This window comes from Salmo salar, chromosome 14, assembly GCF_965601325.2.
Source record: "Salmo salar chromosome 14, fSalSal1, whole genome shotgun sequence".
Classification (NCBI taxonomy): Eukaryota; Metazoa; Chordata; class Actinopteri; order Salmoniformes; family Salmonidae; genus Salmo; species Salmo salar.
In genome coordinates, this window is record NC_138304.1 from 14602914 (window position 1) to 14859864 (window position 256951).

At 42.0% G+C, this 256951-nt stretch overlaps 6 protein-coding genes and 1 long non-coding RNA gene across 18 annotated transcripts; 5 read left to right on the top strand and 2 right to left on the bottom strand.

The window, feature by feature from the left end:
- Window positions 1-9236: 9236 nt before the first annotated feature.
- On the bottom strand, window positions 9237-13212 carry LOC106569003 (inhibin beta C chain). The gene is made up of 2 exons (XM_014139936.2): window positions 12834-13212; window positions 9237-10706 (listed from the first exon to the last, which is right to left on the bottom strand). Exons 1-2 carry the CDS (start codon window positions 13177-13179, stop codon window positions 9913-9915), a joined length of 1140 nt encoding a protein of 379 aa, XP_013995411.1. The 5' UTR covers window positions 13180-13212; the 3' UTR covers window positions 9237-9912.
- An 18547-nt stretch (window positions 13213-31759) lies between these two features.
- On the bottom strand, window positions 31760-37741 carry LOC145860329 (uncharacterized). Its single transcript, XR_014380311.1, has 2 exons — window positions 37621-37741; window positions 31760-32249 (listed from the first exon to the last, which is right to left on the bottom strand). It is a non-coding gene; the product is annotated as an uncharacterized LOC145860329 (long non-coding RNA).
- Window positions 37742-97849, top strand: LOC106568951 (microtubule-associated serine/threonine-protein kinase 3). 3 transcript variants are annotated; one of them, XM_082960752.1, is made up of 28 exons: window positions 37742-37985; window positions 39132-39163; window positions 48444-48529; window positions 49344-49416; window positions 52536-52556; window positions 52713-52791; window positions 55376-55533; window positions 63156-63231; window positions 63474-63683; window positions 73357-73458; window positions 73776-73908; window positions 74237-74307; window positions 74602-74687; window positions 76021-76229; window positions 78654-78792; window positions 79007-79139; window positions 79328-79493; window positions 79907-80008; window positions 80381-80503; window positions 80670-80788; window positions 81108-81289; window positions 81584-81726; window positions 81904-82092; window positions 82478-82692; window positions 87893-88015; window positions 92272-92408; window positions 93918-94105; window positions 94412-97849. In XM_082960752.1, the coding sequence occupies exons 1-28, from the start codon at window positions 37947-37949 to the stop codon at window positions 95215-95217; spliced, it is 4140 nt and encodes a 1379-aa protein (XP_082816878.1). In that variant the 5' UTR covers window positions 37742-37946; the 3' UTR covers window positions 95218-97849. The 3 variants fall into 3 exon arrangements, with proteins under 3 accessions (XP_082816878.1, XP_082816877.1, XP_082816876.1); XM_082960751.1 differs by lacking the exons at window positions 37742-37985; window positions 39132-39163 and adding an exon at window positions 44423-44874 and having other exon boundaries at window positions 93921-94105; XM_082960750.1 differs by lacking the exons at window positions 37742-37985; window positions 39132-39163 and adding an exon at window positions 44424-44874.
- Window positions 97850-100706: 2857 nt separating this feature from the next.
- Window positions 100707-166184, top strand: LOC106568949 (phosphatidylinositol 3-kinase regulatory subunit gamma). 3 transcript variants are annotated; one of them, XM_082960753.1, is made up of 17 exons: window positions 100707-101014; window positions 109013-109770; window positions 148407-148499; window positions 150687-150764; window positions 151272-151403; window positions 151769-151976; window positions 152764-152849; window positions 153173-153272; window positions 155821-155919; window positions 156232-156412; window positions 156768-156893; window positions 157806-157948; window positions 158138-158314; window positions 158618-158689; window positions 159774-159947; window positions 160327-160557; window positions 161728-166184. In XM_082960753.1, exons 2-16 carry the CDS (start codon window positions 109464-109466, stop codon window positions 160526-160528), a joined length of 2178 nt encoding a protein of 725 aa, XP_082816879.1. In that variant the 5' UTR covers window positions 100707-101014; window positions 109013-109463; the 3' UTR covers window positions 160529-160557; window positions 161728-166184. The 3 variants fall into 3 exon arrangements, with proteins under 3 accessions (XP_082816879.1, XP_013995297.3, XP_082816880.1); XM_014139822.3 differs by having other exon boundaries at window positions 100709-101014; window positions 160327-166184; XM_082960754.1 differs by lacking the exons at window positions 100707-101014; window positions 109013-109770 and adding an exon at window positions 118354-118719 and having other exon boundaries at window positions 160327-166184.
- Window positions 166185-171623: 5439 nt separating this feature from the next.
- On the top strand, window positions 171624-176060 carry LOC106568950 (gamma-interferon-inducible lysosomal thiol reductase). Its single transcript, XM_014139824.3, has 7 exons — window positions 171624-171930; window positions 172340-172528; window positions 172686-172760; window positions 173134-173223; window positions 173545-173697; window positions 173833-173901; window positions 175723-176060. Exons 1-7 carry the CDS (start codon window positions 171814-171816, stop codon window positions 175789-175791), a joined length of 762 nt encoding a protein of 253 aa, XP_013995299.1. The 5' UTR covers window positions 171624-171813; the 3' UTR covers window positions 175792-176060.
- Window positions 176061-177836: 1776 nt separating this feature from the next.
- mpv17l2 (MPV17 mitochondrial inner membrane protein like 2) lies at window positions 177837-181048 on the top strand. Its single transcript, XM_014139820.3, has 5 exons — window positions 177837-178273; window positions 178594-178755; window positions 178918-178994; window positions 179103-179229; window positions 179333-181048. The coding sequence occupies exons 1-5, from the start codon at window positions 178084-178086 to the stop codon at window positions 179431-179433; spliced, it is 657 nt and encodes a 218-aa protein (XP_013995295.2). The 5' UTR covers window positions 177837-178083; the 3' UTR covers window positions 179434-181048.
- A 14426-nt stretch (window positions 181049-195474) lies between these two features.
- Window positions 195475-254950, top strand: LOC106568947 (3',5'-cyclic-AMP phosphodiesterase 4C). Of its 8 annotated transcripts, none has more exons than XM_014139814.3 (15): window positions 195475-196224; window positions 234226-234417; window positions 235093-235134; window positions 235846-235882; window positions 237989-238062; window positions 239821-239867; window positions 240163-240275; window positions 248396-248489; window positions 248784-248968; window positions 249139-249237; window positions 249427-249591; window positions 249737-249836; window positions 250047-250324; window positions 251014-251196; window positions 251365-254950. In XM_014139814.3, exons 1-15 carry the CDS (start codon window positions 195983-195985, stop codon window positions 251890-251892), a joined length of 2379 nt encoding a protein of 792 aa, XP_013995289.1. In that variant the 5' UTR covers window positions 195475-195982; the 3' UTR covers window positions 251893-254950. The 8 variants fall into 8 exon arrangements, with proteins under 8 accessions (XP_013995289.1, XP_082816881.1, XP_013995291.1 ...); XM_082960755.1 differs by having other exon boundaries at window positions 239821-239866; window positions 240153-240275; XM_082960758.1 differs by lacking the exon at window positions 195475-196224 and adding an exon at window positions 202165-203169 and having other exon boundaries at window positions 239821-239866; window positions 240153-240275.
- The last annotated feature ends 2001 nt before the right edge of the window (window positions 254951-256951 follow it).

The following is a 256951-nucleotide window of genomic DNA, read 5'->3' on the forward strand; positions in this document are numbered from 1 at the left end:
TGGACGTGGCTAGGGATGGCGTCTGGGCCGGCAGCCTTGCGAGGGTTAACACGTTTAAATGTTTTACTCACGTTGGCTGTGGTGAAGGAGAGCCCGCAGGTTTTGGTAGCGGGACGTGTTAGTGGCACTGTATTGTCCTCAAAGCGAGCAAAGAAGTTGTTTAGTTTGTCTGGGAGCAAGACGTCGGTGTCCGCGACGGGGTTGGTTTTCTTTTTGTAATCCGTGATTGACTGTAGACTCTGCCACATATGTCTCGTGTCAGAGCTGTTGAATTGCGACTCTACTTTGTCTCTATACTGACGCTTAGCTTGTTTGATTGCCTTGCGGAGGGAACACCTACACTGTTTCGATCATGTTTCCGGTCGCCTTGCAATGATTAAAAGTAGTGGTTCGAGCTTTCAGTTTTGCGCGAATGCTAGCATCAATCCACGGTTTTTTGTTGGGGAAGGTTTTAATAGTCACCGTGGGTACAACATCACCGATTCACTTGCTAATAAACTCTCTCACCGAATCGGCGTATAGATCAATGTTGTCTGAGGCTATCTGGAACATATCCCAGTCCACGTGATTGACGCAATCTTGAAGCGTGGAATCAGATTGGTCGGACCAACGTTGAACAGACCTGAGCATGGGCGTTTCCTGTTTTAGTTTCTGTCTATCGGCTGGGAGTCGTGGTCAGATTTGCCCGAAAGGAGGGCGAGGGAGGGCTTTGTATGCGTCGCGGAAGTTAGAGTAGCAATGATCCTGAATGCTGCCAACCCGGGTCGCGCATTCGATATGCTGATAAAATTTTGGAAGCCTTGTTTTCAGATTAGCTTTGTTAAAATCCACAGCTACAATAAATGCAGCCTCAGGATATGTGGTTTCCAGTTTACATAGAGTCCAATTAAGTTCTTTCAGGGCCGTCGAGGTGTCTGCTTGGGGGGGATATACACGGCTGTGATTATAATCGGAGAGAATTCTCTTGGTAGATAATGTGGTCGGCATTTGATTGTAAGGAATTCTAGGTCAGTTGAACAAAAGGACTTGAGTTCCTGTATGTTGTTATGATCACACCGCGACTCGTTAATCATAAGGCATTCGCCCCCACCCTTCTTCTTACCAGAGAGATGTTTGTTTCTGTCGGTGCGATGCGTGAAGAAACCGGGTGGCTGTACTGACTCAAACGTATCCCAAGTGAGCCATGTTTCCGTGAAACAGAGAATGTTACAATCTCTGATGTCTCTCTGGAAGGCAACCCTTGCTCGAATTTCGTACCTTGTTGTCAAGAGACTAGACATTGGTGAGTAGTATACTCGGGACCGGTGAGCGATTTGCCCGTCTACAGAGCCTGACCAGAAGACCGCTCCATCTGCCCCTTCTGCGGCGTCGTTGTTTTGGGTCGCCTACTGGGATCCGATCCATTGTCCTGGGTGGTGGTCCAAACAGAGTATCCGCTTCGGGAAAGTCGTATTCCTGGTCATAATGTTGGTAAGTTGACGTTGCTCTTATATCCAATAGTTCTTCCTGGCTGTATGTAATAAGACTTAAGATGTCCTGGGGTAACAGTGTAAGAAACAATACATAAAAAAACGAAATACTGCATAGTTTCCTAAGAACGCAAAGCGAGGCGACCATCTCTGTCAGCGCCATGTTGCTCTGTCCTCCTGACAGAGCTGGTGTAACTGAGTCAGGTTTGTAGGCCTCCTTGCTCGCACACACTTTTTCAGTTCTGCCCACACAAATATTCTATAGGTTTGAGGTCAGGGCTTTGTGATTGCCACTCCAATACCTTGACTTTGTTGTCCTTAAGCCATTTTGCCACAACTTTGGAAGTATGCTTGGGGCCAGTGTCAATTTGGAAGACCCATTTGCGACCAAGCTTTAATTTCCTGACTGATGTCTTGAGATGTTGCTTCAATATATCCACATAATTTTCTTTCCTCATGATGCCATCTATTTTGTGAAGTGCACCAGTCCATCCTGCACCCCCAGAACATGATGCTGCCACCCCCGTGCTTCACGGTTGGGATGGTGTTCTTTGGCTTGCAAGCCTCCCCCTTTTTCCTACAAACATAACGATGGTCATTATGGCCAAACAGTTATATTTTTGTTTCATCAGACCAGAGGACATTTCTCCAAAAAGTACGATCTTTGTCCCCATGTGCAGTTGCAAACCATAGTCTGGCTTTTTTATGGCGGTTTTGTAGCAGTGGCTTCTTCTTTGCTGAGCGACCTTTCAGGTTATGTCGATATAGGACTATTTTTACTGTGGATATGATACTTTTGTACCTGTTTCCTCAGGCATCTTCACAAGGTCCTTTGCTGTTGTTCTGGGATTGATTTGCACTTCTTGCACCAAAGTACATGCATCTCTAGGAGACAGAATGCGTCTCCTTCCTGAGCGGTATGACGGCTGCATGGTCCCATGGTGTTTATACTTGCGTACTATTGTTTGTACAGATGAACGTGGTACCTTCAAGCATTTGGAAATTGCTCCCAAGGATGAACCAGACTTGTGGAGATCTACAATTTGTTTTCTGAGGTCTTTGCTGATTTCATTTGATTTTCCCATGATGTCAAGCAAAGAGGCACTGAGTTTCAAGGTAGGCCTTAAAATACATCCACAGGTACACCTCCAATTAACTCAAATTATGTCACTTAGTCTATCAGAAGCTTCTAAAGCCATGACATCATTTTCTGGAATTTTCCAAGCTGTTTAAAGGCACAGTCAACTTAGTGCATGTAAACTTCTGACCCACTGGAATTGTGATACAGTGAATTATAAGTGAAATAATCTGTCTGTAAACAATTGTTGGAAAAATTACTTGTGTCATGCACAAAGTAGATGTCCTAACTGACTTGCCTAAACTATAGATTGTTAAATTTGTGGAGTGGTTGAAAAACAAGTTTTAATGACTCCAACCTAAGTGTATGTAAACTTCCGACTTAAGCTGTATATATCTACTGTGTGTATATATATATTTTTTTTTACTTTGACCTTTTTTCACTCTTTGGTTATAGAGTTGCTGATGGCTTTTGATTTTAGCTTCTCCTTTCTCATAAAAAATGTAAAGTAACTGTCAGTACAAAAAGAAAGGGGATTGTCACGTCCTGACCAGCAGAGGGAGTAATTGTATTAGTTTTGGTCAGGACATGGCAGAGGTTTTGTGTTGTGTGTAGGTTGGGTGCTGGACTCTCAATTGGAGGCAGGTGTTTCTAGTTGCCTCTGATTGGGAGTCCTATAAACAGGTGTGTGTTTTTCTTTGTGGTTGTGGGTCGTTGTTTGTGAGCACTGCTTTGTTTAGCCTGCCACACTGTTCGTGGCGTGTTTATTGTTTTTGTCCTGTGGATGCTTTACTCATGTTTTATTAAAAAACGATGAGTATCCACATTCCCGCTGCGTATTGGTCCTCCCTTCAACACAACGACATTATTTGTGACAGGGATGCCCTTTTTGAATTCGACCATAGGTTATCAAATAGTGTGAAGTCATACATTGAGCGGATTCTGTTATGTAAGTTCAATATCCCTAATCAATCAAACTGGTGATTGTGTGTATGGGGTTGATATAGAAATAACATTCCTCCTGCACTGAGAGAATGCATATTTGCCTGCTTGATTAATGAAATGACGTTTGGTCATTAGGGACAAAGAGAAGCTAGTCAGTGTGATTGTTCAAACATGCTCTTGCATGTTATTTGTTTTACCCCTGGACCCAGTAACTAGTTCTGTACGTGATACGGCCCAGCTAAGTCTAATGCTCAGCTGACTGCTGGGAAAATAAAAACAAAGTTCAGGAAAGTTGAAGAGGGACTAAGCTGATAAGGGCTGAATTATTAAAATGACCTGCTTATGATCTCAGGATAGAGAAGACAGGAACAGCCAAAAAAAGAAATAGCAATAAAAGTAAATATTTGCTCTCTGTCCCTTGTTGTTTTTCTTTTGCATGCACATAAATCACAGTATCATCAGCATACTGTGTCAAGAAAAAGTATGTAACCCTTTGGAATTACCTGTATTTTTGCATAAATTAGTCAGAACATTTGATCTGATCTTCATCTTAGTCACAACAATAGACAAATACGGTGTGCTTAAACTAATAACACACAAATTATTGTATTTTTCTTGTCTATATTGAATACATCATTTAAACATTCACAGTGTAGGTTGGAAAAAGTATCTGAACCCCTAGGCTAATGACTTTTCCAAAAGTTAATATGAGTCAGGAGTCAGCTAACCTGGAGTCCAATCAATGAGACGAGATTGGAGATATTGGTTAGAGTTGCCTTGCCCTATAAAAAAAACAATCACAAAATTTGAGTTTGCTATTCATAAGAAGCATTGCCTGATGTGAACCATGCCTCGAACAAAAGCGATCTCAGAAGTCGTAAGATTAAGAATTGTTGACTTGTATAAAGCTGGAAAGGGTTACAAAAGTATCTCTAAAAGCCTTGATGTTCATCAGTCCACGGTAAGACAAATTGTCTATAAATAGAGAAAGTTCAGCACTGTTGCTACTCTCCCTAGGAGTGGCCATCCTGCAAAGATGACTGCAAGAGCACAGTGCAGAATGCTCAATGAGGTTAAGAAGACTCCTAGAGTGTCAGCTAAACACTTACAGAAATCTCTGGAACATGTGTTGACGAGTCTACGATACGTAAAACACTAAACAAGAATGGTGCTCATAGGAGGACACCACGGAAGAAGCCATTACTGTAAAAAAAAAAACATTTCTGCAAGTCTGAAGTTCGCAAAAGAGCACCTGGATGTTCCTCAGCGCTTCTGGCAAAATATTCTGTGGACAGATTAAACTAAAGTTGAGTTGTTTGGAAGGAACACACAACACTATGTGTGGAGAAAAAAGGCACAGCACACCAACATAAAAAAACTCATCCCAACTGTAAAGTATGGTGGAGGGAGCATCATGGTTTGGGGCTGCTTTGCTGCCTCAGGGCCTGGACAGCTCGCTATCATCGATGGAAAAATGAATTACCAAGTTTATCAAGACATTTTGCAGGAGAATGTAAAGCTATTTGTCCGCCAATTGAAGCTCAACACAAGTTGGGTGACGCAACAGGACAACGACCCAAAACACAGAAGTAAATCAACAACGGAATGGCTTCAACAGACAAAAATATGCCTTCTGGGGTGGCCCAGTCAGAGTCCTGACCTCAACCCGATTGAGATGCTGTGACATGACCTCGAGAGCGGTTCACACCAGACATCCTAAGAATATTTCTGAACTGAAACAGTTTTGTAAAGATGAATGGTCCAAAATTCCACCAGACCGTTGTGCAGGTCTGATCCACAACTACAGAAAACGTTTGGTTGAGATTATTGCTGCCAAAGGAGGGTCAAACAGTTATTAAATCCAAGGGTTCAAATACTTTTCCCACCCTGCACTGTGAATGTTTACACGGTGTGTTCAATAAAGACATGAAAACGTATAATTGTTTGTTTGTTATTAGTTTAAGCAGACTGTGATTGTCTATTGTAGTGACTTCGATGAAGATCAGATCAAATTTTATGACCAATTTATGCAGAAATCCAGGTAATTCCAAAGCGTTAACAGACTTTTTCTTGCACTGTACATCTGTTTTTCAACACCAGTGCACGCAACAGGCTCGTCATTAATGTAGAGACTAAACAAGAGCGGGCCTAGGATACTCCTAGGGGACACCAAAAGCATGTTTTGGATTCCCAAACATTGTCTTAATTTGTAATACAACAACGTTTCAACCATGATATAATTTAATGTGGACCGAAAAACTTAAGGTAGATAAATGCAGTTCATGTCCAGCGTGGTCAAATGCTGAAAAATAGTAAAAACAATGAAAAGATATAAAGAGGAAGCGATGCTCAAAGTCAAATGGCCAAAGAAACATTAATTATGGTTGAACCAATGAGTCTCCCTGTGCGATGGAAAGGTTCCAACACTGAACTTTGTGGGAGTAGTAGTAGTAGTGTTTCATTAGGGTTTTAAGGAGACACATAGAGAGGAAGCAAATATCCCTGTGACCTAGTTGCACACTCTTGTGGTGGGATACCTTTCAGATTTATCACGCCACAGTGAGTACATCTGAAAGAGAGAGACTCTTAAAAACAGCTTAATACCGAAGCCCGTTATAATACTGCCTCCTGAATAACCACACTCAACATCACACGCCACCCACCCAAGTTTGCACAATGATGAAGACTGATTCAGATTTTTGACTCCCTGCAAATTGTATACATTGGGTGGTAACAAGACCTTTCAAAACGTAAGATTGAGGATGTTAATATCAGGTCTTGGCTGTGGAGAATTAGAGGATGGACTTCTTGTAAGTATGAACAAAGAACTTGGCGAGTTACCTAGTGTACATTCTCTGTACTTTTACTATATGAAGACGGCTATATTTGTAAATATTTGTGTATGTCTGGAGATTGATTACTTACTTATATTCAACTTTCCGGACACTTGATACGTCACACCCCTCATCAATCTACTCAAGCAATGGACAAGTAACCTGTGTACATAGCACTGTAGGCTTCCCTAAATGTATTAATGCTTTAGAATACACAATTTGAAATTATATCAGTATATAAAATATTTAAATGAACATACACAAATATACACTGAGTGTACAAAACATTAGGAACACCTGCTCTTTCCATGATATTGACTGACCAGGTGAATCCAGGTGAAAGCTATGATCCCATATTGATGTCACCTGTTAAAACCACTTCAAATCAGTGTAGTTCAGGGGTTCCCAAACTTTTTTGGCCCACAACCCAATTTTGATATCTGAAAATTCTCGCGCCCACTCTCTTGTGAAAACAATTATGTAATTAACAGCCAATGTTTACTTTTTTTTATTTGGGGCTATGGCAGTCAATTGAAAAACATTCTAACAGTATTTCTGATTGTCTTCTCAACTCACAATCACATTCTTTCAATGTGGGGCAGTCAACTGGAACTTACATAATGTCTCTTATCTCACCACCACTAATAGATGGGGGTGCTTGAGGCATGTTGCGTCGGAGATTTTCAAAATCAGAGGGCGTGGTCGACAGTATGTGCCTCATCTCTGCTGTCATATCCAAGCTGGATCGATATCTGGTTTTAATGCAGACGAGAGCACTGTTCTGCCGAAGGGTAGTCTCTGCAATAGTGTGTGGTTTCATAGCGTAGCGGGCCTAGAATGATTCAAATGGAACGGTAAAGTGCGGCCTTTTCCCATGATCTAGAATTATATCTTTCAGATTTGAATAATTTTCATGAATATTTTTAAGGTTAACCGCATAACAATGATTTTGAGATACAAAGACGATATTACAATATATATACGTATATATATTTTTGGTGGAATTTTGTATATTTTTGGGGGGGATTTGGGGAATTCTCCTGTGACCCCATTTTCATATCAGGAACCGCTGGTATAGGTGAAGGGGAGGAGACATGTTAAAGAAGGATTTTTAAGCCTTGAGACAATTGAGACATGGATTGTGTATGTGTACCATTCAGAGGGTGAATGGGCAAGACAAAAGATTTAAGTGCCTTTAAACAGGGTAAAAATGGGGTGCAACTCAATATTAGGAAGGTGTTACTAATGTTATGTACACTCGGTGTAAATATATACTGTATTTGGAAATGTTTACATATATATATATATATATATATATATATTAGTATGTGTATACAGTACATAAACTGACAAATGTATTTTATATTGAAATGGGCTATCCTCTCTGACTTTCATATCAAAATCTCTCTCACAATTTACAAAATAAGTCTTCTACTGTACACACCAAAAAGTAGTGTTGGGTTATGTCTCAAAACTGTTGTGTTATATGTTGGGTTGTTGTGTGAATAATTGTTCGTTTTGAAGTTGTTTGATAGAAAACCAATGGGTTTGGTTGCCTGCTACCTGTTTATTTTTTGTTATCTTTGTCATAGATAAAAAGTAAGATATGATGCTAATAGTTCTCACACAGTATCTTTAGCATTATTTGTTTTTTATTTATTTATCCAAACTTATCGCAAGGTATTGAATTGTGGTTATCAAAATACAGTATTGCCTTTCATATTCCTTTATCATTACGTTACACTAAAATACATGTTATTTATTGTTTAAAGATATGATATCTGTTCATGGGGCTGAGTTTATAATGCATTGCATCATGTGTGCAGTGTGCTATTCTTACTGTCATGCAAAATGAAACACTACTCATTTGTCCCGTAGGTCATTCACTCCTTGGTCAAGGCTACACTCTTAGAATAAAGGGTTCCAAAATGGTTCTTCGGCTGTCCCCATAGAACCATCTGTGGAAAAGGTCCTACATGGAACCAAAAAGGGTTCTACCTGGAACCAAAAATGGATATTCAAAGGGTTCTCCTATACTCCCAGTCGGTATTAGATAGAATGTCGGAGCCTCGCCCCACCTGTGGGGAAAACAACCTGTGGTTACCTAGGTTACCCTATTGGCTCACAGAAAAATCAGGACCTTTTCAAACACCATTTTCTTGTCTGCTTGTTTTAGTCAGTTACAAACTGACATTTAAGAAAAGTACGACATGTTTAAAGATTACTTTTCAACATTGCCTGCTCCCGAGCGTTCTCACTACTTAGAAAAATGGACTGTTGTAGGGCTTCCCTCATGCCCTTTTCATGATGGTGCTAGCAGCCACGTGAGTGAGTGCTACTGTAGCTAGCTACCGACCGGAACATTAAGCTAGCCAAGACCAACAACACAAACAAACAGACTATACAGCTACAAGTAGCGAGTGGCGTTACGAACTAACTATATTAAACAAGATGCCTTACCTCTGATTAAACTTTTTCCACACAGATAACTAGCTACGTGCAGCTTCTTGGACACCAGCTCCCCACAATTTCCTACTCTTCCACATCGAATAGCCTGAAGCCACAGGGCTCTTCTCGCAGGCTCTATTTCCCAACTTGGAAGCATTGTGAACCGTAGGTTGGGATTTTTGACCTGGTTACATGTTGATTGAACAACACAGCAGCTTTTCAGCATGTTTTCTTCATTCTTTTAGGTTCTAAATACCATCTTTTTTTCTAAGAGTGCACAGTATGAATGGTTTCAAGGCTACAGCTGCAAGATATTGGCTATCATATATGTATTTCACGGCACACCCTAACCTTGAAATATTATCTGACTAGATGGCTTTCCGAAGCACAATAACACATATCTTGTCAGAATTTCAAGTTCTGTTACTGTCGCTAAGGAATGAAACACATAGGGTAAAAACATAATTTGTATCTAAAAATATTTATTGTAAAGTTTGTGTACAGATGCATTCAGGCACAACAACCCAACACAAACAGTAGCAATATCCATACTACCATTATTGAAATGTTAAAGAATAGTATATTTTCTCTGGACAAACTTCCAAAATGTTTGGAATAATACTGTACATAGCATTAAATTCAATTGAATATATATTTAAAGTACAGCGATGTAAGGATCATACTAAATATTGTAACATTGAAAACTACAAACAATACAAATACGTTTTAGACCCTGTTAAATAAATTACAATAAATAATGTAATTTTGTACATAGTCTTGGAAGAATATGACATTACGGGCCACATGAGACTAACATAAGTTTAATCTTCCAAATAAAATAGTAAATATCGGAATCATCACTCCACAGTAACTTGAATTGTTTACAATGAACCTATTTTTGCTCTCAGAATCCATGGATAATGGATGACGTTGGGTATTTTGTTTGTTTAACCATTGAAAAGGACGCTAGGAACGTCACTAATTGAGCATGACAAATGTTATTTTCTTACTTCCTTAGAAAACATTGTCCCTTCTATTTCAGAATGTACCACTAGCACGTTGTATCTAATGGCACGCCAAAAGGAAAAAGTTTGTTCCAACTCTTTTTTTGTCCTTGCCTGGTCTTGTCCCGAAGGACTCAAGCACAGTGGCATTTGCTGACAATCAAGTCATTGAAGGGTGTGAGCTTCAACTTTCCCCGACTGTCGTAGTGCATGAGGACCATAGGTTCATAGGCTGCCGGCACACAACAGGGCCGAGGTGTTGCTCCCTTGTTGATGTGATGAAGACGAGACTTCACCTGCGCGTGCATGCTAGCTGGCTTGTAGTTGTGGGGGCAGGAGCCGTCACAGAAGTGCATGTTGTAACCATCGGGGGCAACGACCCAGTCTGACCAGCCAATCTCCTTGAAGGACACGTTGACAGACTTTCGGCAGCAGCGACCGTCTTCATCGCAGTTGTCTTCTTTGTTGGAGCGAGTCCGTCTCCTTCTGCCTGCTGATCTAGGCTCTACAAGGTCTACCTCCAGGACCATCTGAGGGGTCCTCTTGGGATCAGTTCCCTCTTCGACGACCAGTCCTACTTCCACAACCAGAGAGTAGCCATCCGACCCCCCTCTCCACTTATCAACAACAGTTCTGATGTCCAAAGTCAAATCTCCAGTTCTTGTAGTGACCGTCTGAACAAGGGTCTCTGTGTGAATCAATAGAGAAGAGTTCAGCGGTTTCATCTCATAGATCTTAACATGAACCTCTTCACTAATCGTGGGCTCGGCAGCTTTAGAGCCATCCAACAGTTGTCTGTAGAGCTTCAGCTCAGCCCGGGCCAAAGTGAGATCCTTCCTGATGTTTGGGTTCTTGTGGAAGACAGCTCTGTACCAAAGCACATCTGATGTGTGTTCCTCATCACTCCGAAGCACTTTGAAAGGCTCCACTGAAAGAGATGAAAAGAAGGTTGTTAGACAAATACACCTTAGCTAAATACATTTAAACGCAGTTTTTCACAATTCCTGACATTTAATCCTAGTAAAAATTCCCTGTTTTAGGTCAGTTAGGATCACCACCTTGTTTAAAGAATGTGAAATGTCAGAATAATAGTAGAGAGAATGATTTATTTCATATTTTATTTCTTTCATCACATTCCTAGTGGGTCAGAAGTTTACATACACTCAATTAGTATTTGGTAGCATTGCCATTAAATTGTTTAGCTTGGGTCAAACGTTTCGGGTAGCCTTCCACAAGCTTCCCACAATAAATGGGTGGATTTTTGCCCATTCCTCCTGACAGAGCTGGAGTAACTGAGTCAGGTTTGTAGGCCTCCTTGCTCGCACACACTTTTTCAGTTCTGCCCACAAATGTTCTATAGGATTGAGGTCAGGGCTTTGTGATGGCCACTCCAATAGCTTGACTTTGTTGTCCTTAAGCCATTTTGCCACAACTTTAGAAGTATGCTTGGGGTCACTGTACATTTGGAAGACCCAGTTGTGACCAAGCTTTAACTTCCTGACTGATGTCTTGAGATGTTGCTTCAATATATCCACATAATTTTCTTTCCTTATGATGCCATCTATTTTGGGAAGTGCACCAGTTCCTCCTGCAGCAAAGCACCCCCACAACATGATGCTGCCACCCCCGTGCTTCACGGGTGGGATTGTGTTCTTCGGCTTGCAAGCCTCCCCCTTTTTCCTCCAAACACAACGATGGTAATTATGGCCAAACAGTTCTATTTTTCTTTCATCAGACCAGAGGATGTTCCTCCAAAAAGTGCGATCTTTGTCCCCATGTGCAGTTGGAAACCGTAGTCTGGCTTTTTTGGGCAGTTTTGGAGCAGTAGCTTCTTCCTTGCTGAGCGGCCTTTCAGGTGATGTCGATATACGGCTCGTTTTACTGTGGATATAGATACATTTGAACCTGTTTCCTCAGGCATCTTCACAAGGTCCTTTGCTGTTGTTCTGGGATTGATTTGCACTTTTCGCACCAAAGTATGTTCATCTCTAGGAGACAGAACGCGTCTCCTTCCTGAGCGGTATGACGGCTGTGTGGTCCCATGTTGTTTATACTTGCGTACTATTGTTTGTACTGATGAACGTGGTACCTTCAGGCGTTTGGAAATTGCTCCCAAGGATGAACCAGTCTTGTGGAGGTCTACAATTTATTTCCTGAGGTCTTGGCTGATTTCTTTTGATTTTCCCATGATGCCAAGGAAAGAGGCACTGAGTTTGAGGGTAGGCTTTGAAATACATCCACAGGTACACCTCTTATAGACATAATTTGAGTCAATTGGTCTATCAGAACCTTCTAAAGCCATGACATAATTTTCTGGAATTTTCCAAGCTGTTTAAAGGCACAGTCAACTTAGTGTATGTAAACTTCTGACCCACTGGAATTGTGATACAGTGAATTATAAGTGTAATAATCTGTCTGTAAACAATTGTTGGAAAAATAACTTGTGTCATGCACAAAGTAGATGTCCTAACCGACTTGCCAGAACTATAGTTTGTTAACAAGAAATTTGTGGAATGGTTGAAAAATGAGTTTTAATGACTCAACCTAAGTGCATGTAAACTTCCTACTTCAACTCTAATTAATATCTGCTCTTGGAATTACTATCAAGCCTTTGCTAAGTCCAAATGCTAATGTTAATGGTAGGCTTTTGTTAGAGTGCACACAAAAACGAAGCACTAAGACTAAATTATATGACTCACTCATTCTCACGAGATATGGTTTGAGAAAACACTGACAGGTAGGTACATTAACATTATACCAAAAAATGTGTTTGAAGGCTTTTTGTTTGTTTTGTCATAAAAGCGCATTTCAATTATTCTTGTTGAAGACACAACCGTGGGAGAATGTTTATTGGGACACAGGCACACACCTTTTACAAAGCCCAAACCATTGGCTTTGGCCTCTAACTCAGATCTTTTCAATAGGTTATAAATACACCATGCGTAAAGGCAAAATTCCATGCAGTCAGATCCCCATCTAAAGCTAGAATGTCAACAGTCAGGTCCTTGTGGTTAAAACCAGTACAGTAGCTATGTGTCTTTAAATAAGGTCTCACCTGTGGCTGGGAGAAGCAGGGTAGATGTCCTCCTAGGGGAATGCCGGGATTCCCCCTCCAGACTGGCGTTCCCTGTCAGCTGCCTCAGTGTTTCCCTGTAGAGCCCATGCATCCTCCTCAGCTCCTCCTCTGAAGCCAATTCCCTGGGCCTAGGCTCCTTCTCCATCCCCACGGAGCTCAAGATGCCTGTCTTCACTGCCTCCAGGAGCAGGGCCCTCTGGCTCTCCTCCTGCCCCAGACGGGGTGTACTGTCTTGGGCCAGGCGGGGCCGGCCCTCCCCCTGATGGAGGCTGGAGAGGAGGGCCACCCAAGAGAAGAGAAAACGCAGTGCGACTGAGCTAGGCATGGTTGGTTTGTTCTCAGAGGTGCACCCTGTATGGGGTTGTCAATGTTATGAATGAAATTCCAGACATGCTTTCATTTATACAGCTCCTGCATGGCCACACCTCTCCTTGATGTCAGGTGAGCACTCCTCATTATGTAGAGGATTGTGTAGCATGCATTATCTATCATGTTCCACAAGGTGGGAAAGCATGCTTTGTATAGTACTCCTTAGAAGAAATGAATATAATTCATGTCTGAAAACAGTTGAACCTTTTCATGTATTGATTGAGTTCAATGGATTGTTTCCATACAAAATACTGCATATAACCATATATAATAGCGCTCATACTGTTGGTATCAATATGTGTTGTAAATACAATAAGCTATGATTGTATGAGCTATGACTAACCCTAAGCTATGGCTTTCACCAAAGCAGAGCCACCGTAAAATGTGTGGTGAGACAGCGTTTGCCTCAGTACTTTTCAAACTGCCATAACACTTCCAAAGCAGCAGCACAGACCAGGCCAGCTATTTCTCAGCACATTTTTGCCTTCCAGGGACAAAAGTTTGCTGCTCTGAAGCAGTCTACCATGAAAGACAATACGCAGAAAAGTAGTGCTATTTGTATTTGAGCAATATGATTGGCCTTTCGTTCATTCAAGCACCACTACGCTCCAGCGAGTCACAACTTCTCGAGCACTCGAGCAGTACAGAAGTTGATCGCTATGTTCACATGCGAGCTGTCCTGTGCAAAATGAAGCGCCCATCAATCTAGTCGCTGAGCTTATTTATTTTAGGGAAAGTGATTTACAAAAGTAAAACTAGCAATAGACTGGTTACTGTTCATAGTCTGCAAAAAGAAACCTACAAAAATACACTGTAGCATTTGTCTTGGTAGGCCTACTGTAGTCAGGTTGATTAAGCAATAAGGCCCGAGGGGGTGTGGTATATCTCCATTTTACCACGGCTAAGGGCTGTTCTTATGCACGACGCAGCGCAGATGGATACAGCCATTAGCCGTGGCATATTGGCCATATACCACAAACCCCGAGGTGACTTATTGCGATTATAAACTGGTTACCAACATAATTAGGAGAGTAAAAATAAATGTTTTGTCATACCAATCAGCATGAAGGCCTCGAACCACCCTATCATATCTCTTTTGGAACGCAATTGTCTTAAAAGGGCAGTGTCCTAATCTTCTCAAAATTATAAACATTTATGCAATTAATACAGTGCAATTCTAAAGAATGGAGTAATGACTTACATTGCTAAATTATATTAAACAGCTTTTCAATACATATCATTATAACCAAATATAGCATGACCCCAATGCATTTAAAAACTATACCATCTGGGCCAGTAGAAATTCTGTTCTGGTCAGTAGATTTTTTGGCCAACTGGCCCGCTTGAGCCGGTGACAAAAGTTCAAGTTGGAACCTGTTATAGCCCACGAATGGGACCCAGAGTTTTCATTGATCAGTTCAAATTTGTATTATTTATTTAACTAGGCAAGCCAGTTAAGGTCAAATTCTTATTTACAATGACTACCTACACCAGCCAAACCCGGACGACACTGGGCCAATTGTGCGCCGCCTTATAGGACTCCCAATCAAAGCCAGTTGTGATACAGCCTGGATTTGAACCAGGCTGCGCCACTCGGGAGATCAGGAAAAACTCCAGGCCCCAGAAAAGACGCATACGAATTTTGCAACCTCTGCACCAAAGGCATTGTAATGATATAGAATTAACCTACTCACGCATCATTTGATCAAGTAAACGACATACACGACTACTGTATATCATGTCAGTATTAATTATTGTGGATCCCTATCATGTAATATTCTAATTGACTCTTTCCCCATGTCATCATGACCACTCTGTTAGCCTTATCAGAAAAATGGAGTGTCACAGCAATAGACCACATATTACGGGTACTGTAGTGTTTGTTGTGGAAGACACTTGTACTGTAAATAGACAGTAGATTCTTTTCATTTATGGTGGGTGGATCTCTTTTCTCCAGACTATGTGGAAGTCAGTCAGACTTCTTTAACCAGTATCAGCGCAGGATCAGTACATTGTGTGTTTATGGTGGCGTCCCCACCCTATGACGTGTCTCCAAGTGTGACTGACATTCTCTCCACTGTGGCAGCTTCTCTCTTTTTCGGGTTCATAAAGCAGTCACAGTGGCCTTCAAATAGAGACACAATGTATGCTTGAAGCATATGAACCTTTCATACCTTATAATGGAAGCAGGGCCAGCCCTATACGTAAGTGACATAAGCGGTTGCGTAGGGCCCCCAGCCCCTAGGTGGCCCCTGACCAAAAAAACAAAACCAAAAAAACAAGTATTTTAGATGTTTTATTTTCTGGGGAACCGAGTGGAATTAGAATACACAAGGTGCAATTTCAAAATGTGGGTGTGCATTTTTTCTGTTGTTATATGTCAGTCACTCAATAAGCCCATGTCTGCTAACATTTTTTAGATTGCTAAGTTAGTCTAGCCAGCTATCTAACTTGTAGTAATCAAGGCCAAATTACTGATGGGGCCCTGACCTCCAGGGAGCCCACATTGATTTTGTTAGTCACTCTTACAGAACTCAGATATGTTTCTCTCCAGCATCAAGAGGGAGGCCACTAAAATGTTTTGCCCGCGAGGTGGGGGGCCCCGACCAAACCTCACTTAGGGCCCACAAAAGGATAGGGCTGGCCTTGAATGGAGGGTGCTATGTGTACTGTAAGTTAAGCCTCCTACAATCAATTATTTTATTTCTGTCCATAAAACCGGTTTTAAATCAGGAAAGGTGGTTAGAACGGTTTTGAAGAGGATAACCTGGAGAATGGATATGGTTGTGGAATAATGATTACCATAATACAATGTTTTTTCTTGTATAAGCAGAGAATGGCCTATATGAAAAAGCCATAAATTCAATGTCATCAAATCGTATGTGACTAGGCCTAGTTTATTGAAGTGAGCGTCAATAACGTTTAACCACATTTCTGATCATATTGCTTAATTGGACTGTGTAAATTTCCAATCTATGAGTCACTGACATGATTAAACAATCACGTGCAATGTGAATTAGACCTTGGGGCTAAAAGTGTGTGAAAGGTGACCAAGTATGAATCATCGACAGACCGACAGTGACATTCACTTTCTCATGTCAGGGTAAGCAAACAGAACAGGATATTGAGTAATCAGCCTTAGGTCCACTGTCAGCATTACAAAGGGAAGGTGTTATTTTTGAGACCGGAAGGTATAGAGCACTGCCACTCCCAATTACGATCACATTCTGGATTCCACTAGGACAATGGCTCGTTTGAACTGACAGTGCTGTATAGCCTATATGGGTGACAACTCATTCTTTACTTCATTTTTGATGACATCTAACTAATGGAATTGGTGGACATTGGGCTTGCTTGGCAAATGTATTTAGAAGGTGTATTCTGGAGTAGCTTGAATTGTTTGATGTATCAATGTTTTATTACAATAATTGTATAATAATTGTTTGTATAACAATATTTTAATACAACGTAGCAATGTCAGTGGAGACAAGCAAGGATGTCACATTGGGTCAGTTCTGTTCCTTGAGATTAAATGAATGCCATAGCTTTCAATTACATTTCAATTAAGTTTTCAATGAATTAATAATTTCATTTTGTGAATAACCACAAACTGAATAGGAGAATTTGCACTATGAGCACTTGTCATCTCTCAAATAGATCGTTACAGTTTTTTGTTTAGCTAGCTAGCACATTTTTTGCCATTTTAGAATTGACATGAAATCAGTCAAAACACCTCAAAACAAGACATGGTATCAAGAACAAGATTAAACTAGCTGAAACGAGCATCACAATTCCCCATATGGAATTTTCTTGTCATTCTTTCAAGCAATCTGGCCATCCAGAATCACAACAACACATGGACTTCTGCCACATAGAAGCATGCGGATTGGTTACCTGACAACGTCACGAAAACAATCTACAAAGACCTTGAGTGTTCCTGACTGTGACCCATACTTAGGTAGCCTTTTCCCACAGGGTTTTTGTGGGTAGTTTATTTCTGTTTAGTGTTTTGCACCTGACGGAACTGTCTTCAGTATTCTCTCTGTCATTTGTGTTTTAGTGTTCAGTCATTTCAATAAACATGAACACTTACCACGCTGCGTTTTGGTCCGATGATTCCTCCTCTTCAGATGACGAAGACCGTGACACACAGAATAAATTCTAAGGATAATTCAATAGCTAATGGCAGCCTGCCGTATCCAGGTCGGCCTTCAATTTGAAATACTCAATGAGAGGGGGCAGCAAATCAAATCACAGTTTATTTGTCACGTGCGCCGAATACAATAGGTGTAGATCTTACAGTGAAATGCTTACTTACAGGCTCTAACCATTAGTGCGAAAAAAAGGTGTGTGTGTGTGTGTGTGTGTGTGTAGGTAAGTAAGTAAAGAAATAAAACAACAGTAAAAAGACATTTGAAAATAAGAGTAGCGAGGCTACATACAGACACCGGTTAGTCAGGCTTATTGAGGTAGTATGTACATGTAAGTATGGTTAAAGTGACTATGCATATATGATGAACAGAGGGGTTGGCAGGTGGTGGGACACAATGCAGATAGCCCGGTTAGCCAATGTGTGAGAGCACTGGTTGGTCGGGCCAATTGAGGTAGTATGTACAGTGGGGAAAAAAAGTATTTGATGAAAGAAATGATCAGTCTATAATTTTAATGGTAGGTTTATTTGAACAGTGAGAGACAGAATAACAACAAAAAAATCCAGAGAAACGCATGTCAAAAATGTTAGAAAATGATTTGCATTTTAATGAGGGAAATAAGTATTTGACCCCTCTGCAAAACATGACTTAGTACTTGGTGGCAAAACAGAGGTCAGACGTTTCTTGTAGTTGGCCACCAGGTTTGCACACATCTCAGGAGGGATTTTCTCCCACTCCTCTTTGCAGATCTTCTCCAAGTCATTAAGGTTTCGAGGCTGACGTTTGGCAACTCGAACCTTCAGCTCCCTCCACACATTTTCTATGGGATTAAGGTCTGGAGACTGGCTAGGCCACTCCAGGACCTTAATGTGCTTCTTCTTGAGCCACTCCTTTGTTGCCTTGGCCGTGTGTTTTGGGTCATTGTCATGCTGGAATACCCATCCACGACCGATTTTCAATGCCCTGGCTGAGGGAAGGATGTTCTCACCCAAGATTTGACGGTACATGGCCCCGTCCATCGTCCCTTTGATGCAGTGAAGTTGTCCTGTCCCCTTAGCAGAAAAACACCCCCAAAGCATAATGTTTCCACCTCCATGTTTGACAGTGGAGATGGTGTTCTTGGGGTCATAGGCAGCATTCCTCCTCCTCCAAACATGGCGAGTTGAGTTGATGCCAAAGAGCTCCATTTTGGTCTCATCTGACCACAACACTTTCACCAGTTGTCCTCTGAATCATTCAGATGTTCATTGGCAAACTTCAGACGGGCATGTATATGTATTCTTGAGCAGGGGGACCTTGCGGGCACTGCAGAATTTCAGTCCTTCATGGCGTAGTGTGTTACCAATTGTTTTCTTGGTGACTATGGTCCCAGCTGCCTTGAGATCATTGACAAGATCCTCCCGTGTAGTTCTGGGCTGATTCCTCATTGTTCTCATGATCATTGCAACCCCACGAGGTGAGATCTTGCATGGAGCCCCAGGCCGAGGGATATTGACAGTTCTTTTGTGTTTCTTCCATTTGCGAATAATCACACCAACTGTTGTCACTTTCTCACCAAGCTGCTTGGCGATGGTCTTGTAGCCCATTCCAGCCTTGTGTGGGTCTACAATCTTGTCCCTGACATCCTTGAAGAGCTCTTTGATCTTGGCCATGGTGGAGAGTTTGGAATCTGATTGATTGATTGCTTCTGTGGACAGGTGTCTTTTTTACATGTAACGAGCTGCGGTTAAGAGCACTCCCTTTAAGAGTGTGCTCCTAATCTCAGCTCGTTACCTGTATTAAGACACCTGGGAGCTAGAAATCTTTCTGATTGAGAGGGGGTCAAATTCTTATTTCCCTCATTAAAATGCAAATCAATTTATAACATTTTTGACATGCGTTTTTCTGGATATTTTTGTTGTTATTCTGTCTCTCACTGTTCAAATAAATCTACCATTAAAATTATAGACAGTTCATTTCTTTGTAAGTGGGCAACCGTACAAAATCAGCAGGGGATAAAATACTTTTTTCCCCCACTGTACATGGATGTATGGTTAAAGTGACTGTGCATATAAGATAAACAGAGAGTAGCAGCAGTGTAAAATAGGGGTTGGGGGGGGGGGGGGGGGGGGGGGGGCACACAACTTTGACATTATGTAGGCCAGTGACCAAAAACTTGAATCTGTTTTAAATTGACTAACACAAATGTGGAAAAAGTCAAGGGGTATGAATACTTTCTGAAGGCACTTGTAGCTTGCGCATGAGTTTTACATTTGGAGAAGCTAAGTATGTATTCTACCATTTTGGTTCCAGGAAGATGACGGTGAGTACAGGATTTGATCTTGCTCCGAGTAACCTTAACTTTTATCCCTCTCAAACTGACTTAAATGAAACAAAACTCAGTTTATAGTATACACAATAGAAAACAACGCTCAGTAGGCTGCTAACTTGATCTGAAACTTGGCAAAATGGTAGAGAAAACAATGTGCGAAAGAGCAAAGAAGGCAGTTGCTAGCTCACCACTCATACACCGGAGAGAAACCGCCACCTGCCTCCTCAGGAGAAGATATGGAGGAATCTGGACATTCAGTTCATTCAGAAACTCTAGTCAATTGTCCTGCACCCCAAAAGACACAGAAAGAATTGCCTTTGCGCGAGCTCCAGGTCAACATAATCAATGCTGTCACTGCAAAGATAAACGAAAAAGCCGATGTTCTGGAGAAAATTATACGCAAAAACACATAAAAAATCATTGACCTTGAGACCTCCCTGAATCATGCATACGAGACTATCGAAGAGCTTAAATGCACTGCACAGGAGAAGACCATTGGCGACATGCAGGAGCTTACGGTGTCCCCGAGGACCAGGTTGAGAATGTGAAGTGTATAGTAAGTGACATCTGTAACCATGTGGACCCGGATTTCTCCGAAGGATATAGGGACATGTCTGTGGATGTCGCTCATCGTATTGGGAAGAAGCAAGATGCCATCGGCATCCGCTCGATCATCATCCAGTTCGCTTTCCGCACAGCGAGAGATGCAGTTTGGAAGAAAGGAAAGGAAAGTAACCTTTCTGAAAGAGATCATTTTGATGAGGACCTGACTGCAGCAGACAAGGCAGCAAAGGCAAAGTTGTGGCCTCTTGTCCAACAGGCCCGAAATCAAGGAAAGGGCGGACACCACAGGGGAATCAGAGCCTTTTTCGTGACGGAAAATACATTCGACCGGGGTGATTTGCTCCACCTGTAGGCTTACAAGGTAGGCCCTTCCCCACAGCAAACTGAGCGTTCTAGTTTTGAATTGTGGTGTTATGGTTTATAAGACTTCTGTTAATACAATTATGAAGCGCCTTTTTATAGAGAGGGTTGAGTTGAGATTGCATACGATTTTCCTTTCTATTTTGTATATATGGACTTGAAGTTTGTCAATCAATGCCAGGGGGATACGAAACCTGTTCAAGAGGATTTTTCTTTTTTTTTTTAAGGACTTGCAATGCAGATTCATGCAAAGAGGACTATCATTTTTGGTAAAAATCAGTGGGGCAGTGACATTTTCTTGGCCCACGGAACTAATCATTCAGCTGGGGTTGCAATTTTAGCACACAATTTCAAAGGGACATTTTTGTTTACTCACATGGACACCAATGGACATTGGCGAGTAGCGGTCATCAACCACATGGACAGATTATTTGTGTTGTGTAATGTATATGGATACTGTTCTAGTCCTCCAAATGGCTTACTTCTAGAGGAAATTCTTAAGTCTTATGAGAAACTATCCATCCAGTCAGATTATAGTTGGTGGGGATTTGAATATGGTTTAGTATAGTGGGACTGATAGATTACCCCATAGGCCTAACATTGGTGTGAACAAATTGGTGAATTTCTGCCAAAGCCTAGACCTAATTGACCAAAGGAGAGTTAAAAACCCTGGAGAAAAACCGTACACATGGAGTAATACATATCGTTCACTACAATCAAGAATTGACTTGTGGATGATAACCTCTAGTGTTGAGCCCAACACTGTAGAGGTAAAAATACTGGCTGCAGTCCTGATGGATCATAAAGTCATATGGTTCACTGTAAGAATGTTCAGTATTGATGATAAGAAATACTCTGGTGGTTATTGGAAATTGAATAACTCATTGTTATTGCATGATGATTTAAAAAATGTGAGGTAGCTGAGTTCTATAAGAAAATTATATATCACATCTTGATCTTAATGAGAAAGCTAAATTGAATGATTTTATACATTTTATGAGGAAAAGGCTAGAAGAGCTTTCATAAGATCCAGAAAACAATGGCTTGAAAAAGGCGAAAGAACAGTAGATACTTTTTTAATTGGGAAAAGAGGAGAGGGGAACTCAGCACATTAATTTAAGATTGGTGGGGTAACCTCTGAGGATAGAGAGTTGTTATCAAACTTTACCACTAAGTTTTATGAGAATCTTTACTCCTTAGTTAACAGTTTGAGTGACTCTAAGGATCTCCTTGATTCTATAGAGAATGTTATTAACTCTGTTAGTGAAGAATTCAAATCGGTCTTGATGTCATGATTGATCCATTATGGACATCCAATATGGGGTTGCTCAATTAAAAAATTACACATCTCCAGGTTGTGATGGATTAACCTCTGAATTTTACAGAACCTCTGAAGAAAATGCATTTTTACTTGAACCCTTTAAGGAGGCTATAAAGAAGGGAGAACTAACTGCCTCTCTGAAGCAAGGGGTTATTACTCTTATACCTAAAACACACAAAGATCTCTTGATTACTGATAATTGCAAAAAATATATAGCCTCAATCTTTATGAAAAGGTTTATGTCGTGCTTGAATGATCTAATTGATGAATGTCAATCAGGGTTTATGAAATGGCGCCATATATCTAATAATCTGAGGCTGGTGCAGATTTGGTTCAGTATTGTGATCTATTGGATAATTTCCCTGTTATCTTGTTTTTGTAACATATTTGAAAAAGATACTGTAACCAACCTCGGTGTATAGATCACCAAAAATCTTAAGGCTGTGAACGATCTTAATTTGAATCCTGTAACTGAATATATAAAAAATAAATAATTATTCAAAGGAGGGTGCTTTTATCCAAAGTTGAGGGGCTATCTCATGCATCCTATCTTTTTTCATCTATTGACATTACCAAATCCACTTGCTGTACCTTAGATAGGCTATTGTACCACTTCATATGGAAAAACAAGCCACAAAAGAATGAAAGACATGTTATCACCAACACGATTTGTGATGGTGGTCTAAATGTCTTAGATTTCACTCTCTAATCAAAAGTCAACTGGATTAAAAGGTACTTAAAAATCCTCATAGGTTTTGGAATATTGTACCTCGTTTTGTTTTTCAGAAGCTCGGAGGGCTTAATTTTTACTATAATGTCCCTATATTGAGGGTAAACTTCCTGTGAAATTGGCGGCTTTTCACTAACAGGCTTTTTAATGTGCTGGGCTTTGCTGTATAAACACAACATTTCACCTCATAAATGTTTTATATGGAATAATGGGTCGATATTGCATAGAAACAAGATCTTACTTTACCGGAATTGGTTCTCAAAAAACATTGTCCTAATAGCACAATTGGTAAGTATTAGTGGGAATCAATTCAATGGCGCCGGAGGAGATGGCTGCCATTTTACGGGCTCCTAACCAATTGTGCTATTGTGTGTGTTTTTTTTCGTGTTATTTGTTACTTATTTTGTACATAATGTTTCTGCCACCGTCTCTTATGACTGAAAAGAGCTTCTGGATATCAGAACAGTGATTACTCACCTCGTACTGGACAAATCTTTTTTTCTTTAAGGAGTCAGAAGCCAACGATTTACTTCAGACGCCAGACAAGGCCCAAATCCCCATCATTCGCATGAAGAAGAGACGGAGACATAGGGGATGTAGGTCAGGTTGCCTTGTAAGAATTTGACGGCAAGTGGGTAACACCCTTCCACCATCCGTCCTATTAGCCAACGTGCAATCATTGGATAATAAATGGATGAGCTCCGATCAAGACTATCCTACCAACGGGACATTAAAACTGTAATATCTTATGTTTCACCGAGTCGTGGCTGAATGACATGATACAGCTGGCTGGGTTTTCTGTGCATCGGCAAGATGGAACAGCTGCCTCCAGTAAGACAATGGGTGGCAGTCTTTGGTCTATTTGTCAACACACCCTCTATAAAAATTGTGGATGAGGTGGCATGGGAGGGAATGGCGACTGTGCTTAAATCTGAAAGTGCGCCAAGTGAAGTGTGTGACAATGAATGGAAAATAGTGAAATCAAGAATGGAACAAAACGAGCAAAAGTTGTAATAGAAAACAAGTGTTTTTGGCAAGGAGATTTATTTGAGAAATCAATTTGTTATGACGAGAAAGCAGTGAGAAAGGTGGATTCAATCAAGGTGACTAGAAGTGGTCTTGTTTTGGTTAATTGCGTTGATGAAGAACAGAAGAAGCATGCACTAGATTTGGCAGAATTGTTCACGTCAGTAGTAACATGTATTGATCTTCGGAGCAGGGCACCTGCCAAAGGAGTTACAGCTGGAGTCTCGTTGGATATAGATGACGAGTACCTTAGTCAGAAAATCCAGGAGTGGTCAGTGCATGTCGCCTGACCAGTATGGTAAATGGAAGTAAGGAGAAAAGCCTATCGATATTATTGTTGTTTGAGGAGACTTGGATATGTGAGGTATGCGGTGAGAGTATTTGTGTCCAAACCATTACAATGTGGGAATTCTAAAAGATATGGTCACGTGTCAAATGTTTGCAGACGGGAGAAGTATGGTATTGAAGTGTTGCAACTGTGGTGGGGATCATACTCCAGACTTCATTGAGTGCCGTGTTAGGTTGAAGGTGTCAAGGATTAGGGCTGTGCAGCAGATCTCCTATGTGGAGGCTGTGAAGAGAGTCGAAGGGGCAAGAGGCAACAGTGTTGAAGATATGGCGGTGGATGCATGGCAACCACTTGCTTGTGTTTTAGGTCAATCAAGTGATCTGGATACACTCGTTGTAGCAAGTATAGCCACAGTGATTCATTGTACAGCACAACTGTCTAAGAAGTCCAAGAAGCTGGATATCATATCTGCCGCCGAGAAGTTTTTGGGGCTCCAAGCCTATACGACAGAAGCACTGCAAGGACTATTGTCACTAGGAAATGTCCTGCCCTCACAGGAGGCTTCTGCGCCTGTGTTGGGACCTGATTAGAATTCGTTTTTAACAGAAAGGCAGGTGGATTTAGTTAAGTTAATACATTTTTTGATAGTTTGTATGATATTCTATTTATTTTTACCGACGTTTTTTTTCTTCTTTTTGGGATCCTTATTATCCACCCACACAGTAGGTGGGGGAATGCACATTAAATTGTTTGCGAACGCCTTTATACCATAGAAGAAGATGAGGCGGCGTCGATCAGAGTAAGGAGAAGAGGGCTTATTTTGTTTTTATGAAACAGAAGGAGCGTGATTTGCGCCTCAAGAAGATATCAGATTGGAATGTGTCGTGTGTGAATCTTCGAAGCAGGGTGTCTATCAAGGGTATTATCTCTGGGGTGGAGCTAGAAATAAAAGCAAAGGATATATGTGAGGAATTGGATCAAGTAGTTGCTGCACACATTTTACATTTACATTTGACATTTTAGTCATTTAGCAGACGCTCTTATCCAGAGCGACTTACAGTAGTGAATGCATACATTTCATGCATTCTTTTATTTTTTTTATATAAATTTTTTTTTGTACTGGCCCCCCGTGGGGCACACCGACTCATCCGCATGGTGGATGGAGTGAGGAAGCCCACTCCATCCATTCTATTGTTTTTTGAGTCTCTCCCTTCTCACATGTATTTGGGTTTTATGAGATACCCTGTGATAGCTTTCGGGCCCAAACCCATGTAGTGTGATACTTGCTAAATATTTGGTCATGTGTCAAGTGTGTGCAGCTGAGCCTAAATGCTACAATCGTGGCGGTGAACATGCACCCGAATTTCTGAAGGGCTGTCCAGCATGTCTCCTATGCAGAGGCGGTGAGAAGAGTGGAAGACAGGAGTGGAGTTGAAGAAGTAATGGTAGTAGGAGTAGTGACACCATATAATGTCCCTTGTCAGCAGAGGGATCCTGGCATGTTGCATGTTAAGAAGGTGGACTTTATAGCATTTATTGCATTGGTTATCAAGTGCACAGCGCCAACAGAGAAACAATCTGAGAAAATAGGCATCATTGTGCCGCTCAGCCTATCGAGTGCTGCTGAGCGTTTTTGGGGACTACAAGGAATCCTGTCGATGAATGCTCCGTCCTCACAGGCACCTGAGCCTGTGTAGGGATGAGATTTGAACTGTGACTGAAGGAGCGGGATGTTTTATTAATTTATTTTTTGTATTTTATATGATGTTGCCCCCCCTCCCGCAATGGAATATTTGTTTGGGTTCAATAGGCCTACCCCATACAGTAGGTGGCAGCAATACACCTATAGGTGTAGTCTGCCATAAAACGAAGAAGAAGAAGAAGTGGTTGTGGTAGTGGTAGTGGTAGTGGTGGGCTGGCTGGCCAGGAGGGAGGATGGCAGATATGGAGTTTGAACCACATGGTGATGGATATAAGGATGAATGGGTTTCGGTCCAGAAGAATGGAAAAATAAGTAAAATTGTTGTGGGTATGATAATGACCCATCGTATCTGGTAGGAATATGTTTTTTGAAAGAGAGGGTTATGACTGAATTGTGGAATCCGTACGAAACATCCCAAATTATGGAAAAGTCAAATCAGGGAAGGTCACGGGAAGTGGGTTATTTCTTGTGTTTCTGAGGAACAGAAACAAATGTGTGTTGGATATCAAACCAGTTGATGGATGTGATGTATCATGCTTTGAGCTACGAAGCAGGGCAACTGTCAGAGGAGTCATTTCTGGAGTCTCGGAGGATGTTGACATTGCTTTATTGAAGTAAATTCCAGGAGTGGTTGATGCACGTAGAATGAATTGTATGGTTAATGGCAGGAAGGAGAAGAATTTGTCTGTTCAAGTGTTTTTTTGATGTGGAGTCTCTCCGTACTCGAGTGCAGCTGGGGTATGTGTCCTATCCTGCTAGAGCTTTTGTAAATAGGCCTTTATGTTCTTTCTGAAAAATGTTTGGACATGTAAGAAGCGTCTGCAGACGAGAGAAGCCGAGGTGTGGGATGTGTGGGAAAGACCACAATTTAGGAGATTTTAAATGTTTAGTAGAAGAGAATGGACAAGGAGCAAAATGTTGCAACTGTGTTGGGGAGCATGAAGCGCAATCATTGGAGTGCCCGTGTAGGGTGAAAGAGACTGATGTTGCTAAAATCAGGGCAGTTGAGTCTTCTATGCAGGGGCTGTCAAAAGGGTAGAAAGAGTGAGTATATTTGAAGGTCCGGCGGTAGTGAAGACCGGTATGCCTACATTGGAGCCTGCACCACAGCCGGAGAATCCACAGCAGGACCCAGAAATCCTTCATGTGAAGAAAGTGGACTTTGTGTCATTTATGGGAATGGTGAAAAACGGAACTGGACAAGTTGAAAGGAAGTCGATATTATTGTTTCTGCAGCTGAACTATTTCTGTGAATTATAAGATTTTACATCTGAAGAGCTACATGGAGTACTGTCTAGTGCGGTCCCACCTTCTCAGACCCCAAAGCCTGAGTTGGGTTTATTTGTTTATTTATAAATTGACGTTAAAGTTTCTCAGTTCTCACCCCTCCCAGTAGGTGGCAGCAATACACAATGTTTGGATTTAGTCCACCAATAAAACCTTGTAGAAGAGGAAGGGGATGTCTGTATAACTGGATCATGGACTTCCTGTTCGATCAGGTCATACGGGTGAGGGTGGGGTCAGAATTGTCAGTGGTTTGAAGTGGTCAATGGTACTCCTCAGGGAAGTGCGGTTAGTCCAATGTTGTTCACCCTGATGATAGATTACATATTTAAGGTGGGACAGGGAGTGGGTGTGGCCTTGTATGCTGGTGATGGGGCTGTATGGAAGAGAGGTGAGAATGTGAAATATGTGATGAGGAAGATTGGTCTCTAACATGGGGGTTTAGGATGTCTGTGGCCAAGTCCTGCTTTATGGTGTTTTCTAGGAGGAAGGTTAAAGATGTTAGGCTGCAAATATACGGTCAGGATATAGGTAGGGTGTCTGAGTTTAAGTATTTAGGTACGTGGTTTAATGAGAGGCTTATGTGGAAGGGACATGTTTAGTATATGGAAATTAAGTGTAGGAAGGTGCTGAACCTCATGGGGGCAGTGGAAGGATATGATTGGCGGTCGGATAGACAAACACTGTTGTATATGTATCAGGCATTGATCAGATCATCTTTGGATCATGGGTGCTTTGTATATGGATCAGCAGCCAAAACGGTACGATAGTGCCTGGATAGGATACAGTCAAGGGCCCTGAGATTGTGTGTGGGTGCCTTCAGGATGACACCTTTTGAGGCATTGCAGGTGGATAGTGGGAAACTGCCACTGAGGATAAGGCCAGACAAACTTGCATTAGCGTACTGGGCGAGGTTGAAAGAGAGTTCAGAAGGACATCCTGCGGTCACGGCAACTGGGGAATGTTGGGAGCAAGGAGTGGGCAAGCAGAGGGCATACGGGTGGACAATTGGATAGAATATGGACTGGGAGAGAGGGATAGGGCCTGCAATTGCATTGGGGAACGTTCCTCAGTGGCTGTTTCTGAAACAAAGTATAGATGTGGATATGACTGAGGGTAGGAGAGAATGGGATGAGGACGTGAGATGTGTTGTGGAGAGATATATAGACAATTGTTTTTATTTGTTTTTAAGGATTCAGATGGTTCAAAGGATCCAGTCAGTGGTAGGGTGGGGGCAGGGGTGCATATCCCAGATTTCAATGTTCTAGTATGTAAGCGGTTAACTGATTGTGTCAGTGTATGCAGCCGAGTTGATGGCCATGATGATAGGTTTGAAATGGGTGGAGGAGGTGAAACCACTCAGAGAGGTGATCTGCTCTGATTCGACTGCAGTGTTGAGTAGTGTGAGGATGGGCTGGATAGGGGAGACTTGTTTGTGTAGATGATGGTGCTGTTAATGGGATTGGAGAGGATGGGTGTGGTGATAAACTTTTGCTGGGTTCCCGCCAATGTGGGTGTGGAGGGTAATGAGAAGGCTGATGTGATGACTAAGAGTGCAGTGAGGAGAGAGGGGGTAGATATTCAGTTCCCGTTGGGCCGTAGGGAAGTCAAGTCCTTGATCCGGGCAAAAGGGCTCGATCTTTGGCAAAGGGAGTGGGATGCTAGTAGTAAGGGGAGGCAATTTTATTGCATGCACCGGTCAGTTAAGGAAGAGGTGGGCAGTATGGGATGTAGGAGAGAAGAAGTTGTGTGGCGTAGACTACAGTTTGGACATACAGGTTTGAATGCCACATTGTGGATGATAAGGAGACATGAAACAGGTCCGTGTGATGAGTGTTTAGTGGAGGAAACTGTGGAGCATGAGTTGGTATTTTGTGAACTGTATGACGTAGATAGAGAGAGATTGTGTGAAAGGGTTAGAAAGGCTGGACGGGGTTTGGGGTTTGGGTGGTGTTGTGAGGGGAGGGAAGTGGTGTCTAGGACTCTATTTCACTTTCTTAGAGGAACAGGACTAAAGAAGAGAATTTCATGTATGTAGACCGTGACTGGCCTCACACTCCAGTAAGGTAGATGGCGGTGTATGCACCGTAAATGTTGGATGCGATCCGCCAACCCATTCTCGAAAAAGAAGATGATTATTTATTTTTTTGTCTACCAGACAGTGCAGCTGCTGCTGAGTCAAATTACTGAGTTTTTTTGGGGGGGAAGCGACTTCTGCTCAGGAAAAGATGGCGGAAACTGAGGTTTTGTTTGAAACTGCTAGTGAGTCGGTGAAGCTAATAGTACAGAAAATGGGAAACCAGAGAAGTAAAGCTGTGGTGGAAAATATGAAACCACTAGACTCATTTTTAGTCAGAGTAAGGGTTTTGGATCAATGCTACTAGGGAAATCCGTTTAACGTCTTGAGAAAAGTCTGGAACGTGTTGGAGGAAAGTGTGGAGTCGGTGAGAGTCACAAGAAGTGGTCTTATTAAGATTTTATGTGTGTCTGCAGAGCAGAAGAAGCGTGTTTTACGGTTTAAAAAGATATCGGAGTGGAATGTTTCCTGTATGGATTTTCGTAGCAGTGCGCCTATCAAGGGGGTTATTTCTGGGCTGGCGCAATAAATAAAGGCAGAGGATGTTACTGAAGACGTCGATGGAGTGGTTGGTGCCCGTCGACTAACCTGTATTGTGGATGGAGAAAAGAAATTCACTTCATCCAAGCAACTGTTCTTTGATGAAGTGTCTCTCCCTTCTCGTATAAAGTTAGGATTCATGAGATACCTTGTAAGAGCTTTTGTGGACAACCCCCTTCAATCTCATAGATGTAAAAGATTTGGTCATGTGTTAAGTGAGTGCTGAGGGAGGAATATCGTATGCCTGATAAAGTGAAATGTTGCAATTGTGAAGGTGAACATGCGCCTGAATTCCTGGAGTACACTGTTAGGGTGAAGTAAAATGAGGTGGCAAGGGTAAGGAGTGTCCAGCATGTCTCCTATCTGGAGGCGGTAAGAAAATTGGAAGGAATGAGAGGCGGGGAAGAAACAATGGTTGTAGAGCCTTCACGACCGGTGAAGGTTTCTCATCAACCGAGGGATAGTGAAATGCTACATGTTAAAAAGGTGGACTTAGTATTACTTAATGCAATGGTCATAAACTGTAGAGCACAAGCGGAGAAGTCGTCTAAGAAAATTGGAATCATTGTGAATGCAGCTGAAGGTTTTTGGGGTCTTCGTGATTTCCCATCCGAGGCCGTGCAAGAAATCCTGTTGGTGAATGTTCTGCCATCACAGGCCCCTGAGCTTGTGTAGGGATGTAGTTTGGAGTGGACTGTGGTTGAAGGAGTAGATGGGTTTTGTTAGTTGAAGTGTTTAATTTTGTATGATTTTCCCCCTTTCCCACAATGTATCTTTTGTTTCTTATTCAATACCCCGTCCGGTGGCGGTAATGCACCATTAACATTGTATGGCAACAGCTGTTAAACCCCATCAAAGAAGATTGGAAATACTTTGCGACTGACACATGGGCAAACTGTGAGTAAAAGGTTAGCTAGCAAACATTACTTATTATCCATTCAGATTAAATAGACCTAGCTATATTAATTACATATTATCTCAGTCGTTGACAATTTTAGATAATGCGCCAGATAGCAATCAACTCCATTCATGCTAGCTTGAGCGTTAGCTAGCTAGCTAGTTACTTAGCTAGTGAGTGCCTGTAGGACTGGTGCACGTTGTCTCACTCTCCTCCCTACTGCAGCAAAAAGGCACCCCAGCAAAGCAAGTTTTTATTGCGCTGTCCATGCTGAAACGGCAATATTTCAGCCATTTAGTTTTTTACTTGTTTCTGACTGAAAAGTTCTGTTACCGAAATAATTATTTTGGGGGGGAAACATTGCCTATTCCTTCAACCCTTGCTCTCTTTATGTGAAACATGTAAGCATTGCATGCATGTGACCAATAGGGCCTGACCAATAGCCTATCATAATCACATCAATAAATTGGTTACCACAAACTCCGAACAGAATAACATGTGACACCAAAATGGACGGACATGAAAAAGAAACTTGAAATTGGCAAATGTTTACTGGTTGCTCAGGAGGGAAAGGGGAAGTCAGATCTTTGGAAGACGTTTGACTTAGTCGTGGAAACAACTGGAGATCAAGAAAAAGGATGGTATAGGAGCAAGCGTTGCGTGTGGATTATGTGTGACATACAGTGTCTGTTAGATTACAATATTATTACTTTTTCTGACCATTTGGAACAGTGTAAACAACACTAAATAAGTACAGTATATAGAGTGTATTTGGAAAGTATTCAGACCCTTTGACTTTTTCCACATTTTGTTACGTTACAGCCTTATTCTAAAATGGATGAAATAGTTTTTTCCCCTCAAATCTACACACATTACCCCATAATGACAAAGCAAAAACAGATTTTTAGACATTTTTGCCAATGTGGTGTGTGTGTGTGTGTGTGTGTGTGTGTGTGTGTGTGTGTGTGTGTGTATATATATATATATATATATATATGACATTTACATAACTTTTCAGACCCTTTACTCATTACTTTGTTGAAGCACCTTTGGCAGAAATAACAGCCTCAAGTCTTCTTGGGTAAGACTCTACAAGCTTGGCACACCTGTATTTGTGGAGTTTCTCCCATTCTTCTCTGCAGATCCTCTCAAGTTCTGTCAGGTTGGATGGGGAGTGTCGCTGCACAGATATTTTCATGTTTCTCCAGAGATGTTTGATTGGGTTCAAGTCTAGGCTCTGACTGGGCCACTCAATGACATTCAGAGACTTGTCCCGAAACCACTCAAATCAAATCAAAATCAAATTTATTTTTATATAGCCCTTCGTACATCAGCTGATATTCTCAAAGTGCTGTACAGAAACCCAGCCTAAAACCCCAAACAGCAAGCAAAGCATGTGAAAGAAGCACGGTGGCTAGGAAAAACTCCCTAGGAAAAACTCCCTAGAAAGGCCAAAAACCTAGGAAGAAACCTAGAGAGGAACCAGGCTATGAGGGGTGGCCAGTCCTCTTCTGGCTGTGCAGGGTGGATATTATAACAGAACATGGTCAAAATGTTAAAATGTTAAAATGTTCATAAATGACCAGCATGGTCAAATAATAATAATCATAGTAGTTGTCGAGGGTGCAACAAGCACGTCCGGTGAACAGGTCAGGGTTCCATAGCCGCAGGCAGAACAGTTGAAACTGGAGCAGCAGCACGGCCAGGTGGACTGGGGACAGCAAGGAGTCATCATACCAGGTAGTCCTGAGGCATGGTCCTAGGGCTCAGGTCCTCCGAGAGAAAGACAGAAAGAGAGAAAGAGAGAATTAGAGAGAGCATATTTAAATACACACAGGACACCGGATAAGACAAGAGAAATACTCCAGATGTAACAGACTGACCCTAGCCCCCCGACACATAAACTACTGCAGCATAAATACTGGAGGCTGAGACAGGAGGGATCAGAAGACACTGTGGCCCCATCCGATGATACCCCCGGACAGGGCCAAACAGGCAGGATATAACCCCACCCACTTTGCCAAAGCACAGCCCCCACACCACTAGAGGGATGTCTCCAACCACCAACTTACCGTCCTAAGACAAGGCCGAGTATAGCCCACAACGATCTCCGCCATGGCACAACCCAAGGGGGGGGGGCGCGCCAACCCAGACAGGAAGACCACGTCAGTGACTCAACCCACTCAAGTGACGCACCCCTCCCATGGACGGCATGGAAGAACACCAGTAGGCCAGTGACTCAGCCTCTGTAAAAGGGTTAGAGGCAGAGAATCCCAGTGGAAAGAGGGGAACCGGCAAGGCAGAGACAGCAAGGGCGGTTCGTTGCTCCAGCCTTTCCGTTCACCTTCACACTCCTGGGCCAGACTATACTTAATCATAGGACCTACTGAAGAGATAAGTCTTCAGTAAAGACTTAAAGGTTGAGACTGAGTCTGCGTCTCTCACATTGGTAGGCAGACCATTCCATAAAAATGGAGCTCTATAGGAGAAAGCCCTACCTCCAGCCGTTTGCTTAGAAATTCTAGGGACAATTAGGAGGCCTGCGTCTTGTGACCGTAGCGTACGTGTAGGTATGTACGGCAGGACCAAATCGGAAAGATAGGTAGGAGCAAGCCCATGTAATGCTTTGTAGGTTAGCAGTAAAACCTTGAAATCAGCCCTTGCCTTAACAGGAAGCCAGTGTAGGGAGGCTAACACTGGAGTAATATGATCCAATTTTTTGGTTCTAGTCAGGATTCTAGCAGCCGTATTTAGCACTAACTGAAGTTTATTTAGTGCTTTATCCGGGTAGCCGGAAAGTAGAGCATTGCAGTAGTCCAGCCTAGAAGTAACAAAAGCATGGATTAATTTTTCTGCGTCATTTTTGGACAGAAAATTTCTGATTTTTGCAATGTTACGTAGATGGAAAAAAGCTGTCCTTGAAACAGTCTTGATATGTTCTTCAAAAGAGAGATCAGGGTCCAGAGTAACGCCGAGGTCCTTCACAGTTTTATTTGAGACGACTGTACAACCATCCAGATTAATTGTCAGATTCAACAGAAGATCTCTTTGTTTCTTGGGACCTAGAACAAGCATCTCTGTTTTGTCCTGCATTGTCTTGGTTGTGTGCTTAGGGTTGTTGACCTGTTGGAAGTTGAACCTTTGCCCCAGTTTGAGGTCCTGAGTGCTCTGGAGCAGGTTTTCATCAAGGATCTCTCAGTACCTTGCTTCATTCATCTTTCCCTCGATCCTAACTAGTCTCCCAGTCCCTGCCACTGAGAAACATCCCCACAGCATGACGCTGCCACCACCATGCTTCACCGTAGGGATGGTGACAGGTTTCCTCCAGACGTGACGCTAGGCATTCAGGCCAAAGAGTTCAATCTTGGTTCCATCAGACCAGAGAATTTAGATTTTCATGGTCTGAGTCTTTTAAGTGCCTTTTGGCAAACGCCAAGCGGGCTGTCATGTGCCTTTTATTGATGAAAGGCTTACCATAAAGGCCTTACTGGTGGAGTGGTGCAGAGATGGTTGTCCTTCTGTAAGGTTCTCCCATCTCCACAGAGGAACTCTGGAGCTCTGTCAGAGTGACCATCGGGTTCTTGGTCACCTCCCTGACCAAGGCCCTTCTACCCCGATTGCTCTGTTTGGCCTGGCGGACAGCTCTAGGAAGAGTCTTGGTGGTTTCAAGCTTCTTCCATTTAAGAATGATGGCGACCACTGTGTTCTTGGGGAGCTTCAATACTGCAGAAATGTTTTGGTACCCTTCCTCAGATCTGTGCCGACACAATCCTGTCTCGGCGCTCTACGGACAATTCCTTCGACCTCATGGCTTTGTGTTTTCTCTGACATGCACTGTCAACTGTGGGACCTTATATAGACAGGTGTGTGCTTTTCCAACTCACGTCCAATCAATTGAATGTACCACAGGTGGACTCCATTGAAGTTGTAAAAACAGCTCAGGTATAATCTATGGAAATAGAATGCACCTGAGCTCAATTTCGAGTCTCATAGCAAAGGGTCTGAATACTTTTGTAAATAAGGTATTTATGTTTTTTGTCATTATGGGGTATTGTGTGTAGATTGATGCGAAATGTTTTATTTAATACGTTTTAAAATATGGCTGTAATGTAACAAAATGTGGAAAAGGTGACGTGTCGGAAGACTTTCGAATGCACTGTATATGCTAGCTAGGCCTATTCACTGTCTCTGAGTTCATTTAACATAGTTGTAGCTAGTTGGCAAGCATATTACTCATCCTTTTATGGTGGTTCAGTTACTGTATGTTTTTTCCCCCCCAAATTGTTTCTGAGTTAGCTAGGTAGTTAGTTGGCTTAGTCTAGAGGCAGACAGTTGCTTTAGGTAGCTATAGCTAGCTAGCTACATATTGAAATGAAAGGAGTGTCACAATTGTTCAAACCTAGTTTAGGCTATGTATTTTGACTCTCCACTTAAACTGTGCTAATGTCTTCGTCCCCCACTGCCCAGACACTAGAGACTGCATGACCCTGAGAGTGCTTCTCCCACCACCAGCGTATCAAATGCATGTAGCTGATGTTACATATTGAAATTAAAATAGTTTCTCAAATGTTTATCCATTTTCACTGTCCCCTAAAACCTTGTTATGTCTTTGTCCCCCAGATTCTAATGACGACATGGCCCTGAAAGCTCAGGAGACTGCTGAGGGGAGGACAGCTCATAATAATGGCTGCAATGAAGTGAGCGGAATGGTATCAAACACTTTTTCAATACCATTCCATTTATTCCGTTCCAGCCATTACTATGAGACCGTCCTCCCCAAATAAGTATACATGTGGAATACTGAATACGATTTAATATGCAATACTGTAAACCAGATGTGGGAAGTAATGAATTACAAATACTATTGTTACTCTAATTGAGTAGCTTTTCAAAGTACTATTTTTCAGTAATTTTACTTCTACTTGAGGAAACCACGCACAAAGTGGCTGGACTCAAATCAATGCAGATTAACACCCTTCACATGGCAATGGACAGTATAGGAGTATTGCACATTCTGAGCAAAAGGAAAGGCCACAATTTGTGTGTGTGTGTGTGTGTGTGTGTGGGCTTGTGCAAGAGTGTGATGAGTGCCTTGATTATTGTTCAACTTTTTATAATCCTATTTTATAATCCCCAGGTTGCAACCAATATGGCTGAATATCTACGCCAGGCGACCGAAAGAACAAGAGAAACCGAACCCTTCGCTCTGACTCTCAGGGACAATCACCTCTACTCCCTGGCCATTCACCATCGTGACTGGGAAGACTCTGGAGCAGAAGACATTATGTTTTGCTGTTTTACAAGAATTCATATGGAAAATTGATACCTGGTAGGGGTTGGGGGAGTAAAGGGTAAAGTGTTTACTTTTCTTCACCCCCTTTCCTCAGCTTTAATTGCAAGGGCTACTGTGATTTTGAAATGATGGATTGTGCTAAAGTTTTTATTTGTGTGTTCCTTATTTGTTTATTTTTTGCATGACTTCCTTTTGGAGCTGAAATTAATAACTCAAAAAACATATTTTGTATTTTATTTACAATTTGTCATGATTGGCCATATGTCATTTTAAGAATTTCATAGACTGTGTCGAAAATTTGTAACATTGATTGTTATTGTTAGATATATTTTGTACATTTAGAAAATTAACAGATTATGTAATAGAGAGAAGGTAGAAAAATAACCCAGCAATAAAGTAAGAAATAACCCACTGCTGGGTCAAAAATACATGAATAAAAATAACCCAGCAAAAGAGTAAAAAGCAACCTACTGCTGGGTCAAAGTAATCACATTTTGTGGTAAATCAATAAACCCAACGTGTTGGGTCATTCATGTAACCCAACAGTGCTGTATTCAAATATTTTTTTGTGTGTAAGGAAAGGGGATGACTATGACATTGAACCTCTGTAGATAAGATATACTGTAGGCGTATGTTATTTCCAACCTTAAAAGTTTGGGGAATATTAATGTTTACATAAGGAAGATGACCTTGGATTAAAACCTCTACAGGATTGGTGGGTCCCCCGCGGGACGGTTGAGCTAACGTAGGCTAATGCGACTAGCATGAGTTTGTAAGTAACAAGAACATTTCCCAGGACATAGACATATCTGATATTGGCAGAAAGCTTAAATTCTTGTTAATGTAACTGCACTGTCCAATTTACAGTAGCTATTACAGTGAAAGAATACCATGCAATTGTTTGAGAAGAGTGCACAGTTATGAACTTGAAAAGTTATTATTAAACCAATTAGGCACATTTGGGCAGTCTTGATACAATATTTTGAGCAGAAATACAATGGTTCATTGGATCAGTCTAAAACTTTACACAAACACTGCTTCCATCTAGTGGCCAAAATCTAAATTGCGCCTGGGCTGTAATAATACATTATGGCCTTTCTCTTGCATTTCGAAGATGATTGTACAAAACAAACATGTATTTTTCCTTTGTATTATCTTCTAAATGATCTAATGTGTTATATTCTCCTACATTCATTTCACATTTCTACAAACTTCAAAGTGTTTCCTTTCAAATGGTTTCAAGAATATGCACATCCTTGTTTCAGGTCCTGAGCTCCAGGCAGTTAAATTTGGGTATGGTATTTTATGCGAAAATTGAAAAAAAAAAGGGATGGATCCTTAAGGTTTTTTAAGCAAAGCATTAAAGTCAAAACCCACAATTTGCAAAAACAGAACAATGTATTATTCATGCTACCAGCTAACATCAATGGACATGACACCACATGACAAGACACAGCCATTGTTGTATGAAAACATCGTGGTGCCACTTGGAGACTGACATCATGATCAAGTCATTTCACCATTTGACTGTCAGAGTTGCACCATTGTTTATGGTCATCTGAAGTTTTTTTATTTTTATTTCATGCATGGGCCAATGATGATGTAGCGTTACACAACATATGTATCACAATTGTGCACTCATATGAAGAGTATAACGAACTTCCTTCTAGTCGATATTGTATTGATTAGTAAATTAGTAAGGGGTATATGAAAGACAACATCTGAATGGGATTTTAAGCAAAAGATTGCTTCTTCTCTTCACACAAACACAGAACATGGGTATATATATGCAGATAAATAGAATGTAAATATATTGTAGAACAGCAAATAGGATATTAGTGCATATCCTACCTGGGAAAAAAACGAGTGAGACAGGGGTTGGAAAAAGGTTGCATAGGATCAATGAGATATAGGGTCCCCGCACTGCCACTTTACGCGATTTTTCGGAAGTCCCTCCCTGCACATTCATTCCCAATTCTCACGGCTGGCCAGGTCACCCGGCGGCTGGCAATTAAACGAAATTCTCCGTTTTGTGATGAAACCTTAGTCGCGTCCGCGATAGACATGTGTTCAGTTCTCATCCAGTCGCAGTGAAGCGTATAATACAGGAGGACGCAGTATGGGTTGAATTAAATTGGAAAAAGGGAGTCAGCGGTATAATCATAATTTATACTACAATGGACGAGCCAAACATTCTCAGACGTCGTGGGCTGCAGGTAAGAAACCCAATAATAAAAAAACATCAGCATAGTTATTGAAGATAGAAATGATAATGCTTTGCAGTTGTGTTTTGGCATTACAACATTAATGATAGGCCAACACAAACAATTGTTAAGCCACGTTAGGGCAAACATGCGTTTCTATTTTTCTCTAGGGTTATATTGTGATTGTCAATTGCTGTTTTACTAAACGAAATAATAAACGGTTTATATTGGGCACAGTTTTATGGCCAGTTCATGTGATCACAAATTATGGAAATCTCAAAGCAAATTCGCATCCCATGTATTGTGCCACCTTGTTTTGAAATGGTCATGGATCGGTTACCGTATCGATCCATTCTACACACATGAATGGTGCGTGCGTTGGCACTCAAGGGCAAGTTTGTGGATGCGGAAGTGTAGTTAATAAATCGTTTGTTTCTACAGACAGACAATTTTCTACAGATTGTCTCATTATTGCCAACACTAGGTTGCTGTGGTGATATGGGCGTTGAGGTCAATTAAATTCAGGGGTGGATGATTGGTAAAGATATCCCTTTTTATGTTAACGTATGTGTCTTATATCCAGTATAGATTACTCAATTCTAGTCCTTCTGACGGCCCAACGTGTTCAGTTGTTTTTAATTCCAACCAATTACTCAGATGGCGGCTTTTCTGTTAAAATCCCTTCAGCATTGTTTGCTCTAAACCTATTATTATAAAAGACATGTTGATGGGAATGTGCTTGCCCCATATCCAAAATAAGTGTCTTCATTTTATTATATTGATTGACACCTTCATCTTACATGAGCTTGCAATGAGAATGTGCTTTTGGTTGTGAAACGACCTGCTTGTATCTTTGAAAATACAGCACACTGAGGCACATCATTTTCGGCATGCTTATGCTCTGTACATTATCATGCATATTCTACATACAAGGGTTTCAGAATCAGAGCAAACGGAACAACCTACAAAATGACTATTAATGAGAAGACCTACAGAACTAGGCCAGAGCTATAATATCTTTACATATAGGAGGGGAATGAACAGCAGGGGACATGGCTGTCATAGACTAAGTTCATAATCAAACAGCCTTTACCTTTTGCAAGACTATCTTTACTGCCATTGTCACCATTTTAATGAGTTGCTCTATCTCAATTCCAGAAAGAGCTGAGCCTTCCACGAAGGGGGAACATGTAAGTATCACTAAAGATCATCACTGGTTAACTGTGCTCTTGTTAGTGTTTGATACAAAACCAAAGGGTGTCACAAGGTGTTATTTGTCACAATAGCTGACATGTACTTGGCACTTCCATGAGGCAACACCTCTTAAAAAGCTGCTTGTGAATTGTCTGTAGGCAAATGTGGTTTCACACCCCAAACCAGTTTTGCTAGTGCCTTGAGGTGGCAGATAGGCCTTACGTTAGAAAATATAGTTGGACATGTTAACAAACAGCAGTAGATTGAATGAGAATATCAACTGAGTGCACAGAACATTAGGAACACCTGCTCTTTCCATGACATAGACTGACCAGGTGAAAGCGATGATCTTTAATTGATGTCACTTGTTAAATCCACTTCAATCAGTGTTGATGAAGGGGAGGAGACGGGTTAAAGAAGGATTTTTAAGCCTTGAGACAATTGAGACATGGATTGTGTGTGTGTGTCATTCAGAGGGTGAATGGGCAAGACAAAAGATTTAGGTGCCGGGGCCTCCCGAGTGGCGCAGCGGTCTAAAGCACTGCATTGCATTTCTTGAGGTGTCACTACAGATGGGTTCGAGGCGGGTAACAAGGTGTCGCACAATTGGCCCGGCATCTTCCGAATTAGGGGAGGGTTTGGCCGGCCGGGATGTCCTTGTCCCATCGCGCTCTAGCGACTCCTGTGGCGGGCTGGGTGCATGCACGTTAACACGGTCGCCAGTTGTACGGCGTTTCCTCCGACACATTGGTGCGGCTGGCTTCCGGGTTGGAAGCGAGCAGTGTGTCAAGAAGCAGTGCGGCTTGGCAGGGTCGTGTTTCGGAGGACGCATGGCTCTCGACCTTCGCCTCTCCTGAGTCCGTACAGGAGTTGCAGCGATGGGACAAGACTGTAACTACCAATTTGGATATTGAGATCATTATATTTAAGTGCTTTTGAACGGGGTATGGTAGTAGGTTCCAGGTTCATCGGTTTGTGTGTCAACTGTAACGCTACTGGGTTTTTCCCACGCTCAACGGTTTCCCATGTGTATCAAGAATGGTCCACCACCCGAAGGACATCCAGCCTACTTGACACAACATGGGCAGCATCCCTGTGGAACACTTTCGACACCTTGTGGAGTTCATGCCCTGTCGAGTTGAGGCTGTTCTGGGGGCAAAAGGGAGTGCAACTTAATATTAGGAAGGTGTTCCTAATGTTTTGTACACTCGGTGTATAGATGCATCTAATCAAACGTACACCCACACATTTTATGAAAGGACTATACGTATGTTTATAGTATGTGTGCATGCATATCCAATGCTTTGAGATCTTGTCAATTAGTATGGAAATAAAATCTGTGTGATTCAAAATAAATAATTTCACATGTCATGCATTGAATTCTACACATGTTTCCTAATGACAGTCGTCAGTCAGAATTTGTGTATTTGCCTAGTGACCCTGTCATAGCCTATTGCAGAGCTCCAAGATGAAGCTCTGGCATATTCCATTGGTGTGCAATAAGACAGATATTGTTCTGTTGTGGGCTTCTTATTGGCATAGTCAGACAGTAATGTGTGTCATCAGGGCCTTCTGAGGGCCCTGAGTGAGATTTTGTCATGGGGTGGAGAGAGTTTTAAACTTGGGTATGTGTTCTTGGGCCCGTGTCTGGTCTGTATTCGGCCATGATAGCTGGCTAGACTAATTTACCAATCTAAAAATTGTTAGCTGAAATGGCTAATTGAGTGACTGACTGACATGAGAAGGGAGAACTGCTGATGCACAACCAAATGTCGAACTTGCACCTGGTGTATTCTACTATTCGAACTCTGAACAGTAAGTGTTGCAGTTTTAAAGTGAATTTTTTTACATATTTTGCCGTGGAGCGTAGAGAGAATTTTGCAGTTTTAAAGTTCATTTCTTGCAACTCTATTGACATAAGATAAAAATTCCTGACGCAAAACCAAATTTTGAACATGCAGCTTGTGTATTCTACTATTCTAATTCTCAACCGTAAGTTGAGAACCTGATTAAGTTCCTAAAAAAATGTAATAATTATTATTATTTTGGGATCCCTCTAGCGGCCTGGGGCCCTAAGTGACAGCTCATGCCTGGAGGCAGGCCCTGGGTGTCATAAAGAATGGAGCATATAATGGGAAAGTCTTGTAAAATAGACATGTCAATAAACAATTCAAATCTTTCTCAACATATAGGCTAAATATATTATTTGTTTTTCATTTCTGTCGCGCGTTTTTGTAGAAGATTAATGATTTATTACGGAATGATAAAAAAAATAGGCCACTTTAATGGTTGCACTAGGTAATATTTGATCAATTTACTTGAGTCTTTTTGAAATGGTCATAACCACATAGGCCTACAGTGACCACGTTTACATGCCCACACTGTATTCCGATAGTAGCTCATGTCACGCTTAAGGTCTTATTCGGCATAAGCTGTTTACAAGCACCTTTTTGATATCTCGCTCACAAGTATCCATGAATTAACAGAATATTATAAAAGGTTTAAGTTCATATGGGTTATATGGAATAGTAACTAAAATATGGATACTGACTGGAGGCCTATAACTTCTCACATATCGCGTAATATATTAACTCCTGCAGAATTATGCGTTTCTTACAGTAAAAGGATACAACAAGTGTTAATTTTGTCTCGAACAGGTCGTGGAGAAATATTTTTTGGAGAAAATGGGAATGGGCATGTAACGTTATCTTTGACACTTATGCAAGCAGACAGTATTTCAACCACATAAAGTAGGCACCCAAGACGAACAGACGTATTATCAGAAATGTGTTTAATCGTTTTCTCAGCTTTTTATTTCCTTAAAACAAGTCAAACTGTTGATATTTTGCACAGGACCAATCGTTCCACTGTTTTGGAGTTATTGCGTCTTCTCCCCGGTCCCTAAATGAAACTGACAACTTTACCTACACTGAACAAAAATATAAACGCAACATGCAACAATTTAAAAGATTTTACTAAATGAGTTAATAAGGAAATCAGCCAATTGAAATAAATTGAGTAGGCCCTAATCCATGGATTTCACATAACTGGGAATGCAGATACCTTTAAAAAAAAATGAGGGGCATGGACCAAAAAAAGTCAGTATCTGGTGACCACCACTTCCCTCATGCAGCGTGAGTTGATCAGGCTGTTGATTGTGGCCTGTGAAAAGTTGTCCCACTCCTCTTCAATGGCTGTTCGAAGTTGCTGGATATTGGTGGGAACTGGAACACGCGGTCGTACATGTCGATCCAGATCATCCCAAACTTGCTCACATGTCGATCCAGATCATCCCAAACTTGCTCAATGTGTGACATGTCTGGTGAGTATGCTGGCCATGGCAGAAATGGGACATGTTTCAGCTTCCAGGAATTGTGTACAAGTCCTTGCGACATGGGGCCATTCATTAACATGCTGAAATTTGAGGTAATGGCAGCGGATGAATTACATGACAATGGGCTTCAGGATCTCGTCACGGGAAGTCTGTGCATTGAAAATGCTATCAATTAAATGCAATTGTGTTCATTGTCCGTAGCTTATGCCTGCCCATACCATAACCCCACCATAGGGCACTCTGTTCACAACGTTGCCATCGGCAAACTGCTCTCCCACATGATGCCATACATGCTGTCTGCCATCTGCCTGGTACAGTAGCGGGATTAATTCATGAAGAGTATACTTCTCCAGCGTGCCAGTGGCCATCGAAGGTGAGCATTTACCCACTGAAGTCGGTGATTACGCCGAACCGCAGCCAGTGCAAGACGGTTTCAGACAGTTTGTGCAGAAATCCTTTGGTTGTGCAAACCCACAGTTTCATCAGCTGTCCGGGTGGCTGGTCTTAGACGATTCCAGAGGTGAAGAAGCCAGATGTGCAGGTCCTGGGCTGGCGTGGTTACACGTGGTTGAGGCCGTTTGAACGTACTGCCAAATTCTCTAAAACGACGTGGTAGAACATTCAGTTCTCTGGCAACAGCTCTGGTGGACATTCCTGCAGTCAGTATACCAATTGTACACTCCCTCAAACTTGAGACATCTGTGGTGTTGTTGTGTGACAAAAATCCACATTTTAGAGTGGCCTTTTATTGTCCACAGCACAAGGTGCACCTGTGTAATGCTCATGCTGTTTAATTAGTTTATTGATATGCCACACCTGTCAGGTGGATGGATTATCTTGGCAAAGGAGAAATGCTCACATTAACAGGGATGTAAACACATTTGTTAGTCATATTTTGTGCACAATCTTTTTGTGCATATCGAACATTATTTCAGTTCATGAAACATGGGACAACACTTTACATGTTGCGTTTACTGATCAAATCACATTTTCAAATTGTATTTGTCACATTCGCCGAATACAACAGTGAAATAGTTACTTACAAGCCCTTAACCAACAATGCAGTTTTAAGAAAAATAACAAGTAAAAAATAAGTATAAAAATAACACTAGCGAGGCTATATACAGGGGGGTACCAGTACAATGTGTGGGGGCACAGGTTAGTTGAGGTAATATGTACATGTAGGTAGATTTATTACAGTGACTATGCATAGATAATGAACAGAGTAGCAGCAGTGGTAAAAGAGGGGAGGGGGGGACAATGCAAATAGTCTGGGTAGCCATTTGATTAGCTGTTCAGGAGTCTTATTGCTTGAGAGTAGGAGCTGTTAAGAAGCCTTTTGGACCGATGTGAGACATTATTCTGGTGAACACTACTTTATTTAGTCTTCTGGCGCAACAAGTTATGACAAGAGAAGCTGCATGTATCTAACTATAGCCTAGTTGACAAACAAATGGACTCCCTAATGTTGGAAATGATAAGTGGAAACGTATAAGGGGTGAAAGTAGCCTAAGCCAGTAGGCTCGGTGTATCAGAAAAATACATTATTATGGCGGATCAAACTGCGGCATGTGTAGCCTACTTTTTAAAAGTGATTTGTTTGACAATCCGACGACTCATCACACCACACCCATGATATGCGAAACTGAGCCTGCGCAGACCGTGAAAAACAACAGTAAACGGGATAAGGTGTCGACATGTCACAGTATCCCGTCTAAAATCAGCTTATCCCGGGCATCTTATCCGGGTTTCTCATGAACGGGAATCAAGATTTTTAGGGTTATTGTAAACGGGATAAGATGTTTATATGCGTCAACTCAAAAACAGAATACTTTAGTATCCCGAGAATAACTTGATATTGGTATAGATGTAAACGTAAAACCCATGATCAAACTTTCCTGTGAGCGCAACAATCCCCAAATGACAACTTCCTCCCATCGGCGGCAATCCCTCCTCCAACCGATGGGCTGACACATTTATCTGTACAATTATTAGCTGTATCTGGGAAGTTTTTTTAATCCGTTTTGGTGATTTGGAAATATTGATGTGCGCGAAAGACTTGTAATGTAGTGCGCGAAAATTCACAGGGAAGAAATAAAGCGATGACGGCATCATTTACGGTTGCTTTATCGCCTGAACTGCCACGGGTATGCAGTTAGATAGTGCTAACCATTGTCGGAGTTTTTGGTTTCGGACTCCGAGTGCTTTCCGAGGAAATAACAATTATGTTACTCAAGAGATAGTGAACATTTACGAAATTTGATTCAAAGTATCGCTTTAATTCATCATGTCTGATCAGAATTACTACTGGACAGTCTTGCCCAGCTACAAAACAAGTTTTGTGACTGGGGCCATGATGAAAAGATCGAAAAGGTAATCTGATTTTCTTCTATCATCTGATTTGTCAAACTACTTCAATCAGTGATAGTGTAAGACTTATGGATGGGACCCGCGCATTTTAGCCTATTGCTTTGACTAAGACAATTGAAACGCAAAATGCAATCACCAGACGACAGACTAAAATGACGTCGCTTATTTCATGTTTTTTGTTTTAGATTTTCTCTTAACAGTAACTTTCCCATTTACAGCCATAGTACAAATTTGCCTTTGCTTTCATGTTGTTCACTATGGTTTCGCGTTATGGTCTCAACTACTGTATTTTGTCGGTTTACATCCGCCCTAGTTTTGTTTTTCCGATAGAGAAACGTGGCCATTGTAGACTATGCGGTTATTGTTGCCTATGTATTGTCTTATAGAAGCAGCAGCTGTCCATAGGGACACGGTATTGTTCATGCAGAAGGCTCACAACTTGTTCATTACAGTATAGGCCCCACAAACTCAACTCTTGACATCGAAGCCAGTTCCATTTTTTTTTTTTAATTGTTCCCCTCTACAGATTTAGACCTGGGACACCAGGTGGGTGCAATTATCAGGTAGAACAGAAAACCAGCAGGCAGCTGACCAAGCATAGGGTAGGAGTTGAATGCAATTGGTATAAGTTATACAATAGTCGAGCTAAAAATGCAACCTGGACTCAGGGGTAGATGTAACATAGTAAATGGAAATCCAGGATACTCAAATTAGTATATGTAGTGCTGAGCGATTAACCAACATTTGTTATTTTTTTGGTTAATTGACCAACTTCAGATCAATTATTTGAATGCCATTTCTGTAGAGAGAAATCAGATCAAGCCTGAGTTGTGCGATGTTGTAGGGAGTTGTTGTTTCCAACAGGCAAATATTCTGTGTCGTTTAGCACAGAACATGGTAATTAACTACAATGACCATAATCCATTGCGTGCCCCCTTAAACTTGTCCGTTCTGTGCGGTGCAGACACAGAGAATGAGAGAACGCAAGATCTAGAGGGATAGAAAGCAGTTGTGTCGTGACCCTGAAAATGCATGATCAAAGTGATTTGATAGTTGGTATTCAGTAGTCATAAAAGTATACCTTATTTACTTTGAACTACTAAAATGATTTTGTCCGACTGCATAGGCAACAGCTCTATAGAGATGATGACTTGGAATGAAATCATATCACCAAATAAAACAAAGATTTTATTAAAGTAATGTGAGAAAATGATGGATAATAAGCAGTAATGTGCAGTCACTACCATCATGGGGCTTTTATTACATGTTTTATTCCGTGTTACAGCATTCATCCCACATAATCCATAGTGCATTTAATGTCTAAAAAAATGTGAAAGGGAAAACTTTCTTTTTATTTTTTTTAACCGAAACTGAAAGGGGGATACCTAGTCAGTTGTACAACTGAATGCATTCAACTGAAATGTGTCTTCCACATTTAACCAAACCCCTCTATATGTTAAAGTTTGGTATGATATGTATTAATTTGTCGACATCCTCATCTATTTTGTATGTATTGTTAATAATTACTTTGGATGTCCATCAATTTCATATATGTTATGAATTTTTGATATGTACTGTATGATATGTTACGAATCCCAATTTGTTGTGGCTAAAGTTGGCTAGGTGGCTAATGTTAACTAGGTTAGTGGTTAGAGTGACCTTAGGGGTTAGCTAACATGCTATGTAGTTGCTAAAAGGGTAAAGTTATCCATGATGAGATTCAAACACAACCTTTGCGTTGCTAGACGTTCGTGTTCTACACCCACCCAACTTTTTGTTTCTGCCTTAAGTAACCTTCTGTCTTATGTAACCATATCTTACTAATTTCCTAGATTCTCATTTATTATGTTACGTCTAGTGTATGAGACTAGGCTGAAATATAAAGCAATACTGTATAATTTACCTTTTAATAGCTGGGCAAAGGCGCACATTTCAGCAAATAAACGCCTGTTTCAAAAAACGCCGATGTAAATAAATTGTTTACGAGGTTACCATGAATTGAGGTTTAAATTAGCAAAAGCTGTGTGCATTAAAGCTGCAATATGTAACTTTTGGGGCGACCTGACCAATTTCACAAAAATATTGTGAGTTACAGATATGTCATTCTCATTAAAAGCAAGTCTAAGAAGCGGTAGATCTGGGGCGACCTGACTGATTTTATTGCTTTTTGAGGTCAGTTCACAGATCTATTCTATGTGTGCTATTTCTACGTTTCCCGTGCTTAAGATTTTATTTTTTTGTGTCTAACTTTCTGTTTTTTACACCAGCTGAAAATACAATATTATTGGTTATGGAAAATATATTTCAGTGGTTTAGATGGCACAATGATTCTCTTCGCTATACTTGCTTGTTTTGTCACATAATCTGAAATTAGGCGAACTATTCGAATTTTAGCAACACGGAGATGGCAGAGCGATTTCTGCATAGTGAGTCCATCTTTAAGAAAATAAACACCCTGGCTATTAATTGAAGTTGTATGGTATTCACATGGGTTCTCTATTTAGTGATATGAACTTAATAGAAAAAGCAGGGTTGGCACTGAATATTTATTGGCACTCAATGTCCTTTAACATTTTAGTATAATTTTTGTAACATTTTGTAGAAAAGGTATTTCACTACAGTAGCTTACATTGGCGATTCATTAAATGTCTGTAGCCTACATGTTTGACCACAGCCTACTACATTTTTTTTAGAATCCCGCACCTCAAGGTGCGCCTGACCGCTAACACCAGCAGTGTCAACAGCCAAGCATTCACCACAGTCTCTGTTCATGACAAACCTGCCTATTTTTTTATTTATTTATTTACACTTCGCTTCCTTATGCATGGTACTGGGTAAAGTCCCTACTAGCAATACAGGTTGTTGATAGACTGAGACAGAAATCATTTCCATTGCCTCTGTGTTTTGATTGTGATTTGATTTCCACAAAGTTTGACGAAATAATAGTCATGAAAATAATTTTATTACAAGGGGCATCTTTTGTAATCCGATCTCTATGCCAACCCAGAAATGTCAGACTCAGTTGTCGTCTGAGCTCCTCAATTATTTTAGGTCACTGCCAGCGAGATGGTTTTGATATTACAGTGGCAGCCCAACATCAACAATGGGGGCTGGGGATCCGTCATCTCCGAAAACAAACAAACTGAAAATGAGTTCCTTCCATTCTGTAAATCTACCCCTGGCCATGGAGCCTGGTGGGTACACACCCTGCAGCACTGTAGCCCTCTAATAACAGAGACAGTTTTGAACCAATGGACTGCTGAGCTCACTCATTTGGGTTTATCAAAATTGTGCAATTCAACCAAATTAGATGGTCATTACGGCCCTGCCTAGATTGTGATGGGGAACTATAAGCCAAAAACAGAAGGTCCAAATTATTTTCCAACACAATTTGAATGATAAATCTGCTGTACCATGACTTCTCAAAACTTGTGGTGAAAGTATGTACTGTATCATACAGGCAAAATATTCATAACACCTGCATGTTACATTCAAGCCCCATATCACAACTCTGTTTACATTCCACTATAATGTGTCACAAAGCAATTCTCTCCCTTTTTTTTCCCACACAGTTGCCGTAACAACAAAAGGAGTCTGGCGGTCGGGACCCCCTCGCCCTCACTCTCCCGACCACTCTCACCTCTCCCCCTTGCCACAGGTAGGTGTTGTTGTGAGCTGTCTCCGCACTGCACTCTGCATGCGATAGAGATACCAGACCTGCATGCGATAAACACATAGCAAACCAATCAGCATGTGACATTAGAGACAGCAGACCAATCAGGCCTTTCCAGTGCATTGTGCCAGCAGAGCACAATGCACACACACACAGCTAACCACATGATATGTGTTCAGAGTTTTCTCAGACAGGCGAACGCAGCAGCTGAGCTGACAAAGCTCAAATTACTGTTTGGCTTCTGTTTTGAAGCTGAAGTTACCGAAGACGTTCATGTACAGATCACGATCTCCCTACTGCGAAACCGGAGGGGTTTGTATCGCTTTAGGGGAATAACATGAAATATACTTCACATGAAAGAGAGAAAGGCTTCATTCATGGTTATTGGTTGTGAGCCAGTGGAGGACTTAGTAAATCTGAGACTTGTTATCCTCTTCCATTGTAACAAGCAGACAGTCGAGCTTATTTTCATCATAACAAATCCGGATGGCCAGACAGTTAATAAAAGTTCAATGCTACGGATGGAGTTGAGACTTATCAAGGGAGCGTGAGTTAGGCCCATCACAAAAACCCTGTCCTCTCCAGATCATATGGTCGTAAATATGCGTTGAGTTTATTGAATTCAGTTCCACCTGAGACCGATTGCTTTGCATTTAGGGTCGCTTGTCCTTTACTTGTGCGTCATCAGCTCCCAAGAATGACAGCGGGCTACAGTTATAGCAACATGGCCTATTTCTTCATAGTTAAAAAAACATGTCCCAGTGATAAAACTCTGACAGTCTGATTTGTTGTGTTTCAGCTGGAAGTAGTCCCCAAGAAAGCACCAGAAATGTATCCGCCAGTGCCTCTGCCAACTTCCAGTTTGCGCGCAGGTAAGAAAAAGTCCTATCTTTTCAATAAATTCAGTTTAATAGAAGCAATTTAGTTTTTAATTTGGCTGTGTTATTGAAGTTCCAAAAGTATTGGGTCAGTGACAAAGGTTTTGGCTCTGTACTCCAGCACTTTGGATTTGAAATGATACAATGACTGAGGTTAGTGCAGACTGTCAGATTTAATTTGAGGGTATTATATCGGGTGAACCGTTTAGGAAGTACAGCACGTTTTGTACATAGTCCTCCCATTTTAGGGGACCAAAAGTATCGGGACAAATTCACTTATGTGTATTAAAGTAGTACAAAGTTAAGTATTTGGTCCCATATTCCCAGCACCCAATGACTACATCAAGCTTGTGACTCTAAACATTTCTTGGATTCTTTTGCTGTTTGTTTTGGTTGTATTTCAGATTATTTGGTGGCCAATAGAAATAAATGGCAAATCATATAGTGTCAAAAAGTATAGATCCTTCCAGAATTGCAGAGGAACGAGATGGTTTGGTACAGTAGGTAACCTCCATCACTCCCATGACCACAGCATGAAAAACCTATTAATGAGGAGGACAGTGCTTTAGAACGAAGCCAGCTGAATGGCTAGGGGCACTCGCGGGACATGGGACTTGTTATTTATCAGTGCAATTTTAAAGGGAGCGTCACTATGCATTGCCCATGCTCATTATTCGTGGCTGCCATTATGATGTGTTCCGAGCAGAGCCTCATGTCAAGTCTATCATGCTTCACATTGTATCCAGTGGTGGGCTTGCTCACAGTCATTCATCCACTTTGGTGGTTAACAGCGCAACCCAGTCAGGCTTGAGGACGGTGAGGTAAAGCCTTTTATGGTACAGTATCACTGTACCATACCATAAGCCTTAAAGATAAGCGGGGGAAATCACACGGGACATTTTAGCCGTGCGCAAGTTTGCGTTAACTTGCATGACACTGCTAAATTTACGGAGGTTTCCGAGATGCTGCTGTGGACAGATGCTGTGGCTGCACTATGTAAGGTGTTGAGCTGGGATAGTTGTTGACCTACTCATAGATTGCAGTCTGTTGTGCATGCAATTATTTGGCCACGTAAACAACACCATGCGAGTAATACTGTCACATAATAAAATGGGTGCCATGGGTATCTTTCAATCAAAGCTGTTACCGGAACTTTGTTATGGTGGAAAGCTCCCAGGTTATGTCCACATTTTCCAGATGCTACAACCAAGTGTGTTTTTGATTTAATGTACTAAAGCAAATGTTTAACCGTGTGAAACAAGAAGGGACTCAACTGTACACTAGGCTGTCATTGTAAAGGAGAATTTGTACTTAACTGACTTTCCTAGTTAAATTTAAAAAAAAAATCGAATCACATAATTCGCCAATTGTTTTGGCTTGCCCGGAAACCTCTGTACACAGGTATTGATAAAAAAAAAACACACATCAAAACAGCCTCCCTTTTCATTCCTCTCCAGCGGTATGGTACCTTAATATTAAATATCACTATTATTAACCCCTTACACTCGTGGAAATTGGCCTATATCGATAGAGTCCAATTGAAATGTTTCTAACACAATTTTAAAAAGCATACGCATGACTATGGTAGCAATTGAAAGGGAACACTGGGAGATTATGGGGAGAGAATAAGATCAGAAAAAAACGGTTACTGGCGTTTGAGTAATAGATCTAACTGGGCGGCTACACACCTCATCAAACTGTGCAAAGTTCCTGAGTGATTTCAATGCACCTTTTATGACTCAAGGAAAGAGCCTTAAAGCTCTCCTAGCTTTGCCTTTTGAGGAAGTGTTTGGAACACAGCCCTGCATTCCCACCTTCGCACAATTATAGAGTGCATCTAATTTACTGTTGTAATCCAAAAACCTTCCATTATAAATCGCAATCTGGTTCAGGTGGGCATCATTTTGAAAGCGTATTATATTTCCAACATGGCTACCTCAGCTATAAAACACAATCTTACGGTGTTAGGCTTTTTAAAGGCACTTCAGACCAACCGATTTGTAATTTTGGTGCGCAAAGAATGGAGTCATGAGTGCATTCAAGTGCGTGTTTCCGTGGCAAATGTTCTTCACAGTACGACAAACAGGCTCATTGTTGTCAGGACAAGCCAGGGTATAACGCATGTCATCTTTAGAACTGTGGATCAAACACAGCGATCATAAACGTTGGTACTGTAAATTACAGGAGTTTTCCAATATGTAAATGTTGTTTGGACTTAAGGGTGTGTGGTTTTGCGTGTATGACATCAAAGTGGTGTTTATTATAATCTTCAATGTCTCATCTTTCAGAACACATCGACTCCTTTCGATTCGCAGCGTTTCCCTCACTTGGACAACAACAAATGTGCAAAAGTAGCCCAATTAGCGGGGGTGGGGGGGGTTGTTGCGGGCAGTGCTTAAGTTTAATGTCTGTCAGTCAAAACCCATACAGCGATCTGAAGCGGAGAACCTGAGATCTGACGTCATGTATATAACATGTTACTGTACAGCCACTGCGTTCCAATTTAGGTGCTTATCAATGACAAAATCTGCCGTTTTCAACCCATCTACGGGATTGACGAGTCCTATGAGTGGAAAGGTTTAATAATACATCTGAGATATGAAGAGAAAGGGACATATTTCAGCCGACTAATCCTTGCCCTGATACCCACAGAAACCCCAATCTCATTAAGTCAGACCTGATTTGTCGACATGTCAGTCAAGCTGGTTGTACAGGACGCTAACCTGATGCATGAGGAATATTGTGGCACACATGCCATTATGGATCAACTCCATCCTAGAACCTGTCAGGGGAAATGGGCCCCGAAGTAACATGTTTGTCAACATGGCGTGTCACATTTTGTAAATGAAGATGTTTTAGTGAGTTGTGGTGAGGTGGGAGATTTGGCTAGGATGTAGACTGAAGTGATTGAGCTGAAGGGGTAGTGCAATGTGTGTGTGAAATGACTCATTAGGCAGGTGCCAATGTGTTCATAGCATTGTTGCCTGATATCAGCTGTTCAGATGTTGCCTGATGTTCTGAACCTTGACTCCAGTCTGTGAGCTTCTGACCGCTCCACCGTCTCACTGACTGTTTTTGTCTGTCTCTCTGTCTGTCATAATGTGATGAACCAGTCACCTGGCCCGCACTGAAAGGTAGGAAAACATTTGTCTCCTTTCCCCCCCCCCTCATGTCAATTTTAAATGCTACTCCATTTAAACACATTAAACAGCTTTTGGTAGTGCTTCGTGATTAACTCTCAAGAGGATGTGTAAGAGATTGAAACGCTCACAAGCGCCATGTCTTTCCAGAGCGGATGGCCGGAGATGGTCTGTGGCCTCCGTCCCCTCGTCTGGCTATGGCACCAACCCCCCCAGCTCCTCAGTGTCTGTAAGTGGTCCCTCTCTTCCTCATTTAAATATTTAAGCCCTTCTTCCTCCAAGACCAGCAAGGGAGTTTTTTTTTTATTTATTTTTTATTTTTTTTTCTCCTTGTCGTCAATACTCAATATAGCTGTCAATCAAATGTCTATGTAGCAACACCACCTTAGAACATGTGGCTGTTAAGTTCAGTATTTTAAGGTTAGTAATAGAAAGTAAGACATTTTATACAGTAGAAGACCTCTAAACAGGAACCAGGGAAGACGAGGCACATGTAAAAAAAAAAATATATATATAAAAAAAAATTGGGGGGGGGGGACGACTCGTCTGGGATATTCTGTCCTTTTTGGGGCTTGGGTTGCATATTCTGTTTTAGGCGCTTGTCCGGGATATTCTGTGTGTGTGCCTTGTCGTTGTTCCGGGATTTAAGTCTCCTGGCCTTGACGTGGCTGTAATGGTTCACCACAGAATGGGTTTAATGTTCATCTCTATATTGTCTGTTGGCAATATCCCCTATAAACAGCCGAGTGTCCTTTTCAGCACATCTGTGAATGATGTAAACCAGCTGTGGAACAGTTGTAAGAGCAGGACTCCAGAGTCACCTGATGGGAGAACAGTAATACTGATGAAACGCCTCGCAAGCCCTCCTCATCCATCTTAAGCTTTTTGTCAGTGTTTTGGCTTGAGGGAGTTATGGTAGAGTGGAACTTAGGAAAATGACTACTTTGTAGTTTTTGTACAATGATTTATTCATTAACCCCCATGATTAAAAGCCCAAAATAACCTAATTTGATGTGAGATCCTCACTTAACTTTTCAGTTGCTCAGGGCATTGGTTGTTTGCTTTGCACTGCTTAACGTTATTTCTGTAAGGTTGATATACTTTGGTATTTTTATATTTGTTTTTATTCCCATTTAGTTTTTTAAATTAGTCATTCATTTTATTTTTAGTTAGTTTTCAGACCTGACTTGCTAGTTTTAGTTATATAAAAAAAAGTGTGTCTTAGTCAATGTATTACAATTATAAAGTCAATTTCAATGTGTCTTAGATTCAATAGGAAGAGTGCCGAGACAAGTAAAAAAAAAATGGTGGAAGGAAACTCTCATCCATGTTTATATCAATCTAATCCTTTAGAATTTTAATGGTACATGTAAGAAGAATCAAGTTAGCTACCTGTTGATAGTCATGCACAAGCTAGGCGTGAAAAGCTTGAGGCCATCTCCTGGCCGCACTTAACAACCATATTCAGTAAATCCTCCAAAAAGCTTGAAAACCTCATTAATTTTCTTTTTATTCCTCCCAAAATTTTAAAAAAAATCTAAAATTGAATATAATTCCTGATGGTATTTAATTAGTTTTGGAGTCAAAGATAATAGTTTCAGTATAGTTTTAGTTTTTCGAACAGGTTTGTTATTTTATTTCAGTTTACTAAGTCGTTTTTTTCTTGACTAGTTTTGGATTAGTCTCCCAGCACCATTTTAGTGTGTCGGACCCCTTTTTCCTAGCTATATATCCCCCCCCCAGCCTAAGATAACCTGGGTTCACCCAATAGGTGACAAATTAACAATAAAACCTAGACCTGTGGAAAAAACAGTACATTACCAGCCAGACAAGTACTGGATGACATTGCAAATTTTTCTCGTACTGCACTGTATACAGGAAGTCAAACCAAGGGCAACTAAATCTGTCAGCTGTGTCTGGGTCTTGTGGCATTGTTTTCTTTTTTTGGAGTTGTCGAAAGATACCCCAGCCGGCGGACAAACGAGGCCCATTCTATTCAGGCTGCTATGTCTGGGCTGTGATTTTTTTTTTTTTTCTTCTTTTTCCTATGGCTAAATGCATGGCTTAGGCAGTGAGGTCAGTCCCTCCCCTCCCACACAATGCCCCATTCACTGCCTGGTGTCAGTTAACTCATTATGTAGTGCTCCGGTTCCCTCCTCAGAGAAAAGGTCAGATGATCCTCCTTCAGGGAAACACAAGCTTTTGGACGCTAATAAATTCCACTGTCTGCGTGTTGCGCATTTTGGTTTTAAATGAAAATACATTGTCATCTATGCCTCGGGCTACTGTGGAAACAAATACTGGTTCTGGTGACACACTGAAAGCTCACGGAATCCTTTTTTTAAGACCAAATTGGATGCAGGACGTTGTTCGCAGTCCCACAAAATCCAATTTAGCTTAGACATTTAGTTGGCTCTATAGAAACATCAAAGACAATTCAGCTACTAAGCATTATGCGTTGACTTATAATACGTGGCAAGGTGATGTTATAGCTTACTTATGGAAAGGGAAATCTTTTCAGCCAAATCTCATTCATCTTCAGAGCTGAGTTAACCTGAACACTTTTTGTCAGCACTTTTAAAATCAACTTAGGTAATGAGTTCACAAAGGGCGTTGCGTTGATTGCATGTACGCATATTTACAGAACTCTAGCTTGTTGTTGGTGTATCAAGGCCTCAGGGCCCCATCTTATGGAAGAAAAAAACCAACTTTGTCAGAACACATACTGATGATCTGTCTCGTTCTCATCTCTTTCTCTCTTTCTTTCCTTTCTTTTACTCTTTCTCTCCTTCTTTCTCACTCTCCTCCCCCAGTCCTCCTCCTCCTCCCAGGAGCACTTGCACCAGCTGCCCTTCCAGCCCACGGCAGATGAGCTTAATTTCCTGTTTAAACACTTCCGGAGCACAGAGAGTTTGGCGGACGAGGAAGGGCAGCCTTCATCCCTTGTGAGGCTCCGCTCCCGCAGTCTTAGGTAGGCACGCCACCAATCAGACCACCAACACACTTAAAGGGACCGTTCGCCCCCAGATAAAGGTTTTTCAGATGTTCCTAATGCATTTATGAATCTACACAACAGTTGAAGTGTTAAAAGAAAGATTCAAAATAAAATTGTATTTGTCCCATGCGCCAAATACAACAGGTGTATACTTTACCGTGAAATGCTTACTTAGATTCCCCCATTTTGAATTATTGTTTTTGCGCCTTTCTCATTTCATGTTTTCATTTGTATCTCAGCCATTGCCGTTCAAGGAGGCAGAAATCCACCTGGTATGATGTAGAATTGTGATAAACTACACTGGAAATTCAATAGGAATACTACTTTTAGATCGAAAACGTCAATCATGCATTTCAAATTTCAATACTGTTCGATGTCATAACGCAGAAGGTTGTCTTCTCTCGAATGAGCCATTGATCATATAACTAGCTACTTCACATGCTGATATTAACTTTCAAATTGTTGTGTGTAGCTACGTTTGTTTGCTTGCTAGCTAGCTAGCCAGCCAGCCAGCCTAAAGAGAGCATTGCGTTGTTGGTTTTGTAGTGGAGTTGAGCTGCAACAGATTTCCACAACGATTTTCACGTTGCTACCAACCTTATTATAACTACAAAATTAAACATTTGTTCACCAAAAGTATTGTTCTCACATATTAGTGTTATTTAATACTGTAAATGATAGGAATTTGTTTTTTTTGCTAGGTACCGTGAGCTTGCGCTAGTCGGCTGTACCTGCGCCAAAACTACAGCATTGTTCATCCTATAGCTTGCTCGACAATATCTTTTTAAATAGTTAGCCACATTTTTTCAGCACTTTTTATTTAATTTTCGTGACTCATTTTCTCATGCTTTCCCTTGTCTCTCTGCAAATCAAATGTTATTTGTCCCATCCCGCCACCTTACTGTGAAATGCTTACTTACAAGCCCTTAACCAACAATGAAGTTTTAACCTCTATGGGCTATGTGGGACGCAAGCGTCCCACCCCTGGTACACCCAATCAACAACAGGTGAAATATCAAGAGCGCCAAATTTGAAAACAATTAAATGTCATAATTCAAATTTCTCAAACATACAACTATCTTACACCCTTTGAAAGATAAATATCTCCTTAATCTAACCACGTTGTCCGATTTCAAAAAGGCTTTACGGCAAAAGCATAAAGTTAGATTATGTTAGGAGAGTACATTGACAATAGTTGTGTGTAATGTTTTGTCAATTCAAAGACAGGCGTCACCAAAAGCAGAAAACCAGCTAAAATGATGCACTGACCTTTGACAATCTCCATCAGATGACACTCCTAGGACATTATGTTAGACAATGCATGCATTTTTTGTTCTATCAAGTTCATATTTATATCCAAAAACAGCGTTTTACTATGGCATTGATGTTGAGGAAATCGTTTCCCTCCAATAACCTCCAGTCAAGCAGCACAACAAATTAAATAATTACTGTTCGAAAACATTGGTAAAATATTATATTGTCATTCAAAGAATTATAGATTTACATCTCTTGAACGCAACCGGATTGCCAGATTTAAAAATAACCTTACTGGGAAATCACACTTTGCAATAATCTGAGCACTGCGCCCAGAAAAATACGCTTTGTGATACAGACTGACCGCCATGTTGGAGAGATCGAAAATACTATGTAAATAATCCATTACCTTTGATTCTCTTCATCAGATGTCACTTCCAGGAATCCCAGGTCCATAACAAATGTAGTTTTGTTCGAAAAAGCTCATTTATGTCCAAAAAGCTCCGTGTTGTTAGCACATGATCTATGCCAGCCGGACTTCTCGTCATGAACGAGGGGGAATAAAATATTTACGTTCGTTCAAACATGTCAAACGTCATTAGTGCCTTTTTTAACCAGAACATGAATAATATTCAAGGCGGACGTTTGCATTCTCTTTTAAAACATTTTGGGACGACAGTCACCCAACATGCCAACCTCCAGCCCAGTCTCAAAACACTTTCTAAAGACTGGTGACATCTAGTGGAAGCCATAGGAAGTGCTCAACAATTAATAAGCCCCTGTGTGTTTCAATGGCATAGGCTTAAAGGTAATTCAACACATCAGGTATCCACTTCCTGTCAGAATTTGTCTCAGGGTTTTGACTGCCATATGAGTTCTGTTATACTTAAAGACACCATTCAAACAGTTTTAGAAAATTCAGAGTGTTTTCTATCCAAACCTGAACAATAATATGCATATTCTAGCTTCTGAGTTGGTGTAGGAGGCAGTTAAAAATGGGCACATATTTTTTTCAAAATTCTCAATACTGCCCCCTAGCCCCAACAGGAAAGTGTTAACATATTTACTAAATAAAATAAGAGCAACAATAAAATAATGAGGCTATATACAGGGGGTACTGAGTCAATGTGTGGGGGTACAGGTTAGTCGAGGTAATATGTACATGTAGGTAGCTGAGAGAACAGTCTATGACTAGGGTGGCTGGAATCTTTGACAATTTAAGGCCTTCCTCTTACACCCCCTGGTATAGAGGTCCTGGATGGCAGGAAGCTTGACCCCAGTGATGTACTAGGCCGTACGCACTACCCTCTGTAGAGTCTCTGACCACCTCCCTATAGGCTGTCTCAATGTTGTCGGTGATCAGGCCAACCACCGTTGTGTCAACGGCAAACTTAATGATGGTGTTGGAGTCGTGCCTGGCAGTGCAGTAATGAGTGAAAAGGGAGTACAGGCGGGGACTAAGCACGCACCCCAGAGGGGCCCCTGTGTTGAGGATCAGTGTGGCAAATGTTGTTACCTACCCTTACCACCTGGGGGCGGCCCGTTAGGAAGTCCAGGATCCAGTTGCAGAGGGGGGTGTTTAGTCACAGGGTCCTTAGCTTAGTGATGAGCTTTGAGGGCACTATGGTGTTGACTACAGCTTGGCATTCAATGAACAGCATTCTCACGTAGGTGTTCCTTTTGTCCAGGTGGGAAAGGGCAGTGTGGAGTGCTATAGAGATTGCATCATCTGTTGTGGTGGTATGCAAATTTAAGTGGCAGCAGACATGTAGTGAGCAATATGTTCCCAGATAGCACACACATCTGCCCAACGTAGGCACGATGTCTACAGGATTCATTGGGAAGATGCAGTTTAGACAGCGTTTGTTCGTCGGCAAGATGTCTTGCAGATCTATGTAGCATTCTAAGTTCTACATTGTTTATACTGTACGTTGGCCAGACATCACGACTCTATTCTGTCTCGCTGACGTCTTCCCAAGGTGCCAACCCTCTCCAAACGACATACTCCCCACGCAATTTGATACGTAGGCCAAAGTTGTGCGTGTGATCTAGAATCATGAGAAATCGCAATACTGTACATAAGTATTGCGACTATATCGTATTGTGAGGTCCCTGGCAATTCCCAGCCCTTGCAAATAGCCACTTTTTCGATAAGCCTTCGTTTTTTTACTGAATGAAAACATACTAGAAAATAGATGGTATTCATGTTATGATTAATCTCTCGTGGACTGACGAAACGGCGAGATCCTGTCCATGTTCACATAGAATTATGTGACTACGAGCAGCAGTAGTTCCTGGTTTTGGGTTTTCGTTGTTGCTTATTTGGACGACTCAAGATTGAGCGAAGGCGGTGTTTAAACTGGTGCAGTGATTTTCAAGCCCATGTGCGGATGGTAAATGGTTTCCATTAGATTCCACAGCCACAAAGTCAGAATTGGCTGTATCGTAAAAAAAAATGTATGAAAACAAAAATGTTCTTTTGGCCATGATAAACACTGAAATTTAGTGAAGGGAGGGGATTGGCTGATCGTTTCTGTTTGCAAGGGAGGAGACTTAGCTTCTTTGCAAAAAGGTAATCGCAATAGTGAATGGCATTCTCCCAAGACGTAAAACAAGAAATGAGACTTTTGCAACAATTTTACTTCTGGGTAACTGAGATTGTCATGATTTGCTTCTCACTCACAATTCTTTCACATTGGTTTCGGTTCGTATCTATGCACAGAGGTGAAGGCTTTTGCATCTGCTATGCATAAAGCTATTGACGACTGAGATTGGTGACTACATCCAGCCATCCAGTCTCTACTTGCATCAATAAAAAAAATGGACCCTTTTCTACACTTCTGCTACTCGCTGTTTTATTATCTATACATAGTCACTTCACCCCCACCTACATGTACAAATTACCTCAACTAACTTGTACCCCCGCACACTGACTCGGTACAGGTACCCCCTATATATAGCCTCGTTATTGTTACTTTTTATTTTCGTCTACTTGGTAAATATTTTCTTAACTCTTTTTGAACTGCACTGTTGGTTAAGGGCTTGTAAGTAAGCGTTTCACGGTAAAGTCTACAATTGTTGTATTCGGCGCATGTGACAAGTAAAGTTTGATTTGAAAAAGCAAAGGTGTCAGTCAGCCGCAATTATGAAATGGTGTTCTGGACAAATGTTTATTTTTACCGGTTATGGGGATCCCCACAACCTTACTATTTTTAACTGATGCGACTGTCCTGGTTTATTAATAAAGGGAAAACTCTACTTCATATTCATCTCCAGCACTACATCTACAGTGCCTTTGGAAAGTATTGACCCCTTGACTTTTTCCACATTGTTACATTATAGCCTTATTCTAAAATGAATGTAAAAAATCTACTCAATACCCCATAATGACAAAGCAAAAAAAGGTTTTAGCAAATTTATTAAAAATAGAAAAACAAAATATTACATTTACATAAGTATTCAGACCCTTTACTCAGTACTTTATTGAAGCACCTTTGCCAGTGATTACAGCCTCGAGTCTTCTTGGTTATGACTCTACGAGCTTGGCACACCTTATATTTTGGGAGTTTCTCCCATTCTTCTCTGCAGATCCTCTCAAGCTCTGTCAGGTTTGATGGGAAGCGACGCTGCACAGCTATTTTTAGGTCTCTCCAGAGATGTTCCATCGGGTTCAGGTCCGGGCTCTGGCTGGGACACTCAAGGACATTCAGAGACTTGTCCCAAAGCCACTCCTGCGTTGTCTTGGCTGTGTGCTTTGGGTTGTTGTCCTGTTAGGTGTACCTTCGCCCCAGCCTGAGGTCCTGAGTACTCTGGAACAGGTTTTCATCAAGGATCTCTAGTCTCCCAGTCCCTGCCGCAGCAAAACATCCCACAGCATGATGCTGCCACCACCATGCTTCACCGTAGGGATGGTATCAGGTTTCTTCCAGACGTGTTGCTTGGCATTCAGGCCAAAGAGTTCAATCTTGGTTTCGTCAGACCAGAGAATTTTGTTTCTCATGGTCTGAGAGACTTTAGGTGCCTTTTGGAAATCTCCAAGCAAGCTGTCATGTGCCTTTTTACTGAAGAGTGGCTTCCATCTAGCCTCTGCCATAGAGGCCTGTTTGGAGGAGTGCTGCAGAGATGGTTGTCCTTCTGAAAGGTTCTCCCATCTCCACAGAGGAACGCTAGAGCTCGGTCAGAATGCCCATTGGGTTCTTCGTCACCTCCTTGACCAAGGCTCTTCTCCCCTGATTGCTCAGTTTAGCCAGGCGGCCAGCTCTAGGTAGAGTCTTTTTGGTTGCAAATTTCTTCCATTTAAGAATGATGGCGGCCACAGTATTCTTGGGGACCTTCAATGCTGCAGACATTTTTTTTGATACCCTTCCGCAGATCTGTGCCTCGACACAATCCTGTCTCGGAGCTATATGGACAATTCCTTCGACCTCATTGCTTGGTTTTTGCTCTGACATGCACTGTCAACTGTGGTACCTTTTTATATAGACAGGTGTGTGCCTTTCCAAATCAAGTCCAATCAATTGAATTTACCACAGGTGGACTCCAATCAAGTTGTAGAAACATCTTAAGGATGATTAATGGAAACAGGATGCACATGAGCTCAATTTTGAGTCTCATATCATATTGTCTAAATACTTACGTAAATAAGTTATTTGTTTTTATTTTTTTCATCCAAAATGTCTAAACCTGTTTTCGCTTGGTCATTATGGGTTACTGTGTGTAGATTTGAGGATTTTTATTTATTTAGTCCGTTTTAGAATAAGGATGTAATATAACAAAATGTAGAAAAGGGAAGTGGTCTTAAATATTTTATGAAGGCACTGTATGTGAAAATGGTGCGTTTCTATGTGTTGTAGTAAAATAGAATAAAAAATGAGCTAGGCAAGTCAGTTAAAACCTCTTCGGGCTAGGGGGTGGTATTTTCACGTCCGGATGAAATGCGTGCCCAAAGTAAACTGCCTGCTACTCAGGCCCAGAAGCTAGGATATGCATGTAATTGGTAGATTTGGATATAAAACACTCTAAAGTTTCTAAAACTGTTAAAATTATGTCTGTGTATAACATCCAGGAATTTTTGTTGAGGTGACGGTTTTCAATTGGTTTTCTATGTGAATCTAGATTTCTGAGGCATCTGGTTGCAGTTCCTAGGGCTTCCACTAGATGTCAACAGTCTTTAGAAATTGGTTGATGGTTTTCCTTTGAGAAATGAAGAAGTAGCCCTTTCCTTTCTGGGTGTATAGCCAAGTGGACTGTTTTGTTTGGGACGTGGGACCTGAAGCTTGTTCCACTTTAATTTTATCTGCTATTGAACACAGTTTATCCCGTCTTAAATTTAACGATTATTTACGTTTTAAAATACCTCAAGTTGGATTAGGAGAGTTGTTTGGACAAAGTTTACAGGTAACTTATTAGATTTTTTTTGTAGTCATATTGGGCGAGTTGGAACCGGTGTTTTTCTGAATCAAACGCGCTAAATAAATGGACATTTTGGAGATATAACGACGGAATTTATCGAGCAAAAGGACCATTTGTGATGTTTGGAACATTTTGGAGTGCCAACAGAAGATCTTCAAAGGTAAGGCATGAATTATATCGTTATTTCTGAGTTTTGTGTCGTGCCTGGCGGATTGAAATATGATTGTCATGTGTTTGAATGATGGGGTGCTGTCCTCAGATGCGTGGTTTGCTTTTGCCATACAGCCTTTTTGAAATCTGACATGGTGGGTGGATTAACAAGAAGTTAAGCTTTAATTTGGTGTATTGCACTTGTGATTGTATGAAAGTCAAATATTTCAATTTTTTTATTTTATTTCACGCTCTGCAATTTCACTGGATGTTGAAATTGCTAGCGGAACCCCTAGCCATAACATTAAGAACAAATTCTTGTTTACAATGAAGGCCTACACCGGCCAAACCCAGACGATGCTGGGCCAATGGGAGTCCCATAGGGCGGCGCACAAATCATGGCTGGTTGTGATACAGCCTGGATGGAGGAAGATGTGTTTCCAATGACATCAGTGTGCATCCTGTGATTTTTGACCAAATGTGAGTAGGCATTGTCTACTAATTGGTTGATGTCATTGGAAACACTTATATATCGTTATCTTTTTTTACTACAAAACATAGAAATGTGCCATTTTAAACACAGTATGTTGATGTTAAGTTGGTGCTGTGAGCCCCACACTTCGGACACCCATGTAAGACAGCAAGGTTGTGGCAAGTGGCATTTGATACATGTTTTCTCTGCTTACAGTTGAACTACTAGTCTTTTTAAAATTGCTTATAATCGTGCTATAATCCCAAGTCCCACAATGTGAGTGATTTTATGAATTGTTTTCTTCCTCCAGCCCTGGTCGGACATGCGGCAGCTTTGATAATGAGATTGTAATGATGAATCACGTTTACAAAGAGCGTTTTCCCAAGGTAGGTATTATTATTTTCTGACTAACCCCACTTATTTTCCCTAGCACATCAATAGATTCATCGTCTTCACAAAATACTTTTGTGTCCACTTTTATATGTAGCTTTTATCTGCTTTTCATTTGCCAGTCTTATCTTGGAGATGATTCAATCTTTTTAATTATCTATGATGTGCTTTGTGACGTGCGTTGTTTGTGGTGCACACTTTCTCTAAAGTTTATCGTAACAGTTGATGTGATCTCCAGGCCACAGCTCAGATGGAGGGGCGTCTGTTGGACATCCTCGCTGACTGCTCCCCAGACTGCACCCTGCCTCTGGCTGACGGCGTGTTGGGCTTCATCCAGCACCAGCTAGTGGAGCTGGCCAGAGACTGCCTGGACAAGTCCCAGATGGGCCAGGTCACCTCGTGCTACTTCATGGAGCTGCAGGAGAAACTGGAGAAACTACTGCATGAGGTGAGGTTCTCTCCAGAACAACTCAGCAAAAGTCTAATGCAATATGTGTGCATGAGGTAGGCTCTCTCATAGAAATAGCTTTACATGAGCGTATTCAGGGACGGAGCTTTTTAGCACTGTCAAATTGCCGTGGTCTGAGGAGCTGCTCTCATTTCTATTGGCTCTCTCCTGAACGACTCCGTTAAGTCTGATGCAGTATGTGGACTGTTCCCTGAAACGGGTGCCTTTTTGGACATGCGCGTTTTTAAGAAATTAACTTAAATGCCTGTTCTTTCAACATTCAGTTGCATGGAGGATATGTTTAGCCTATGGGGGGGGGGGGGGGGGGGAATACATTTTCCCATCTCAGGCATTAAAAGCCTATGAAGGTAGAGCTTTTTATATGAACTTGTACCACGCTGTCTGTTAAACCCTATTATGGAAGCCGCCTAACTCTTTGAGATAAATCAAACGTTTTGTCATGGTTCAAGTATTCCTTGTACAAATAAACTTGCATATAATATAATACTGATAACGTTACCGTTGGGCCTCTGACAGGGTTGATGATGACAGGGTTGATGATGACAGGGTTGATGATGACAGGGTTGATGATGACAGGGTTGATGATGACAGGGTTGATGATGACAGGGTTGATGTTTTAGGTGAAGATCGGCCATTACTCCTCATGTGGTGAAAACCATGGAACCACATAGTGTTCATGGAATTGGGAATTATACTTATGTTCCACACCTAATGAAAGTCAAATCAAAGTTTTCCAAAAATGTATTGAGCAAATGGGTTTGCTGTGTTGAGCTCGACCACTTCAGTCAAAGCTAAAACAATTATAAATAGGCCAAAAAGGAAGACGACTTACTTCCTTTTCTACCATGCTGTTCAGAGAACTCAAACGATGTCCCCTGTGAATCATTTAACTTGGTGGCATGGGGTCCATTATTTTAAAGGGGTAAATTGTTTCCATAACAGGGTGGCCTTAAAATGAGGGACAGATGTAAATGCATCACTAATCACATGAATATAAACCATCTTCAGAAATGACTTTTGTCAAAGCAGCAAAATAACGAGGCCTTTACAATGTTGGTGAAACCTTTGAGGCATTTTGGGATTAAGTGTGTTGACATCGTCCTTGAAGTGACACAGGGTTGATGGAGGGACATCATACCCCCCAAAAAATGCTAACCTCCCCTGTTATTGGTAATGGTGAGAGGTTAGCATGTTTTGGGTGTATATTTATTCCAGTGGGTCAGAAGTTTACATATACTAAGTTGACTGTGCCTGTGGATATATTTAAAGGCCTACCTTCAAACTCAGTGCCTCTTTGCTTGACATCATGGGAAAATCAAAAGAAATAAGCCAAGACCTCAGGAAAAAAATTGTAGGCCTTCACAAGTCTGGGTCATCCTTGGGAGCAATTTCCAAATGCCTGAAGGTACCACGTTCATCTGTACAAACAATAGTACGCAAGTATAAACGCCGTGGGACCACGCAGCCATCATACCGCTCAGGAAGGAGACGCGTTCTGTCTCCTAGAGATGAACGTACTTTGGTGCGAAAAGTGCAAATCAATCCCAGAACAACAGAAAAGGACCTTGTGAAGATGCTGGAGGAAATGGGTACAAAAGTATCTATATCCACAGTAAAACAAGTCCAATATCGACATAACCTGAAAGGCCGCTCAGCAAGGAAGAAGCCACTGCTCCAAAACCGCAATAAACAAGCCAGACTACGGTTTGCAATTGCACATGGGGACAAAGATCGTACTTTTTGGAGAAATGTCCTCTGGTCTGATGTAACAAAAATGGAACTGTTTGGCCATAATGACCATCGTTATGTTTGGAGGAAAAAGGGGGATGCTCGCAAGACGGAGAACACCATCCCAGCCATGAAGCACGGGGGTGGCAGCATCATGTTGTGGGGGTGCTTTGTTGCAGGAGGGACTGGTGCACTTCACAAAATAGATGGCATCATGAGGATGGAAAATTATGTGGATATATTGAAACAACATCTCAAGGCATCAGTCAGGAAGTTAAGGCTTGGTCGCAAATGGGTCTTCCAAATGGACAATGACCCCAAGCATACTTCCAAAGTTGTGGCAAAATGGCTTAAGGACAACAAAGTCAAGGTATTGGAGTGGCCATCACAAAGCCCTGACCTCAATCCTATAGAAAATTTGTGGGCAGACCTGAAGAAGTGTGTGCGATCAAGGAGGCCTACAAACCTGACTCAGTTACACCAGCTCTGTCAGGAGGAATGGGCTAAAAATTCACCCAATTTATTGTGGGAAGCTTGTGGAAGGCTACCCTAAACATTTGAACCAAGTTAAACAATTCAAAGGCAATGCTACCAAATACTAATTGAGTGTATGTAAACTTCTGACCCACTGGGAATGTGATGAAAGAAATAAAAGCTGAAATTAATCACTCTACTATTATTCTGACATTTCACATTCTTAAAATAAAGTGGTGATCCTAACTGACCTAGGACAGGGAATGTTTACTAGGATTAAATGTCAGGTATTGTGAAACTGAGTATAAATGTATTTGGCCAAGGTGTATGTTAACTGACTTCAACTAGTTTCCCATAGTCTGATGTAATATTTACACCCAAGTAACGCATGCTTGTATCAGTCCACTTAAATGTGTAGTTGTCTTTGACACTTGAGGGTGCGTCACAGCAATAGTTTTACAAATGTTTATTTTATAGCCTGATGTAGCACTCTTCACCTATTAATTTGAATATATTTGGAATCGTTGTCTCAGCCTCTTATGTACAGGATTCTTCAAGACCCAGTAGCGGGGCATCCGTTTATCATTTCTCTAGAGTAGCCTTTATGCCATCGATAGAGATTTGTGTTTTGCCGAGTGAGGTGGCTGTTAATCGTCGAAATAACATCAATTCTGCCATGAGAGGTGAACCTCCGCCATCACTGTTTCAGCTGTGATGGTGGCCTCCACCACCTCGTGGAGTTGGGCTCGTTGAGCGACTTGAACACGGTGAACATAGCGGATTATCTTCTTTGGTGCCGTCTTTCACTTGAATACTTACCCTTACTCATTGCCAGTCCAATTTTAGAAGGTCAAATATGTACTTTTAACTTGTGGAGTGTAACTTAGGCCAAAATTGTCAGAGCTTGATCAGCACACAGCCTTTCCCCAGAATTCCATGCAGGAAGTCCCTTTGTAATTTATTTTCTACATAATGTTGATGGTACCGTCTCTTATGACCGAAAAGAGCTTCTGGACATCAGAAAAGCAATTACTCACCTCGAATTGGATGAATAATTTTTCTTTCATTAGTTGCACGGGAAGGATATACTCAACACCCGAACAGGCCCTCATCCCCATCATTCGCTGGAGAAAGAAAGAGATTGTGGTGCCTTGTGAGGATAAGGCGACGAGTGACTAATCTGCCTTTACCATCAGTACTGTTAGCGAACATTCAATCGCTGTAAAATAAATGGGACGAACTGAAAGCACGTATATCCTACCAACGGGACATTAAACACTGTAATATCTTATGTTTCACCGAGTCGTGGCTGAACGACAACATTAATAACATACAGCTGGCGGGTTTTACACTGTACTGGCAGGATAGAACGTCAGCCTCTTCTTTTTTTGAGGGCCCATGTCAAATCAGACATGTGGAGGTCTACAACAACAGAAATATTTGAGTTCTTGGCTGATTTTTCTTTTGATTTCCCCATGTTTCCCAAAGAGGCACTGAGTTTGAAGGTGGGCCTTTTAATGCATCCACCGGTACACCTCCAATTGACTCAAATGATGTCAATTAGCCTATCAGAAGCTTCTAAAACCATGATTTTCTGGAATTTTCCAAGCTGTTTAAAGGCACAGTCAACTTACTGTATGTAAACGTCTGACCCACTGTATTTGTGATACAGTGAAATAATCTGTTAACAATTGTTGGAAAAATGACTTGTGTCATGCGCAAAGTTGATGTCCTAACCGACTTGCCAAAACTATAGTTTGTTAACGAGAAATTTGTGGAGTGGTTGAAAAACGAGTTTTAATGACTCCAACCTAAGTGTATGTAAACTTCCGACTTCAACTGTGTGTTTTGAACTACCTCCCTGTGATTAGTAAAATCACTGAAGATCTAGACTGTTGGATGCCCCTCCCTATATCTCTAGCAGGTCGGGTTGCTTCAGTGAAAGAGTAGTCTTGGTAAGACATTCATTATCTGTGTTCAATGCTTCCTGTGAAAAATCCCTGCTATAACTTTTACTCGCCTAAATGCCGCTAAAAGCACTTTTTTTTTTTTTTGTGCAAAAATAAAAAGGCTCGTGTTAGTTATAAAAACTACAGCTGTTCAAAGAATTAGGTGGGCTTGGCCTCCCTAACCTTAAATCATATTACTGGGCAGTGCAACTTAATCACATAGCATTGTGGATTCAACAACCAAAGGATTTGTCATGGGTTGAAATTGAGTCAATATTGTGATATGCCTTTACATTGTCTTCTCTTTATAGCAGACCCTATTTCTATGGTTCGGCTTAAACAAAACCCAATTATTACTCTTACATTGAAGACATGGAGGGAGGTTCAACGCCAATATAAACTGAGTAATTACATTTCTAGACACATGCCTATATTTCACAACCCAGCTTTTCTCCCTGCTAATATGTCCCAAGGATTTAGGGAATGGGAAAAGAGAGGGCTTTGTAGAGTGTCATAACTATTCAAAGGCTCAATTAAAAAAATTATATCATTTCAAGAAATCCAGGAGGAATTCATATATCCCAAACAAATTTTTATAGGTACCTTCAAGTAAGTCAATTAATTGTTAAAAAAAGGATTGTTACAAAAAATGACTGAGCCAATTACACCTATTGACAAGATGATTGGAGCACTTTATCAAGGGGAAAACATTGGAACCATTTCAAATTTTTATCACTATCCTTAACATTCCAATATTATCTTTAGATAATCTTAGGAACACATAGCAGGTTGAATTACAGGTGCAGATATCAGAGGAGAGTTGGGGAAATGTATGGAAAACACGATATAAAGCCACTCCATGTAACCGAACAAGGAAGTTTCAATTCAAAGTATTACATCGTTTTTTACATGTATTTTTTTTAGCCCTGATATTCCTTTTTTAATTTTATAAAGTTTCAGCTACGTGTTGGACGCAGTGTGGACAAATGGGTACTTTATCACATATTTTGGCAATGTCCAAAAATAGTATTTTTGGTCTGAAATTCTCCATGTTATTTAGGACATCACAGGTATTAGTTTTCAACCGGACCCATGTCATTTCCTCCTAGGTATTGTTCCTGTGGATACACTCCAATCCTCTCCACTTAAATTGATAGTCTTATCAGCAGCAATGAAATGTGTAACAAAATGCTGTAAAAATGAACATGCACCCTCAAAAGATATGTGGTTAGGTCTATGCGGGGAACTTGCTGACATGGAGAGAATTACATCAGTCTTGCAACATAGACAGCATAGGTATGAAGGTGTCTGGTCAGAGTTCCTGACATATCGTACGTGTCTTATTCTGTCATTTTTGTGTGGCTTTTTGTTTGTTTGTTTGTGGCTTAATCCAAGTGGTATACTTATTCATAATCTTGAAATATTTGCTCTATACAGCCAAAATGTACCCTTAACGTGTGAATGTAACTATGCTCCTTAGTAAAGAGAGCAAAGATAAGTTGTGTATGTATGGTGCATGCTCTTTAATAAAAAGTTACAATGTGAAAAAACAAACAAAATAGCACGGTTGGTTACGAGCCAATAAAACGGCAGCCATCCCCTCAGGCGCCATCATGTTGTTGTTATTAATAATATGGACAAAAGAGCGAGACCTATTTTAATTTGTCAAACTGCAGCAGAGCATCAATCGTGTCACCAGAATAAGACCCTCAATATTTATTGGAAAAGAGCGTCAAGCGCAACGCCATGCACTTTCACTACCCTGTGAAGAGCATCATAATTTACGTAGTCTGTAGCCTAAAACTGCATGTTTTCCCGTGTTGTAATGGCAGGACCACACATGTAATTGCGTGACTCCAAGTTTACTTCAATGGTTGGATGGTTATTTTATTAATATTTGCGCAGAAATATTTTTACTGCCCATTCTCACACAATTCATTATACAGACACACACATATCCCACCTTTCCTATGTTATTGGCACGTTCACTGTCCTCAAACTCCCTGCCATAAATCAGCCAAGGCGCAGCGTGCAGGTAATTCCACATTCTTTACTGCAGAAAACCAAACAAAACAATAAACAGAAAGAAACGTGACGCAACTGTGGAGCACACAAAACACTCACAGAAATAATAATTACCCACAAACACAGGTGGGGAAAAGGCTGCCTAAGTATGATTCCCAATCAGAGACAATGATAGACAGCTGCCTCTGTTGGGAACCATACCCAGCCAAAACAAAGAAATACGAAAACTAGATTGCCCACAACACACCCTGACCTAACCAAAACAAAACGGCTCTCTAAGGTCAGGGCGTGACACCCATTTTGTTTTGTCGCCATTAGGAACGTTTACCGACACTTGTTGTTTTATCCGATACAGTGCATTCGGAAAGCATTAAGTCCCCTTTTTCCACATTTTGATACGTTACAGCCTTATTCTAAAATTGATTAAATTGTTTTTTTCCCCCCTCAATCTACACACACTACCCCATAATGGCGAAGCAAAAAGTTTTAGACATTTCTGCAAATGTATTAAAAATGAGGAACCGCTATCACATTTACGTAAGTATTCAGACCCTTTATTCAGTACTTTGTTGAAGCACCTTTGGCAGCGATTACTGCCTTGAGTCTTCTTGGGTATGACGCTATAAGCTTGGCATACCTGTATTTGGGGAGTTTCTTCTCTGCAGATCCTCTCAAGCTCTGTCAGGTTGGATGGGGAGCGTCCCTGTACAGCTATTTTCGGGTCTCGAGATGTTCGATCAGGTTCAAGTCCAGGCTCTTGCTGGGCCACTCAAGGACATTCAGAGACTTAACCCAGAGGTACTCCTGCGTTGTCTTGGCTGTGTGCTTAGGTCCGTTGTCCAGCTGGAAGGTGAACCATCTGAGCTCGAGTGCACTGGAGCAGGTTTTCATCAATGATCTGTCTGTACTATGCTCCGTTCATCTTTCCCTAAGTCCTGACTGGTCTCCCAGTCCCTGCCGCTGAGAAACATCCCCACAGCATGATGCTGCCACCACCAAGCTTCACCATAGGGATGGTGCCAGGTTTACTCCAGACGTGACGCTTGGCATTCAGGCCAAAGACTTCAATTTTGGTTTTTTTTCACACCAGAGAATCTTGTTTCTCATTATCTGAGAGTCCTTTAGGTGCCTTTTGGCAAACTCCAAGTGGCCTGTCATGTGCCTTTTTACTTAGGCGTGGCTTCCGTCTGGCCACTCTACCATAAAGGCCTGATTGATGGAGTGCTGCAGAGATGGTTGTCCTTCCGGAAGGTTCTCCCATCTCCAAAGAGGAACTCTGGAGCTCTGTCAGTGACCATCGGATTCTTGGTCACCTCCTTGACCAAGACCCTTCTCCACCGATTGCTCAGTTTGGCCGGGCAGCGAGCTCTAGGGAGAGTCTTGATGGTTCCAAACGTATTCCATTGAAGAATAATGGAGGCCACAGTTCTTGGGGACCTTCAATGCTGCAGACTTTTTTTTTTGGTACCCTTCCCCAGATCTGTGCCTCGACACAATTCTGTCTCGGAGCTCTACGGACAATTCCTTTGTTTTTGCTCTGACATGCACTGTCAACTGTGGGACCTTATATAGACAGGTGTGTGCCTTTCCAAATCATGTCCAATCAATTTAATTTATGACAGGTGGACTCCAATACTTATGTAAATCCGTTATTTCTGTTTTTTATTTTGAATACATTTGCAAACAACATTTCTGAACCTGTTCACTTTGTCATTATGGGCTATTGTGTGTAGATTGATGAATTGTTTTTTAATCCATTTTCGAATAAGACTAACTTAACAAAATGTGCAAAAAGTTAAGGGTTCTGAATACTTTCCCAAATGTATGTACTTTAAGCGCATAAAAAAAGTTGGCTCGAATCCTGGTTATTGATTTAGACTTTTTAAAGGCTCCAGAGTCCTGTGTATTGAGAACAATAGATTGGAATTGGTCATTTGATACTGTAGGTTCTCGCCATGCTTTGATTCTAGACCATTAGTTGGCGCCTGCCAAATGGATCTCTCCAGTCTTAGATGTAATTGCTTAAGTAGGGCTCATTGCCTAATTTTCCATAGGACCAATGGCTTGTTTTTATTTTCTGCTTTGGTAGTTTTTTGGCAGTTTTCCCTTGTATGTCATACATTTTTTTTTTAAATATAGGACTCATCCGAGTTCATTCAGTCCACTTATAATGGTTTGTTTTTGTCCCAAGACCAAGGATGTACCATCTCTTCAAAAAAAAACGTCACATCCTAGACGGAATTACAGTATTATGCAACCCTGTCAGTGTTCATACACTTTGTTGTACTTTCTTGTTAGACGGTGTTGCAGGCTCCTCAGTATCTCCTATCACAATCACCATTTGTTAAAGCATCGACTACAACTTTGCAACTTAGATTTTTCAGAAAGATGATTGCCGGTCTCATGCCTTAAACATGATTCTGAGCTATTTCTGCCACATTTGTAATAACTTGAAACGGTGAATACTAAGCCAACTACCAACCGATTACTAATAGGAGCAGTTCAAAAACCTCTCTTTGACCCTAATCCTTAAAGGGGCAATCTGCAGTTCAAACAATAACGAAGATCAGGGATGGGGCTGGAGAAATGTAACCACTTTAAAATTCATAGACGGAGCTACCTCACAATTATAGTTTTCAATATGTTTTGATGCTATACAGTGTTTGTTTACAATTACATTTAAAAAAAATATAAAAAAATTACAAACTTAGATTTTGGGTTCTGATGGGGTGCAACAGTTGAACTAAGCTCATGAGGCATTCATAAGTTAGTCTTCAAGAATCAAAGGATAGATATCATTAATTTATAAGTCAAGAAATGTCTGTAGCAATCGCAGATTGTTCTCACTTAAAGGGTCAGTCTGGTTATTTGATTATGAAAGAATTAGTCATACTGTAAGTGTTCTATTTGATTATCGTTACTATACAGACTAAGCCACTGACATTTATAACAGATTATTTTGTAATGTTTCTATGGAGTTCCATACCAATGTATCGCAGTGGTGTCATGATTATAATTATTATTATGTTTTGGTGGATGCTTATGTACATGTATAATACAATGTGTCAATTGTATTATATTGTTTTGCATATCCCAACACCCTCAGAGTGGGGACGCTGCCAGGGTCAGACATTATCAACAGTGACCCTGGAGCATTTAGGGTTAAGTACCTTGCTCAGTGGGACAGGTTTTCACCTTGTCTTCTCGGGGATTCGAACTAGCGACCTTTCGGCTCAACGCTCTAACCGATAGGCTACTTTTTATAATTTATTTTACTTTTTATTTGGTAAATAATTTTCTTAACCCTTTCTTGAACTGCACTGTTGGTTAAGGGCTTGTAAGTAAGCATTTCACGGTAAGCTCTACACCTGTTTTATTCGGCGCGTGGGACAAATATAATTTGAATTGATTTACCTGCTGCCTATTGCATATACCAGGCATATAAGGTTCTGTATTGTTCTTGTCATGGTCATCAGGCGTATGAGCGGTCAGACAGTGAGGAAGTGACCGTCATCATCAAGCTAGTGAAGAAGATTCTCATCATTATCTCCAGGCCAGCCAGGTTACTGGAGTGTCTGGTAAGATTCCAACAATCATGAAAATATATATGTATTTTTTTTTCTTCTCCATTTCAGGAAGTGGTGCTCCTAAAGCAATCGCTAACCAACACAACTAATATGATACGTAACATCCACGATGCATTTTGCCCAGCCTCTGATGTTGTTAATCATTTTTCGTAGGTTAAGTACATTGAGCGCTAGACTTAAGTACTCCACCACCGAGTGTACTCACTAGCTTGTTACAGGGTCATAACACTAATAACCCTGGTATACATCGACCTATGTAATGCGAATCGTGATAACCAATATTCCTATGGTCTTTACACCACCAATAGGAGTTTAACCCAGAGGAGTTCTTGCACCGTCTGGAGGCAGCAGAGGACCACGCCAAGGTGGGCCAGGTCATCAAGACGGACATTCCCCGCTACATCATCAGCCAGCTGGGCCTCACCAGAGACCCTCTGGAAGGTACAGTACCGTGGGGCTTTTTCTTCCACCATCTCTTTTAATATGAAGCACGTTAGTGTTATTTTAAAACCTGGCTAAGCGGCTACCTGTTGATTCTCCCTTATTGTCTCAGAGTATAATGTGCAATAGATCAACTTGTGATCGCACTGAGTTGCGGAAGGGTGACAGTGTGAGGATGGCAAGGGTCATGTTCATCTGGGCATGCAAGATAAAGCACTTGCTACAGTGAAGGGGTGTTTCGTATTGTCCAGGTAGTCTCTACAGGTTTCAGTCTGTTTCCTTTCGTTTGGAGCCTGACAATTGTCTCTCTCCCACTGTTGTACTGTAGACATGGTCCACCTGGAGCAGACCTGCCCTGGTCACGGAGCGGCCTGCAGAGACGGTGACGACACTGGGGAGGTAAGGCAACCAGAAACAGTTTCACTGCAGGATAAGGTCAGCCCCATGATGGTTTAGAAAAAAGGGATGTAAAGCAATATATTAGCATAGTGTAGCGTGTACTGTGAAGGCCTATAGCATGAACGAGCACGTTCTAGAATTCGCTTGGCTTTAGATGAGATGCATAGAAGACCGTTAAGGAAGTTCTATAACTATATAACACATACTATGGCAATTACACGGCATGTTTAATCGTTTGGACCTGGCAAATGTGTTCAGGAGAAATTTGCTTTGTTCCTCAATTTTATCTCTTAGAACCGGGCAGCCTGCACTCCTTCTCGCAGGAAACCAGTTGAGAGCGACTTTGACACCCTCAAGCTCATCAGTAACGGGGCCTATGGGTGAGTACGAGCTCTTCGTTTGGAAGCGGTCTGTCTTTTTGAGGTAATCTGAGTGTGCAGAACACAGAAGTGAAACAGAAAGAGGATATCTTGAATGCGTGTGCTGCCATGCAGTTGGCCAAAATGCCAGAATGACATTTCTTCAACAAATACCACGCCAATATTTATGACCAACTGGCCAAATGCCTGTTCAAATATGTTGTTAGTGGACCAACTGTACCATATTAAGTACCATATTGTACACTATATGATTTTGGCCCTGATTTAGCTGTCCCAGACACGTTTTTAAGATCAGAGACAAAATACCCATGTCGTTGCTTACTCGAGGCACACGGCCGTCACAGGCGCTCGTTTATTGTGAGCGGGTCAGAGACCCAATCTGAGGGCTACCAATCCCGTCTTTGAGCAGTCCCGGACGTCCCGATTTTATTTTCAAACTCTGTTTGATTTATCAGCACAAAGTCCGCACTGTTCTTCTGGGTGAGATGTGCATTCTGGGTGAGATGTGCAACGACAAGTTTTGAGAACGGTGATCAGCAATAGCCAATGAGAGCTCGCCAGAGAAGACGCCAGTGAGATGACGATATTGTTTTGCGTCACCCAGAATGCGTAGACACTCGAACAGGAGCGACGACTATAACTAGTATGTGTCCGTACTTGCCTTTTAGCCAAAGTGTCAAGTCGTTACAGCTCTGATGTTCACAAGCAAATGTTATTCAGTAAAAAATATTAGCTAGAAATGTTTACTCTGTATGGCAAGCGTGAATGTCTGACTGAAAACGTTTTGAGGCTGCTTCAAGCCACCACTCGTTCTAGTTGCGTTAACAATGATGTGATTCGGTTGTTTTTCGCAAGACCGCGCGGTATCGACAATCCTCACGATCAAGTAAAGAATCTTGTAGTGTCTGACACCCAGTCTGTGCCACATTGTTTAGTGTGCGCACCGCTACGTTGGCGAGACAAAAAAAAAAACGACCGGAGAGACAATCGCGAGGCTCAGCGACGTTAGGGTTTAGAAAGTCGTGTAGTGTACACCCTGCATTGCTTACACTTGTCCAATCCTCTCAGATCTCCAAAAGTGACTAGGGGCTGTTTCTGAAAAGGGCCTGTGTCTTAATAGTTTTACAGAAGACTACTTCCTCTTTCATCTCCACTACACAATATGGCAAAAGCAATATGATGGATGCTTACTGGTCGTACTCTCTCACATCAGTGTAGAAGAAGTAATTTAAGACTGTTATAAGAAGCACCGAAGTAACTGACTTTTCTTCTCTCCATTTTCTTTCTCTCTCGCTCTCGGTCTCCCCTTCTCTCTCCTTTTCCGTGGTCGCAGTGCTGTGTTCCTGGTGAGGCACAGGGAGACCCGGCAGCGTTTTGCCATGAAGAAGATCAATCGGCAGAACCTGATGCTGAGGAATCAGATCCAGCAGGTATTTGTGGAGAGGGACATCCTGACTTTCGCTGAGAACCCCTTCGTCGTCTCCATGTTCTGCTCCTTCGAGACTCGCAGACACCTATGTATGGTCATGGAGTATGTAGAAGGTAGGTTCTTAATGAAGATATACACCCCTGCAGACTCACATAGACTTATGTATACAGTGAGGGGAAAAAGTATTTGATCCTCCGCTGATTTTGTACTTTTGCCCACTGACAAAGAAATGATCAGTCTATAATTTTAATGGTAGGTTTATTTGAACAGTGAGAGACAGAATAACAACAAAATCCAGAAAAAACGCATGTCAAAAATGTTATAAATTGATTTGCATTTTAATGAGGGAAATAAGTATTTGACCCCTCTCAATCAGAAAGATTTCTGGCTCCCAGGTGTCTTTTATACAGGTAACGAGCTGAGATTAGCAGCACACTCTTAAAGGGAGTGCTCCTAATCTCACCTTGTTACCTGTATAAAAGACACCTGTCCACAGAAGCAATCAATCAATCAGATTCCAAACTCTCCACCATGGCCAAGACCAAAGAGCTCTCCAAGGATGTCGGGGACAAGATTGTAGACCTACACAAGGCTGGAATGGGCTACAAGACCATCACCAAGCAGCTTGGTGAGAAGGTGACAACAGTTGGTGCGATTATTCGCAAATGGAAGAAACACAAAATAACTGTCAATCTCCCTCGGCCTGGGGCTCCATGCAAGATCTCACCTCGTGGAGTTGCAATGATCATGAGAACGGTGAGGAATCAGCCCAGAACTACACGGGAGGATCTTGTCAATGACCTCAAGGCAGCTGGGACCATATGTAACCGATGTGAAATGGCCAAGGGTCCCTGGTTCGAGCCCGGGTTGGGGCGAAGAGAGGGACGGAACCTACACTGTTACATTGGTGCCGTGACCCGGATCATTGGTTGCTGCGGAAAAGGAGGAGGTCAAAAGGGGGGTGAGTGTAACCGATGTGAAATGGCTAGTTAGTTAGCGGTGGTGCGCGCTAATAGCGTTTCAATCGGTGACGTCACTCGCTCTGAGACTTGAAGTAGGGTTTCCCCTTGTGTTGCAAGGGCCGCGGCTTTTGTGGCGCAATGGGTAACGATGCTTCGGTGGGTGTCAGTTGTTGATGTGTGCAAGGGTCCCTGGTTCGAGCCCAGGTTTGGGCGAAGAGAGGGACGGAACCTACACTGTTACACATAGTCACCAAGAAAACAATTGGTAACACACTACGCCGTGAAGGACTGAAATCCTGCAGCGCCCGCAAGGTACCCCTGCTCAAGAAAGCACATATACATGCCCATCTGAAGTTTGCCAATGAACATCTGAATGATTCAGAGGACAACTGGGTGATAGTGTTGTGGTCAGATGAGACCAAAATGGAGCTCTTTGGCATCAACTCAACTCGCCGTGTTTGGAGGAGGAGGAATGCTGCCTATGACCCCAAGAACACCATCCCCACCGTCGAACATGAAGGTGGAAACATTATGCTTTGGGGGTGTTTTTCTGCTAAGGGGACAGGACAACTTCACCGCATCAAAGGGACGATGGACGGGGTCATGTACCGCCAAATCTTGGGTGAGAACCTCCTTCCCTCAGCCAGGGCATTGAAAATGGGTCATGGATAGGTATTCCAGCATGACAATGACCCAAAACACACGGCCAAGGCAACAAAGGAGTGGCTCAAGAAGAAGCACATTAAGGTCCTGGAGTGGCCTAGCCAGTCTCCAGACCTTAATCCCATAAAAAATCTGTGGAGGGAGCTGAAGGTTCGAGTTGCCAAACGTCAGCCTCGAAACCTTAATGACTTGGAGAAGATCTGCAAAGAGGAGTGGGACAAAATCCCTCCTGAGATGTGTGCAAACCTGGTGGCCGACTACAAGAAACGTCTGACCTCTGATTGCCAACAAGGGTTTTGCCACCAAGTACTAAGTCATGTTTTGCAGAGGGGTCAAATACTTATTTCCCTCATTAAAATGCAAATCATTTTCTAACATTAGACATGTGTTTTTCTGGATTGTTTTGTTATTTTGTCTCTCACTGTTCTATTAAATCTACCATTAAAATTATAGACTGATCATTTCTTTGTCAGTGGGAAACGTACAAAATCAGCAGGGTATCAAATACTTTTTTCCCTCACTGTATGGAAGGGTAGGGTCCACTGGAATGACATACAAGATGCACACAGTCACACACACATTGATTTTTACACTCAGATGCTACATATTGATTTACAGATGGTACTGCTGCATGGTTCTGGAGCATGACCGTACGTCAGAATACCACCTTACCCTCCCTCAACCCACATATTCTAAACGTAATGACTCCAAATTCACTCTTTGTGTGTCGAGGAAGCCCAAGGCGGAGATTAGTTGAAATGATTGTCAGACAAACATCTGTTATAGCAGCTTTAACTCTGCTGCCTTGCAGTTCAAATTCAAGTCCCAGCAGCACACAAATCAAATAAGGTTCTCATGGTGGTTGCTGCCAGCCTTTTACACAGTCTGTTGGCGTGTCATCTTCCTCCTCAGGTGGGGACTGTGCCAACCTGTTGAAAAACATTGGCCCGCTGCCGGTGGACATGACCAGGATGTACTTTGCGGAGACTGTCTTGGCACTGGAGTACCTCCACAACTACGGCATCGTACACAGAGACCTGAAACCTGACAAGTGAGTCTGGAACCTGACTAGCCAGGTGTCCTGCTCATATTATAAGTTAATGGCAGTGTGTCTTCTACTTTGTGTTCATGTGTATAACAAACATTCTGGATTTGTTTTTTGTTTTTTTTAACACCAAGGCTTCATTCTGCATTGTTCACTATCCAGCATCAACTTCTGTTTGTTTGTAAACTATTGTTTTCTAATGTATTTTCTTCCTGTGTAGTTTGCTGATCACGTCCATGGGCCACATCAAGCTGACTGACTTTGGCCTGTCCAAGATCGGCCTGATGAACATGACCACCAACCTGTATGAGGAACACATCGAGAAGGACACAAGGGAGTTTATAGACAAGCAGGTGAGGTCTCCATTTCTCTCTGTCCTCTTTCTCTAAATGTTTGTCTTAATTGGTTTCTAATGTCCTCTACAACTGTCTTGTCTGTCTGTCAGTGTCATACCTTCTCATTTGGTTTAGCTACCTGACTTATACTCTCTCTTGTCCAATCTCCATTCTTAAATCCTCCCTTCTGGTTCTCTCTGTCCCAGGTGTGTGGTACTCCGGAGTACATTGCTCCAGAGGTGATCCTGAGGCAGGGCTATGGGAAGCCGGTGGACTGGTGGGCTATGGGCATCATCCTCTATGAGTTCCTGGTGGGCTGCGTGCCTTTCTTCGGGGAGACACCCGAACAGCTCTTCGGACAGGTGGTCAATGGTGAGAGTCATCTCCTGAATGGGGGAAAACGTTAGCCTGGTTAAATTAGACCGAATGCTATGTTTTACTGTTTTTAATCGTTCGCTCTGGTTTATCCAGGCTAGGGTAACATGGCTCTGACTGGTCAAATGAATTCAATGAGTAGGCTCTACAAGCACCTTCTGTCTTTTGCCATGGATTGCCTCTGTTGCGTGGTGCAAAAAGACTGTGATCCAAACACACCCTCTAGCTTTTCTTACTCTGGGATAGGCAGATGTCTTTGAAACATCTAGTCACCAATGTCAAGATGAACTTCTCGTCATCAATATCACAGTTCCCACCTACCAGTCTGTTTTGAATTATTGTCAAATGTTTCATGTTGTGTTGTGTGTAATTCAGATGATTATAGTATTCAGGAAATGTGTGTGTCACAGATGACATCATCTGGCCTGAGGGGGAGGACGCCCTGCCTGCTGATGCCCAGGACCTGATCACCAGGCTGCTGAGGCAAAGCCCTCTGGACCGCCTCGGGACTGGTGGGTGTCTTTTTCTTTTTTATATTTTTTTACCGCTTTCTTCATTTCTCATTTTGGAGTCTACGTTTATTGTAATTAAGATTTAGGAATATGTTTCGGGAGCATTTCTCCGTCACTGTGGACGCGCTACCGTGATGTTTCCGGATAATCGTGAATAATGATGAATGAGAAACTTCTAGAGGCTCCACGCACAACTCATTGTATTTTTTTTTCTTCACTGAAACGTATTTCAATGTCATGATTGTTTTTATTACTGAGATGGTTTGATGAGATTCATCAAAAAAGCATCACCTAAAGTGTTGTGGGTTTGACTATCTTGGCCATATTGATTACATGGTTTGATGAAAACACTTATCCCTATGTTACTCCCAGGGGGGACACCAGAGGTTAAGATGCACATGTTCTTTGTGGGTCTGGACTGGAACGGACTGTTACGACAGAAAGCTGAGTTTATCCCCCAACTGGAGACTGAGGACGACACCAGCTACTTTGACAGTAGGTGGTGACCTTTACCACTCTCATTTGGGAGTATTTAAATGTTGTTGTGTAAGACAGTGAAGGTAGAAGTTGCCTGTAAACAAGGGCGGTGAACATAACCTGCTCTATGCTGGATGAGTGTGTGGGCTACTGACTTGCAATGTGCGTTTGTGTTGCTCTCCAGCCCGATCTGAGCGGTACAGTCACCTGGGCTCAGATGATGACGACGATGATGAGACCTGTGATGAAGACACGTCCCTGGAGCTCAAGCAGTTCTCCTCTGTGGCACATCGCTTTAGCAAGGTGGGAAATGACCCAATGTTTGTTCATATCGTTTAGATTTAGAGTATGCCAAACATATATTTTACTGAAGAATACTCCTTGCAACACTGCCCCTTGTAAAATCATCATGTTTTGGTTTGTCGAAATACAACAAATATTTGTTAACTGGAAAATAACTTCCCTTCATGCGAAAGTCTCACTGTAATGACTTCCCCTTCAAACGGCTTTACTGAAATAACCTGTGGTTTTGTTAGTAAGCATTAAAACATTTTTTAGGAGGTCATGCTTGTTTTTTCTGACCTTTTTCTGACCTCTGAGTGCCCCCCCCCCCCCCCCCCAGGTGTACAGCAGCACGGAGCACCTGTCCACCTCCACGCCATCCATTCATAGCCTGTCTTCGTCAGAGCGCAGCCACAGTGAGGAGAAGGTGGGGAGGTGGGAGGGGAGGAGTTTCCTCTCCCCAGGAGAGGGACACAAACAGGGGGCCAGCAGGGACCAGAGGAACGAGGGACACAGAGGAAGGTAAGCAATGAAGTTCCTTGGTACAATAACACAGCACTCAGACTACACTGTTTTGTGTGAAGTTGTGAGAGGAGTCTAGCTTTAGCCGGAACAGCGGCAAAATTCACTAAACAGCGTTATATTTGCGTCTTTCTATGCTTATAAGGGAGACATCACATTCCACTCCAAATAACTATTGAAAACATGCACACATTTTAAAGTTAAATATAAATTAGTGGGCAGCAGGTTTCATTCTTCCATCAATTTTAGCATAACCAGATCGCAACTGCCCTCTAAGTGTATCCTTCCATTCAGTCCTCCCCTCAAGTCCTCTAGCCTGCGTCCCAGGGCCTCCTCCGGTTCGTCCCAGTCAGAGAGGAGTGCCAGTCCGCTGGTGATGAACAGCACCCAGAGCCTGGACACCATGCCACGCTTTGCCATCTCAGCCGAGGATGAGGGTGAGTTGAGACTACACACAAATGTGTTTAGGGCTACACACGCATAGTTGGAGACATAGACACACTGTCATAAAGTAAACATACACACAGGATTTTCTTACTGGGCTTACATTTCTAAAAGATAAAATTGCACACACTCCAGCCAGCACATTCACTTAACCCCCCCTCCTCTCTCAGATGGCGTAGTGTCCAACTTGCGGCGTATCCGTCTCCGTAGTAACAGCACCGGTACGCGGCCCTCCTACAGGCGTGGGGGGTCCCGCCGCTTCGGGCACCAGCCGGACACCCCTGAGAAGCCCAGATCCCCCGCGGGCTGCATGGTCCCCAAGTCTGCCTCCGTCTCTGGCCTGTCCCTCATCACCCCAGGTTGGTAAACCTCCTGGAGCTAGCTATCGTGTACTAGCCTACACTGACACATTAAGAGTGTCTGGTCTCAAGTGGTACCTTATTCCTGGTGCATGTGTCGCTTCATAGAATTCTATTTCTGTCGATTTTGCTTTTGTCCAGAGCTTTGACTAAAAGTATACTTTTTATATGGGCCATTCATTTGAGATGTAGCCACTGTCTCTAGGTTAGCATAATGCTAGCAACAACAACACACCTAGTATTGTACTGTATATGTAGCCTACAGTGCCCTGCAAGCCTGTGTGATTTGATATGCTTGTTCCGGCTTCATAAACAGACTATACTTTGCTAAATTTCCCAAGAAATTCCTCAGTCCTAGCATATGGCCTCTCTCCATACCCCCCAGACACTGCGGATGGTGCCCCCGCCAGCCCCAAGTCATCCCTGTCCTCCAACCCCTCGTCCCGGGACTCGTCCCCCAGCCGAGGGGACCCGTCCCTCAGTAGCCTGCGCCCCCCCGTGGTCATCCACAGCTCTGGGAAGAGGTTCGGCTTCGCCGTGCGAGCCATCCGTGTCTACATGGGTGACTCAGACATCTACACCGTGCACCACATGGTTTGGGTAAGTGTACCTACCACAGAATGAAATGAAATGGAACACTAGAATGGTCTTTGGCAACCCGGCAACGCAACTACAGGACGGCCATCTTGGTCAGGGAAATCTGGCTATTCAATCTTAGTCTTACAGTTTCTACTTTAGCCAACATGTTATTTTGTCTTGTTGTACATTTTAGTTACGTATTTCAAGGCTGCGTTGGAACAATAACTTTTCAATGATCCAAGACCACTCAGTTAATCCCTACCATTGTGACAATGAGTTGTCATAATGCTGCATCAAATGTACATGATCCTAGGGGCATTGGCAAACACAATGTACAGTGGCTTGCGAAAGTATTCACCCTTTGGCATTTTCCTATTTTGTTGCCTTACAACTTGGAATTAAAATGGAATATTTGGTGGTTTGTATCATTTGATATACACATGCCTACCACTTTGAAGATACAAAATATTTTTTCTTGTGAAACGAACAAGAAAGTACACAAAAAACAGAACTTGAGCGTGCATTACTATTCACCTCCCCCAAAGTCAATACTTTGTAGAGCCACCTTTTGCAGCAACGACAGCTGCAAGTCTCTTGGGATATGTCTCTATAAGCTTGGCACATCTAGCCACTGGGATTTTTGCCCGTTCTTCAAGGCAAAACTGCTCCAGCTCCTTCAAGTTGAATGGGTTCCGCTGGTGTACAGCAATCTTTAAGTCATACCACAGATTCTCAATTGGATTGAGGTCTTTGCTTTGACGAGGCCATTCCAAGACATTTAAATGTTTCCGCTTAAACCACTCGAGTGTTGCAGTATGCTTAGGGTCATTGTCCTGCTGGAAGGTGAACCTCCGTCCCAGTCTCAAATCTCTTGAAGACTGAAACAGGTTTCCCTCAATAATTTCCCTGTACTTAGCACCATCATACCTTCAATTCTGACCAGTTTCCCAGTCCCTGCCGACAAACATCCCCACAGCATGATGCTGCCACCACCATGCTTCACTGTGGGGATGGTGTTCTCGGGGTGATGAGAGGTTTTGGGTTTGTGCCAGACATAGCGTTTTCCTTGATGGTCAAAAAGCTAAATTTTAGTCTCATCTGACCAGAGTACCTTCCATATGTTTGGGGAGTCTCCCACATGTCTTTTGGAGAACACCAAATGTGTTTGCTTATTTCTTTTCTTTAAGACAATGGCTTTTTTTCTGGCCACTCTTCCGTAAAGCCCAGCTCTGTGGAATGTACGGCTTAAAGTGGTCCTATGGACAGATACTCCAATCTCTGATGTGGACCTTTGCAGCTCCTTCAGTATTATCTTTGGTCTCTTTGTTGCCTCTGATTAATGCCCTCCTTGCCGGATCCATGAGTTTTGGTGGGCGGCCCTCTCTTAGCAGGTTTGTTGTGGTGCCATATTCTTCCCATTTTTAATAATGTATTTAGTGGTGCTCTGTGGGCTGTTCAGTTTTGGATATTTTTTTTTTAACCCAACCCTGAACTGGACTTCTCCACAACTTTGTCCCTGACCTGTTTGGAGAGCTCCTTGGTCTTCATGGTGCCGCTTGCTTGGTGGTGTCCCTTGCTTAGTGGTGTTGCAGACTCTGGGACCTTTCAGAACAGGTGTGTGTGTGTGTGTGCGCACAGGTGGACTTTATTTAACTAATTATGTGACTTCTGAAGGTAATTTGGCGCACCATATCTTATTTAGGGGCGTCATAGTAAAGGGGGTGAATACATATGCACGCACCACTGTTCCTTTTTTTTAAACTTATTTATTTTAATTTTTTTAAACAAGTAATTTTTTCACTTCACCAGTTTGGACTATTTTGTGTATGTCCATTACATGAAATCCAAATAAAAATCTATTTAAATTACAGGTTGTAATGCAACAAAATAGGAAAAACGACAAGGGGGATGAATACTTTTGCCAGGCATTGTAATTAATTTATGTGCATCTAATTGCACGGTATACCTCTGTTTATCCTACAGATATTGTATGCAGTAATCATGAGCCTATGAACTGGAGTTACACTGTTAGTACTTGAGGCGGTGTGCCCTAGTGGGAAGACCACTTGGTGCAGCTCACCCTGCACTATTGGCTCCAATATAAATAACATGAGCAAGTCTACTTCTGATAAGCTTCCCAGTAAAGCATTAAAAACAATCAAGCAACCCAGAGAAGTGCTAAAAAATTGCTCGTATTAACATATGCAGCCCGAGAAACAAGATCCATGAAGTCAATAACTTGCTTGTAACAGATGACATTCATATTCTGACTATCTCTGAAACGCACTTAGATAATACCTTTGATACAGTGGTAGCAATGCATGGTTATAACATCTACCAAGAAGACAGAAATGCCAGCTTAGACGATCTAATGTTAAATACTGTTGAAGTAAAATGGCTACAGGATGATCTGCCTCACCTAAAGCCCATTATTGTGGGAAGCTGCTATAGACCAAGTGCTAACAGTCAGTATCTGGATACCATGTGTGAAATGCTTGATAATGTATGTGATAAGAGAAGTATATTTTCTGGGTGATTTTTAAATATTGACTGGCTCTCATCAAGCTGCCCACTCAAAACTTTAAACTGGAACTAGTGCCTGCAACCTGGTTCAAGGTGTCAGTCAACCTACCAGGGTAGTTACAAACGGCACAGGAATTAAATCAAGATGTATTGATCACATCTTTACTAATGCTGCAAAATTTTGCATTTAAAGCAGTATCCAAATCCATAGGATGTAGTGATCACAATGTAATAGCCATATCTATGAAAACCAAAGTTCCAAAGGCTGGGCATAATATAGTGTGTTAGAGGTCATACAATAAGTTTTGTAGTGATTCATATGTTGATGATGTAAAGAAATATTTGCTGGTCTGTGGTGTGTAATGAGGAGCAACCAGTCGCTGCATTTGACACATTTATGAAATTGCTTATTCCAGTTACTAATAAGCACGCACCCATTAATAAAATTCCTGTAAAAACTGTTAAATCCCTGTGGATTGATGAGTAATTGATACATTGTATGGTTGAGAAGGGACGAGGCAAAAGGTATGGCAAATAAGTCTGGCAGCCCAACTGATTGGCAAACGTACTGCAAAATAAGAAATCATGTGACTAAATAAAAAGAAACTATACTATGAAACAAAGATGACATGGTAAAAAGCTTTGGGGCACTTTCAATGACATTTTGGGGGGAAAAAAAGCCAACTCGGCTCCATTCATTGAGTCAGATGGCTCATTCATCGCAAAGCCCACTGATATCGCCAACTACTTTAAATTACTTTTGAATTTTTTATTATTTAACCTTTATTAACTAGGCAAGTCAGTTATGAACAAATTCTTATTTTCAATGACGGCCTAGGAACAGATCTGCCTTGAACGACAGATTTCAACCTTGTCAGCTCAGGGATTCGATCTTGCAATCTTCCGGTTACTAGTCCAACGCTCTAACCACTAGGCTATCTGCTGCATTGGCAAGATAAGCAAACTTAGGGATGACATGACGGCAACAAACGCTGACGCTGCACATCCAAGTATATCGGACCAAATTACGAAAGATTACTTGTACTTTTGAATTCCGTAAAATCATTGTGGAAGAGGTGAAATTGTCTATTAATAATGACAAGCCACCGGGGTCTGACAATCTGGATGGAAAATTACTGAGGATATTGCCACTCCTATTTGCCACATCTTTGATTTAAGCCTACTAGAAAGTGTGTGCCCTTAGGCCTGGAAGGAAGCTAAAATCATTCCGTGAGCAAAGAATAGTAAGGCCCCCTTTACTGGCTTAAATTGCCGACCAATCAGCCTGTTACAAACCCTTAGTAAACTTCTGGAAAAAATTGTTGGACCGGATACAGTGCTATTTCACGGTAAACAAATTGACAACAGACTTTCAGCAAACTTATAGGGAAGGACACTCAACAAGCACGGCACTTACACAAATGACTGATGATTGGCTGAGAGAAATTGATGACAAAAGCTTTTGACATTATCGATCATAGTCTGCTGCTGGAAAAACGTACGTGTTATGGCTTTACACCCCCTGCTATAATGTGGATAAAGAGTTACTTGTCTAACAGAACACAGAGGGTGTTCTTTAATGGAAGCCTCTCCAACATAATCCAGGTCGAATCAGGAATTCCCCAGGAATTCCTGATTTGGCCCCTTGATTTTTTTTTTCAATCTTGACTAACGACATGCCACTGACTTTCAGTAAAGCCAGAGTGTCTATGTATGCGGATGACTCGACACTATACACGTCAGCCACTACAGCGACTGAAACACAAAGAGCTGCATTTAGTTTCAGAATGGGTGGCAAGGAATAAGTTGGCCCTAAAATATTTCTAAAAGTAAAAGCATTGTATTTGGGGCAAATCATTCAGTAAACCTCAACTAAATATTGTAATAAATAATATGGACATTGAGATGACTAAACTGCTTGGAGTAACCGTGGATTGTAAACTGTCATGGTCAAAACATATTGATACAACAGTAGCTAAGATGGGGAGAAGTATGTCCATAAAAAGCACTGCTATGCCTTAACAACACTAAACAAGGCAGTCGTGTGGTCAGGTGCCACAAAAAAGGACTTAAAAAAATTGCAATTGGCTCAGAACAGGGCAGCACGGCTTGCCCTTGGATGTACATAGAGAGCTAATATTAATAATATGCATGTCAATCTCTCCTGGCTCAAAGTGGAGGAGAGATTGACTTTTTGAGAGGTATTGACATGTTGAATGCACCGATCTGTCTAAACTACTGGCACACAGCTCGGAAACCCATGTATAGCCCACAAGACATGCCACGAGGTCTCTTCAGTCCCCAAGTCCAGAACAGTGTGGGAGGCGCACAGCACTACATGTAGTCATGGCTCTATGTAACTCTATTCCACATCAAGTAACTGATGCAAGCAGTAAAATATGTAAAATAAAAAAGCACATTGTGATGCAACACAAACATACACATGCATGCACATACACACACGATAACATACGCACTATACACATGCATTTAGTACTGTAGATTAGTGGTGGAGTAGGGGCCTGAGGGCACACAGTGTGTTGTGAAATCTGTGAATGTAATGTTAAAATGGAATAAACTGCCTTAATTTTGCTGGACCCCAGAAAGAGGCAGCAGCTAATGGGGATCCATAATAAATACAAATGCCAAAGCGGTCAGGGTAACGTTCTGATTGGCTCTTCTTCATGTGTTCCTGTAGTGTGTGGAGGAGGACACCCCGGCTCATGAGGCAGGGCTGAGAGCCGGTGACCTCATCACCCACGTGAACGGAGAGTCGGTCCAGGGGCTTGTGCACACTGAGGTGGTGGAGCTGCTGCTCAAGGTGAGACCCCCACTGGAAGATGACTGTCTTAATACTCCTCATTCCCTTCCATTGGTCTTTCCTTCTCTATCTCTACTATTTCCGCTACCTGTAATATTCCTGAGCCTAATGATATCGGCCTAGGTGTAAAACAGCCGAGGTGATAGACCAACGACCCTGGAATTAAAAAAAAAGCTGTGTGTGAAGAGGGTTGGATTATCAGTACAGCGTGTATTCTTGGCTATCGTTCCATGTCTGGGTCATTCGATTTGTTAGTTAAACTTGAAAGGAATACCCATGGGGTAGTGTGACGCCTAAGACCAATTTTAATTTGCAGTCATCTTCCTGTTGTTGAATAAAACAGGATATAATGACATTAAATATGTCTTGCATCTAATGGACATAGATAAATGGCAAGACCAGTTCTTTATCTGTCGTTTTCTCTCTTTATTTTAATTTTTTTTGAACAATGTAATCCAATGAACTGAGCAGGCTGGGCTGACATGCTTATAGCCTTGCTGGGACTTTCTAAATATGAGTATGGTTTTATAAGATTGTGCTGTTATTTCCATAAATATGATCTATTATTGCTACCATTTTTTTTTCGGTCTGTTATTTGGTTAGTTCTCTTAAAATGCCCATATTTCCCTCTGGCCTACGCCAATTGGCGGCCAAGGGTTTGTCTTAGGATGCAAAGGTGTGTCATGAGTCAGGGAGATGGTCTGATGGTCTTAGTGACAACAGACCTAGATATGGGGGGAGGTTTTAGTGGGTGGAATATTAGGACAATTGGAGGCTATGAGGACACTTAATCATCATGGCGCTTTTTAATGGTAAGTTTACGAACATTGTTTGTGATAAGTATAATTGAAACTTGGCTGTCATTATGGTAAGTATAGCCGCTTATAATTGTAATGGCTTAGCAGATCATTAAAAAAAGAGATTTATATTCTAAAAATGTATATTGTTTACAGGAAACTCATTCTACAAATATAGATGAGGTTGGGTGGAAAAAGGACTGGGAGGGAGAAATATACTTTTGTCATGGGCAAAGAAACTCAAAGGGGACCAAATATGGGCCAAATAATGATGATCCACGAAGAAAGAAATGTATATAATCTATTGAGCTCACAAGCAACCAAATAATCTATTATTATGGTGGGAGATTATAATACGGTTTTAAGTACCTCAATGGATCGTAAAGGAAATCACACTACAAACGATCACACTCGAGCACTTAAGGAGATCGCAAAGATCATGGATACATTAGAAATAGTGGATATATGGAGGCTGAAAAAACCCTGACCTAGTGAGATATACATGGGTGAGGCTTCATCAAGCTAGCCGTCTTGATTACTTCCTGGTCTCGTTCTTGCTGGCATCAAAAGTAAAAAAAAAATTTTTTAAGTGTCAATAGGAGACCGAATGCGTTCGGACCACCATCTAATTGGCCTCCATATAACTCTTACAGAATTTCCACGTGAATGGGGATATTGGAAATTGAATCAAAGCCTATTGGATGACAATTTGTTCTTAACTAAGACAAAATAATTCATAATTGACTTTTTTTGCACAACATAGGTACAGCAGATCCCCTTATTGTATGGGGTACTTTTAGAGGCCATTAAAACAAAATAAGTTTAGGTCAAACGAGATTAGATTAAGTAAGGAAAGTGACAGTGCAGGTAGATGGTAATGGAAACTACTATAGAGGCACAAAATAGATTAGAGGAAAAACGAAAAAATGGAGGTACTTATTCAAGTACAATCAAGTGTAATGTATCACAAAAATAAAGCGAATTGGACTGAAAATTATGTGAAATGCACAACATTTTTCTTGAACATAAGTACTCTCAAAAAGAATTTACAGAAATCGTTACAAATTATGGAGTCATACATGATTCACCAAATGTTTTCTTTTCAGTCTCCTCCATTTCCACTGAATGACGTTAACTGTAAGGGATTTTTCCCCAAAAGAATAACACATTTACAAAAAGACTTGTGTGAAACCCAACTTGCAGAAGAACTTTCTGAGGCAATAAATCTTTTCAGTCTGTAAAAACACCAGGGCTTGATGGTATTACCAGTAGAGGTATATCAGACCTTTTTTGATGTACTCAAAGATCCATTATTAGCATGGTTTAATTACTCCTATAAAAATGGTAGACTTTCAGGTACTCAAGGTCTGATTTCAATACTACTAAACCAGGACTCAGGCGGTAAGTATAAATATCCAGTCAATTTAAAAATACTGGAGGCCTCTTACACAAAGGTTTTACCAGATATTGTTCATCCTGATCAGACAGGTTTTTTACATGGACGATATATTGGAGATGATATATAACAATTACTTGAAACAATTGAACATTATGAAACATCCAAGATACCAGGCCTGGTTTTCGGAGCAGATTTTGAAAAGACGTTTGATTTAAAGTACAAAAGTGTCTGTATGCCGATGACTAGTTTTTTCTTAAGTCCGCAATCTGGATCCCTGCACAGTCTCATTGAAAATCTTGATCACTTTTCTAGCCTCTCTGGACTGAAATGTAATTATGACAAGTGTACCATATTATGTATTGGATTATTTAAAAAAACAGTGTTTACACTACCTTGTAGTTTACCAATAAAATGGGTGGATGGGGAAGTAAACATACTTGGTATTCACATCTCAATTCTTTATTGAACTTAACAATTTCAATAGAAAGTTAGCAAAAATAGATAAGATTCTGCAACCATGGAGAAGTAATTACTTCTCTATGGAAAAATCACATTGATTAATTCTTTGGTCCTATCACAGTTTAATTACTTACTCCAGATTACTTTTTTTTTTTAAATCATATGAGCAAAAAATATTTAATCTTATTTTGAATACAAAGCCAGACAAAATTAAGTGTGCCTATTTTATATAATGAGTTTGGGGGGCTCAAATTAAATATTAAAGCTTTAGACCTCTCACTAAAAGCTTCACTCATACATCAATTATAGTTAAACCCAAAATGGTTCTCCAGTAGAGTATCAAGAAAAGCTCATCCTTTGTTCAAAAATTGCTTTTTTGCCTTTATACAGATTACAACTTCTCATTTCCGACTAATTGAAAACGAAATCTTCTTAAACAAACCATACAAAGCTGGTTAGAATTTCAGATTTATCCTGCAGAAAAGATATAACAAATGTTATGGTTAAACGCAAATATACTGATTTAATAAATAAAAAAATACATTCACTATGGAAAAAATGTTTAAAATTGTATTATATTTATTAATGATATTATGAATAGAAACGGAGGAGTTATGTCACATTTGCAGCTATCGAAAATATATGGGAATATCTGCTCAATCCAAATTTACAACCAACTGATTGCAGCATTACCACAAAAATGGAGGAGAAAAGGGAGAAGGTAGGGAACTTGTTTTCCCGCCATATATTAAAGATACAAATTGGCTGAAAGGAATTGGCATAAATAGAAAAATATACCAGTTTCATTTGAGGACAGAAATGTTGACAGCTGCGCTATACATGTTGCAAAATAATGGGGAGAAATTATCCATGTACCGATTCCATGGCACATGGTTTATGATCTGGTTCAAAAAACTACACTTGATTCAACACTTAATTTTTCAATTTAGATTATTATATAAAATTCTTGCCACCAACAGAATGATATATATATATATGGGGCATACAACACTTTTAGCTCTGTAGAGTTTGCTATGAAGAGAGAGAATCAATAGATCATGTATTCTGGTATTGCCCCTATGTAGCTTGTTTCTGGTCACAGGGTCAGGAATGGTTAAAAAATCACAACATGCACTTAAAATTAACCTTACAAATAGCAGTGTTGGGCGATTTGGAAAGCCATAGTCAATAAAATTGAATAATACTCGTAGGAAAAGTTTTCATCTTTAGCTCACAATCTGTGGATACTATACGATTTAGAAAGGTAAAACATTGAAAAATATATGGCACATGGAAACCAAACGAGGGTGGTCTTTGGTGATAGGAGGGATGGGCTGAGGGGTGGGATTAAAGAGCTTATGTTTGGTAAAGTATTATTGTTATGTGACTGTTTTATATAAAAGTACCATGTATGTTTATGTAGCAGAAAAGCTGTAAAACATATTTGTCTTCCGAAGAGGACATGGCGGATGGGTTAATAATAAATATAAATTCCTTCCCTTGGTTGTTCCTTTGCTCCCTCTCTCTCTGGCCTTTTTTTTGCCTTCCTTTATCACTCCAGTATTTGGAGACCAGTAAACCAATATCCCTTCTATTCACAGAGTGGCAACAAGGTGATGCTGCAGACCACAGCCCTGGAGAACACCTCCATCAAGGTGGGCCCAGCCAGGAAGACCAGCTACAAAGGCAAGATGGCCCGACGCAGCAAGAAGAGCAAGAGGAAGGACGGCCAGGATAGGTAAGTGCAGAACATTTACAAGGCTCTCCTTTAAATGAGGAGCAGTTACTCCAGTCACCACGACCAATGTGTAGGACCTACAGTGAGCTCAAAAAAATATATATTTGGACAGTGACCCATACAATGACTTTTAGATTCAAGTGCAGACTGTCAGCTTTCATTTGAGTGTATTTTCATCCATATTGGTAGTGGTGAACCGTTTAGAAATGACAGCAATTTTTGTACATAGTCCTCCTCGATTTTAGGGAACCGAAGGGATTTTGACGTTCACTTATGTGTATTTAAAGTATACTGAACAAAAATATAAACGTAACATGTAAAGTGTAGGTTTCATGAGCTGAAATAAAAGATCCTAGAAATGTTCCATATCTACAAAGTATATTTCTATAAAATTTTGTTTGAGCATTTCTCCTTTGCCAAGATAATCTATCCACCTGAGTGTGGCATATCAAGAAGCTGATAAACAGCATGATCATTACACAGGTGTACCTTGTGCTCGGGAGAAAATGCCACTAAAATGTGGAGTTTGGTCACAACACAATGCCACAGATGTCTCAAGTTTCGAGGGAGCATGAAATTGGCATGCTGACAGGAAGGAATGTCCACCAGAGCTGTTGCCAGAGCATTGAATGTTAATTTCTCTACCATAACCCACCTCCAACATCGTTTTAAAGAATTTTGCAGTATGTCCAACCGGCCTCACAACTGCCGACCACGTGTAACCACGCAAACCCAGGGATTCCACATCCGGCTTCTTCACATGCAATATCGTCTAAGTCCAGCCACCCTGATTTTATCAATGGCATTATAATAAACAGAGTTACCGTGACGAGATCCTGAGGCCCATTGTCGTGCCATTCATCCGCCGCCATCACTTAATGTTTCAGCATGATAATGCACAGCCCCATGTCGCAAGGATCTGTATAGAATTCCTGGAAGCTGAAAATGTCCCAGTTCTTCCATGGTCTGCATACTCACCAAACGTGTCACCTGTTGAGCATGTTTGGGATGCTCTGGATCGACAGTATGTTCCAGTTCCTGACAATATCCAGCAGCTTCGCACAGCCATTGATGGGACAACGTTCCACAGGCCACAATCAACAGCCTGATCAACTCTATGCGAAGGACATGTGTCGTACTGCATGAGGCAAATCGTGGTAACACAAGATACTGACTGGTTTTCTGATCCACGCCCCTAATTCCTAGCACACAATCACTACATCAAGCATGTGACTCTACAAAGTTGTTGGATGCATTTGCAGTTTATTTTGGTTGTATTCCAGATGTGCCCAATAGAAAGGAATTGTAAATAATGTATTGGGACATTTTGGAGCATATTTTATTGTAAATAAGAATATAATAACAACAAAAAATATAGAATTCTGTGCCGCCTAATGCTAATATTGCTATCTTTTATATCCACAGAATTGGTGTATTATAACGTCACATGAAAAGGACTGCTGGAAATATTCATATCCACTTAAATTGATTCCCATTTCTCTCTGGTAGTAGACGACGTAGTGTCTTGAAGAAGATGACCAAGCACACCCCCTCTCCCATGCAGAGCAGTCGCAGTTTCTCCACCGGCTTCCAGCATTCAGTATCCTCCAGTGACAGCTTGTCTGGCTCCCCCACCCAGAGCCTCTCGCCTGGGCCCAGCACACCCTGCCACTCCCCCGCCCCCGACCAGTCTGGAGGTAAGTAGCTAGCCTCTATTGGATGGAAACTGTGGTTCGATAGTCGGCAATTTTGTGATGTGCATATTTTAATGTAATAAGGTGGGTGTATGACCATGTTTCGACCGTTACCAAGTCAATTGGTATCTGAATAGAAGATACCTGGGTTATGTAAAAGCTCTTGGTTTTCATGGTACATGTCATACAGAAATGCAGGCAAAAGTTGATTCTCATTCTCAAACCGTTTAACAGCACTACAGCGAGAATGCTTTCTTTGTCACTGAAGAAATCAAAGGCTTATCTACAGCATGTTCTATCTCTTCTCAGACTCCAACTCCCCCCAGAGCTCCTCTCCCTGCTCCAGCTCTCCCAACTCCCCCGTCCCCCAGGCCCGTCCCAGCTCCCTCCAGGTCCTAGGCCGCTACACCAAGGCAGGCCGCTGCAAGTCCACCAGCAGCATCCCCCCCTCCCCGCTGGCCTGTATCCCCCCTCCGCAGCCCCTTTCCTCCCAGTGCTCTCCATCCTCCCTCCCTGGCCTGTCCAAGGGCCTCCACAGCAAGACCCTGTCCCCTCCCACCGTTGCCCGCCACTCTGTCCGCCCGCGCAGTGCCGAGCCGCCCCGCTCTCCCCTCCTCAAGAGGGTGCAGTCGGCTGAGAAGCTCTCCGGGGCGTACCACGGTGACAAGAAGGCGTACGCCACCCGCCGACACACCATGGAGGTACCCCTGTCGGAGGGGGAGGGGCTTGAGGACCTGGATACGGCCAGAGGGTTTGTCTGTGTGGGGGAACAACATGGCCGCCAGGGCCTGTATCTGGGCGGTCAGAGAATCCACAGGGAGTCGACAAGCAGCGACCACCGCAGTGACCACTGCTCCAAGGAGTTGGTGATGAGGAAACTGGCCCTGTCCGAGAGGAGGGACTCCTTTAAGAAGCAGAAGGCGGTGCAGGAGGTGAGCTTTGACGACCCGGATGAGAAGAAGGAGCCAAGACCCACCCTCCCTGTCAGACAGCCGCGGTTTAAGGCATCGTGGATTAACTTGGCTCAGTCCGACTGGAGCCTGGAGGCTGCGGGGCGAGGAGCACAGGGTACAGCAGCACAGAAATCCAAACCAAAAGAGAGGGAGGGGTTTTAGCCTAGCGTTGCTCCAAAAAGGTGAAAGGTAGAGTCTTTCTCAAGACAGCAAGACTCTAGACTAAGGTTTACATACTCTCTTACCGACAACTGTACAGTATATGAAGGGCTTGCATGTTTATCCGCAAGTATATAGTCAAGTTGTGCCAATCGAGGCAACCGGAGGGAGAGAAGAACAAAAATAAAATTGTTACATGGTGGAGTTAACATTACAGTACGCATCCTACCACACTAAACAAAAACTTTTGAGTGCCAAAATTGGTTTACATCCTATTTTTGGTTTCCCCCCCCTTCCCCCTTTGGTTTTAGGTTCACTGTAGCACCTGTAACATGTTTGTACTTTGTAAATATGTTATTTTTTTTTTTTTTTTTTTTACTGAAATAACCTATTCATGACTTTTTAATGTTCATTTGATTTTATTTCAGGCCTGAATATGACATGTATTATTGGCCCTATTTGTGTTAATCGCACAAATTAGGTGCAGCCATTCTGTTATGTGAATTGATAGGGACTTGAGGAAACTAAATTAAGAACAAATGTTTTAGATGTGGTTTCTAGATGGAGACAGAGGATGAAGCAATTTTTTTGTCCATTATCTCTTACATTTTTAATTGGTTAACATTTTATAAGTATTCCAAAAGTGTTTAATCTCTTGGAAAATGGCTGCTGATTTTTGTCTGATCAAATATGGCCTTTCAAACGTATGTTGAGTGTTTATGTACTTAGTGTGTCCAAGCCCTTTTAATTCAGTGCTGTCTTTTAACACACTAGAACAATAATGTGTTGGTAATGATTTGTAGTCACTATCTGGACTGGATCCAAGAGAATCAGGGAAAGTGTGTCACGTTTTAAAAGGCCTTGGCACAAGTTTGAAAGGTATCTACGTTTGGTATGCTTTGAAATGGTGCCCCCATGCCAAAGCGTGGATTTCTCATAGGAACCCTTCTAAAAAAAAGAGGTAGTGTACATAGGAGGCTTCAGGAATGGGGCCCTGCTGCCATGCTCTGTCAATCATCCAGTGAAATCATCAAATGGATTCCACCAATTCTCTCATTGGTTTAAATCACAAAATGATTGACAGGACACAAAATAAATTAAGCTAAGTTCTGCCATTACTACCTTTTTGATACTAGATTGTTGGCGATCCTGCAATGCCATACTTACCTGCTTGTTGACGCAAGCTACCCTACAATCTAATTTAGCAGGAGAGCGTTTGTACAGGTTAGGCATTTCCTCTTAACGCAGTTCTCGTTGTTTTTCAGAACCCTGGTTTAAGAATCGTAGAGTGTATGTAGGAACTGGCTCTTTTTGCTGTTTTTAACCATGTTATATGAATGTTTACATTTTTTGGGGTCAAGTGTACTGTATTTGAAGTTTTTCCATCTGCTGTTAAATTATTACAACGAATGACGGGAAACGGCAGGATTCCAACAGAAGCCCTGAAGGATAAATAAATTGGAATATTTTTGGGTTGTATATTTTGACATGGAAGCAGTCTTGTTGTATTGCTGATTCGCCTATGCTATTCACACACACCGTAACTAATCTAAACGGCAGTTGGCAACGATTTAAAAAGTGACTTTTTGGGGGGTAGAACAGCAGACTTGATAGAATGACAGTGGTTTGGTGAGAGATTTGAAGATGGTTTTGCTCTGAACTTTGTGTACTCTCATTGGCACATTGTTTTCTTCTGCAACTATGGAATTAACAACCAAAATGCTTCCACTCTTGGTTATTTCAAATACGCTGTAATATCAGGATGAACTGTCATACTCTGTCAGGTAATGTTAGAAACGCGTGTTTCACTGTTTGCTTTGGCGAGGGGAATATTGACAGAGTTAAAATACTAATTTAGCACCAACTAATACTTGAACAACTGGAATGAGATGGGATAGCGCAAGGTCAAATATAAAACGCATCTACTTTTATTACCCAACATTTGTTTACTTAATTAGTACTTGAAACGTGTGTTTCTTGAGGATATAATCAAATAAGTAATTCAATTCACAATAGATTTCCCAGATCTTGATATTGTCAAAAATGTGGTCCCTTTATTGGAAATACTGCATCATCATACTAGACATTTTTACTGAATAACTACATGTTATATTTGTCAGATGTTTTTATGGTCTAGCTTGCTAGAGAATTTGTCTGATTCTTACAGTATGGCAAAGCTGACCAAGATTGTGAACATAACCATTCTGCATTTCTACTGTTCAATGTTACACAAAAAAACACTGGTTCTGAATGCACCCAAATTCGTGTACATTTTTTACGTCACTGAATTGTATTCATTTAGTTTTTTTTTTAAATTCAACTTCATTAACACTTAATAATAATGGGGGTGAAGTATGAGGTGCACCCGGTATACAACCAGCTGATGATACTTTCTCACATTTTTCCTGATACTGTATATGGAAAAAGGGGACATCTGTAATGTTGATTTCGCACATGGGTGGTCAATTGTAATTCATATAGATAATTCACATTGTTTTGTTCGGTCTTTACCTTGGTGGCCCTCGAATGACTTCATTTCATATTTCCCAAACTGGTTTCTGGTGAAAGTTGGTGTGAAATCTATTGCTTTATACGGTCTAACAGCATTTGAAATAAATGAATGGCAGAAGACTAATATGAAGTGGACAATTTATTTTTGGATTTGTTTTTATGAACTACAATTTTGATAAACACATTCACAACACTAACTACTCAAGGCTCATTGTGATCCAATGCATATTTTTCCATTCAAAACAATTATATACGCTGAACAAAAATATAAACGCAACATGCAACATTTTCAAAGATTTTACTGAGTTACAGTTCAAATAAAGAAATCAGTCAATTAGACCCTAATCTATGCATTTCACATGACTGGCAATACAGATAAGGATCAGAAAACTGGAACAGTCGATCCAGAGCATTTCAAACATGCTCAATGGGTGACATGTCTGGTGAGTATGCAGGCCGTGGAAGAACTGGGACATTTACAGCTTCCAGGAATTGTGTACAGATCATTGCGACATGGGGCCGTGCATTATCATGCTGAAACATGAGGTGATGGTGGCGGATGAATGGCATGACAATGGGCCTCAGGATCTCGTCACAGTATCTCTGCATTCAAATTGCCATTGATAAAATGCAATAATGTTTGTTGTCCATAGCTTATGCCTGCCCATACCATAACCCCATCTCCACCAGTGGGCACTCTGTTCACAACATTGACATCAGCAAACCGCTTGCCCACGCTATGTCTGCCCGCTACAGTTAACTGGGATTCATCCGTGAAGAGCATACTCCTCCAGAGTGCCACTAGCCATCGAAGGTGAGCGTTTGCCCACTGAAGTTATGACGCCGAACTGCAGTCCGGTCAAGACCCTGGTGAGGATGACAAGCATGCAGATGAGCTTCCCTGAGCATGTTTCTGACAGTTTGTGCAGAAATTCTTCGGTTGTACAAACCCAGAGTTTCATCAGCTGTTGACTAAGCCTGATGTAGAGGTTCTGGGCTGGCGTGGTTACACGTGGTCTGCAGTTATGAGGCTGGTTGGATGTACTGTACTGCTAAATTCTCTAAAATGACGGAGGTGGCTTATGGTAGAGAAATTAACAAATTCTCTGGAAACAGTTCTGGTGGGCATTCCTGCAGTCAACATGCCATTGTGTTGTGACAAAACTGCACATTTCAGAGTAGCCTATGTAATAGTTTTGCTTCTGCCCCTCTCCTCGCCCCTACGTGGGCTCGAACCAGGGACCCTCTGCACACATCAACAACTGACACCCACCAGGCATCGTTACCCATCGCTCCACAAAAGTCGCGGCCCTTGCAGAGCAAGGGGAACAACTACTTCAAGGTCTCAGAGCGAGTGATGTCACCGATTTGAAACGCTATTAGCGCGCACCACCGCTAACTAGCTAGCCATTTCACATCGGTTACACCTAGTTATTGGCCCTTTCTAAAACGGTATACAGTGAACAAAACATTAGGAACACCTTCCTAATATTGAGTTAGCTGCTGGAAGATGTCTGGGGTGGGGTGCTGCGAATTTCATCACTGGGGGGGGGGGGGGTGTAGTGGTTTAAAAAAAAAAAAAGGACTAATTTAATACAGACTGATTGAGGACTAGCACACTACTTTAGTAAAGGGGGAAAAAAAACTAATATTTTCTTTAATTCAGATTTTTCAGGCGGTGCCTCAGCACCCGACTTCCCGTGGCTATGGTCGAAAGCATTCCACAGGGATGCTGGCCCATGGTGACGCCAATGCTTTCCACAGTTGTGTCAAGTTGACTGGATGTCCATTAACGGGTGGACCATTCAAAATCACATTTTAATGGTCACATATACATGTTTAGCAGATGTTATTGCGGGTGTAGTGAAATGCTTGATACAGACGGGAAACTGTTGAGCATGAAAAAGCCAGCAGTGTTGCAGTTCTTGACACAAGCCGGTGCGCCTGGCAGCTACTACCATATCCTATTCAAAGCCACTTAAATATTTTGTCTTGCCCATTCACCCTCAATGGCACACATACAGTACACAATCAATTTCTTCTTGTGTGGGGTTAAATGGCAGTTGGCATCGAATATGTTGCATTACCATCCCCAACTGGACTATAGTATAAATCCATTATACTGTGATACAATTTTTTAAATAACCCCCTTCCAACCAACCCTACACTCATTAAAAACCCACTAACCTGTTACACTACTTTGACCCCATCTGCTCATGCAGCATGTCAATGCCCTGGGATTACGGGACACCATTGTTATGAACGCTAAGAAGCCAACCTTACTGAAGCATACTTTATACAAGTATCACTCGTTGACCTATCCCTCAGTGTTCTCAGGATCCCTCACCCATCCTCCTCTACTTTCTTCACTGCCTCAGCTTCTACATTACTACTCCTCCTCAGCTTCTGCACTACTCTGGCCACCTCAACCTGCCTCTCTCGCACCGGACACTTCCGATCCCCAACAACATGGGACAATCCATGTACCAAGGCTTAAAAATAACCTGTCTCTTCCCCATCTACACTGATTGAAGTGGATTTAACAGGTGACATCAATAAGGGATCATAGCTTTCACCTGGTCAGTCTGTCATAGAAAGACAAGGTGGTCCTAATGTTTTGTACACTCAGTGTATTTCACAATAATTATAAAACACAGTTGTGAACAGGCATGATCAGGCTGTACTGTCAAGATGCATTTTTAGGATAACTGAAATACTTCAATTCAGGAGAGGTGAACTATTTGGGACTCCCTAAAAACCGCCACTTAGATACAAGTGACTTTGTAACAGGTAAGGAGAGCATTTTTGCTAATCCTAACCGTTTTCCTAACATTAACCTAATTCGCCTAACCTGCTACGTTAATTCTCCCAATCTGCTGCGCAAATTCTCCTAACGCGCTACGAAATAATCGTAGTCTGTATCGAAGGGGCGTGATTTTAGGGAATCTCGAAATATGTAAAATAAGCATATGTGTCCTGTCCTGCAGGGATTCGTGCTTTTCCGACTGTGTTCGTTTATTTTCGCGCTGTTCATATTAGTTCCCACGCATTCTCCTTTTATGCGCGGTGCTGTGCTGGAAATGGCTGTGTAGGGAGCTGAGAGTTATGTGCTGCAAAAGAAAGAAAGGGAGAAAGAAAGAAAGCGGATCAGGAGTGAACAAAGCAGGTGGAAGACTTTAAAGCATCGAGGGAAAGAAACGGTGAAAGATAAGGAAATTAGCTGTCTACATTTCGACGTGTTGAACAGTTAAAGTGCCGCCACAGCGAGATTTGGAAGAAATATATGCGGGTGAGTTTTTCCAAGTTCTTGCACATTTCCAGTGCTGGCCACTGAACAGGAAAATGGTGGAAGAGCTTGAAGTGCCCTACGCACACAACGCAGTACGAACTTGCACATGTCTATAAACTTGTCAAAGAACACTGCAACAAGTCGTATTCTGTACTTTTATAGCACGCTAAATGTTAAAATAATAGCCTTTATTGACATCTAGTGTGCCTCTATTGACAACTCTATTGGCATCTAGTGTGCCTCTATTGACATCTCAATCTAGCAAATCGAGCTACTGTAACCATATTTTCCGGAGTTCCCATATGGTGCGTGAATGTTGCATTGTTTTGTTGGCTAAATTTTTTTATGCAGTATAGAAACATGGCTACAGCTGCGAATTTCTCGAACACGACAGCTATCTCTGGAAGCTGAAATGTTTCATGTGCTCGTTTTACTTGCAACGTTGCTGCGAGAAAAATATATACTGTAACTGACAGCACGCTATATTTTGGACCGTTATAATATTTCTTAATCCACATAGTTGGTGTGTTTTTGTTATTTTAAAGTGTAGTTTGTTTTGCACATTTGTGTTATTTTTAGGTCTCTATGCCAAATCATCTCAACAGATTTCTCTTGGATTGATTCCAAAACTTGAAGGATCACCCATGTCTGTGGCAACAATGCCTATTCAGTTTTGGAAAAATGTCTGTCAAACTTTACATTAAAGTGACCGTATTACTGTATAATTGATAGTTGCTAAAATACAGTGTAATGTTACGTTTTGTATTAATTTATTGCTACACTGTACTTGGGGCAAGGTAAAGGTTACTTATGTACAGTGTAACAATGGGTAACTTACAAATAAGAAAGAAATAACTAGCCTACATATAACGACATATTTTGAATAGTTCCAGTTAGGACATCCTCTAACGTCTGTATCTCGTTTTTAAAGAAAATATAGGAACCCCTTGAGGTGTTATGGCATGCTCGTGTTTATTCAGTTTAATGTAGCTACTTAAAATCATTAGTGAGAAGTCGTTGAAGCCCCAAGTCGCTTTTTCATTTTGACAGAAAAAAACTGGTCAAAACAATCGTCAAGTTCCTCCATTACAGCAAGTTGATGGCATACCAGTTATGCAAATATTTTCCCCCTTTTTTGTTTTACATTATATATGTGCCCTGATAGGGGCAAGCCCTTTCTCAACCAGGGTATAAAAAAGCACCCAAAATTCTGCTGCTCATGCCAATTTTGAATTTGACCTACAAACAGTTACAGATCTGGGTTAGGTAAGCTGATCCCTGATGTGCACCTAAGGGCAACTGTCTCTTACCAAGCGCCACCGCTCTATGTAGGCCTACCTTAAAATGTGCAGATCTTTTGTTGCTGCATTTAGCTATAGAGGCCTGTTTTCTGCAATGGTCTTATGCAACATATAGGCCTAGTGCTGTTCCTTATGTTGCTACAATGTAACAAGGATTAGATTTCAAATATGCTTATGAGATATTACTAGGCTATATCATGTTGTAGACTGTTGACATTCACAACTAGCATATGGTGTCTACCAGCGGACGGATGGCCACAAGGTGAATGATTGTCATTTCTAGTTTAGGCCTACATACTAGCTGTGTTCTGGGGCTCAGGTGTGCATTTAAATATTAGTTCAAGCATTGTCTGACATTTTAAAATACTTACACTGAAATGGCCGTCTCCAGAAATGATCATTTTCACTCGAGAATTGGGTTAATGCCCGTTATGAAAAGCAATGATGAACACACAGAACGTGTCGCCTGCACTGATAGTTGGTTCAGGCTTTGATGTGGAATTGTTAGGGAAGTATTACCGCAGTTTGCCTGTCTGTCGTTGTTGTCACCCCCCCAATGCAAAGATTAATGTGTATGACTATTGCACTATTAGTGCATTTACATCTACATTGAGTGTACAGAACATTCGGACCACCAGCTCTTTCCATGATATAGACTGACCAGGTGGAAGCTTTGATCCCCTATTGATGTCACCTGGTAAATTCACTTCAATCAGTGTAGATAAAGGGGAGGAGACGGGTTAAAGAAGGATTTTTAAGCCTCGAGACAATTGAGACATGGATTGTGTATGTGTGTCATTCAGAGGGTGAATGGGCAAGACAAAAAAATGTAAGTGCCTTTGAACGGGGTATGGTAGTAGGTACCAAGGAGGTTTGAGTGTGTCAAGAACTGCAATGCTGCTGCGTTTTTCACTCAACTGTTTCCCGTGTGTATCAGACATCCAGCCAAGCATTGGCGTCAACATGGGCCAGCGTCCCTGTGGAACGCTTTCGACACCTTGTAGAGTCCATGCCCCAACAAATTTGAGGCTGTTCTCAGGGCAAAAAGGGGTGCAAACTCAATTTTAGGAAGCGTTCCTAATGTTTTGTACACTGTGTGTATGAAATGAATGGTCACACTCCAGATAACAAATTAAAACATCACTGAGGTGTGTATTTCTCTTTTATGAAATATAAAGTATGTTAATGTTAAGTAGGCCTATTTGTAATTTCCCCTTGGCTGTATTGTTTTACAGTAAAGACACACTGAGGGAATAAACAAAGCTACAAAGAGATTTTGCTTTATGAAATGTAATTATAAAATATTATGCAAGATGTTGCACCCATTTGTTACCGATGCTTATATGTCAATAGCATCTTTAATACATCATAGCTTAATATTATGTCATGGCCCTGTGAGCGACAAGGGTATTGTCAGTATTTTCACCCCCAGTAACGGTCCTGTACAGCAGCCTGAGTGGGGACTGGGAGGTAGCTTTGAGGTTAGGCTGAGTACTAACGGGAGCTGTAAACAGCCAGCTGGAGCCAAAGCAACCCGTATTTGATCAGTTCAGGACCACTTTACATATGGGATGGGCACGATTTATTAGAATATGCGAACGGATGTTAGTAATCAATTACTTGTAAGTGTTAATTTTTGAGAGAGAAATTATAGGCCTATTTTTAACAGTGAAAAAAGGCCTTTTTCTAAATTGAAATAAAATATCCATGTGACATTGTTACATATAAGGATATACCATGACACTTTAAATTCATAATTAATAAAACATTTTTTACTTTTGAATATATTTTTTCCTGATGTGCGCCTCATAAAGACTGGTAGCCTTTACACGTGTAGCTTGTTGTTTTTGTTGGCCAACCAAAGCGGCACTACAGTCAAACCGGTTCCATGTGTAGCAGTAAAGTGAGAGTTCACTAATGCAAAATGGAATTAAAAGTTAGATAAATGAAAAGGAGTAGGCTATTACGCGCAACCAACAAAACTAACGTAGCAGGCATTAAAGAAACTCCTGAGCGGGATGCCCCACATTCTGGTCATGACAGAGAGGAAATAATTGTCAGGAGGTTCTCTTCTGCACTGTTCAACCAATCAAGTAAATTTGGAGGAGGAGTTAAGATGGAGTGTCGCCTTGTTTCTATTCCAGGTGGAAACCATTTCAGAGCAAGCTAGCACTTGCTGTAGCTAGCTGCTAGCCAGATATTAGCTAGCGACAAAAGTTGTCACCAACAAAATTGGTATGTGGTGTCTGTTGACTTTGTCAAGAACTTCATCTGGAAGAAAGACTGGCACTAGCTATAGGCATCTGCTATATGTTTCACCGGGGACTGTAAACAGTTAGGCGCATGACCAAAAGCGGTGTTCGCGTCACAGGCTCTCTTCCACTGAAGGTAGGCTGTTGTTTAATCTGAATGGTGCTGGGAGACATCCCTACCCCATTTTAAGTTGACATTTAAAATTGTTAAGCTAAGGGTTAAAGCTACATATGTAACTTTTTGGACAAGCTGACCAAATTCACATAGAAATGTGAGTTATAGATTTGTCATTCAAAGTCTAAGCGGAAGATCTGTTCTATGTGCGCTATTTCTATGCTTCCCGTTCTTAAATTTAGTTTTTGTGTCTTACTTTTGGTTTTGTACACCAGTTGAAAATACAATATTTTTGGTTATGGAAAATATATTATACAGCGGTTTAGATGGTTCAGTGATTCTCTACGCAATGACTGCTTGCATTGTCACAAACTGAAATTAGGCGAACTTCGAAATTTTGCAATCAGGAAATGGCAGAGCGATTTCAGCATATTGCATCTTTAAGGTTAGGTAAGGGTTATGATTAAGCTTAGGTTTAGGGTAGGGATGTCCCAAGGATCCCAGATAGCGCTGACCATCCTCAATTAGCCTAGATAGATATAGCTGGCTAGCTTAGATAGCTAGCTTCTCTAGGCCTCCAGTCAAGACAGGCACTGTTATATGGGATGATCAATGACATTGTGGCTGCTACAAGTTAACTAGTCTTTGCTGTAGCAAAGTTGACTTGGCTACTGCGTATCTTTCCTTCCTGTCCATTCCCCTCACATATCCCATTTCCGCTCACCCGATGCAGCAATAGTGGCAGCCGCTGCAGTGCACAGGTAAAAAATGTAAGTTAAAAAAATATATATATATATATTACAAATATACATTTACAAGCAAATAAATCAACAACAAAAAACTGATATTCGAATAGTGAAATTATTTCAAACGCCCATCCCTACTTTACGGTGGTATTATGTTTTACTATTTTCTTATTTAGGGGAAAAAAGCTGTTTGAAAATTGCTCAGAAGTTGCAATGATTATGTACCAAAATATATTGGCTTGCCTCTGATGCTCCAGAGCTTTTGTTTCATTTAAGCCAGTAGTTTTGAAAGTAGTGCCCAAGCCAAAATGGGTCCCCGAAAATGATGCACAATTGTATAGTACGTCATCCATTTCGTATGATATGTTACATCCTGCAAACATTTTGCAATTCTTATTAGTGTTGCACGGTATACCGACACTTCTGTACTTTTTCGATACTAGAACATGGAAAAACGTTTCATTACAAGAATAAAATAATTGTCATGTGAATCATGCCATCGACTGATTTGAGACAGGATCAAGTCTCTGTCAGCGTAGCCGATGTCCCCCTATAGCGTGAGAGCACAGTGCCAGCTCCACTTACCCATTGCTAGCTTTAGCCTGCCGTAAGGAACCATTGAACTCACTGGGAGTGTGGGCTGCATCACCACTTATGATGCACAGAAGTTAACACACTTGAATAATGCAACACGGCATGTAGCAATGTTGAAACTGCTAATTACTGCTCCCAGAACAATGTCCAGTGCAGACTAAAGCACTACAATGCAAGACCGGTAGCTTTCAGCTTTGTAGGCTAACTTTCTTTGCTAGCTTACAGCTGAAGCCAGCATCAATTCACGACCCTAGTACCTTGTTTGTGATAATATGCTAACATAATGCAAAATATTGCTGATTTATAAAGCTGATTGCATTCAAAAATGTCCAATGTAATGATATTGAACTCAAAATATCTGTCCGGCTCAAGTGCCATTCTGTGACTTTGGCTAATACGCCTTTTTTTTGCAGTCAAATCGTTTTGGTATCAATTCTAATTCAACACTAATTGTTATGAAACGTTGCGAATTCCAATTTGTACAATATGTTACAAATTTGTAAGTGCGAAGGGATACTTCTGGATTTTGGGAATGAAGCCCTTTATCTACTTCCCCAGAATAACCTGTTCTTTTAATTTTGATTGTCCTTTCCTGGTAATGGTAAAATATAGCTTACATTATATTGCAGCACCAGACAATAATTGTCTGTATAATAATTTTTTCTCATGAATATATATATATTTGATCATACTGCATATATTTTAATCAAATAACAGAGTCAGTCTTTGAGGATGCAAAAAAAGTGCAGTGTAAAAAAGGTGGAGTGGTTTGGGTCAGGAGCTTGATCACTGCCTAGATACATTTTCTAATATTAGAACATTTCCTTGATTTGCCTGAGCTTCTCTGGTGACTCTGGAGCACATGGCCAAACAGCAGCCAATGAGAGGCCAGACTTAGTTTCCCTCTCTCTAGCAACAGTGAGTTTATTGCCTTTTTATTCATTAATTATTTTCTGTGGTCTCCCTCAGCCATTTGGGCTCTCCTGATAGCAAAGTGTGTCATCTCTAGACTGAATAAAAGTGAGGGGGGAAAAAAGGGATGGATCCAGTGACGACCAGCCTGCCAGCTGCTGCCTTGAAATGTGGGCTGCACTCCATGTGTAGGATTGTAACAGAGATGATTCTCCATTCAACTGGTATTAGTTGCAGCACATTTTTTTATTTTTTTTTATATATTTTTTTGTTGCTGTGGAATAAAATGCTGAAGTGGACCACCACGGAGTGCGGGATGATTGCAGTTGTCTTCTGCAAGATTGTGAATATAAACAAACAAAATGGCAGAGGAATGGAATTTTTTGGCAGGGGGGAGACGCAAGGGGAGGGGGGAGACGCAAGGGGAGGGGGGAGACGCAAGGGGAGGGGGATTGCCGGCTGTGGTTGGGTATGCCAGTGCCACTTGTCTACCCTGGCAACTCTTCTTTTTTTTTTGACACCGAGGATGTCAGACAGAGAGCCTTGGTGAGTCTCTCCAGTTTCTCTCTGCCCAAAAGTGGGGTGAGTAGTGTTGCCCAACGGTACGTCCTGTAATCATAACTATTTAACGTTTTATAGCGGTGCTATTAGGACAGACTATTACGAGAATGTTTGCTCGCTTTTCAAGTGGGGAGTTTGTCTGAGGGTTGAAGTGCGCATACCCCCGGATATGAAGAGAGAGGTGTACAGTTTGAATTTTTCCTGTTATTTAGACTTTAGCAGCAACCTATCATATCCACTCAACATACTTTACTGCTCTAAACCGGGCATCACAGCGAGTAGTTTAGTTTATTTTGACGTTTTCGAGCGATGCCCCAAAAACTCTGGTGGCTGCTGAGCTCTTATTTCCTGAGTCGCAAGCCCAACCCCTCCATTACAACCCCTCTGTCTTTTGATTTTCTTTTTGTCATCAATTCATCCAGGGGGGAAAAAGGAGATTTAATCTCGCCTTACATTGTGGGACCAAACACTAGACTGAAAGCCTAATGTCTCTCTGAGGCACAGTTGCCGTTTTTGACTTGGTCGCTTTTCAAAATATTTTTGCTTCACTCTTGCTGAAGCTACAGTACGCAAAAACAAAGGTAATTGACAATTTGTCTTTTGACCGTGGATACAGCCGTCTAGGTCTTCATGTTTTAAGATAGGATTTTCCTACTGTGGCTCTGACTTAACTGACAAAATGTAAGATTTTGACACTTAACTAGTCTTGAATAATTTATTAGGCCTAGGTGAGATCTGAAAAACCGTGATGTAATGCTGGGTCTACATAGCCGTTGAGGACCTTATTTACCATATTGACTGAAATGAAGCAAGTATGAATGAATGCATGCAAAAGATGTTTTTCTGCAATGAATTATATCAGATTATAAGAGCAAGGCGCATCTTGCATCGAAAGGTCTTTCTTTCAATCTTGTTGCATTGAAGGGTTTTGGCACGATTAGGCAACTTTTTTGAGAAGGCTGACAAAATATTTCTTAAGCAGCAGAACAGTCTTAAGTGGGTCATAATAACCCCTTTTCCCATAATCAAAAACGGTCACAAGTGAAACTGCATCCTTTGATTTTGATGCTTTAAAACTGTAAGGCTCGTCTTATTTCCTGATTCTAACGTTTGCTATTGCACACGTATTTATCCATGTGATCCTTTTCAGAGCATCACCGATTTTTATTGAGAGAACTGCGGTATAGTGATGTGACTTATTTCAAAATAGTTGTTTCAAATTGAGATTCGAAAATGTGATGCAATCTGATTTGGGGAGTCTGTGGAAAGTTATGACGCAGTAGCATCAGCCGATCCTTCCATCCCAAACAGGATTGCACAAACGCGTTGCACTGCGTTTTCATGCTTTGCGGCGGTGACACAGGGATGCTTTGCTTATTGTAGGCTACTGCGTATCTGTAGAATACATACTGTAGGATAATGTCTTAAATTTAACGTACGTATTATTTTTGACATTATCTATGTATTTTCCACTAGAAGCCCACTTTTTGTATTTTTTTTTTCTCTGTGCACTGCAGGTTGTCACTGTCCAGAACGTGAGGAGCCTAAGAAAATCAACGACTGTTGGACTGTCCTACTATGCCTCCACCCCCACAGACGACAGAGGTTGACTGAAGAGACCAACACTGGGCCTCAGTTAGGTTTCGAGCTGTCTAGCTCGTTTTTGCTGCTTGAAGGAGCATGTTGCCAACGCTGTCCCTCTGCTCCATCATTTGGTTAAACCGTGGTATCAAGCTGAGGAAAGTGCTCCACTGCGCCAACACCGGCCAGCTCTAAGGCAGGAGCACCTTACCTACCTTGCTGTATAGACTCGACCATTTCAGCAATGCTTCTAAGCTTCAGTTGATAGTTCTTTGGCCCTAAACGACCACTACTCCAAGCAAAATCATCATCGTTTCCTGGTTGCCGTAGCATTGGGCCGACTTTCGCATCCTCTGCGTCTTCGGCAGCTTTTATCGGTTTCTTATAATGGCGGTCGATGGTTTCCAATATCGTGCCCTCTACATCTACACCAAGGACTTGGAGGAGGACATTGACCTGCAGCCCGGGGACATTCTGACCGTCAGCAAGGCCTCCCTGGACTTCAAGGAGTGGGATGAGGAGCGTCCCGAGCTCCTGGGCTGGCTGCTGGGCTTCAACGAACGCACTAAGCAGAGGGGGGACTTCCCAGGGACATATGTCCAGTTCGTGGGCCCCGTGAGGATGGCACCGCCACCCAGTCAGCCTCGCTCCCAAAGACCCCTCCCAGCAGCCCCGGGGCCTGATCCACAACAAGGTAAAGCCTGAAGCCAATATATTTCACTATGGATTTCTCATATTCTGTTTTATTGATTGATTGTTTCTTCAGAGATATGTCACCAGCATTTTAGTTTGTATGAATATTTTCTGTCCTAAAAATATTTTTGAGATGTTGATTGATACTCCAATGAAGTTGCCCTTCAACATCAAGGAGAGTTGTGCATTCCTCTCGAAATTGTTACAATCTCCAGCAGTGTTTTTTGAAAGGGAACAGAAATAATTTGCAAAGCCCATATTTGTTAGAAAATGTTAATATTGGCTACTAATGATATTTGTCTGGAAGGAAGTGTTGGTTTGCCCTGCTCTTAGCTTATTTACATTTACATTTTAGTCATTTAGCAGACGCTCTTATCCAGAGCGACTTACAGTAGTGAATGCATACATTTCATACAATTTCATACATTTTTTTTTTTTTTTTCTGTGCTGGCCCCCCGTGGGAATCGAACCCACAACCCTGGTGTTGCAAACACCATGCTCTACCAACTGAGCTACAGGGAAGCTTATTGTTTTTGGAGTTGTCGAAAGCTTTGACGTTTTACTGTGACCGCACACTGACCCTTCTAATCTACCCTAAAGAGCTGTCATAGGCCTTTCCCTCATTCCAAACACAACTAACAAATGCTCATTTGAACCTAATCCAGTTACTGACCTGACTCTCTTGGTCAAGTTTTCTTCAGACTATCTTGTATATTTTGCCTTGACCCTCCATTCAACTCTCCTGCGAAGGATAGGATTGAGTTGCAATCAACCGTGTTGTGACCCAGAGCCCATTACTGACTTTATTTGGATCGTATGATGTAGATGTTCAATAACGGTCGACATTTTTCAACTAACTATATCCACCAACCCTAGCTTTATGGTACGACGCAAACTTTTTATATACCCATTACACTGATTTGACTAAACTCCCTATACACATATGAGAGGTTATTAAGTCATTTAGGAACTGAGTTTGCATTTCTAATGGGCTGCTCCTGAGTACAGGAATGTTCCAGTTTAATTTATTATGAATAAGCCAAATTGTCAGGGAACATAATATCACATTGTTTCACCAAGCGATAAACTCTCCGGCCATTTAATCTCGCAACTACTATATTACTGCATAAATATATGGATGATTTAATATAAATTCATGAAGTATTTTTACTGAGGTGCCTGGCCAACTCAAATATACCCTTGGCTTTGGCCCTTCCTCAGCAAGGCCAACTTATGCATTTACTAGTTCTTCTCCACTCCTAGTTTTCTCTCTCACTCCCTCGCATTCGTTCTTTATTAGGAATGCCAGTGGTTCATCGGGCCAAAATGAATACAAAAAAAAAAAAGAAATCTGGCCACTTATGTGATTTGTGTCTGGATGAAAATACACATTCCTTCTCTGTCAAAAGTAATGTTCCCCCAAAGCTCCCTTCTGCCCTTTAGTGAAAGATGCGCTTAGCACCATCTCCCAACACATCATGAACTTTGAATTGCCTGTCGTTTTCGCGATTTAGGTTTTCGTCACTTAGGCTGTACAGTGACTCATTTGTAATTCGTGTTCACTCATTTGGTAAGCATGCCAGTGCAGGCCTATTTAGCCCGAGTACAGGCCTGCTGCGAACTCATCTGTCATGCGTGACATTTTAACTGGAATCCTGAAAGCATTTTATTATGCTACCTGGAAATGAACATGATGAATGTTTTAGTTGAAAATAAGCAATGGTAGAGCTTAAGGGTAAGCTGGAGTGAATTTTGGGGGGGGTATAATTTTGGATGATATTATATCGATACTTTGACTCCCAAGTATCGATTTGTTATAGATGCAGTACCAGTCAAAAGTTTGGACACCTACTCATTCAATTTTTTTTATCTTGACTATGTTCTACATTGTAGAAAACTAGTGAAGGCATCACAACTATGTTATAACTACACATATATATGGAATTATTTAGTAACCAAAAAAATGTTAAACAAATCAAAATATATTTGAGATTGTTCAAAGTAGCCACCCTTTGCCTTGATGACAGCTTTGCACACTTGGCATTCTCTCAACCAGCTTCACCTGGAATGCTTTTCCAACCGTCTTGAAGGATTTCCCACATATGCTGAGCACTTATTGGCTGCTTTTCCTTCACTTTGCGGTCCAACTCATCCCAAACCATCTCAATTGGGTTGAGGTCGGGTGACTGTGGAGGCCAGGTCATCTGATGCAGCACTCCATCACTCCTTCTTGGTCAAATAGCCCTTACACAGCCTGGAGGTGTGTTGGGTCATTGTCCTGTTGAAAAACAAATGATAGTCCCACTAAGCTCAAACCAGATGGGATGGCGTACCACAGCATTCTGCAGCGATAGCCATGCTGGTTAGGTGTGCCTTGAATTGTAAATAAATCACAGACAGTGTCACCAGCAAAGCACCATCACACCTCCTCCATGCTTCACGGTGGGAACCACACATGCTGAGATCATCCGTTCACATACTCTATGTCACAAAGACATGGAGTTGTAGACAAAAATCTCAAATTTGGACTCATTAGACCAAAGGACAGATTTCCACCGTGTTTCTTGTCCCAAGCAAGTCTCTTTTTCTTATTGTTGTCCTTAGGCAGTGGTTTCTTTGCAGCAATTTGACCACAAAGGCCTGATTTTACAGTCTCCTCTGAAAAGGTGATGTTGATGTGTCTGTTACTTGAACTCTGTGAAGGATTTATTTGGGCTGCAATTTCTGAGGCTGGTAACTCTAATTTATCCTCTGCAGCAGAGGTAACTCTGGGTCTTCCTTTCCTGTGGCGGTCCTCATGAGAGCCAGTTTCATCAGTGTTTCATGGTTTTTGCAACTGCACTTGAAGAAACCTTCAAAGATCTTGAAATTTGCATATGGCTGTGCCCCTGCCCAGTCATGTGAAATCCATAGATTAGGGCCTAATTTCTTCATTTAAATTGACTGATTTCCTTATATGAACTGTAACTCAATAGAATTGTTGCGTTTTTTTATATTTTTGTTACATGCATACATACATACATACATACATACATACATACATACATACATACATACATACATACATACATACATACATACATACATACATACATACATAGTAATAAAAGTAATACTTTTTTTCCTCAAAGTTAGGGGTCAAAATTGACACTTTTCCTCAAACGTTTTGCGATTGGAGAACACATTTTTAAGAGGGATCAATTCAAACCACAGGTTTTCAGTGGGTTTCAAGTCCGGAGACTTTTGTGACTTAAATTGATTTTGTGGTCAATTTAACCATTTCTTTGTGGTTTTTGACGTGTGCTTGGGGTCATTGTCTTGCTGAAAGATCCACTTGCAGCCAAGTTTCAGCCTCCTGGCAGAGGCAACCAGGTTTTCTGGCCAAATTGTCCTGGTACTTGGTAAAGTACGCTTAACGACATGAAAATAGAGCTCTTATGCCACGCACCCCATTGGTATGTTTGGTGTTGGGAAAAAACGGAGGCTTATGCAGAAAAGTTCCTAATACTTACTGGTGGTGGATCTTTGTTATGGGGCTATTTTGATTCCACTGGTCCCTGGGGCCTTGTTAAAGACACCAGCTGCATTAAGTACTGCAGTGTAATGAATGCATCAGATTTGCCAGTTCTTGCTGTGAGATGTTACCCCACTCTTCCACCAAGGCACCTGCAAGTTGCCGGGGGGGGGGTGGCCTTAGCCCTCACCCTCCGATCCAACAGGTCCCAGACGTGCTCAATGGGATTGAGATCCGGGCTCTTCGCTGGCCATGGCAGAACACTGACATTCCTGTCTTGCAGGAAATCACGCACAGAACGAGCAGTATGGCTGGTGGCATTGTCATGCTGGAGGGTCATGTCAGAATGAGCCTGCAGGAAGGGTACCATATGAGGGAGGAGGATGCCTTCCCTGTAACGCACAGCGTTGGGATTGCCTGCAATGACAACAAGCTCAGTCCGATGATGCTGTGACACACCGCCCCAGACCATGATGGACCCTCCACCTCCAAATCGATCCCACTCCAGAGTACAGGCCTCGGTGTAACGATCATTCCTTTGACGATAAACGCGAATCCGACCATCACCCCAGGTGAGACAAAACCGCGACTCGTCAGTGAAGAACACTTTTTGCCAGTCCTGTCTGGTCCAGCGACGGTGGGTTTGTGCCCATAGGCGACGTTGTTGCCAGTGATGTCTGGTGAGGACCTGCCTTACAAATAGGCCTACAAGCCCTCCGTCCAGCCTCTCTCAGCCTATTGCGGACAGTCTGAGCACTGATGGAGGTATTGTGCGTTCCTGGTGTAACTCGGGCAGTTGTTGTTGCCATCCTGTACCTGTCCCGCAGGTGTGATGTTCGGATGTACTGCGAGGACGATCAGCTGTCCGTCCTGTCTCCCTGTAGCGCTGTCTTAGGCGTCTCACAGTACGGACATTGCAGTTTAATGCCCTGGCCACATCTGCAGTCCTCATGCCTCCTTGCAGCATGCCTAAGGCACGTTCACGTAGATGAGCAGGGACCCTGGGCATCTTTCTTTTGGTGTTTTTCAGAGTCAGTAGAAAAGCCTCTTTAGTGTCCTAAGTTTTCATAACTGTGACCTTAATTGCCTAACATCTGTAAGCTGTTAGTGTCTTAATGACCGTTCCACAGGTGCATGTTCATTAATTGTTTATGGTTCATTGAACAAGCATGGGAAACAGTGTTTAAACCCTTTACAATGAAGATCTGTGAAGTTATTTGGATTTTTACAAATTATCTTTGAGAGACAGGGTCCTGAAACGGGGACGTTTCCTTTTTTTTGCTGAGTTTATAATTCTCTGAGAAATTGTATTAGTATAATATAATTTGCCCCTTTTTTTCATAGAATACAGCTTAGTGTTTGTATTTTATACTGTCTTTTTTTTGCTCATCTTTATCAAGGGAGTCAATCATTTTGGATACTTTTTGGTTGTTGCTAGGTGGCGGTAGCTAGCGCTAGACAGCAGTTCTTGTGCCATAAATCCAGTATTTTTTTTTTTCATCCTAAAGCTTGTTCTTCATCTTCTTTCTAAATGCTGAGCTAACATGTTTTCAGCACTTTTATTTCCATGACTGATCAAAACAAATTTTCTCATGCTCTCTCGTCTCTCTGCAGCGAACCTGTACTGCCCTACCAAGCAAAAAGGCAGTAACTGCTCATTTGGTTGAAAAAGAGTTAGTCATTTTTGTTACATTAAATACATGCTTCATCATGTGGACAAGTATCCTGCCTCTATTGTGTTTTGAAGAATATGGGGGTCATGTTAGCAGTAACTGCATAAAGTTACTGTAAAACCAAGGTAAATAAAAGCAATTTTTCTCAGTTCCACGCTATGAGCAGTTACTGCCTTTTTGTTTGGTAGGGCAGTATAGTGAGCCATATGTTTGGAACATCATTGCAATAAAATCGCAGTATCAAATCACATTGAATATAGAATTGTGGGAATTGCAATACATAAGTATCCCGACAATATCGCACCGTGAGATCCCTGGCACTTCCCAGTCCTTGTAAATGTATAGACCTAGGTCAGACTGGGTTGTCAGGAGAGGTCCTCCTCAGAGTTGATGATCGGTGAGAGGAAACCAGTTGGGCAGCAGAGATTTCTCTGATTTGGGTAGAGCTGGGGAGTCATGCCAAATGCTCTGCCAACAGAGACAGTGGAGCCAGAAGGGAGGGAGTAGTGCTTGGCACAGCACCAACAATCCATTGTAGATTAGGAATGGGTAGGTCCACATTTTACAGATTTTATCTTCCTCAAGAAATGGAGGCCCTAGTTGTGTGAATAGATTGACCGAGTGAAGCCTACTCATTGTGTACACTTTTTTTTCTCATATGTACAGTGCCTTCAGAAAGTATTCATACCCCTTGACTTCCCACATGTTTACAAATGTCATTAAAAGTGAAAAGATAATGTCTTGTGTCAATAAGTATTAAACACTTTTCTTATGGCAAGCATAAATAAAATGTTCTTAAAACAAGTCTTAGGTTACATTGACTCACTGTGTGCAATAGTGTTTAAAATATTTTTTTAATTACTACTCCGTGTGTGTGTGTGTACACACACACACACTACTGTTCAAACGTTTGGGGTCACCTAGTAATGTCCTTGTTTTTGAAAGAAAAGCAACAAAAAAATCTCAAAGAAAAAAATAACACCAAATTGATCAGAAATACAGTGTAGACATTGTTAATGTTGTAATTGACTATTGTAGCTGGAAACGGCTTTTAAAAAAACATTTTTTTATGGAATATCTACATAGGCGTACAGAGGCCCATTTTCAGCAACCATCACTCCTGTGTTCCAATGGCATGTTGAGTTAGCTAATCCAAGTTTATCATTTTAAAAGGCTAATTGATCATTAGAAAACCCTTTTGCAATTGTTAGCACAGCTGAAAACTGTTGTTCTGATTAAAGAAGCAATAAAATTTGCCTTTAGACTAGTTGAGTATCTGGAGCATCAGCATTTGTGGGTTTGATTTACAGTCTCAAAATGGCCAGAAACAAATAACTTTATTATGCAACTCGTCAGTCTATTCTTGTTCTGAGAAATGAAGGCTATTCCATGTGAGAAATTGCCAAGAAACTGAAGATCTCATACAATGCTTTGTACTACTCCTTTCACAGAACAGCACAAACTGTCTCTAACCAGAATAGAAAGAGTGGGAGACCCCGGTGCACAACTGAGCAAGAGGACAAGTACATTAGTGTCTAGTTTGAGAAACAGACGCCTCACAAGTCCTCAACTGGCAGCTTCATGAAATAGTACCCGTTAAACACCAGTCTCAACGTAAACGGTGAAGAGGCGACACTGGGATGCTGGCCTTCTAGGCAGTTCCTCTGTCCAGTGTCTGTGTTCTTTTGCCCATCTTAATCTTTTCATTTTATTGGCCAGTCTGAGATATGGATTTTTCTTTGCAACTCTGCCTAGAAGGCCAGCATCCCGGAGTTGCCTCTTCACTGTTGACGTTGAGACTGGTGTTTTGCAGGTACTATTTAATGAAGCTGATTTCATCATACATGTCAATCAGGGAAGTTTCAACTATGTCGGTCCGTGGCCTCATCTATCGTGAGTCCTCTTCCTCGGTGCGCACTGTCACTGTGTCCGTTTCCATCTTGTCCAGCTGTGTCTGTAACATTTCACGTAAACCCTGTTTCTTGTCTGCATCGAAGTAGCGGTCCTCGTACCTAGCATCGAGCATGGTGGCGACACAGTAAAGAGGCTCAGAGAGAATGTCACCCAATCCCTTGTTCACAGCCTCTAGTAGAGTACTTTTGCAAGTTTTAACCCGACGGTCTGTGTGGGCAGTTTTGTTGGGCAGGCGTTTCAATACCATGACAGAGGGTATTATGTCTGCTGCAGACGCAGTTTAAAAAAATGTTTTATTTAACCTTTATTTAACCAGGTAGGCAAGTTGAGAACAAGTTCTCATTTTACAATTGCGACCTGGCCAAGATAAAGCAAAGCAGTTTGAAACGTACAACAACACAGAGTTACACATGGAGTAAAACAGACTCATTTTTCTACTGTACTATTGACTGTATGTACAATATGAGGTGAGATAAAGGGAGGTAAAGGTAAGAAAGGCCACGGTGGCGAAGAACATGCAATATAGCAAGTAAAACACTGGAATGGTAGATTTGCAGTGGAAGAAAGTGCAAAGTAGAAATAATGGGGTGCGAAGGAGCTAAATAAATAAATAAATACAGTAGGGGAAGAGGTAGTTGTTTGGGCTAAATTATAGATGGGCTATGTACAGGTGCAGTAACCTGTGAGCTGCTCTGACAGCTGGTGCTCAAAGCTAGTGAGGGAGAAGTGTTTCAGAGATTTTTGTAGTTTGTTCCAGTCATTGGCAGCAGAGAACTGGAAGGAGAGGCGGCCGAAGGAGGAATTGGCTTTGGGGTGACCAGAGAGATATACCTGCTGGAGCGAGTGCTACAGGTGGGTGCTGCTATGGTGACCAGCGAGCTGAGATAAGGGGGGACTTTACCTAGCAGGGTCTTGTAGATGACCTGGAGCCAGTGGGTTTGGCGACGAGTATGAAGCGAGGGCCAGCCAACAAGAGCGTACAGGTCGCAGTGGTGGGTAGTATATGGGGCTTTGTTGACAAAACCGATGGCACTGTGATAGACTGCATCCAATTTATTGAGCAGGGTATTGGGAGGCTATTTTGTAAATGACATCGTCGAGGATCGGTAGGTTAGTCAGTTTTACGAGGGTATGTTTGGCAGCATGAGTGAAGGATGCTTTGTTGTGAAATAGGAAGCCAATTCTAGATTTAACTTTGGATTGGAGATGTTTGATGTGAGTCTGGAAGGAGAGTTTACAATCTAACCAGACACCTAGGTATTTGTAGTTGTCCACATATTCTAAGTCAGAACCGTCCAGAGTAGTGATGCTGGATGGGCGGGCAGGTGCAGGCAGCCATCGGTTGAAGAGCATGCATTTAGTTTTACTTGTATTTAAGAGCAGTTGGAGGCCACGGAAGGAGAGTTGTATGGCATTGAAGCTCGTCTGGAGGGTTGTTAATACAGTGTCCAAAGAAGGGCCAGATGTATACAGAATGGTGTCATCTGCGTAGATGACTTTCGCATCCTCTGCGTCTTCGGCAGCTTTTATCGGTTTCTTATAATGGCGGTCGATGGTTTCCAATATCGTGCCCTCTACATCTACACCAAGGACTTGGAGGAGGACATTGACCTGCAGCCCGGGGACATTCTGACCGTCAGCAAGGCCTCCCTGGACTTCAAGGAGTGGGATGAGGAGCGTCCCGAGCTCCTGGGCTGGCTGCTGGGCTTCAACGAACGCACTAAGCAGAGGGGGGACTTCCCAGGGACATATGTCCAGTTCGTGGGCCCCGTGAGGATGGCACCGCCACCCAGTCAGCCTCGCTCCCAAAGACCCCTCCCAGCAGCCCCGGGGCCTGAGCCACAACAAGGTAAAGCCTGAAGCCAATATATTTCACTATGGATTTCTCATATTCTGTTTTATTGATTGATTGTTTCTTCAGAGATATGTCACCAGCATTTTAGTTTGTATGAATATTTTCTGTCCTAAAAATATTTTTGAGATGTTGATTGATACTCCAATGAAGTTGCCCTTCAACATCAAGGAGAGTTGTGCATTCCTCTCGAAATTGTTACAATCTCCAGCAGTGTTTTTTGAAAGGGAACAGAAATAATTTGCAAAGCCCATATTTGTTAGAAAATGTTAATATTGGCTACTAATGATATTTGTCTGGAAGAAAGTGTTGGTTTGCCCTGCTCTTAGCTTATTTACATTTACATTTTAGTCATTTAGCAGACGCTCTTATCCAGAGCGACTTACAGTAGTGAATGCATACATTTCATACAATTTCATACATTTTTTTTTTTTTTTTCTGTGCTGGCCCCCCGTGGGAATCGAACCCACAACCCTGGTGTTGCAAACACCATGCTCTACCAACTGAGCTACAGGGAAGCTTATTGTTTTTGGAGTTGTCGAAAGCTTTGACGTTTTACTGTGACCGCACACTGACCCTTCTAATCTACCCTAAAGAGCTGTCATAGGCCTTTCCCTCATTCCAAACACAACTAACAAATGCTCATTTGAACCTAATCCAGTTACTGACCTGACTCTCTTGGTCAAGTTTTCTTCAGACTATCTTGTATATTTTGCCTTGACCCTCCATTCAACTCTCCTGCGAAGGATAGGATTGAGTTGCAATCAACCGTGTTGTGACCCAGAGCCCATTACTGACTTTATTTGGATCGTATGATGTAGATGTTCAATAACGGTCGACATTTTTCAACTAACTATATCCACCAACCCTAGCTTTATGGTACGACGCAAACTTTTTATATACCCATTACACTGATTTGACTAAACTCCCTATACACATATGAGAGGTTATTAAGTCATTTAGGAACTGAGTTTGCATTTCTAATGGGCTGCTCCTGAGTACAGGAATGTTCCAGTTTAATTTATTATGAATAAGCCAAATTGTCAGGGAACATAATATCACATTGTTTCACCAAGCGATAAACTCTCCGGCCATTTAATCTCGCAACTACTATATTACTGCATAAATATATGGATGATTTAATATAAATTCATGAAGTATTTTTACTGAGGTGCCTGGCCAACTCAAATATACACTTGGCTTTGGCCCTTCCTCAGCAAGGCCAACTTATGCATTTACTAGTTCTTCTCCACTCCTAGTTTTCTCTCTCACTCCCTCGCATTCGTTCTTTATTAGGAATGCCAGTGGTTCATCGGGCCAAAATGAATACAAAAAAAAAAAAGAAATCTGGCCACTTATGTGATTTGTGTCTGGATGAAAATACACATTCCTTCTCTGTCAAAAGTAATGTTCCCCCAAAGCTCCCTTCTGCCCTTTAGTGAAAGATGCGCTTAGCACCATCTCCCAACACATCATGAACTTTGAATTGCCTGTCGTTTTCGCGATTTAGGTTTTCGTCACTTAGGCTGTACAGTGACTCATTTGTAATTCGTGTTCACTCATTTGGTAAGCATGCCAGTGCAGGCCTATTTAGCCCGAGTACAGGCCTGCTGCGAACTCATCTGTCATGCGTGACATTTTAACTGGAATCCTGAAAGCATTTTATTATGCTACCTGGAAATGAACATGATGAATGTTTTAGTTGAAAATAAGCAATGGTAGAGCTTAAGGGTAAGCTGGAGTGAATTTTGGGGGGGGTATAATTTTGGATGATATTATATCGATACTTTGACTCCCAAGTATCGATTTGTTATAGATGCAGTACCAGTCAAAAGTTTGGACACCTACTCATTCAATTTTTTTTATCTTGACTATGTTCTACATTGTAGAAAACTAGTGAAGGCATCACAACTATGTTATAACTACACATATATATGGAATTATTTAGTAACCAAAAAAATGTTAAACAAATCAAAATATATTTGAGATTGTTCAAAGTAGCCACCCTTTGCCTTGATGACAGCTTTGCACACTTGGCATTCTCTCAACCAGCTTCACCTGGAATGCTTTTCCAACCGTCTTGAAGGATTTCCCACATATGCTGAGCACTTATTGGCTGCTTTTCCTTCACTTTGCGGTCCAACTCATCCCAAACCATCTCAATTGGGTTGAGGTCGGGTGACTGTGGAGGCCAGGTCATCTGATGCAGCACTCCATCACTCCTTCTTGGTCAAATAGCCCTTACACAGCCTGGAGGTGTGTTGGGTCATTGTCCTGTTGAAAAACAAATGATAGTCCCACTAAGCTCAAACCAGATGGGATGGCGTACCACAGCATTCTGCAGCGATAGCCATGCTGGTTAGGTGTGCCTTGAATTGTAAATAAATCACAGACAGTGTCACCAGCAAAGCACCATCACACCTCCTCCATGCTTCACGGTGGGAACCACACATGCTGAGATCATCCGTTCACATACTCTATGTCACAAAGACATGGAGTTGTAGACAAAAATCTCAAATTTGGACTCATTAGACCAAAGGACAGATTTCCACCGTGTTTCTTGTCCCAAGCAAGTCTCTTTTTCTTATTGTTGTCCTTAGGCAGTGGTTTCTTTGCAGCAATTTGACCACAAAGGCCTGATTTTACAGTCTCCTCTGAAAAGGTGATGTTGATGTGTCTGTTACTTGAACTCTGTGAAGGATTTATTTGGGCTGCAATTTCTGAGGCTGGTAACTCTAATTTATCCTCTGCAGCAGAGGTAACTCTGGGTCTTCCTTTCCTGTGGCGGTCCTCATGAGAGCCAGTTTCATCAGTGTTTCATGGTTTTTGCAACTGCACTTGAAGAAACCTTCAAAGATCTTGAAATTTGCATATGGCTGTGCCCCTGCCCAGTCATGTGAAATCCATAGATTAGGGCCTAATTTCTTCATTTAAATTGACTGATTTCCTTATATGAACTGTAACTCAATAGAATTGTTGCGTTTTTTTATATTTTTGTTACATGCATACATACATACATACATACATACATACATACATACATACATACATACATACATACATACATACATACATACATACATACATACATACATACATACATAGTAATAAAAGTAATACTTTTTTTCCTCAAAGTTAGGGGTCAAAATTGACACTTTTCCTCAAACGTTTTGCGATTGGAGAACACATTTTTAAGAGGGATCAATTCAAACCACAGGTTTTCAGTGGGTTTCAAGTCCGGAGACTTTTGTGACTTAAATTGATTTTGTGGTCAATTTAACCATTTCTTTGTGGTTTTTGACGTGTGCTTGGGGTCATTGTCTTGCTGAAAGATCCACTTGCAGCCAAGTTTCAGCCTCCTGGCAGAGGCAACCAGGTTTTCTGGCCAAATTGTCCTGGTACTTGGTAAAGTACGCTTAACGACATGAAAATAGAGCTCTTATGCCACGCACCCCATTGGTATGTTTGGTGTTGGGAAAAAACGGAGGCTTATGCAGAAAAGTTCCTAATACTTACTGGTGGTGGATCTTTGTTATGGGGCTATTTTGATTCCACTGGTCCCTGGGGCCTTGTTAAAGACACCAGCTGCATTAAGTACTGCAGTGTAATGAATGCATCAGATTTGCCAGTTCTTGCTGTGAGATGTTACCCCACTCTTCCACCAAGGCACCTGCAAGTTGCCGGGGGGGGGGTGGCCTTAGCCCTCACCCTCCGATCCAACAGGTCCCAGACGTGCTCAATGGGATTGAGATCCGGGCTCTTCGCTGGCCATGGCAGAACACTGACATTCCTGTCTTGCAGGAAATCACGCACAGAACGAGCAGTATGGCTGGTGGCATTGTCATGCTGGAGGGTCATGTCAGAATGAGCCTGCAGGAAGGGTACCATATGAGGGAGGAGGATGCCTTCCCTGTAACGCACAGCGTTGGGATTGCCTGCAATGACAACAAGCTCAGTCCGATGATGCTGTGACACACCGCCCCAGACCATGATGGACCCTCCACCTCCAAATCGATCCCACTCCAGAGTACAGGCCTCGGTGTAACGATCATTCCTTTGACGATAAACGCGAATCCGACCATCACCCCAGGTGAGACAAAACCGCGACTCGTCAGTGAAGAACACTTTTTGCCAGTCCTGTCTGGTCCAGCGACGGTGGGTTTGTGCCCATAGGCGACGTTGTTGCCAGTGATGTCTGGTGAGGACCTGCCTTACAAATAGGCCTACAAGCCCTCCGTCCAGCCTCTCTCAGCCTATTGCGGACAGTCTGAGCACTGATGGAGGTATTGTGCGTTCCTGGTGTAACTCGGGCAGTTGTTGTTGCCATCCTGTACCTGTCCCGCAGGTGTGATGTTCGGATGTACTGCGAGGACGATCAGCTGTCCGTCCTGTCTCCCTGTAGCGCTGTCTTAGGCGTCTCACAGTACGGACATTGCAGTTTAATGCCCTGGCCACATCTGCAGTCCTCATGCCTCCTTGCAGCATGCCTAAGGCACGTTCACGTAGATGAGCAGGGACCCTGGGCATCTTTCTTTTGGTGTTTTTCAGAGTCAGTAGAAAAGCCTCTTTAGTGTCCTAAGTTTTCATAACTGTGACCTTAATTGCCTAACATCTGTAAGCTGTTAGTGTCTTAATGACCGTTCCACAGGTGCATGTTCATTAATTGTTTATGGTTCATTGAACAAGCATGGGAAACAGTGTTTAAACCCTTTACAATGAAGATCTGTGAAGTTATTTGGATTTTTACAAATTATCTTTGAGAGACAGGGTCCTGAAACGGGGACGTTTCCTTTTTTTTGCTGAGTTTATAATTCTCTGAGAAATTGTATTAGTATAATATAATTTGCCCCTTTTTTTCATAGAATACAGCTTAGTGTTTGTATTTTATACTGTCTTTTTTTTGCTCATCTTTATCAAGGGAGTCAATCATTTTGGATACTTTTTGGTTGTTGCTAGGTGGCGGTAGCTAGCGCTAGACAGCAGTTCTTGTGCCATAAATCCAGTATTTTTTTTTTTCATCCTAAAGCTTGTTCTTCATCTTCTTTCTAAATGCTGAGCTAACATGTTTTCAGCACTTTTATTTCCATGACTGATCAAAACAAATTTTCTCATGCTCTCTCGTCTCTCTGCAGCGAACCTGTACTGCCCTACCAAGCAAAAAGGCAGTAACTGCTCATTTGGTTGAAAAAGAGTTAGTCATTTTTGTTACATTAAATACATGCTTCATCATGTGGACAAGTATCCTGCCTCTATTGTGTTTTGAAGAATATGGGGGTCATGTTAGCAGTAACTGCATAAAGTTACTGTAAAACCAAGGTAAATAAAAGCAATTTTTCTCAGTTCCACGCTATGAGCAGTTACTGCCTTTTTGTTTGGTAGGGCAGTATAGTGAGCCATATGTTTGGAACATCATTGCAATAAAATCGCAGTATCAAATCACATTGAATATAGAATTGTGGGAATTGCAATACATAAGTATCCCGACAATATCGCACCGTGAGATCCCTGGCACTTCCCAGTCCTTGTAAATGTATAGACCTAGGTCAGACTGGGTTGTCAGGAGAGGTCCTCCTCAGAGTTGATGATCGGTGAGAGGAAACCAGTTGGGCAGCAGAGATTTCTCTGATTTGGGTAGAGCTGGGGAGTCATGCCAAATGCTCTGCCAACAGAGACAGTGGAGCCAGAAGGGAGGGAGTAGTGCTTGGCACAGCACCAACAATCCATTGTAGATTAGGAATGGGTAGGTCCACATTTTACAGATTTTATCTTCCTCAAGAAATGGAGGCCCTAGTTGTGTGAATAGATTGACCGAGTGAAGCCTACTCATTGTGTACACTTTTTTTTCTCATATGTACAGTGCCTTCAGAAAGTATTCATACCCCTTGACTTCCCACATGTTTACAAATGTCATTAAAAGTGAAAAGATAATGTCTTGTGTCAATAAGTATTAAACACTTTTCTTATGGCAAGCATAAATAAAATGTTCTTAAAACAAGTCTTAGGTTACATTGACTCACTGTGTGCAATAGTGTTTAAAATATTTTTTTAATTACTACTCCGTGTGTGTGTGTGTACACACACACACACTACTGTTCAAACGTTTGGGGTCACCTAGTAATGTCCTTGTTTTTGAAAGAAAAGCAACAAAAAAATCTCAAAGAAAAAAATAACACCAAATTGATCAGAAATACAGTGTAGACATTGTTAATGTTGTAATTGACTATTGTAGCTGGAAACGGCTTTTAAAAAAACATTTTTTTATGGAATATCTACATAGGCGTACAGAGGCCCATTTTCAGCAACCATCACTCCTGTGTTCCAATGGCATGTTGAGTTAGCTAATCCAAGTTTATCATTTTAAAAGGCTAATTGATCATTAGAAAACCCTTTTGCAATTGTTAGCACAGCTGAAAACTGTTGTTCTGATTAAAGAAGCAATAAAATTTGCCTTTAGACTAGTTGAGTATCTGGAGCATCAGCATTTGTGGGTTTGATTTACAGTCTCAAAATGGCCAGAAACAAATAACTTTATTATGCAACTCGTCAGTCTATTCTTGTTCTGAGAAATGAAGGCTATTCCATGTGAGAAATTGCCAAGAAACTGAAGATCTCATACAATGCTTTGTACTACTCCTTTCACAGAACAGCACAAACTGTCTCTAACCAGAATAGAAAGAGTGGGAGACCCCGGTGCACAACTGAGCAAGAGGACAAGTACATTAGTGTCTAGTTTGAGAAACAGACGCCTCACAAGTCCTCAACTGGCAGCTTCATGAAATAGTACCCGTTAAACACCAGTCTCAACGTAAACGGTGAAGAGGCGACACTGGGATGCTGGCCTTCTAGGCAGTTCCTCTGTCCAGTGTCTGTGTTCTTTTGCCCATCTTAATCTTTTCATTTTATTGGCCAGTCTGAGATATGGATTTTTCTTTGCAACTCTGCCTAGAAGGCCAGCATCCCGGAGTTGCCTCTTCACTGTTGACGTTGAGACTGGTGTTTTGCAGGTACTATTTAATGAAGCTGATTTCATCATACATGTCAATCAGGGAAGTTTCAACTATGTCGGTCCGTGGCCTCATCTATCGTGAGTCCTCTTCCTCGGTGCGCACTGTCACTGTGTCCGTTTCCATCTTGTCCAGCTGTGTCTGTAACATTTCACGTAAACCCTGTTTCTTGTCTGCATCGAAGTAGCGGTCCTCGTACCTAGCATCGAGCATGGTGGCGACACAGTAAAGAGGCTCAGAGAGAATGTCACCCAATCCCTTGTTCACAGCCTCTAGTAGAGTACTTTTGCAAGTTTTAACCCGACGGTCTGTGTGGGCAGTTTTGTTGGGCAGGCGTTTCAATACCATGACAGAGGGTATTATGTCTGCTGCAGACGCAGTTTAAAAAAATGTTTTATTTAACCTTTATTTAACCAGGTAGGCAAGTTGAGAACAAGTTCTCATTTTACAATTGCGACCTGGCCAAGATAAAGCAAAGCAGTTTGAAACGTACAACAACACAGAGTTACACATGGAGTAAAACAGACTCATTTTTCTACTGTACTATTGACTGTATGTACAATATGAGGTGAGATAAAGGGAGGTAAAGGTAAGAAAGGCCACGGTGGCGAAGAACATGCAATATAGCAAGTAAAACACTGGAATGGTAGATTTGCAGTGGAAGAAAGTGCAAAGTAGAAATAATGGGGTGCGAAGGAGCTAAATAAATAAATAAATACAGTAGGGGAAGAGGTAGTTGTTTGGGCTAAATTATAGATGGGCTATGTACAGGTGCAGTAACCTGTGAGCTGCTCTGACAGCTGGTGCTCAAAGCTAGTGAGGGAGAAGTGTTTCAGAGATTTTTGTAGTTTGTTCCAGTCATTGGCAGCAGAGAACTGGAAGGAGAGGCGGCCGAAGGAGGAATTGGCTTTGGGGTGACCAGAGAGATATACCTGCTGGAGCGAGTGCTACAGGTGGGTGCTGCTATGGTGACCAGCGAGCTGAGATAAGGGGGGACTTTACCTAGCAGGGTCTTGTAGATGACCTGGAGCCAGTGGGTTTGGCGACGAGTATGAAGCGAGGGCCAGCCAACAAGAGCGTACAGGTCGCAGTGGTGGGTAGTATATGGGGCTTTGTTGACAAAACCGATGGCACTGTGATAGACTGCATCCAATTTATTGAGCAGGGTATTGGGAGGCTATTTTGTAAATGACATCGTCGAGGATCGGTAGGTTAGTCAGTTTTACGAGGGTATGTTTGGCAGCATGAGTGAAGGATGCTTTGTTGTGAAATAGGAAGCCAATTCTAGATTTAACTTTGGATTGGAGATGTTTGATGTGAGTCTGGAAGGAGAGTTTACAATCTAACCAGACACCTAGGTATTTGTAGTTGTCCACATATTCTAAGTCAGAACCGTCCAGAGTAGTGATGCTGGATGGGCGGGCAGGTGCAGGCAGCCATCGGTTGAAGAGCATGCATTTAGTTTTACTTGTATTTAAGAGCAGTTGGAGGCCACGGAAGGAGAGTTGTATGGCATTGAAGCTCGTCTGGAGGGTTGTTAATACAGTGTCCAAAGAAGGGCCAGATGTATACAGAATGGTGTCATCTGCGTAGAGGTGGATCAGAGACTCACCAGCAGCAAGAGCGACATCATTGATGTATACAGAGAAGAGAGTCGGCCCAAGAATTGAACACTTTGGTACCCCCATAGAGACTGCCAGAGGTCCGGACAACAGGCCCTCCGATTTGACACACTGAACTCTATCAGAGAAGTAGTTGGTGAACCAGGCGAGGCAATCATTTGAGAAACCAAGACTATTGAGTCTGCCAATGAAGATGTGGTGATTGACAGAGTCAAATGCCTTGGCCAGGTCGATGAATACAGCTGCACAGTATTGTCTCTTATCGATGGCAGTTATGATATCGTTTAGGACCTTGAGCGTGGCAGAGGTGCACCCATGACCAGCTCTGACACCAGATTGCATAGCGGAGAAGGTGCGGTGGGATTCAAAATGGTCGATAATCTGTTTGTTGACTTGGCTTTCGAAGACCTTAGAAAGGCAGGGTAGGATAGATATAGGTCTGTAACAGTTTGGGTCAAGAGTGTCCCACCCCCTTTGAAGAGGGGGATGACCGCAGCTGCTTTCCAATAATAGGGGTTGCAACAATTTTGGCAGATCATTTTAGAAAGAAAGGGTCCAGATTGTCTAGCCCGGCTGATTTGTAGGGGTCCAGATTTTGCAGCTCTTTCAGAACATCAGCTGACTGGATTTGGGAGAAGGAGAAATGGGGAAGGCTTGGGCGAGTTGCTGTGGGGGGTGCAGTGCTGTTGACCGGGGTAGGGGTAGCCTGGTGGAAAGCCTTGCCAGCCGTAGAAAAATGCTTATTGAAATTCTCAATTATAGTGGATTTATCGGTGGTGATAGTTTCCTATCCTCAGTGCAGTGGGCAGCTGGGAGGAGGTGCTCTTATTCTCCATGGACTTTAGTGTCCCAGAACTTTTTTGAGTTTGTGTTGCAGGAAGCAAATTTCTGCTTGAAAAAGCAAGCCTTGGCTTTTCTAACTGCCTGTGTATATTGGTTTCTAACTTCCCTGAAAAGCTGGATATCACGGGAGCTGTTCGATGCTAATGCAGAACGCCACAGGATGTTTTTGTGTTGGTTAAGGGCAGTCAGGTCTGGAGAGAACCAAGGGCTATATCTGTTCCTGGTTCTAAATTTCTTGAATGGGGCATGCTTATTTAAGATGATGAGGAAGGCACTTTTAAAGAATAACCAGGCATCCTCTACTGGTGGGATGAGGTCAATATCCTTCCAGGATACCCGGGCCAGGTCGATTTAGAAAGGCCTGCTCGCTGAAGTGTTTCAGGGAGCGTTTGACAGTGATGAGTGGAGGTCGTTTGACCACTGACCCATTACGGATGCAGGCAGTGATCGCTGAGATCTTGGTTGAAAACAGCAGAGGTGTATTTAGAGGGCAAGTTGGTTAGGATGATATCTATGAGGGTGCCAGTGTTTACGGCTTTGGGGTGGTACCTGGTAGGTTCATTGATAATTTGTGTGAGATTGAGGGCATCAAGCTTAGATTGTAGGATGGCTGGGGTGTTAAGCATGTCCCAGTTTAGGTCACCTAGCAGCACGCGCTCTGAAGATAGATGGGGGGCAATCAGTTCACATATGGTGTCCGGAGCACAGCTGGGAGCAGAGGGTGGTCTATAGCAGGCGGCAACGGTGAGAGACTTGTTTTTAGAGAGGTGTAGAAGTTCAAATTGTTTGGGTACAGACCTGGATAGTAGGACAGAACTCTGCAGTAGATTGCAACACCGCCCTCTTGGCAGTTTTATCTTGTCTGAAAATGTTGTAGTTTGGGATGGAGATTTCAGAGTTTTTGGTCGTCTTCCTAAGCCAGTATTCAGACACAGCTAGGACATCCGGGTTGGCAGAGTGTGCTAAAGCAGTGAATAAAACAAACTTAGGGAGGAGGCTTCTAATGTTAACATGCATGAAAGCAAGGCTATTACAGTTACAGAAGTCATCAAAAGAGAGCGCCTGGGGAATAGGAGTGGAACTAGGCACTGCAGGGCCTGGATTCACCTCTACATCGCCAGAGGAACAGAGGAGGAGTAGGATGAGGGTACGGATAAAAGCTATGAGAATTGGTCATCTAGGACGTCCGGAACAGAGAGTAAAAGGAGCAGGTTTCTGGGGGCGATAAAGTAGCTTCAAGGTATAATGTACAGACAAAGGTATGGAAGGATGTGAATACAGTGGAGGTAAACCTAGGCATTGAGTGATGATGAGAGAGAGATTGTCTCTAGAAACATCATTGAAACCAGGTGATGTCATCGCATGTGTGGGTGGTGGAACTGAGAGGTTAGATAAGGTATAATGAGCAGGGCTCGAGGCTCTACAGTGAAATAAGCCAATAAACACTAACCAGAACAGCAATGGACAAGGCATATTGACATTAAGGAGAGGCATGCTTAGCCGAGTGATCATAAGGGTCCAGTGAGTAGTGAGGTTGGTTGGGGTCACTGCGATCCAGACAGCTAGCCGGGCCATGGGTAGCAAGCTGGCAGAAGATGGTCTGTTTTTAGCCACCCCGTGCGTTTCCGTCGGTAGATTAGTGGGGTTCCGTGTGGTAGAGGGGACCAATCCAATTGTCAAAATAGGTATAGTGGCCCAAGAAAATTGTCCGATATACCTATTCAGATAGCAGCCGATAAGACAGCTAACGATTAGCGGGCCGCAGATGGGCGTTCAGGTTACGTCTCGGAGGGGCCAGTTGGATAACTCCCTCGGGCAGATAACGTCGGTAGTCCAGTCGTGAAGGCCCGGTGGGGCTCCGCATCGGCAATAAAACGGGTCCGGATAGGTGATTGTAGCCCAGGAGTGGCTGATGGAACTCTTCAGCTGGCTAGCTCCGGAATAATTGATGTTTGCTCTGGGATCGACGTTAGCCAATAGTCACTCGGCTAGCAGCTAGCTAGCTGCAAGATCCAGGTGTAAATGGAGCTTATTTCTCGAGTCAGTTTTTCGAATGGAGCTAGGAGTGTGTTCATGTTTCAAACATGTTCTCAAATGCCATTGAAATGGCAGCAGCGGTATGAGAACCAGCACATTCTTGAGCATGCAATACTGCTTTCCTCAGTACGAAATCCTTCGTCGACCCACTGCTGTCAGACTTGGCATGCTCATGACATCGCTGATCCAAATGTCAGTCGTGAAGCTAATAGCAGTGACGTCCATAGCAAGTAGCTCATGGATGTGCGTTTCAACAATACTGTAACTCTGGTAGGGCAACAACTGAAAAATAGCTCCTACTTGGTAGTGTGTACAGGGGTCGAGGTGCTCGACCAGTCGGCGAAAGCCAACCTCATCCACGACAGAGAAAGGTTTATTGTCAAGGGAAATGAATTCTATTATCTTGGTGTTAATGGATTTCACCTTTTGAGTTCTCGCTGAAATGTTCTTACTCTTTCAAATGACTGCTCAACTTTAACTTGTTTAGTTGTTGGAAGTGTGCACTTAGTTTTCTGCTTTTGTTCTTAGTCACTGAACGTCTGGGGGTGATGCACTTTAAAATGAGTAATTAGGTTTGTGGTATTGAAAGGTTTCACTTTACCCCCTCGGGAAATAATAGCAGCACAAACATTGCATATGGCCTTTTTGTTATCTTCCTTTGAAACTTCAAAATAGATTAACACAGCAGACATTGTGGGCTAGGTTAGGAATTCCCTGTTGCACGTGTAGAGCTTTATTTTTCGTGGTGTCATTACTTCATCTACCTACGTTATACAGGTATGCACATCAGCTTTGACAATGGTTTTACACATCGGCGTTAAACTATACATAGAGCCGATGTCGCCGTTAGCATTCTTAGCTAATATCGGCCAATTCCGATATCGTGCATCCCTAATTCAGACCCTTTACTCAGTACTTTGTGGAAGCAACTTTGGCAGCCACGAGTCTTCTTGGGTATGACGCTTCAAGCGTGGCACACCTGGATTTGGGGAGTTTCTCCCATTTCTTCTCTGCAGACCATCTCAAGCTCTGTCAGGTTGAATGGGGAGTGTCGCTGCACAGCTCCAGAGATGTTCTAGTTTCAAGTCCAGGCTCTGGCTTGGCCACTCAAGGAGATTGAGAGACTTGTCCCGAAGCCACTCCTGCATTGTCTTGGCTATGTGCTTAGGGTTGTTGTCCTGTTGGAAGGTGAACCTTCACCCCAGTCTGAGGTCCTGAGTGCTCTGGAGCAGGTTTGAATTAAGGATCTCTTAGTACTTTGCTCCGTTCATCTTTTCCTCGATCCTTACTAGTCTCCCAGTCCCTTCCACTGAAAAACATCCCCACAGCATGATGCTGCCACCATGCTTCACCGTAGGGATGGTGCCAGGGTTCCTCCAGACATGACGCTTGGCATTCAGGCCAAAGACTTCAATCTTGGTTTCATCAGACCAGATAATCTTGTTTCTCATGGTCAGAGTCCTTTAGGTGCCCTTTGGCAAACTCCAAGCGGGCTGTCATGTGCCTTTTACTGAGTGGCTTCCGTCTGGCCACTCTACCATAAAGGCCTGATTGGTGGAGTGCTGCAGAGACAGTTGTCTTTCTGGAAGGTTCGCCTATCTCCACAGAGGAACTCTGGAGCTCTCTGAGTGACCGTCGGGTTCTTGGTCACTTCCCTGACCAAGGCCCTTTTCCCCTGATTTCTCAGTTTGGCCGGGCATTTCTAGGAAGAGTCTTGGTGGTCCCAAACTTCTTCCATTTAAGAATGATGGAGGCCACTGTGTTTTTGGACATTCAATGCTGTAGAATATTTTGGGGGTTAACAATTCTGTCTCAGAGCACTACTGTCAATTCCTTTGACCTCATGGCTTGGTTTTTGCTCTGACATGCACTATCAACTTTGGGACCTTCTATAGACAGGTGTATTATTTTCCAAATCATGTCCAATCAATTGAATTTACCACAGGTGGACTCTAATGAAGTTATAGAACCATCTCAAGGATGTTCAATGGAAACAGGATGCACCTGAGCACATTTTTGGGTCGCGTAGCAAATGGTCTGAATACTTATGTAAATAAGGTATTTCTGTTTTATTTTTAATACATTTGCAAGCATTTCTAAAAACCTGTTTTCGCTTTGTCATTATGGGGTATTGTGTGTAGATTGATGTGGAAAATGTTTTATTTAATCCATTTTAGAATAAGGCTGTAATGTAACACAATTTGGAAAAAGAGAAGGGGTCTGAATACTTTCTGAATGCACTGTAAACTCGGAGACAAATTCACCTTTTAGCAGGACAATAACCTAAAACACATGCCTATACATGGAGTTGCTTATCAAGATGACGTTGAATGTTCTTGAGTGGCCTAGTTACAGTTTTGACTTAAATCGTCTTAAATCTATAGCAAGACTTAAATGGCTGTCTAGAAATGATCAACAACCAATTTGACAGAGCTTGAAGAATTGTAAAAATAATAATGTGCAAATATTGTACAATCCAGGTGTGGAAAGCTCTTATAGATTTACCCAGAAAGACTCATAGCTGAAATCACAGCCAAAGGTGATTCTAACATGTATTGCCTCAGTGGTGTGAATACTTATATAAATATATATTTCTGTGTTTAATTTTCAATAAATTTGCTAACATTTCTAAAAACATATTTTCACTTTCTGATTATGGGGTATTTTGTGTAGATGGGTGAGAATCAATTTTGAATCAGGCTGTAACACAAAAACATGTGGAATAAGTCAAGGGGCATGTATACTTTTTGAAGGCACTGTATATTTATTTATTTTAGATTCAGCATTTAGCCTTGATTTAATGTTTAGTTGCATTGTTAAAAAAACAGAACCTTACTTTATCTAATGGGCTTATTTTGTATTCTTCATGCATTTGAAGATGACTTGGTTTTGTATTCGTATTCTAGAATGCACAGTCTAGGCATATGTTACGAGTACACTCTAGTTTCTTCCTCACCTTTCACAGGGAAACGTAACTTTGAATAAAATTGCCAATTGAAAGAATCCCTTGACTCAATGCTTTTCAAATTCGCTCAACTTTGGTCCTGGCTGTTTTAAGAGACAAGTATGCCTAGGCCTTTTCTTTGCGGATTAGTTTTTACAGATACTTCCATTCACATAAATGTGTGTTATTTGCCAGAGAAACACAGGCACTTTGGGAATTACATCAGATTTGAAATCAAAATCAGGCAGAAGGCCCCACTGTTGTCCTTTTGACATTTTAAAATTAAGCGTTTCTCGTGTTGCAAAAATAATTCTGCGAAGGAGGGTTTTCTCCTCCTTCCTCTCCCTGGCCTCACTTTTACTGCCTGCTGAAGTGGACCATGGCTTGGCATTTTTGCAAACTCCTCCTCCTCATCTCCCTGGTTCACATACACGTCTGATACTGTCTCCAGGCAGCTATAAACTATCCACCCGCCCCAGTTCTCAGAAAGGAGAGGCCTTTCTCTACTCTGCTCCATTCTCCTTACCAGGAACCCGCTTTCAAATAATCCAACGAAGGGAAAGGGGATGCTATGCCAATCCAGTCCTAGGCAGCAGATGTAGGGACCAGCTGGAACTGTGCTCGCTTTTATTTGCAGGCTTTATATTGCTTTGTGAATATACACTGAACAAAATATATAAACGCAACGTTAAGTGTTGGTTACATGTTTCATGAGCTGAAATAAAAGATCCCCGAAATGTTCCTTACACACAAAAAGCTTATTTCTCTCAAATGTTTTGCACAAATTTGTTTACATTCCTGTTAGTCAGCGTTTCTCTTTTGCCAAGATAATCCATCCACCTGATAGATGTGGCATATCAAGAAGTTGACTAACAGCATGATCATTACACACCTTGTCCTGGAGACTATAAAAGGCCACTCAAAATTGTGCTTTTTAAAAAAATATATATTTTTTACAAAATGGCCACATTTTTGAGGGAGCGTGCAATTGTCATGCTGATTGCAGGAATGTCCACCAGAGCTGTTGCCAGAGAATTGAATGTTCATTTCTCTACCATAAGCCTCCTCCAACGTCGTTTAGGAGAATTTGTCAGTACGTCCAACTGGCCTCACAACCACCTGGATTGTGCAACATTTGCCCAGTATTCTTTTCAAAAAAAAATTCAAAATTCTTCAAGTTCTGTCAATTTGGTTGTTGCTAGACAACTGTTTTCAGATCTTGACATATAGTTTTTACTTAAATCCGCATGAAAGTTCTGTCACTCGGGAACATTCACTGTCTTCTTGGTAAGCAACTCCAGTGTATATTTGGCCTTGTTTTAGGTTATTGTCCTGGTGAATTTGTCTCCCAGTGTCTGTTTGAAAGCAGACCTGAACCAGGTTTTCCTCTAGTATTCTTTTCTATGCTTAGCTCTATTCCATTTCTTTTTATCCCAAAAAACTTCCAATCCTTGCAGATGACAAGCATACCCATAACATGATGCAGACACCACTATGCTTGAAAATATGAAGAGTGGTACTCTTACATGTTGTTGGATTTGCTACCAAACAAAACGCTTTGTATTCAGGACAGAAAGTTTATTTCTTTGCCACATTTTTTGCGGTATTACTTTAATGCCTTATTGCAAACAGGATGCATGTTTTGGAATATTTTTATTCTGTACAGTCTGTCTTCTTTTCACTTTGCCATTTTGGTTAGTATTGTGGAGTAACTACAATGTTGTTGATCCATCTTCAGTTTTCTCCTGTCATAGCCATTAAACTCTGTTTTAAAGTCACCATTAGACTCATGATGAAATCCTTGAGCGGCTTCCTTACACACCAGCAACTGAATTATGAAGGATGCCTGTAGAATCTTAGCAGACCAAAGTATAATTAATAACTTCATCAAACTCAAAGGGATATTCAATGTCTGCTTCTTTAAATTTTACCCATATAGGCTTGCGATAACAAAGGTGTTGAATACTTATTTACTGAAGACATTTCAGCTTTTTCATTTCTAATTCATTTGTAACCATTTCTAAAAAACAATTTCACTTTGACATTGTGTCACACAATATCCCATAATTTCAATTTAATTCATTTTAAATTCAGGCTGTAACACAACAAAATGTGTCAAGGGGAAAGATACCAAGTCAGTTGAATGCATTCAACTGAAATGTGTCTTCTGCATTTAACCCAACCCCTCCGAATCAGAGAGGTGCAGGGGGCTGCCATAATCGACATCCACGTCTTTGGTGCCCAGGGAGCAGTGGGTTAACTGCCTTGTTCAGGGGCAGAACGAGAGATTTTTAACTTGTCAGTTCGGGGATTCGATCCAGCAACCGTTTGGTTACTAGTCCAACACTCTAACCACTAGGCTACCTGCCGCCGGCACTGCATGTTGGTGTTCTAGCTAGGTAATAAAAGTCAAATATTTTTTTTATTTAACTAGGCAAGTCTGTTAAGAACAAATTCTTATTTACAATGACGGCCAAACCCGGACGACACTGGGCCAATTGTGCGGCGCCCTATGGGACTCCCAATCACGGCCGGATGTGATTCAGCCTTGATTTGGACCAGGGACTGTAGCAACGCCTCTTGCACCAAGAAGCAGTGCCTTAGACCTCTGCGCCACTCAGGAGCTCAATAGGTTGTCGTCACTCCTGGTGTACAGACTAGGTCCTGTCCCGACGACAGTGGCCCAGACAAATGAAGATAATTTGTGTAGTAAACTGAAAGACTCAATGCTGCTCTGGCCAAGAGAATGGGGGAATAGGCCAGGGTAATACATTGCTGTCATAATGACAGCAGTTCATACCAGGCAAATTTCATGGCTCCACCTATATAGTGTTCTATCTAGAGCAGGGATGGGGGGCCACAAAAAAAACAGAACTCATCATGAGGGGCCATGGTGATCAATGGGCCCCACCCTGGTCTGCTAGACTAATATAGCAATTTAAAAATGTTTAGCTGACATGGGGTTATTGAGTGACTACTGATGCACAACCAAATTTCTAAATTGCACCTTTTGTATTCATTATTCTAACTTTCAACAGTAAGTTGAGACTGCGACTGACTTCCTAAAAAAAAAATAATAATAATAATAATAATAATTAAAAAAAATCTAATAAAAAATATATATTTCTCAAAGGTTTAACCTGACTAATGCAATCGTAAAACTGGAATCCTTATCGATGAAACGGCCAAGTCCGTTTTGGCATATTACAACAACAAAGAAGTTACTGCAAACAAGCACACACGATTAAAGTACAATATGTACTGCAATTGTTTTATCATGCTGCACGACAGCCGTCAGATAATCCCCAGAAAAACAAACGGTGCTGAGGTGGCCAGTGGTATCGTTTCCCCCTACTGCGTATTCCATCTTTTTAAGAATTTAATCTCCATTTCTCTGCATGAAATATCCTCGGCTGAATGGCTCTAAAGCCCTCATGAGTAAAGGGAGGGAGGGAATGAATGTGGGAGAACTAGCCATGTCTTACATAACCAGACTGATGGAGGGGATAGCTCAAAAATATTTTTTGCTTCAAATAGCAAGGCCTTATCCAATCTGCGTCGGCCGTGCCACTGCCTGCTTTCCACAAACCACTGTGAGAAGATGGTAAGCAAATGCAACATTTTTACGCTTGATAATCTCGCAAATAAGTGAACATTGCTGAATGTCAAGACGATTTTTATTCGGTGTAGAAGTCTAAAAATAGGCGCTAGCCAGAGAGGCTCGGCTGGTGAGCCTGTGAGCAGACCTTTAAACTTCTACACAGCCTACCGATTCCAGCATGAATAAAGCTGTTTATAAAGCCCCCCCCCCCCCCCCATGGCTGCTTCACCGGGCATGTTGACTAGCAGGCCTGCCTGCCAGCGCGCAGACTGCCAAGGTAGTTCTAATTGCGTAATGATGAGTTGGTGCTCTCACCAAAAACTCAAAGATGACTCCAGGGCCACAGCTGTTTTTCAAAAAGAAGATTAAAAAATATATATTTATTTGCACGAAAACCCAAGCAACTCCAAGCGTGAGGGAGAGATGAAAGAGGGGTATCGTTCTGGAGGAGTATATGGTGATTCCTCACGAAACAAGACCGCAAACATTAAATGTAATCCATAGAAGGTCATTTGGAAGAAAGTGTATACAGTGCCTTCTGATAGTATTCACACCCCTTGACTTCATCCACATTTTGTTGTTACAAAGTGGGATTCAAATGGATTTCATTTTAATTTTCTGTCATTGGTCTAAACAAAATACCATTTTAATCTCAGTGGAAGAAAAATATTTTTTAAAAACACACTAAACCAAAAGATAAACACAACATGAAAAGTGTTGGTCCTATGTTTCATGAGCTGAAATGGCAAAAAAAATTGTGCACAAAATATGTTTACATCCCTGTTAATGAGCATTTCTCCTTTGCCAAGATAAGCCATCCACCTGGCAGGTGTGGCATATCAAGAAGCTGATTTAACAGCATGATCATTACACAGGTGCACCTTGTGCTGGGAACAATAAAAGGCCAGATGTGCAGTTTTGTCAGACAACACAATGCCACAGATGTCAAGTTTTTTGAGGGTGCATGCAATTGCCATGCTAATTGCAGGAATGTCCACCAGAGCTGTTTCCAGAGAATTGAATGTTCATTTCTCTAGCATAAGCTGCCTCTAATGTTGTTTTAGAGAATTTGGCAGTACATCCAACCGGCCTCACAACCGCAGACAATTTCAATTAACTGATTTTACTTATATGAACTGTAACTCAGTAAAATCTTTGAAATTGTTGCATGTTGCGTTTTTATATTTTTGGTGTGTGTGTGTGGAATGAATACATACAAACACCTTGGCTGTGTTCGAATACCCATACTAACATACTGTGTACTACATAATGAGTGTACAGTATATACTGCATATTATTAGTTCATTTTAGTATACTGTAAACGAACGGTATCCTTTCAGTTGAGCATACTAACGCTACGCCTGTCTACCGGAAGTTGATGCTGTTGCTATGCAACCTCTCGCGAGCTTGTTAGCATAACAAATTACTAGCTAGACATTTTACCACTAGCACTCCAGATTGAATTTACAAACACACCCAGAGTCTGCGCTCTGGACGTTTTGTAAATTCAGAACGTTGTTGTCAGATTGTCCATTTGTAAATTCTGAGCGTTTCCCTCTCGGCGCGTTCAGAGTGCACACTGGATACTCTGGCCGAGGAGTAGGGTTGATCTGAGCGTTCTGACCATCACAACGGCAGTCAAGCACACAAGCTAACTGGATAGCTACTTCCAGACACAAATGAGAGAACAGCTCACTCTGACCATTTTACTCGCCCTAGCAGAGCTGGTTAGGCTGTTAACTGTGCTGCTGGTAACAATAAAAGGAAAAAGGTGGGGTTTTTTTTGTCTCCCCAATTTCATGGTATTCAGTCCTGTCCCATCACTGCAACTCCCGTACAGACTCGGGAGAGGCTAAGGTCGAGAGCCGTGCGTCTTCCGAAACACAATGCCCGGGAACACCGTGCACCTGGCAACCGTGTCAGCGTGCATTGCGCCCGGGCCGCCACAGGAGTTGCTAGTGCGCGATGGACAAGAACATCCCTCCCGGCCAAACCCTCCCCTAACCTGGACGACGCTGGGCCAATTGTGCGCCTCTCCATGGGTCTCCCTGTCGCAGCCAGCTGTGACAGAGCCTGGACTCGAACCAGGATCTCTAGTGGCACAGCTAGCACTGTGATGCAGTGCCTTAGACCATTGCGCCACTCGGGATGCCTGGTAACAATTAATTATGCTTTTTGGCTGACGTTTACTGACACCAGCCATATTCAACAGGTGTTAAGTGTTCATAAATTCATCAGTTATTCTGCGCTCTGGCACACTCAGAACGAGAGTGCTCTGAAATCGGAGCAGATAGCTAAGAGCGAATTTATGTCCATTGAGAACGCACAACGACTATAGCACTTAGCTAAGAATGACGTGAATAATCAAGTCAAAGGTTGGGTAGTTGGGTAGCATATAGTTAATATACTGGCAAGTTCGATGTATTAGTAGCCAACTAACGTTAGGTAGCTAGCTAACATACCGGTACCTACTGCTGTAATGATATGCGGTTCGTAAGGATAAGTGTAGCCAACAAATTGTCAGCCAACATAACATGTAGCGTAACTTATTTGAAAAGTCATTACTTTATTACATTGCTGAACATTTTCTTAACATTTGTCATAATTACTTAAAGCAATGAATTTGTATCCGCTCTCGTCGGACTTCGGCTGCATATTTTCCACCATTTTCTTCAAATTGCATTATGGGCCCTAACTTTAATTTTGGCGAATGTAGTACGACATCCGGGAACTTTTGGCATACGAACTCTATCCATACTATGACTAATAAGCATACTACATACCAAATTTACATCACAAATAGTATGGTTAGTGCGGTTAGGATGAGTATTCGAACACAGCTCTGGATTGTACAATATTTGCCCATTTTCATTCGGTTCAAAATTCTTCAACCGCTGTCAAGTTGGTTGATGACCATTGCTAGACAGCCATTTTCAAGTTTTGCCATAGATTTAAGCCAATTTTAAGTCAAAACTAACTAGGTCACTCAGGAATATTCAATGGCGTCTTGGTAAGCAACTCCAGTGTATATTTGACCTTGTGTTTTAGGTTATTGTCCTGCTGAAAGGCGAATTTGTCTCCCAGTGTCTGTTGGAAAGCAAACTGAACCAGGTTTTCCTCTAGGATTTTGCTTAGCTCTGACATGTATTTTTTTTGGTCTGAAGGGCCTTGATACACTGGCAATTTGGGGGGGGGGGGGGGCAATATTACTGGCAGCGGGATATTGCCTGCAATGGGATGAGACACTGGTGCAGTCATCAGTGTTGTCAACTGAAATGGAATCTTGGATGATCCGAATTTTAATTTCTGCCAATCAGAGCATAGTCTACAGTAAATTCAGTTGGCAGAGACCGTGAAGGTGGAGGCTGAAACCCTTTGTGCTTGTTTCAGCTTTCATTTTGCTGAGGTAAATATTATTACTAGTATTACTTCTACTTACATTTATCTCTACCAATTCATTATCCATGTGATGGATACAATGTTAAAATCGCTTTTTACATGTTTCCTAGCAAAAACAAGAAGGGGAGTGTCGTGGAAAAATAGAGGACATGGACCAGGTGGTTGTTGCTACAGTGACTGGGGGTGCTACAGCCAGCTGCTGAGAGAACTGGATGAAGAGGACCCTCCCTCCTATAGAAGCTGGTTGAGGATGGACAAGGATGCCTTCAATTTCTTGTTGAGGATGGTGGAGCCACAGACCAGAGGTAGAGATGCACAACTCTGTGAGGCTATTCTTGCAGGGGAGTGCCTAACAATAACCCTGAGATACCTGGCCACTGGGTTTACTTTCTCCGCTTTAGAATACACCTTCTGTGTGAGTCAACACAATATTTTAAATTGTTATTTAGACCTGCAACGCCATGTTTGAGAGCCTCAGGAGGGAATACATGAAAGTGCCGACGACAGTGGAGGAGTGGGAGGCCATTCCAAGGAAGTTTGGGGAAAGCTGGAACTACCCACACTGTCTTGGTTCCCTAAATGGCAAACACATCACCATACAGTCTCCACCGAATGCTGGTTCCCATTTATTATAATTACAAAAGGACCAACTCCGTTGTGCCTATGGCGCTAGCAGATGCCGATCTGCGGTTCATTTATATAGATGTTGGTACCGATGGCAGGGTCGGCGATGGTGTCTGGGCCATGTGCGGCCTGATCAGCACACTGGAGGAAAATACAGTCCACACACCTCCAAGAAGTCTGTCAGTAAGAGAGGTCCCCGTGTCCTGTGTTGTGGTGGCAGATGAGCCCTACATCATGCAGCCTTTATCCTTGGACACAGCTGGATGAGGAAAAGGAAATCTAGAACTACCGCCTTTCCAGAGCGAGGAGGTGTGTGGAGAATGTCTTTGGAATTCTGGCAAACTGGTTTAGGGTCTTCAGGTAGCCCATTCCGCTTAAGCCGGTCAAAGTGGTGACCATCACCAATGCAGCATGTGCGCTGCACATCTTCCTCAGGTCTCAAACCCTTACCAGCCATGTGTGCACATTCCATGGCCTCTGCTGCACGCTCTTCCGGTTTGGCTCGCTTCCTGCTGGGTTGACTTGGAGGGTTGAAGGGGTTGCCAGGGAAAGTTTGGCACCAAGGTTGTCAGTACTCACACTGGTTTCTATAGAGTCCCGTAGAAACATGAGCTGACTGTAATATTTCCATTTGGAATTATACACATCTGATCCAGATCACTTGGCACAGACCATCTTGTGCTTGCAGTTCTTTCAGCCCTTCCACAGCAAACGCAAAGAATGTATTACCGTGCGAGCTGTATATATGTGTTGGTTATAATACAACCAATACACTCTACATGGGAATTGAAATGTCCATTTTGTTGTATGAATTGAATTAACTAGATACTTTGCATTAGTATACATAACCCACTTCCTAGATCAGACAAGTCGGAGCCCACAATTGATATCCCATGACTAATTAGGAACTATCATCACATTCAGTTTACATACCTGAGAAGGGCACCTCTGTGCTCAGCCTGTGCAGGCATTTGAGCCACTTGTTTTTGTAGTCCTCATCTCGACATGTAGTCATCTCGAGGATTCCCTGTTGGAAAATAGTGCAGGGTGTGAGCAATGAAAGAATGGATAACAAACAGGCAAAGCTTAGTTCGCCTACTTACGTTTGTTAGCTAGCTAGTATAACAAATTGCTGCTGGCGCTGCAAGCCATCAAAGCTGCAGAATTATCTACAGTGTGTAGATAACTGCACCAGCTAGCTTGATACATAGTCAGCTAGGTAGCCAACTGTGGTTACTGTACAGCTAATATTAGCTTGCTGTAGGCTAATAACATAAGGAAAGGCACCAATTCTACGGCGCACTGAAGATTGTTTCAGAACCTTGGACAGCGACCATGTCCAACGTGGGAGAGTGCATTTGTTATAGAGGTCGACCGATTATGATTTTTCAACACCGATACCGATTTATTGGAGGACCAAAGAAAGCCGATACCGATTAACTGGCCGTATTTTATTTTATTTTATTTTATTTTTAATTATTATTTTTTAATTTATTTTTTTTTACTTTATTTTTTGTTGTTGTAATAATGGCAATTACAACAATACTGAATGAACACTTATTTTAATATAATACATAAATACTATCAATTTAGACTAATAAATAATGAAACATGTTCAATTTGGTTTAAATAATGCAAAAACAAAGTGTTGGAGAAGAAAGTAAAATTGCAATATGTGCCATGTAAAAAAGCTAACGTTTAAGTTCCTTGCTCAGAACATGAGAACATATGAAAGCTGGTGGTTCCTTTTAACATGAGTCTTGTCGTGTCTTTGGGTTACCATTAAACGGAAGATATGTTTATCAATTAGCTCCCTGTAATTATTATCTCGCGATTAAACTGATTAATCGTTTAATTGTACTTAACTAGGAGATCGGGGCACCAAGGAGAATATTCAGATTACAAAGCTATAATTTTCCTAATATAACTTTCCTATACTATAATATTATATTCTATTATAGTATAGGTCGATTATCTTCTAGTTTAAATGGTGTATTTACCTCTAGTCCAGTCTCATTCCAAAACGTCGTAAATTGTTGTATCTGCACAAACCCAGTCTTTACTAAAATCATCCATACATCAATTGTCTTAATCATTTATTTACTACACTAAGTAATTAACAGAAAAACATACAAACAGTAATTATCATCACAAAGGATTGGTATCGGAATGTGCCCTACTGGCTAAACAGGCAGGTCGGCCTGTTGAACAATGGATCATAAAAGGTCGGCTGAGAAGTTACACAGGGTTCATTAATATTAACAATTGACAATTGAAGGCTCACTCATTCGGGAACAATTGCAATCAATATATATTTACGCTCAGTGTGTCGTTCTGATTCTTGTTGGAGAGTTCGGTTCTGTTGGGAAGTTTTGTCCGTGTTCTCTCTCTCGCTCTCGGTTAGAATGGATCTTTCAGAGCGACATTCATTAATGTCGTCATCGAATGGTTGTTTCGTTGGTCTTCGCGTCCAATGATATAATTTACTTAGCTGCAGACTAATAATTAATATCAAAGACTTGTTCTTATTCTGTCAGTATCGATAGTCTAAAAGTTAACCACGTGGTATGGTTCACTTTCAGTAGAGGAATTGGAAGGTAAAACCTATTAGCCAACGGAGTGTAGGCCTGGTCTGTGGAAATGTAAATCAGGGGGTGTTTTATAGCGCCCATCGAACAGGCTTGTCAAATGACGCCTGGTCCTGTATGTGTCCCTGGGGCGTGCCTATGACTGAGTTAGAATTGTATTTCTGTAACCAAATCTATCACATTACATCAGTACATAGCATCTCAATGTCTTACAAAAGCTTTATCCTTATTAATACATTCCATACACCCATATAATGCAAGTCTTAAACTGAGTCTATTATATAAACAGTTTTATGGTAATATGGCTATATTGTCTCTTCTGAGTATCACAAAATGGTACCAAGCGGATCAGTTCGTAGCTGGATTCTTCACCAATCTTCCATACCTTCTCCAGAACACAAAATGTCGCTTGGCTCTCCAATTCTATGAGTTGGAAGAATTTCCTGTGTCTCTCTATGGGCCATGTGGCCAGAGACTCTCCTGGAATTTTTGAGTTTTTACGACCCTTTACACACAGGGTGGATTGTGTGCAAAAGGGAGGGGTCAACTGTCCTCCCTGTACCAAAAGAGGCCAACGTCATGACAGTCTTCAATATTCCCAGGTAAGACATTTTAGGTTGTAGATATTATAGGACTATTTCTCTCTCTATGATTTGTATTTCACATACCTTTGACTATTGGATGTTCTTATAGGCACTTTAGTATTGCCAGTGTAACAGTATAGCTTCCGTCCCTCTCCTCGCTCCTACCTGGGCTCGAACCAGAAACACATTGACAACAGCCACCCTCGAAGCAGCGTTACCCATGTAGAGCAAGGGGAACAACTACTCCAAGTCTCAGAGCGAGTGACGTTTGAAACGCTATTAGCGCGCACCCCGCTAACTAGCTAGCCATTTCACATCGGTTACACCAGCCTAATCTTGGGAGTTGATAGGCTTGAAGTCATAAACAGCGCAATGCTTGAAGAATTGCGAAGAGCTGCTGGCAAACGCACGAAGGTGCTGTTTGAATGAATGCTTACGAGCCTGCTGCTGCCTACCATCGCTCAGTCAGACTGCTCTATCAAATCATAGACTTAATTATAACATAATAACACACAGAAATACGAGCCTTTGGTCATTAATATGGTCGAATCCGGAAACTATCATTTCGAAAACGAAACGTTTATCATTTCAGTGAAATATGGAACCGTTCCGTATTTTATCTAACGGGTGGCATCCCTAAGTCTAAATATTCCTGCTACATTGCACAACCTTCAATGTTATGTCATAATTTTGTACAATTCTGGCAAATTAATTACGGCCTTTTTTAGGAATAAATGGACTTCACACAGTCCGCAATGAGCCAGGCGGCCCAAACTGCTGTATATACCCTGACTGCTTGCACGGAACGCTAGAGAAGTGACACAAATTCATGTTAGCAGGCAATATTAACTAAATATGCAGGTTTAAAAATATATACTTGTGTATTGATTTTAAAGAAAGGCATTGATGTTTATGGTTAGGTACATTGGTGCAACGACAGTGCTTTTTTCGCAAATGCGCTTGTTAAATCATCACCCGTTTGTCGAAGTAGGCTGTGATTCGATGAGAAATTAACAGGCACCGCATCGATTATATGCAACGCAGGACACGTTAGATAAACTAGTAATATCATCAACTATGTGTAGTTAACTAGTGATTATGTTAAGATTGATCGTTTTTTATAAGATAAGTTTAATGCTACCTTGCAACTTACCTTGGCTTCTTGCTGCCCTCGCGTAACAGGTAGTCAGCCTGCCATGCAGGCTCCTCGTGGAGTGCAATGTAAGGCAGGTGGTTAGAGCGTTGGACTAGTAACCGGAAAACGTCAAATCGGTGGCCAAAAATACCGATTACCGATTGTTATGAAAACTTGAAATCGGCCCTAATTAATTGGCCATTCCGATTAATCGGTCGACCTCTAATTTGTTATAAAGTAGTATTTTATATATTAGTGTTGCACCATTATTTGTACATCATATAACGATATACAATTTCAGTATCGCATGTTTTAGCGTGATGGACTGTGCAATCCCAGTGACAGGTGTCTTTTTTAATTATAATCATTTGTTTTGTTTTGAGGCTAATCAACTACAGAAACTTTGTTCGACCAAACAGCCTATCAACCAAACAATTGACCAGTCAAGCGGGGTCAGCCCTAATAAAAAAATATATATATACAATACCAGTCAAAAGTGTGGACACACCAAGGGTTTCTATTTTATTTTTACTATTTTCTACATTGTAGAATAATAGTGAAGACATCAAAACTATGAAATAACACACATGGAGTCATGTAGTAACCAAAAAAAAGTGTTAAACAAATCCAAATATATTTTAGATTCTTCAAAATAGCCACCCTTTGTTTGACGAGCAGGTGTCATGCAGTGTACCTTTTTATTTATATATATATATATATATATGGTAGGGGCGTGGATCAGAAAACCGGTCAGTATCTCCTTCGCATAGAGTTGATCAGGTTGTTGAATGTGGCCTGCAGAATGTTTTCCCACTCCTCCTCAATGGCTATGCAAAGTTGCTGGATATTGGCGGGAACTGGAACACGCTGTCATGTGCGTCGATCCAGAGCATCCTAAACATGCTCAATGGGTGACATGTCTGGTGAGTATGCAGGCCATAGAAGACCTGGGACAGGAATTGTGTACAGGTCCTTGAGACGTGGGGTCATGTAATATCATGCTGAAACACAAAGTGATGGCAGCAGATGAATGGCACGACAATGGGCCTCAGGATCTCGTCACGTTATCTCTGTGCATTCAAATTACCATGGATAAAATACAATTGTGTTCATTGTCCGTAGCTTATGCCTTCCCATATCATAACCCACCGCCCCCATGGGGCACTCTGTTACATCAGCAAACCACTCGCCCACATGACACCATACACGCTATCTGCCTGGTACAGTTGAAATCGGGATTCATCCATGAAGAGCACACTTCTCCAGCGTGCCAGTGGCCATCGAAGGTGAGCATTTGCCCACTGAAGTCGGTGACGACGCCGAACTGCAGTCAGGTCAAGACCCTGGTGAGGATGACAAGCACGCCGATGAGGCCGCTTATGGTAGAGAAATTAACATTACATTCTCTGGCAACAGCTCTGGTGGACATTCCTGCAGTCAGCATGCCAATTACGCACTCCCTCAAAACTTGAGACATCTGTGTTATTGTGTGACAAAACTGTACAATTTAGAGTGCGTGGCCTTTTTATTTTCCCTAGCACGCTGCATTTGTGTAATGTTCATGCTGTTTAATCAGCTTCTTGATATGCTGCACCTGTCAAGGGATGGATTATCTTGGCAAAGGAGAAATGCTCACACGTGTAAACAAATTTGTGCACGGAATTTGAGAGAAATAAGCTTTTTGTGCGCATGGAACATTTCTGGGATCTTTATTTCAGCTAGTTAAACATGGGACCAACACTTTACATGTTGCGTTTTATATTTAGTGTGTGTGTGTGTGTATACAGCTCTGGTGTGTGTACATATATATATATATGTATGTATGTATGTATGTATGTATGTATGTATGTATGTATGTATGTATGTATGTATGTATGTATGTATGTATATATGTATATATGTATATATGTATATATATTCAATTGTGGGATAATTACAATCAGTCAGCAGGTAATGTCAGTGGGAAAATGTCCCTTTCTGGGGGTGGGGGGCTCCACTCAACGGTATATGGAAACGTGCCAGATTGCCCTTTCTTAATGACATTTTTTGGGTGGGTTGATTTCTGAATGTCGGCTCTCCCTCCCTCACATCTATATCGGGCACACGCATGAAGTATGTACATGCCCCTTTTTTGCTTTCCCTCTCTCGCTTTCACATATGCGCACACAAACACACTCTAAGTCTGCCCCTGCAACCATGACTTGTGGATGCGTGCATGTATGTCTCAAATTTTTTGAGGGTGTTTTTTAAAAGTGCATATGTTAGAGCGAGTAGAGGAAGGGATTTTGTGTACTTACTGCATGCGCTTGCCCGTTATCGAGAGGTGAGGGAGGGAGAACTGACATTGGAAAATCAACCCACCGAAAATGCGCGCTGCTGCGTGCTAGCGCAGGCTAACGCTCACCACTCACCCTCTGAAAAGCAGGCAAAGTTTCCATGTTTAATGTGCAACGGATAGAGCGAGCGAGAGGGGCGGAATGTGCTGACGCAGTGTTTTTTTTGTCTTAACTCCCCAAATTAATAATCAGTGCGGTTTATCCGTGCACTGCCAGGAGCAGGAGGCTGCCAAGCTCTGGCCTCGCGAGCGGTGGGCCCGAAAAGGAGGCCCTGGCAGCCCGCCACAGAGCTTTTGCTTGTTCAGGATTTTTGATTCAGTCCTTTATTGTGCTCCACTCAGGCAAAGGGCCAAGGCGAAACAAACGCAGAGAAATGACTGGAGGGATGGAAAAAGGAGAGGGAAAATAAAAAGGGAAATGGGATCTTTTTTTCTCTCTTTTGCCTCACTCTGTTGCCCTTCCCTCTCTTCCCTCCCTCTCTCCTTTCCCTTTATATGTATATATTTGTAAAAATGTGATTTAACCTTAAACTAAGCAAGTCAAGCATAGAGGGAAAGCAGAGGTCTTCATTTATCCCCATCTCCTTTCCCTCCATCGCCCTCGCTCTCTCTCCCTCTCTTTCTCCCACTGTGACTGAAAACATTTTTGGTTTACTGTATGGTGAGGGTGAAAAGTCGACTGTGGTTTTGTTGTCTTTCTTCCCCTTTGTCTCAATGGCAAATTGCTTCTCTATGAGTATTTGTATTTTGAACAGTGTAAAAGTAATGTATAAGACAATAGTCTTGTTGGCTGCCTCCCAACTGCTGTTTATGGGCCATGTGGTCTTTCTTGATCAAATATGAAATGAAAAGCACATTGTAAAGGACAAGAAAGAGTCTGGTCGTGCTCCTCTGTCAATGGAGGCCTCCTGGAGATCAGTTTTAAGGTCTTGTCAGAAAATGTAACCGTCATATATGTGTTGTTTCAGCTGTCTCTCTTCTGGATTTGACCGAGCAGTTCACACCGCCCGAAACTGCTCCCCATACCCTGGTGAACCTAGTGGAGGCCATTGAGAAGAAAGGTACGCATAACGCAACACACAGCACCATAAACATGCATACACAGTAAACATAAATAGTAGTGGCCATTCAGAGGAGAGATGCTATGGGAATGCAATAAATGACTGATTTGGTTTTGGAGTGTCTGATACCTCCACAGACTGCACTGCACGTTACACTGTTGTGTTTATTTGTCGCTGACAGATTTATTCTCACCTGTGCGCTGATAGTGCCATGCAGTGATGCAGGACAGGGGGCTACATTCACACTGCATTATGGAGGAGGTCTTCATTCACAGTTTCTCTCTTTTACACATTCAACACACACACACACACACTTCCTCCCACTCTAACCAATTCCACAACATTGTGTGAAATATACATATTTTAGACAGACGTGTCAATTTCACGGTTCGGGCCATAGTGTAAATGACACATTTTCATTTACATCACACATTCAACAATTCCACTCTTTCGCGAACACATTCAGCCCTACATTGGGCTCCGGTCAAAAGTAGTGCACTATATAAGGAAAAGGGTGCCTTGTGGTATGCAGGCTGAAATACTTCCTCTAACCTTTTCTTCCACACAGGTTGCACAGATTGGTATCTTCCTGTGTCCTGCATCATAGCTCCCCGGAGTGTATTCATAATCACATCCCTAGTAGGGATGGGCATGAGTAATCAAGTCCTCGAACTGACGTCAAAACTCAATCTTTTACCAGAGATTAAAAAAAAAAAAATAATAATAATAATACTGTAAAACTATTTGGTCGAAATGTTGTCTTTAAAACAACGTTAATTTGCTTTGACTCTGATGTTCCATTTGTACGTGCGCATTTGCGGGCTCCTTAAATTTCCTTTCGTGTCTCACTCAATTGGGTTCTGACCGCTCCCTCTACACACGCGTGCTGAGTGCGCCTACAGAAATAAATGCCCATAAAAACGTATCTGATAGAATACACAAGCTATATTCCTTGCCAAATGACGACAGTTGTTAAACAAATTATAAAAGGACTGGTTGACTAAAGTAGGGAAATATGTGTTCCAACAATGACCTGCAGTTTTGGAATAATTGTCATTTTCCGTTTAGGCTACTTTGCTGTTGTCACTGGTTACCCCAGCCACAAAGTCAAAATTGGCTATATCGTAAAAATTCATGAAAACCAACATTTGCTTTTTGGTCTAAATTGAAGGTAGGGGCTAGGCATAAGGTCACCGGTGTGGTTAGGGTTGACGGTTAGGTTTAAAATCAGATTTTAAGAAATTGTAGAAACAGGCCAGGGTTTATGATTTTGTAGCTGTGGTAACTAACGTTAGTGATGATTGTACTTTGCGAGCTGCTAGTGACATTTAGAATTTGTCCGACTCGGCTATTACCCCGTAAACATAGACTGGTTCCACACTGAAAATAGGCAACAACATTAGTTTGATAAAGACAGAGCGTATTTTCATCAGAATCCTGGCCATAATTCATCCCCATGCAGTGTTAAATGTAGAAAAATTCAAAGGAACAGGCATCATAAACTAAATCGAACGTCTGTATATCGAAAAGATGACCGATTTTTGTTTTGTAACCCTGAAAAAATGTATATCAACTACCAAATGTATATCAACTACTCACGTTTCAAATGAGCACTCTTTGAGAATAACTGTTCCAGACACGAGATGCGAATCCCACTTTACTGTCTTATTTTATTTTACATAATGTTTTTTTTATCATAAAATAGGTGTCTTGATTGTAATAAGGCTCTGTAAATAGGAGCTACATTATCAAAACAAGGCTATGCCATTGCTCAGCAAAAGGATTCTACAAGCGAGTGCCACACCGCTGAGGTTACTACTTTTTTGAAGATTGTTTTCCACGATATAATATAACCAGTTGATATTAGTTTCAATAAATTAATCTTAAATGGCAATACTTTTTTTTTTATATACTGAATATGAGTCAATTTAGCAATTAGGGTTTACTATCTGTAATGGCTGTGATACATTAGGTATTGTTGCTCATAATTAGGTACTGTTGGCATATAGATAAATGCAGACACTCCAACAGTCCAAAAAGTTAAAATGCCAGGCCCTAATCCCTAGGGCCTTTACATTTAATGTGACCATCTGTCTGCGTCTGTCATGCCGAGTCAGGCAGTCATGCATACTATAGAGGGGCTTGTTTTTAGAAGGCTGATGAGCTATTGTCTCGATTCGTCTGCAGGTCTGGACTGCAAGACACTGTACAGGACACCCGTGGCATCCTCCAACTCGGAGAGCCCAACAGAGAGCTGGAGTGGTGGTGAGTTACTCCCGTCACGCTCCAGCTGTATCTGTCCTGTTACAATTATTAGTATAGTAATGCTCGAAATGAAGTGTTTTGAATGAGTGTTAAATTCGTGGGGGGTGAGTTATCTTATTCGACTTCAACTGTAGTAGAAGGCCATTGTATATCCAATTTGCGGTAACAACACTTTGTACAACCTTTATAAATAATACATGTATACCTTTTCTCAAACCCATAGTGCATGATAAGACTTGCTACACTATTAGCATATAAATGTAGGTGTATCATGCACGTAATGCATTCAAAATGCTCCCATTTGCTTTTTCCGTGTGGCAAATCTGTCTGAATGAAATGCAGCTGGCCGGACCCACTGTCTCTCTCTTTCTCTCTCTCTCTTTCTCTTTCTCTCTCTTTCTCTCTTTCTCTCTTTCTCTCTCTCTTTCTCTCTCTCTTTCTCTCTCTCTTTCTCTCTCTCTTTCTCTCTCTCTTTCTCTCTCTCTTTCTCTCTCTCTCTCTCTCTAGAGGTGGAGTCGGGTAGTGACGTGGGCGCCTTGTCGGAGTGTGTGGTCCGCTACCTGAGGGAGCTGCCGTCCCCTGTCATCCCCCCCGGTGTTTACCCAGACCTGCAGGCTGCGCTGCAGCACGGCGCCGCGGGTACATGCCACATTTCACTGACCCCTGCTTGTGCGCCACCGTCCCATCCCCCCCACCAACCCATCCCAGATGATACAGACCTAGGCTATAGAAAGTCACAGAATCGCATGAAGCTGATTGTGTGGCGTGTCAATCGCGTGCCCCCCTCCTGCCTGCGAGAATAAGCCAGTAGTGGAGTTCTGGGGATGAGCTAGTCACAGGCATCCCAAAAATGTTCTAACTTATAAAGCTACCCTGGTCCCTGGGGGTGTCAGGGACTTTGTGTGTGTATGCTGAGAGTGAGTTCCTTTTTGTGTGTTCACACTTGCTTGTGTGAGTGAGGGAGTAAGGGGCTGTGGTAACATGTAGTCTGCCTCCTCTCACAGACGTGGCGGCAAGCAGCAGCGGAGGCAGGGAGCTGAGCCTGGTCCTGGAGAGGGCCACCAGTGTGCCTCTGCACCATCGCCTCACCCTGCAGTACCTGCTCACACACCTGGGCAAGGTGGGCCAGGGCTCCCAGCTCAACGGCCTGGACCCTCACACCCTGGGCCTGGTCTTTGGGCCGCTGCTGATCCGGCCCAGCTCTGCCACTGGGTGAGTAGGAAAATACATGATTTAACATCTAAGGATAAATGAGCTAAGTATTCACACCCCTGAGTCAATACTTTGTAGAATTACCTTTTTGGCAGCGATTACAGCAATTTGGAATTTCCAACACATTAATGTTTCTTATAAAAACAAGAAGTCAGTCTTTGTTGGTTGTTGTTTTTCCAATGTTCTAACGCCGCATTCACACCACCCAGACTTATGCCAACAAACAACAGAGTTGGGTCAGTGTACGCCGCTCGTCTGTGTTGGTTGCCATTTTGTTGGGTAATATTTGGTCCAATTCGGCATGTTCAGTCAGTGTTTGGTGTCAGGAATGGGAGTATTGTGTGAGCAGTGCACAAGCATCTTAATGGATTGCATTCATACTGTATAAACCGTTGCTTTCCACTAGTTCTGAAATTGCTTTACATTGTATTGGAGTAACTAACCTCAAACCCCACCCTTGTGATGCACAGCAGCCATTTTGTGTCAGATTGCATAGTTACCACACAGCTAGTGAATATCCTACCACACTACCACATAGCTAGTGATATCCTCTTGAGATGGACAAGTGAGGGCTCCAATGGCACTGGATTAGTGGAAGAACATGTGATTGTTAGTGCTCTCTCCCTCCTGTGACTCGAGAGGAAATCCCTAACGCTAAAAGCTGTTATTACAGACTGCAGCTGAGTACTTTTCCCCTGCCGGCTCAGCACCATGTGTTTGAATGACCTGCCGCTGACTGAACATCTTATGACTATGTGTCTTACTCCCTGCTGTTGTTGATTGACAGGTGGGAGGTGGGGGAGGAGTTCCCTGCACTAGCGCTGGAGAGGCTGCTGATGGAGAGGGCCATGGGACAGGAAGTCCCGCCCCCTGGTATGTATGGGTAGATACAGTGCTTTAAATTGGAGGGCTCAATAGAAATTAATATAGAACCTGGACTGGATGGAAATAGTGTTTTTTTAGAATGGTTTGCACAGAATAATGGATTGTACTATTTACTGTGCATAACTTAGTGCTGATTTGTACAGACCAATAAGCACACACGAAACATCCCCAACTAAAGATGATTTGGCTTGTGTGTCAGGATCTGTATGTGTAAATGAGACTTTTTCTATTGAAAATCTCTTGTGATGTTTGCTTGTCCAAAACATTTTAATCTAATGGGGTTTTCGGTTGTATCCGTGTGTTTTGTATAGCTCTACCAGTCAAGCCAATGAAGGCCAAAACCACGACTCCAGCCATGACTGAGACTCACATACTGAGTGATTCCGAGTGGTACTGGGGGGAAATCTCCAGGTAAAGAGCCACTCGTGTATCAATAACATTTCTAAATCTTCAATTAAATAATTTACTACATCAACAAAATAGTTTTGGCTCCCAAGTTTTCTGAGGGGGGAAAAAAAAAACTTTATTTTTTATTGTTAGACATAAAAGAAACTGTGTTAAAACACCAGCAAATCAGCTCCAAGTGATTTTAATAAGAGATTGCCTTCGGAAATTATTCAGACCCCTTGACTTTTTCCACATTTTGTTAGGTTACAGCCTTCTAAAATAGTTTTTTTCCCTCATCAATCTACACACAATACCCCATAATGACAAAGCCAAAACAGGTTTTTAGAAATGCTTGCAAATGTATTAAAAATCAAACAGAAATACCTTAGTTACATAAGTATTCAGACCATATGCTATGACACCTGAAAATGAGCTCAGGTGCATCCTGTTTCCAAATGTATTTAATATTAAAACTGAACTATTACATTTACATAAGTATTCAGACACTTTACTCGGTACTTTGTTGAAGCATCTTTGGCAGCGATTACAGCCTCGAGTCTTCTTGGGTATGACGCTACAAGCTTGACACACCTGTATTTTGGGAGTTTCTCCCACTCTTCTCTGCAGATCCTCTCAAGCTCTGTCAGGTAGGACGGGGAGCGTCACTGCACAGCTAATTTCAGGTCTCTCCAGAGATGTTCGATCAGGTGAAGTCCGGGCTCTAGCTGGGCCACTCAAGGACATTCAGAGACTTATCCTGAAGCCACTCCTGCCTTGTCTTGGGTGTGTGCTTAGGGTCGTTGTCCTATTGAAAGGTGAACCTTCGCCCCAGTCTGAGGTCCTGAGTGCTCTGGAGCAGGTTTTCAGCAAGGATCTCTCTGTACTTTGCGCCGTTCATCTTTGCCTTGATCCTGACTAGTCACCCAGTCCCTGCGACTGAAAAACATCCCCACAGCATGATTCTACCACCACCATGCTTCACAGTAGGGATGGTGCCAGGTTTCCTCCAGATGTGACCCCTGTCATTCAGGCCAAAGAGTTCAATCTTGGTTTCCTCAGACCAGAGAATCTTGTTTCTCATTGTCTGAGAGTCTTTAGGTGCCTTTTGGCAAACTGCAAGTTGGCTGTCATTTGTCTTTTACTGAGTGGCTTCCGTCTGGCCACTTTACCATAAAGGCCTGATTGGTGGAGTGTTGCAGAGATGGTTGTCCTTCTGGAAGGTTCTCCCACCTCAGAGGAACTCTGGAGCTCTGTCAGAGTGACCATTGGGTTCTTTGTCGCCTCCCTGACCAAGGCCCTTCTCCCCCGATTGCTCAGTTTGGCCGGCCAGCTCTAGGAAGAGTCTTGTTGGTTCCAAACTTCTTCTATTTAAGAATGATGGAGGTCACCGTGTTCTTGGGAACCTTCAATGCTGCAGAAATGTTTTGGTACACTTCCCCAGATCAGTGCCACGACACAATCCTATCTCGGCGCTCTACGGACAATTCCTTCGACCTCATGGCTTGGTTTTCGCTCTGACATGCACTGTCAACTGTGGGACCTTATATAGACAGGTGTGTGCCTTTCCAAATAATGTCCAATCAATTGAATTTACCACAGGTGGACTCCAATCAAGTTGTAGAAACATCTCAATGATGATGAATGGAAACAGGACGCACCTGAGCTCAATTTTGAGTCTCATTGCAAAGGGTCTGAATACTTATGTAAATAAGGTATTAATGGTTTAACATTTTTATAAATTTGTAAAAATGTCTATTAACCTGTTTTTACTTTGTCATTATGGGGTATTGTGTGTGTATATTGCTGAGGATTTCTATTTAATACAATTTAAAATTAGGCTGTAACGTAACAAAATGGGGGAAAAAATCAAGGGGTCTGAATACTTTCCGAAGGCGCTGTATGTGATCATATACAAATGTAAGCAAGGTTTGAAGTGGTTTAATCAAATATTATATCTCTTTGGATTTCTTGCGGTCAATTTGCAATATATTATTTGTAATTATGTTCCGGACCCCTGACCATCCGCTCAACAAAAAATCGTCCCGTGGCTGAATGTAGTTGATGATCCCTGGCCTATAGTATTTATTTATCCAGTAACCACATTTTTGTGTGGATTAAAACAGGATTATAGTAAAAACTATTTGTAGATTATGGTATACGATAATCAGCTCTCATGAAACAGCCTATTGTCATCATGTGCTAGTCATTAAGTTGTATTGTGTGTATAAAGGAAAATCTTGCATAATTTGGTCAGCTGCGTGATTAACTGCTTTGTTCATTCGTGTTAGAAATTGAGAGTTCCGGCAAAAGTTTCCACCCTCTCAAAAGGAAACTCTCAGGCAGAGTCGAAGCAGTTTAAGCACCTCCTTCGCCAAATCCTAATGCGCCCAAATAGCCAGTGACGAAAACCCCAAAATCGAAGCTTCTGTTGCTCGTTATCTCACGCATTCCATTTAGTCCCGGAAGATTCTTTGGTCTACGCGCAGAATCTACCCACGGGAGATTATATTGTAAAGGATGTGGTGCTTTGATGAATTCACAATCCCCTTCAACTGTGCCATTGTGTTTCCAGGGAGGAGGTGAACGAGAAGATGAGAGACACCCCTGACGGGACGTTCATGGTCCGCGACGCCTCCAGCAAACTGAAGGGAGAGTACACACTGACCCTCAGGTGAGAGGCTACTCCTATTATCAAGTATTACACTATATGTCTTATGTAAAGAGCGGAGGACGGTCAACATTACACATTTACTAAACTTCTGTAAATAAGTGATTCTGAGAGATTTTTTTTTTTTTTTAAATCTCCTTTTAGAATGTGGAATGTAGTTTGCTATTGCGATTCTTGGGTTCACGTTTGGAAAAAGAGCAAATGGTTAAAAAGTATCTACAGAATGAATCTTAATGAAAGCAACGTCACTTTCACCGAGATTTCAAATGTATTTCTCGCCATTGACATTGATTTCGCACCGCTTCTCCACCACAGGAAAGGAGGCAACAACAAGCTGATAAAGATCTGCCACCGGGGCGGTCGCTATGGCTTCTCCGAGCCGCTCACCTTCACCACGGTGGTGGAGCTCATCAACCACTACCGCCACGATTCCCTGGCCCAGTACAACGCCAAGCTGGACACCCGGCTCCTCTACCCCATCTCCAAATACCAACAGGTACCTACTTTACACTACATGTACATTGACAACAACAGACAACTTTACTGGGCATCGAAATTGAACGTTGTCCTATTGCTGGCCTGCCTTTCTAACCTTAGGATTACCACTGCCGCCACAATCTTCTGTAGTCTATACCAGATCCACAGATGCCTATTTCAGCCAACTCTGAGATGTATACACACTCCTCGAATTCCAAGACATTGCCGGTTTAGAGTGCAAGTTAGAATGACATTTTCATGGAACGTTTGATTCAGTTCCTGCTCAATTTGTATTGCAGCATCATTGTCTTCCCGCTTGATTGGCTGCTTTGTGAATATTGTCACTGACAATTGGATAACGTTGCTTTCCTCAGGAGCAGCTGGTGAAAGAGGACAGCATTGAGGCGGTGGGCGAGCAGCTGAAGGTGTACCACGAGCAGTACCAGGAGAAGAGCCGGGAGTACGACGTGCTCTACGAGGAGTACACACGCACCTCACAGGTACTATACTGCATCCTGTACTGTAAAGGGCGTACTGGGTCCATACTTCTGGAACACACCTCTGTCCCAATATTCTGAAATTAGATATTTTTCTTGTATCCGTCTTTTATCCTTGCTCTGTAACCAATGATCTGAGAGGACAGGTGAAAAGAAAATGGTGGAAATTCACATCCCTCCTAACTGCCATTGCTATGAGGGGAAAAGCGAAGAAGATAAGACTCCATTTCAAAGTATTTCAAAGTCCTGTGTGGTTTAGTTGGTAGAGCATGGCGCTTGCAATGCCAAGGGATGTGGGTTCGATTCCCACTGGGGCCACTCATACGTAAAATGTACGCACGCATGACTGTAAGTGGTCGCAAAAGGAGAGGAAACAAATAGGAGGATTGTATTGGTCCCATCATGCCCCATCTCTGAAACTGGAAACACTTATCTCCCTCACTAGCTTTAAGCACCAGCTGTCAGAGCAGCTCACATATCACTGCATCTGTACATAGCCCATCTATAATTTAGCCCAAACAACTACCGCTTCCCCTACTGTATTTATTTATTTATTTATTTATTTTGCTCCTTTGCACCCCATTGTTTCTATTTCTACTTTGCACTTTCTTCCACTACAAATCTACCATTCCAGTGTTTTACTTGCTATATTGTATTTACTTTGCCACCATGGCCTTTTTTGCCTTTACCTCCCTTATCTCACCTCATTTGCTCACATTGTATATAGACTTATTTTTCTACTGTATCATTGACTGTATGTTTGTTTAACTCCATGTCTAACTCTGTGTTGTTGTATGTGTCAAACTGCTTTGCTTTATCTTGGCCAGGTCGCAATTGTAAATGACAACTTGTTCTCAACTTGCCTACCGGGTTAAATAAAGGTGAAATAAAATAAATAAAAATGCTGACTTGCAGGAGCTCCAGATGAAGCGCACGGCTATCGAGGCCTTCGGCGAGACCATCAAGATCTTCGAGGAGCAGTGTGAGACCCAGGAGCGCTACAGCAAAGAGTCCATCGAGAAGTTCCTACGCGAAGGCAACGACAAGGAGATCCAGAAGTAAGCGTTTTGCCTGTCCATAGTGACATGGTTATTTCAAACTAGTACCTCTGTATGTACGTAGGCTGTATGTTAAGACAATTTAAAACATCAGTCAATGTATTGTTAAGAACAGTCAAACTAGACCACTACCAATGAACCCCAGAGGTGATTTGTTATGGAGATTTTTTTCCCCCCCACTCACTTCAGGATCCAGAGCAACTCAGAGCGTCTGAAGTCTAGGGTGACGGAGATCCACGACAGCAAGAGAAAGCTGGAGCAGGATCTGAAGCAGCAGGCCACTGACAACCGAGAGATTGACAAGATGATGAACAGCCTGAAGCCGGACCTCATTCAGCTAAGGAAGATCCGGGACCAGTACCTGGTGTAAGAAAATACAATACTATAGAGAATTTTTTTTTGTTTACCATGAAACATTATGTTCGAGTGACGTGCACTCATCCCGACATCATCAAAAAGCTCTGTAGCAGGATAGCTAACGCTGATGACCACGAAAACACGCAAGACTGATGGCTATAGCTATGTTCAACAAGTTCTATTATTTAAATATGCAGTATATATATATATGTATGTATGTGTGTGTGTGTGTGTGTGTGTGTGTGTGTATATAGTATTTGTTGACTGAATTGAAGTGGAATTGTGTGCAATTCTGTTTCTTTGGTCTTGCAGATGGTTGACACAGAAGGGGACGAGGCAGAAGAGTATCAATGAGTGGCTGGGCATAAAGAACGAGGCAGAAGAGTAAGTGACGAAGCTGAAACATTTGGCAAGTGTTTAGATTGCATGTTATAAAGCTATACCCGTTGGGCGCGTCAGTGATACGTGAATTTGAAACTGTTGCCTTGTATTCTGTATTGACGTCATATCGTTCTTGTATTTTGTACGGACGTCATATTGATGTATTTTGGGGGGAGGTATTTTATTAGGGTCGCCATTAGCTGTTGCGAAAGCAGCAGCTACTCTTCCTGGGGTCCATACAAAACATGAAACATGACATGATAAAGAACATTAATTGACAAGAACAGAACTACATCCATTTTTAAAAAGGCACACGTAGCCTAAAAAATCAATGCATACATACACAAACTATCTAGGTCAAATAGGGGAGAAGGCGTTGTGCCGTGAGGTAGGGCTTTAGCTGTTTTTTGAAACCAGGTTTACTGTTCATTCGAGAAGTTTGAGAGAACTCGGAGGGTTTTCTTTAATGGAAGCTTCTCTTATGTCAAACATGTAAAGTGTGGTGTACTGGGGGGGGGGGGGGGGCTGTGGGAGGGTCTCAAATGGTTGAGGGAGAGCTATTGTGGAATTGTGGGGGGGATCTTGGAGGGTTCGGGTTCACGTTCTTTTGGCCTGGTGGTAGATTGGTCAACATGCCCTTGAGCAGGGCATTGACCCTGGATGCTACTGTGTGTCGCTCTGAATGGGAATCTGTTGGATGACTGGTATGGTGTAGTTGTTGAGCGGCTTCACTGCAAGTATATTGTATGTTTCGAATATTCAATAAATAAAAAATAAATGAAAACAGTGTGGTGTACTGCAGGGCAGCTCTTTAGACCCTCAACTCTTTTCTATTTTTAATAATGACCTGCCACTGTCATTAAACAAAGCATGTGTGTCCACATTCTTGTTGTAAAAAGACATTTTACAAAATGACAATTATGTCCTTGCAACCAATTCTGCTCACTGAGAATGACCAGGTTGCCTTTCCCTAAAAGCTGCAATGCCTTTAAACTCTGCACCAGCTACCCAAAAGTAATCCTAACACCTTTTATAAAGAATTTTGTAAAATATCCAATGAGTCATTAACACCGTCTCCCTCCTACAGCTCATACTCGCTGGTGGAGGAGGACGAGGGCTCGCCCCACCACGACGAGTGCACATGGTACGTGGGCGACATCAAGCGCACCCAGGCAGAGGAGCTGCTTAGGGACAAGTGTGACGGCACCTTCCTCATCCGAGAGAGCCAGACGCAGAAGGGCTCCTACGCCTGCTCCGTGGTGTGAGTGTTTATTTCAGTGTGTTACATGTCAGTCAGAAGGACTAAGATTTATTCTTTGATGGGTTGAACTATTGTAAAACGGGAAAAGAAAATGTGTTTCGGTTTCACTTCCCAACTGTTGGCTTTCCCCTAAATGTGCCATTTAATAAAGACGATAACAAAGGGGGGAGACCAATATAGCTCCTGGGGAGGTCAAAGCTGTGTGCTGGAAAACCTTGGCAGTGCATGGGTGAAGTTGGGGCTTCAGACCGGCCCTAACGTCTCACTTAAAATGTAGTTTTAGTGTTTAATAACAAATAAAATGTCTATTAGTGAATATTTTTTTACTTTTACTTTGTTTCCGTAAATCATTAAATGAGTTTGCGCTGTCTTCCCCCAGTGTGGACGGCGACGCCAAACACTGCGTCATCTACAAGACGGATAAAGGCTACGGCTTCGCCGAGCCTTACAACCTGTACGGCTCCCTGAAGGACCTGGTGCTCCACTACAAGCAAGAGTCCCTGGTCCAACACAACGACCAGCTGAATGTAACCCTGGCCTACCCAGTCCTCACCCAGACCCAGCAGCAGCACCACAGATGAAGGGCAGTGTGACACGACGACCCCCAACGGTGACCAGCACTTCCAAAGCATGGCGGCAACAACAAAAAAGCACACTCATTACGTACCACAGTACCAGCCGCAGTAAACATGAGACGAAAACCCTGTTTGTAGACTGAAAACAACATAAGCACACCGTTATGATAAAGCTTTCAGACCATATTTAGAAGAGCAAGAAGGAGCGAGAGTAGAGGGGAGAGAGTCGGGGAACTGGAGGTTAAAGATACTGGATGGAGCTCAGCTTCTTTTTTTTTGTTGCCTTGGCACCCACTTACCCTTCTAGGCAAAGGCCTGAGCTGTCATCCCCACTAAGGACTTGGCTAACCTGGCTCCTCACCACACTGCACTTCACAACAACAAGATCTAAGAGATGGGTGGGGGGGGGGGGATACATGGTCCTGGAAAGGCGGGGTGAAGTGGCTGGACAAACCAGTTACTTTCTATAAAAAGCTTGCTTAAGTACCATAGAAAGAGCCTTGATTGACCACAAGCCTGTGTTGGGAAAGAGGGAACTATATAGGGTGGGATGACAGAAAGCTTTATAAAAATATATTTTAAAAAGTTTAATTTACTGGTCTCTCCTCCAGTTTGTTGTAAGATAAACATTCTTTATAAAAATAGATATGTTATATTTGTTTTATTGTGAATAGATAGATAGATATTCACAATAGATCAAATGTGTATATATATATTGATGAATGCAGTTTCTAAAGGGATTCAGGTTTCCCTTTAACCCTGCGAGCACGTTTCTTATTTCAAATGTTCTCTTCAAGTGCTTTCTTTTATACTGTAGCCATGATGGACTAAGGTATTACTGTTAGTATTCTTGAGATGTTCTCATTTCTATGCTAATATACTCACAGATCATCGACCTATCAGATCTTAACTCTCAGTACTGACTGGTTTAGTCTCTAGGAAGCCTATGCAGTGTTCTTTTCACAAGCGCTTGCTTTTATGTCGCAGCGTCACTACTACTCACGGTACTTCCTCTTTTGATCTTGACTGTTGTTTTTATTTGACACAAGCTTGATTCACAGAGCTGTAGAACGTTGTTGTACAAAATGGAAAAAATGGATTCTTGTCGTTATATGATCCATATATATACCGACAGTAACAGACAGTGTGACTGTCAAACAGAAAATATTGAATGGTTTTCTTTTCAACTGTGTCCCCCCCTGCAGGGAAACTGCTGGAGGACGTATGGTATCCAGCTAAACGTGAGCCCAAATGAAGGATGTCTTTTTATGTAGCAAAAATAAGATTGGATCCTTTTTGACAGTAAGCATGACAACGGAGGTCCGGGGGATTTTCCATAAGTACCATATGCATGAAAATCCTTCTTTTGTTTAGTACCTAGAGAACTTGCTCTAGTACTTGTGCTGTTTTAAGTGCATACGTCGTGTGTACTAGACCTGTATAATGCACAAACAATTGTACGTGAATAAGAATACGTATAGATTTACAGACACACTGTTCGAGGTGAATCCCTCCGTGGGTACTGGGCAGTACTTTTGATGTGCGGCTTAAAGGACTTTCTTCCATCCCTTTTGCGTAGCACAGACTTTGTTCGGGTGAAGACACTTCAGCCAAATTTCTACCGTCGATTCGTTACTAAAAAGAAGCCTCGTAATGAAACCGAGGATAGTGAGGATTTTAAATGTGGTGGCGCTTTTAGATTTCTTGAGAAAGAGGAAACTTCCCAGAGAAAAGGAGTTTTGCAAATTTTTTTGTAGAATGTGCATAAAAATATATGTGTCATGGTGGGCGCTCATTTTGGGTAGTTTTAAACATGATCATTTGCTCCGAGCAGATGTATTTTTCCCATGTTGGTTGTACAGATTAAGTATGATAACATGGATACTGCAACTGAATAGTCATGCTATTGGATTGTTTAACTAGTTGGAGGAAATTGGAGTAATTTGGTTTGTGTAATTGTCACATTTTAATTGGAAGTTGAAAAAAATTATACAATTTTGTGGAGCGTTGCATATTGGCGAGAGCATTTTGTGTTCAAAACGTATTTTTGGTACAAATATTAGTAGAAGGAAAATAATTATCTAAAGGAAAAATAGCTTGGTACTGTATAGTAGTGTTTTGCACAGTTCTTGGCCAGAAGAATAGCCTAGAATTACACGAAGTGGCAGTAGTGAGAGACCTATAAAAGAGTGATTTACAAAGTTAAGAAGTGCCTTAGCTCTTCTCTTGTCGTTGTCGGAGGAGCTTCTCTCCTATAGACCGTGCTACCGCGTACTGTATGCTTTGTTTAAAAAGCATTTGCCAATGATATAATGTCAAGCCCCTGAAGAGAACTGGCAAATGCGCATAGTTGTAGTCTTTCCTGTAGTGTGCGAGGTCCGAGTTATAGAGATTGTGTTAGTTTAGTTATGCTTCTCTCTTGTTACATCATTTTGAATAAGGTTACAATTGTATTTTTTTGTGACGCCTATAGCTTGGTGCTCTTCAGTGAGTGAGGCCGTTTCCTTTGGGGGTTTGTTGTATAGTTTATTGAATCACACCTAGAGTGGATAGAAATGTGAATACACAGTCATAGCCCAACACGTAGCGTTTTCCGTTTTAATAAGCCGAATCTCATTCAATAAGCTCTTAAGTGAATGCATGCAGTACTTCTCACGGTGTTTTCACGTCAATTCCCTGTGACTTCATTTCCTGTTTACCCATCTACTGACTCATGTATTTTACTCAGTCCATCGGACCAACATTTTGCAAATGCACTTTTTCCTTAAAGAAAATTACACCAAAAATGATATTTTGGTATTTGTTTCATTAGTCCATTGTTGATATAGTCCTACATTTTTTTGCATGTCAGCAATCCAGTTCTCGAGATGGTTGACTTTCGAAATACAGCCGGTATGATGCATTTTGCTTAGGATGCAAAATTTAGCATCATATGATGCAAAATGCATCATACCGGCTGTATTTTAGTTTTTTATATATAAAACTTCAACGGGGGACTAAAACAAATACCAAAAGATGATAGTTTTTTGGGGGTGGAGTTTTTCTTTAATTGAGTCTCCAAAATTAGTTAATTCTAAACCGCATTAGTGAAGCTCAGTAGGCCATGATAGTATTGTTTGTTTTTATTAAGTGTCATGTCAGGGATGTTTTAATCGGACTTTCTTTGTGAAACCGAGTTTGTGGGGGGGGGGGAGGAAACATTCAGTGTTCCCCCTACTCGATCCATTTGGTGGAGTCTTCACGAACTCTGAAATTGTAAGCCGGTATTGGGGCAAGTAGGACTCATGTCCATTTATTGCTGTTTTTCATGATTTTAATTGTTTAACTGTTATAAATCTGTGTTTGGTTTTGATTGTGCCAGGCCCACCCGTTTCCCATTCGAAATGGGTGACTCGTTTCAAACCAAATGAAAGGGAAGCTAGCTAATATGCAATCGGCATATTTGGTCGGTCCTCGACGCTCCAACGGTATGGATGTCATGGCGTCACTTGCAGTAACATGAATGATGACACATGTGCAGTGATAGTGTTTCGGCGGTCGTGCCCAATGAGATGACTTGGAGCAGGGTTAGCTTTGAGTTGTCCTTTACCCAGTTATCGTGAAACCACGTGTCATAGCACCCTCCAAAATGTCCAGGTGAATTATCCAGGCCATTACTATTACTTTTCTTTGGTACATAACACCTGTAAATAGTGGTGTCATACTTCTACCATATCAGTAAATAGTGGTGTCATACTTCTACCATATCAGTTACCGAATACAAGTAATTAACATTTTATTACGTTTGAATATTTAGGTTTGAAGCATATTTGAAAGAAATATATTGAAATATATCTTGACGTATTGTTTTGGGGTTATATATTCTGATTTAATTATGCTGGGAATGGATCCGAAACAGACGCTGACTAAATGAGTTTAGATGTGAAACATGTCTATTGACAAGTGCCACAGCAGCATTGCATCAGTGGGCCAAGTCATGTCTAGTTTTCATGTTAACGCCCTGATGTGTAAATCATAAGCTAAGCTTTATCATTATCACCAGCAAGCGTTCCTTCCTTTTTGATCGCGGTATTATTGGTTTTAATTGACCCGCAATGATTGAGGAAGAGGAGGCAGGCTCATCTACGTTTCAAAATGCAGCGCTGAATCTAGTTGTCCATGACGACATACTGATTGGCCAACCTTGGCCCTACTCACACATAAGTGTCTCTGTCAAATTTGAGTAGAGATTATCAATAGTCTTGACACAAGTGTCTTTCAGCAAAGCTCCGTTGTTGCTACCCTAACAAGGACCCGTGACGATAGAGTTGACCAATACTGGGCCTAACTGGTGTCTAGACTACAGCCTCTATATTCTAAGATTATAAAATGTATTATCTGAGCAGAAAATAGATTCCTATACAGATATGCTTTGTCCATAGGGATGGGGAAAGCACCTTTTTTTAATTTTTCATTTATTTTAAATCAAAATTACATAAATATATTCTCAGCTTGGAGATTCTGGTTGTGTTTTTTTATATTGCGAGAGGAGGCAGTTTGAAAGTGATACCAGGGGAGTGTTTGAGGTATGAAAATAATGTATGATTCGAAGAGAGGGGCATTTAATAATCGGATAAAAGTCCCCCAAATGCACTAGATAACACATGATACTTCATACCGGCCAAACATGTTGCCAACAAGTTAAGGAACAAATTTCAACAGTTCAGAAACACTCCTTCAGTGAATAACCAACCTTTGCAGGTGGAACAATGATGTCATTGGAAAGTGTTCCTTTATGGTGTCTAGGGTTTGTTTTTAATTAGACTTTTTTTTTTTAAAGAAATTTAAAGCAAATTGATTTGTCTGTCCAAGTGTTTGTTTGTTTATCTTTGTTAATGATAACCTTACAGAATCTATAAAATAAGCTAGCTTGAATATTTTCCTTCATACAGAAAAGTACAAATGTTTACGATATCTAATTAACCAAATAGCAAGTATGCGTTTGAGAAGTCAATCTGTCTGTCCCTAAAAGGGCCTCCGATAGATTGATTTGATTTCTTTTTTCTCCTTTGTCATTTTAAACTTGAAAATGTTATGACTGCTTGTTCTTTTTGTTTTGATTCTTTTTGTACTTGTCAAACAGTGCTCCCTCTAAAAAAAAAAAAAGAAAGAAAAAAAATTGTTACCATCTTCTGCTTAGAACAGAATCGACTAAATTGTTTTTTGAATGGCCCCCGGGCAGAATGGTCTGCAATGGGCCCTCTTCCCTGAGTGGCTTAAAATCCTTGATCTCTGTTCCTTTACCTTCTATACTGCCGACTACTTCATCTTAGACTGAGCCTTGTGTATTCACGACTGAATCTTAACTTTAGATAAAGGCTTAACTTTGCGTTTTTTTGATGTCAATGGGAAATTTTGAGTTGCGCTTGCAGATCTCAGTTAGGATTTGGCCGTAGATTGCACCCTAGATGATTTGGGAGGCTTTAGTTTTCAGGCTTTTCAAGATTGAAAGAGCGGGAGGTGCACACTACTTGGTGAAAAATGTATGTCTACAGTCTTGGGTTGAGTCAACTATTACATTAATTTGGAAATGTGTGAAAGTGAAGAGGCATGTATTTCGATTTTGCACTGTCATTCTCGTCTCACTACACTCTAAGATAAAGACGTTCCGTGACTTGCTCTCTGTCATTCAAAACGTTTTTTATTTGTTCAGTCTTACTTTTAAATGGAGTTTACAAATATGCTTTCATTTACTTCTAAAAGTTTATCTAATCTCTGTAACCCTTCAATCAGGGTTGGGTAGTAACGGATTACATGTAACGGGCATTACACAATTTATTTACAAATATATGAAGTAGGCCTAACTGTAATCAGCCCGGATTACATAAAAAAATATATATATATATATATATATATATATATATATATATATATATATATATATATATATATATATATATATATATATATATATAATGTAATCAGATTACAGTTACATTATTAAAAACATCTGATTTACATTTGGGATTACTTCATCTAATATCAAGAGAGAAAAAAAAGGATAAAACTTTGTCAGCATTGCTGTCATTTAGCACACCCTCAAGACTTCTCCCATGCTCTCAAATATGCTATTGTTCTGCTGATCGCCCATCAAGGGTGGGTGGCTTCTTTTGTATTCAAATGGCTTTAGTGACTAGGTAAGGCTTCCAAAAGATTTACACCTAGCCTTCTGGTCAATTAGACAGTGGTCTGGACTCAAATGTTCCTGCTTGCTGCTTTGTAGCAGTGCACTTTCACTCTAGCTCTCTCCTTTGGCTTTGTGTGCTCCTAGCAGGAGACAGAAATGCTCTCTGATAGCTCCCTGGGCAATAAACAAAACAACACAGTCTTGAAAGCAACCACTGTTGGTTGTTACTCCAGACGAGAAGGGTCCCAGCTTTCTGTAGGTTTACTTTTATTGATCTACTCTTTAATATTGAACGTCGGCCATTCAATTCCAAGGTGATTGCGTAGGCCTACTCATTATTATTATTATTATTATTATTCATTAATTTACTGATTAATAATCAATTACACAGGTATAATTAGAATGTAGATTTAGCAACTAGCTAACCACTTCATCAGGTGTTGAATGAGCCCCAAATGATTTAGCCTAAAGTGCCCAAGATGATGTAGACAAATGTTATCTGTATTGAACAAAAAAGGAAGATTCAGGAACCCTATTGTGACTGTAAACTAATAACAATTGCCTAATTGTCAAACTCAAAATTCATGACAATGACTGGTTTAGATTGCACATCAAAATATCTGGAATCATGCATTCCTGCATGGACATGTTAGATTAAACAAATGTATTTCTTGAATCATACTAATACACCTCCTTTTAATGAAGCATTTTGAATGACTATAAGTTAATTAGGCTACACATTCTCTCTATTGCGTGACCCTGCAACAACATTTTTGTGCAACCAAATCATGGGTAGGTGCCCCAACTAAAAACATTAGTATGGATACCTTGTGACTGACTATGCTCTAATACGTTAGAATATAGAACTTGTGAATTATAGTCCCCAATTTGGAAATAGTCATGTTGCTAAATTAATAATGTATGCTATTTAGCAGACGCTTTTATCCGAAGAGACTTAGTCATGCGTGCATACATTTCATGTATGGGTGGTCCCGGGAATTGAACCCACTTCCCTGGCGTTACAAGCGCCATGCTCTACCAACTAGGTGCACTTTAAAAAAATAAATAATAATCATCTGGGTGTTTAATTCCATTATTTTTATTTTTTTTAATCTGATTACTCAAAATGAGTAATGTAATCTGATTACTGGTAACTGTAATCCATTACTGATTAAATTTGAAGTAATCTGGCCAATACTGCCTTCTATGTAGATTTCATCCTAAATGGCTGTGTATGTGATCATTTGAATGCAGGTCAGGTACAGTACATTTTGACAAACCTTTCTTTGGAGAAAACAAAGTACAGTATGATATGATTCTTATTGTACTGAGATGTGGTGTGTAGTTTTTCCCTTTTTCAAAACGGTGACTGGAAATTAACGGGACAGTCTGATAAAGCTACTCTACACCAAAGTGCAATTGAACTCAGAGGGAGCACTGTCGTTGAACCAGTGGGAGTCTACTGGTTGTGATGTGCACAATCCTTATGTACGTAAAATGATTATTCTCTCTTCTTTCCCCAATCTGTCTTAATTCAGATGCAACATTTTATTTCTTTTGTTTTCTGTGTACAGCTTGCTTTGGAGTTGTTTGTCTCAAACAGGTACTCTTACTTCTGTACTGTTATTTCCTTAGGTTGATGAAATGATTTAAAAAAAATCTATAAAAGATGAAGAAAAAGAAAGAAAAGGTCTTGTGTATTTTGTCAGTAAGTTTCAGTCAATCCTGCGACAAGCTCTGAGGATAGTTTGGGTCAATTCCTTCTTGAATTCCTGTCAGTTGAAGGCTATGGTAGACTTGCTGATGTGTGACGCAGTTGGTATTGAATTTAAACCACTGGAGGGTGCCATTTTCTGGATGAATTTCAACATGTGTGGGCCTACACACACATTAAGGGTTGGAATCAATCAAACCTGTACTGACTGCATTTGACCCAAATTTCACTTTTCTGATGTTCAACGAAAAGCATATTTGTTATTACTATATGTTCACTTGGGGTGGGGGGGCGGGACCCAGTTTAGGTTACATTGAAACATGCATTTCCTGGGGTTTTAAGTAGACAATTCCATAAGGAGTTTGCAAGAGAGCAGAGACAGACCGAGGCAACAATCGATCCTTAGAGGAGAACCGACTGTACATAAAAGTAGTCCAGTCATAAACTGTCACAGGATCATCATAAAGTCATCGTCCTGTCCTGTTTGTCTCTGCACTGCAGATTATGAGACGGCCCTAAAGGATCCCATGACACCAGGTTAATCTTTCACAATAAATTAGTCTGTTTTTTTGCTGTGGTGTGCATTGCCCATGAGGCCATGACTTTTGAGTAAGAACAGTCAGGTGGTACGAGGAACAGTAGCAGGGTTTCTAATAATAAAGGGGGAAATTCCAAGATCTTTGAGCGAAGACCACACTGACTCACCAGTGGCACGATTGGTTGGAAGTTACAATGTCATACTGCCACTGACAGACTGTGCAACCCAACACTGCTACGAACATGTTGACATAAACCTGCTATTTCCTCATTCTGATTAGAAGTAGTTTTTAAGGCAATGTGAGAAACTTGCTTCCTTAAAAGACACTTAGTTCATTGCAAGACGTCAGTGCGCCACACAGTCAATAATAGACCAAAGAAGTGTGTAGGCGTTTAAAGCTATAGAAGACCCGCAGTAATGTAACAGGCCGATTTGGAAAGAGTGAGTTGTAACTGGTTTAATCCATGGATCCTACAGGCCCAGAGGTGGAGTGCTCTTGCCTCTGCATTGCAGGATCGATGGATCAAAACCCTGTTACAGCTCACTTTCCACATCAACCTGTCACAGTGATGTAGCAATGTAAAGCATGCCTTGATGTGAATATGAATATACAGTTGAAGTCGGAAGTTTACATACGCTTAGGTTGGAGTCATTAAAACTCGTTTTTCAACCACTCCCCAAATTTCTTGTTAACAAACTATAGTTTTGGCAAGTCGGTTAGGACATCTACTTTGTGCATGACACAAGTCATTTTTCCAACAATTGTTTACAGACAGATTATTTCACTTATAATTCACTGTATCACAATTCCAGTGGGTCAGAAGTTTACATACACTAAGTTGACTGTGCCTTTAAACAGCTTGGAAAATTACAGAAAATGATGTCATGGCTTTAGATGTCATGGCTAATTGACATCATTTGAGTCAACTGGAGGTGTACCTGTGGATGTATTTCAAGGCTTACCTTCAAACTCAGTGCCTCTTTGCTTGACATCATACGAAACTCAAAATAAATCAGCCAAGACCTCAGGAAAAAAAATTGTAGAACTCCACAAGTCTGGTTCATCCTTGGGAGCAAATTCCAAACGCCTGAAGGTACCATGTTCATCTGTACAAACAATAGTACGCAAGTATAAACACCATGGGACCACGCAGCTGTCATACCGCTCAGGAAGGAGACGCGTTCTGTCTCCTAGAGATGAACATACTTTGGTGCGAAAAGTGCAAATCAATCCCAGAACAACAGCAAAGGACTTGTGAAGATGCTGGAGGAAACGGGTACAAAGCTATCTATATCGACAGTAAAATGACTCCTATATCGACATAACCTGAAAGGCCACTCAGCAAGGAAGAAGCCACTGCTCCAAAACCGTCATAAAAAAGCCAGACTACGGTTTGCAACTGCACATGGGGACAAAGATCGTACTTTTTGGAGAAATGTCCTCTGGTCTGATGAAACAAACAAAAATAGAACTGTTTGGCCAAAATGACCATCGTTATGTTTGGAGGAAAAAGGGGGAGGCTTGCAAACCGAAGAACACCATCCCAACCGTGAAGCACGGGGTGGCAGCATCATATTGTGGGGGTGCTTTGCTGCAGGAGGGACTGGTGCACTTCACAAAATAGATGGCATCATGTGGATATATTGAAGCAACATCTCAAGACATCAGTCAGGAAGTTAACGCTTGGTCGCAAATGGGTCTTCCAAATGGACAATGACCCCAAGCATACTTCCAAAGTTGTGGCAAAATGGCTTAAGGACAACAAAGTCAAGGTATTGGAGTGGCCATCACAAAGCCCTGACCTCAATCCTATAGAACATTTGTGGGCAGAACTGAAAAGGCATGTGCGAGCAAGGAGGCCTACAAACCTGACTCAGTTACACCAGCTCTGTCAGGAGGAATGGGCCAAAATTCACCCAACTTATTGTGAGAAGCTTGTGGAAGGCTACCCGAAACGTTTGACCCAAGTTAAACAATTTAAAGGCAATGCTACCAAATACTAATTGAGTGGGAATGTGGGAATGTGATGAAATAAATAAAAGTTGAAATAAATTATTTTCTCTAATATTATTCTGACATTTCACATTCTTAAAATAAAGTGGTGATCCTAAAACAGGGAATTTTTACTAGGATTAAATGTCAGGAATTGTGGAAAAACGGAGTTTAAATGTATTTGGCTAAGGTATATGTAAACTTCTGACTTGTATGTAAACTGTATATGTATCTGGGTAAAGCTTGCAGGTATAATGCTAAACTTGTAATAATCATGTACATGTATGAGCCTTTAATGTATTATAAGGCTTATAAAATGTTTTGTCAATGTATCAACTTTTCAACTGGCTCAGAATGTTAGGTATAAGTAGTAGGCTATAAAAAGTATGGTATCCTGACTAAATATTTATAACTATGATATTATTATAATACATTATAAACAGTTAAGTTACGCTCGTTTTACAATACGGTAATGAATCTCTATAAACCAGTAATAAGAGTTGGATGAAACAAAGCTCCAAAAATATCTCCAGTTGAATAACAACTCGTGACAACGTAAGCATTTTCAAGACAATTCCAACTCGTGATGTGGTACAATGTTACTGGTCTCTCTAGATATCTGTTGTCGTCTACCTTTTTCAAATGGTCCGGATAGGGTCTGTTTTTTCCGGGCTACATGTTACGCCAACGTTGTTTTTTTATTGCACTACTTTGCCGGTGCATAGTGACGTTGTTAGGGGTCACGTGACTTAGAACCAATCACATAATCGAACATATCCTTAACAAGGAAGAGGGCAAGCGATGCAATTTGAATCACTTGAGATATTTGCTAGTTTAGGTGGGTGACGGCAAGAGTTTGTCATCTTGTGCTGAAGGAAAGATGAAGGGTATTATTCTGTTCACACTTTTGACCATCTGGTCAAATGTAGATTGTACGCCGTGTTCGTATTCTCCATCGCAGTGGTGTACCTCTGTGGACTCAGCCATCGAATGTGGGGTAAGATAAATTCACGAGTTTCTTCTCGGGATTAAATCGATACAATGTTTTGGTGACACTGCATGAAAACTATAGTTCTGATGACATGGATCGTCAGTCCTTGCATCCATAGCTATGTCTATGAATTTGAGTGTGGCTTAATTTCTCCAGCCACATCCCTCAGCTTTTTCCTGATTGCTGCTTTAATAGAGAACGACTGAGAGAAGGAGAAACGTGTGGTGAATCTGTTTGTACATGAAACATAATATTAAAAATATAACATCAACACCCATCAACCTTTTTCTCTTCCATAGGTCCTGATTGACATATCATATCTAGACCCAATTTAGACCTATTAAACATTCAACCAAACTCATTCTGTGTGTGTATTGTTTTACTGTAAAAAGTATTTGTACTTTTCTTGTGGCAGGTTCTGAAGCAGTGCCTGGAAGCCAACGCCACCAAGCCCAATGCACAGGTGCAGCCCGTGCAGGTGGAGCTGTATTTTGAGAGTCTGTGCCCAGGATGCCGGTTATTCCTTACCTCACAGCTCTTTCCCACATGGACCATGTTGCAGGACATCATGAGTGTCACACTGGTGCCCTACGGAAATGCACACGTAGGTCTTATACAGTCAGCTAGAAATGATGACGCTCGTCTCTTGTGTTATGATACTTTCTTGGATATTGGATATTGCTTAGACAACGTAGTTAGCAGTGATTGGAGTTGAGGAATTCTGTGTTTAGTTGAAGTCATTTTCGTTTGTCTCACTACAGGAATCTTTTGATGGGAAGCAGTATCAGTTTACCTGCCAGCACGGTGAGGAGGAGTGTCTCGGCAACATGATCGAGGTGAGATTTTTGTACCGCTTTATTTTACAGCCCACTGTTTACCAGGTAGTTACTTGTAAATTACTTATTAAAACTATACTTGTCTAATAATTGCATAGTAATAACACTTTGGTTTCTCTGAGATTCATTGACACAAGCTTCGCTTTGTAAGCTGAATTATTTGATGTAAGTACCAGAAAGTATCCATTGTCACCACATAGCTTCCTAGTTTAATAGCAGGTAAGTACCAGAAAGTATCCATTGTCACCACATAGCTTCCTAGTTTAATAGCAGGTAAGTACCAGCTTAAACCGGGCTGTAACATGATGCGTTCCAGAAAAAAAAGCGCCATTGTTTTACACCTTTTAAAAAAAATCTTCCCTTCTCTCTCCAGACCTGCATATTGAATGCTACAGGAAGCCATGCATTCCAGATCGTCTACTGCATGGAGGCCTCCACTGATGTAGTTAAAGCGGGAGAGAAGGTGAGCGACATATTAACTCTTACCTTCTTTCTCTCAACACCAAGACCATGAAAAGACCACGCCTCAAACAATATACAGCAGCCCCCTATTTTTTATTCAAATGCTCCTGAGAAATACGAACAAAGAGGCTGAAATGAAGTCCAAAAATGTATAATACCGAATCACTTTTTGTGCTTGGTGATTGATGTGTTCTGCTCACATGTGGTAGTGTAAGGGTATGGCTGGAGGGCAAGATAAGATATGACCAGATGGCATTGTAAATATGAGGATACTTGGAAATATTGACAGTAATAATGTTCCGACCACCTGTCCCCTTGACAGTGTGTGGCGCTCTATGACCCAAACACCAAGTGGGACAGCATCATGACCTGTGTGAAGGGAGACCAGGGGAATCAGCTGATGCATCAGAACGCAGTGAAGACTGGTGCCTTGAAGCCCGCCCACAACTATGTGCCTTGGATTGTCATAAATGGGGTTAGTTCACTGAGGCGAAATATTTTTGTTGTATGTGTCAGCAAGTTTACTGTATTGCTAATGGCTTCTAGTAAATACTGTCACATTTGACGAAGTTTATTGCCTCAATTTGTTATATCCGGAATCTTCTTTCAGGAGCACACCGATGACCTTCAGAACAAAGCAATGTCTTCACTCTTCACTCTGATCTGTAGCATGTGGAAGGTAAGTTTTGGCGAGCAAAATTACCATTCCAGTTTTAACAGTGTTATGTCCTATCCATCTTGTCCATTCTTCCTTCCTTGTTTCTATGCAGTGTATTCGGAAAGTATTCAGACCCCTTCCCTTTTCCATTTAATTTTTTTTTTACATTACAGCCTTATTCTAAAATGGATAAAATCATCATCAATCTACACACAATATCCCATAACAACAAAGCAAAAACAGGTTTTTAGAAATGTTTGCTAATTTATTCAAAAGTAAAACCAGTAATACCTTATTTACATAAGTATTCAGACCCTTTGCCATGAGACTTGAAATTTAGCTCAGGTGCATCCTGTTTCCATTGATCATCCTTGATGTTTCTACAACTTGATTGGAGTCCACCTGTGGTAAATTCAATTGATTGGACATGATTTGGAAAGGCACACACTTATATATATATATAAGGTCCCACAGTTGACAGTGCATGTCAGAGCAAAAGGAATTGTCTGTAGAGCTCCGAGACAGGATTGTGTTGAGGCACTGATCTGGGGAAGGGTACCAAAACATTTCTGCAGTATTGAAGGGCCCCAAGAACACAGTGGCCTCCATCATTCTTAAATGGAAGAAGTTTGGAACCACCAAGACTCTTCCTAGAGCTGACTGCCCAGCCAAACTGAGCAATCGGGGGAGAAGGGTCTTGGTCAAGGAGGTGACCAAGAATCCGATGGTCACTCTGACAGAGCACCAGAGTTCCTCTGTGGAGATGGGAAAACCTTCCGGAAAAGGAGGTGACCAAGAATCCGATGGTCACTCTGACAGAGCACCAGAGTTCCTCTGTGGAGATGGGAAAACCTTCCGGAAGGACAACCATCTCAGCAGCACTCCACCAATCAGGCCTTTATGGTCGAGTGGCCAGAAAGAAGCCACTCCTCAGTAAAAGGCACATGACATCCCACTTGGAGTTTGCCAAAAGGCACTTAAAGGACTCTCAGACCATGAGAAACAAGATTCTCTGGTCTAATGAAACCAAGCTGGAACATTTGGCCTGAATGCGAAGTGTCACGTCTGGAAGAAACCTGGTATCATCCCTATGATGAAGCATGGTGGTGGCAGCGTCATGCTGTGGGGTTGTTTGTCAGCGGCAGGGACTGTGAGACTAGACCGGATTGAGAGAAAGACTGTTGGAAAAGCATTCCAGGTGAAGCTGGTTGAGAGAATGCCAAGAGTGTGCAAAGTTGTCATCAAGGCAAACTTTGAAGAATCTCATATTTAGATTTGTTTAACTTTTTTGGTTACTACATGATTCCATATTTGTTATTTCGTAGTTGTGATGTCTTCACTATTATTCTACAATTTAGAAAATAGTAACAATAAAGAAAATCCATGGAATGAGTAGCTCTCTCAATTCTTGACTGGTACTGTATGTAAATGTAATATTTCAGTTTTTTATATTTTATACATTTGCAAAAATAGCTAAAAACAGTTTTTAATTTGTCATTATGGGGTGTTGTGTGTAGATTGAGGGGGGGAAAAAACTATTGAATCCATTTTAGAATAAGGCTGTAACGTAACAAAATGTGGGAAAAGTCAAGAGGTCTGAATACTTTCCGAATGCACTGTACGTAGTTTTCCTGTCTATAGAAACCACTGACTAAGATCAAATGATTAGAATGAGTGTAGACTGGCCTTTGCAGATACTGTACTAAAAATAGGTAATTCAGTCACCCTCTGAAGTTGGAATTTGTTGACGCCTTTCTCCACTAGAGTGTGCTGTGAGGAAAAAGAAAGATAAGCGTGCCATCCTTTGATTTCTAAAGTATACTCTGTCATACTATCCTTTAGGGGCCCAAGCCTGAAGCATGCGGTGCAGCTCAGATGAAACGACACAGAAGTTACTGCCATGACGAGTAAATGATCTACGTCTTACCATACCGCCGTATGCCTTTGTGTTCAACTTCAATTACCAAATAGGGATGGTAAATCTGAACTTTTTGACACACTATCAATAATGTTTTAAACGGGTTTGACTGTCGGTATCACGTAGTTCCGCAGATATTCAAGAAAAGGGATGCTGTTGCTCAGTGAACGAGCATTCTGTGGAATGAGCTATGTGAAATATAAACTCTCTCTTAGTCATCTATTTTTATGAAGGGATGAAATTAAAGCTAACCATTTTAAAAGGACTCTGTCTTCACTTAATCTGCATTTCATGTTGAATGTGATAGGTGTTTAGCCTACGAGAGCAGATCTTTCATTTTTGACAAGCGCTGTGGTGTAATGGAGACGAATACCTCTTTGAGTGAAGGCTCTTAGAGTAGAAAGGCTTTGATGTGGTTCTGCATGGCCTCAGTCTTGCCTAGGGGAGACAGCAGTCAAACCAGTGATAACAAGCCTCTTCCCTGGTGGTTTAATAGGACTGCCTGTGCTGCATTTAGTAGTGTTAAAGAGCCATGTTCTTCTATATAATGGTGATTACAAGATAACGGGTCATGTCCTTCAAGATAATTTGGTTATAATATTGGAGCACAATTTAAAAAAATGTATACCGGTAAGAAAGAAAAATGCAAGATAAGATTGAAAGTATGATGTCTACAAGATTTCAGGCTTTTTGATTATTCTTTGATTGTTAGTAGGGGTTCACAGCAAAATGATTTGGCCGTTAGGAAAGACACCTACATACAAAGTCTCTAGGTCAAACGGGGCAGCGGATATGAGGGTTTAAGTGAGACTACTTATAACAGTGCCACTTATAGGCCAATCAGTGCCAATCTTTTGACGTCTTTCCTAACGCTGAACAAATTAGCCTCCAGGACCCATAAGGTCCGTCAGGATAGATTTTCCTCCATCATGGACATTTTGGAAAACCTTTTGTAAAACTTCACCATATGTTTGTTAGGCCCATGGTGCATCTCTTGGTTTGTGCCTCTCTTAGTTTGAGAAAAGCTAAGGGATTAGTTTAGGGATGACTGAGTTATTGATAAATCAGGAAATCAGATTTTACATGTCCATTTAAATATTTTGATAATACACTTCACAATGTCCTATCATCTTGAAACTCTGTAGGGTCATCAGACATTACCATGATGAACCATTTTAAGTTTGGCACTGATATCTTTAAGACAAAAGGAAACTACAGTATTAACAATTCACATTTTGACTACGTAACGCTAATGCTTAAAATAATCCATAAACAAAAATCTTGTTCTCATGCACTAAAAGTCAGATTCACTCCAAATGTGTTATTTGGACTAATCACAATAGTCTAAGGAGTTTGAGAAAATAATATTGATGCATTCAAAGATGGCCACACTTTACCAGTAGATGCATATTAGGACATACGCTATTATGCAAAAAAAAATACTTATTCTCATGAACCATAGGACCAAATGACACCAATTTGGAATGTAGGCCCATTTTAATGGCTTAACTTTGTTTTAGAAAAGCTAAGGGATTGGTCAAAAGATGGCTGAGTTATTGACAAGTCAAACATCAGATTGTACCTGTTCAAGAATGAATAGCATACTCACAGGCCTTACACACTGATCTAAAGCTGGAGATGCTTGTGTTGCATAGGCCCTACCTAGTTTTGGATAGATGCACCATTTTTATTGAGCCATTTGGTTGTTTAAAACAAACCACCTTTACACAATATGGATTATGATCCCTAGTGGATCAGTGACAAAACTGAAGTCTGGATTTCTGCTTACTCAATGTCTTTCTAATCAAAGCAGACATATGACCTTTGTTCATTTTCTATGCATTGTATCTGGTGTGTGAAAGACAAAATAGTAGGCTAAGCATAGAAAGTTATGTCAAAACAATTCAATGTTGGTCTATTTATGAATTTAATTTGTCAAGTATTTTTCATCATACAAATTATTTGATGTGTTAACGTACATTCTTTTGAGAAATCCGAATTCGCGTTTCAGCTGATTTTTTTGTTGTTGTTGTTGCGCAGCATTGGCGAGTATGATGTCCTCAAACTCCTCCCTGTTACGCATTAGACACATAACCAAATTGCGCTTGGCAAGGGCAGGTAGGCCGAGTCAGAGGACCTGATGAAAGAAACTGATATAGCAGCCTGTATAAGTATGGATAGCAGCAGTCATCGATAATACTGCAAAAATATATATACGATATTGAACCTTTTATAGTGCCGTAGTGGAGCAGTTAAATTGGATTTACGTCGTTTAGAAAATAATCATGATTCCTCAGTCGAGCAGAGCATTTCTCTTCAAGATTGCTGGTTATTGGAAGCCGCTTTTCAAAGGCAGGTTTCTAATTGTAACCAATACTGTGAGCTGTGGGTGTATGCTTGCCGCCGGCGACATCATTCAGCAAACCAGAGAGACACGGAGGGTCCCCGAGAAGGCACGTGACTGGACGCGAACAGGTAAGGTCCACGACCAAGGACAGCAGCCGATAAGGAGCCCAATTTCCACCTTGTATGAAATCAGTTCTGAAGCGAAATGAACCATGTGCTAGGGGCAAGAGAGCCAATCATAGTCATAAAGTAGCCTAGCCGAAATAAAAATGCAAAGCATACACAATGAACTTCAACTATAATATTCTAAACCATAGGTATAATGATATGCTTTATGTTGATATGATTTTTGCTTATTATTATGTTTTCCAACATCCTATACAGTAGTTCTGGGTTTCACTAACTGCAAAGAACGTTTCATTTAGCTGTGTTACTGTTGCCCTCTGCAGGTTGCATGTTTGCAGTGGGATGCTCAATGGGGCCCTTCATGCACTACTGGTACCAGTGGCTGGACAAGTTCTTTCTCGGCAACGCTTTACCTGCTGTCACCAAGAAAGTCCTCACTGATCAGCTGATTGCATCACCGACCATGGGAGCATGGTATTTCATTGGTGAGATATTGATGTGTTTTTTTCAAGAAGTCAGCATTTCAGTATACTGAAATCAATGTGTACTTGGACTGTTTGCATAGAACGGGAATTGTCAGGGCCAAAAAAATACAAAAAGTGTTTTTGTTTATGTATTTCTTCTTTATTGTCCCTTTTTTTCTCCAGGTATGGGAAAGATGGAGGGCCACAGTCTATCTGAGGGGTTACAGGAATTCAAAGAAAAGTTCTGGGAGTTCTACAAGGTTAGTGGAACAGTTTGATTAAGAAACCCAAGCCTGTTGTACTGAATATTGCTGTCCCGGTTGATGCTCCTAGTTCTCAGGGTTTGCTTGTGCTCCTTTTCATTCAAGGCGGACTGGTGTGTTTGGCCCGCGGCACAGATGATCAACTTCTACTTCTTGCCTCCTAAGTTCCGTGTCCTCTATGTCAATGTCATCACCCTGGGGTGGGACACCTACCTCTCCTACCTCAAACACCGTAAGAGCTGCTCTGACGCCATTTTGTTTTTGTCTATTCAACATTACACCGCCAATGATTCCGATGTTCTTTAACAGTAATAGTATGGTCTCTGCTGTTCCAGGAGACAATGTTGAAGGAAGCACTGGAGATGTCACGGAGTTGAATGAGCCAGAACTGGATGTGTCAGGGTCAGCAACCAAACAGTTGAAAGAGAAGCTCTAACGTTGGATTGGTGTCATTTGGGAGCATCGCCGGACTTGAATTCGATGTCAATGTCACTGACAATGACCATGGCAACATTCCTTATCATGTGTGCCTTAAAAGCACTACCTATTTCAACAGTTTTATACTAAACTATGGTGAAAAAATGTTGCGCCCAGACAATGCATACCACATGTACTGTATAGTAAATGCATTTCCACTACAGCCTAAAGCGTTGGTCTGGTTGTTGTTGTATTTAGTGTCTAGTTGATTAGTATACGAAGGCAGTGTCCCGGTCATCATCTCAGTTGCTAATCTACCAACCTATTAATGAGAGTGAGACTAGTTTCAGGTGTACCACAGTTTACTTCTCCTACTATAATGTGATCTATGTTGTTTACCCAGTCGAACCTGTTAAATGAATGACTGATGTGCAGAAAGTTACACATATCATTCTTGTGTAATAGGCATAGGCTAATATATGTCTAGTAGGTGACATGAATTACTCCCCTTGTGTTATTTAACAATCCTATAATTTATTTATAGGAATAGCTTTTTCGAGCATCTTAAGAGTTCTAAAATCTTGATTATCTTTTATTTAAATGATGTCTTTTAATTTCAACCGAATTCTTTACTACTATGGTTTGAATGTATTAATATCGAATATAATTTATCATATGCCTGTAGGTTTCTTAGGTTTATATTGAAGTTTAATAAATGCCTTATAATACAGTATGTCAAATGAATCAATCCAATACTGTAGTTGCAACTGATCAAAGATAATGTTAATCTCCAAACAAAATTTATGTTTATAATTGCACTGTAACAACAAACTCCAGGGCCCAGATTCACAAAACTTTCTTAAGAAGACATTTCTTAACTGCCATTTTTTTCCTTAACTATAGACTTATGAAGAAAGTTAAGCAAAGTTGCTATTCCTCAAAAAGGTTGTTTGAAATGTTATTGCGTTATTTCTTATGTTTCTTCTTAAGCACGAAATTTGATTATTGAAAAGAAAGTTATTGGATTTGTTCTTGGAAATGTTCTCAATTCCAAGATGGCTAAACCCTTGTCTAAAACTGGGCAGTGAGAGAATAAGCTAATGAAAGCAATTGAACACGTGTAGCCCTTTTCTGCAGTCATTGGACAAATTGCCTTCTAGTGGCCTTATAGGTTGAATGTTATTAATATTTTGTATAATTATTTTAAAAACTGGTGTTTCTATGTTAAACGGATTTGTACCATTTCAGTCATCTGCCAGGTATATTAAGTGTAATGTTGGGATGCAAACTCCAAATGAAATACATTTGACCTGTATATCTGACATGATACAGGTGTCGTCTTTTGTTTAAGCCCATAACCATGTGTGTACTTTTGTTTCAATATAGATTTGTTTAAGACTACCAAGAAACACTCTGTGTGACCCAGATTTAACCCACTGCTAAAGAATGTGCAAAGCTGTCATCAAGGCAAAGGGTTGCTACTTTGAAGAATCTCAAATATAACATATATTTTGTTGTTTAACACTTTTTTGGTTACTACATGATTCCATATGTGTTATTTCATAGTTTTGATGTCTTCATTATTATTCTACAATGTAGAAAATAGTAAAAATAAAGAAAAACCTTGGAAAGAGTAGGTGTGTCCAAACTTTTGACTGGTACTGTATGTATGTATGTATGTATATATATATTATTATTATTATTACACCTACCACCGTGTGCACATTTCTCCACTTAAAATGTGAAGAAATAATAGTTTAGCAATTTTTTTTTAAAACAGGACAAATCTGAGGGGGCACATGTCAATGTACCCCCTAAGGGTATGACACTGCTACGACATACATTTGATGTGGATTTGTCCATAGCATTTTCACTTATCCAGTTCTCCTGTCATCTGCAAGCACTTAATTCAGTGGGAGAGTCAGGCATTCTGAGACTATCTTCGGGGAGAGACTACAGTACAAGGCCTGCCTAATTCTGTTCCAATTTATTTAGTTGGTGGTAAAATTCTCATATTGTAAGAACTATGGATGATGAAGAGAAGACACGCAATTAGGCAAACAGGTGAGTCAAAATGATTCCACAAACATTTTGTATTTCTATAGCACACACTTTGCACAGAAACCTTTCAATAAGTAATTTCATGTGTTAAATTGTGGGTTCAATTGGGTTAAAGTAACTGTTCAGTGAAAATCTCACTTTTTAAAGTTCATATTCTGTTACCTCATACCCTAATAATGTTTTGACTAAATGGCCAAAGCATACATTTGAGAAAAAACACTAAAACAGTTTAAAAAATGCTTGCTATTTCCTCATAGAGTATGTCATCCTTCTGAGGATGAGCTGGCCAATCAGCCGTCTACTCAGCATGACTATTTTTTATGACCATATACACCCACACCATTCTGTTGTTGGGGTATGCCGACACCATTCCAACACAGAAAAATAGCTTTTTATCATATTTAGGGTGGCTTGGGTTAAACGCCCCCTGGGTTAAACGCAACTCCTGCCTGTAATTCACACAGAAACCACTTTATGTCACCACGTTTTTTTTCAACACTTTCCCTGGCTGCCACTTCTCTTGCTCAACTAAAAATGTAATCTGTCTCATCTCAACTTTTTAAGTCACTCCAACAAAACAATTTTCAGGTAGATTGAGTATGTTCTTTTGAGTAAATTTGGGGCAAAATGCAAAATGCGCCAGGGCAATGCAATGCAAGTCAATGGTACCTATATTATACATTTCCAAATCATGTCCAAATAATCTACAAGTAACTTCATTGAGTTACACAATCAATTTTGAGATACTTTAGGATGGTTTGAACAGGAAGCATGAAAATGAAGAGGGACCTAGTGAGATGTGCTCAGTCATATTTGAAATACAAAATACATAAAAAAATGGTGCAATTTGATTTTGTTTCGTTATTTGATTTATTTAATTAAAATAAGTTACCCAGACTTTAGCTTTTAAGTCAATTACTCAAAAATGTCAAAATAAAATGTATATCGCTAATCTTAATTTTGCCCCATAGAGGGGGGTGTTTTGTCACAATAGCGGTTTCAGTTTTTATTGAACAACAAAAAACTATTCATTCTGCCCTCTTTTTTCTGCCTAAGGATAGCCAGTATGCACGTATCTAAATCTTACCAAATATAGCTTTTTTGTTCTCAGAAAAAATATGTTTTCCTTAAGGGTGGAGTTGCACCCTAATTACCATTTCTTTGGAAGGAAAACTATTTCACTCATATTGCAATTAATTATATTTCATCGAAAACTGGAAACGCTGGACAGTTACTGTACACACCATGTATTGCAAATGTTTTACCTGCATGGAGCTAATGTTCTATCCTCAAGATGCCATTATTTTCCTTCCTTTTTAGAAGGCCTCAAAGTGTAGCACATGATGCTACTACATGTAACCTGAGCTACCTACTGGCATAGGCATATTTTTTATTTCACCTTTATTTAACCAGGCAGGCTAGTTGAGAACAAGTTCTCATTTACAACTGCGACCTGGCCAAGATAAAGCAAAGCAGTGCTACACAAACAACAACACAGAGTTACACATGGAATAAACAAGCCTACAGTCAATAACACAATAGACAAAAAGAAAGTCTATATACAGTGTGTGCAGACAGACCTGGTGATTTTTAACATTGGCGAGGGTAATTTTTGCTTTTTCGGAACAAACTGCTTTTTATTACAGTATTGGAAGCCTTTCAAAGTCAAATTCAGATGGGGTCAACATTTCATCAGTTCGTCTGCTCAGTGGATAATCAGTGGATAATATCATGCGACGTATTAATTCTAACCCTCCCAGGCCTGCCAAACTAGTAGGTCTAGCTGAGAATTGTGGAGATAGACAAGTATCTATTTCAAACCAGCATCTCTATTCCCATCTCTTGCTCTGCAGTTGAACTGGAATGCTCCCTGAACTCTTACCTTTGTACACTTGAAATCCGAATATTGGCCCCATCACAGGTTGACATGCATATTTCGAGCTATGAATCATCTTTTTGTGAAGGAGAGTGAACGAACACAGACCGGTTGAAATGGAGTGCAAAAGGCCAGTTTCAGGCCAATGTCTATGGGTATTATAAAAGATCTATGACATCATGGTATTATAAAAGATCTATGACATCAAATCATTTCTGTGGGACTGTTTCACAGCTTGGCTCATCGTGTAGGACCTGTGGTAAGCGCGAAGAAAGACTCAAGGTTTTTCAGTTCAAAACAGAAATTCCCATTGGATTGTTATACCTTTAAATGACATCGACTGAGTCAGTTCCCGCTGGGCATAGACGACAGTTCAAACGTCGAGTTTTGATTTATAGTTGGCTGAGTTGTCAACTAACGGTGAATTCAACAAAACATTTCACCATGCTATAGGATTTAGGTTAAAAGTTGAGTGAAATATATACGTAATTCCCTTACTTTGATGACGTTTTGCAAATCCAATCAGTGTTCCATTTTGATTCAACTTAATCACATAGATTTATTTTGTTGAAATTACGTGAAAACAATGTTCACTCAACCAGTTTTTGCCCAGTGGGTTATTACAAGACTGCATGGTTTTAGTCCAATTACTGTGGAATAAAGACAATTAGCACTTGTTGTAAAGAAATACTGTGTAACGTGGGTCGTACAAAGTGGACCAAGGCGCGGCATGCTCATACTTTACTTTAATTATGACGACACTTAGAACAAAAACAACCGACAACAGTTCCGTCAGGTGAACATACACTAAACAGGAAACAACTACCCACAAACAGGAAAAAACACCACTACTAAATATGACCTCCAATTAGAGGCAACGAGGAACAGCTGCCTCCAATTGAAGGTCAACCCAATAAACCCCAACCTAGATATAGACAAACTAGAAATCCAACATAGAAATAGGAAACATAGAACAAACACAAAAACACCCCGTCACGCCCTGACCACTCTACCATAGAAAATAACAACTTATATTTGTCAGGACGTGACAGTAGTACCCCCCCCAAAGGTGCAGACTCCGAAAGCACACAATATAACAAAAAATTGTTAATTTTTTAAAAAAATAAATAAAAAACCAAACATAAAGGGAGGGAAGGCAGAGTGGAAAAATGTCTATGGCGGCGGCTCTGGTTCCGGGCGTAGTACCCCCACCGCCCGCTGATCCCCCCGCTTCTGTTTGTCTGGAGGAACCAGACCATGGATCATCTTCGGAGGCTTCGGACCTGCCACCGAAGACTCTGGGCTAAAAGCCGCCGCCGAAGGCTTTGGGTTGCAGACCACCGCCGAAGGCTCTGGGTTGCAGACCACCGCCGAAGGCTCTGGGTTGCAGACCACCGCTGAAGGCCTAGTGCTCACAGCAGGCACCGGCTGTACCGGGTTATGGATGGGTTATGGATGTGCACTGGAAGGAGAGTGCGTGGAGCAGGAATCGGTCTCACCGGACTGGGAAGATGCACTAATGGCCGAGTGCTCACAGCAGGCACCGGCTGGACCGGGTTATGGATGTGCACTGGAGGGAGAGTGCGTGGAGCAGGAATTGGTCTCACCGGACTGGGAAGACGCACTAATGGCCGAGTGCTCACAGCAGGCACTGGCTGTACCGGGTTATGGATGTGCACTGGAGTGTGAGTGCGGGGAGCTGGAACAGGACGTACTGTGCTGGGCAGGCGCACTGGAGGCCTGGTGCGTGGGGCTGGCTTTGGAGGCGCCAGACCAGTAACACGCACCTCAGGGCGAGTGCGGGGAGCAGGAACAGGACGTACTGGACTGGGCAGGCGCACTATAGGCCTGATGTGTGGGGCTGGCTTTGGAGGCGCCAGACTAGTAACACGCACCTCAGGGCTAGTGTGGGGAACAGGAACAGGACGTACTGGACTGGGCAGGCGCACTATAGGCCTGATGTGTGGGGCTGGCTTTGGAGGCGCCAGACTAGTAACATGCACCTCAGGGCTAGTGTGGGGAACAGGAACAGGACGTACTGGACTGGGCAGGCGCACTAGAGGCCTGATGAGTGGGGCTGGCTTTGGAGGTGCCAGACTAGTAACACACACCTCAGGGCTAGTGTGAGGAACAGGAACAGGACGTACTAATGGCCGAGTGCTCACAGCAGGCACTGGCTGTACTGGGTTATGAAAGGAGAGTGCGAGGAGCAGGCACAGGACTTACTGGACTATGGAGGCATACCGGAGAGAGAGTGCGAGAAGCAGGCACATGCTCACCACAATAAGCACGGGGAGTTGGCTCAGGGCTCACCCCTGGCCCAGCCAAACTACCCGTGTGCACGGGTAGTTGGAAGAACGGGCTGCCTCTCGTTCTTCCCGGTAGGCTCCGATATCTCTCAATGACTTGCCCCCAAGTCCAGTTTCTCCTCTCCATCCATTCCATGTATGACCAGGTGTCCATCTCTGCCTGGGCACGCCGCTTGATCCAGTCATGGTGGGTAGTTCTGTAACGTGGGTCGTACAAAGGGGACCAAGGCGCGGCATGTGAAGTGCTCATACTTTACTTTAATTATGAAAACACTTAGAACAAAAACGACCGACAACAGTTCCGTCACGTAAACATACACTAAACAGGAAACAACTACCCACAAACAACAGGAACAAAAACACCCCTACTAAATATGACCTCCAATTAGAGGCAACGAGGAACAGCTGCCTCCAATTGAAGGTCAACACAATAAACCCCAACCTAGATATAGACAAACTAGAAATCCAACATAGAAATAGAGAACATAGAACAGACATAAAAACACCCCCTGTCATGCCCTGACCACTCTACCATAGAAAATAACAACTTATATTGGTCAGGACACTGGAGTGATGTATGATTGCTAATACAATTGTTCATAGACCAATTCTGTATACTGCGTCCATGTGTAAGTACATTGAAATTAAGTTGTTTTCAAGTTGTTGACACAATGACCAAAAAAATACGTATTTTCAACTTTCACCTTCAACCAAAACTGAACGTAGACGGACATCTTTGTATAGTCGTCTTTTCAGCGACATGAAATATACATATTTTCAACGACCTGAGAAATATGTATTTTCAATGACCTGAAAAAGTTGTCTTTTCAACTTTCAACCAAAACCGAACTTAGATTTGATGGCGGGCACAGTCATTTTTTCCACAACATTTTGTTAGGTGGGTAGGAGGAAATTATGTCATACTGAGTGCTATAGACGAGTTCAAATAAAATGTGCATACTGTACTAAGATCAATACTTAATTGAGGATGGAAATGTGTTAATGTTAAACTCTGTAGTGAAATAATATACAGTTCACTGAGTGTACAAAACATTAGGAACACCTTCCTAATATTGAGGCGCACCTGATTTTGCCCTCAGAACAGCCTCAATTTGTCGGGGCATGGACTCTACTAGCTCGAAAGCGTTCCACAGGGATGCTGGCCCATGTTGACTCCAATGCTTCCCACAGTTGTGTCAAGTTTGCTGGATGTCCTTTGGGTGGTGGACTATTTTTCATACCCACAGGAAACTGTTGAGCATGAAAACTCAGCAGTCAGTGTTGCAGTTCTTGACTCAAACCGATGCACTTGGCACCTACTACCATACAGTGTTCAAAGGCACTTAAATATTTTGTCTTGCCCATTCACTCTCTGAATAGCACACATACACAATCCATATCTCAATTATCTTAAGGCTTAAAAATCCTTCTTTAACCTGTTTCCTCCCCTTCATCTACACTGATTGAAGTGGATATAACAAGTGACATCATTAAGGGATCATAGCTTTCCCCTGGATTCACCTGGTCAGCCTATGTCATAGAAAGAGCAGGTGTTTTGTAATGTTTTGTACACTCAGTGTATATTCACTTTAATACGATTTATCTTGTACAAAAATACAACATTTCAGGTATTTCAGGAATTTTATGGCAATGTATTCAGTGGTCTTATAAATATGACAATAGTGAGTGTATTAGCATAGATAGCTCCCCTGCTATTGTTGTTATTGTTTATGGCAAGGTAACATTCTGTCATAGATGGAAAATGAAGTCATGGGATTGAAGGGGTTTTGTGTGCTTCAACCCTCTGAAGCTTTATTAAGAGATGGCCTGAAAGACAGACCTAGTTTCAAAACAGTGACCTGGAAAATTGTGCTAAAGGTGATACAGTCCCAGGAACAGCCTGATGACTCACACTAATGGTGCTTTCAAGACAACTGGGAACTCTGAAAAAAACCTGAGATCAAATCATGACATCAGTGATCGTCAGGTTGAAAAGTCGGAGCTCCAGTTGGATTACTGTTCAAAAAAACTTTTTTTAATCAGAGGTCGTTTTTTCAGAGTTCTCAGTTGACGTGAACTCACTGAAGTCGGAAGTTGGAGATTTCCGAGTTCCGAGTACCCAGTTGTTTTGAACGCGGCACTAACTGCTGTTAGTGGGCGTGCCATAACAAGGAGTCTGGGTGGTTGCAGCCTGGTCTCACAGACAAGACGTTACATAATAAATGTAAATTCGGTACTTTCAAATTAGTATGATATGTCACGTTTGGTATGGTTACATAAGACAGTAGGTTACTTAAGACAAAAACGAAAGGAGGGTGGTTGGTCGGACAACTTGAGCATTTTAGCTAATTAGCAACTTTGCAACTACTTAGCATGTAAGCTAACCCTTCTCCTTCCCCTAACCCTAACCCTAACTGTAACCCTTTTCAGTTAACCCTAACCCTAACCTTAACCATTTAACCATGTAACCTAACTCCTAACATTAACCTTAACCTTAACCATAACCCAGGGTTTCCCAAACAGTCCTCGGGACCCCAAGGGGTGCACATTTTTGTTGTTGCCCTAGCACTACACAGCTGATTAAAATAATCAACTAATCATCAAGCTTTGATCATTTGAATCAGCTGTGTAGTGTTAGGGTAAAAAAGAAAACATGCACCCCTTGGGGTCCTAACCCCTAACTCCTAGCCTAGCTAACGCTAGCCAGCTAGCTAACATTAGCATTAGCCAAATAGTCACCTAGCTATTGTTAGCCACAACAAATTGGAATTCGTAACATATCATGCATTTTGCAAATTCGTATCATATTTGGTTTTGAAAATTCGTAACATGCAGTATCATAAGAATTGTAATTCGTAACATATCATACGCAATGAAGGGACTGCGAATTTACATACAGAATAATACTACATGCTCTGAGACCAGGTTGGCAGGTTGGCAGGTAGCCAGGCAAAGGAACAGAGCCCATTTCCAAGAAACAGAGCTTAGATGGCTTTGAAGATTTGAAGATTTCATCACATTTCCAACATTCTCATGAAAACACCAAAGTCTTTGTAGACCAATTTAGAGTTTCTTATCTACTGTTGTCATCGTTCTCCCAGTCTTCAAATTAAGTACAACATACAGACATTTATTGCTTTGTGTTTGATGATTCTATAGATTTGTTAGGTTTATTTCCAAATAGCGGAGTAAAGGAATACATTTGGTTTGAAGATATTTTGGTATACAAAACATTTTGTATTTTTAGTTATTGTTATGTTGTGGCACCGTTTGAAAATGGAAAACAGTTTTATTAAGAAATTCCATTTGAGTTTCTGAGATGGTCATATTTTACATTGAGGAAACGTACATTAAATGTTGTCATTGTGATGTAGGCATATTGATCTTGACGGGTGGACAAACACCAAATAACCCAATTTTTAAAAATAAACAGTCAGATATAAGTTTTGTCCACAGAGTCGCAATCTCAGGCCTTAGGTGGCCACTGCTAGTGTTCTAATGTGTTTTTCACTCCCATCCAGGGCCAGTGGGAAAATGCTTTACCTGCATGAAGAACATTCAGAGGAGGACTTCAAGGAACCCATACTCAAGCCTGACCTCACCTGTACTGTCAAAAGTCTCTTCTCTGGAAGACTGCAACTCCCTCTTCTGTCCCGCTGACACTTCACCCAGGACGTCAGAAAGAGTGCAGAACAAGTACAGCCTGTCTCCAAGTCCTCCTCACTCAGCCTGCAGTTCACTAGGAGCCTGGAAACCATCACCGGCTGCATTTTCAGGCCACTCCAGTAAGTGTAATGTTTTTTTTTGCCCAATTCCAAACCAATTTATACCTCTTTCCTCATAGGTCTTTGTTAGTCTGGTTGTTTGTTTGGAATGCTGGGGCTTTCCAACCCTCTTCTCCCTGTGGTGTGGTGCAGAGTGAGTGGGAAAGGTAGCAGATGAACGGGGGCTATATTTAGACTTTTAGATCCTCTCAGTTGGAGTAGTGCTTTCTGTATCTTTCGTGCTATGCTAGCCTCAACCTAAAAATAAATTACAATATTTTGATACTTTGAAATAGTAAAATGGTCCTAATACAAGTCCTTGCTGACTCCCGATAGCATATTATTGGATGCAATATGCACATGAAAGAGCCCTACTGAATAATTAAGGACATTGCTTGGCTCTGTTGAAGGTCTGGTATGAACAAGCTATAGAAATATCAACTTCATTCTTGACATGTCTTCCTCATTAAATGGAACGCCATTTGCCCAATAATGATCTATGACAGCTCTGCAACTGCAACTACAGAAATTACATGTAAATTACAGGGCCAGCTCCAGGCATAAGCAACATACGTGGTCACTTAGGGCCCCGGGCCACTAGGGGGGCCCCAAAACCCCTAAATAAAAATTATAATAATATATACTGAGTATACAAAACATTAAAAACACTCAGCATTGACAACAGTGCCTCACAGTGGCCATATTGTCTGGCGAGACGTCCATGTGCTTGCATGTTAAGTTGCGAGTGCAATTTTGATGCAGTGCCAGGGGAATTGAAGTGACTGGGTTGGTAGCTATGATACACTCTCAAACTAGTATGTAGTTCAATGGAATATAAACAAAACTTTATCAATCCTGTTAACGTCAAACCTTTAGAACTGGGCGTTAAGAGTGTAGTACCTGCGGAGGAACCTCCTGCACCTCAGACTCCTGGAGTGGACCAGTCACCACCGGCCTGAGGAGAGACACATGGAACTAGGGGTTATTTCGGTAATCGGGGGGAAGCTGTAACCTGTAGCAAACCTTGTTCAGTCTCCTCAGGACTTTGAATGGCCCCACAAACCGCGGGCCCAGCTTTCGGCAGGGCAGGCGGAGGGGCAGGTTTCGGGTCGAGAGCCAGACCCGGTTGTACCGGGGCCTCACTGCGGTGGCGATCTGCGCTGGTTTTCTGGCGCCTCACGGCCCGCTGAAGGTGCACATGAACGGCGTCCCATGTCTCCTCAGTGTGCCTAAACCAGTCGTCCACCGCAGGAGCCTCGATCTGGCTCTGATGCCAAGGCGCCAGAACTGGCTGGTACCCCAGTACGCACTGGTAGGGGGAGAGGTTAGTGGAGGAGTGGCGGAGCGAGTTCTGGGCCATCTCTGCCCAGGGTACGAACGCCGCCCACTCCCCCGGCCGGTCCTGGCAATAAGAACACAGAAACCTACCCACATCCTGGTTCACTCTCTCCACCTGCCCGTTACTCTCGGGGTGAAAACCCGAGGTAAGGCTGACCGAGACCCCAGATGTTCCATGAATGCCCTCCAGACCCTTGACGTGAACTGGAGGAAACATAAACCCTCACGTTCTTAGCCAAAGTGGACCACCAGTACTTTTCACTAAGACAGCGCACTGTCCGACCGATGCCCGGATGACCAGAGGAGGGGGACGCGTAGGCCCAATAGATCAAACGGTCGCGGACAGCAGACGGAACGTACAGACGCCCAGCTGGACATTGGAGGGGAGTGGGCTCCCACACTACCGGTGCCACCAGGCAAGAGGCCGGAAGTATCGGGGTGTGATCCATGGGCCGCTCCTCTGTGTCATACATCCGGGACAGTGCGTCTGCCTTCGCTTTCTGGGAACCTGGTCTGTAGGATAGGGTGAAAACAAAACGGGTAAAAAACATGGCCCACCTTGGCTGGCGAGGGTTCAGTATCCTCGCCGCCCGGATGTACTCCAGATTGCGGTGGTCAGTCCAGATGAGAAAAGGGTGTTTAGCCCCCTCAAGCCAATGTCTCCACGCCTTCAAGGCCTTGACGACAGCCATCAGCTCCCAGTCCCCCACGTCATAGTTTCGCTCCGCCAGGCTGAGCTTCTTCGAAAAGAAGGCACAGGGGCCACCTCCACTATGAACGCCAAAGAGGGATCCAGATGAGCCAGCACGGGAGCCGAGGTAAACAGAGCCCTCAGCTGACCAAAAGCCCTGTCCGCCTCAGCCGACCACTGCAAATGCACCGGTCCCCTCTTCAGCAGTGAGGTAATGGGAGCCGCTACCTTACCAAAGCCCCAGATAAACCTCCGGTAGTAGTTGGCAAACCCTAGAAACTGATGCACTTCCTTTACCGTGGTGGGAGTTGGCCAATTCCGCAAGGCTGAAATGCGGTCACTCTCCATCTCCACCCCTGAAGTGGAAATGCGGTACCCTAGGAAGGAGACGGACTGTTGGAAGAACAGACATTTCTCAGCCTTGACGTACAGGTCATGCTCCAACAGTCGACCAAGCACCCTGCGCACCAGGGACACATGCTCGGCGCATGCGTATATCAGGATGTCAACAATATACACCACTACACCCTGCCTGTGCAGGTCCCTGAAAATCTCGTCTACAGGGCCTGGAAGACTGATGGAGCATTCATCAACCCGTACGGCTTGACGAGGTACTCATAGTGCCCTGAGGTGGTACTGAAAGCCGTCTTCCACTCGTCTTCCTCCCTGATACGCACCAGGTTGTAAGCGCTCCTGAGATCCAATTTGGTGAAGAAGCGCACTCCGTACATTGATTCAATCGCACTGGCTATGAGAGGTAGCGGGTAACTGTACCTAACAGTGATCTGGTTGATACCTTGATAGTCAATACACGGGCGCAGACCTCCATCCTTCTTCTTCACAAAAAAGAAACTCGAGGATGCAGGTGAAGTGGAGGACCGAATGTACCCCTGCCCCAGGGATTCGGTGACATATGTTTCCATAGCCGCCGTCTCCTCCTGTAACAGGGGATACACGTGACTCCTGGGAAGTGCTGCATCTACCAGGAGATTTATCGCACAATCCCCCCGTCGATGGGGTGGTAATTGAGTCGCCCTCTTCTTACAGAAGGCGAGAGCCAAATTGGCATATTCAGAGGGGATGCGCACGGTGGAGACCTGGTCTGAACTTTCCACCGTAGTCGCACCAATGGAAACCCCTAAACACCTCCCCAAGCACATTCGTGACCACCTCGTGAGAGCCCTCTGTTGACACGAAATAGTGGGGTCATGACAGGCCAACCAGGGTAGGCCCAGCACCATGGGAAACGCAGGAGAATCAATAAGGAAGAGACTGATTCTCTCCTTGTGACCCTCCTGTGTCACCATGCCCAGTGGAGCGGTGTTCTCCCTAATTAGCCCTGACCCTGATGGTTGACTATCTAGAGCATGAACTGGGAAGGGCATATCCACTGGAACAATAGGGATCCCTAAACTATGGGCAAATGATCTGTCAATAAGGTTCCCAGCTGCGCCTGAATCTACGAGCGCCTTATGCTGGGAATGCAGGGAAAACTCAGGAAAATTAATATACAAAAACATGTGTGCAACAGAGGGCTCTGGGTAAGCCTGGTCCCGACTCACCTGGGGTGACACGAGAGTGCCCTGCCTGCTGCCTCGACTCCCAGAGGAACCTCCCCAGCACCAGCCACAGATGGTGCATGGACCGGCCCCTCCTCCGGTCGCCCTAAGTGTAGCACCTCCCAGCTCCATGGGCGTAGGAGCGGTGGTGCTGGGGGATGGAGTCGACGTCCGCGGGTAGCCAGCAGGTTATCCAACCAGATGGACAGGTCCACCAGCTGGTCAAAGGTGAGAGGGGTGTCCCTGCAGGCCAACTCTCGACGGATGTCCTCGCGCAAACTACAACGGTAGTGATCGATCAGGGCCCTGTCGTTCCATCCCGCGCTGGAGCCCAGGGTCCGAAAGTCCAAAGCGAACTCCTGTGCGCTCCTCGTCCCCTGCCTAAGGTGGACGAGACGTTCACATGAAAACTGCCTGGAAGCGGCGGGTGTAATCCTCAAATTGGTCCAACACCGCTTCTCTTTCCCCCCATACGGCGTTTGCCCACTCCTGGGCTTTCCCTGAGAGACAGGAGACGAGGGCGGACACGCTCTCACATACCGAAGGAGCCGGGTGGATGGTTGCCAGGTAGAGCTCCAGCTGGAGTAGGAACCCCTGACATCCCGCAGCCGTCCCATCATACTCCCTCGGAAGAGCGAGCCGAATCCCACTGGGCCCGGGTGAAGGAGGGGTGAGTAGTGGTGCCCTTGGTGGTGCTGGTGGAGGTGCTGGAGGAACTCCTCTTCTCTCCCAGCGATCCATAGTCTGCAGGACGCGATCCATGGTGGTGCCGAGATGTTGTAGCATGGCCGCATGCTGCTGGACGCGCTCCTCGACCCCTAATACGGGGGTGTCTGCTCCTGCTGACTTCATATGGTTGTGGTGAGTGATTCTGTCAGAAGGTGGGTGTAGCTGGTGCATGAAGTCAGGCGCAGGAGAGCAGAATGAGTGAGCAACTTACTTTACTCAAAATAAAGGCACAAGGTAACAATACACTTGACCAACAATAAACGGTAATCAATTACGCACGGGTGAAAACAGCACCCGTCGAAAACCAGCCATAATGTACCGAATGAACATTGAAGCAATCACGCACAAAAACATGGGGGAAACAAAGGGTTAAATACATGAACATGTAATTGGGGAATGAAACCAGGTGTGTAGAAAACAAAGACAAAACAAATGGAAAATTAAAGGTGGATCGTCGATGGCTAGAAGACCGGTGACGTCGACCGCCGAACGCCGCCCGAACAAGGAGAGGGAGCCATCATGCATGCCCTGCTAATATCCCTGTATATGGTCAGGTCATTTTGGTCTGGTTAACACTGAAAAACAGCTGTGTTTAAAGGGATAGTTTGCCCAAATATAACATTTTCATTATATTTTCTTGGAAGTAGTCCAGGGGCCAGGGGTGACTGCAACCCAAAATGATGCTTTCACTGGCTAATATTAGCGTTGATTATCCTCCTCAAAAATTGGGTTAATTTGTGCCCACTTTAGCATTGTCTGAATTGCAAGCCAAAATCTACTTCGGCTAAAAAAGCAAGTCCTTTTGACGCAACAAAAGCATTTCAATTGAGCTGTATTCAATATTTTCTTAAAACGAACCTTGGTGATCTGTTGAAGGCTAATTTGAAATGTTACTCTTATTTAAGAAATAACTTTAGAACAGCAGGTTTGTTCAGACATTTAATCATTTACCCTGAGATGGTTGTTTGTGGCTGTTAGAAAGTGGTGTGTCAGTCTCTCCTAAAGGGGTCGAGTAGCTCTTTTCACCACCGTCCCATTGTTAAGGATCGGTGTTCTTTAATAAGGACACTCGTTGAGAGTTACGAGAGAACCAAAAGAGCCTGTTTTTAAAAGGCAACACTGTCTTAGCCTCTACCCGGCTGGCTGTCATAGGTTCCTCCTGCATCAGATGTCCTGACTCCTAGGTTATTCTGGGGAGCGCGGTGCTCAGCTGCAAGTCGTAAGATGCAGGAAAACCTTTTCTCTTTTCCTCCTGATAAACAAAGCCCCTCAGGGAAGCGAGTACCCTAGTCACAGATAGAGAGAGCCATCGTGACAGGGCCCATGCTCTTTAGAATTTTATCTTCCCTGACTTTTTTATAGTCGCGGGCCCTTCATGTGACTTTTCCTGGTAGACTTGTGAGCATGTGAAAGGCAAAATGGATTTTTGGACGTCGCAATAGCGCTGGGACTTAGACCAGAGTAATGTTAAGTTGAGCAGGGTTAATGTTTATTCTCAGAGAAATTGAGAGAGGAAGTTATTATAGAGCATAGTTTGAAGAGGACCAGTGCTATGCTCTGGCAAGGGGAGGGGGAGGGGGTGATCTGTCATGCCTCTCGTTCACTGTAAATCAGACGTCCATATTTAGTCGGGAGGGAGGGAGGGAGGGAGTGAGGGAAGGCCTAGCAGTTATGTAAACAAAAGCATGGGCAGGCAGGGGAGGGATTGCACTGCACTAATGTTTGAGTCCATTAACCACGACTATGATCTTTGGAGAGAGACAGGGCTGTTTTCAAATAAAGGACAGGGTCAGATAGAGCACTGTCTAGCTTTTTCAGGTGCTCTTATCAGAGCACTTTCTAGAGTCAGTTTTAGTTGTATCCCTGACTAATGGAGAGATAAATCCAGGTTTACTGGCCTCTGCGCTGACCAGTCAGTTTTGTGAGAGGAGGATTGGAACAGCCAAGCTTCAAGGTTGATCAGATTCACCAGGACAGCATAGCCAAGCCAGGACATTTAAATTTTTTGCATTTTAGTCATTTAGCAGACATTCTTATCCAGAACGACTTACAGGAGCAATTTGTGTTAAGTTCCTTGCTCAAGGGCACACTGACAGATTTTTCACTGAGTCGGCTCAGGGATTTGAACCAGTGACCTTTCGGTTACTGGCCCAACGCTTAATCTCTAGGCTACCTGCCACTCCCAGGACAAAGGGACAGAGGGAACCAGGATCAAACAACTGAGTGAAAACGACTGAGGCCATGAGTGAAGCGTGCTCTGAGAGCTCTGAGGAGGAGCGGTCCGAAGAACAGTCTGAAGGGGTGCCGGTCAGCAGGCTTCCGGTCATCCAACTCAAGCCCAGATCACCAGGCACATCCCCCAAGATGTCCCCCCATGACTCCCCGCGTGGGTCACCCCGAAACTCCCCGCTGCTCTTCAGGAAGCTGCTGATAAACCGGAGCATTAGTCTACAGAGGCGCTTCACTCTGGCCCACACTCCCAGGTAGAGACCTCCTTGTGTTCCATGCCTGTTTTATCTGAGCTTGGGGTCCCCCAGGGTTGTGTGACTACCCCGTTGTGTTTAGAGAGCAAACCTTCAAAGGTGGTAGAAGAAAACTCTTCGAGACCCTTTCTAAAGGTGATCTGAAGTTTAAATCAGCAGTGATGGTTTTTTATACTGCAGCTAACAATTACTTTTGAAAGTACTGGCTTGTGCTGTGCTTGAATAGATGCCTTTGTTGTGGATGAGCAGAATTTCTTCTGGCCTGAGGTGGTCTAAATTAGATGGAGCCTTGTTTCATTGTTGTGTTTTGCACATAGTAACTGTTAATTTGAAAACAAATATTATGGATTCTTTAAAGTTAGGAGCATTTATGAAATGGTTTTACAAGGTCCTCGTCATACACTAGAGTTGTTGTAATAACAGATTTACACTCAATATTATGGAATATAAAAGCTTTGTTCTCTGGATTTTGAATGTTTAATTTTTATAATCTCATCCCCTCTTTAATCTGCAAACGTGTCTTTGTTTTTCTTGTGGACTAACAAAACAAATTAGATTAGGTGTTCAGGATATTCTTCAAGTAGGACTCCTGAGTGGCGCATCAGTCTAAGGCACTGCATCTCAGTGCTAGAGACGTCACTACAAACCCTGGTTTGATTCCAGGCTGTGTCACAACCGGCCGTGATTGGTAGCCCAAAAGGGCGGCGCACAATTGGCCCAGCGTCGTCCGGGTTAGGGTTCGGTCGGGTTCCGCCATCATTGTAAATAAGAATTTGTTCTTAACTGACTTGCCTAGTTAAATAAAGGTTAAAAAAAAAATCCCATGTGAATTTAGTCCGTTTTTGGTTGGTCTGCCAAATGCTTATTCATTGGGTGCTCTGTTGAGGTGAAATAAATAGAGGCCAATTATGTAAATCTGCATTAAGTCTACAACATACTAGATACATTTACTGAAGATTTGTTACAATTGTGTGACCAGAGTTTTATTTGTAGCTCAATATACAGTCCTTGAACATGGGCTTACTGATGACAAACTTGCAATATTTCATTTTTATTAGTATTTGGCAGTTATTAAGGCAGTTATATACAACTTCAAATATTATATGACATTACATTTCATAACACTTTACCAAACACATTGTGTTCCCTCAGGCCAGTACTCTAATACCACATATCTACAATACAACATCCATGTGTACATGTGTGTAGAGTGCTTATGTGTGTCTGTACCTGTGTGTGTCTCTTCACAGTCCCCACCGTTCCATAAGGTGTCTTTTTATCCGTTTTTTAAATCTGATTCTACTGTTTGCATCAGTTACTTGATGTGGAATAGAGTTCCATGTAGTCATGACTCTATGTAGTACTGTGCACCTCCCATAGTCTGTTCTGGACTTGGGGACTGTGAAGAAACCTCTGGTGGCATGTCTTGTGGGGTATGCGTGGGTGTCTGAGCTGTGTGCTAGTAGTTTAAACAGACACCTCGGTGCATTCAGCCTGTCAACACTTCTTACAAAATGTGATAGTGATGAAGTCAATCTCTCCTCCAATAACCTGGTTAGGCCTAAGTTTAAGACTCTCTTTGAAGTTGAGTCGTACAGTATACTCAAGTTCTTCTGCATTGTCAAGTACAAATGTGTTTCTTGACTAGGTGGCTTTTTGTCATCCGCGGTGGTTCGTCACCTTTTCTACTCAGATACTAGAAAGCAACGTGATGCGTGACGTCCCCTGAAAAAACAGAGCCATGCTCATTCTAGTAGTACTTAATGAGGACAGCTGCCTTATAGGGACACTTTTCAAGCCCTTGTCTGACTAAGCCTATTGATAGGATTTGTTTAATGACCCTGTTACGCCATTCCCACTAGTCGTAACCCATGATATTGATGCAAATCAAATATTTACTGTGTTTGTGTTGAAGAGACGAAGCAGCCGGGCCGATTAAAGAGCACTTGACCTTAATTGCGTTGGAGCAAAATAAATATTTTGTCGGGTAGGACAGTTTTTTTCAAACAGCAAAACACTCACTGGGTTTATTCTCTCATATGTTTGTGACCGTGTCTGCCTAAGAGGGATTGGTGTTTCCAGTTTATACACCATGTGTTGCTTGTGCAAAGTGCAGTTTAGGGGAATGGAGAAAATTGCACTCATCAACATCACACACACCCTCACAAGAAGTAAGAAGTAAGCACACAGGACTGTTAAAGAGGTGTCTCTCAATTGTTGTAAGCAAGGTAACGTTTCAGCAACCATGAAAAACGTAAAAACCCTGAGACTGTTGACATGACACAAAACCTTGTCACCTATGTGGAGGTTAGCCTCTAATTCGCATATAAATAAAAATAAAAAAAATGTACGGACTCATACATCTTTATTACATTTTATTGGTGGGATCATTTTGCTCGGGCATTTAAACATTACTCCTAATGGTCCTGCCTGGGAGTGTGTGATTTAAACCAAGAAAGGCACTCCATCTTTATGGTTTATCTCAGATCTGTCCATCTCATGGAAATTTGGTCTGTTTAAAACTATAATTAGAAAGAGGGGCCATCCTGTATGGACGGAGCCTTGTAAAGGGCCTGAGCCCCTGAGAATGTACAGTGCCCCTAACAACGAGAACGAAACAAACTGTTGGAGATGAGTTATTGCAGGATGGCTGGGAAAGGGGATGAATTAAACAAACTAGCAGTCTGTTGGAAAAACGTACAGACAGGCGGCTTAAGTTTATCAGGGCAGGAGACGATAAATGTTTTAGTTTGAGGGAAATGTTGGAGACCATGTTGGAGGAAACCACAGTAGTTCCTTCCGGTGTAATGTGATGTTTTGTTGTCAAGCATTGTGTTTTATGTTGATTGCCTTAAAAAAACGGCTGGACTAACAGGCAGTTCCCTAATAAAAGTGAGTCACAGTAAAAAATAAAAAAATAAATGTAACGTAATTTCTGAGCGATGAATGAAAATACTGCACCTCAAACTGGTTTTTAGTTGATTGTTAGAAAAATACCTTTGACTGGGTCAAAGTGAGGTGAGAAATCCTTTTTTCATAGCGTTGATGCTCGTTTCATTAGCAACACAATTCGACCATATGCTACTGTATGTTGTTCAGTCCTGTTGTTTGTCTGGTCTTGAGGATTGTTAAGTGCTGTCCGGTGTCAGCAGGCGTAAAGTATCAAGGCCTGACCCCAACGGCATTCACTTTCAAGTGCCTCCAGGTGGTTCAACTCTCCCGCAGTTGCTTTACCCTCTGTATGACACTCAACAGACATGACGTAGCGCAAAAACCCACATCCTTGTCCTTTTACACTGATTGTGCTCAGGTTAATCCTTTTGTTTTGGGGTATGGGTTTTTCGTTCTCTGTGTAGGTCACCAGACAGTTGTCTTGAACACAACAGTAGCCTGTTTATAGTAAAGCAAGGCTCTGGGTCTGGTTTTACAAGGCTCTGCATAGTGCTCCAGTTAGAAACAACATCAGGGCCAATGTTTGAATCATGTTATGGATCAAAATTGTCCCTCGCTTTTTCGAAATTGGACAAACAATGAAACAATGTAATACCTCTAATTTTCACTAGAGGCTGCTATATTATGTATTGTAGATACATATTTTTGCCTCTGGTCTTATGCTCAGACTGTTGGATTGATGTGTTTCCTTCCCGTATGTTTCCCACCCATGTCCTAGTCACTCTGGAGCCTCATGCAACATACCGTACTGCATGCCTACCCTTCTTTGCTGCTAACCAGCTGCAGGAGATATTTGTTTCATGTAAAAAAAAAGAAGATCTTACTGCTGCAGAGGAAGCATGACCATAAACAATATGAGTCTGTTTTCATATGAATAACTTGAGGACTCACAAACAAGGGCACATGCAAGGACATATGAAAAGGGGAAAGATTATTATGCATATACACTGAGTATGCTAAACATTAGAAAGACCTTCCTAAAATTGAGTTGCACCCCCCCACTTAATCTTTAGTCTTGCCCATTCACCCTCTGAATGGCACACATACACAATCCAGGTCTCAATTGTCTTGCGGCTTAAAAATCATTCTTTAACCTGTCTCCTCCACTTCATCTACACTGATTGAAGTGGATTTAACAGGTGACATACACTATATATACACAAAAGTACGTGGACACCCCTTCAAATTAGTGGATTTGGCAATTTCAGCCACACCCGTTGCTTACAGGTGTATAATATCGAGCACACAGCCATGCAATCTCCATAGACAAACATTGGCAGTAGAATGGCCTTACTGAAGAGCTCAGTGACTTTCAACGTGGCATCGTCATTGGATGCCACCTTTCCAGCAAGTCAGTTTGTCAAATTTCTGCCCTGCTCGTGCTGTAGGTGCTGTTATTGTGAAGTGGAAACGTCTAGGAGCAACAACAGCTCAGCCGTAAGTGGTAGGTCACACAAGCTCACAGAACAGGACGGCCGGGTGCTGTAGGGTGTAGCGTGTAAAAATCTTCTGTCCTCAGCTGCAACACTCACTAGCAAGTTCCAAACTACCTCTGGAAGAAACGTAAGCACAAGAACTGTTCGTCAGGAGCTTCATGAAATGGGTTTCCATGGCCGAGCAGCTGCACACAAGCCTAAGATGCCAAGCGTCTAGAGTGATGTAAAGCTCACTGCCATTGGACTCTGGAGCAGTGGAAACACGTTCTCTGGAGTGATGAATCAAGCTTCACCATCTGGCAGTCCAACGGACAAATCTGAGTTTGGCGGATGCCAGGAGAATGCTACCTGCCTGAATGCATAGTGCCAACTGTAAAGTTTGGTAGAGGAGGAATAATGGTCTGGCGCTGTTTTTCATGGTTTGGGCTAGGCCCCTTAGTTCCAGTGAAGGGAAATGTTCATGCTAATTGCTACCATGGTTATACACATATTTTTCATATTTCTTCTGTAAGAAACATTTCTATTTAACACTATCCATATAGGCCAATTCCCATGAGTGTAAAAGGTTAAACAAGCAGCATTCACCAGATTAGCCTGTTCTCAGACTGTGTATATGGAATAAACACATGCGCAGAAGCTTCTGGACTAGTGCACGTAAAAAAAGGTCAGGGAAAAGTCGGATCCGCAGCCGCTCCATAGTTTAAGCACTCAGACAGAACTCCATGTCCATGACACCTCCCCCTCCCATTATCTATTGGATTTTGAAAAAAACACAGTTTTATTGAGCTACCGGGGTGAGTTGCCGCTGCCTCATTTGGAAGCAGGTCAGTCCTATGACTGCGGCTTGTAGCGGAGCTATAGGGAACTAGACGAGGCATCCGTAGCGGACCGCAATGGAACCTTGCATCTGGGATTAGAAAATACCTCTCTCCTCCTGCCTCCCCCCTTCACTAGCATAGTCCCGGTAGGCTTCAGCAGTACAACCCGGCCCCTAGCACCATTCAGACTGTTCCAACTTCTCATCTTATGACCCTCTCTCTATATCTTTTCTTTCTTTCTTCTTTCTTCTCTCTCTCTCTCTCTCTCTTTTCTTTCTTCCTTCTCTCTATCTTTTCTTTCTTTTCTCTCTCTCTATCTTTTCTCTCTCTCTCTATCTTTTCTCTCTCTCTCTCTCTATCTTTTCTCTCTCTCTATCTTTTCTCTCTCTCTCTCTCTCTCTCTCTCTCTCTCTCTCTCTCTCTCTCTCTCTCTCTCTATCTTTTCTCTCTCTCTCTCTCTCTCTCTCTCTCTCTCTCTTTTCTCTCTCTCTCTCTCTCTCTCTCTCTCTCTCTCTTTTCTCTCTCTCTCTCTCTCTCTCTCTCTCTCTCTCTCTCTCTCTCTCTCTCTATCTTCTCTCTCTCTCTCTCTCTCTCTCTCTCTCTCTCTCTCTCTCTCCCTCCCTCCCCCCCTCTCTCCCTCCCTCCCTCCCCCCCCCCCTCCCTCCCTCCCTCCCTCCCTCCCTCTCGGCAGAGTTAGCGTTATTGTCTGTTGTTCCAAGGCAGTTTCAGAAGAGAAGAGAGTCTGATATAGACGGTTGAGGGGCCACACACTCCTGGGAGCATCTTTGGGATTATTTTCTCTCTGTCTCTCTTGATTTTTTTATAAAGTTCTTCAAGCTTTTATTTGAACAAAGAAAAAAGCAGCTCCTGGGCTCTAGATCAGCGCAGTATTTGTTTTAAGGCGACTTTTGGACCCTATTTGGAGGACTCTCGCACCCCTCCCCCTGTCAGTCCGCTGGCTATTGGGAAGATTGAGTTTGCTGTTAATCTATTTAGGAATGCGAGGAGTAAAAGTGAAAAGTTTATCTCGGCTTCTTGCTGGTGAGCAGAACGGAAAACAAGCAGGGAATTAGCTCCAGACCTGCGCCGCGCTGACAGCTGATATGAGCCCCAATTGAATTTGATTTGATTTGGCCCGTCGGTAAACTCATATGCTTTCTGAGATGGGCTCCTAACAGGCATCATTCTGCCTTTTTAGGTGTGTTTACACAGAGTTAGGTGAACTTTATCAGTAAAAAGAAAAGAAAAATAGGACATATCCCCACTGCAGGGACCAGATCCTGTAGCACTTTGGTGGCTCAAGTTGAGCTTTCTACTTTTCAATGAAGGCACTACTTTATCATAACATGTTCTTCTTCTCAGGAATTGCATGGACACAAACCAGCCCTAACATTTGCGTGAAAACCTGTTATTGACCGTGCAGAACTTGAATTAATCCCTCTTGTGTCTCTGCTAGATGCAGTAGATGTAACTTTGTTCTGCTTTTGTGGACCGATTGTTCTCACAAGGTGTACCGTGTTTAGTTTGTAACTGAACAGTACTAATAATACCCAGACAGGCCACATAAATGTTGCAGTCCATTCTGTTCATCCCCTGTCATCTGAAGGCTGTTGCGTCTCTGAATTCCACCGGTACCTTTGGCTCTTTGAAGTAGCCGGCGCAATGATGAACAAAGACTCTCGCTTCCCCAGGAAAGCTGTGCATAGCAACCCCTCCTCTCGAAGGCACTCATGCATTGGGTATGTACAGTCCTGTGGTGTAAGCTGTTTGTTGTGATGAGTTACTTGCTGACACAACTGTACTGTGTGTGTGTGTACTGTACAAATACTAGGGCTGGGAATTGCCAGGGACCTCACAATACGATATTATCACGATACTTAGGTGCCGATACGATATGTATTGTGATTCTCACGATTCTATTATGTATTGCGATTCGATACTGCGATTTGATGTTCCAAACATATTGCTCACTATGTCTGCTGCAGAGAGACGAGAGAGAGCACGAGAAAATGAGTTTTGATCAATCATGGAAATAAAAGTCCTGAAAACCTGTTGGCTCACTATTTAAAAAGAAGATGGAGGATAAGCTATAGGATGAAAAATACTGGCGCGGGACAGCCGAATAACGCTACCTAGCAACAAAACAACATTTTACAAATCGATACTCGGAGTCAAAATATCTATATAATACGGTAAAAAAATTATATCGCAATATGTAACTGTATCGATCCCCCCATCACTATCAAATACTGGACGGTATGTTCTCTATTATATGTTGTTTTTCATCTTCATTACGCATGACAAATTATTACATTTTTCTCCTTGTAACCAGTAAGACATAATTAATCATCATTAAATAAGGATAATGATCATGAATTAATCCTTAATAATGATTTTTTATGTGTTGCCTCTTTTTTACCTGTTGTTGGTGATACAAAAGGGTTTCTTATGTAGTGGATGGTAAACTTTCATAAGGTTATCATCGAGGAATATTATTGAGAAGTAGACTCCCCTCAAAATCATTGTGTCTTTTAACAACCAAAGTTTCACTGCTGTACAGAAGTGCTATCCCTAACAGTTCTACCATATTGTACTTGTCTGCATTTGGTTTCAGTTGTATCACTTTGTGCACATCTGCCTTTCAGGGAAGTTGTGATATGCCACGGGATTGTTATTTATAGTAACATACTCAGCATTTTAGTTGGTGCTAAAACACCCTCAAGTGGGTGACAAGAGAAGCCAATGTTGAAGCCAAAGATCTGTCATTTGGTGGTGTTACTATTCTTTGTTTAGTTTCAGCAGTTTTCTGTGGTGCGTTTTCAGTGTTTTTATGGAGTATTTTGGAGTGTTCAGCATTTTGTTATGTTCTAGGGCATTTTGTGATGGCACTGTAGTCTGGCTGTGGTGCGTTTTTGCTATGGTGTGTTTTGTAGTTTCACTATGGTGCGTTTTGTAGTTTGGCTGTGGTGTGTTTTGCTGTGGTGTGTTTTGAAGTTTGGCTGTGGTGCGTTTTGTTGTTCTGGGTGTCCCACCCTGAGGGCGCTGGGACCAGGGTATCGATGGCACAGCCAGTGTCCATTGATGTCTTTCCTTGGGGGGCGATGGGCCGCAGCCAAGCAGAGTCACGATGATCAGACACGCCACGATCCCATATGAGGATAGACCCCTTCACCACACGCACACGCACACGACACACACACACACACACACACACACACACACACACACACACACACACACACACACACACACACACACACACACACACACACACACACACACACACACACACACACACACACCATGAGGGTTAGCCATAGTGTCACACTAAAGTATTCAGAATTGTCAGGTATTGATAATATTTCTGGGGGGTTACGTATACAGTAGTTACCCATGTCAAATCCCCAAGTTTTCCAATAAAATATATTGATACTGGTTTATTAACTAAATAATAAAATAATAAAAAGCCAAAGTTCAAATGACATATAGCCTAATCCATTATTCCAAAATTCGCAATTTCACTCCTCTACCGTGAGTTAAATAAATGAGAAACATGAAAATATGATGGGGGAGCTTTAGTAACTCTGTCTTTTGATCTCAGTCTTACCCCTTTGCCTCCAAGCAGTCCTCCAGCTGTGATTATGGCACAATCATATGAGCAGATCAAAGACAGAGATCTAGCGCACAGACAACAGAACAGAACACTCGCCCATAATATGACCAGATTAGTATCGCCACATGTCTTGCCGCATGTCTCGCCAACCCGTTCCAAAGTGGAGTTCATGTAGGGATTAGGGAAGTCTAAATTGGTGTCATAGGAAACATTTTAATCTACAAAGATTCTCGTAGTCTGTGACAGAGTTTTGCAACAGAGTTAACAGAGAGTTATTCCACAACAATACATGGTATTATTTTATAGTTGTTCATGAGAATAACTATTATTCATGGTTCTATTTAACTATGTAATAGTGTTGTTCATGAGAATAACCATTATTCATGGCTCTATTTAACTATGTAATAGTGTTGTTCATGAGAATAACCATTATTCATGGCTCTATTTAACTATGTAATAGTGTTGTTCATGAGAATAACCATTATTCATGGCTCTATTTAACTATGTAATAGTGTTGTTCTTGAGAATAACCATTATTCATGGCTCTATTTAACTATGTAATAGTGTTGTTCATGAGAATAACCATTATTCATGGCTCTATTTAACTATGTAATAGTGTTGTTCATGAGAATAACCATTATTCATACCTCTATTTAACTATGTAATAGTGTTGTTCATGAGAATAACCATTATTCATGGCTCTATTTAACTATGTAATAGTGTTGTTCATGAGAATAACTATTATTCATGGCTCTATTTCACTATGTAATAGTGTTGTTCATGAGAATAACTACTATTCATAGTATATCAGTCATGCATATCGATTAGAGAGTTATAGTGTACATGTTCAGGGAAAGCGCCATATAGGGTGACTTAATAACGGGTTGGTTTATCCTTTGTTTTGTCTGCCACTGGAGCCTGCCTCTCTCTGCCCTGCATGTCATAATAGAATTCTGCTGGCTTCAGAAATCTTTAGGCCCCAATAGTGACAATCCCTCTGAACACACAGACATGAGCGCGCGTGCACTCACTCACGCACACACACACTTTCTCCCCAGAGCCGAGACAAAGCAGTCTGTTATATTCTAGATGTGTTCCCAACCCATCACAATAGAAGCTCATAAGCTTGTTCTGGTAGTACCAGGCCACCATTCATCTCTGTAACATTTGGTATCAGGACACCATTACGACTTGGAGACATCACTGGCATAATTTCTCTAACAGAGATGGATGGGATTCACTGCAGTTCGATACCATTCAATACAACTAATAATACATTGATGGTACATTAACGAGGTGCAATGGAATAGACAGTTATTCGTTCTGGTCTGAAAGGAATGTTTGGATTCCTAATAATGAATCGCCTTAGTACAGTCTGTGTTCTACGTCTAAGATCTAGGCCTAAGGGCCGTAGTTCTCTAGAGGAGAAGGGCTACAGACCAGGTTAGTAGTAGAGTATGATCTGTTCTGCTCTTTTTGTCTAGTTTCAGCGAGGATCTGAATAGGGGTGCTAATAAGAGATATCTAGAGTGTCAAGCGAGGTAACGCAATTACAGGACAACAGTGTCAGTGTCCACAGGTCCCCAAAATAGCCCCGAGCCCAGAATAGTCGATAAGCGCTGCTGTGGCTGGGCACTGTCCATGTGCGTCAATGCTCTGCTCCATATTTTCAGCATGACTGATTTCCCCAATCAACCCCCCCCCCCTCCCCCCTTCCCAAAGCACATCGATCCAGTCCAGCGTGGCTGTTGCCTGGCCTGGGCCAACTCTGGCTGTCACCGCGCCAAGCCGCTCGCTTCCAAGCCGCCCTGTTTACCTCCCTATTGTCCAGACCCAGATCACATCAATGAACCACAATTAAACCAGGCCCAGTCTGGGCCTGTCATTAAGACATTGTGGCAAATGTCTTTCAGTTTATATTTCACACCGTGTCGACTGAGAATTGATCGTTTACAGGCAACCAGTTTAATTGTTTTGGGTCATATTTTGAAGACGATAGCGTGATTGGTTAGAACTAATTTAGAGCATTTAGTAAATTGCCTTCAACAGATACGATTCGTACTGTTTAAGGAGAATTCTGTCCTGATAGGTGTCAGAGGGATCAAGCATCTAATGCCTTGCTTTTGTAGTGTTCTAACAAGGTATTAACTCTGAGCCCTGTCTGTTCAGACCTGACCTGACCTCTGTATTGAAGCCTGTTCTGTTCTTTCACATGGCATGTGGCTGCTGCCCTGGGTGTTGTGGAAGTATCAGGGCACCAGGACTTGTTTCCAACCACTAGAGGGAGGAAGTCTCTAGCGTTTGCATGGAGACTGGCTGAGCAAAGGAACAGTGGTTGGGAACAAACTGTGAGGATTATTCATTGTTTTGTTATCAAGCACTCATCAAATCAAATCAACGTTTATTGGTCACGTAACCAGTTTTGCAGATGTTATCGCAGGTGCAGCAAAATACTTGTGTTTCTAGCTCTAACAGCGCAGTAATACCTAGCAACATATACTGTATATATTTTTTAAACAATACACACATAATCCAGATTTTTAAAAATGTTTTATGTAGGAAGAGCCATGACTAGAATACGATATATAGATAGAAAGTGGGTGAAACAGTGCGCAAACTGTCATGCACAAACACATAAACTTGGAAATACACACATACCTAGCCATGGTGTAATCTCAGTGCATTAGTCTGCCTGGCCATGGTTCAGGGGTGATACAGTGACGTGGGGACTGTGACTGTGCATGCCTGGGCCAGATAGGGTTACATAGAAGAGGGCTCCAGACCAGGGGTGGGGCCGGGTTAGGTTATGTAGCCCACTCCTGGCGAGTCCTCAGGCCTCTCTGAGACCTCCTATCACTGACAGACGGCAGTTTATGATTCATACGGTGACACACTGATACCCCACCAGAGTACATGCCATAACATAACATTTGACGTCCCTGAGAGATATATATATAGGCTTTGGCAAGTACCATACTCGAGCAGGTTCGCTCCTGGCTGGGTGACAACCGTTTTGGCTTCTTTTTTTAAGTTTACACGTTTAGCTAATATAATGGGTGCTGTGACAAAACTCTCCCTCTATCCTTTCTGTGTTTCCCCCCGTGCTAATTTTTTTTCTGGCATAATCCGATTTGTGTCATTGTTTCCTTTGGCTGTTTATGTTAACGGTGTCTACGCATGGCACCAATGTTACTTTTCAACTTGAGCGGGTCCATTAGTTTTGACGTATGGGGATGTTGTTGGCCCGTGCAGCCAGTGTTGCGGTGGCCCCAGACAGACACATCACCATTGAGTCTGGCTCATGCGGGCTAACTGTAGCGTTCCCTAGGTTACTGACCAATGCCTATAGACCAAACACTGAGACAAGTTCTACTGTTCACTCTTAAGCTTTTTAGTAATGAGGTGATTTGACAATATTAAAATGAAGACAGAAAAAGACAGACACTACATGTGACACTTGATGCCCCTACTTTTCACTTGTTGCCCCTACTTTTCACTTGATGCCCTACTTTTCACTTGTTGCCCCTACTTTTCACTTGTTGCCCCTACTTTTCACTTGATGCCCTACTTTTCACTTGATGCCCCTACTTTTCACTTGATGCCCTACTTTTCACTTGATGCCCTACTTTTCACTTGGTGGAATGCCTATTGTAGTCTGACTCAGCTTGTCAGAGTTTGTGACACTAATAGTCTGCCTTTTTTTATCTAGACCGGTCAACATAGCTCCAATGTTCTGTTCTAGAACCATTGTCTCAGGACAAATGGGAAGACGTTGACCAGACCTAAACACTGGAGTCTGGCTTTCCTCAGACGTCCACCAGCTTCCAGGATTGTGACGTGGAGCCAGAGGCCTCCCCAAGCCCTTTATAATGCAGAAATTGGAGAAGATAGGAGCCCAGTGTGTATTCACACCACAAGAAGAGGCCAGAAATAATGTATTTGACCTTGCACTTCTAGCTCCTTATTCATCTTCTTTGATTACTTTATTTTTGCTCTGTGGTGAAATAAGTCCAAATATTATTTTTTTCATTTATAGAATATTGCTCTGCGAAAAGGACATCTGGTACATATCACATCCCAAGAAGGCAGTAATGTTTTTTTGTCCACTAATATGCTAGTAATAGGCCCACCTGCCAAAGCACAAGTCATTGTGCTGATTAACTCATAACCAGTGCATTGGCAAAAGGGCTCTCAAACAGAGTAAATATAGTGGCGTCCATTTTACATGATTAATGTGAATACAGCAACCCGATAGATAGATATGAGGAAGACACATGGGGGTAATTGCCAATAATACCCTGTTGCAAAAGACTTACATTCTCAGAATGTGTTTTAATGTATCTGTTGACCTCGTTCTTGTTGAGGAGAAAAGAGCTGTTGACAGGACTGCAGTAGAAATAGTTACTTCTTTTTTCTTTTACATATCTGATTTCACATTATTCCAAGTAGTGCTTTTGTTATCTCTGAATACTTAGACAATGAGATGCTTTTGTCTGCTTCATCACTTTTTTTTATATTTGCCACAACATTTATAGTCAATTCCATACATTATTGTATCACATTCATAGAATTTAACTTTAGGGCTCATATCTGGTCTGTTGTCAAAAACGTCCCGCTGTAAATTCTCCTATTAAGACTAGAGTGGGCCAGCCGGGTAAGGTTCCATATTTTGAAAACATTTACGTTTTAGAGTGAAATTTGTGCAATTCCACACATTTTGCCAAGGGGGTAGAGAAAACATTGCAGTTTTAAAGCAAGTTTGCTGCCATTCTGTACATTTTGCCATGAGGCGTGATGACAAATGTTTGTCGTTTTTTTATATGATATTTTGAGTAACGGTAATTCGACCATGATTACTACAAGTTTAGATCGCTGGCCGCTAGACTAACTTACCAATGTAAATACTGTTAGCTGACATGGGCTAATTGACTGACTATCAGTGACTGACATAAGAGTAAAACTGATGCACAACCACATTTTAAAATTGCACCTGGTGTATTTTACTATTCTACCTAGCAACAGTAAGTTGAGACAGCGACTGAGCTGGTTGCCCATCCCTGGCCAAAACCACAAGTCATTCCTTAGGAAGACCTGTGCCCCAGGAGGTACTAAGTAACCCCATCATTATACTCCCTTCCTGTTATGACTCACTACTCATCCTTTGGGCAACCAGAAAACAGCCATCCTTCCCCACCTCACCAAACCCTCTGCTACATCACACCATTCAAAAAAACAGAAAACGTGCTTCCTCCTACATCCAGTCACGCTGCAGCTGCAGTGTATCGACAGCCCTGTGTTTTTATTATTATTAGCAGCTCCTCATGTCCATTTTAATATCGAGGAATAGTTCACTTTTTCTGGTCATAGGAATAACTCTGGAAATAATACGTTTACTGTGCCCAATGGGAGAATATCGAAGAATGTTGTGCTCTGATGTTATCTGCACAGGATGTTGTCCCTATTAATTACTACATTGATGTATTAGGAGCTAAACTAACTCACACTGCACTCCATAAGCGTTCCAGTCTCGTGGAAGTGCAACAAAGGGTTAATGTGTCAGACGTTCTGAGGAGGCTGGGACCATGCTCCTTGGGGCCACGCCCCCTTTCTTAGCCATGACCTCACAGTGAAACTTGCTCCCTGTCTAGCGCGCGCGCGCGCACACACACACACACACACACACACACACACACACACACACACACACACACACACACACACACACACACACACACACACACACACACACACACACACGCAGAGAGAGCTAGACAGAGAGAGAGAGAGAGAGAGACACACCCTCGCTCTCTCATACAGGCAGCATAGGGTTAGAGTGGCAGGCTGGTACACAGGAACGACTGCTTCCAGTCCTGTAGGACTACACAGGGACAGGAGTCAGTGCTGAGTTTATTAAGTTCTAACAACCAGAGGGAAACAGATAGAAGACGATAACGGTGTTCCTGAAGAAAACCTGAAACATGGACAGAAGTACCGAGACTGAGAGCCGCTGAGAACAAACGGAGAAATTGACAGCAGGCAGAGTCTGCGTTTTCTGGCTTTGCTTGAAGAACCCATCCATGTGCTTCTGTCATTGATGTTTCATACCAACACTGAAGAAGAAATGAACTAGAAGAATCTAGGTGCTTGAAGAACAGATAAAATGCATATTTCTACCATTATTATTCTCCCTATGTTTTGGAGCCCGGGGCATAGCTTCTGCCTTAGAGGTGATAAGAACCAAGGGTGATTGCAGAAGAGTTGACCCTCCTGACAGAACAAGAAAAAGACAATGGGTTGTACAGTGATGACAACTTGAGATGACAACCTGGGAAGAAGCACCAAGAGAAAAAGAAAAGAGCGAAAGAGCGAAAGAGAGAGAGAGAAAAGGAAGGTGAAAAATGAGTGTGCCAACAAACTGTGGATTCTATTTCTCCGCTGATCGCTCTTTCAAAGCGCGGAACGGGAATGTCTGTGGATCGCCCTGTTCCGTCAACAGGCCTATTGACATCATACAAAAACGCAGGCGGTAATATGCTAAACAAATCTACATTTTGTTGCCTTGCCATTTGTATGCTGCTGTAGAATGCACCATTTGGAGTGGTATCATTAAAATTGACACAATGACACAAAGGAAAGTTACGATAATGGCTGTTGAGATAACTCCAAATAAGCCGTTTCTGTGATTACAAAGATATATCCCAGATATCCCAGGTTTCTTTATAATCACAGTCCTACTGTACAGTATATGAAAGGAAACTGTAAGGGGTTTCTTTGTGAAACGGAGAATGTCTATTTTCTCTGATCTTGATCTAATCTCAGCTAATCAATGGGATACTGTAGCAGTAAAAATTTCCCCCCAACAATTTCCAAATGAACTACCCTACCATGTATTCTCCATTGAGTCTAACTTAATGGTTAGCTGTTTAGCTTCATGGGATCATTCATAAAACGCATACTGTAGCCTACAGCGATATCGCTTCAAGGATGTCCTCCTACATAACATATGTATGTTCAACCTTAAAACAGTAGCCTTGTGCATAGCAGTCGAGACTTGAGAAAAGGCAGGTCCAGCAACAATCGGCAGGCAGGCAGTTCTGTAAACAGCTGCATAGAAGCGTCTCGAAGCTTCTCCCCTCCACTATCAATTAGACTGTGTGGGCTGTGGAAGAACAAGTCACACACACACACGCACACGCGCGCGCACACACACACACGCACGCGCGCGCGCACACACACACACACACACACACACACCACACACACACACACACACACACACACACGTGCGCGCGCGTGCGCACACACACACACACACACACACACACACACACACACATATATACTGTATATACAGTACACACACACACTATGGACATACTGTACAACAAAGCTCTCTGAATCTTCTCACAGGGCTCAAGAAGTTGGAGATTTTTTATGTCCCATATAATCAATCCTCATTGCCAGTAGGGAGTGAGGAAATCGAGACATAAAGACATGTTTACATTTCATTCCTCTGAGCCTTTTCTCATGCCTGATCTATGTTTATCAGATATAATGCAGAACATTTGGGAGTATGGGAGTCAGAGGGCAGGGAATCACTGGCCTCTTGTATCTCCTCAACAATATCATTAGGGAATTTATTTGGATAGAGAATGTATTTTGTTCCCCCCCCAAAAAAAATATGTAGGATATGCCCGAACAACAACCAACAACTGTGTGAAATTCTGGAATGAAAGTACTTGTATGTTTAATTCAGTTGGATGGTTTAGGCTTAGAGTCTACTGGAAAAAGCAATCACACTTGTAGTGTACCAGAGCTTTTCCTACCAGCGAGAACAGCCCACTCGTTTTTTTTCACCCTCCTGTGCTGTATGACCACAAGATGGGCCACTGAAGGGAATTATAGAACAAGGGGACTCCTGCGAGCTTCTGAATGACTCCCCGACCCAGCCTCGCTCCCCAGAGAGCAAAATGGCTCCCTGACTGTGAGTAATCTCCCGTGGGCAGACTCTGCGTGTAGATTGAAGGGATGAAATGGTGAGATAAAGAGCAGTATTAGTTCCAGTTTTGGGGTTTTCTTCACTGGTTATTTGGATGAATCAGGGTTAGTTGAAGGAGGTGCTTAAAACTTCTTTGCCTCGAGTGCTTCACGCAGATCGGAAGGGGGGGGGGGGAATTGGCTAAGAGTTTCCTTTTGCAAGGGTGGAGACTTATATATATTTTTTGGGTGTGAACTCTCCAATTCTAACACGTATGAACACAGAAGTAAAACATGCAGCTGACCAAATTACGCAAGATTTTACTTCTGGGTTAAACAGAGATTAGACTGTGAGAGGCTAGCTGCCAGTCTGGTGCTCTATCATTAGTGGGCCGAGGGCAATCGATACCACAACCCAAATAAAGAAGCTTCCTGTTGTTGTTGTAACCGGTCTCCGCGGGCCGCTTCATCGCCTGCCTTTTAGCTGTCTGCTCTGGAGGAGTAGGGCTTTGAGTGTGGCCTTCTGTATGTGGTTGTTGGTGCATATGGACCTGCTTTATGATCAATTTGCCTTGTTGGAGAACCTAGGGACATATGATTTAAATGGTGTTATTTTGCCCCGAGTTCCAGCTGTCTAAGTGAGCAAAAATGATAATCCGTCAAAACGTCTGAAAAGCCTTTCATCTATGGAGGGTTTTATACGCTGGCTACCTGGTAATCTAATCCCTCATCACCTGCAAGAGTGCCTATGTCGAATCACCAAGAGCTTTACTCTTTACTTGGAGTGACCCTCTCAGCCCAATCTATTCTCATAAAGAAGCGTACAAAGTGTCATTATTAAAGCAGCTGGAGAGGGAGATACAGGGTTTTACACTACAGGTCAGGCACTCCCTCACATACACTCACCAGACAGATTATTAGGTATTAGTACTGGGTTAGACCCCCCCCCCCCCTTGCCTCCAGAACAGCCTGAATTATTTGGGGCATTCTACAAGGTGTCGGAAAGGTTCCACAGGGATGTTGGTCCATGCTGACGCGATGGCATCACGCAGTTGCTGCATATTTTGGATGTCGGTACATTCATGCTGCAAACAGTCCGTTCCATCTCATCTGAAAAAGATGCCCTGTTGGGTTGAGGTCTGAGGACTGCGCAGGTCACTCAAGTAAACTGAATTTGCTGGCATGTTCCAGGCAATGTTTTTGCACTCCGCATTTGTCTAGTGTTGTTGATCGCGTGTTTTGGTCTGCTTATTTGCTTGCACGAATCATAACATTCTCCTTCGACCTCTCTCATCAGCTAACTGTTTTCGCCACAGGACTGCCGCTGACTGGATGTGTTTGTCACACCATTCTCTGTAAACCCTAGACACTGTTGTGCGTGAAAAGCCCAGGAGGGCAGCCATTTCTGAGATACTGGGTCCAGCGCCCCTTACCGACGATCATACCACGCTCAAAGTCACTTAGGTGATTCGTTTTGCCCATTTTAACATTCAATAAAACAGTAACTGAATGCCTTGATGCCAACTTTGTCTGTGGGACCGATGCACTTTCGTGAACGGGTGGTGTACTTAATAAACTGGCCGAGTGAATGTAGATTGTCCGTATGGGTGCATCTTCAGACATAAGCAGAGAGGCTTGTGAGGAGTGGAACTATAAGGGGAGGATGGATACAAATGAGTCTGACGTCAGACACCAGTCTCGCGCCCCACGGGCGGCAGGTTGAGATCCGACTATCTCTGATTTACAGTTGAGACATTCCGCTCTACTGCACCGAAATTAGATACATCTCTTTTTTTTTATCGTTATATTTTTTTATTCAGTTGACTGAATTTAGTTGACTGAGAACACTTTCTCATTTACAGCAACAACTTGGGGAATAGTTACAGTGGAGATATGTCATGTTATGGTATATTTTCTGTTTCGCATGATGTTATGATGAGGTGTGATATGAGTAGGTAAGACGTATAAGTGTTGGGTACATCTGCTTCCCTACATAACACCTTTTTTTTTCTTGAAGAAAGCTGTGGTAGCATACTTCAGCTGATGGGGGGAGAGATATTTTGTGTTATTCGTAGAAGCTAGTAGCCTACCACCAGTTTTTTCGAAGATAGGAAAGAAGATAAATATTTCTTGGAATTCCAGAGTGAATCCTGGCGATTCACTGTCACGGTCTGTGAACGTCCAGTTTATGATACACGGATCAATCTCACTCTATTCATTTCAAAATCTATTTTTAAAAAAAACAACAACAAAAAAAAACAGACACCGGCTGTACGTTTACGTCTGTGGTTGATTTGCATACATAAGCAAACCATCGTATAAATTGATTTAGAGAAGCACACCATTACCCTTTAAAAACCTTATTACCAGCCGCAGTAATACGCTTGAGGGAGGCAGACGAGCAGTCACGGTGTATCCTCACTTTAAATTGAAGGCGAAAAGCCAGTTGATTAAATCCATTCGTTTATTAAATCTGTTTTAGCCATGCCGTCCATCCTCTGTTTCCTCCACCGTTCAGACCCAGCTGTCTGTCAAATGCCCTTTAATTTCATTTCCCTCAACACTCAAGTAAAAGGCCAAGTTAAAAAATGAAGCGGCAATGACATTTATGCAAGTAATGGCACGGGGGGGGGGGGGTTGGGGGGGGGGGGGGGGAGTGGAAACATTTAATGGAGCCTTAGGATTATTTCTAAATGAGACATTGACACAACACACGTATGAGCTTTGTGTGTCTGCTCCGTCTGCTCGGTGTCGGACCGAAGGTTTGATTTATGTGTTATGTAATTTCATGTGAGTAAAGGGTTTGGGGCACAGACAGTTTTGGCTAGTGGTAAGTGAATGAGGTAATTGAGGGTGCTTTAGTCATGATCCCCAGTATTCTACAGTAGGCCTACTTCCTGGAACAGAGAGTTGAATACGTCAACCCCCTCATCCAGCTCAACTTGAAGTGAGTGGAAAAGGAAGACATTAATGCTTGATATGTCAAATTTAGATAATATGAAGTCTGGGCTGGTGCTGTTTTTGTGGCCAAATGCAAAGTTGCAAACAAAATTTATTTTGGCCAGAAAATAGAAACGCATTCTAAGAAAACATGACAAATTGCTTAGATTAGATGAATGTACTGCATTTGAAACAAAGGTTGACAATTGATTAATTCCACGGCATGTCACATCAATGTGCTCTTGATAAAATAATTCAAGCCATTATCTAGTACCTGAAACACCTCATTTACACAGATTATAAAGTCATCAAGCCTTTTCCACAGAACAGCCTATAACTCATTCCTCTGGCAGGGGAGGTGCCGGTAACAGCCAGGAGAGGACTCGTTGTTATTAATGTGTCTAGAGGTATTTCCAAACTTTTCTTAAATCACTTCTGAGTAGGTTGTAATGGTGTGTCTTGGAGATCCTCACAGGCATTCATCTATTCACAGACAGAGGTCTTGGTGCTATTGGGACGCACTCCTATGGTGTGCTGCGGGGTCATTAGTTACAAGCTCACCGAGGGTTCTGTCATGATTGAATAACTCTTATGACTCGCCATAGTGGATCCTTTCCTAATACCCCCGACTTAACTGTCCACTAAGGAGATCTCCAGATCCAAGAAGATGTGAAACGCTTTTAAAGCCGCTCCATAGAAAGCGTGAATGTGTGCCATAGCAAATACTAGACCATTAGCGCATATGCGAATGGGTTCTGTGTAAATTGGTCAATAATGCCACATAGCATTGCAGACGTTTACAGTAATAATATCCCTATCCCAGCTGTGTTCCTTCTACTACTTTTCCCCACTCCAGTCATCAGTTTATTCCAGACTGCCTCCCCTTCCCTTCACCTCAGCCCTGGAACACACACTGCAATACCCCGAGCCCCTTTCCCCTCTCATCTCACTCTAATGTTTTCTCTTGAGTGCAAAACGATCCCGGAGGATAACAGAGAGAGAGTCCTCATTGAGTCCCTGCCCCACAGGAGACCCTCCTGTTTTCATAGCCCAGGTCAGCCCCGGAACAGCTCCACGGTTCCAGCATGGAAAGACTGATGCGCCCCATTTGCTCTGTTTGTAGTTAGAAGGCCCTTTTTATGAATTATGACTCAGAGGTTTTCGACTCGGCGGCTTTTATAGTGAGCCTTTAGCCCTGCCGAACTAAGCAACCGTCCTCTTTACAATTCGCTGTTGTGCGAGAGGTGTTCATTGGAGCAGAATTGTGCTTACGTACTTTGTTTACGTGGGCTTTTATTTGTTTTAGTCAGTATTAGTATCTTATTTATGTGCCTAATGTCATATTTATGTTTCAATGCGTCGGGCCAGGCCCGTGTTGGGTCGGTAACACTGTCCACCATTACACATTACATACTAATTCACAAAGGGGCCTGTATGTAATATGTCCTCACCAGACCTATCAGACTGTATGGGTTATACATCTCTTCCGGGTGTCCCAGTGCCAATACGAATTGTTTTTATTTGGGGGTTTGAGGAAAGGGCTTGTGCTTGGAAACGGTGATTAAACCAATCAGAGAGAACTAGGAGCACACTTCCTCTGGGTTCCTTCGAATCCCCATAACATGAGCTAGCACAGACGTGGACTACCAGTCCCAGAACACCAGATGTCTATCTCAGCGGTGTTTATAGAGTCATAGGGATGTATTGTGCAGCAAGGTGTGTGCGTGCGTGCGTAGCCCAAACACAATAGTTAATTAGCTGTCTTTGGAGTTGTGCTTGTCACGTTCGCGATCTTCAAACTCCCGATCATAAATAGACCAAGGCGCAGCGTGCATGGAATTCAACATCTTTTAATGAAGATGAAACTCACCAAACAACAAAACAGGAGCACACGTGACGTGACGTTCTGGGCTGCTCACAGGCAGCTACACAAAAACAAGATCCCACAATCACAGGTAGGAAAATGCTGCTTAAGTATGATTCCCAATCAGAGACAACGATAGACAGCTGCCTCTGATTAGGAACCATACTCGGCCAAAAACAAAGAAACAGACAACATAGAATGCCCACCCCACATCACACCCTGACCTAACCAAAATGAGAAATAAAACGGCTCTCTAAGGTCAGGGCGTGACAGTGCTATTTGTTTGCCTATATTTCTATCTTACTGGGAAGTCTTGTAATGTCTTGCTCTGCGGTTAATGCTCAGGTCCTTGGCATGCCAAATTTGACAAGTTGGATCCATTGAAGTTAAACTCATTGGTAAATCTCAAGTAAGTGAGTTCTAGAATGTTATGTACCCAAATTAAGACTATGGTCCATGGAAACGTGCAGCAATATAGAGAACCTACAGTATAGTCGCCCAATAAAGTTATACAAACGCAGTGAAAGTGAGTGCAGCCAGAAATGTATGCAAAACCAATCAGCAGGCAAGCCAAAATGCACACGGGCTGATTATACAGACCACCCAGACTGTGATTTTTTCATACTTTTTCGCTGCTTCTCCTCTTTCCTGCAATAAGACGTGCAAAATCACATGAACAAATAGGTGATATGACTTTATTTGAGGGTAAACTGCTCACAAACCATTTCGTTTATTAGCCATTAATTAACTCTTTGTTCATGTACTTATTAGCATATACAAATCATAAACAACAGGCCTTATACATGTGTTTACTTGATTTACTAGTAAACAAACTATGCACTAATGTTTATGATTAGTTTATATGCAGATCTTCAAATTAAGTGTTACAAATACATTAAGAGCATGCGCATTTTTTTCATTATATACTGTATAATCCATTCATCATAAAATAAAGAGTCAGCAAATGAATTATGTTCTCTGAGCTGATACTCTCTCCTGGCCCCAGCCCATTCCACATGTGAGGGTCACGTCCTTTCTAATGTCTGATTGGGAACAATGGAGATACAGTTCAAACGCACACCAGACAGGCTGAACCAGAACTATCCCAGGAGACTGGTTATTCAACCTCAGCAGGCAGGGAGTGTCTTAATCCAACAGGCCTATAGTTTCACCCCAGTACCCCTCACTACCTCCCCCCCCCACCACCTCCCCTCCTCACCCTGCCTGCGGCCTAACGTCTAATACACAGGAAAGGCAGTACATTGGAAACAAAACAAAGTCCCACTTGGGGATGGGCGATATATTGAATGTATGTTTTTGCGTGACGTTTAAGTGACTGTTACGCAATAGTCAAGGTTTTGTTATTTTTCGTTTTTAGGAGCATTTATGTCCGCTTGCTCTCATGTTGTATTTCTGGCCTCGTCTCCTTTGCTCCATCTGTACTGTGTGCGCCTTACCATTTACATGCATTAGCCTTATTGTTGACTGATTTTAGCTCTCGCTTCGCCTCTTTCTCTATGGTCTACACACACGCCAAGCCTCTCCACCTGCATCTCACTCCAACACAGTCGAGAGATCACATCTTCCTCTCTGACAAGCGGTTTCAACTCGCTATTTATATTTGACGTTTGGTCCAACAGAATGGGTCATATGGACACCAATACACATTGAGACATTATTTTACTGTAATAGGAGGAGATGTACATTTTTCTAACGATACCCATTTTATGTCTCAACTACTCCAATTGCTCGCATTGCAGACACTACTAAAACAAGTGTCAATGAACATTGATTATGGGAAATGAAGGCTCAGTTTGTCACGCACGGCATTGGGGTACCACGTACCGCTAGCAACATTTTTGCCAAAGACTGTTGTACAAGCTGTTTGGTCTGTGTTTTATAAATGTGCAATAAGCGTAAACACACAATTTATATAGGGAAATGGCAACTCGTTCTCATTCTGAGAAATAAGGTAGGCCACTTGATTTCAACATCTGAACAAACTGGACAGGCTAGCATGCTGTTCAAACAGTTGGAGAATGACAGAAGGGTGTGTTCATAACAATTCAACTTTTCAACCTTGTTAGCTAGCAAATACACTGAACAAAAATATAATTGCAACATGTAAAGTGTTGGACCCATGTTTCAGGAGCTGAAATCAAACATCCCAGAAATATTCCATACACACAAAAAGCGTATTTATCTCAAATTCTGTGCGTAAATGTGTTTATATCGCTGTTAGTGAGCATTTATCCTTTGCCAAGATAATCCATCCACCTGACAGGTGTGGCAAATCAAGAAGCTGATTAAACAGCATGCTCATTACACAGTTGCACTTTATGCTGGGGACAATAAAAGGGGGTGGGGAGTGATGAGGAGTATTTCTGTCTGTTATAAAGCTCCATTGTGGGGAAAACCTCATTCTGATTGGCTAGGCCTGGCTCTCCAGTGGGTGGACCTATGCCCACCCATGGCTGCACCCCTGGCCAGTCATGTGAAGTCCATAGATTAGGACCTAATTCATTTATTTCAATTGACTGATTTCCTTATATGAACTGTAACCCAGTAAAATCTTCAAAATTGTTGCATGTTGCGTTTATATTTTTGTTCAGTATAGATCCAAGTAGGCTAAACGTGAAATATAAAGATTAGCTGGCTAATCACTAGCACGTGGGCTTGAGAGAGTGTTGATGAGACCTGTGTTCATTTTCTATAGCATAATGCCTGCTACAAGAAGTTAGTCATTATTAGTGAATGTGCATTATGCATGGTTCCAGTTAAATTTGTAACAAAAAATAACATTTTCATAGACAGCCTTGAAAGCCAGGTTAGTGATTATTGCACAAAAAAAGCAGGTTAAACTATTTTGATAAAATAATAAAATTGTCAGCAGGTCTTCTGGTTGTGGAAGGCTTATATTTACTAGGTATAACTTCACAAGCCCTGAATTCATTAGATTATTGCTGACTGTTTGAAATGCAGTGTATTTGACCTTCAATTGTCCAACAATGTTTTTTTAAGAGACAACATAAAAATAAATAAAAATCTAGATCTACAGTACCAGTCAAAAGTTTGGACAAACCTACTCATTCAAAGGTTTTTCTTTATTTTTACTATGTTCTACATTGTAGAATAATAGTGAAGACATCAAAACCATGAAATAACACATATGGAATCATGTAGTAACCAAAAAAGTGTTCAACAAATCAAAATATATTTGAGATTCTTCAAAGTAGCCGCCCTTCGCCTTTATGACAGCTTTGCACACTCTTGGCATTCTCTCAACCAGCTTCATAAGGAATGCTTTTCCAACCATCTTGAAGGAGGTCCAACATATGCTGAGCACTCGTTGGCTGCTTTTCCTTCACTCTGCAGTCCAACTCATCCCAAAAAATCTCAGTTGGGTTGAGGTCGGGTGATTGTGGAGGCTAGGTCATCTGATGCAGCACTCCATCACTCTCCTTCTTGGTCAAATAGCCCTTACACAGCCCGGAGGTGTGTTTTGGTTCATTGTCCTGTGGAAAAACAAATGATAGTCCCACTAAGCGCAAACCAGACAGGGTGGCGTATCACTGCAGAATCCTGTGGTAGCCATGCTGGTTAAGTGTGCCTTGAATTCTAAATAAATCACAGACAGTGTCACCAGCAAAGCACCCCCACACCATCACACCTCCTCCTCCATGCTTCATGGTGGGAACCACACATGCAGAGATCATCCGTTCATCTACTCTCCGTCTCACAAAGACACGGTGGTTGGAACCAAAAATCTCAAATTTGGACTCATTAGACCAAAGGACAGATTTCCACCGGTCTCATGTCCATTGCTCGTGTTTCTTGGCCCAAGCAAGTCTATTCTTCTTATTGGTGTCCTTTAGAGTGGTTTCTTTGCCGCAATTCGACCATGAAGGCCTAATTCATGCAGTCTCCTCTGGACAGTTGATGTTGACATGTGTCTGTCACTTGAACTCTGTGAAGCATTTATTTGGCCTTCAATTTCTGAAGCTGGTAACTCTAATAAACATATCCTTTGCAGCAGAGGTAACTCTGGGTCTTGCTTTCCTGTGGTGGTCCTCATGAGAGCCAGTTTCATCATAGCGCTTGTTGGTTTTTGCGACTGCACTTGAAGAAACGTTAAAAGTTCTTGAAATATTCCGTATTGACTGACCTTCATGTCTTAAAGTAATTTTGGACTGTCGTTTTTCTTTCCTTATTTGAGCTGTTCTTGCCATAATATGGACTTGGTCTTTTACCAAATAGGGCCATCTTCTGTATACCAACTCTACCTTGTCACAACACAACTGACTGGCTCAAAGAAATTCCCCAAATTAACTTTTTTGGTTACAACATGATTCCATATGTGTTATGTCATAGTTTTGATGTCTTCACTATTAATCTACAATATAGAAAATAGTAAAAAATAAAGAAATACCCTTGAATTAGTAGGCGTGTCCAAACTTTTGACTGGTACTGTATATCGTGAATCGTCCATAGGTTTGAAAAAAATCGAGATATGACTTTTCGGCCATATCGCCCTAGTCACACTCTCCCTCTGTCTGGAGTCAGTGGATTTAGGACCACAACCTTATTTCACACGCTACTGATGAGAAAGAAACTGAAACATAGAAGAAAGTTTAGTTATGAAGGAGACTTTTCTGCTCACGGTAGCTTTCACTGAGTGGACACGCTTGTGTAATAACATCATTGCTCACGGCTCTTCTTTTGTATTGGCCAGACATGCTGGCCACACCGCCCACGTCGCGAGCGCGAGCATTGCAAAATAAATGTACACATACATGTTATTCAATCATTTCATCCAAACTGCTCGCGAGCGTCTGCGTAGCCAGGCGCTAAAATAGAACTGTGTTCTATTTGTGACGCTTGATGCGCTGCAAGTCCCGCCTCTCTCATCTCCTCATTGGTTTTTAGGAGCATATACCCACGTGGGAGATTGAAAGATGAACTGAGGTCCACACCCCAGTCCAGTTGGTGGTGGTAATGCACCTTAAAGTTGGTTGCCAACCGCCATATAAAGTCCAAAGAAGGAGAGATCACTAGAAACTAACTCTGTTTACCCTTTTATCTGTGGATTAATTGTCGGAGTAGAGGACCTTGTGCATTTCAGGTAAAATAACAACCCAAAGTTTATATCCCAGGACAAATTAGCTAGCTGCTGCAAACTAGCAAGCTAAATTGCCATAAATGTTTAACGCTTTTTGACCTGTCCCCAAATATATTGTTTTGATATTTCAACCTGTGTGTCCTGATTGCGTCTGGTGTGGGTGGACAAAATCAACAAGCGTGCAATGGCGCACACGCCCGGTCTAGTCAGAATGTTACAAGTCCTGCCAGAGAGGAAGAGGCGACTCAAGAGGACTTACTCCGCCCAAAATCTGTCCACGTGAGATAAGCACTCATTAGTTGTGCCTGTTGTTCACATGCGTATGTTCCCTCTCATTGGCTAGAATGGTCTCAGCTGATCTCGCCTCCTCCTGCCTACCTTCCCTCTTTGAGGGGTCCTTGCTATCTATGATCTTTGGGACATCCCTACCCCCATTGAAGTTTAAATTTTAAATGGTTCTGGTAAGGGTTAGGGTAGGGGTTAGGGTCAGAATGTTCCAAGGATCCCATATAGCATTGGTGGTGTTGCTCTTTAGTACCCTTGCAGGTGCAATGGAGTTTATAACAAGACAATGCTAATTTCTGTTTACGAACCCTTGTCAGAGTTAGCACTTCTCGCTTCAAAAAAGTGAGACACTGGGTTCGGCTTTAATTGACAGGCTTCTGTTTACCAGATATGACATAGAAATGGTAAAATAGTAATTTCATGATGATTACCAAATAATTCCTCTTTGGGATTCATTACCCATCATTTAGCAGTAGGTAGTTGTCAATTGCGGTGAATTCTCACAAGTAACATTAGGTAGCAAAGGTATCGTGTCCCTTATTACGACATGGTTTTATAGTAAAGATTGGGCTAACACCATTACCAGGACCGTAAAGTAAACCAATAGCCTACCAAGTTCTGCAAGTAGCGTTATAAGCATCTAGTGGGAGCTTCTTCGTTTCAAAGCCCCTATGAATCGGCCAGCCGGTGCTGGAGTCGGGTGTAACTAACTGTACAGTGGGTGTATGTCTGGAGAGTTCTGTGGATGAGAATGATGGATGAGGAGTCAGATGACAGGCCTGGCCTGGTTTGGTTTTTCGGAGCTACTCTTACTCTCCTCTGCCTCTCGTAATCTCTCTCCAACACTCGTACCGTGCCTCAGAGGGACGAGGTAGACCCCCCGCAGCGCAGGCAGGGCGCTCCAGTGCTTTAATGTTCTCCAGCTGGAACTGACGCAGCTGTGACATGCAGTGACGCAGGCGGGGTGTCAGGTAGCCAACCTACTGACAGGCTGACATCAATCACGCCTACTTACCAGGCAGCATATTAAGTAACACGCCTCCTTTTCTTTCTGGAAAGGTTCCCGCCTGGAATGTGAGCTTTTGAACAGAGAATCAGGTGTGTTTCAGAGAAACATGGTATTTGCTCCTGTGGGTTTGTCTTCATGTCTGTCTGTCTGGCCCCCAGCCTAATGCGGTTCTGTACACAAAAGCTCTTGGATTGCACAGTAACCAGGGCCGTAACCAGGGCCGTAACCAGGGTTTGTTTTAGTGAGGTCCGGACAGCGGGGTGGCGTTTGGGGTGTGGGGATTCTTCTATACAATTTAAAAACTCTAAATGCTGTTTGGAGAACAGCAAAAACAAGCAAAAATGACCGCAGATCATTATCACCTTGGCTGCTGATGCTTCATTGACCTCAGTCGATTTACAAACACATGGCCTATTAGCTATACAATTAGCCGCTACACGTTAACTCACATGAACACAACCCTGGGATCAAAAACTATCATTTAATACGTACATAACGATCTCTTAGCACAAAAAGTATTTTATTAACAAAAAAGTAAACAAATTCCTTTGGCTTTACAAAATAAAAAAAATGTGTGGCAATTTTACAGCTAATTTCCTGCAATTACACATTTTGCCATGGCGTGGGGTGGGGGACATTTTTGAAGTTTTAAAGCAACTTTCCTGCAATTCTACACATTTTGCCATTACTTATGCCATGGTAATATGATATCTGAGTGAGAGTGACTAACAAAATCAATGGGGCCCACTGGAGGTCAGGGCACCTGGTCATGTACCCTGGTTTCCCAGTCGGTAATTTGGCAAGGATTACTACAAGTTTAGATCGCTGTCTAGACTAACTACACTAATTTACCAAACTTTTTTTTTTTTACTGATTTGGGCTAGTTGAGTGACTGTCAGTGAGTGACATAAAACAAGGAAAACTGCTGATATATACACTACATGACCAAAAGTATGTGGACACCTGCTCGTCGAACATCTCATTCCAAAATCATGGGCATTAATATGGAGCTGGTCCCCCCTCTGCTGCTATAACAGCCTCCACTCTTCTGGAAAGACTTTCCACTAGATGTTGGAACATTGCTGCAGGGACTTGCTTCCATTCAGCCACAAGAGCATTAGTGAGGTCGGGCAGACTGGTTGGGCGATTAGGCCTGGCTCGCAATCTGCGTTCCAATTCATCCCAAAGGTGTTCGATGGGGTTGAGGTCAGGGCTCTGTGCAGGCCAGTCAAGTTCTTCCACACCGATCTCGCCAAACCATTACTGTATGGTCCTTGATTTGTGCACAGGGGCATTGTCATGCTGAAACAGGAAAGGGCCTTCCCCAAACTCTTGCCAGAAAGTTGGAACCACAGAATTGTCTAGAATGTCATTGTATGCTGTAGCGCCATGGAAACCCATTTCATGAAGCTCCTGACTAACAGTTATTGTGCTGATGTTGCTTCCAGAGGGAGTTTGGAACTCGGTAGTGAGTGTTGCAACCGATGACAGACGATTTTTACTCGCTACGTGCTTCAGCACTCGGCGGTCCCCTACTGTGACTTACCACTTCGCTGCTGAGCTGTTGTTGCTCCTAGATGTTTCCACTTCACAATAACAGCCCTTACAGTTGACCGGGGCTACTCTAGCAGGGCAGAAATGTACAAACTGACTTGATGGAAAGGTGGCATCCTATGACGGTGCCACGTTGAAAGTCACTGAGCTCTTCAGTAAGGCCATTCTACTACCATTGTTTGTCTATGGAGATTTCATGGCTGTGTGCTCGATTTATACGCCTGTCAGCAACGGGTGTGGCTGAAATAGCCGAATCCATTCATTTGAAGGGGTGTCCACATACTTTTGTATATATATGTGTATATATAGTATGTGTGTATATATATATATGTGTGTATTTAACCCCCTTTTTCTCCCCAATTTCGATCTTGTCTCATTGCTGCAACTCCCCAACGGGCTCAGGAGAGGCGAAGGTCGAGTCATGCGTCCTCCGAAACATAACCCACCAAACCGCGCTTCTTAACCTGAAAGCCAGCTGCACCAATGTGTCAGAGGAAACACTGTGCAACTGACGACCAAAACCAGCCTGCAGGCGCCCAGCCTGCCACAAGGAGTCACTAGAGCACGATGAGCCAAGTAAACCACCCCCAGCCAAACCCTCCCCTAACCCGGACAACGCTGGGCCAATTGTGCGCTGCCCTATGGGACTCCCAGTCACAGCCGGTTGTGACACAGCCTGGGATCAAACCCGGGTCTGTAGTGACGCCTCAAGCACTGCGATGCAGTGCCTTAGACCCGATGCAGTGCCTTAGACTGCTGCTCCACTCGGGAGGCCCTTATATATACTATTTTTAATTACTCTATGCCTTCATATGTAGTTACGGCCCTGACAGTAACTTACCTACATTTTTTATGATAATGAATGAAGATATCTTATTGATTGCCAGAGGGGAAAATGTGTGTTTAGAACTAGTGTGGTATCATGCAATCTTCATGTGTGAAGGGCTTTTATCATGAGAATATCAATGATGATTTTTGGGGTCTTTTTTTTTAAGAAGCAACATTTATTCTTCCTGTGTTCCACACAAAACATAGAACATGGCAAAATACAGAACACTAATGGACAGGAACAGCTAAGAACACTGAGACTAAAGAACAATACGACTAGACCTATTTCAAAAAATAAGAAGAAGAAAGAGAAAATAAATCACAATAAATATTCAATAGCTTTTAATAGTTGTTTTTACTAGCATCTCTCTCGTGTTCTAACGGCAATGGTTCCCAAACTGGTGTTCGCGGAGGTACTGCAGGGAGTCCGCGGCAAGATAACAAATAAGTAAATGAATATTGCTAGCGACAACAGATGAAATACATTTGGCCAACGGGTCTATGGAAGAAGGTAGACGGTGCAATACAACACAATACAATGTAATATTATTAATAGGGCTGTTCAATTCCGGTCCTACTGTTTTTGTTTCTACCGGGTACTAGTTAATTGATCTCAGAAGGTGTCCCAAGTCTGAAGTCCCTTATTAAAAGGAGAAGGACGAAAAACAGAAATGTTTCGGCCCTCCAGGAACGACATTGAACAGCCCTGATCTACAATATACACTTCGATGCACAACAGGACCTGGGAGACTCACAGGGATCCAAAGTATTCCATCAATGATCCAGTTTTCAACTCAATACTTCTTGTATTCCCTACATTTTGGGGTTTGAAAATAAGTGCACTGTAATTTAAGCTTTAAAACTGCAAAATTGTCTCTCTTCTCCATGGGAAAATGTGTAGAGTTGCAGGAAATTAGCTTTAAAACTGAAAAGGGTTGGGGTGGGGGCTTTAAAATGTTATTTCACAGGGTCTGAGACTTGGTTAGTCTGGCCATGTACTGCAGCATTCATGATAAAACTCATTGTATGCAATTTCTTTGCACACGCTAAAGTCGGAGTTGTGTTCGGATTTTGAGGGGGTACCTGATGAATTTGCCATCACAAAATGTGTCCCCGGCCCCAAAAAAAGATTGGTAACCCATGTTCTAGGGCAGTGGTTCTCAACCAGAGGTACTACGACCCCTGGGGGTACTTGGCCTATCCACAGGGGATACTTGAAAAGAGGCAGTACTTCAGGGGTACTCCGGGCAAAGCAAAATTCAGTTGGTGGTACAGTAATTAAAAAAGATTGGGAACCACTGTTCTAAGGCACACTCGGTTGAGTCAATTCAAGGCTTGTGATTTCAACAAAGCCCAGTAGAGGGAAACCTATCCCAAGTAGAACAAACATTCACATTCAGATGTTCAATAACTACAGCTCTCCGATCACTCACTATGTTCCCAATCTTATGTTGAACGCCCACTCCCCCCAGGATTATTTTGGACGGTTTTCCTTTCCGCTCTTTTAATTTCTGTTCACACTTGTGTTTGTTTGTGCCTGAGGGTATGACTGGTAGGTATGGGAATGAGAGAAGACAATGGAGTTTTTTTAAGTACAGAAGCACAAAGAAGCCATAGTGGTGCCATATGGGAGCTTCCTCTGCTCTGAATTTAAACCCTGAACTCCAAACAAATACAGATAACATATTCAGCATTTCTCCATGGTGGCTCGCATCCATATACAAAACCCTAGGTTGGACATGTAGAACTGTGGTGCGTATCTTTAAGTGTATGAACATGATTTGAAACTTAGTCAAACATGCACATTATTGCATGTGTCCAGCATTATTTGTTGTATCACAGTATGAATACACTCATGTTTTGTAGATATGCCTGAAAATTGGCTAATGTAACACTTCCAATGTGCCAAGTGTAATGATACTCATATTTCAGAAATGTATTTGTACTTTCAATACATATTGAACAACAATTAGCCCAAGAGTGTGCTAAAGGAAACAATGTATACTCTCGCACTGCACAACATGTACGAGCGAATCAACCGTGGTAGCCTACGGCGTCACTGTAATACTCAACTGAAAGGTAAATAAAGTAAAAACTGATGATTAAATCAGAAGGCCCATTCAGACGGCTTTGAACCGAGCCGCTGAGGAGAAAAGCTGTGCAAGTGCCAGCGAGGGAAAGACGTGGGCGGACATTTTTTGATGGAAACTAAATTTAGCCTGGCATCTGTTTAAAATAGAAACCCTTCAGAAATATTTATGAATGAAGGGAAGACTATGGTCTCGGCGATGGGAGTGGGGGGAGGAGAGAAAATGAGAGAAAGTGGGAGCCCGATTCACCTGAAAACCTATTTTTAGATGTTCTGCCTCTATTCCCAGCACGGAGAGGCTATTTTTTGCAGCGCAGAGACAGAAGCGATCGTGCTGCAGATGCACAAATAGCCATACAGTCAGTGTCTAGAATCCGCCAGAGGAGGATGAGAGAGAGAGGGAGCGATGGCACAGGTATTTTTAGAACACAACACATTCTCACACTCTCACACACACACGTACATACACGCACAGCGCCCCTAGCAATGCCACCTCGTTCAATATAGAATCCCCTCACGCTCAGTATGTACACTACGAGCGAAATGCCCTAATGTGTCGAAGTATTGAACAACCTGTGCTCTCTTAATTCAATTACAATTTAAGGGCTTTATTGGCAGTTACATTGCCAAAGTAAGTGAAATAGATAATACATAAAAGTGAAATAAACAATATAAAATTAACAGTAAACATTACACTTATAAAAGTTCCAAAATAATAGACATTTCAAATGTCATATTATGTATATATACAGTGTTGTAATGATGTGCATATAGTTAAAGTACAAAAGGGAAAATAAATAAACACAAATATAGGTTGTATTTACAATGGTGTTTGTTCTTCACTGGTTGCCTTTTCTTGTGGCAACAGGTCACAAATCTTGCTGCTGTGATGGCACACTGTGGTAATTCACCCAATAGATATGGGAGTTTATCAAAATTGGATTTGTTTTTTCGAATTCTTTGTGCGTCTGTGTTATCTGAGGGAAATATGTGTCTCTGTTATGGTCATACTTTTGGCAGGAGGTTAGGAAGTGCAGCTCAGTTTCCACCTCATGTTCACCTCAGCTTGTCTTGTCTTGAGAGCCAGGTCTGCCTACGGCGACCTTTCTCAATAGCAAGGCTATTCTCACTGAGTCTGTACATATCCTTATTTTTGGGTCAATCACGGTGGTCAGGTATTCTGCCACTGTGTACTAGCATTCTAGTTTGCTCTGTTTTTTGGTAAATTATTTCCAATGTGTCAAGTAATTATCGTTTCCTCATGATTTGGTTGGGTCTAATTGTGTTGCTGTGTGGGGTCTATTTGTGTTTGTGAACAGAGCCCCAGGACCAGCTTGCTTAGGGGGCTCTATTCCAGGTTTATTTCTCTGTAGGTGATGGCTTTGTTATGGAAGGTTTGGGAATCTCTCTCGCTCACTCTCACGCTCTCTCTCTCTGCTCGTCTCAGCACTGAACAGTCTGTGCTCCTACATAGTAATAAATAATACTTTTGTGGATGCTTATATTTGTCCTGTTTCACACATGTACAAGTGTGTTTTATACGCATGTGGGAATTGGAAATGTGTTTTTTCCATATCCCAACTCTCCCTGAGAACCTCGGAGAGTGGGGTCACGGCCAGTGTCTCCCCCATCGCTTTCTGTGGCTACAGTATCTATAGTATTCTGTCATATGAATGGAGGAGGGCTTCAGCATCGATTACATAACACACTGTATTAGACCAGCGTCTTGTCCTCATGCAACATCCCAGGGAATGAAGTGGATGGCAAATTGAATGCAGTGCCTACTGTAGCCATATATATTTTTGGCTTGCCTATTGTTCTCTCCATTTGATTGACACGTTTTTGGTTTTAATCCTAAAACAGGTACAGTGGCAAGAAAAAGCATGTGAACCCTTTGGAATTACCTGGATTTCTGAATAAATAGGTCGTAACATTTGATCTGATCTTCATCGAAGTCACTACAATAGACAAACACAGTCTGCTTAAACTGATAACACACAAACAATTAAACGTTTTCATGTCTTTATTGAACATACCGTGTAAACATTCACAGTGTAGGGTGGAAAAAGTATGTGAACCCTTGGATTTAATAACTGGTTGACCCTCCTTTGGCAACATTAACCTCAACCAAACGTTTTCTGTAGTTGCGGATCAGACCTGCGCAACGGTCAGGAAGAATTTTGGACCATTCCTCTTTACAAAACTGTTTCAATTCCGCAATATTCTTGGGATGTCTGGTGTGAAACGCTCTCGAGGTCTTGCCACATCATCTCAATCAGCATCTCATCTCAATCGAGGTCAGGACTCTGACTGGGCCACTCCAGAAGGAGTATTTTCATCTGTTGAAGCCATTCTGTTGTTGATTTACTTCTGTGTTTTGGGTCGTTGTCCTTTTACATCACCCAACTTCTGTTGAGCTTCAGTTGGCAGACAGATAGCCTTACATTCTCCTGCAAAATGTCTTGATGAACTTGGGAATTCGTTTTTCCGTCGATGATAGAAAACTGTCCAGGCCCTGAGGCAGCAAAGCAGCCCCAAACCATGATGCTCCCTCCACCATACTTTACAGTTGGGATGAGGTTTTGATGTTGGTGTGCTGTGCCTTTTTTTCTCCAAACATAGTGTTGTGTGTTCCTTGTAAACAACTCAACTGTAGTTTCATCTGTCCACAGAATATTTTGCCAGTAGCGCTGTGGAAAATCCAGGTGCACTTTTGCAAAATTCAGACGTGTAGCAATGGTTTTTTTGGACAGCGGTGGCATCTTCCGTGTTGTCCTCTCATGAACACCATTCTTGTTTAGTGTTTTACGTATCGTAGACTCGTCAACAGAGATGTTAGCATGTTCCAGAGATTTCTATAAGTCTTTAGCTGACACTCTAGGATTCTTCTTAACTTCATTGAGCATTCTGTGCTGTGCTCTTGCAGTCATATTTCATAGATGACTGCAAGATAGCCACTCCTAGGGAGAGTAGCAACAGTGCTGAACTTTCTCCATTTATAGACCATTTGTTTTACTGTGGACTGATGAACATCAAGGCTTTTAGAGATACTTTTGTAACCCTTTCCAGCTTTATGCAAGTCAACAATTCTTAATCTTACGTATTCTGAGATCTCTTTTGTTCGAGGCATGGTTCACATCAGACAATGCTTCTTGTGAATAGCAAACTCAAATTTTGTGATTGTTTTTTATAGGGCAGGGCAGCTCTAACCAACATCTCCAATCTCGTCTCATTGATTGGACTCCAGGTTAGCTGACTCCTGACTCCAATTAGCTTTTGGAGATGTCATTAGCCTAGTGGTTGACATACTTTTTCCAACCTTCACTGTGAATGTTTAAATGATATATTCAATATAGACAAAAAAAATACAATAATTTGTGTGTTATTAGTTTAAGCACACTGTGTTTGTCTATTGTTGTGACTTAGATGAAGATCAGATCAAATTTGATGACCAATATATGCAGAAATCCAGGTAATTCCAAAGGGTTCACATTTTTCTTGCCACTGTATATAACATATTGTGTAGATATAATTTTTTACTTACATTGTATGCAATTTTGCAAACAGAAAATACATTCATTGTATAAATCGTGTTCCTGCATATAGACATAGTACTTTATGCTGTGATATATTTAATATAACAGGTGTTTTGGCAATATAATGTACTATGACCACAATAATGTATGAAGTATGTACTGTATACATCTGAAATGATCTATTATGTATCAATACCCATTTCTATGCACCTGACTGCCAGCAAAAGAAATCCCTCCAGTGGGGTTCCCAAAGTAGAGCAGAAAGTTTGATTTTGCCATGAAACCACTGGCTCTACTGTTTAATAGCTCATCGGACAAACGACAGATGTTAATGTTGTCTAATTGCCTCGTGTCATCAGACGAGAGACGTCTACGGGGAAAGTTCTAGCTCGGGTTAGTTTCAATTACGTATTCCATAACGGTTTTAGCATGAAGGTTTTTTTTTTTTTCCCTTCATATCACTCCGCACTAATTATTTGCAAAGGGATCGAGGTACATCCAGTCTCTGTCCAAGAACCGCCACGGTTTCTGCAAACGGTTTTCGGGCTCTGGAGTTCATCAGAACCTGCATACCAAGTGGAGCAAAGCTTGGATGGTAACGGAGGTTGTGGGACTGTGGATGTGGATCAAGGTGGAAATGCCTTTATTTGGCTGGAGACGGACCATGCCCGGTGCGATCGGGACACTCCACTCTACCTGAAGAGTCTATAGTCTATAAATAGCACACCTCACATTCTACCACGTCAATACTGAAGGGCTATTTTTAACCCCCCCCCCCCCACCCCACCCCCCCCCCACCCCGAATCCTACATCACGCTGATCTTGCAGCCCAATCAATGCGTGGCTCCATCCCAGTTCCCTCGACTATAGGCAGTGCAGACTCTTGGCCGCATCTCAATAATCTACAGTGGCTTCCTTATCTCGTCTCCTTCCCTTTGTCTGCGCAGATCTGAAAATGCTCTGCTGGTGGATGTGATGGGGCAGATAGGTAGTGTAGAATTCATTTGGGGGGGGGGGGGGCTCCTTTGATCCACCTGTGTTTTTAAGATCTGTCGCAGATGAAGGGAAGGAGACGAGGAGAGGAAGCCCCTTTAGACTATTGAGATGCGTTATTATCAAAGAGAACTGTTCATGCATGTCAACCTTGGCTACGCATGGCAGAGATGCAGTAATCTGAATCCATATGGATGTGTTCATATCTATATGAATTGCCTTAAATATGGTTTATAGTTTATAGAACTGCCATAAAGATGGTTTTATAGTTTATAGGAGTCCTGGTAGCAGCTACCTCAGACTGACCCTCGTCATCAAATAGCCAGTTCCCACAGTCTGACCAGCCAACACCATTCAGATACACTGTTCTTCCTGAGTGCCATTGAAACGTTTTCTGACGTACCCAACTCCACAATGCGTTATTATATGTTTTTGTTGCCCTCTCAACCACAAATGTTTTCTTTCATATCAGGTTTATTGGTGTGACTTGGAACAATGATGGGCCTTTTTTAAAATGCTGCCATTTCCTGTGCTTTTAATAAATCACATTCATTGTTGAAAGGGGTTTGTGCGATGATTGACGCCATTTTTATATTTTTAGTTTGGGGGCTTTCTGAAATGAACTTAATTTGTTGAGGAGGGGGGTGGGGGGTTGGGGGGGGGGGGGGGTTGATTCCTTTGTCTGGTCTACCTGAGACCCTTTGGTGATGACTAGACATCAGTCTCAAAGAAAAGTGCATTGTTGCGAATTATTCAAATCTTTTGTGTATTGTGCGATAACGAAATGTGAGTGTATGCTGTGTGCACAAGGTGCGTTCAATCTATTGAGTGACAGGGCATCATTTTTAAGAAATTCCAATGATTTTTGGAGCATGGTTATTATGATGATGATCATTGATGAATGATAGGAAGAAATGAGTGAGAACTGGATGTTAAGAACAGTGAATTATTTCCTCATCTTCTCTCTTCCTCTTTATCTCCCCCGTAGTTTTGATGTTGAGAATGGATTGTCGGTGGGGCGTAGCCCTCTGGACCCCCAGGCCAGTCCCGGCTCCGGCCTGGTGCTCCAGGCCAACTACGCCCACAGCCAGCGCCGGGAATCTTTCCTCTACCGCTCCGACTCTGACTTTGACCTCTCACCCAAGGCCCCCTCGAGGAACTCCTCCACTGCCAGTGAGCTGTAAGTGCCCCCCCCCCTTCCTATTGGTTAATGTCTCCCTCTGTGACCTTTCACCTTCCTCTCATATCTATTGGTAAGTGTCATGGCAGAGATGTCTCACTGTAGGCCTTGATGATACAAGGTTTTCCACTCCAAGGTTTGGTGGAACAGATCAAATCGTATGTGGAAAGCAAGTCGTTTCTTGGATCGCTTTCCAAAAGGGAATTCCAATTGCAAAGCATGAGGAACATGTTAGGCCAATTTGAAATCTTTCCCTTATACTACAGTAGTTTGTGTGGTCCCTTAAGTTATTCTGTGAAAGAGCCTACGAAGTGGACTGTATCTTAAGCGCTTTATTGTGCTTTTTTTATGTAGCACAGTTTTATTAGCACAAAAAGCTATATTAAACCATATTGCTCTGTGGGTTTGGAAAATCTACCGTCCTCCAGTTTGAAAGCCCCTATTACTGAAACCAGCAGTTCTTTCCATCCCAGCACGCTTGCATGTCAACTCTGCTTCAGTAGGATTAGACATAGACAAAGTCGGAAAAATTGGCCACTTCCATATTTTTTTTCTCTTCTTCTGCCGTTTGTTTTTCCAGCCTACTGTCAGCCTAAGCCAGTTTCCACGTGTCTGAACACCTTAGTTTGTGATTAATCGGTTGCAGGTCACCAACTCTTGCCTCTGTTTTTAAAGGGAAGAAAGCTTGAAGCACTGGGAAGTCAACTGGTTGTCTCGGTGAGAAGAACTTGACAAAACACTGACTAGGTTCCCTCAAAGGCCTGTCCTGCATTCTCCATTACAGGTTTCAGAGCCATTGTCCCCTCCCCATGGCACCAGTGACTAAAACTTTAGCCCTCCCCTAGGTTTTTCCTGTGACCCCCGAGAAAGCCATTTTTGTTTTGCATGTGAAGCTTCAAGAAAATACCTTAGCATAACTCCCCAACCCTGTAACTTAACCAGTTGCACTTTAATTTCTCCCTACCTCACGGTTCATAAAATGTACAGTGCATGGCATCCTTTGTTTGACCTGCATTTCACCTGGCCTGGTCTACCTTTTTCTGTTTTCTTTGCTTTAATGTCAGTCTGCAGGTTGTTGAAGTTTTATTTCAGACACTGATCAACTGTCCTGATTAAGGATTAGGATTATTGCAAATGTGTAATGTGCACAGTAGTCATTAGTACCACAGTAGTCATTAGTACCACAGTAGTCATTAGTACCACAGTAGTCATTAGTACCACAGTACTCAGTAGTACCACAGTAGTCATTAGTACCACAGTAGTTATGTTGGATGAATTAACCTAAATATTGTATGCGCACTAAGTGGTTGCAATTTTGTTTAACTTTTTCACTGATTCCATTACTGTACTTTGAAAACATCAAGACCAGAGCCTAAACCAATATCTGGATGTAACCTCATTTTGTTCCGTTTTTTTTCTCCATTGTAGACATGGAGAAGACATGATTGTGACACCATTTGCACAGGTTAGTTTTTGGAAATATTCTGCCCTTTCCTGTGTTTTTCAGCCGAAACAAATGATTCACCAAATGACCTGGGGTGGTCTAGGGGTCTAGGCTGCTGCCACTGGAGCACATGACCAGTGTACTGCTGCTAGCATAGGTTTGAATCCTGCCCATTGCTCTTTCAGCAGTCTCTCTTCTACCTTTTACCTCTCTCTCTCTCTCTAGCCAATAGACATACAAAAGACTTAAAAAATAGATATATGGAATGAGATTTAGCTGTAATGTAGCTTCACCTTCGTTAAGCACACCGACACAACAAGGAAATAATTCATAAATCTGACTGAACACTGACTAACGCTGAGTAACTAAGACTTAAAAAAAAAGAATACCTATAAATAGGTTGTTGCCATTGGCCCAGTGAAGTCACAGCTGTCACTAGGCACCGGTGACACTAGTAGAGAGGACCACCGGAACAGCCTTTGGCATGTGGCTGGCGCATCCCGGCAGCCGGGCCTATGACGGGGGAAGTGCGTCACAACTGGACTCACTTTACTGAACAAGCTAGGAATCTAATACGGCATTCCCTCGATATGGCTGCTGACTGGTAAGACACCCGCAGGAAACCAGATACCGTCTCTTTTAATGTGCTGACTCAAGATTTCGATGGGCGCCCAGACTCTGACATGTATGACGTATGGGGGGGGTGGGGCCTATAAGGTACACTATACATACAACAGTATGTGGACACCCCTTCAAATTAGTGGTTTCGGCTATTTCAGCCACACCCGTTGCTGACAGGTGTATACAATTGAGCACACAGCCATGCAATCTCCATAGACAAACATTGGCAGCAGAATGAACTTACTGAAGAGCTCAGTGACTTTCCACTTGGCACCGTCATAGGATACCACCTTTCCAACAAGTCATTTCGTCAAATTTCTGCCCTGCTAGAACTGCCCACAGTAAGTGCTGTTATTGTGAAGAAGACACGTCTAGGTGTAACAACAGCTCAGCCGCGAAGTGGTAGGCCACACAAGCTCACAGAACGGGACCACCGAGTGCTGAAGCGAGTAGCGTGTAAAAATCGTCTGTCCTCGGTTGCAACACTCACTACCAAGTTCCTTTCTGCCTCAGGAAGCAATGTCAGCACAAGAACTGTTCGTCGGGAGCTTCATGTAATGGGTTTCCATGACTGAGCAGCCGCACAAAGTCTAAGATCACCATGCGTGATGCCAAGCGTTGGCTGGAGTGGTGTAAAGCTCACCGCCATTGGACTCTGGAGCAGTGGACACATGCTTCACCATCTGGGTTTGGTGGATGACAGGAGAACGCTACCTGCCCCAATGCATAGTGTCAACTGTAAAGTTTGGTGGAGGAGGAATACTGGTCTGGGGCTGTTTTTCATGGTTTGGGATTAGGCCCATTAGTTCCACTGAAGGGAAATCTTAATGCTACAGCATACAATGACTTTCTAGACGATTCTGTGCTTCCAACTTTGTGGCAACAGTTTGGGGAAGGCCCTTTCCTGTTTCAGCATGACAATTTCCCTGTGCACAAAGCCTGTTCCATACAAAAACGGTTTGTCGAGATTGGTGTGGAAGAACTTGACTGGTCTGCACAGAGCCCTGACCTCAACCCCACCGAACACCTTTGGGTTGAATTGGAACGCCGACTGTGAGCCAGGCCTAATCGCCCAACATCAGTACCCGACCTCACTAATGCTCTTGTGGCTGAATGGAAGCAAGTCCCCCGCAGCAATGTTCCAACATCTAGTGGAAAGCCTTCCCAGAAGAGTGGAGGCTGTTATAGCAGCAGAGGGGGGACCAACTCCATATTAATGCCCATGATTTTGGAATGAGATGTTCGACGAGCAGGTGTCCACATACTTTTGGTACTTTTTTGTAGTGTAGCTTTTGGCATTCTGACAAAAATATTTTACACAAACAATTGAGGTAGCTTACATTCAACAGCAAATTTGATAGGATACAAACACTCACAGAGTAAATATGAATCCCACTAATCTAGTGTTGAAATAACAATTTGTATGTGTTTTTATTCATACATGACGGACCTCAACTATCACAATGTAGAGATGACGTACCCTATTTATCTTTACCATTCTTGTAGGTACTTGCCAGTTTGAGGACGGTAAGAAGCAACTTCGCCGTTTTAACCCATCAGCAAGATCGTCAACCCAGCAAGTAAGTTCAATCTACACCTCTCATACCCAAACTTGCATGTCCCCCAAATCCTTTAAAGATGAAGTGAACAGGAGATACAAAGTAGATATAGATATACATTATATATATACAGTGAGGGAAAAAAGTATTTGGTCCCCTGCTGATTTTGTACGTTTGCCCACTGACAAAGAAATGATCAGTCTATAATTTTAATGGTAAGTTTATTTGAACAGTGAGAGACAGAATAACAACAAAAAAATCCAGAAAAACGCATGTCAAAAATGTTATAAATTGATTTGCATTTTAATGAGGGAAATAAGTATTTGACCCCTCTGCAAAACATGACTTAGTACTTGGTGGCAAAACCCTTGTTGGCAATCACAGAGGTCAGACGTTTCTTGTAGTTGGCCACCAGGTTTGCACACATCTCAGGAGAGATTTTGTCCCACTCCTCTTTGCAGATCTTCTCCAAGTCATTAAGGTTTCGAGGCTGACGTTTGGCAACTCGAACCTTCAGCTCCCTCCACAGATTTTCTATGGGATTAAGGTCTGGAGACAGGCTAGGCCACTCCAGGACCTTAATGTGCTTCTTCTTGAGCCACTCCTTTGTTGCCTTGGCCATGTGTTTTGGGTCATTGTCATGCTGGAAAACCCATCCATGACCCATGTTCAATGCTCTGGCTGAGGGAAGGAGGTCTCACCCAAGATTTGACGGTACATGGCCCCGTCCATTGTCCCTTTGATGCGGTGAAGTTGTCCTGTCCCCTTAGCAGAAAAACACCCCCAAAGCATAATGTTTCCACCTCCATGTTTGGCGGTGGGGATGGTGTTCTTGGGGTCATAGGCAGCATTCCTCCTCCTCCTCCAAACACGGCGAGTTGAGTTGATGCCAAAGAGCTCCATTTTGGTCTCATCTGACCACAACACTTTCACCAGTTGTCCTCTGAGTCATTCAGATGTTCATTGGTAAACTTCAGACGGGCATGTATATGTGCTTTCTTGAGCAGGAAGACATTGCGGGCGCTTCAGGATTTCAGTCCTTCACGGCTTAGTGTGTTACCAATTGTTTTCTTGGTGACTATGGTCCCAGCTGCCTTGAGATCATTGACAAGATCCTCCCGTGTAGTTCTGGGCTGATTCCTCACCGTTCTCATGATCATTGCAACTCCACAAGGTGAGATCTTGCATGGAGCCCCAGGCCGAGGGAGATTGACAGTTCTTTTGTGTTTCTTCCATTTGCGAATAATCGCACCAACTGTTGTCACCTTCTCACCAAGCTGCTTGGCGATGGTCTTGTAGCCCATTCCAGCCTTGTGTAGGTCTACAATCTTGTCCCTGACATCCCTGGAGAACTCTTTGGTCTTGGCCATGGTGGAGAGTTTGGAATCTTATTGATTGCTTCTGTGGACAGGTGCCTTTTATACAGGTAACAAACTGAGATTAGGAGCACTCCCTTTAAGAGTGTGCTCCTAATCTCAGCTCGTTACCTGTACAAAAGACACCTGGGAGACAGAAATCTTTCTGATTGAGAGGAGGTCAAATACTTATTTCCCTCATTAAAATGCAAATCAATTTATAACATTTTTGACATGCGTTTTTCTGGATTTTTTGTTGTTGTTATTCTGTCTCTCACTGTTCAAATAAACCTACCATTAAAATTATAGACTGATCATTTCTTTGTCAGTGGGCAAACGTACAAAATCAGCAGGGGATCAAATACTTTTTCCCCTCACTGTATATTTATAAACTTTACTCATACTGGGATGTCTGTGTCCATAGGAGAACTGGCAGTAACCCACCATCCATGTGCAAGACAACCTTAGCAGGTGAGGGTTTCTGAAGTGTGTGATTGGTTGAGTTTGTTTGACTATTCATTCAGTAGTTGAAAGTTTTTTTTGCTTTACAAAAGTTGGCGAGATCTTAACAAGGTTGCCTCCATCTTTGTTTGATTGATTAAACAGAACTGATGATATAACCATCCATAGAAACCGCAAAGGGGACTTGCGTCATTGGACAACATTCTAGATTGAATCATTGATTCTTGAATTAATGTTGAACGTTAAAAGCACATTGAATCGTGGGCTCATCTCCTTGTGTGTTGTCCTTGTGTGGGTGTGACAGAGGAGCCGTTCCAGCAGCTGGCCGTGGAGACTCTGGACGAGCTGGACTGGTGTCTGGAGCAGCTGGAGACCCTGAAGACACGCCACTCCGTCAGCGAGATGGCCTCCAACAAGGTACAGTCACACACACACACACACATTTGTTTTACTATCTTTGTGGGGACCAAACAAGTGATTCCCATTCAAAATACTATTTTCCCTAAACCCTAAATCAAACCCTTAACCTAACCCTAACCTTAACCCCTAACTCTAATTCTAACCATAATGTAAGCCTAACAGTAAACCTAACCCCTAAGCCTAAAATAGTATTTTTCCTTTTGGGGACCGGAGAAATGTCCCCACCAAATTTTTATTTGTTTTACCATCCTTGTGAGGACTTCTTTTTTATATATATACAGAGAGAGAGATTTTTTATGCAATATTTCGGCCAATGTACTTTTGGTGGCCTCCCAAATTAGAAAGAACCCACTAAGCCAGTGACCGCAAATGCATTTCGTGCTGATCCTGACTGAGCTAATGTGAAAGGCCACTAATACGATGAATTCCATCAGCGATTAGGAAATATGAATGAAATCTCCAATCCCTTCTGACGTTTGAAAGCTCATTCCATGAATGAATGAGATGGTTGCATGCATGCACCACCAGACCTACACCCTTCCCCCAACTCCCAGTATCTCATGTGTCAAACTTTTTCGTGGTTGAAACTGCATCCCCCGTCTCCTCCCCATCCATCCATCCTCATCCCTCTCTCCCCTCCTCCTTCCAGACCAGGGGTTAGTGCTGCCGGAGTGCACCGGAGTGTCGCTCCGCCACTTCTCACAATGGTGCTCATTTAATAAAGTTAGATCAAAGCTGAATCAATGTCTCGCAAGACCACATAATGATTCATTAGTAATTTACATAACAGAAGCAAATATACCAGAACACATTTTTGTTAATGATTTAATATATTACAAGTATACTGAAGTGTTGTCACGTTCGTTGGAATAGACGGACCAAGGCGCAGCGTGAGTAGCGTTCCACATCTTTTATTAGAAAGTGAAACTTATCAATTTACAAAAACAATAAAGAATAAACGAAACGTGACGACAATGCAACTACACATAAACAAACAATACCTCATAACCCACCGGTGGAAAAAAATGCTACATAAGTATGATCCCCAATTAGAGACAACGATAACCAGCTGCCTCTAATTGGGAATCATACAAATCACCAACATAGAAAATAAACCTAGACCCCCACATAGAAAATATAAACTAGAACAACCCCCAGTCACGCCCTGACCTACTCTACCATAGAAAATAATAGCTCTCTATGGTCAGGACGTGACAAGTGTACTTAAATAAACTACAAATGAATATAATATACTTCAAATACGAGATGTATTTTTCAAGTATATCTTTAAGTATACTATAAATATACTCACTAATATCATTTCACTTCAATACACATATTAAAAGTGCTTTTTAAATAGATTTTTTTTCAGTCTTTAAGTATACTAATATACTCACTAATATCATTACACTTCAATACATGTATTAAAAGTGTACTGTAAATTCTTTTTTTGTGTGTGTTTTAGAAACTTTGCTTGTGAGTGATCAAGTACACTATAAGTATAGTTTCAATGCCATTAATGAGTTTCAAAGTGCTTTCTGAATTCCTGTTTAGAAGAGTGCAGAGAAAGAGAAAGTTGACAATGATAATGCATAGCTGAATGTATACTTTTTATAAAGTATGTGTAAAGAAAATAGCACATTACCTAGAATCCTTTTTACAGGTGAAATTTTTATTCATAATATGATGTTGTTCCTCATATTTAGCTTATGAAATTGTTTTGATGTTCATTTTACAACTGAAAAATATTGTACTTTTAATAACACATTGCGCATTTTTTAAATGTTAATTTATCACTATAATGTGAGCAACGAAATTGCCGCTGGTGCACAATTACCAAAAATGTACTTTCAAATTGCCACTCCAGCCACAACTGCTTTGTAAATAGCCTGTTGTAACATTGGCTGAGAGGATGCCTTGTTCAATCAAGGTAACCTTTACATGGCTAGTTACAATAGCCAATATGGTTAATGAGTAGAAGTATATTTGTAAAAGTATGCTTAACACATTATAAGTACATTTAATTAATAAATAATATACAGAAATTCTAATTCAAATATAATTTAATTGATCATGCTAGAATACTAATAATATAATGACATTGATTGGTGAACTACATCAAACTTACATTTATACTGAATTTGAATTTTTGTGTACTTCTTATTTAGGAAAAAGATACATCAAAAGTACCTCAAGGGTATTCAAAGAATATTTGTTTTCCTCTTTATCTAATATACTAAGGTTGTACTTAAGAACTAAAAAGTGTCCCAATTTAGATCATTTTAAATGTATTTAATATACTTAAATGCTAATAAGACAATTATAAAGAATACATTAAATGCATTAACTGTATTTCAAATTGTTCCAACTTAGATAATTACACAATAAGGCATGAGACCCCAGGGATTATCGTGTGATAAGGTCTGTTCTTAGGCCCGAAGCGAAACTAAGGTTGCCAACATATTTAAAAAAAGATTGACAACATGTTTTCATTAAAAACTTTATTTGAATTAGTAAATTACTTTTATTTTATCCGTCCACCAGACGATATAGTCTGGGCAAAAGCCAGTTGTTTCTGAGGTTCTGAAGTTGCTAACCAAACAGGCTGGTCGTTAATTACGTTATCATATTTTGACACAGTCGTTCTATTCATTCCACATTTGTAACGGCTCTCGTTGGTGGTAGGAAGAGTAGACCAAAGCGCAGCGTGGAAAGTGTTCATGATTCGTTTATTCAAGAAACACTAAAACAAAATAACTACAGCAACAAACCGAAAGCAAATAGTTCTGTCAGGCACAGACACTAAACAGAAAACAAGATCCCACAAAACCCAAAAGGAAAATGGCAACTTATATATGATCCCCAATCAGAGACAACGATAGACAACTGCCTCTGATTGGGAACCTATCTCGGCCAAAAACAAAGAAATAGAAAACATAGACTTTCCCACCCGAGTCACACCCTGACCTAACCAAACAGAGAATAACAAGGATCTCTAAGGTCAGGGCGTGACAACATTGCTATGTTAAACAAATCATTAGCATGTACTGTAGCTAACTAGCAGCGGTTCAATGATGACGAGAGACATGAACTTCAATAAATAATGATTTAATAAATCATGTTTAAATAGGCAACAAGAACTTCAGCTAACAATGAATTAATAAATAATGTATAAATAAGCAACAATTAGCTGATTGTAGAGTCAATAAGATAGCTATAGCTAAGCTAACGTTACTTCTCCTTTGCTAGCTAGCTAACCAACTAAAGCTAACACAATCACATCTATTGCCAATTCTTTGGATATATCCATTATAATAATCCTGACAAATGAATTCGCCTGGATCAGAGAAGCTGTCAGTCTTGTCACCTTCATATGCATGGCACAGTGGAGAACACAAAAAAGCAAAGTCAACATGTTACACAGGGCGGATAGGCACACAGCGAAGCTGTCATTGTACATAAGAATTTGTTCTTAATTGACTTGCCTAGTTAAATAAAAGATTAAATTAATAAAATAAACATGTTTACCGCCGCTGTACCAAACGCTAGGCAAGAAGCATGGGGAAATAATGTATAGATGCTTTTCTCTGTGGGTGAGGAAGTTTATGAATGGCTGGCTGGGCTGCGGGACTCTGGATGCACATTGATACTTGAAATGTAATAATGGCATCATGACATTTTGCATGAACTATTGTGAATAACTAATAGCTATCAACCAATCAGCATCCTGGATCCAAACTTACCGTTTTATAATTTTAAATATACTAAATTATATTTATCACGGACATACGTCTATGTACTTAAATATATTCATGAAGTATGATTTAAGTATATTTAAATAAATTACAATTCCACTCGGGTAAAATACTAGTATAACATTACTGTAATACCAAAAACACCACCTCATTTCTTATTACATTTTAGGATGGTTAGCTGAATAGTCAACGAAAAGAAACTGCATGCGGCCAAAACCCAATAGACCGTGACACTAGGCAGACCGTGGTTTGATTGAATCAAAATACAGAAAGGCTTATAGTTTAACACCATCTGCGCTAATTCGCTCATGAAACAGTAATTCATGAAGCTCTAAATGAATATTCCCGTGAAACTGATTGAGATCAAATGATTGCCGGACAACATTCCACAGGCCACAATCAACAGCCTGATCAACTCTATGTGAAGGAGATGTGTCACGCTGCATGAGGCAAATGGTGGTCACACCAAATACTGACTGGTTTTCTGATCCACGCCCCTACCTTTTTTTTAAGGTATCTGTGACCAAAAATTGCATTTGTATTCCCAGTCATGTGAAATCCATAGATTAGGGCCATATGAATTCATATGAACTGTAACTCAGTAAAATCTTTGAAATTGTTGCATTTATTTTAGTTCATTGTATAATGTGCAATGGATTTCTGAAAATATATTCTATCTTCTTCTAAAATAATGTGTTTTCTATTCTGCTTTCTGCAAATATCTAGGATTTCTACATTTATAATATGATAATGATACTACAGCATGTTGCATATCATGCCAAATCATCCTTTTCTCCCATTTTCCTATGAGGATTTTCTCTTTCCTCATAGCGTCATCGTCATCATGTCAGTACTAGCATGCGTTCATGCGTTCACATATATGTGAAATAAATACCTCAGCCATTCAAGGCATCGGGCTCCCTCACATCATCTTCAAACTTGGTGCATACTGTGCAGCCTCAACCCCTCCGCCTCCAACCCAACCAGCCCCCACCTGTCTCCTCTACCATGGGCCAATGAGCTCTGTCCCCCCTGTCCCAGCCTCTGATGCAGCAGGCCACCGATCGGCTCCTTCCTTTGGGCAATATGGAGGGGTGGGGGGGGGGGTTGGAGTTGGGAGTTTACACACAGAGAGCAGGCAGAATAGTGCTGCTGTGGGAGAGAGGCAGGAGTCGTTTCTCGGCCATGCTCCCCAGCAACCCGCATCCTCAGCCTGGCTTTCGCGCTTCCTTTTGCGAGCAAACTCTTATCTTTGCCCATTCAACGTAGCGTGTGAATAAAGGCTTTCTTGTGGACTGTCTGCTTGCAGTGGAATTGAGGGGTGTGCTCTGCTTGTACAGTACCGGGGAGGGTAAACACAGTACAGTAGCTAGAGGAAGGAACCTGGTCTTTAATTCATTTCTTTCTACTCCATGATTTATTTGGTGCTGAAATGCCCAAAGTCAATTGCTTGTTTTTTGTGTCGAGGATGTACATTCAGGTAAGATGGGCTGGGCTGGGATGGGATGCACGTGTTTCTCGGTGAATGAATGTGTAGTACAGGTGTCCTTGTTTGCAGAGTTCTTTGCAGTTAGTTGGGAAGTGATGCTGTCTTTGCAGCATGTGTGTGTGTGGGCATGTGTATGAGTGTGTGTGTCTGCGCGTGTGTATGAGTGTGTGTGCATCCAGGAGTGCATGAGCGTAGAGTGAGTCCATAAAGTCCATTCATGTATGTGCATGCAGATGTGTCCCTTTATCTTTGTGTGTGTGTAAGAAGTGTGTGTGTGTGTCTCACATATGGGTGATTCTACAGAAGTGGTGCAAATTGCAGTCCGATCCCAAAAACGCTATACAAAAAAACAAAACAAAAACAGTTAAATCTCCAAACATTTATTTACATCATGGTATGTTCTAATTTAATCCAAGGCAATAGCAAATATATTGTTAAATGAATACAGTACAAGACATATAGAGTATAAACTATATCTACCTGACATATGTCGGAAGATGTGTGCTGAAAGTTTGGGGGAAAAACTATACAAATGGGATTATTTTTCTTCCAACCCCCCAATTTGCACCACTTCTGTAGAATGACCCATATAAAGTGAGCTACAAAAGTAGTGGGACAGTGACACATGTTTTGTTGTTTTGGCTCTGTACTCCAGCACTTTGGATTTGAAATGATACGATGTCTAAGTGCAGACTTAGGGTAGTTTTGTCCATATCGGGTGAACTGTTTAGAAATTACAGCTCTTTTTGTACATAGTCCCTCCATTTTAGGGGACCTAAAGTATTGGGACAAATTCATTTCTAAGCCTGTTAAAGTAGTTGAACTTTGCCCAATAGAAATGAATGGCAAATTATGTATTGTGTCATTTTGGATTGACTTTAATTGTTAATAAGAATTGAATATGTTTCTGAACACTTCTACATTAATGTGGATGCTACCATGATTACGGATAGTCCTGAATGAATCGTGAATAATGATGAGTGAGAAAGTTGCAGAATCACAAATATCACACCCCCTCAAAAATGCTAACCTCACCTGTTATTGTAATGGTGAGAAGTTAGCATGTCTTGGGGTTATGATATTTGTGAGTCTGTAACTTTCTCACTCATCATGGTAGCATCCACATGAATGTAGAATTATTTAGAAACATATTCTAATCTTATTTGCAATAAAAGTGACTCCAAAATGACACAATATAAAATGGGGGGACTATGTACACAAAAAGTGCTGTAATTTCTAAACGGTTCAACCGATATGGATGAAAATACCCTCAAATTAACCTCATAGTCATTGTATCACTTCAAATCCAAAGTGCTGGAGTACAGAGTCAAAAGAACAAAAAATACGTCACTCTCCCAATACTTTTGGAGCCCACTGTATATATATCTGTGGGTGTGCGTCTTCAGAACAGACCGCCGCTGTTTCAAAGAGGGGGATATCTATTATCCTTGTGTATGATGATTACATAATACATTATTTGATCGTCTTCTTCACCTATGAAGGAAGAGATCTCTACTTAGCCTCCTCTGTAAGCTCCTCCTAATGGAGATATTCTAGCCAGCCTGTACTCTAGCCACTATGAGTGAAGCACAGGGAACAAATAAAGGTACACTACATGAAACTAAAGCGTCACTTGATTGACTGTCACCGAGGGGGCGGGCTCATACTAGAGCTAGATGATGACTGGCAGTCCGGAGTACCAATCAAGACTGTTTACGCTTGCTGAGCAACCTAGGGCCCACCTAACATAGCAGGGGTAAAATAAACTCCTGAAACTAGATCCCCTACATACTGAGGTGCATTCAGTTCCCTTGAACGTTTGCTACGTTGCGGAACGGTTTGTTCATTTCCCCAAGACGTTCTTGAACAGACTTTGAGGTACAAAAAGTATGTGGACACATGCTTGTCGAACATCTCATTTCAAAATCATGGCCATTAATATGGAGTTGGTCCCCCCATTGCTGCTATAACAGCCTCCACTCTTCTGGGAAGGCTTTCCACTAGATGTTGGAACATTGCTGCGGGTACTTGCTTCCATTCAGCCACAAGAGTATTAGTGAGGTCGGGCAATAATATTGGGCGATTAGGCCTGGCTCGCTGTCGGCGTTCCAATTAATCCCATTTGATGGGGTTGAGGACAGGGCTTTGTGCAGGCCAGTCAAGTTCTTTCACACCGATCTCGACAAAGCATTTTTGTATGGACCTCGTTTTGTGCACAGGGGCATTGTCATGCCGAAACAGGAAAGGGCCTTCCCCAAACTGTTGCCACAAAGTTGGGAGCACAGAATCATCTAGAATGTCACTGTGTGCTGACGTTGTTTCCAGAGGCAGTTTTCAGCACATATCTTCCGAATGTGAGGCCAAGTTTGGAAGTTGGTGGTGAGTGTTGCAACCGAGGACAGACAATGTTTACACGCTACGCGCTTCAGCACTCGGCGGTCCTGTCCTGTGAGCTTGTGTGGCCTACCATTCGCGGCTGAGCCGTTGTTGCTCCTAGACGTTTCCACGTCACAATAACAACACTTACAGTTGACCGGGGCAGCTCTAGCAGGGCAGAAATTTGACAAATTGACTTGTTGGAAAGGTGGCACCCTATGACGGTGCCACGTTGAACGTCACTGAGCTCTTCAGTAAGGCCATTCTACTGCCAATGTTTGTCTATGGAGATTGCATGGCGGTGTGCTCGATTTTATACACCTTTCAGCTACGGGTGTGACTGAAATAGCCGAATCCACTAATTTGAAGGGGTGTCCACATACTTTTGTATAGATAGTGTATATTTATAGAGAATGTGTATGTCCACTGTCAATATATAGTAGAAAATATATTGTTACATTCAGAGTGATGCGGTGTGTTGTTGTTTGTCTCCCCAGTTCAAGAGGATGCTGAACAGGGAGCTTACTCAGCTATCAGAGACCAGCAGATCAGGGAACCAGGTGTCAGAGTTCATCTCCAGCACCTTCCTAGGTACCTCTCTCTCTCTCTCTCTCTCTCTCTCTCTCACTCTCACTCTCACTCTCACTCACTGACTGACTGACTGTCTGTCTGTGCTAGTAGAGACCTGTAATGTGGACCTCATAGTTACTAAGGTATACGTATTGTATAGTGACATGTCATTACACCAATACAATATAATTCCATGTAACCTCATGATATCAGTGTAAAGTGCCCCCAGCCCTAGTTTCAATAGACAGCCATTCTGAACCTATGGTTATCACGGTGTCAATGTGTAATAACGCGCCGTGTCTGTCCGTACCACAGAAAAGCAACACGACATGGAGATCATGTCTCCACCCACCAAGGAGAAGAAGGAGAAGACGGACAAGAAGAAGCGCCCTATGTCCCAGATCGTGGGGGTAAAGAAGCCTATCCTCATCCCCAGTGTGGCCCCCTCCAGCATTCCCCGCTTCGGGGTCCCTTCCAGTCAGGAGAGCCTCCTTGCCAAGGTAGTCTACACTACCCTTCTTTTCTGACGATTTAACTAGAACATACCTCACTTTTAGGGTTCTGTTCTGTCACAAGTAGTCACTTATGACAGGATCTAGTAGTCCCCAGCACATTTTGGGGGTAAAGGATTGGTTGTTCTTTCTAACTGAAATGCTTTTCCATCTGGCAGGAGTTGGAAGAGATAAACCAATGGGGTGTGGATATTTTCAAAATATCTGAATATTCTGCGAATCGTCCACTGACGGTGGCGATGTATTCCATTTTCCAGGTATGTCATCCGCCTGCGTCCACAAAGATACTGTTTGGGAAACTTAGATGATGTTACTGTTGTCTTGAAGGATAAAAAAAATGTGTTTCATATGATTCAAATGAAATTTCTCTAAATAGAATGATCTCTAATTAAATAGTCTCTCTCTAATAATGACAATTTCATTTTTTTCCCCCGTTTCCTCTATAGGAGCGAGAGCTGCGGAAGTCCTTCAAGATCCCTGCAGACACCTTCATCACCTTCATGATGACCCTGGAGGACCACTACCACCACGACGTGGCCTACCACAACAACATCCATGCTGCAGACGTGGTCCAGTCCACCCACGTCCTTCTCTCCACCCCCGCCCTGGAGGTACGTCAATACAATACAACTTTTTAGCTAGAAACTGACAATACTGTATTTTTAATACTGTATTGTTGTTACGTCTATGTATGAGTCCCACACACATACAGTATTTACCTGCATTAACATCCCTGTGTTTCTCCCATCTCTGCAGGCTGTGTTCACTGACTTGGAGATCTTGGCTGCTCTGTTTGCCAGTGCTATACATGATGTGGACCATCCAGGGGTGTCCAACCAGTTCCTCATCAACACCAGTGAGTTCACATGGGACACTAGGATGTAGATGTTTAAAATCTTGGAATCCTTAGCATGTCCACATTAAAAATTGATTCATGGGCCACATCTGGCCCGCATGCCACCAGTTTGAGACCCCCTGCTGTAGAATATCTCTCTTTGTGTGTGTGCGTATATATCTGTCTTTGTCTGTACAACACTGTTCCATTCTCTCCTGTGTGTCCGTCCAGACTCAGAGCTGGCCCTGATGTATAATGACGTGTCTGTCCTGGAGAACCACCACCTGGCTGTGGGCTTCAAGCTGCTGCAGGAGAACAACTGTGACATTTTTCAGAACCTCAGCAAGAAACAGAGGCAGTCCCTACGCAAGATGGTCATAGACATGGTGTTAGCCACAGACATGTCCAAACACATGAACCTGCTGGCGGACCTGAAGACCATGGTGGAGACCAAGAAGGTGACCAGCTCTGGAGTGCTGCTGCTGGACAACTATGGAGATCGCATCCAGGTTAGACTCAGAAAGAATCCCATTCATTCTGTTAGCAGGGATTCGTGTTCAGCATAATTGATGTGAATTAGATGATAATATGGCCATTTTGGCTGACACTTTCATCCCAAGCCTCTTACAATTAAACCATTCATTCAGTGTATTTGGCATATTCAGGAATTGAACCCTAAAACATTTGCCTAAACTGACAGCACCATGCTCCAACCAACTGAACCATTGGGAACATATTACTGTCATATTACCGCACCTGCTGTCTTGACCTCTGAATGCTCGGATATGAAAAGCCAACTGACATTTACTCCTGAGGTGCTGACTTGTTGCACCCTCTATAACCACTGTGATTACTATTTGACCCTTATGGTCGTCTATGAACATTTGAACATCTTGAAGAACGATCTGGCCTTAATGGCCATGTACTCTCAAAATCTCCACCCAGCACAGCCAGCCAGCACTCCTCGGATCCTGGTTCCTCTCTAGGTTCCTGTCTTTCTAGGGAGTTTTTCCTAGCCACCGTGCTTCTACATCTGCATTGCTGGCTCTTTCTTTTTTTGGCTGTGTTGCTGTATAAGCACTTTGTGACAACTGCTGACGTAAAAAGGGCTTTATAAAATAGATTTGATTGATTGACTGATATGATTCTACGGCCGTTTCATTCCTCAATGCTCTGATCTGGTTTTGGGTTTCTCCAGGTCCTCCAGAACATGGTTCACTGTGCTGACCTCAGTAACCCCACCAAGCCCCTAGAGCTATACCGCCAGTGGACCGACCGCATCATGGTGGAGTTCTTCACCCAGGGGGACAGGGAGAGGGACAAGGGCATGGAGATCAGCCCCATGTGTGACAAACACAACGCCTCCATCGAGAAGAACCAGGTACGGTTACGACACACAAGCACAGAGACACAGATACACACCATGTACACAAGCACAGAGACACAGATACACACTATGTACACAAGCATAGAGACAAACACTGTCTGTTTCGGAAAAGCCTGCCTCTCTGGCAAATATGTCAATGAATATATTCCTCTTTCCCTCCAGGTGGGCTTTATAGACTACATTGTTCACCCTCTATGGGAGACGTGGGCTGACCTGGTCCATCCCGACGCCCAGGAGATCCTAGACACGCTAGAGGACAACCGCGAGTGGTACCAGAGCATGATCCCCCACAGCCCCTCGCCTACCCCCGAGGCCCAGGACAAGGTGGGCCTGCCTGGGGGAGCCATGGGGGCCGGAGGGGGTGGATCCTCTATCGGAGACAAATTCCAGTTTGAGCTGACCCTAGAGGAGGAAGGCGAGTCGGACACAGAGAGCCCCCCAGAAGAGGAGGAAGGGTACAGTAGCACTGGGGCGGAGCCTTCTAGAACTGACCCGGACAGCAGACTCCATTCCGTGTCTGCCAGTGCTCACCCACACTATCAGGGGCTTTCCAAAATGGCCACCTCTGTCCTCAATCTCGGTGGCACGACTTTGTCCACCGACTCTGACCCAGACAAGGAGGCAGCCGAAGACAAAGAACATGACCAAGAAGGTAATGCCGGTGTGAGGCGCTTCAGGCTAGGTACATAACACCAGTGCAATGTTCTTTTTTGTTCGTGTTTTTGTTGATTTTCTGTGCCTCCCCCCTGACCCCTTTACCCCCCATCTTTGGCTTCCTTGGACTGAATGGCAGGACAAAGCTGAGGTAGAGAACGTAAAGGGGATGCGTTCAGGAAGTCTGACTTACACAGCAGTCACCTTGCACTGGAGAGAGGAGAGCCCCACAGTTCCTATTTGTTAGGTTGCAGAGAACAGGAAACCATGCTTTTGAGCTGGTCTTTTGTGTTTTACCGATATGTTTCGGAGTTGAACCTGCGTCACCGTGTTTGGCTTACGTTTTTCAGAGACGCTGAGAAAACCAACCTTCCTGTTTTGACAGCCAGGTCTACGACGAAGGAGCGAGGAATTTTGCGGGGACACGTCTTCCTTTTGACTACTTATGACTGCTTGAAACAATTGACGGCGCGTTGAACTTAGTAACAACAAACACCATAAAGTCTTTTGAGACATTATGCCAAACAGCACAATAAACAGGAATTTGGCCAATGGCAATATTTGCCTGCCTTTACAACTGTTAATCATTTGATATTTTATTCAAGTCCTTTCAAAATAGTGCAGGAAGTGGTTTTTACTGGTAAACTGCAGACCTTACCAGATATGTACCACAAAGGACAAAGTACAGAGCAGGCCTTCAGAATGATTTGAGGAAGAGATTGTTTAAAATGCAGCAACAATACTTTTTGGGTACCACCGTTGCAACTGCTACTAGGTGCCTCACAAGGGGTCTTGTGCTAAGATTGACTGAAGCAGCAGCACTACAGCAGCATTACAAACTCTTAACAATTGGTTTAGGGTCAGTTCTTCCTCACACAGTCCTAACCTGAACTGTTACGTACAAAACCAACCCTGAGCCAGTCGTTATAGGGGCATAAAAGTAAGACAAAGCTATGCTGTTTGCACCTGGCGCCTCCCAGTGTTGAAATTTGGAATTGAAGTCAGCACGTGTAATACAATTCAAGGCATTGAAAATGCCCATACCTACTGTAAATTGACTATAGGTATGTTAATTGGATTGGATTTCGCTATGGTTTTATTGTACCCAAAACAAGGACTTCAGTTAAGAATCAACCCTTTTCTATATGATTTTATTTATTTAATTTTTTGAAAGTCACTCAAAGTGTATACATACTGCTTTATGCTGTAATTGTGTGTGTATCATTAACCTTTTTACGGCACCCATTTTCATCAGTCTGCCTCCACTTTTAGCACTTTACAATTTAACTCACAGCCAATATCCTGCTTGAAAGGGCTTGAGCCAATGCATGAACACATTGGAGGAAGGTGTAACCAGCACTTACATAGCCTGGCACATTAGGAGAACTGGTTGTTTTTTGGGGGGGAACCTGGATGAAGATAAGAACTGTTTGACAGTAGGTCTGTGGACAATGTCCTTTCAAGTCCATTATTGTTGTTACAATACAGTAGGTCTCACGTTCTCCACAGGTAACATCACCACTGGTCACATTTTCAACCAGTTGAATTACTAAATAAGATACATTGGTAGCATGTACTATGTCATCTGGGTTTGTGAAGAAAATGTTGTAATATTTGCCAAACTATTTTAGAGATGTGTGAAAGATGTGCCACTCAAGCGCAATTCTGTCATGGGCCAGTTCTCTGTGCCAGAATGTTTTCCCCACTTTCCCTTTGTCATTGGTCAATATTCTGCTCTTTACAGGGACAAAGCCAATGACAGTACAAGTGCCAAGCAAGCATGACACAATTCGTACTGTAATTTACATTTTGCCCCTGGCTAATTTCCATCAATGACTGACTGACAGCACTGTTGATCATGTCGCCCTCCCTGTGTACTCGTTCTGTCCAATAGGTTTTCGGTTTCAGCACAATAATCCCCTGATAACTGTACTTGTCTTAAAGAAGTGGTATGTTTGAATGGTTGGATGTTTTGATGAATTGAATTTGTAAAGAAACCAAAGCACTCTGTATGGTACTTTCACAAGTCTCTGCACTTCCAGCACAGTTGAGTGTAATGTAACTTGACTAATCCACGTTAGTTTTCTGTCTGTATTCTGGTATTATGTGGGTTGATTATTACAATTGATGCACAGCACAGGCTGGAACACTGCAGCTGAAATAGGGGACTTGTTAGGTTATGGAATTGAACCTTTTTGTAACTAACCACAATATATTTTGATAAAGATACATGATTTTCTTTGCTGCAAGATTCATAAGGAGAGTTTTCACTTAACTAAGATAAACTCATCTGTGGACGAAACACAAACATTGAACTGCCATCGTGGAGTAAATTTGTGTTGCGTTTTTACAAAAGATCTAGAAATGAGACTTTCTGGAGCCTTATATTTGCATATGTTTTCTTTCAGCATAGATTTGATATAGGGTGGAGAGAAACCATGCATAATGTGCCATGCATAATGTATCTAAGGAGCACAAACAGTCAAGAACTCAAGCAAGCCGTTCTGCCTTCCTCAGCTGTCATGCAAAATTTTTTCACCAGCCCTTGTAATGACTGTCTAACATTTATTGTTTTGTATATTTCATTTATTGTTTTGTATACTTTCCTCACAATGCTTTGTGTACAGTTTATTTATTATTTCTATATATATATATATGTCCGAAATGAAGAACTATAGATTTTGTCGGAGGCAGAGTATTTATTTGTAGCTACCTTCCGAGCTTTGGGAGAAAAAAAAATGGGACAGATTTCAACTACAGTACTCAACCAAATGTTTTAGTTTCCCTATGTCTGCCATTAAAGAAAGAAAAAATACTCAAACTTTCAGGATTTTCTGGATAACATCAGTAGAGTAGGAGATCCTAGTTTCAGACACGCTGTTCCTATGTTTCTCTCCTGACCAGGTCCCGGTTTCCCAAAAGCATCTCAAGGCTAAATTGAACTTAGTCTTATGATGCTTTTGGGAAACTTGGCCCAGAACACCTGTCTGCAGTCTCGACAATCCAAACACAACTGTTTACTACGGGTTTCTAAGCGCTTACTGTTACTGTATGCCTGTCCACCTTTTCAATAAAGGAGTCTTCATGCTTTTGACATCATGGATGCTTATTGGAAATAATGTTGACCATGGAATGCTACAATGATACGCATGTTTTTTCCAAATGACACTGAATTTGGATTACATTATAGTTATCTAAGTGTATTTCAATAGGAAATTGTTTAAACAATCATTCTAAATCAAAACATATTCATGTTGACTACAGTCAGACTAGCAAGGGATAGATGGAAAAATAATTGAATCAGGAGCTATCAGTGGGGCGATTGGTTGGGCCCAGTGATGTACAGTTGAAGTCGGAAGTTTACTTACATCTTAGCCAAATAAATTTAAACTCAGTTTTTCACAATTTCTGACATTTAATCCTAGTAAAACTTCCCTGTCTTAGGTCAGTTAGGATCACCACTTTATTTTAAGAATGTGAAATGTCAGCATAATAGTAGAGAGAATTATTTATTTCAGCTTTTGTTTCTTTCATCACATTCCCAGTGGGTCAGAAGTTTACATCCACTCAATTAGTATTTGCTAGCATTTCCTTTACATTGTTTAACTTGGGTCAAACGTTTTGGGTAGTCTTCCACAAGCTTCCCACAATAAGTTGGGTGAATTTTGGCCCATTCCTCCTGACAGAGTTGGTGTAACTGAGTCAGGTTTGTAGGCCTCCTTGCTCGCACATGCTTTTTCAGGTCTGCCCACAAATGTTCTATAGGATTGAGATCAGGGCTTTGTGATGGCCACTCCAATACCCTGACTTTGTTGTCCTTAAGTCATTTTGCCACAACTTTGGAAGTATGCTTGGGGTCATTGTCCATTTGGAAGACCCATTTGCGACCAAGCTTTAACTTCCTGACTGACGTCTTGAGATGTTGCTTGAATATACCCACATAATTTTCCTTTCTCATGATGCCATCTATTTTGTGTGCCCCAGTCCCTCCTGCAGCAAAGCACCCCCACAACATGATGCTGCAACCCCCGTGCATCATGGTTGGGATGGTGTTCTTCGGCTTGCAAACCCCCCCTTTTTTCCTCCAAACATAATGATGGTCATTATGGCCAAACAGTTCTATTTTTGTTTCATCAGACCAGAGGACATTTCTCCAAAAAGTACGATCTTTGTCCCCATGTGCAGTTGCAAACCGTAGTCTGGCTTTTTATGGCGGTTTTGGAGCAGTGGCTTCTTCCTTGCTGAGAGGCCTTTCAGGTTATGTCGATATAGGACTCGTTTGACTGTGGATATAGATACTTTTGTACCTGTTTCCTCCAGCATCTTCACAAGGTCCTTTGCTGTTGTTCTGGGATTGATTTGCACTTTTCGCACCAAAGTACGTTAATCTCTAGGAGACAGAACACGTCTCCTTACTGAGCGGTATGGCGGCTGCATGGTCCCATGGTGTTAATACTAGCATACTATTGCTTGTACAGATGAACGTGTTACCTCCAGGCGTTTGGAAATAGCTCCCAAGGATGTACCAGACTTGGGAGGCACTGAGTTTGAAGGTAGGCCTTGAAATACATCCACAGGAACACCTCCAATTGACTCAAATGATGTTAATTAGCCTATCAGAAGCTCCAAAGCCATGACATAATTTCCTGGAATTTTCCAAGCTGTTTAAAGGCACAGTCAACATTGTGTATGTAAACTTCTGACCAACTGGAATTGTGATACAGTGAATTATAAGTGAAATAATCTGTCTGTAAACAATTGTTGGAAAAATGACTTGTGTCATGCACAAAGCAGATGTCCTAACCGACTTGCCAAAACTATAGTTTGTTAAGAAGAAATTTGTGGAGTGGTTGAAAAACGAATTTTAATGACTCCAACCTAAGTGTATGTAAACTTCTGCCTTCAACTGTAGCTCAGCATTCAACACCATAGTACCCTCCAAGCTCATCATTAAGCTTGAGGCCCTGGGTCTGAAACCCACCCTGTGCAATTTGGTCCTGGACTTCCTGACAGACCGCCGCCAGGTGGTGAAGGTTGGAAACAGCATCTCCACTTCGCTGATCCTCAACACTGGGGCCCCACAAGGGGCCATGCT

Bases quoted from the DNA above. Each gene is read 5' to 3' on its own strand.
- LOC106569003 (XM_014139936.2), bottom strand. From the start codon at position 13,179: ATGCCTAGCTCAGTCGCACTGCGTTTTCTCTTCTCTTGGGTGGCCCTC. The intron at 10,707-12,833 runs GTGAGACCTTAT...CATCTCTTTCAG, and splicing joins CCTGCTTCTCCCAGCCACAG to TGGAGCCTTTCAAAGTGCTT.
- LOC106568951 (XM_082960750.1), top strand. From the start codon at position 44,789: ATGTCTGATCAGAATTACTACTGGACAGTCTTGCCCAGCTACAAAACA. The intron at 73,909-74,236 runs GTACAGTACCGT...GTTGTACTGTAG, and splicing joins CACCAGAGACCCTCTGGAAG to ACATGGTCCACCTGGAGCAG. The intron at 82,093-82,477 runs GTTGGTAAACCT...CATACCCCCCAG, and splicing joins CCTGTCCCTCATCACCCCAG to ACACTGCGGATGGTGCCCCC.
- LOC106568949 (XM_082960753.1), top strand. From the start codon at position 109,464: ATGGCGGTCGATGGTTTCCAATATCGTGCCCTCTACATCTACACCAAG. The intron at 150,765-151,271 runs GTGAGTTACTCC...CTCTCTCTCTAG, and splicing joins AACAGAGAGCTGGAGTGGTG to AGGTGGAGTCGGGTAGTGAC. The intron at 156,413-156,767 runs GTACCTACTTTA...TGCTTTCCTCAG, and splicing joins CCATCTCCAAATACCAACAG to GAGCAGCTGGTGAAAGAGGA.
- LOC106568950 (XM_014139824.3), top strand. From the start codon at position 171,814: ATGAAGGGTATTATTCTGTTCACACTTTTGACCATCTGGTCAAATGTA. The intron at 173,224-173,544 runs GTGAGCGACATA...TCCCCTTGACAG, and splicing joins TAGTTAAAGCGGGAGAGAAG to TGTGTGGCGCTCTATGACCC. The intron at 173,902-175,722 runs GTAAGTTTTGGC...ACTATCCTTTAG, and splicing joins TGATCTGTAGCATGTGGAAG to GGGCCCAAGCCTGAAGCATG.
- mpv17l2 (XM_014139820.3), top strand. From the start codon at position 178,084: ATGATTCCTCAGTCGAGCAGAGCATTTCTCTTCAAGATTGCTGGTTAT. The intron at 178,274-178,593 runs GTAAGGTCCACG...TGCCCTCTGCAG, and splicing joins ACGTGACTGGACGCGAACAG to GTTGCATGTTTGCAGTGGGA. The intron at 178,995-179,102 runs GTTAGTGGAACA...TTTTCATTCAAG, and splicing joins AGTTCTGGGAGTTCTACAAG to GCGGACTGGTGTGTTTGGCC.
- LOC106568947 (XM_082960755.1), top strand. From the start codon at position 195,983: ATGAGTGAAGCGTGCTCTGAGAGCTCTGAGGAGGAGCGGTCCGAAGAA. The intron at 196,225-234,225 runs GTAGAGACCTCC...TCTCCCCCGTAG, and splicing joins ACTCTGGCCCACACTCCCAG to TTTTGATGTTGAGAATGGAT. The intron at 235,135-235,845 runs GTGAGAAGAACT...TCTCCATTGTAG, and splicing joins GAAGTCAACTGGTTGTCTCG to ACATGGAGAAGACATGATTG.